Consider the following 288,358-nt stretch of genomic DNA (forward strand, 5'->3'; position numbering starts at 1 on the left):
CCGCTTCAGGGATCGGGCAGCGGGGACCAGTGGCGAAGTGGTGGGAGTAAGGGGATGCACGCGGCGGGCAATCCCAGCCCCTGCAAGAATGAAGGGTGCTCCATTTGTAGGCAGGAGCCTAGGTTGCCTTATGGAAAATCCACCTCTGCTGTACATTGCCTATGTGAGCACCCTTTCAGCCCAATTATGAATACTCAGTTCCAAGTGAAAATGCTCCTGAATGTGATAGACTTGCAGCACTCCTAGCTGCGGACACTTGTTACCAAACCATGTGCAGTATAAAGACAAATGCAAAATGCTCTGTTTAAACCGGGATACAATTGGCCCCAGATAATGAATAGTGATGGATATGCCAGGTGTCAGCACTAATGTTCAAGTGCTCCAACATGTCATGTTTTCATCAATTCAGGTTTGCATAACGTCTGAAAGGGTCTACCTGTGTTGACACCCTGGTCCATGAACCTGCTTGCTATCAGTGTTTTTCCACAGGACTTACAACCTGGGTCAATGACCCAGCTTAGGTCTGAAAGGTGTGACACTTAAAAGAAATTGATTGGCTGGTACAGTAACGCTTGGAGATTACATTATTTTCAAGTGCCCACTCACTGGCAAACGCAGGATTTTTAGAGGGGGGTTTCCAAATTTAGTCCAAAATCTCCCACTCTGCAGGGCATTGGAGTAAGTACGGGAGTCAGTGGGAGTGGTAACAGCCCTGAATATTGGTCTTTTTATACACTGTATACTGTGTGATATTATAAATAATTAATATTTAACAGTGCAGATGGTCTAAAGTTCAGGCTGTTTCAAATATTTAAATTAGATAAATGGTCAGGAAAAGGGTAAACATAATACATAAATAAATAAATACATACACAAACATAATAGAAAGAATACTGCATATTGTAAGCTCACAATATCCCACTTCATGATAAGGTTCCTCCTGTCTCTTCCTCCTGGCAGCTGCTCTCTGGTACATTGCTATGTTTGAGGGCTCAGATCCACACATACAGTAAATGTGGTAGAAGAAGCTTGTACACTGGGCATGTGCAGCAGCTCTGCTCTGTCCCTTACACTGCATAATGTGGCAGCAGTTCTAATAATCATATTATACACCAGTGCTATTGTTATCATTTCAGGCACTTGCCAGGAGGAGGGGGTTTCCGGGCAGCCAGAAACCTCCCCTGCGTTTGCCTATGCCACTGAATGCTGTAAGATTCGGGTCATGGAAATCCCGGGAATAACCTGCGACGTCATTCGTGCGAAAGGGGCAGCTCTGACTTCATCACATGCTCTGTGACCCAGGTCACAGTCAGGTTAAATCTGGGATTTTATGTCTGGAAGGGGCTTAAGTGGTACTTGAGGATAGTGGTTGACAATCCCAGGAATTCACTAGTTTCATAATAAAAAACAATAGATGCTGAATTTTGCAGCAGCATCCTGTGCACAACAGCGCTGTTTGCATGCCAAATCCAGTCTCCTATCTGCTGGCTTGTGTTCAGAATCCCAGCTTTCCTACACAGTATATGCAGCCTTGTTAAGCGTTAGCATGTGAAATGGTATTTTAATGTCTTATGTAAAAGCTTATTATAAACTCCATGCACTGCATGGTATATGCTGTTATTAAAACATGTTTCAGCCCTGTGCCAGACACGCAAGCCATCACTGGGCACTTTGTATGAGGTAATTTGTATCTGTGTGCATATAGTATATCTGTACTTCATTTTTCCCTAGTGTAGCGTAACTATGGTTTTCCTTTATTAATATTATTAAACATCCTTCCCCTGCCTCCTGCTAAGAATCATTCCCAGGTGAGGACTTCTTCTTTGTCACACTAACTTTAAGAAAGAAAAGGAGTGGGGGGGGGGGAAAGAGGGAGGATCTCTGTGTCAGCCAGTGGATGTGAGTGCTCTGCATGGATCTCTTCTCTCCTTCCCAGTGTCTGTGAGAACAGCAGCATGTACTCTGATGATAGGTGACAATGATCTGCCACCAGCACAATTCCCACATACACTCATCACAGGAGGAATAAAGGGGACCCCCTTAGTGTGGCTGCTGCTTGCAATGAGCTGGGATTGACTTGGGAGCAGCTGTGGAGCTGCTGGTACAAAGAGCAGAATTTCTCCTCCTGCTTTTATTATTTGCATTGCCAGCCTCAACAGACAGAGCCATGAATCCGGACTTCAGGAGCTGGGTACTCGCCACTGTCACCTTGTTAGTGGTGTTCCTCATCTTGGCGGATATATCTGAGCTGGAAGAGGAGATGGGGTAATTATTATCTCTATGAGCTCTCATGTTGGAACAGCTGGGGTACAGAGGGAGATCACCGATATATAGTTTCTTTGTCCTCATACTTAGCATAAGTCTACCTTGTTCCATGTATTTGATATACCAGAGTTGTAGTTTATCCCAGCATGGATCAGGTGCTGTAATAACAGTGTATATAGAGGCGTAGTGCAGTGCTGATTTAACCCCTGAATCAATACTTTTTGCTGCCTGTGTGTTTATTATACTGACAATACCTGCTGATAGCTCCATCAGCATTGCTTACAGTATTGTCATCAGGGATCACATCAGCAGAGAGGAGGCAAAACAGTACCTGGGATGTAAAGGGTGCTGGCATAAGCCGGTAATGAATTCCTTATCATGCAAAGGAAACATATTGTTGGAAAGCAAATGTGCTTAATGTGGGGCCATGCCTTTGAGACGAATCCGAGCTTATGATGCAGAACAGGGGATGCTGGAAAACAATACTTACCATGCAAAGCTGTGTTCCCATCACAATGCAATGCTTCAGAATGCACAGCCATGCTGCTCTGCAAAGAAAGAATGAACTCACTTCAAAGTATGGCCAGTAAAGGGCTCGTGTCTGGTGCTACAGTCAGCTTGGAGGGGGGATCACGACTCGTGTGTTTCTTTTCTCTATATGTATACACAGTCCTTTTGGGAAGTATTAGAATGTTGTTATCTGACTTGAAGTCTCATTAGTTGTTTCTTCCAATACTTCCTGGAGAGCTCAATAACTGCTGCAGTCTACAGCAGTACTAATATTAGAACTTTCACAGCGGGAATTATATTTTGTTCTATTGATTTATTCATTTCTGCCACTGGGTCATGAATGACCTATTGGAATTTTGGTTCTTTGTGGATGTAAAAGGCTGGCTTAATGCTGAATGTGTCACAGTTCCTTGCAGTGTGGGGTGTGGTGGTGAGTTGCCCCTTTTACTGGCACTGGCCTCACACGTGTCTGGATCAATATTAGACAGCAGCGGAGATGAGCTAAGCCTTTCCTGGTATAGTCAGGGTGTGTTAAGATTCTTTATTCTCTGTGCACCCTCCGCTGTAGTTGGTAAGGATGGCTGTGCCACTGGGGCTGGCTTATGCTAGGAATCGTTCCAAAGTCTATGATGATTTTGTGGATCGCTACAGAAAATTCCCTGAATTGTTAACTCTTTTTAGTGATGAAAATACAAATGAGTATTATACTATACATTATAATGTGTCAACATTATGCTCAACATTAAATGGCCTTTTTATACCGGGCAATAGAAAGATCTATTTAATCATGCTTTTTGTCTGTTTTTTAATTGATGCACCCTTAGACAGTGGATCCATAAAGATGTGCACATATCACAGATGTATTAAGCCTGGTGGGTGAAGAGAAAAAGTAGAAGGTAATAACGCACCAGCCAATCAGCTTTGTTTGGAAAATGACGGAGTTGATTGGCTGGTGCGTTATCACCTTTCACTATATCTCCACTTTATCTCTTCACCAGGCTTAATACATCTGACCCACTGGATCAGCATCCCACATTGTCTTTGTGCAGTGAGCACACTTCTGGGAGTTGTTTCATACAGAAGCATACCATCCAAATACACCATAAAGTGTCAAACTTTAAATGATAGTTATTGTCCAGTTGGTATTTAATATGCATTTTGTAGACATTTCATATGATCAGAGTAGAGTCTGGGTACAGACATGATGGGTCTATTTACAAAAAAAAACTACTGAACTAAAGAAATAGAATTTTTTATATTATGTCTCAGGGTTTTTCTTCACATTATTTTGTTACATTTCTGTTCTCTTCAAAACCTTGTTTATAACTCCTAAAGCTTGGGTTAAAAGGTAACATAAATCGGATGAAATACTTGACATTTATAGCTTTGTAGAGGGCACCTCTTGCAGAGATACTGTTTTTTCTGTGTGCATTTGGCTTTTTTCACACTTCTAAGCACTTGTTGGAAAAATACATCTCTTTAACGTCGAGACCTGTCCAGAACATATTTTAAGTCTTGGAGACAGCAGAAAAGCAACATTAAACAATGTAAAACAACAATGTGTAAATAAATTCAATATTTGCAGGTACAGTACTTCTCAGTAGACCTCAGAGTAAAGTAAATGTACAGTATAAGTAGATCAACACCAGTCAATGCAGGAGATGTACAGTACATGATTGATTTTGTGCCAGTCTGCAAGTGAAATTCTGAACTTATCTAATCAATACATCAAACATCTTTCCTGCTGACGTCTTTTTTTTCCATATGTAATGATTAATACATTACCAATGCCAATGCTGTCTCTGGCTTGCTTTTCCATCTGAAGTGCTTTGTGCAGGTAGATTTGCTTTTGCTTGTCTGATATCTCTAGAACACTTGTACTGTAGTTCTGAATAGCTGCTCAGTCTAATGGTCATGTTGCGTCTGAGATGCAACAAGTGTCTGTGCAACTGGGGATGACTGGAGCCACCATGATTTCTTTTTCACTTGTTTGGGTTTCTCACCGACCCATATAAAACAAACTGGTAACATATCAAACAATCCATGCCATATCACTACACATTTGGATAAGCTGGTGTATTTTCCTCTTTTACATTCTTGGCTCTGTTTGATGCTGAATGAAGTGTAGCCTTTTTAGGCACTTAGCCATTTTTTTGTGGCATGCCATTGGTATTAAAGATTCCTATTTGTTGCAGTTTGGTCACTGGAAAGGAGCCCATTGGTGCAATCAGTGAAGCTGGGTGCACACTAGATGTGATGTCGTCCGATCCAGGGCGCATCACCTAGTGTGTACGCGCTATGTCACTGGCGATGTTCTGTCGCTGTCAATACTCTCGCTCGTCATCAACTACATCCTCCATCAGCTCTGTCGCAGTCAATACTCCTGCTTGTAGTCAACAACATCCTTCATCAGCCCTGTACGCAGGACCGACAGAAGACATCGCTAGAGGTAGGGCTATGCTGCCACTACAATATGAAGGAAAAGAAAGAGAGGAGTGTCCTTTGATTTAGGTGCACCTCAGAAATATATAAAATGTAACCTTTATTGGGTATTCTCTAAAAGGCTGCGAAAATTATTAAAAAAACACACATCAAACGTACACAAGGTGGGGTTTAACACTTTAAAACAAAGGTGGCAGGCAACTGTTGCTTTGTGTGTTTTGAGTGGAAAGTGTATTGGTGGTTTAACACAGTGTATGGCTACCCTGATTTGTACAGTAGATTGCAATCTAATGTATGATCTTCTCAATCTCTGCTGACAGATCTCATGGTAGGGTGCCCAGAAATATTTTAATGTATATAGGAGAGACAGGGTTAATGCATCCTCCAGTCTCCCTTGATGTCCTTAGGAACTTACTAAAAAATAGTATGGAACCTCAGAAGGAGGATAAGATATTATTAGAGTATAGGGTACATGGACATGTACATGTATTAGATTTGTCCCAGTTAATGCTCTTACGGGGTGTCTCTCTGCATGTATACCAGGGAGACCTCAACCCCACTTAGGCACCTCTGTAATGAAACGGTTAGGTGCCCAATGTTGAATCAATGTCAGACAAAGATTCTGGGACTCTTTAGTGAGTTCTAGCCCTTAAACGGGCTTCAAGGATCTCACGCCGTGACCACACATAATCAAAATACAATAATGAAAAATAACAAAACTGCAACAGACTGCCTGCGCACCGCCAGCCGGCACACGCTTCGCAGTTCAGCTTCCTCAGGACCACTATGCAGCATGGCTCCCACCATCACTCCATCGCTGCCAGCATTGCCAAGAGTGTATGCTCCACTGCTGGGTCCCATCGCTAACAATCTTGCTGGGTACACACATCATGTTGTGTGTAGCCAGCTTTAGAAGTAAAGTGATTGCATATGCAATGTGGTTGGTACTGTTGATACGGTACTTGTGAAAATGGATGTGACATCACCTGATGGAATTAGATGTGTGTAGCCCATAGTCTACAGTGGCTAATGCCATCTGCAAATCATGTTCAAGATCTTGGTAACTCCGTCATTAAAGCAATCCCTATTTAAACCTATAGGGGGCTGCTTTTGGTAACAAAATGGGGGATCTCAGCACATATCCCAGATATTTGCTGCCGTCCCCTGTAGATACATAAACCAAATGCTTAATGTTTACAGGTATTCCCACAAATATGATTTGATAAATAGGCCCCCTTGGCTGGCTACACAATAGATTTTTTCAAACATACAGTATGATTTATTGTTTGCAGATTAGCAGGTGTGTACACCCAATACTCTGGGGGAAATTTACTTAAGGAAATTTGTAAAAAATAGGTGTATTTGTATCCAGAAATACACTAATTTTTGACATTTACTATCCCGAAAATACGGCAATTCGTATTCGTATTGATAGCACATCAATACGAATACATATTGCCTTATTTTCGGGATAGTAAATGTCAAAAATAAGTGTATTTCTGGATACAAATACACCTATTTTTTACAAATTTCCTTTAGTAAATTTCCCCCTCTATGTCTAGGAACAACTTTGTCACATCGGCCCTGCAGCATAGCCCAAGCCCAATATAACTGTAGACTCAATGGTGCATCTGGCTGTAAGTATAGAGGACCAGACGACTGCCCGTACACTTGCTGCAGTGACCGCCAATTACTGACATGGCCTGTTGTGATGTCAGCACAGACACATTGGTTGGCCAAATGCTAAGACTGTCTGCTTTCCTGATTCGGCCATTAATGTGGGGTCATGGCAGGTTGGCAGATATATCTGCTAGGTGTGTACCCAGCATTAAAGGTTAATTCAGGAAACTCATATTAGGAGGCCTTTTTAAGAAGTAATTTTTGCATGACTGAACAATTGGGGATGTTTAAGAAGAGCCTAATGCAGACGATATATAAAGGGATGGTGGTCTGTCCAATTTAGGAAGCAGATGAAGTCACTGTAGTCTATAGGATCCCTCCTAGACAGCTGGATATTAAGTAAGAGTGAACTATACACCCACAATAAATGTTACTTCCCAGTTTTGCCCATTCACCAACATGTGGAGTTTTGTTTTGTACAGCTCCAAATTGCCCACAGATATTTGCATTGGCTCAAGAGCATGTGCGGTGCACAAATTCACAAGGTCTGTCTATATAATGAACTTTCGGGTACTTATATGTTAGTTGGGCACCCACTAAGCTATTTGCTTAGTTTTACGCGTCACCTTGCAGGGCTTTCTACGCTCGCCACGCTTCGGGTTAAGTGGCTCGCTGCGCTCACCACACTGTAGAATATCAACTCCTTGCGGACATGGATAGTGGGGGGATTAGCATACTAAATATAGTGGGTGCCCAACTAACATACCGACTTTCATGCAACACTGCATATGTCCGACATTTCTAAAGGTGAGAAAGCGACCAGTGCAAGTAAGGCTAGGCAAAGGAGAATTGGATTTTTCTGTTCCACTTTCTAGAGTCTTATTTCCAGATGGTGTCAATCTAGCAATAATTATCCAGCTGTATTTCCTACTACAAAATTGTTTGTTTTATTTGGGATATATATTGGCTTATAAATCTCTAAGTGACCAGTAGGCACCATTTTCCTTCAGCAGTGATAGTGCTAATGTTATAAGATTGCAGTTGCTGAGCTGAAGTTGTAACATCTTTCATACTCTATAAGCACTCACAATGCTAAATAAAAGATTATTTTGAATTGTGCTTCAGATATAAAAGTCTTTTCATGTACCTCGGGCGCACTCAGCATAGTATCTATTTTTTTGTTTGCTACAAGCAACACAATGAGAAAATATTTTCCATTCAGATTTAATAACCCCATCACGTACAGATCTATGAAAAAAAAGACAGTCCTTTACAAATTGGTTCTTTTCTGCTTGGGATGAAACTAGGGATGTGCGAGTTTGGATTGGGGAATCTGAACTTGCACAGCAGTGGCGCACGCAGGGGGGGTTCTGAGTACCCAGAACCCCCCCAGGAGTCTAAGGGCCCTATTCTGAAAGCTGAGGGTCCCCTCTTTCTATAGGTACAATAATTTAAAAAATCGTCCCTTGGGATCCAGAGATATCTGACTTCAAAGCAGTGGTCCCCATCCAAGACTGTTGATTGCTTTTCCCAGTCAGATATTTTAGGTTCTGTTTGACTTAGGTTTTTTTTAAAGATATACTACAAAAGCTGGGACTCTCCCCCTTTTAGGGACATAAGTAGCTTGTCTCTGCTGTTCCCATAATCAGAGATATCAGCCTTCCAGCAGCTGGTTACTGCTCCATCTCCACACACCTGGTATGTAGTTTTATATACTCGTTGGCAGATTGCTCTGCCTCCTGAACTCTGATCCTCTAGTCCCCAATACCATGCTGAGTGGTTAATATAATACCCCCTACCACCCACGGGACATCGAAGATTCCCCCACCCCTTCTGCTGGAGGACCAGTAGGGGCCCCAATATGCCCAGGGGTCTACACTGCTGTTGACGCCCCTGTATGTATGTATCTATATATATATAGAAGAAAAGCTGCATCACTCCAGGGGTCTTTTTTCAGAGTTTATAATGCATATGTTCATACAAGTTACATGCTCAACAGGTCAACGTTTCGATGTTATCAAACATCGTGTTCACGACCACATGTATCAAGGCTTAATACACAAACAACCGCTCGGCGGCAGTGAGGAAATATATATACTTACCAAGCCCGCGTCTTCACCCCGGCAGCCGGCTGCAATCTGCTTCCTCTCCGTCCAACAGGATGGGAGGCGCTTGCTGGTGACGTCTTCCTCCGACTGCTGCCAAGCAACGCAGTGTGTGAGACGCCGCCGCCGGCCACCATGGCGAATCGCCTGCTGGAATATACCACAGTAGAAACATGCAATCAATGCTACATGACATAATTATAATATAATAACAACAACACGGCAGTTGTGGGTGCAATAGACGCACTCAAATCAATGTATACATAAGAAAAACGAGTACTTTATGAAACTGCCAGTTGTGGGATAGGATAAATAACAGGAACATTAGTCATTGGACATGGAATGGAGAAGGATTTATACTTCAAGAGGGAATGCCACTAGATGTACTACAGTAACTACGTAGGGACTCATATAAATATATTTGATGACTCATAGAAATATATTCCAGCTCAGTCTCTTGTTAAGTCCATTCGGTTTTACTGTTTTGAGGCGATATATCCAAGATGTTTCTAATCTGAGCAGTTTACCGTCCCTGTCACCTCCACGACTCATCACTGGTGCATGGTCGATTAGAATAAATTTTAAGTCAGCCCCTGAGTGATTTGCCTCTAAAAAGTGCCTGGCTACTGGTTGATCCGTTTTTTATGTAGGATTGCATTATTAATCGCCGACCTATGTAAGGCCATCCTCTCTCTGAGGCAAAACAGGAGTGAGTTTGCTACTCGCACAGGACCCTCAAGCGTGTTGAGGAAAGTGGGTGAACCCCTATTGTGCTTAATGTACACAAATTATGTTTTTATCACAAGGGGTGTGCTACCACTGGACACAAATAGATATGAACAAATAGCAAGAAAAAAGATGTGTCCTGGTGTGGTGCACCTAGATAAACTGTACGATTAAAATATAGCTTTTATTAGTATGTCTTAAAAGCGAAATATAAAAACACACAGACAAAACAAAATGTATGTGGATGTGTTTAAAAAGCGGCGGCTCCTTGATTCCACATCCGTTCTGACTAGAGGTAAGTATCCCCACAGGTATGGTGTGCTGACACTTATATTATTAGTATAACGTTAATATAGTGTATTAGTGTCAATGTAGCTCAAAGCCCCCTCATATAGAAGCGCACATGTTAACACCAGTGCAGTGATCAATGTAAGTTTGCACAGTTTGGCTGTTTGACCACAATATGATAGACTATATTTGTGTCAAATGGGACACCATATGTTTCAAATCTATACTGTATAGGCTAAAATTGCCTTAATTATAGATGAACCTCTATGTAGAGAGTTAGTCTATCGTGAATAGGAGTATATTCTATTCATGTGGTAGTGCTGAGTCCAATCGGCTTATAGGTATTGTCCAAATGTATGACAAGTTTCACAATAAGTAAAAAGTCAACTCAGATGTCAGTCTACACAAATGTCAACTGATTCAAAGTGCACCTTGGTTAATTCAAAACTCTGTTGTGCAGGCTAGAATTACCCTCAATATAAGGTAGCATGGGTGCTGAATAGACCTGTCAACTTAAGTCGGTAGACTATATGTTATATGGGCTAGAGTTATCCTCAATATAAGGTAGCCTCAGTGTTGGGTAAGAAATAACCATCAACACATAAGTCGGTCAACACTAATAAACGACATATATTGGAATTCCTCTTATTCCTCTTATTTTGGCTGGAATTGCTCTTAACGAGGAGAGAAATATATGTGAGGCTCTTTTTCAAAGAGTTATTGTTGTCGGTCAGTGTCGACTTATAATATGGTCTATGTCAACATAAAGTGATATTACCAATTGCTCATTGGAAAATAAGATTTTGTGCACCTTTGAAACAATGATGAGTTGATTTGTGCTCAAGCACTACAGATCTTGAAACATTTTAATACATTTTAAACATTCAGCAACGCTGTCTATTAGCACATAATGATTTTAACAATCACTGGTGTGAGTAAGGTTTTTGATCCACTCTTGGACTGACTTGTAAGTTGATAGTATACCAGCACTGTTTATATTGGTACACTTAAACAATTAGCAGGGGCGCTGCCTAAGGTTGGTGGAAAATACTTAATAGTAATCCACCTACGTTATCAGCACAGCTACCAGAATTCAGTATAGGGTAGGGGCACTGATCGCTGTTAATAATCAATAGTTTGTAGCGTGCCCTCCTCTAGGCAATATAAACGTACAGGGTGTAGTGACAGTGCTCAGTACGGTTGCCTAAAATGTATTAAGGTCAAACCCCTCTGGGCAGTATAAACGCACAGGGTACTGTGATAGCGCTAAGTCCGATAGCCTTAAGTATGTTAAGGTCAATCCTTAATGAACAGAGGTTTCTGCCCCCAGCTATTTGTTAATATGTGGTCACAGAATATCACCAGTGGTATCTGCTGCACGGTGATAGAACAGTGCGCATAGTAATGAAGGGGTTCCTGTGGGTTAAAACAGAAGTCAAAAGTACATCCTAGTCAGATGCGAATCAAAGGAGCGTCACCGCTAGCCGGCGTACGCTTCGCATTTAGCTTTTTCAAGGCCAACCCGACAGGCCTATCTGAGGTGTTTAAATACCCTATCACATAGGTGGGCGTGAATATCTCGAATTTGAATGATTGGAGAATGTCCAATCATCTATTCGCTCCTTCTCCGGAGCGACGTGTATTCGTTCAAAAGGCTTGGTTGGTTCAAATTGGTGGGCGTGAGGAATTCATACTGATTTTTGGTGAGTACCCCATTTTTATATGCTGTGTCTAGCATGAGGGAGTAAGATTGGAGGAAATCGTCAGTGGGGTTAAAAGTTAACCTCTTATAGCAGGTGGCATCTCCCAATTGTCTGTCCAACTCCTGAATGTACAGATCCCTGGACCAAAGGACTACGTTCCCCCCTTTGTCCGAGGGCTTGATAATAGTGTCATTCCAGGTCTTAATTTCACATATGGCCTTTTGTTCATCTCGACTTAAATTGCTGGAGAAATGACGTGGGCCTTTGTCTCTCTGTAATTTGTCCAGGTCTCTGCTAACCACATCAACAAAAGTTTTTACCACTGGACAGATAGAGAAATCCGGGTAGAATGTGGATTTTCTCTTAGGTTGATGAATGTGTGTGTCTGGTCCACTGGATGTCTCATAATTAGGGGTCTCATCTAAATTTTCGCGTTGGAGTTCTTCTAGTGTTAGTATCGCTAGCCTCTCTTCATCAGTATACCACAGGTTGTATAGAGGTCCTAAGTGGGTAGGGTCAGGTGTTTGTTGGGATGCTTCCATCACTCCTATCTCCCCTTCTCTATCCTTCTTGCTAAAAAACTTTTTGAGGAGTAGTTTGCGTGCAAAAAGATGCACATCCTTCTCATAATTGAATCTATCAAAGGATTCTGAGGGGGAGAAGGATAAGCCTTTCTGTAAAACGGTAATTTGTGGAGGTGTGAGTATATGGTCTGAGAGGTTTATGATTTTAAGTGAATTTTCAGGGTTTTCTAGTTGCGATACCTCCTCCGTTCCCTGTGGTCCTCCCTCCAATCTCTCACTTCTCGTTTTTTTCTTCTGGCCCCTCCTTGTCCTGCCATGTCTCTTCCTAGGGTTTCTCTGATAAGGCCAGGACTTGCGCCTAAAAAATTCCTTTGTGAGGTGCCGGGGATGGAGTGGTCCTGTCCTGACTCATTACCTGATGATTCTAATTCTGAGCTGCTGTAATTGCCCGGATTGGTGTTTGGAGGTCGTTTCTTATTGTTGGAATTCCATCTGTATACCCGATCATTCATGAAATCATTAATATCTCTCTGCATTTTGCCCTTTTTCCTACTAATGATCTCCTTCTCTAGGCTGTCAATCTCATTTTTGAATTTCATATAGGTCTTTTGAAATTTATCTAGGCTTTCAAATGGTTTGAGTTTGCTACTGAGTGCCGAAATGTCTGCAGTGTACTGGTTAAGTATAGTTTCATCATGTCTGACCAAAATGTTAATAAGCTCAAAGGAGCAATTGGTGAGGGCTCTTTCCCATTCGCTTTTCAGTGTTGGTGTTGCCAATTCGAACGAGGGAAAGACCCTTGGTCTTAAACCCCTTGGTGTGACTTTTTGTTTAATGTAGCTTTCAAAAGTCATTTTGTTCCAAAATGTCTTGGTTTGCTTTACCAAGATCATTTTGAGTTGTAAGAGGTCATTCATCCAATCCTCTTGCGAAGTATTGAATTGGGACATGTCTTTTTCTAACATGGTCTCTCTGCATTTTCTCAGATTGGCTTGTCTGAGATCCATTTCATTGCTCAAGCTAAACTGGGGAGTAGCATTCATGGAGATTTCTGGGTTTAACATGGTTTAGCCTTAGGTAAAACACTGCAGATGAAGGCCTTGTCGGGTAGGGTATAAGGTAAATTTAACTGAATAACCAAAATATTTAATAAATTTATAGTAACTTGTCCGTGCTGAATAGCCAAGAACGTGAAGAAAGTTAATTCACATACAATAGGGCAAAACAGGAGTGAGTTTGCTACTCGCACAGGACCCTCAAGCGTGTTGAGGAAAGTGGGTGAACCCCTATTGTGCTTAATGTACACAAATTATGTTTTTATCACAAGGGGTGTGCTACCACTGGGCACAAATAGATATGAACAAATAGCAAGAAAAAAGATGTGTCCTGGTGTGGTGCACCTAGATAAACTGTACGATTAAAATATAGCTTTTATTAGTATGTCTTAAAAGCGAAATATAAAAACACACAGACAAAACAAAATGTATGTGGATGTGTTTAAAAAGCGGCGGCTCCTTGATTCCACATCCGTTCTGACTAGAGGTAAGTATCCCCACAGGTATGGTGTGCTGACACTTATATTATTAGTATAACGTTAATATAGTGTATTAGTGTCAATGTAGCTCAAAGCCCCCTCATATAGAAGCGCACATGTTAACACCAGTGCAGTGATCAATGTAAGTTTGCACAGTTTGGCTGTTTGACCACAATATGATAGACTATATTTGTGTCAAATGGGACACCATATGTTTCAAATCTATACTGTATAGGCTAAAATTGCCTTAATTATAGATGAACCTCTATGTAGAGAGTTAGTCTATCGTGAATAGGAGTATATTCTATTCATGTGGTAGTGCTGAGTCCAATCGGCTTATAGGTATTGTCCAAATGTATGACAAGTTTCACAATAAGTAAAAAGTCAACTCAGATGTCAGTCTACACAAATGTCAACTGATTCAAAGTGCACCTTGGTTAATTCAAAACTCTGTTGTGCAGGCTAGAATTACCCTCAATATAAGGTAGCATGGGTGCTGAATAGACCTGTCAACTTAAGTCGGTAGACTATATGTTATATGGGCTAGAGTTATCCTCAATATAAGGTAGCCTCAGTGTTGGGTAAGAAATAACCATCAACACATAAGTCGGTCAACACTAATAAACGACATATATTGGAATTCCTCTTATTCCTCTTATTTTGGCTGGAATTGCTCTTAACGAGGAGAGAAATATATGTGAGGCTCTTTTTCAAAGAGTTATTGTTGTCGGTCAGTGTCGACTTATAATATGGTCTATGTCAACATAAAGTGATATTACCAATTGCTCATTGGAAAATAAGATTTTGTGCACCTTTGAAACAATGATGAGTTGATTTGTGCTCAAGCACTACAGATCTTGAAACATTTTAATACATTTTAAACATTCAGCAACGCTGTCTATTAGCACATAATGATTTTAACAATCACTGGTGTGAGTAAGGTTTTTGATCCACTCTTGGACTGACTTGTAAGTTGATAGTATACCAGCACTGTTTATATTGGTACACTTAAACAATTAGCAGGGGCGCTGCCTAAGGTTGGTGGAAAATACTTAATAGTAATCCACCTACGTTATCAGCACAGCTACCAGAATTCAGTATAGGGTAGGGGCACTGATCGCTGTTAATAATCAATAGTTTGTAGCGTGCCCTCCTCTAGGCAATATAAACGTACAGGGTGTAGTGACAGTGCTCAGTACGGTTGCCTAAAATGTATTAAGGTCAAACCCCTCTGGGCAGTATAAACGCACAGGGTACTGTGATAGCGCTAAGTCCGATAGCCTTAAGTATGTTAAGGTCAATCCTTAATGAACAGAGGTTTCTGCCCCCAGCTATTTGTTAATATGTGGTCACAGAATATCACCAGTGGTATCTGCTGCACGGTGATAGAACAGTGCGCATAGTAATGAAGGGGTTCCTGTGGGTTAAAACAGAAGTCAAAAGTACATCCTAGTCAGATGCGAATCAAAGGAGCGTCACCGCTAGCCGGCGTACGCTTCGCATTTAGCTTTTTCAAGGCCAACCCGACAGGCCTATCTGAGGTGTTTAAATACCCTATCACATAGGTGGGCGTGAATATCTCGAATTTGAATGATTGGAGAATGTCCAATCATCTATTCGCTCCTTCTCCGGAGCGACGTGTATTCGTTCAAAAGGCTTGGTTGGTTCAAATTGGTGGGCGTGAGGAATTCATACTGATTTTTGGTGAGTACCCCATTTTTATATGCTGTGTCTAGCATGAGGGAGTAAGATTGGAGGAAATCGTCAGTGGGGTTAAAAGTTAACCTCTTATAGCAGGTGGCATCTCCCAATTGTCTGTCCAACTCCTGAATGTACAGATCCCTGGACCAAAGGACTACGTTCCCCCCTTTGTCCGAGGGCTTGATAATAGTGTCATTCCAGGTCTTAATTTCACATATGGCCTTTTGTTCATCTCGACTTAAATTGCTGGAGAAATGACGTGGGCCTTTGTCTCTCTGTAATTTGTCCAGGTCTCTGCTAACCACATCAACAAAAGTTTTTACCACTGGACAGATAGAGAAATCCGGGTAGAATGTGGATTTTCTCTTAGGTTGATGAATGTGTGTGTCTGGTCCACTGGATGTCTCATAATTAGGGGTCTCAGCTAAATTTTCGCGTTGGAGTTCTTCTAGTGTTAGTATCGCTAGCCTCTCTTCATCAGTATACCACAGGTTGTATAGAGGTCCTAAGTGGGTAGGGTCAGGTGTTTGTTGGGATGCTTCCATCACTCCTATCTCCCCTTCTCTATCCTTCTTGCTAAAAAACTTTTTGAGGAGTAGTTTGCGTGCAAAAAGATGCACATCCTTCTCATAATTGAATCTATCAAAGGATTCTGAGGGGGAGAAGGATAAGCCTTTCTGTAAAACGGTAATTTGTGGAGGTGTGAGTATATGGTCTGAGAGGTTTATGATTTCATGAATGATCGGGTATACAGATGGAATTCCAACAATAAGAAACGTCCTCCAAACACCAATCCGGGCAATTACAGCAGCTCAGAATTAGAATCATCAGGTAATGAGTCAGGACAGGACCACTCCATCCCCGGCACCTCACAAAGGAATTTTTTAGGCGCAAGTCCTGGCCTTATCAGAGAAACCCTAGGAAGAGACATGGCAGGACAAGGAGGGGCCAGAAGAAAAAAACGAGAAGTGAGAGATTGGAGGGAGGACCACAGGGAACGGAGGAGGTATCGCAACTAGAAAACCCTGAAAATTCACTTAAAATCATAAACCTCTCAGACCATATACTCACACCTCCACAAATTACCGTTTTACAGAAAGGCTTATCCTTCTCCCCCTCAGAATCCTTTGATAGATTCAATTATGAGAAGGATGTGCATCTTTTTGCACGCAAACTACTCCTCAAAAAGTTTTTTAGCAAGAAGGATAGAGAAGGGGAGATAGGAGTGATGGAAGCATCCCAACAAACACCTGACCCTACCCACTTAGGACCTCTATACAACCTGTGGTATACTGATGAAGAGAGGCTAGCGATACTAACACTAGAAGAACTCCAACGCGAAAATTTAGATGAGACCCCTAATTATGAGACATCCAGTGGACCAGACACACACATTCATCAACCTAAGAGAAAATCCACATTCTACCCGGATTTCTCTATCTGTCCAGTGGTAAAAACTTTTGTTGATGTGGTTAGCAGAGACCTGGACAAATTACAGAGAGACAAAGGCCCACGTCATTTCTCCAGCAATTTAAGTCGAGATGAACAAAAGGCCATATGTGAAATTAAGACCTGGAATGACACTATTATCAAGCCCTCGGACAAAGGGGGGAACGTAGTCCTTTGGTCCAGGGATCTGTACATTCAGGAGTTGGACAGACAATTGGGAGATGCCACCTGCTATAAGAGGTTAACTTTTAACCCCACTGACGATTTCCTCCAATCTTACTCCCTCATGCTAGACACAGCATATAAAAATGGGGTACTCACCAAAAATCAGTATGAATTCCTCACGCCCACCAATTTGAACCAACCAAGCCTTTTGAACGAATACACGTCGCTCCGGAGAAGGAGCGAATAGATGATTGGACATTCTCCAATCATTCAAATTCGAGATATTCACGCCCACCTATGTGATAGGGTATTTAAACACCTCAGATAGGCCTGTCGGGTTGGCCTTGAAAAAGCTAAATGCGAAGCGTACGCCGGCTAGCGGTGACGCTCCTTTGATTCGCATCTGACTAGGATGTACTTTTGACTTCTGTTTTAACCCACAGGAACCCCTTCATTACTATGCGCACTGTTCTATCACCGTGCAGCAGATACCACTGGTGATATTCTGTGACCACATATTAACAAATAGCTGGGGGCAGAAACCTCTGTTCATTAAGGATTGACCTTAACATACTTAAGGCTATCGGACTTAGCGCTATCACAGTACCCTGTGCGTTTATACTGCCCAGAGGGGTTTGACCTTAATACATTTTAGGCAACCGTACTGAGCACTGTCACTACACCCTGTACGTTTATATTGCCTAGAGGAGGGCACGCTACAAACTATTGATTATTAACAGCGATCAGTGCCCCTACCCTATACTGAATTCTGGTAGCTGTGCTGATAACGTAGGTGGATTACTATTAAGTATTTTCCACCAACCTTAGGCAGCGCCCCTGCTAATTGTTTAAGTGTACCAATATAAACAGTGCTGGTATACTATCAACTTACAAGTCAGTCCAAGAGTGGATCAAAAACCTTACTCACACCAGTGATTGTTAAAATCATTATGTGCTAATAGACAGCGTTGCTGAATGTTTAAAATGTATTAAAATGTTTCAAGATCTGTAGTGCTTGAGCACAAATCAACTCATCATTGTTTCAAAGGTGCACAAAATCTTATTTTCCAATGAGCAATTGGTAATATCACTTTATGTTGACATAGACCATATTATAAGTCGACACTGACCGACAACAATAACTCTTTGAAAAAGAGCCTCACATATATTTCTCTCCTCGTTAAGAGCAATTCCAGCCAAAATAAGAGGAATAAGAGGAATTCCAATATATGTCGTTTATTAGTGTTGACCGACTTATGTGTTGATGGTTATTTCTTACCCAACACTGAGGCTACCTTATATTGAGGATAACTCTAGCCCATATAACATATAGTCTACCGACTTAAGTTGACAGGTCTATTCAGCACCCATGCTACCTTATATTGAGGGTAATTCTAGCCTGCACAACAGAGTTTTGAATTAACCAAGGTGCACTTTGAATCAGTTGACATTTGTGTAGACTGACATCTGAGTTGACTTTTTACTTATTGTGAAACTTGTCATACATTTGGACAATACCTATAAGCCGATTGGACTCAGCACTACCACATGAATAGAATATACTCCTATTCACGATAGACTAACTCTCTACATAGAGGTTCATCTATAATTAAGGCAATTTTAGCCTATACAGTATAGATTTGAAACATATGGTGTCCCATTTGACACAAATATAGTCTATCATATTGTGGTCAAACAGCCAAACTGTGCAAACTTACATTGATCACTGCACTGGTGTTAACATGTGCGCTTCTATATGAGGGGGCTTTGAGCTACATTGACACTAATACACTATATTAACGTTATACTAATAATATAAGTGTCAGCACACCATACCTGTGGGGATACTTACCTCTAGTCAGAACGGATGTGGAATCAAGGAGCCGCCGCTTTTTAAACACATCCACATACATTTTGTTTTGTCTGTGTGTTTTTATATTTCGCTTTTAAGACATACTAATAAAAGCTATATTTTAATCGTACAGTTTATCTAGGTGCACCACACCAGGACACATCTTTTTTCTTGCTATTTGTTCATATCTATTTGTGCCCAGTGGTAGCACACCCCTTGTGATAAAAACATAATTTGTGTACATTAAGCACAATAGGGGTTCACCCACTTTCCTCAACACGCTTGAGGGTCCTGTGCGAGTAGCAAACTCACTCCTGTTTTGCCCTATTGTATGTGAATTAACTTTCTTCACGTTCTTGGCTATTCAGCACGGACAAGTTACTATAAATTTATTAAATATTTTGGTTATTCAGTTAAATTTACCTTATACCCTACCCGACAAGGCCTTCATCTGCAGTGTTTTACCTAAGGCTAAACCATGTTAAACCCAGAAATCTCCATGAATGCTACTCCCCAGTTTAGCTTGAGCAATGAAATGGATCTCAGACAAGCCAATCTGAGAAAATGCAGAGAGACCATGTTAGAAAAAGACATGTCCCAATTCAATACTTCGCAAGAGGATTGGATGAATGACCTCTTACAACTCAAAATGATCTTGGTAAAGCAAACCAAGACATTTTGGAACAAAATGACTTTTGAAAGCTACATTAAACAAAAAGTCACACCAAGGGGTTTAAGACCAAGGGTCTTTCCCTCGTTCGAATTGGCAACACCAACACTGAAAAGCGAATGGGAAAGAGCCCTCACCAATTGCTCCTTTGAGCTTATTAACATTTTGGTCAGACATGATGAAACTATACTTAACCAGTACACTGCAGACATTTCGGCACTCAGTAGCAAACTCAAACCATTTGAAAGCCTAGATAAATTTCAAAAGACCTATATGAAATTCAAAAATGAGATTGACAGCCTAGAGAAGGAGATCATTAGTAGGAAAAAGGGCAAAATGCAGAGAGATATTAATGATTTCATGAATGATCGGGTATACAGATGGAATTCCAACAATAAGAAACGACCTCCAAACACCAATCCGGGCAATTACAGCAGCTCAGAATTAGAATCATCAGGTAATGAGTCAGGACAGGACCACTCCATCCCCGGCACCTCACAAAGGAATTTTTTAGGCGCAAGTCCTGGCCTTATCAGAGAAACCCTAGGAAGAGACATGGCAGGACAAGGAGGGGCCAGAAGAAAAAAACGAGAAGTGAGAGATTGGAGGGAGGACCACAGGGAACGGAGGAGGTATCGCAACTAGAAAACCCTGAAAATTCACTTAAAATCATAAACCTCTCAGACCATATACTCACACCTCCACAAATTACCGTTTTACAGAAAGGCTTATCCTTCTCCCCCTCAGAATCCTTTGATAGATTCAATTATGAGAAGGATGTGCATCTTTTTGCACGCAAACTACTCCTCAAAAAGTTTTTTAGCAAGAAGGATAGAGAAGGGGAGATAGGAGTGATGGAAGCATCCCAACAAACACCTGACCCTACCCACTTAGGACCTCTATACAACCTGTGGTATACTGATGAAGAGAGGCTAGCGATACTAACACTAGAAGAACTCCAACGCGAAAATTTAGATGAGACCCCTGATTATGAGACATCCAGTGGACCAGACACACACATTCATCAACCTAAGAGAAAATCCACATTCTACCCGGATTTCTCTATCTGTCCAGTGGTAAAAACTTTTGTTGATGTGGTTAGCAGAGACCTGGACAAATTACAGAGAGACAAAGGCCCACGTCATTTCTCCAGCAATTTAAGTCGAGATGAACAAAAGGCCATATGTGAAATTAAGACCTGGAATGACACTATTATCAAGCCCTCGGACAAAGGGGGGAACGTAGTCCTTTGGTCCAGGGATCTGTACATTCAGGAGTTGGACAGACAATTGGGAGATGCCACCTGCTATAAGAGGTTAACTTTTAACCCCACTGACGATTTCCTCCAATCTTACTCCCTCATGCTAGACACAGCATATAAAAATGGGGTACTCACCAAAAATCAGTATGAATTCCTCACGCCCACCAATTTGAACCAACCAAGCCTTTTGAACGAATACACGTCGCTCCGGAGAAGGAGCGAATAGATGATTGGACATTCTCCAATCATTCAAATTCGAGATATTCACGCCCTCCTATGTGATAGGGTATTTAAACACCTCAGATAGGCCTGTCGGGTTGGCCTTGAAAAAGCTAAATGCGAAGCGTACGCCGGCTAGCGGTGACGCTCCTTTGATTCGCATCTGACTAGGATGTACTTTTGACTTCTGTTTTAACCCACAGGAACCCCTTCATTACTATGCGCACTGTTCTATCACCGTGCAGCAGATACCACTGGTGATATTCTGTGACCACATATTAACAAATAGCTGGGGGCAGAAACCTCTGTTCATTAAGGATTGACCTTAACATACTTAAGGCTATCGGACTTAGCGCTATCACAGTACCCTGTGCGTTTATACTGCCCAGAGGGGTTTGACCTTAATACATTTTAGGCAACCGTACTGAGCACTGTCACTACACCCTGTACGTTTATATTGCCTAGAGGAGGGCACGCTACAAACTATTGATTATTAACAGCGATCAGTGCCCCTACCCTATACTGAATTCTGGTAGCTGTGCTGATAACGTAGGTGGATTACTATTAAGTATTTTCCACCAACCTTAGGCAGCGCCCCTGCTAATTGTTTAAGTGTACCAATATAAACAGTGCTGGTATACTATCAACTTACAAGTCAGTCCAAGAGTGGATCAAAAACCTTACTCACACCAGTGATTGTTAAAATCATTATGTGCTAATAGACAGCGTTGCTGAATGTTTAAAATGTATTAAAATGTTTCAAGATCTGTAGTGCTTGAGCACAAATCAACTCATCATTGTTTCAAAGGTGCACAAAATCTTATTTTCCAATGAGCAATTGGTAATATCACTTTATGTTGACATAGACCATATTATAAGTCGACACTGACCGACAACAATAACTCTTTGAAAAAGAGCCTCACATATATTTCTCTCCTCGTTAAGAGCAATTCCAGCCAAAATAAGAGGAATAAGAGGAATTCCAATATATGTCGTTTATTAGTGTTGACCGACTTATGTGTTGATGGTTATTTCTTACCCAACACTGAGGCTACCTTATATTGAGGATAACTCTAGCCCATATAACATATAGTCTACCGACTTAAGTTGACAGGTCTATTCAGCACCCATGCTACCTTATATTGAGGGTAATTCTAGCCTGCACAACAGAGTTTTGAATTAACCAAGGTGCACTTTGAATCAGTTGACATTTGTGTAGACTGACATCTGAGTTGACTTTTTACTTATTGTGAAACTTGTCATACATTTGGACAATACCTATAAGCCGATTGGACTCAGCACTACCACATGAATAGAATATACTCCTATTCACGATAGACTAACTCTCTACATAGAGGTTCATCTATAATTAAGGCAATTTTAGCCTATACAGTATAGATTTGAAACATATGGTGTCCCATTTGACACAAATATAGTCTATCATATTGTGGTCAAACAGCCAAACTGTGCAAACTTACATTGATCACTGCACTGGTGTTAACATGTGCGCTTCTATATGAGGGGGCTTTGAGCTACATTGACACTAATACACTATATTAACGTTATACTAATAATATAAGTGTCAGCACACCATACCTGTGGGGATACTTACCTCTAGTCAGAACGGATGTGAAATCAAGGAGCCGCCGCTTTTTAAACACATCCACATACATTTTGTTTTGTCTGTGTGTTTTTATATTTCGCTTTTAAGACATACTAATAAAAGCTATATTTTAATCGTACAGTTTATCTAGGTGCACCACACCAGGACACATCTTTTTTCTTGCTATTTGTTCATCCTCTCTCTGATGGTCCTTATTGTCTTTTTGAAACGTTGACCTGTTGAGCATGTAACTTGTATGAACATATGCATTATAAACTCTGAAAAAAGACCCCTGGAGTGACGCAGCTTTTCTTCTGGAAGTGTTTGTATTTCACTGAAGGCACCCGGGGCCAGCTGTTTATTTGAGAGGAGTGCCGAATACAGCCCAATATATATATATATATATATATATATATATATATATATAAATTTAATAGATGCGGCACTCCACTGAACAAATGAATGGCAAACAAACCGGTGCCCGCCGACGGAGATATCCAAGGATACTTGTAGACAGTGTTTTTCTTGCGCGGCGGCACTCGAATAAATGACACAGACTGCAGGGGTATAATTATTATTATTATTTATATAAATTTTTTATTTATATTCATTTGGTCTATCTATAATACTTTAACTGACCCGGCATATACTGGGTCATCTAAGTGTCCATCTCCGTGCTTTGCTCCGCCCCTCTGGAAACCCCCTTCTGAAAATCCTGCGTTTGCCCCTGCACAGGGCTCCCGCAGTTTAGAGACACCATATAGGTGTCTCTGAACTGCAATAGCTGGAGAAATCTAAGTTCTCCCCGCCTGCGAGTAAATCATCCATTCACAGGTGAGGGGGGTTCGCACGTGTGAGGGAGTGGTCGGCACTGCGGGTGGCATCTGATGGACTTGCAAGGCTGTGAATTTTTTTATCCAGATCCGGATTGTTTCGCCATATGTAGCTTATGTTATGCTGCAATAAGCAGGGCTAACACCGTTTGGGACCTAGGGACATCCTTGCTTATGTGTCACCTGAAGTTTGTTCATAAGTCACTATTTAGTTCAGAAACTGTGGCTAGGACCGTAAGCAGTCCAGGGACACCTAAATCTCTTGATCCATTTGTATCCAAGCGCCTGAAAACCACACCAGCAAGTCACTCCTATTCAATTTCCTCCTCGATTCGGAGGTAGACCTTCAGGCCATGTCACTGACATGACTGACTCCTCTTCTATCTGGAATTCCTCCAGAGGATCCTTCAGTGCTAGGCATACTGCTGCCACTGCTGCTGTGAGTCGTACATCATCCAAGAGGGAAAGTTGGAACACCGATACCTCTTTAAGCAATTAACCGTCCAACAGTCATTTGCGATGAGGACAAAGTACAACAGCGGTCATCCTATGGCAAAGCGGATAACTTTGCCCTTAACAACTAAGTTGGTGTTAGTTGTGCATTGAGTGTCCACCATCAGTGGAGTGGGATGTAGGTGGTTGGTGCAGGTATTGTGTCCCTGGTACCAAATCCCGTCTAGATTCCATTTCACTAAGCAGGCGATACCCAGGATGTACAGAGATGTCCGAATAAGTGTCCTCAGTACCCTGTAAAATGCGGTTGTACCCACTGTCCACTTAACCACGGACATGTGGACAAGTGGTTCAGGGCAAACTAAGGTCTACATGACTGTGACAGCCCACTGGGTAGATGCATCACCTTCCACAGCAACAGTAGCAGCAGCAGCATCTCCTTCACGCCAGCTCCAAGGCATGCTAAGCTGTTTCATTAAGAGGTACAATGCCGACAACATCTTAGAGAAAGTAAGAGAAATCATCTTGCAGTGGCTTACCCCACATAGACTCTCCTGGGGATTTGTGGTATCGCACAATGCAGCACATGAATATATATTTAATTTTACATTTTATTTTATTTTTTTACTTTTTTACACATTTGCCAGCAGGGGGCGGGGAGCCGCTCATTAGATATTAACTTCACACTGGTCCAGCTCATTTCATATGCATGAGCGGGACCAGTGCAGCGGCTCCCTCCACAGCGCCCCTGCCAGCTCTCCTGGGGGGGGCAGCTTGTGCTGCCTGTGTCCCCGGGAGCCCCCCCCCCACACACACACACACAAACACACATTCCGGCACAGGCAGGGAGGCTTACATCTCCCTGCCTGCCGCCGTCCCCTGGCTCGGTTAAGAATCACCGTCAGGGGCAGCGAGCGCCTGTGGCGTTGAATAGGGTGACAGGGAGGGCTGGCAGCGAATGCCCACCTGCCTCCTGCATGCCCCCACTCCTGTTTGCACCCAGGAAACCACTGGGTGTCCCCATGCGAATGGGCGTGGCTACCGGCCTTCCGTGGGCGGGCAGCTGATGACCCTGTCAATCTTTTGAGCCAGTCAACCATTAGTTGTCGACTTTTTGATTGTAGACCTAGACACTGTAGATCTAAAATAACTAACACGGGCTGCAGCACAGTTCAATATTTCAAAAGGGAGTCACAGCAACTGTCAGTGAGTCAGTTTGGAATGGCTGTTAGTGGCAGTGGTACTTATGTAGTATCTGGGCTGCCGATTTTTTGATTGTATGCCTTAAGTTAAGGCATACAATCAGATGCGATGCGATATCGCATCGCATCGCATACGATGCGATGCGATGCGATGCGATGACCCGATTTTTCCATAGGATTCAATGTTAAAATGGACTGAGTCCATTTTAACATGAAATTCAATGGGAAAAAGGGGTCCTTTTCATACCCCTACTATCCAAGTGGGCATGGAGTTGGATATAAACCTGTGGCGAGCGTAGCGAGCCACCGAGCCCGAAGCGTGGCGAGCGAAGCGTGGCGAGCGAAGCGAGCCCCGCGAGGGGACGGTATTCTGTGTCCCCTCGCGGGGCTCGCTACGCTCGCCACGCTTCGGGCTCGGTGGCTCGCTACGCTCGCCACAGGTTTATATCCAACTCCATGCCCACTTGGATAGTAGGGGTATGAAAAGGACCCCTTTTTCCCATTGAATTCCATGTTAAAATGGACTCAGTCCATTTTAACATTGAATCCTATGGAAAAATCGGGTCCATCGCATCGCATCGCATCGCATCGCATGCGATTTGGTCGGGTGCGATGCGATGCGATGGACCCGATTTCAAAATCGGCAGCCCAGTTACTACATAAGTACCGTGGCAGTTGTTGTGCCTCCCCTATATGAATTGTGAACTGTGCTGTATCCCCACCTCTGGAGCCTCCCCAGAACATTAGTATAGAGATGCAGACAGACATAGATAATTATACCTGCTGTATTAGAGGGATTCCATTATAAGTTTTATTGAATCTTAATAGTAAAGGTGTTTTTCTCTAGCAAAACAAATAAAGTGTATTTGATGTGTTTTTTATGTCTAATATGTGCCTAAATCTAGTTCCAGCACAGTGTGTTTTGCAGACACAACTGGTGTAATTGTTATCCTACATGTCAATTGTTCTCAACATAATAGAGTTCTTTAGGGGCTTTACTATAAATATTGACTCATGCCTCTTTTTAGTGGATAACATTTCTTTATTCTACAATGAAGAGCTTAAAAAACAATTGAGAATATTTCTAAAAACAATCCTACCGGAGGAAGATAAACTCATATTTGAGTGGCAAATTGGTTTTGCAAATAGAATCCTAATGATTTTAAAAACACGAGTCCAAATACCAACATGTACTGGATGGTTTAATCCTCCGTACGACATGAAGCTCATGAATTAGATCCTGTCTGCCACCAACATGGTATCTCGTCATAGAACATTGTATTTCATCCAGCATCATCTGTTGGCGCTGGTCCCTCTCCTTCCATGGTTCACTTACATTAGGTTTGGCACAGCCCACAAGTGACCCTAATTTTGAAGGTTGTACTGTCACCTGGAAATTCATATCTAGATCTGCAGAGAATAGATGGCTCGTGTGCCCTCTCTGGCTCAGTAAGTGATTGATAGAGAATAATGGCCATCCACCGCAAGGTTCAAAGCTTAGTATTTGTCAGTCAAAGCAGTAGTGAATTCAGGACAAATAGGTTTCTGAAATGAATCATACTCAATTCACTCATCACTACTGGAGACCTGTTACTCCAGCTGCCAGTGAGCTATGACCTATAAGAACAGACGCTTATTCCATACTGAGTGTTTTTTTTTTACATAATAGACGTTTTTTAAAGTACAGTACACTGGGTACAAAGAACAATTTTTCCTGCCTACTACACCTGTGTGCCTAAGTGTACAGTCTGAGCTGCACACATAAAGGGGCTGTTGGCACTGCCTATTATATGTCTCTCTCTTTTTTTTTTTCTTTATTATTTACCGGTTTGTTTTACATTGTACAATGTGCTCCTAAAATGTGCTTTTCAGACCAGGCACAAAATGGGTCCCATTAAAGCACATTATATCCATCAGCTCCTTTTGCGGAGTAGAGATGCTGAGATTCCTTCCACGTGTCAAGGTACACCTCTTATTTAACTTCATGTAATCCTAATCACATACAGTATTAAGGCACACAATAAATTATTCCCATCAACTGTTGCAGGATACTTCTGAGCAATGCAAAAATCATTTTGCTCAATAATTCAGTGGCGGGCCTAGGAGGGAAATTAGAGGGGGATGTATTACAGCTGTGCCGGAACTCTTATTGGTGGTGACTTTTGGCACCTACAGTACCAATCAGTATGCTGTTGCAGCCACACATTGGATCGCTGAGCTTGAGAAGCTGGTATAGGGTGATTAGCGTCCGGCAGATACTTAGACACAGTGTGTATCCTCAGATAGTAGCCCCAGAGGGTATATGGTCATTAGGTCAACACATATTAGGGCAACATGCATTGAGTCGATCACTGAAGGTCGACATGGCTAAGTTCGACAGTGAAAAGGTTGACATGAGTTTTTCACATTTTTATAGAGCCGACATGTGCCGACGGGCGGTATTTCATGCCCTACCATCCGCTAGGGCGTTATGGGAGAATTGAACAGTGTGCTGAGCGCAGCGAGGTACCGCGCCTGAAGCATGTCGACATTCGGGACAACAAAACATAAAACACAAAAGTCAACCTTTTGACTGTCGATCTTGACAGTGACGATCTAATGCTTGTGTCAACCGTCCAACCCTGTTGACCTTAGCCATGTTGACCTAATTCATGTGTCCACCTAAGCCCTGTTGACCGTCAGTGGTTGACTTAATACATGTCAACCTAATATGTGTCGACCCAATGATCCATACCGTACCAGAGAACCCTTGGTAAAAGCTATAGAATTTGCCATGTCACAAGAAACAATAATGTAATTGGTAAACTATAGATTCTCTTAATATATGTTCCTCAGATATTGACACAGCGAGCAGCAGCAGCAGCAGCAGCAGCATTCAGGCCACAGTAGTTGCTCGATTCAGAATGTGGCCAAACACAAAACAAGTCAAACAGTAAATCAATATTATTATTGGCTAATCACAGGTATCATGGCAGAATAGATTGATGCGGATGAGATTGAGCCAGCAAGTGAGAGGATCTTAACCAACAATTGTGTAAAATAAATAGTAGTGATAGAAGACCATTGATCCTACTTAATAAGCAAGCTCCCTGCTAGCTGGCCAGGCAGGTGACAGTGATCAGCAGAGAAACAGGAAGATCAATTCTCTCAATGACTATAGCCAGGTTTGTTACTATAACATTTATATGTCCCAGAAGTGCAGACCTCGGCTAAATGTTTACCACACCAGCCTCTAGGTGGCGACATGGAATCTCTTCCAGCACAGTCATGGCTGTAGTGACCATGCAAATACTCCAAATTTGGCAATAGACTACTGTAAATAAGTAAAAATAAATACAGGTTTCAAAATATTTGTTCGAGGAAAATAGATCTGTAAATGCTTTTTACACTTTACAATTATTGTATACAATATTGCATCTTATCACATCTCGGTTCTGCGATGAGATGAGATCTAGTACAAAAAGTATGTGCTGCACATACTTTTTGTGCTAGATCTCATCTCATCGCAAAACCGAGAGGCGATGAGATGCGATATTGTATACAATATTGTATGCAATAATTGTAACGTGTATGTGTAACACCCCAATAAGGGTTAATGTTTATACATAAACTAAAATGTTATATGGTTGTGATACAGTAAATGTAGCAGATATCAAAAGTAATATTAGTAGTTAATTAATTATTTAGGAAAAGTATTAATGTGTTAATACCCCCTATTAATAGAATATTGTGGACTGAACACTGTTTTACCCTTTCCTGAACTGACAATGGACTTGTCCTCCTAGCCCATTAGGGTGGACTATACCATATACCCTGCTTTAAAGGGGAGAACTGTGAGGAATATTCCAGAAAGGAAAATATACTCTGACAGTTGGCAGAGCCCCTGCTCATCAGGAAACCCCAGAGCAGGGACTATAGAGGTGCTCAGGGGAAAGAGCGGTAGGTGTGTTGTGGATAGGTATTGAGGAAAGCTGAAGTGCAGCAGAAAGGACACTGTGTAGCAGTGGTGGAGAGAAAGTTAAGGCAGCAGAGCTGCGCAGCTGGAAAGTGTGTGATGCGTTGCTGTAATTAGGAGAATACTTACCAAAAGGGCTCTGGTGATTTCCCGAGGTCCCCTTGAGCAGCGGTAACAGAGGCGGTGACTGATCCAAGCTGTGATCGATAAAGAAGAGGGTGTGGTGAGTGATTGTCCAGCCCCAAGGCAGCACAGTACAGCCTCCTGCATATCCCACAGATCGGCCCAGAGATAGTCCAGCCAGAGACAGCCTACAGGATGGCCCACAGATAGCTGTAACGCCCCTGCAATAACCTCATAGCCAGCCTAACACCTCTCCCGGCTAAAGAAAGCATTGTGTGTAACATTCACCTCATCCAGGCAGCAATAAGCAGTACCTACACTGGCATTTGGGGAGAGACTCTAGTAGTTAATACTGCACACAATACCAAAGTCGTCCTTAGCTACAAGTTAGGAGGAAGGGAGTAGTGGCTGCTGAATCAGCCCCAAAGCTGCATATTACAGAAGTGGACTGACACTTATAGAGACACTTGTGGCAATTATACTGCTAAGGAAAATTGCTTATATCATTCTACTCAGGATATTCCAAAAAGATTGCTAGCTTCTGTCATCTATTATCAGATTATTTGACGTTCAAGTTAAAAGTCAGCAGCATTATTACACAAGACTTACCTTATGTATTCTCTTGACTTTGGATTACAAATACACAGAGAGTTGACCTTGCAGCGTGGGACCTATAAAAGAAAGAATATTTGTTATAAATAAGCGCTTAAAGAACAGGTGACTGCAGTCATAATAGGGTTAACCCAAGACTATTGTAGACATAAACAATTATTGCGCAATGATAATCTAGTACTGGTAAAACGCTATAACCTGTTTTGATATTGTAACGGTTTGTTATACATTGAAGGTGAATGGATAGTTGCTTATTTGTTTGTTGCAGAATAGTACAACTTATGCTCTAAGTAATATTGTTATACATCAATATCTCACCAATGTTACGTGGGAAGAATCTCTGATGTTTGTATTTATACATTGATATTTTGTGCATAATAGTATCCTTGATTTCCATCAGTTCCTTTAAGAAAAACGGAGTTCCAGCTTAATAAAATTACTCTATTATTTTTCCCGTGAGTTATTGTGGTGAGCTGTTGATAATTGCTGTTGCAAGATAACCTGTAAGGATAAAGATACTTATCTGTGAGGGTATCACATATGGGCACCTTAGGACTTTGACAATATATGGTACTTGTTTCCTAGCATGGCGCCCAGATTTTCTACGTACACTAACGTAGTGAAATTGCATCGCATGACATGCGATGCAATGTGATTTTCCATATTTTCAGATGTATGATATGGCTGGTGTGAATGTGTTCCTAAAACACCGCCACTATCCACGCCACCCCGAAGCGTGGTGAGCGCAGCGAGCCCCATGAGGGGCGGCGGAACGCGTCCTCTGACTTTTAATACCCCCACTATCCACAACGGCGTAGAGTTGATTTTATATAGTGAGGTGAGCGCAGCGAGCCACTGAGCCCGAAGCGTGGCGAGCACAGCGAGGGTATGCGCATTACTTTAGATGTATTCCATGTCCCCTCGCCACACTATATAGAATCATCTCCACGCTGACGTGGATAGTGGGGGTATGAAAAGGTCGGAGGACGCGTTCCGCCGCTGCTCGCCACGTTCCTGGGTGTCGTGGATACTGGGGGTGACGCAATCGCATAGTAAGCACTCATCACATCACATGGCATGGGTGCTTATACAATTAAATATCGCATCGCATTTGGTGCCATGCTATCCTATACGATATTTCATTGTATAACCACTCCTGTGCACTTAATATGGCCATCGCATCATACAGCACTATACACGGTACGCAATGCGATTTCCTACGCAGAATAGCCCACTAAGCTATTTGCTTAGTGGGCGCCGTGCTAGGAAACAAGTACCCAATATATTTTTAGAAAGAGTATTTGCTTAAAACAAAACATCTATCAACCCCATCTTAATAGTACATGATTGTGCCCAGACACTGACAGAGACTATCTGAGGAAGCCGCTGACACCTAAAAAAGAGGCGGAGAAACGTGTCATTTGATCCACTCTATTGCTCAACCATCTACTTTGGAGCATAAGGGGATCCCCTCCACGCCTACACCTTCTTTAAAAGCAAGTACAGGTTGAGTATCTTTCATTCAATATCCGTTATCCAAATTATTCTGAAAACCATAGCCTCCAGGGGTGTGGTATGGGACTCCGACAGTCGGGATCCCGACAGTCATTATCCCGACGTTGGGATCCCGACTGCCCGGAGTCAGACAGCATGGCGAGCGCAAAAAAAGCCCCTTGCGGGCTCGCTGCGCTCGCCACGCTGCGGGCACGGTGGCTCGCTACGTGAGCCACCTATTCTATTCTCCCTCTATGGGGGTCGTGGACCCCCACGAGGGAAAATAGCGGGTGTCCGTCGGGCACCCGGCTGTCGGCATTTTGACAGTTGGGATCCCGACGTCGGGTAAATGACTGTCGGGATCCCGACTGTCGGGAACCCGTCCGGCACCCGCCTCCAAAATGTACTTTTATTTTTTATTTTTTGCTAAAAACCTACAGGGTACATCTGTAACTGGCACTACTGGGGAAATAACATGTAACTGGCACTAAATATGTACAAGGACATAATTACTTAGTATTCAACTTCAGTGTCTGAGAATGTACACAAACTTTGTTTCATTTTTTAAAACCTTGTTTCATGCACAAATAAAATATATTTGTGTGTGCTTTATTTGTTTGATGTGCTCATACAACATACATGCAAGATACTGTACCTCAAGATACCTCATTCAAATATAAAAATATTCCAAAATACGGAATAATCCATTACTCATATTTCTTCTGGTGCCCAGCATTTTGGATAAGGGATACTCAACCTGTACTGTGATCTTACTCCCAATACAACTTTGAATAATACCACTTTTCCATCTGAAACCCATGTTAAACACGGGTTTTTAAACACGGATCACCATTTCCACTGCACATAGACCTGCGTTATACCCGTGTCGGAGCCATTTACACTAAACCCAGGTAAGCTGTGGAAAAAAACAAGAATGCCCACAAGACATAGCTTTTTTTTCCAGTCCAAACCAGATTGAAGTCACAAAGAGGATGGTGGTGGTGGGTGCCCAGCGTAGGAGGGAAGCTGCTGTGATGGCTGCTTGTGCCCAGCGCAGGGGGAAGCTGCTGTGATATTGCTTGTGCCCAGCGTAGAGAAGCTGCTTGTGCCCAGCGTTGCAGAGCTGCTGCTGGAAAGCCTGCTCGTGGTCAGTGTCTCCCAGCATGTCTCCAGCGTCTCCAGCAGTTGACATCATCTTCAGGTGCCCCTGAAGAACCAATAAACGGCCTCAGAGCGTTACCCGGATATAAAAACCCGGGTAATGTGCATTTACACTATGACAGACACGTGTTATTGCTAAGTTTTACCCTGGTAGATACCAGGGTAGAATTCCCTGGTCTCTCTACCTGTGTTTTGGAAGTCTGACCTGTTCACACTAACAAAAAACCGTGTCGGTGCGCGTCCCGGACCAAAAACTCGGGAAGAATTTCCTAGTGGAAAAGGGGTATTAGGGAGTTAGGATTGCTAAAGTTGGAATATTAATTACGGTACTTGTGTATTATCATGGCGCCCCCGATATTGATCGTGCTATGTTTTAACCACATCGCATCGCATGCCATACACATGATTGTATGCAATGTGATTTTAGCCCCCTATGAGATGAAAAATTGTAAAAGCACCCTAATGGGTGCTTACAATGTTAAATGCCCCCCACGCCACCCCCCAGTATAAACATGAACCCGAAGTGTGGCGAGCGCAGCGAGCCCGCGAGGGGCGGCGGTATGCGTCCTACGACCTTTTCATACCCCCCTATCCACGTCGGCGTAGAGTTGATTTTATAAAGTGTGGCGAGCGCATCGAGCCACCGAGCCCGAAGCGTGGCGAGCGCAGCGACCCCGCGAGGGGACACCTTTACCTGTGAAATTATGCTCGCCCCCTCGTGGGGCTCGCTATGCTCGCCACGCTTCGGGCTCGGTGGCTCGCTGCGCTCGCCACACTTTATGAAATCGGCTCCACGCCGACGTGGATAGTGGGGGTAAGAAAAGGTCGTAGGACGCGTACCGCCGCCGCTCGCCACGCTTCGGGTTCACGTTTATAGTGGGGGGGTGGCGTGGGGGTGCATTTAACATTGTAAGCACCCATTGGGATGCATTTAACATTGTAAGCACCCATTAGGGTGCTTATACAAGTTATAATCGCATCCCATCGCATTGTATGGCATTGTATGCCATATACAATGCCATACAATTTAAAAATTGTATGACATTGTAGAACATCGCGCGATATCGCATCGCATACCATCGCATGCCTTATGGTATTAGATGCGATGGGCGCCGTGATAATACACAAGTACCTTAATTACCATAGTAATTAGCAGCTAACCTAAGAATACTAATTCAACAGAATTGATATCAGGTGTGGTTGTCTTAATTTTATAGTGAACTGATCATATCACTGGCCAGTGAATTGTAATACAGGTTGAGTATCCCTTATCCAAAATGCTTGGGACCAGAAGAATTTTGAATAACGACCTATTCCGTATTTCAAAATATTTTCATATTTCAATGATGTATCTTGAGGTATCTTGCAAATATGTTCTACATATACATCAAACACATGAAATACAGGTCGGGTATCCCGTATCTGGGCATCCCGTATCCGAATTATTCCAAAAACCGTGTTTTTTTGGAATAATTAAAAAAAAAAAATTGTGACGTCACCGGCGCGCCTGGGAACTTGCGCAAAGCACTCCTGGGACCGCTGGAGACGCCGGAGACGGTGCTGGTGGCCTGCCGTGGACGCCGGAGGACTCCATGGACGCCGAGGGACCATCGGGGACCCACCAGGGGCAGGTAAGTATGGCTAAAAAATAATATTCCAAAAACCGGAATATTACCTTATCCGGAATGCTCGTGGTCCCGAGCATTTCGGATAAGGGATACTCAACCTGTACACACAAATATAATTATTTGTGCATAAAACAAGGTTTCAAAACATGAAAGTGTGTACAATTTCAGAAACTGAATTTAAATGCCAAGAAATAATTTTCTTGCACATATTAAGTTTGGACAGAGAGATTAATCCGCACAGTCTGATGATATGGTTGCCGGATAGTCTCTGTATGTAATTATACCTATTAATTCAGGTTTGTATATTTACAGAGAGGTGCATCCCAGGAATTAATATGAACATTTAGCAAAAAAGAAGAAAAATAATTCCTGCAAGGGGCACTCAGAATTGGCTAATCATTGCTTATATAGCATATGTTTAACACATTTGTATTTTGTATAGTGTCCCAAGAAAAGATTTTCATTAAAATTTAACTTTTATTGTTATCAGAATAAAAAAGCAGCGAAAATATGGTTACAATTTATTGTGAAAGTGCATATTTAGTGGCAGTTACATATCATGTCCTCAGTGGTGCCAGTCACATATCATGTCCCCAGTAGTGCTGTTACAGATGTCCCCAGTAGTGCTTTTAGCAAAAACATTTTTTTTCACTTTCTGGAATGTATGGTTTTCGGAATAATTTGGATAATGGATATTTGGACAAGGGTAGTTTAATACGTTTCAGAAGATCGTGCAACGTTTCAGTTTATAATAACTGTTTTCAAGCCTTGAAAACAGTTACTATAAACTGAAACCTTGCACGATCTTCTGAGTGGATTGTATTTTTCCAAGTGCCGCACCATTGTTCTCTTATATATTGTTCTCATATATATATATATATATATATATATATATATATATATATATATATATATATATATATATACATACATTGTTTCTAGTGTGATATTGTGTATCTATTTTCTATTTCTGTCTATTTCTGGGAATGGGTACTTCCCTATACAGTAGATCGCCACAAGAATCCTCTACGAGTAGTACATCGGTGTGCACACCACCTTTATAATTGCATCTATATGCAGTTTGGCTCACTCTTTCCTAAAGGGAGGTATATGCAAGGCAGATAAGTGTGTATTTTTGTGTCTATGGTCCAGATGTATTAAGTTTCAAAAAGTAATAAAGTAAACCACCAGCCAATCAGATCCTACCTGTCATTTTTCAAACCCAGCCTGTAACATGGCAGGTAGGAGCTGATAGGCTGACTGTTTATCACTCTCCTTTTTATTACTTTTTTGAAGCTTGATACTGTACATCTTGCCCTATGTCCTTATTGAAACCATTAGTATGTGTTTGTGGTGGCTGGGTATGGGAAGAGTGGCAGATTGGCCATCGGCTGGGTTTTTCCTACCGGCAAAGTACTGAGGGGATCTGTTGGACAACGCCAACGCCAGTGGATGTGTGGAGAATGTGGAGCTTGTGGCACATATCCCATATCATTCGGCGGCGCATATTGGTATTGTTCTGGACAGAGGCGGAACTACCATTGGTGCAGCAGGTGCATTGCACCGGGGACCCTGAGGACTAAGGGGCCCACTACTGCCTAGACCAGCAGCTTGTACCTCTGTCACCCACTGTTGTGGGGCCCAAATTGTAATTTTGCACCTGGGCCCACGACTTACAAGTTCCGTCACTGGTTCTGGACTTGGATAGCTCTGGTCTTTAAAGGTGGCTTAAATCGAAATGCGGGATGAGGCTGAATTGTGAATGCAGTGCTGGGAATGGGAGCTCTGTGACCATTCCTGGCTCCAGCGGAAGCATTGTTGTTTGAGAAAAGTTCCCTCCATATATAAAGCATATGTAAGGAAAGGGTTAAAACTTTTTCCCACCATGTCTAATTTATTTAAGTAGTAAGAGACTAAAACTGATTTGAAGCAGAGTTCAACTGCTGGTTAATATAATTTAGTGCTGGGATAGTGAATCATGGGAAATGGGGACTTTCCATTTAAATTCAGTTTTATGCTAGCTAAACCTATGTATTAGGCTTGCTAGAAATAGTTTGGATACTTTGTTATTATGGTAGAGTGGGGCATATAGATTGCTAAAACCTAATTCATTTTCTGACACAGAAAAACAATGCATGATGTGTCTAGCAGCGAGACCTAGGAGGAAATGCTGAGACAAGTAGATCCACTTTGAGAGGCTGCATATTGTAAGACAGGCCATTAATAAATCAGTGGCTTAAAGGGATAATCCCTGTCAGTCAGGTTCATTTGTTAAAGCCTAAACTGGCTTTGTTGGCAGGAATTCGCTGTCACTTTTATAGAGAGATTTTGGCTGAATTCAGAGGATTGCCTGATGTTGGGCAGACATATAGCACACAGCCAGCGGTCCTGTGAGTGGAAGTGGCCCCACCTAGCAACAGAAGGGTTAATACGTTTATAAAGCTCAGTGACTTCAGAGAGCGTTTGAAAATCAATGCATGTCTCCTTGGCTTAATGATCTTTCCTTTTGAAATGGAAATCTGGGATATCTGAATCGATGGAGGAAAAGTAAATAGGTCAACTTTTGGAATGTCCCTCATAAACAGAACATTTTACTTGATAATGTGCAAATTTGACAATTGTTAAATCTTTCATTGCTAAAACACACACACACACACACACACACACACACACACACACACACACACACACACACACACACACACACACACACACACACACACACACACACACACACACACACACACACACACACACACACACACACACACACACACACACACACACACACACCTACTGCACCTGCCAAGAGCACAAGCGAGTAATGCCAGGAAGGCTGCTGCAGCAACATTAGCAGCAGGGGCATCCTTTTCCTGTGCAGAAGGGGGGATGTGATCATGGGGTAAATGTATGAAGCAGGGATAAGGGAGCAGAAGTGAGCTAGAGAAGAAGTGGCCCATGGCAACCAATCAGCACTGAAGCTATCATTTGCGTAATATAAAAATGATTCAGAGCAGCTGATTGGTTGCCATGGGCCACTTCTCTAGCTCACTTCTCCCCCCTTATCCCTGCTGCATACATTATAACTTTTCTTATTTTTATATATTTATTTCCTCTATAGAGCATGGCCATGACTTCAGCCGGGTGTGGGACAACGGGTAGACACCAAAAAGGTTGACAACCAATAGGTCGACACCATTAGGTCGACAAACAAGAAGGTCAACATGCAAAAAGGTCGACACAATCATTAGGTTGCTGCCCTATCTCTTCACTGGCTCCCCATTCTTTTCCGGGTTCTCTTTAAACTCCTCGCCACCACCTGGTGAGGTGATGAGGCTCTCTCCTCTCCACCACTCTTTACCTCTCTTCACTGATCTCTATCCACACTTCCTCCCATCCTCTTCTCTCCGCCGCCGACCGCCGACTGACCTCTCACCTAATCCCCTCCTCCCACACCCATGTCCAAGACTTCACTCGCGCTGCCCCCCTGCACTGGAACAACCTCCCGCCACCCATCAGGCTTTCTGATTCCCTTACCTCCATCAAGCGCTCCCTCAAAACCCACTTCTTCCGACTAGCCTATCCCTCCTCATCCTAACCTCTTTTGCTCCTCCTATCCTGCCTACCCTACCCCTCCATCCGTTCCTACTTATCCTATTTTTTTTTGTTCGTCCACCCACCACCTTTTAGTCTGTTAACTAAAGTAAGGCCATCCTTCCTCACGTACTCACCCTACCTCTTTACCTCACCAGTGCTTCTGCCCTGTTCTTCCCTTCCTCTACTTCATCTTCAGTCTCCTCGACAATTTCCACACCTACTTCAGAACTGATGCTGATTTTAGTTCTACCAGCTATACCCTATTTATGCTGTATTTTATCAACACACCCTGTACGTTACCTTGTAATTTTTTTTTTGGTTTGCTATGTACGGCGCTGCGGACACTTTGTGGTGCTTTATAAATAAACGTACTTCTACTACTACTGCTAGGTCGATATGGGGAAGTTTGACAGTTAAAAGGTCGACATGGGGTTTTTCACAGTTTTTTACCCGAGTGTCAACACAGTCGACATGGACACAGGTTAAAGTGCACCACGTCCCTTTAAGGCATTTTTTTATTCTATCACCACGCCCTAGTGGATGGTAGGGCATGAAATACCGCCTGTCGGCACATGTTGGCTCGGAAAACAGTGAAAACCCCCATGTCGACCTTTTGACTGTCGACCTTCCCCATGCCGACTCAATGTTTGTGTCAACCTTTTTGCATGTCAACCTTTTTGTTTGTCAATCTAATGGTTGTCAATCTTTTTGTGTCTACCCGTTGTCCGGATACCACTTCAGCCATTAGGTCATGTCTGTGAAAGGTACCTGGGCCTTACACAGCTCTCTACAGCCCTGTGTCCATCCATGACATGCTCTGTTCTCCTTACAAAGGTAAACTGATAGCTAGGAGTAAACAGGCGCCTAATAGGGTGGTTTGCCAAGCAACTCCTACTAGGGGCGTCAAACCCCTAAATATGGTATGGAAGAAAGGCAAAAAGATGGATCAATATGGTAGTGTAAAAACAATGTATAATTTTATTTGCTTATTGCACAATATCAGGTGGTTTTTTGGTCACTTGATCTTTTACACAGTGGAATTACATAAATGAACAAAATACAAAAAGATTTAAAATGGAATAATAATAAGAAGAATAAAGGAATATGGGTTATACTTATGGCATGGATTCCCGTATTAGTGTCCTTATTGGAGGTACTTGTAGTGGCTGGATTTAAACGTCCTGAGGCTGAATTTTTGTGGGGTCCATAAACCTTGCCGGATAAGTGGAGGTGGAGGGAGAAGGTAGACCCGATGGATTGTGGGTATCCTCAACGATGTGCGCCCTTGTAATCCTTATTATGCAGGTGGTGGTGTCTCAATTTTAAAGATATAAGATAGTATAGATAGATAGTTTCTATACCAGGTTGAACTAGATGGACGCAAGTCTTTTTTCAGCCTTTCCTACTATGTAAGTATTTTAGCCCAGTTGACAATCCAGGTGTTGTAAGGCAAGTTTTTGCTCCAAGATAGGGTATCCAATTGCAGCCAAATAAACCCAGTAAAATCAGCAGGTGCTCCCTGACATGTTTCGCCATCCAACTGACAGGATTTTTCAAAAATTCAGCCTCAGGACATTTAAATCCAGCCACTACAACTACCTCCAATAAGGACACTAATACGGGAATCCATGCCATAAGTATAACCCATATTCCTTTATTTTTCTTATTATTATTCCATTTTAAATCTTTTTGTATTTTGTTCAATTATGTCTTTATGTAATTCCACTGTGTAAAAGATTTTTATGCCTATCAAGTGACCACAAACCCACCTGATATTGTGCAATAAGCAAATAAAATTATACATTGTTTTTACACTACCATATTGATCCAATATTTAGCGCTCCACCTTTTTGCCTCTGTTCTCCTTACAACTTTACCATATTCTAGTCCTACTGTATATAGATGATGAGCTTCCTTCTGTATTTTGAACTCTAAGGATCTTACGCTTTGTTATGGTCACAATACTTGTTGTGAATAGATTGTTACATTCACAATAGTGAGCACAGCATTATTCATTAGATCAGTCCAGTTTAGCAAGCTGCAGAGAGCTAAGAGAACACAATTACGGTGTTACTGTGTGAGAATATAACAAAACACGAGAGATACAGTAGAGTCTTCTAGAAATGAATGCATTCGTACTGTAACATCAGGGTGCATGACATAAGCAGGCAGTATACAATCATGGCAGCTTTTGTGCACATTTGTACATTAAAAATGTTGCTATCATACAGCTGTTATGATTTACTCATAATACCAATAATGGGCATCACAGTGGTGCACTGATCAGTGCTGCTGCTTCACATCACTGATGTCATGGGTTTAATATTAACTAGGGACCAATCTACCGTATGTGGCGTTTATATGCTCTTCCTTTGTTACTCAAGTTTCTTCGCACAATCCAAGATCATGGCGTCTGATAAATAATAGGGAATGTAGATTAGAAACTAAGGGCCTTATTCTAGTTCAATCTCTAGGACAAAACCATGTGCACTGCAGGGGGGCAGATGTAAAATGTGCAGAGAGAATTAGATTTGGGTGAGTTATTCCATTTCTGTGCAGGGTAAATACTGGCTGCTTTATTTTTCCGAGAACAGACTGTGGAACGAACATTTACCACAAAAGGGACAAATAAGCCAGATCTCATTGTGGATTTCACGCCGAAGGAAATAATACTGAGGCTAAGCAAACTCAAAACAAATAAGTCACCAGGGCCAGATGGGATTCATCCGAAGGGTATTAATGGAATTAAGGGATGAACTAGCTACCCCCCTACATTATATCTTTAGCAAGTCACTATCGTCAGGTATAGTACCAAAAGATTGGAGAATAGCAGAGGTAGTACCAATATTCAAAAAAGGAAAAAAGGAAGATCCCGCTAATTACAGACCCGTTAGTTTAACATCAATTGTGGGTAAACTATTTGAAGGATTTTTAAGGGATGGTATCCAGAAATATTTAAATCATCACCGTCTACTCAGTACTAACCAACATGGGTTCGTGAAAAATCGTTCATGCCAAACTAATCTACTAGGGTTCTATGAAGAGGTTAGCAAAAACCTCGATAATGGAAATGCTGTAGATGTGATTTTCCTAGATTTCGCTAAAGCATTTGATACTGTCCCACACAAGAGATTGATTAATAAAATGGAGAACCTAGGATTGGGTGAAAATATCTGCAGATGGGTAGGGAATTGGCTATGTAATAGAGAACAAAGAGTGGTTGTGAATGGTGCCGTATCAGATATGATACCGGTACTAAGTGGAGTGCCCCAGGGTTCGGTTTTGGGGCCCATTTTGTTTAACATTTTTATTAACGATATTGGGATAGGGTTACTCAGCAATGTATCCATCTTTGCGGACGATACAAAACTTAGCAAAGTCATCAAATCACCAGAAGATGTCACCATGCTTCAAAATGATCTTGCAATTCTAGATGAGTGGGCAAAAAAATGGAAGATGAGGTTCAATGTAGATAAATGTAAGGTTATGCACCTTGGGAGACACAACCAGTGTGCAAGTTACAACCTTAGCGGAGAGGAACTGGGTAATTCCATACTTGAAAAGGATCTAGAAGTCCAAATAGACAGCAATCTAGGATGTAGTGCCCATTGTAATGTAGCTACAAAAAAGGCCAACAAAATTCTGGCATGTATTAAGAGGGGAATGGAAACTAGGGACTCAAGGGTAATTATGCCACTATATAAAGCATTGGTGAGACCTCACCTAGAGTACAGAGTACAGTTCTGGGCCCCACACTATAAAAAGGACATCATAGAATTAGAAAAAGTCCAAAGGCGAGCAACAAAGCTTATTAGGGGAACGGAGAATTTAAGCTACGGGGAGAGATTAAGCAATTTGGGACTATTTACATTAGAAAAGAGACGTTTAAGGGGGGACATGCTCAACATGTACAAGTATATCAAGGGCCAATATAAGGAACTGTCACACACCCTATTTTCTACTAGAAAGGAATCTAGGACGCGAGGGCATGAGTATAGATTAGAAGAAAAAAGATTTCATTCAGCTAGTAGAAAGAATTTCTTTAGGGTCAGAACAGTCAAACTCTGGAACTCTCTTCCCAGAGAGGTGGTAACGGCTGGCTCATTAAATGCGTTCAAGGCAAAGTTGGACAAACATTTACTGGAGAAAAACATCCATGGGTACAAATAAGAAATATAATTTGTCTGTAAAATGCCAGAACCTACCAAATCAGCAATGGATATCTATACCAGGTTGAACTAGATGGACGCAAGTCTTTTTTCAGCCTTACCTACTATGTAACTATGTATATAGATGATGAGCTTCCTTCTGTATTTTGAACTCTAAGGATCTTACGCTTTGTTATGGTCACAATACTTGTTGTGAATAGATTGTTACATTCACAATAGTGAGCACAGCATTATTCATTAGATCAGTCCAGTTTAGCAAGCTGCAGAGAGCTAAGAGAACACAATTACGGTGTTACTGTGTGAGAATATAACAAAACACGAGAGATACAGTAGAGTCTTCTAGAAATGAATGCATTCGTACTGTAACATCAGGGTGCATGACATAAGCAGGCAGTATACAATCATGGCAGCTTTTGTCCACATTTGTACATTAAAAATGTTGCTATCATACAGCTGTTATGATTTACTCATAATACCAATAATGGGCATCACAGTGGTGCACTGATCAGTGCTGCTGCTTCACATCACTGATGTCATGGGTTTAATATTAACTAGGGACCAATCTACCGTATGTGGCGTTTATATGCTCTTCCTTTGTTACTCAAGTTTCTTCGCACAATCCAAGATCATGGCGTCTGATAAATAATAGGGAATGTAGATTAGAAACTAAGGGCCTTATTCTAGTTCAATCTCTAGGACAAAACCATGTGCACTGCAGGGGGGCAGATGTAAAATGTGCAGAGAGAATTAGATTTGGGTGAGTTATTCCGTTTCTGTGCAGGGTAAATACTGGCTGCTTTATTTTTACACTGCAATATAGATCTCACTTTGAAGTAAAACCCCACCCAAATCGAATTCTCTCTGCACAAGTAACATCTGCCCCACCTGCAGTGCACATGGTTTTGTCCATCTAAGAAGGATTTTGTCAGAGATTGAACTAGAATAAGGCCCAAAATTCCTAATAATGCTCTGTAGAGTCATGTGTAATATCTGTGCGCTATATAAATAGCTGTTAAGAAAGAACACAGGGGTAGATGTATGAAGCAGTGATAAAGTGCCTGGTACTTTATCACCGGCCAATCAGTCCCTAACTGTTAACTTACAGGCTGGATTTAAAAAGGGACAGTCAAGAGCTTATTGGTACCAGGCACTTTATCACTTCTCCCTTATCACTGCTTCATACATCTACCCCAGTTATTTTTATTAAGATTTTTAAAACTTTGGAGACAAGTTTACATTTTTTTCTAAATTACTTCTAGAACATCAATTTCAGACAGTTGTTATGTTGCCCATACATTTGTGCGATCCGATACAGGGCCGAAACTAGGTCTTTCGGTGCCCAGGGCGGCAGTCATTTGGTCGCCCCCCCCCAGATTTTGAAAAGACTTGCCGGACGCTGATTGGCTGAATTCAGCCAATCAGCATCCGGCAAGTCTTTTCAAAACCATCAGCGCAGTATCAGCAGTATGCTGCTTATTAATAAGTTCAACTAGGGATTTCCCCAGTCCTCTCAGCTACATAGAGCCAGTGGGTAACAATGGGGTTAAATAAACTCAGTCTGTTCCCTGCTGCCTTCCTCTCCCATTTTCTCTTAGGTGCTGGAATGTCTCCTAATTGGTCAAGCCTTGGCTGCACTGTCCATATTGGGTGGATCTCCCCTGTCCAGACAGGGAGAATAGAATGACCTCCCGGAAGGGTCAAAGGGGGTTGAAAGGGACTCACCGTTGGGTCCCACTGCTCCTCCTGGTTGCTGCCACTCTGCTGCCGCCTCACGGGACCACTGGCCCTCTGCCTCCTGCTGCCAGGCTCCCTCTCCCGGCTTGGGTGCTCCTGCTGAACGGGAGCGCGACTCTCTGCCCCGTCACTGACCTCTCTTCCCCCGTGAGGCTGCTCCCGCTTTCCTTGGTGCTACCGCGAGGCTCCCTGGCTCCTTCGCGTCCTGTCTCCTCTGCCAGCTATCACAGGCGCCCGGCTGTCACTCCCGGCGCGCCGCTTCAACCTCCGGCTCCACCGCGTCAGGCTTCTCCTCCCCGGCTCTACTTGCTTCAAGGGCCGCCTCTGGTGCTCCGTGATCCCGCTCCACTATTCGGCTACCATCATTTCTCTCTTCCCCGGCGGTCACCTCCTCCTTCCTCTCTCTCCCGCTCACACCGCCGGCCAATCAGGGACGGGGGTCTCATGCTACCTGCACATGTACAGGAGCTGGGTCCCCCGCTGAGGATGTTAACCCCTGACTGCCCCAATCACAATGGAGGGGTTTGGGCTCTCCTCTCTCAGTCCACATATATCACACCCGCTGCTGCCGCTGCACAATAGCGCTCCCCCCCCTCCAGCGCCCGGTGCACGTGCCCCCCCCCTAGTTACGGCCCTGTCCGATGCGATGCAACATTGCAATAAGATGTCCCTTCGCATCCAATCACATGTTATGGTGCCCAAGTGCTTTTTATCCAACACCCGATGTCGCATGCCACCTGCGATAGCATCAGGAGCTGAAAGAGGGCTGGCAGTGGGCGGCAGGAGGGCTGGTGTGCAGCCTAGTTAGTGATGAGAAGATCCTTGTAATGTGATTATAGAAATAAGACGCACAATACAACAACTGCAAATGCCAAGCAGCAGCAGCACAGAGACATTTGGAAAACTTTATGGTCTGATGTATAGAGAAGATTTCTGTTTTTAAACAACAGTTCAATCGCACTCGCAAACAGTTTAATGATCATGGGATTACAGCCTTACAGCCCTGCCAGTTTTGCAACAATGACTCATTCCTTCCAATTTTTACATAAGTTATATGTCTCTATCTTTTAGCAGAATCTACACTACTGTTTCCCATACATATATGAGATATTGTATATAATCATTAGATTTTGACCACATCTGTTCGGTAATTTTATGTACCATGCGATGCGTTGCTTGGGCCAGTCGGTCGAATGTCACGTAAATAGCTATTTTGTGCTGAACATAATATTAATTGAATTGCATGAGTGATTGCATGTGGTTTTTAACCTCATGCGATCGTTCACAATGTGATTAGTGGGCGGCAGGAGCGCTGGTGGTGGGTATCAGTGTATCTGAGCTGGTGGCAGGAGTGCTGGTGTGCAGTAGTAATCAGCGGCAAGTGGCAAAATTTGAAAAACATTCAAAATGACTTGGTCGACCCTCTGATTGGCTGAGAGAGTTCTCAGCCAATAAAAGGCCTCACATTCAGGCGTCCGCTGATTGGCTGAGAGAGCTCTCTCCCAGCCAATCAGAGGGCTTGGTTAAAAACCACATGCGATCGCTCATGCAATTCAATTAATATTATGTGCAGCACATAATATCTATTTACACAACATTCGTGGCCCAAACATTGCGTCGCATGGTACATAAAATTAACGAACAGATAAGGTCGAAATTGAATTGTATACAATATCTCATAAGTGTATGGTCAGCATTAGTGTAGATTTTGCTAAAAGATAGAGGGCCAGATGTACTAAGCTTCAAAAATGATAAAATGGAGAGTGATAAACAATCAGCCAATCAGCTCCTGCCTGACATTTTTCAGACACAGTCTGTGACATGGCAGGCAGGAGCTGATTGGCTGGCTGTTTATCACTCTCCACTTTATCACTTTTGAATCTTAGTGCATCTGGCCAATAGATGTATAAATTATGTAAAAATTGAGAGGAATGAGTCATTGTTGCAAAATTGGCAGGGCCATACGGCTGTAGTAATTTCATTATCATTAAACTATTTGCGAGTGCGATGGAACTGTTGTTTGAAAACAGAAATCTTCTCTTTACATCAGACCACAGTTTTCCAAAGTTCTCTGTGCTGCTGCTTGGCATTTGCAGTTGTATCCTGGGTCTTATTTCTATGATCACATTACAAGGATCGCCTCATCATCCTGTGTGCTGGTCAATGGAATGTTCATAAAATAGACACTAACATTCCAGTGTGATCGCGGAAGAATATGATAGTAACGACAGTTGGGAATTTTTATAATATCACAAGATGAGATTACAGTTATTCACATTCTGGGCTACATACAGTATGTGTTAGAAACACATGTCAAGAGATTTCAGTGAATGAGGGTTCTTAGTACTGTCATTTATGCCTCTGTCCCACTCAATTTGAACCTAGAGGGGAGAAAGAGGACATATTGTCTTTCCCCTGTGTTTAATGCTTTCTGACAGTTATTGTGCTTTTCATATATTGAGTTAAGAGGATGTTCCCAACGATATTTCTCCTGCTGCAGAAGCAGAGGAGAGTAAAGTACTAGACCGGCTGAGTGGTAAGGAGAGGAACTCCTCTGGTTCTGGTTCTCAGCATGAGTCACATGACATGGCTAAAATTAGTAATGGGCAGTATTACTGTGTGAGGCATAATATGGTGTAAGGGGCATTAATGTGTGGGGCATGTAATATGGTGCAAGGGGCATTACTGTTTGGGGCATAATACAGTGCAAGGGCCATAACTATGTGGGGCATTCAATGGTGCAAGGAGCATTACTGTGCAGGCATAATATTGTGCAAGTGGCACTATTCAGTGTAATGTAGTCTTTTCCTATAAAGCCATGCCATGGCAGTGAGGCCAAGCCCCTTTTTGGGTGAGCTTGCAAATGTGTTTGCACTGGAAGCCAGATTGTCTAAAAATGGCACTGAACAGGTGCCCCTCACACCCAGCACTTCTGCTGTGCCATCAGCTGAGTCCTGGACAGCTGTTTGGGTCCCTTGTTTTAGTAACTCAGCAGCTCCTGTGCGAGTAGCTCCCTCCCATACTCCGGCCCTGGTGTCCATCATATTGACAGGCTTTTAAGTAGTATTTTTAAATAACAGAACATTCTATACTATCATAGATACATTTTTCAGTAGATTATGCACCTTTTGGGGGCATATGCATGGCCGGATCTGCAGCGTTATCAGCTGCGTTCTATCCGCAGCGTTATCAGCGTCTTCTCATGCTTTTGCCTGATCAGCAATCCACTGGGGGCTACTTGAGCTGCCCTCAGACGTCAGCAATCATCTGCCCTATGTCAGATGTGGAGAAAGCAGTGGCATTAATCCTACAGGCATTAGTGGGAACCTTGATGGCAGTACACAGCCAGCGGCCAGACACAGAGGGACAGAATTCCTGAACGTACACTACTCCTCCGCTACTTCTTATTATAAGGACACGCATTATTACAGGCATACCACTCACTTACACTCCACTCAAAAGTACAGTGGATATTCCAAATTGAGAGGAGGGGGTACTCATAAATGAAAAGTCTAATCAAGGGGTACGAGAGATAAAAAAGGTTGGGAACCCCTGCCATAGACCATGGGATTCTGTTTGTCCTAAGCTTGCTAAAATTAAAGATGGAGCGGGCATCATCCTTGGCCGGCGCTCGCCAGATCCCTTTCACTGGAGAGCGCCGGCAATAGAGACTGGGACGCGCGTGCGTCTCACACGCACGTGCGTCCCAGTATCACAGCGGCTGGGCCGCGTCTCCCTGCCCGTCTCCGCTTCAGGGAGATGCTGCCCAGTTCGGTGGGGGGGGGGGGGGTCGGTGAAGCGAGGGGGACCAGCTGGGGAGGCGGCAGGGACCAGCGGCAGGCTCCGTTTGCAAAGGGGCGCGCGAGTGTCTCGTGTGCGCCCGCCCCTGGCGGCAGCCAGCCGCTGGCGGGGCTGGCGATTCTATCGCCAGGACGTGCAAAGATGGAGCTCGCTCCATCTGTACTTCTCACCAGTGCCAGTGCAAAGTGGTGTCGTACAAGGTTCTGTGCTATACCCCATGCCTTTTTGCAGTGCTCTCTACCTTGGTCTCCCAACAAAACAATTGTATGGCCAACCAGACCTATTCCAGCCACATATCACCCATTCTATACTCCTTCCACTGGCAATTCATCTTCAAGATTGGTCTACTGACTTTCAAAACTCTACATGACCAGGGCCCAAGGTACCTGAAGCAGCTTATCATGTACTTAATTGTTTCTGTACTGTATTATGTAATCCTGTTAATTACCTTGATACTATTGAAGACTGAGCACTATATAAATACTGTAAATGTATTATTAGTATTATTATTATTGCTATTATTATTATTATTATTATTATTGTAGGACATATGAAGTAGAAGATATTCTAAGTAAAGGCCCCCATAAACTATATGACTGGACCTTCCTGGGCAGCAGGATTGCATGCAATACATTGCATGCGGTACTTCTGCATGTATGGCATGCGATCCCTATTCCCTACTGCCTGGAGTAGATCCCACCTGGAGCTGTTGCGTGCAGCCCATATGATCACTGGATGGGATGTTACACACATGCTATTTTGCCCAATTTCACTTGATTTCTTTGCCCGGTCTGCCATAAATGGGTGAAATTCCTTACTGTATGGGGGCCTTAAGAAACTGAAGAGCATGTGAGGGGAGAGGGCTTGCACATCCTAAAAAGGAGGGCAGACAGACAGGGGTGACACAGGTAGGATAGACAGCACTGAACAGGCTAGGTTTCATGAATTACCCGTTCTCATTGCCTAAAAAACCCGGGTATTTGGCAGGGCGAGCGGTAATTTCCCGTGTCATGTCTCAGTGTGAACGCGTCCTTTTGAAATTCCCGGGTGTTATGCCCCGGGAATTACACACGGGTTTTTTGCAGGGTTTTTCCTGGGTAAAACACGGGTGTACTTCAGTCTGAACAGCGCAGACACGGGTTTTTCAAACATGATGGAAAAAAAGAAGCTCATTGGCGGATGTGATCATGTGACGTGACGTCCATTTCATGCTGCGTCTGACGTCCATATGCTGCGTCGAGGAGAGCAGACATGTCGCACTGGAGGGATGAGGAAGTGCTCGAGCTGCTAGCAGTGAGAGGAGAGGAGGAGATAAAAAAGCAAGTGACCGGCACAGTGAAGGACTCCGTTGTTTACTACAACATCGCCAAAATCCTGTCTGCCCGTGGCATCGTCAAAACGCAGCAACAGGTAGTGAATAAACTCAAAGCCCTGCGGAAGCAGTATGCTAAGGTCCATGACCTAAACAGGAGGAAGAGTGGTGGTGCCCGTATGGACTGGCCATTTTATGACCAGTGTAATGTCATCTTTGGGAACTCTGCACTGGCTAATCCCATATCACTGTCCTCCTCCAGCAGTTTTGCTGGCAGTGCAGCAAGTGTCTGTGAAGAAAACGCAGTAGCAGCAGCAGCGTCACCCATTGACCTTGAGGCCACAGACAGTGAAATGGATTCCCGCTCAGTCCATGGTGAAGCCCAATGTGAAGTTCTGGATTCATCATTTAACTCCCACAATTCAGCTGTAGGCCCCACGGCATTCTCTTCACCTGTGCAGCATCCGCCATCACCTTTGCAGCGACCACCATCAACGCCTGCATCATCACTACCTGCTGAAGGAAGTCCAGCCTTTGAAGCATTGCCACAGAGTGCACGTCCAAAGTTGCGGACCAACAGTAAGTTTATAACTTTTTACACACACCATTATTACACAGTACTATATTTTTGTTTATTAAAGAAATATGTCGCAGCATGTAGCAAGAGTGCAGGAGGGAAAAGGCCTCAAGCATGCATGTGCCAACACTGCTTTTTTATTTAAGTATTTTTGAAATTTAACATCCACATGCATCTGTGCAGAGGGGATCTGATTCAGGCCTGTCAGCAACATTGCTAACACGTCTGAATGAGAAGTTAAGGTTTTACTGATATCTAGCCTTCAGCACAGATGGTTTTCCAAGTGCATGGGCAACAACAATGTCTTTTGGGTAGAAGGAGAAGTAACATTATTATAGTCTTGCATAGTAATGTGTTGTTTGTTTTTCCCATAGTTTATAATGTGCCACTGAGAAGAAAGAGGTCCACTAAGATGGAACAAGCCACAAAAGCAATGACCACCGTAATGCTTGAACACCTGAAGGAAATGGATAATTCGATGCAAGTTCATGAAGATGCTCGTCTGCAGCGATTTATGGACAATGAGCGTGACCTACAGAACACGTTCATTACTGCCATTGTTGGTATGCATGAGCGTATCAATCGAGAGAACCGAGATACGCAGATGGAGTTCCTTAATAGTCTATTTAGGGCACAAGGCCATGCACTGCCCCAGCCACCACACAATAATTTTCAGTATGGTTATCCAATGTATAGCGCAGGCCAACCAAATTTTGTAGGCCCAACCCAGGGGAACATGGTGCCATACAGCACACCTCACCCACCACCAATGTCACACCTTTTCCCTGAGTATGCTGCTGGGACTCCTCAGCCTCAAGCAAATGACCTCCATTTCCCTGAGCGTACAGCAGGTCCACCTCAGCCTCCCCCAGTTCCACCGCACTCCTCAGAGTATGCGTCTGGGACACCACAGCCTCCAGCAAATCCTCGACATTTCCAAGAGCGTACAGCTGGTGCACCTCAGCCTCCACCAGTTCCTCCGCAGTGCCCCGAGTATGCTGCTGGGACACCTCAGCCTCCAGCAAATCACTGCCATTTCCCTGAGCGTACACCGGGTGCAACTCAGCCTCCCACAGTTCCACCACACTGCCTTGATTATGCGGCTGGTCCACATAGTCATGCGGAGAATCGAACGGCTCCAAGAAAGGAAAACCCCCGCTACCATGTGCTGTAGAGGTGTTTATTGACTTTTTGTTTATTTGTCTGCCCACCCGGCCTGTACAGAAGTTATGTAAGGCATTTGGGTATTGTCATTACAGTTTTATTATATTTTTCTATGTGCATTTTTGGTACACTTTATGCTATTTAACTAAAAAAATATATGTTGTACATATGAATAAAATATGTACAAACAAACAGAAATGTTTTTGAAGTTTATTGAAAATTAAAAACTATAGTACACTAGTGGGTTAAAGCAAATATGTTATTGGTAATGGTGTTGCGAATGTCTTCTGCACATGTGTTTGTCCCCTCATACATCTCAGAATCTGCAGAGTGATCTGATTCCTCAGGCTCCAGTACGGTCCATTCTGGTAGAAACTGTTCTTTCTTAAACTCACATATGTTGTGCAACACACAGCAGGCAGCAACTACATGAGGCATGAAGCTGGTATCAATGTCATTGCGCTTCATTAAACAACGCCAACGGCCTTTTAGACGGCCAAAGGCATTTTCTACCACCATTCGTGCAGAACTGAGGGTGTGGGTGAAATCAATTTGTTCCGGGGTAAGTTGATGGCGCTGGGTGAACCCCTTCATTAACCATCGTCGTAATGGGTATGCTGCATCCCCGATTATATGTACTGGGATCTCCACCCCATCGATGATCTTCGATTTCTGCAAAGTAAAATAAGAGTTACAATATGGAATTCTTGGAGTACAAGTATGCTATTCAGATTGCCACTTTTCTCTACCGGTGTAAAGAGAGACATTGAAAAACAACAATACATGTGGTACGTTGGTTATACATACATGCATACATAACACTAAAAATATCCCAACTGCAACATGCAAAAACATATCTTTACCTCTCTAGGGAACAACCAGCCATCCTGCTTCTCCTCAGCAATAAGGTATAGGTCCGAATTTGCTAGAACCCTTGCATCATGGGAACGGCCAGGCCAGCCAATGAAGACATCAGTGAAGCTGAAAATATAAAGTGTTAAGATTTCTGTTTAGTTACCCTAGCAATACGCAAAGTACAGTTTAATATTATCATAAAAAAATGTACTTACCAATATTTGTGGTCCACTACAGCCTGTAGAATTATGGAGTGCCAGCCTTTGCGATTAAAGTAATCCGCATGGTTTTCTGTGGGGGCAATAATAGGAATGTGTGTACCGTCTATAGCTCCAGCACACTGTGGATATCCACGATGCAGGAAACCAGCGATGATGTCGTCCAACCTTTGTCCTTGAGGTAAGGTGATGAAACGACGGTAAAGTCCTTCCAGCAAAGCCTGCGTCACCTCATGGACTATAGTGCATACAGTGGATCTCCCCACTCCAAACAAGCAGGCGACTGTGCGGTATTCTCCCGGTGTAGCATACCACCATAGCGCTATCGCTAGTCTCTTTCTAGGTGAGATGGGTATTCTGCAGTTTGTGGTCTGTCTGGAAAGTGCAGGGGTTAGAAGGTCCAGCACATACTGAAAGGTCCCACGTGACATGCGAAAATGCTCCATCCACTGGTCATCCTCATAACCCTCCACTGTAGACCAAAATACCTCGCCATGAGAGCAGTCTCTGGTCCACATTCGCCGGGTACTGGATGTGCTGAACCTCAATATGGAGGTAACGCTGGAGGTGATGAAAGCTCTTCTCCTTCGCACATAATGAAGGCGAGCACTGTCTCTCTCAGCAAGAAATTGCGCTCTCCTCCTCTTCAAAGTGCATTGTGCAAGGTAGCACAATGTAAGCAGCTGCAGCAAGCTCTCATTTGCTGCATGAAACAGCAAAATGGTGCAAAACAAAAGCATCTCATCAGCCATGATTCCAGCAATGCAGTGTGCTTGGAAAAAACAGGCCACTTTATATGACATCATCCTCAGCCAGCCAATAACAGCTGCTTTCTAAAACAGCCAATCACAGCTACTTTTTCAACAGCCAATCAAAGCTGCTTTTATATTCACACACTTGTTGGCAGGGCAGACCAGGGGAAGCAGTGTGAACGCGTCATACACGGGAATTTCCCGGGTTTAAGGTGCTGTATGAACGGGGTAGAAAAGTATCCATTCTCTGTGCCCCGCCAAAAACCCGGCAAGAAAAACCCGGGATTTTGCAGGGGCGGCAATGAGAACATGGTATAAGTGATTCCTGAGAACCTGTACAAAGTTTTATAGAAAGGTGGAGAGTCTGATAGGGAAAGGTAAGAAATTCCAGATGTAGAGAGCACCATGGCCAACATTTTGGAAGCAGTAATGGAAGTTATCAGTTGGCAGGAGAGGTGGTATGTCTTTGTTAAAGATGCACTATGAAGGCCTAAACATGTGTAATAATAAAACTTACAAATGCAGAAGTTCTGGTGTGGATGTTTTCTAAAGAAAAAGTTAAAAAAGCAATTTAGAATAATGCATAGCAATATTTATGAATGTCACTTAAGTATTCTGCTCCGCATTCCACTGTTTAGATGCAGTTTCGAAAACGAAACCCCTGCAGGCAGCATGCAGTAAGGCTACATAATAAATCAGCACTTGCGAACAATATTTCAGTATCTCTGTATTCATCTGTCCATTTAATGGCAAGCAAAAGATAAAATGTTCTACTTTTACTGATAGATTCCATATCTTATATGATAGCAGCAAATATTTCTGGAGATTGTCCAGGTATGTTGCAGTTAAGGAACATATTTTAGATTTATTGATGTATCAGAGTTAAATAACAAGTTGCTCCTGCAGCACACCTAAGATCCAGCTGCGGCTTTCTAGTTTGTTGCCAGTCATACGGAATATTTTACTTCATTAACAATTTTTAACAAAACTACAAACTCTAAAAATTAGGGAGGGGATGTTGCCCATAACAACCAATCAGATTCTACCATTTTGTAGGATACAATAGAGAAATTATAGATCTGATTATTTTCTATGATCAACATCACCTTTAGTAAAGTCAAGCTTTAGTAAATTTACTCCTGAGCTTTTATACCTGAAGCTGATTTCAAGCATTCTCGTCAGCCTTAGGGGGTTATTTAGACTTGATCTCTGATGTTTTCTGTTTTTGGGGAGGATGTGTGTGACGTCAGTGCTGGCCTCAGTCAGGTTGTATCTGTTACATAGTTGTGGAAGGATCAGACATTCCCACATTCACACAGACTGGGGATATTATTTGATGGTTCGGGACTTTTTCCAGTCTGTGCGTAGCCCAGGACTTACTCTGCAGCTGCGACAGAAACAGGCTGTTCAGGGCCGGAGCTGACGTCATATGAGTTCCCCTCTACAGTCTGGGCATTCCTGCATTTTCCCCTGACACTCCCAGAAAATATCCGTGAACCACCCACAAATGGCGGCTTTCTTGGCAATCACCTTGTAAACGACCAGCAATCAAAAAAAGTAGCGAGTTTTTATCGCATGACGGCCTGTACTACGTGCCATATGCATGTGCAGTCTATCGATAATTCAGGTCTGAATTAGGTACATAGTTAATATTGTTTATAATAACATTACACACTATTATAGTGCATGTTATAGACACTGAGATACTGTTCCTTTTTTGTCAATAGAAACAGTTAAAACCTTGTTGTTTAGGAAAAACCTCCCAAACAACACAATTGAAAATAACTCTGCTTCGTGTAGCACTTGTTTTAAAGAAAGAACATAAAATTGGAGAAACAATGGCTCCCGCTGGGTGTAGGACAGGAGAGGTGAATGCATTATAGTTGAACTTTGATGCTAATGAAAGTGGAGGTTGATTTGTTAACAAATTCCAGCTCCAGCTAACCTTCAAACTTATCCTTTCAATCAGAAAGAACATTTAGAAAAAGCAAGTTGTTTACAACAAACAAAATCACAGTAATTTTCTTTGACCCTTTTTGTATTTTTTTGTATTTTTTAAAGTAACATTGTTACATGGAATGCTAGTACTACCATACCTCCCAACTGTCCCACTCTGGGGGGGGGTCATGACTATCCTGCCATATCACCTGCAGACTGCAGTTTCCCATGGGGGGAGAGGGGGTAGGAAGCACTCTCACAGCTCAAGATAAACACCAGTCAATATAATAAGGTATCAATCTCTCCTGGGATAAGTACTGTGCAGCCATACAATACTATGATGCTCCAATAACACAGTAACAGGCTTGGGTATACCCTTTTAAAGAGCCAAATAAACAAAATGCAATCTACATAGAAATCAGCCAGACTTTTACATCTGGTCACTCAGACATGTGATGTTATTGCAGTTGACCATACTATAACTTTTAACTGAGGTGCCTATGATTTACACAGGCAGCCAGAACATGTGTAAATCATGTGTCCCAGATGAACACATGACTCTACCAGTTGCTGTTCCTCTTTAACTGAGACAAGCTCCGGTTTTGCACTTGGCCCATTTTGAGGCGCAAAGTATACTGCCTCCACCTTCTAAGATTATAAGCATAGGCTCTGACCCTGGGGATAGATGTAGGCTCACTAGGGCACTAGGCTTAATTTCCTCAATGTTGATGATTATTTGGAAGTGTACCATTGATAACACAGAACATGCTAACAGCCTATAGTGACTTGAAAGAGCAGCAGTAGTTTGCAGGATGTTTGCAGGGCACACTTAAGTAAATGTTAATAATGAAATGGGGAGCCATAGCTAGTGCTGTGTAAGTAGTTCCATTGCTTATGGTACAGCGCACTGTGGGTGGCACCATCACTGCCTTACAGCACCTGCATGGGGCTTGCAAAGTGTTCTGAATGGCACACTAGAGCTAGTGGTGCTACTAGAACAGCCTGTAGGACACTCAGGGAAGTTTTCTACTTCTTAGCGGTGGTGGCCCTGTCCCCTAGGTTTGACATTATAACATTATGGGTTTAGGGGTACATGATGCCTGTATGAACCTCAATAGACTTTGGAACTCATTCCTTCTTCTGAGAAAGGCATTTTTTTCATACATGCAGTAAATATTGACTTGAGATTAAGATGCTGGCATGAGTAATGGCAGCTTCACCTAATCACAACAGAAAAATTATGTTTGGTGGAGTTTACCTTTATCAGGTCCAGGTAGGCAGAATGACTGATCCTCCGACTCCGGTCCCTTTTAGGTGCTTTGAACTGACTGACAACATCTGTACAGTAAGGCTTCCTTAACCTGACTTGTGACTATAACCCATAATTACTTCTCCAAGTTTTTTTTTTACTCCCTTCACCCACCTCAATGAGTACCTGCAGCAGAGCAGAAAATGCAAACTGAACTTTGGGTTCTACACAGCCTGCCCAAAGCTGTGTCTGCTCCTTTCCACTAGTGCAGTAATTCTGTGAGCTTTTTGGTTTGATAAATACCCCCTAAAAAGTTTTCTATAGCCGTAATGATCAAGTGATAAATAGGTGTCCAAGTAGGTGTGTGCCAGCGGTGAAGCACCGCTGGCACACACCTATGTGAAGGTGCGGGCAGGGACGGGGTCCAGGCTGTGCTGAACCCTGGGGGTGTGGGTGCAGCATCGTGGTGGGCAGTCCCCAGTGTCTGGGAAGTTGTTTTAAAAACTTCAAAAGATAGGCCGGCTGCTGATTGGCTGAGAGTGCAGCTCCCCGGAAATTTACATGTGATAAATTGCATGCGATTTATCACATGTAAAAAATGGCACATCAAGTGCCAAATCATTAGTGAGCTCTCCCGAGGAGTTGCAGGGGGATCTCAGGGTAAATTTGGTCTGACGTGCTTTGCGAATAACCAGGAGCTGGTGAAAGGGATTATTTTACAATGGACAAAAATGCATTATAGCCTGCAGTAACTTGAAAATATGTGTAGCACAGATTTCTCTATGACAGTCATTATTCTGCAAGTACCCTGTATGTATCTTTTCTTCTTTTGGGAAGAGTGCCTTTAAGTAGATAGCTTACTTATTTAATACCAGAAGATGCTTGTAATAGAAAAATAAAATTGTTAATAGCCAGTATAATTACATTATTATATGTAGTATAATTCAGAGTAATTATAATATTCACATAATGCAATTATATAATGCTATAATTAATGTCCTAGTAGATTCTTTTTTATATGTTGCAGAAATGGCCTGTGCTTCTGCATGTTTCAGCTTGTAAAGTAACTTTCTAAAACGATAATGTTGAATAATGTGAAAGATCTTTCGTTCTCTTGAACCTCTATGGAGCTGTGTCAATAAAAAGCTAACAGAGGATTCAGATTCTGTCATATTAATTATCCCCAGCTGAATATTTATGACTCATTAACATTTTTCAATGTCCTAACACTGCTGCTTTATATGCTTGATCTCTAATGGTAAATGAAAAGGACTTTTTTTCTAAAAATAATCATATTGTATTTAACCATGCAATATCCTACTTCTGAATTCAGATGCTTCTGCCATCCTATGTGTATTATAAATGGAGAGCACGCACTACCACTGGGAGACAACCTGCTTTGAATTGCATTTGTCCAAAGATGTAGGAGTGATCAAAAGTTTCATGCAGCAAAGAAAAACTCTTCTGTACTACTGTACTGTACATCGCACGGCAGTTAGCAGTGAGGGCGCCTGGGGCTGCCCAGTTGCTCGGGGAGTGCTGTACATGCCTCCAAAATGGCAAATATTGGGCAGCAGCATTAGGCCCTGCCCCCCATCCAAGGTGCCACCCCTTAAGCGGGTATGTCTCTGTCGCGGCACATCCTGATACCCAGATGGTCAAAGTTGGAAAGTAGGCATTATTCCAGACAGGGGATAGAATTCGCCCACCAGCACCACCCTGGCATACCTCCCAACTGTCCCGATTTTAGCCATGCATCCTGTAATCCACACCCTCTTTTTTTGGAGCTTGTCCGACAGTCCTGAGGCCCTCAAATGTCTGGCTATGCTTCCAGCAGACTCTCATTTATATATAAGTAATAGTCAGGATATACAAGTTTTATTAAGATGACTACTAAAGGATGTTAATAGAGACCAGAGCACCCGGAGGAAACCCACGCAAGCACGGTGAGAATATATGAACTCCGCACAGCTAGGATCACGGTGCGAATTGAACCCATGACCTCAGTGCTGTGAGGCAGTGATGCTAACCATTACAGCGTTCATGCTACACCTAATATACCCAGTCATTATTGAGGAATAATACAAATACTTTCTGAAATTCTATTAAGAAATAAATGCCCTCATTTTAGTCTGCATGCTCCCCTGCGTGTTCATGAAGGGGAGCGATGGGGAGAGATTGCACTTGCCCATAGACATTTATGTGCATGCGAGGCGGGTGAGGGGCCCATGTAAATGCGCCCATGACACGGGTGCGGGGGCAGGCAGCGGATGTCATCTTCCCGCCCGCTTCTTGTACAGGGCGCTCGCAAATGTAAGACACCAGAGAGATGTCTTACACCTGCAAGTGCCTGCAAAATTATTCGCAAGGCTGCAAATGGATGTTGAACTTAATTTTTTGGTATATGTCCATAAACCTGGTTAAATTATACCTTAATCAAGGGAAATTATTTGACAAATTATTTTACTTTTTCCTCAGTTATCTTCAACACCTAAACAAATAACTCTGCTGGATAACTGTGATATCATATAAACAGTGCAGATACAGTAAATCCTTCTATAGAATACAGGACACTGAAAAGGCACAGTAAGATTATATCACTCAAACCACAGGTTCCAGCTTATCACTTCACACAGAAATCATGTTTCCTTTCTGCTTTGAATGAACTCTTTAAGTTTTGTGTATCAAAAAGACTATTCACAGACACCATATTAGTTATCCTCTGGACACAGTATACGGGACACTCTCATATACACTGCACATATTGGAGAGGATGGTATTGAGAGCCTAGTGATCGGGATGCCGGCGTTCAGAAGGCCACTAGCCTCATTCTAAAGTCCAGGAGCCCAACACCTTTTAAGTCTGTGCGAAATTGGACTGAGGTGAACCTATTTTGGCTGCTGAACGGATCGTTCAAGATTTGTGATGTTTCTGCTGATGATTATCACTGACGTTGCTTATGTTGCAATAGAAACTAACAAATACATAATAAAAACAGCAAGTGGTCCACAAGTCCAGGCTGATGACAGATCCAGTGATGTGTGGTCCTTCTATCATGACATATGTCAGATACGTCTAGCGTGTTCAACAAGGTCTGTATTCTCTATGTTGATCAAGCCCAAACAATAATGTTTCTGCTGATACATTGTGGTTTTGGTGGGTGTTGGGGTAATAAAGAGTTAATTTTTTTAAATAAAAATATTGCTGGTTCCGTGTTGTTCCTAGCAGTGGTGGCTCCAGATGTGGGAATTACACCCACTGCCACCCCAAACAAAGTCGCTTGGGACTCACTGGTATTTGGTGAGGCTTCCCTATATGAATTTTAGACTGTTCTGCTGCCCCACCTAAGGACCCGCCACTGGTTCTTGGCATGCACATCATGCCTAAGCTGAATAGTAAGTTAAGAAGACTGCTCAGAAGCAAATTTACCCATTATTGCCAGGCGACATATCACCAGATGGATGTGGGTGAATCTCTTCTTGCATGTAATGGGCGTTTATTGGTGATAACAGCTGCAAACAATAGATCTGACTCCTGGGAGTGCAACTAGAGATCTGTGGTATTCTGTGGTGTGCATACAGAGAGAGGAACCCTGTTTCTGATGGATCTATTACACTCAGAATGGAGCTGGTGCAATTACCAATACCAATTAGAATGTTGCGGCTGTGGCAAAGTCAGATTTTCCACAAGGCAACCTAGGCACCTTACTAGGGCCCAGCCGGTCCTAAGGGTATCCATCGAGATATCCTGGCCATCCAAAACATTCCTAAAGGAGCATAGGGAGACTACCCAGTGACATTGTGACATCACATTGGGGCAGTACGAGTGGTGTATTGGTTAGCATTACTGCCTCACAGCACTGAGGTGATGGGTTTGATTCCCACCATGGCCCTACCTGTGTGGAGGCGCAGAGTGCCCGGCTCCAAACAGTGGCAATCTCAAGAATTTTCTGAGCTTGCCAGACTGGGCACTGAGGCACAGCCCGGAAAATTCTCAGGATTGCCACTGAAGGGGTTAATGTTCTTTCACAGGATAAGAAAAGTTTGGACCCACAAAATGGTTTAATCCACTGTATGTGGGCAGTCAGTTTACTTTAAATGGGACACAGGTATTAATAGGGTTACAAAACTATCCCTTCGGTACTTATATGTTAGTTGGGCGCCCACTAAGCTATTTGCTTAGTTTTCTGCGGCCCCTCGCCACGCTTTGGGCTCGGTGGCTCGCTGCGCTCACTACACAATATAACATCAATTCCATGCCGACAGGGATAGTGTGGGTATGAGCGTACTACCTATAGTGGGCGCCCAACTAACATATAAGTACCATCCCTTCAAACCAGGATTACACAGGTCCTATGGCTACTTAAAACCAAGTGAAATGTAGGCAGAACCTGTGTAATTCTTAGTGTAAATGGATAGTAAATGGATAGTATAAATGGATAGTATGGTAAGCCTAGGTAATAAGCCTACTTTCAATTACCTAAAAACCTGATACAGATTTGTATAAAGTGATGTCTACGTATACTGTGCATTTATCGGCAGAGTGTGAGCCAAAGTACTCTATCGATGCTGACTGCAATCAGCAGCAAAAATGTACTACTATGGATTGAGGTCTATATCCGGCTCTGGGCTTGTGGATGGAAAAACCATGATCATGTGGCTTCTTGTTTCAACTCCTTAGGACACTTGCATTATCAGTAGCATAAGTTTGTAAATTAGGCTACCCACAATTACTGACACTTTGCATCTGACTATTTCTCTACTTTTTGCTCACCTAAATCCCCATACACACTAAGCAAGATTACACCCTTCTGAGTGATATTGTTTTTCATATTGTCCAGTGTGTACGCTCAGTATTGTTAATGATGCGTGCTCCTGTGGGTTGTTAAGTATGTCCGCCATCATCTATACACGCAGCTCAATTTTTACTAGATCACCCACAACTGTATGTATGGAGCGGTAACCTGATGACATCACTAAATAATATCGTACAATGTGTATGCATTATATCGTTTGCCAGGGAGTTCACGGGAAATCTGTAATGAGATTGTCTTGTTTCTTCCAACTCCTCTGTATTTGTTTGTACTGGTTATAATCCATGTGATGACTAACCACTACACAACCACTCACAACAAACTGCATTGTACTGTATAAATTAAGTTTATTGACAATGTCACATGCTGCTGGTTTCTAGGTTACAGTTTCCCCAGCACAGCCCATTATAACCGAATACTGGTTATGGCTTTTTTTTTTTTTTTTAGGGGATCCCATAATGTTTATACTCCCAATGTTAATGCGTATATAGTAAAGGCTATGTGCTAAAGCTTGAAACAGTTTTTTTTATTGGGGAGATCTGTTTTGTTTTAACTACATATAAACAGCAGTCTTCATCATCAGTAACAGAATGCAGTGATGATAAAGATGGTCGGTAACACTAACTGGCTACTTCTGATTGGATAATTGTGGCCTGACCTTTTCTAGCTGACAGTATGTAATTACTAAAGCTGCTATATTATGTGAAGCCTTGGCCTTTTATTTGCACTACTTAATTGGCATTTCCATTTGGATTACTGCAGAAAAGAAGATTTCCATTTAATTTGTAAGGGGATAACAACAGCTGTTTGTCTTTAATTTCTATTTGTCTTTTGTATTTAATTTCTATTGTGCTTTCTATTGAAATAATTTAATTTTGCATTTGTTAATAACAGTGACGGCACAATTCCCTCTTCTGTAGGTAACACTTCATTACATTGTAATAGTATACACAAATATGCTAATGTGACTTTCACATTTGCTACTAACACTATTTAGAGCTCTCTCACTATTGAGTGCTTTCTCTTCACCATAAAAGGTAATGGCCTTGTCTACCACTGCTATGCAGATGATACACAACTGTACTTGTCCTTTGCTCCGGGCATTGAACACCCAATAACAACCCTAAATGGCTGTCTAGCTGAGCTCCAGGAATGGATGAGTGTCAGTTGGCTGAGCCTGAATCCTGAAAAACAGAGGTCCTTATGATAGGACCTCAACATCAAAGGGGGTACTTGTGTATTATCACGGCGCCCCCGATTTCCATCGCAGGGCATTGTACGATGAAACATAGCGTCGCCTCGCATGGGATATGATCGCATATAATGCGATGAGACGCGATTTCACCCGATTTTTAATTAAATGCCCCCCAGACCCGATTTTTAATTGTATACCCACCCTCATGGGTCATGAGTATGTGAAATGCCCCTCATTGTTAACGCCACCCCACTAGGAACGCCAACCTGAAGTGTGGCGAGTGCAGCGGTACGCGTCCTACGACCTTTTCATACCCCCACTATCCATCTGGAGTTGATTTTATAAAGTGTGGCGAGCACAGCGAGCCACCGAGCCCGAAGTGTGGCGAGTGCACACGTATACCTGTGAAGTAATGCGCGCCCCCTCGCGGGGCTCGCTGCGCTCGCCACACTTCAACTCCACGCCGACGTGGATAATGGAGGTATGAAAAGGTCAGAGGATGCGTACCGCCGCCCCTCGCGGGCTCGCTGCACTCGCCACACTCGCCACACTTCGGGTTGGCGTGGATAGTGGGGGGCCTTTAACAAAGTGAGGGCATTTTACATATTTATTACCCATCAGGGTGGGTATACAATTAAAATCGGGTCTGGGGGTGCCATTTAACATGGGACTCAATGGCAAATCACGTCGCATCGCATGCCATTGTAATGGCATGCTATGTGACCCGATTTTAAAATTGTATACTCAGCCCAGGAAAAGGCTGAAATTGGGTCCATCGCATGCCATCGCATACCTTAAGTATTGGTATGCCATGCGATGGGCGCCATGATAATACACAAGTACCTCAAAGGGCAAGACTGCAACATAGCCACCCAACTGGACTGACACTTGGGGGTACAGAATTACAAAACTCTGAACATGTGTGGAATCTTGGCGTGGTACTGGATGGTGGCTTGACACTTAAACATCAGATATCAGCCACAAACAAATCCTCATTCTTTCATATGAGGAACATAGCCAGAATCAAACACTTAATACCCTCTGAAGATCTGCCAAAAGTCATATATGCATTTGTATCATCTTGTTTGGATTACTGCAATGCCCTCTACCTTGGTCTACCAGCAAAAGAACTGCGCCGATTACAGCTGGAACAAAACACAGCTGCCAGGCTGTTAACCAACCAGCCCCATTTTAGCCACATCACTCCCATTCTCTACTCTCTTCACTGGCTGCCCAAAAAATGGCAAATCATTTTCAAGATTAATGAGTTTTAAAGCCCTACATGAGCAAGGCCCAAGGTACCTGAAGCAGCTTCTGACTCCATACTGCCCCACCCGATTACTGCGATATGCAGATGTAGGACTTTTAGCAGTATCTAGGATCTCCCGTAATTCATCTGGGGGTTGAGCTTTTAGCCATGCAGCTCCAACTTTATGGCACTCTCCCACACAGAGGCCCCCACTCTATAATGCTTCAAAAACAGACTCAAGACTTTCATGTTTATTCAAGCATTTCCTTCATTCCCTTAAATATTGTTTATGAAAAGCTTTTTTCTACTTCATTGTTTCTGTACTGTATTATATTCATTCTATCTGTTAAGCGCCTTGAGTCCTATTGGAGAAAAAGTGCTATATAAATAAAGTGTTATAATTATTAGTATTTTGACAGACTTTTAACTAGTAGTATCATATATTCCTTGGTGGACCTCCCCATTCCACCTAAGGTGGTAACAGAATACAGTAGATAGAGGATATAATGAAGTAGTCTGTGTGTTCCTAGTGAAGTGGGCAGTATGGGAAGTTAATATCCATGTAGAAGAGATATGGATAAATTGAAAAACTGCAAATTACATAATTGTAGGCCCTCCATTTAACATGGAACTGCAGTTGTCAGCAATTTGCAATGATGGAGGGGAGGCCTAATGATGCAAAAAGGCTAGCCCCACCCCCAAAGTGGCCAGCTGCATCTCCTCCCTGTTCTATTCCCAGAGAGGAGAATTATAAAGTCGGCAAGTATGCACTGAATGTTCATGAATGCCTTTTTTGTGTGTGCGCCTTTGCCTGATTGCATTTGAGATGCAAATCCATCCAGTTATACATAAACCCACATTAAATGCCCATTTGTATAAGCTCATAAATTGTTTTCATCATCACTACAACAAACTGCACAACTTAACATGGTGAAGGATTGACACTTAATATTTGGCTTACATTGCAAAAGAAATAAGTGCCATCACTGATGTAGATTTCTAGATGTAACATTGCATAGACTCAGATTACATTAGTAAACTACAAGCATCAGAAAATATTTCTCCTAGCCATATACAGGATTTATTATATAATCAGAAATAGAAATTGGATTTTAAGCAAAATATACAGAACAAGTTTATAATAATAATAATAATAATAATAAAAATCTATAAAGAACGAAATGTTGAGATTACTTCTGACTGCTGTCGTTCTTCAGTCGTCACGAGTGCCACTCTGTTTGCAGTATATCTATCCCACCTTAAAGCAGAGGGACCAGGTGCAGTTACTCAATTCGGAGTGCCGGATCATAGAAAAAAAAAAATAAAAAAAATATATATATATATATATATATACTGTCCACCTTTTGTCCTATATATAGGAGCCTGATGACGACACGCTTGTGTCGAAACGTTGCCATGTAAATTTTTCACATTCTTTACCAAGAGTTTTCTATATATCTATATCTATCTATTTTCTATATATCTATTGGCTGGAGTGCTGCTTTCTTGTTGGAATATATATATATATATATATATATATATATATATATATATATATATATATATATAACAAGCAATATTAGCGTTGCTCAAGGGACTTGTATATTAAAATAACACATTTCTCACTAGTGCAGATTCAAACAACATTTTAGATTTCACTCTTTCATCAGGATATACAAAGTTAGTGAACCACCACCAAATAAATCTTACACAGCACAATCCAATCAAACGCCAGGCTGGACTCTCAATACTGATGTCAAAGGCAGGTGCTGTGTGAGATTCATTTGGTTTTGGTAATTTAAAGTAAGACATATTCACTAACTTTGTATATCCTGATGAAAGATATAAATTGTATAAATTGTAAGCTTGCAGCAGGACCCTCTTACCTCCAAGCCTGTCTGTTGTTACCCAGTTTGTTTTATCACTGTCAACAATTATAAAGCGCAATGGAATCTGCTGCGCTATATAAGAAACTGTAAATAAATAAATGAAAGAGTAAAATCTGATATGTTGATTGAATCTGCGGTGGTGAGCAGTGTGTTATTTTAATATACCAGGTCCCCTGAGTGCCGCTAAACATGATTGTACTGTACTTCTTTTCTTTGGAAGGCATATTAACCTCTAATTTTCACCAATTCAATTGTTTGTCTCCCCTGGTCGTTTTACAATAAAAGAACCAAAGGGAACTTTTTAAAGGGAAAACAATACAAGTGAAGTATTAATAAACTAAAACAAAACATATTTATTTTGGTGTGTGCCCACGCAATACAGTCTTTTTTCTTGTTCTTGTATATATGTATTAGTATTTTTGGTTGTTAAGGGCTGCGCCCCCGCAGGTAGAATATAAATGTAAGAAACTGCGGTCTGATTAACCGAAGAACGGAATAGCAAATCTAGGTTGTGTGCAGACGGAACTCTTTCTTTGCACTCATTGGGTTTCTTGCCTGGCCATAAAATGTGAAGCTGGTCACTTTATCAGGTCTGCCTGCATGTCTGACACTAGTTTTAGCCATATATTTCCCATATAAATGATAACTGGGATGTGAGTGGAAAGCATATCGCAGCATTCAGTATAATTATACAGCACTGTACATTTCCAGTGTAGGAGTGTGGATTTATGAACAGTTAGATATGAACAGTTCTGCTTCAGGAGGACAGAAATAAATAGCAAGAAGCCCAAACAAAGACATCTAAAAAAAAAAAAATGACTCTCTCTGACTTTACCTCATGGTCCAGTGGTTCAGGCACATGCTGGAAGTTTTAGAATGATATTATTAAAATACCATCCGCTGGATATAAAGAGTTTTTAGATAATCTAAAAGGGGTTAAATTAGCAATCTTCTACAGGCAAGTGGGAGATGTAACTGAGCACGTAATACGGCGAGCTTTACTAATTCATTCAAATCAGATATTGGTTAGCCATAAATTGTGTACGGCAGTGCTGTTTTGTAGGGATCCTTGGCAGGTTTTCGTATTTTACTCTATTATATTTCATTCTTATAACTGGTTCCAAAGAATGGAAGAAAGCAGTGAAATAATATTGGAAAATAATAAAATAAGAATTTTTGGAATTTGTAACTTTTATCAACTTCTAACTTTAGGTGAACACAGGCAATTTTATTTTGAGTATTGACACCATTTTCAACATATACGAAAGCCCTGTTACTGCCAATTGAGCAAACTATCTTCTTCTTTAATCCCCGGCTGTATAACTTTTCTCTAGAACTCTAACGGTAACATCTTTGTAAATCCACCAATATAAATATTAATGAGTTTTGTGTTACATTGAACTGTTCTTTTGATACTAGGCTGGATATGAATGCAACACCATGAAGTGTATTCACTTTTGGAAGAATTCTGCTTTGCGTTCCTAGAGATTTTATCTTTGGATATTATCTATAATGGCTACCAGGGTTATACCAATGGAGATACAGTCATTATAGAATGAGTGTAAGCAAGATAGTGGTATCTTCTAAAGATGGCACCTAAAACTTACACAAAGGACAAAACATAAAATAACATAAACATGCACAATGATTCATAAAACCCAGAATTGAAGCATCATTATGTAGTAAATTCATCCTCACAATGGGCCTTATTCTGGTTCACTCCTTCCGGCAAATTCCTTCTGGACAAAACTATGTGCAATGCAGGGGGGGCAGATGTAAAATGTGCTGAGAGAATTAGATTTGGGTGAGTTCTTTTGTTTCTGTGCAGGGAAAATATTTACTTCTTTATTTTCACACTGCAATATAGATCTCACTTTGAAGTAAAACCCCACCCAAATCTAATGGTGGCCATACATCTACAGATCGATTGTCAGATTGGGCTGGTTGAAACAAAAACCTGGTAATATCTGAATGACAGGTTTTGGCATTTTTCCAGCAATTCAAAGCAAATGGTCAACTGTCATTTGCTCTCATCCATTTCCAGGACTTTGTTCCAACCAGCCCAATCTGACAATCGATCTGTAGATGTATGGCCACCTTAACTCTCTCTGCACAAGTAACATCTACCCCACCTGCAGTGCACATGGTTTTGTCCATCTAAGAAGGAATTTGCCAGAGGGAGTGATCCAAAATGACCCCCAATGTTTCTCAATCGGATGTTTGGGAATCTCTTCCCACTTCAGTACATATGGTGCTCGTGCAGGGTTCATGAGCTATATTGTTAGTGTTGTCTCTTGAACTCCTGGGCAAATGATGTAGTGCATGCACACTGTTAATATTGTCAATGATATTGTTGTTCACTGAGGTCATTCTGACATGGCTGCAAACATGCTGTTGTTGCCTATATAGTCAGGGTTGAGATGCATGGACAGATGACCTGGGGGGGGGGTTTCATTAAGCAATGGTTAATGATGTAGTGCATGCAAAGCTTTGACCATGTCAGTGTCATCACCTATGTGTCCCCAGTGTGTCCAAAGAAAATCATATACACCTACCCAAGGACCGGTGATCATTGGGTATCCCTGCTCCTCCTATGACTATAACAGCTAGTACCCAGGCTGTGAATGTAGCTTTGGATTACATGACCGATGGAACAGACCACATGACCTGTGATGGCAGTGGCAGCAGCAAGGTCAGTGGAACATAAATTTGCCTATCCATGCCACCATCTATTCCTTCTAGTAAAGTTTGATGAGCAGAGCAAGCCACCAGGCCTTAAGTGTGGCGAGTGAAGCAGGCCCACAAGAGTACACCTTGTTGGAACACCCAATGCTCCCCCCGCCCTCCTGGCTCATATGGTATGTCCCATCAGCCGAAACATCTACTGCATATGATCTATATTCAACCCTCCTGTGACCCCTGGTGCAGTAAAGTGATGCTGCAAAGCGGCAGCTCACTTTTCGGAACCGAAGGTCACAGTAGTAGGGAGCCCTGATGAACGGCAGTCATCCAGAAGCTCCTATCACAATCTCTGGCTGTTGGTAAAGTATGATCAGAATTGAAGGGGTGCAGTGGGGCAGTGTCATTACAAAGAGGAGGGGGGTGCTAATTGCTGTGGTAGTGGGCTGATATCGGGCAGTGGCGCATTTGCAGCACTTTATATGAAAAATACCCAATTTGGCATGCAGAGAGGCATCACGGTGATAGAGCTGTCTCACAAGCTCTGTCCCTACATATAAATATTGATACATCAGTCAGATACAAACAATTATCACTTTGCAGATTTTGCTAATTTTTTCATCTGATGATGCGGATGGTTATAAATCGGCCCCTATAACTATATGGTTGTGAGAGAATCAATCTAACAGACAACTGTAGGTTAAAATCAGCATGTAACAATAGATAAAGAAGCTGATGTTTTACGCTATAGGAAAAAGACAGCTCTACGTTTAACAGTGTGCAAGAAACTGAAATAGGTTAAAAACCAATCATGAATATTATGGCCACCGCATCACACCTGACAATCGAGCCATTTCCGGAGCACCATGCAGATATTTTCAAATGTTTGGGCTGTTTGCCAGGAACATACTCTGTCGAATTGAAACCTGGGGCATCATACGCTCACTGAGAAGAGTTCCTATAACTCTTAGAAAAATAATAGAAAAGAACCTTGAATGTACAAAGAAAAACTTGTTGTAAAAGTGAAGGTCACAGACCCATAACAGTGGGTGAGTTCAATGGTAGCACTGACAAAGAAATCAAATAATACACTGAAAATGCATAGACCTAACAAATAACTCAATTTATAATGAGAGCGCTCTCAGCACTAGGATGACATCTTATGTAAACTGCTAGGAACAAAGTTCTTCGGTGTGCTTGATGCCCAGTCTGGATGCTGGCACATACTGTACAGTAGCTCTGAATGAAGAAAGCCCTTTGGAATCTAGACATTTATACTAGAGATTTGCTCTGACACCTGGGGCCAAATGTAATAGGGTGAGAGTTTCAGAAAGTGAGAGATTTTGGGAGAGTTTTCCCCTTTTTTTTAAAGCAGCAATTAACTACACTGCAAAACCAGGTTGATTTTGCCATGTAATTGATTGCTGCTTTAAAAAACATGGGAAAACTCTCCCAAAATCTCGCACTTTCTGAAACTCTCACCCTATTACATTTGGCCCCAGGTTTTTGGTTGTAGTGAAAATCATTGTCCTGTCCTCAAGGGTTTTGGGTTCGGATTTGGGATTTTTTTTTCCCAATAAATGTTTAGGTACTCTTTACCTAGCACGGCGCCCATCGTGGTCATCGCGGGCATTGAATGCACTAAAAAATCGGGTGCGACGCGACCGACGCGATGCCCGCGATTTCCCATAGGGAACAATGTTAAATTTCTCAATTGACCCGATTTTACTGTTCAATGCCTCAATTGACATGATTTTTCGATAGGAAACAATGTTAAATGGCCCACAGAGGCCAAATACCCATCCTGAAGTGTGAAATTTTTAGTGCATTCAATGGCCGCGATGCCCGCGATTTTTTTACCTGCGATGCCCACGATCAAAATCGTGGGCTCCGTGCTAGGTAAAGAGTACCAATGTTTATTCAAATTTGAATTTGATTAATAACCATTAACATATAAGGAGTCAATACAGGGGATACAATTCAAGTGAAGTGGACCTCGGCTGTTAGTCAAAAAGATGCGGAAGATGGAAATACATTAAAAATCTGAAGTAATATCCCAGAAAGTACAGGCAACCTGTTGATCATATATCAAATCCTTGCCTTGATAAAGAAATTTTCATCTCAAGAATGTTGCATTCTAAGGAGTCGTTTTTGCTGGAGGAACACGGAGCCGCAGTGTCCAGAAGGGGAAGAAACTGCTAATTGAGGTGAAATCATCGATTCAACCTTGAGCACTGGTACGCCACCAAAAAGATACCTTGATAAGATTAATTCATGTTTTATACATGTGAGTAAGGTATGCCTGACTGACAACTTGGAACATCTGTAAAATAAAGAAACTCAGATAAACTTATCCACACTACATTGATATGTAAGTGAGGTATGAAACTAATCAGCTCTGGGACCGAATTCTTTTTAAATTGTTCCTAATTAGAAAAGTGCCCGACTGATACCACCCTTAATCTTCTTGTTCCATGTAAACTGAATGAAAATAAACCCCACAAAGTGAAACAAGAAAAAAGTAAGAGAAGGATAGGAGTAACCAAATTAAGTCCTTATCAGGATAAATATTCTTTTATTTATAAGATTGACACGCTCTCTCCCTCATCTCAACTCTACACATGGGAGGTTGTGTGCCATTCCAAAAATCGAAACAAGACCTACAAAGAGGAGAGTATCCTCATTCCATCAGTAAGCAGTCACATTCTAGATGTAGGACCAGAAATGTTGGACTCGCTCTTAAGTCATACTCACTAGGTATATCTGTGAGGATAACTGTAAATCTCTGTTGGCTTTCCGGTGTCACCAATATCTCTTCCATAGTCATATACATGTCTATTCTACTAAATAACTTGTTCACGGTAGGTGGAGCAGTACACTGCCAATAAACAGGAATAACTGCTTTGGCGGCAATATTAAAGCATTTTGATAGAGATTTATTTTATATGTTGTCAGGGAACCTGTCACTAAATTATCAAGCCAGAAAGTGGGCTCTGAAGGGACATCTGGACCCACGATCAACCTAGAAATTGCAATAACTTTGTCCCAAAAAGGGCTAAGTGAGTGGCACTCCCACCAAATATGTATTGGGGAGCCTTGCCTATTGTGCCCATCGCACACACAGCTTGCGCATGTGTACTGAGAACCATACACATGCGCGGTCACTTGATAATTGCCTTTGCGATTGTGTCTCAATCGGGGTCAATATCCCAATAGAACAGAGCATTTAATACATAGCGGACTCCAAATGGAGCAATAATTGAAACAAATAAACAGCGAGATAGAGCAGCGGCCGGGTGGGGGTTGTTTTGGGTAATCGGATCCCCCCTGCATGTTAATGTCACTAACATGGTGCCTCAGGCAGTTGCTACTTGGCGTGTCTGTCTTTTAATATTACTAGGGGCCCATGTGTCATTGTTTCCTTCTCTAGCCCCTGTGTGAGCCATGTCTATTTCTTCACTCCCTGTGAGATCCATATATACCGCTTCAAATGTGTCAGTCCTGTCCCCTCCACCCTGTGTCAGCCCTGTCCACTTCCCCTGTGTCAGCCATGTCCCCCTTTCCCAGTGTGAGCCATGTCCCCCTCCCCCCTGTGTCAGCCCTGTGTTACGATCCGGGGAGTAACTGAACGTCTCCCAGACTGTATGGTGGTGATGCCTCTAACCTCACTCTATTGGCCCTCCCTGACAGGTAGTCATGGACTGCGGGATGCTAGGCTTCGCCTGTAGCCGCCATGGCTGAAAGGGCGAGTTAGGCCCGCCCAAGCTCCGGTGCAGCCAGGTGTTAGGTGGTGACAAGCCCACGATGACCGCCAGGGATAGGTCCAAGAGGATAATGCAGAAGTACAAGTCTCTGAAGTGACACAAGTATGGAAAATAATAATGAAAATACTGCGACTCCGTCGCAACCAAAACAATTCAAGCGGCCATGTTGCAACCAAAAACCAGGCGACCTCGTCGCACACAGATAAGTTGTTCCTAGCACAACTTAAAGGGGAACAACCCCACATAAATAAACCGGAGGAATAATGCCCAACCTCCTCTTGGGCAACTGACATGCACCACAGTGCAACCTAACCGTAGCCTAGGACTACTCACGACACTGGGCATAAGATGGAAGGTAGCGGTTCCCAGATGCTTGAGAGTCAGCAGGCTCACGCAGGAAAGGTAGCAGCAGCACATCCCAGGAAGAATCCTGCATAACGCATGGGATGACTGGGATCAGACTGCAGCAGGACAAGACCATCCAGACCAGGAAACTGCAAACCAGGAAACAGGAAGCTATCACCGGCTCTGCATTGCTGGGGATAATGCCTTAAGAAGGACTCAGGTGATTTGCACACCTGTGACATCTCCAGCCAAGCTGGCAGCAGGAATAATGAGCTCATTATCCATCAGCCTTGTGAATAATCAAGTCTCCAGAAGATTTGAGCTGCAATGGCATAGCCTGACCACCGGAGGCCACCAAAGAGTCAAATGCCCAAACACAAACAGAACACAATACAGGCCTGAACCATACTAATGGTTCCTAACACCCTGTCCCCTTCCACTGTGTCAGCCATATACACCTACCCAATGTCAGTCCTGTCCCCTCCACCATGTGTCAATCCTCTCCCTTCCAATGTGTCAGCCCTGTTCCCCTTCCCCAGTGTCAGCCCTGTCTCCATTATCCATGTGTGAGCCCTGAAAATCCATCCCCTATGTAAGAGACAGCTTTGTTGGGTCACATGCCGTATATGTTGGAGTATTAGTGCCCAGTGCTGTGCTTGCTTCTCTCCTGACTCCCTCCTCCACATTCAGTGACAGAGTCCATCACCCTACTCCCTGCATTCTGCTTTCTGGCCAGCTCCTCAGTCAGTGCTGCCTGCTCCATTGCCTCCCAAGCAGAGGCTGAAGAGTGCCAATCAGCAGCAGCTCGGCACTCCCCTCTGTGACCTAGACTCAGAGGTCTAGGTCACAGAGGAGAGCGTCAAGCTGCTGCTGATCGGTGGTCCTTCACCTCTGCTTAGGAGGCAAGGCAGCAGCACCCGAAAGAGAGTGGAATGCGGTGCACCCTCCCTCCTTCTCGGCTCATGGTGGTTATGCTCCACGGAAGCCACCCTGAATCACCAATGAAGGTGGGATGTCGGTCCCCATTGTTGGGGGAAAAGCATGGCCAGAGATGACTTGCAGCTTCTGGCGTGGCAGTGTAGTAAAGGGGGTGTGGACAGAGCTTCCCGGGCCCTACCCTCTGTCAGAGGATCCGGGCCTAGAACATTTGTCCCCATAGCACCCCGCTTGATGGCAGCCCTGCTAGCAAACATCAAGGGGCACCTTTCCCAATCTTTTTCTAATCATGGCACCCTAGAGTATCAGAATTTTTCCATGGCAACTCTAGGCCCCAAAAAATATATATCAAATTAAGTAGATTGTGTTTATATGTGCTTCTTACGTTCAGTTATGTGGTAAAGGGCAGGATTTGGTTCTGATTGTACACATTTTATGATTGTCAGCCACCAGCACTGGTTTTGTCCAGAAATAATTGATCATACATAATTTGAATTGGTCCTAGACGACCAACCCAAGGCACCCCTGCAAGTGTCCCGAGGCACCCCAGGGAGCCTAAAGTAGGCGCACAGTTTGCGAATAGTTGGCATCAAATCCCCATTTATCTAGAACATCATAGTAGCATTTTGATTCAGCCATAAATTTGTAAGTCTATAACTAAGTGGTTAATTAATTTATTCGCTTTATTATACTTCTCACTGAAAGCACTTATTGATATTACAGTAATATAATTACAATGAACACTTTCCACATTAAGCATTATAGAAAAAATAGATCATTAAAGATTTAATATCGCAATTAATATAATATTAACCAATTTACCTGTTTGAAAAAGAATATTCTATAGCTAGCTTGTTTGGCTCGTAATGGCAAACTCCATAGATGGAGTTTCAGCCATTCTATTAATTACACCAACTAATTTCAACATAATGGAAGCACCTTTAAATGGATAAATGGATAATTAGATTGCAATGCACAGGAAAAATGTCAGAGGCTATAAGGACTTTTTATCATCCTTAAATAAGGAGTACAGTATGTCACTGTTACTTGCATTGGAAAATAAAAAGGAGGGTATTCAATGTAGGGTCACAACTGTCGGGCTGGTCCGCCAGCCGTGACCCTGTCCCGTTCTTGGTCTGTTAGACCAAGATTTTGCATGCAGGATTCAACGTCCCGCCTGCCGAGCTCCGAGAAGGGGGCGTGGCTGTGAGAAGCAGCCAGGAATCGCCGAGCTTTGGCTGTGAGCTTGTCAATTCCTGGCCGTTCTGCTTGTGAAGTCGGGCATGTTCTGCCGAGATCTCTGTTCAATGCTGTCAAGGAAGACAGCATTGAATAGGGCCCTGCAGCCATTTTACCCATCAGGAATGGCGTCGGGAGATTGAATATCTCCCAAAATGCTTTACCTGATTTGGATTAAACTGTGTGCAAGCAGAACCGCTGGGAATTAACGGGCACCAAGCCGCAGCTCACGATTCCCGACCACTTCTCACGGCCACGCCCCCTACTCTGCGCTCGGCAGGCGGGACATTGAATTACCGATGGATAGAACTACAGCACAATAGTTCCTTCCCACCTTACCAATAGTAGACACAGTTATACAGAATGGTGTACAAAATATTAAACATTTGTGATTCAACACTCTCCAACACTGCTATCATTCAAAATCGGATGACTTTTATAATATAATTATAATAATAACCTACACCAAGCTCTTTTTCCATAATTTATTATTATATTTGTTGGTACTTGTGTAGTTTCACGGCACCAGCACCTTGCGGGGCTCGCTTCGCTCGCCCAGGCTGCGGGCTCGGTGGCTCGCTACGCTCGCCACGCTATTTAAAATCAACTTCATGCCAACATGGATAGTGGAGGTATGAACTATCCATGTTGGCATGGACTTAAGTTACTTTTTTGGACATATTTTGTGGCGAGCGTACACCCGGAAGTAGCACGGCACCATGCTGGCGCCATGAAACTACACAAGTACCTATTTGTTTCATGTTTATGTAAACAGGCACTCATTAACATTATGAGTTATCTTTATATGACTAACACCAGGCGTTGGCCCTCCAGCTGTTGTGAAACTACAAGTCCCATCATGCCTTGCCACAGTTTTGCTATTAGGGAATGATAAAACTATGGCAAGGCATGTTGGGAATGGGATGTGTAGTTTCACAACAGCTGAAGGGCCACAGGACATGCCTGACACACCATGCTTTCCAGTATAAAACGCTATGATGCCCTAATAAACCCATGACAATGCTGTAGTTGACCCCTCTACTGTTGTGTCAAATACAACTTGGTTTAAGAGGATAAAGCCAGAATGATAATTCCTAACTTGACATGAACATGTTTTACATATAATCTGATGCTGAAGCTTTCTCTGTCTGGTTCTGTAAATGTCAAAGAGATAAGTCAAATTAATGTCACACCTCATTATAATAAGTATAATTTTTTTCACATTAGGTGACTGCTGTTACTGCCAAATAGATTTTAATGGTGTTGTTGTACGGTATGTTTACCATTCTTTTGCATCTACAATAATGCGTTTGTGATATTACGTACCTAACACTAATGCATTTTGCTACTGTATGTGTTAACTGTTTTATAAAACAATATTGTTTTACACCTGCAAGACTCTTTCTCGACCTTGACTTTCTAATTTCTAATGTATGACTGCTGGGATTGCTATTGTACACATATTGAAAACAGAGCATTATCCAAGTACATCTGGAATTTTGTGTACATTCATATCTGATATACACGTGCTTGGGCTTCATGTATATAGATTCCGTAGAAGGCTTTTAGAGATTCAAGGCTTGCTTGCTATTATTAGAAGGCTTGTTCACGTGACACAATCATTATTCATGGTTTAGGCTTTGTAACTGGATTAACATCAGCTGTACTGTCCAACTAGGTGCTGGTTCTTTGTGTGTGGAATCAACGTCAAACAGACAGAAATAGCTAATGTACCTGGTCTTAATTTAAATAGGGGATACAAGTTAATATATAAACATTTAACTGCTGAACAACAACCGTTATCTTTTACTTTACTGTACTTGTACATATGCTGCATTGCTGTACAATAAGGACATTTTCTTCATACAATCCTTGCTCCAGTGGAGCTTACAGTCAACAGTAATTTCCTCAGCACAATGCAGGCAAACGTTCGTATATAAACCAATAACAATTTATTTAATAAGGCATGTATGTGTGATGAAATTGGAGCACCTGGGGAAATCCACACAAATATGGAAAGCTTACAAACTACCGAGGGCACCCTGGTGGTAATGAACTTCTAAGCAAAGTGAGGCAGAAATACTAGCCACTGAGCACCCATGCTGAATGTAAACCAATCACTATGGTCCCCTACTGAGAATCCCACTGGTTCTATATGGGTTAATGAAAATATTTCAGTCACACTCTGAAGCAAATGAGTTTCACAGCAACCTAATTAAATGAGTAACTTATTATTAACTAAAGTAATAAAAGCACTTAAGCAAGTCACATAGCTTATTTCAATGAATTTCTAAACTACACAGTAAAATGGTATCCTAATTAAAGAAGTAATTAAAAATAATGAATGCCCCAAATGTAGAATTTGTAGGGAAAACTGAAGGTAAGGGTATCAAAGCATGTTTTTCACAATGCCTAAAATGAGGGAGGAACTGAAATAGTACTCCTCATATCCCTTATATACATAAACATATCATTTTATGATAAGGCTCCAAGTGGCACTCTCGGACACCTGGAAAAGAAGATAAGTTACGCAGAATTACTTTTGGTGCCTCTTCTTCCTGTTTGTTGTGCAAAGGTGGGCAGGGCCGTTAACTGAGGACTGTATAGCAGGGAGAGGAACTGTGCAATCACACCTTCATGTCCGCACACTGCCAACTATACTAATGACCCCCCCATCTGTTAGAGGACACAGCCCAAATGTTGGCAAGTATACCAATATAGATATCAATTGTGGAGCTTAAACCTTAAATGAGAGGTGTAATACGCTTATGTAAAGCTGGGTGCATACCATGGGCAGTATTCAATGAAAAAAGTTCTCGCGTTGGACGGAGACTTTTGCTCTAAAAAAGCGAGCAACCCTATTCAACGTGCACTTCTCGCCGTCTTTCTAAGTGATTTTCGCCGTGTCTCTCCGTGTAGCAATTCTCCATCTTTTCATGGAGAAGTGGAATGTGAACTTTTAAAATAAAAGGTTTTTTGTTTTAATTTCGGTGTCAAAAAATCAGGAATTTTATTCTGTGAAAGGGCATGCTATTTTGATTCTTGTGCTTATAGCACATGAATATATATTTAATTTAAAAAAATATATATATATATATATTTTTTTACACAGAGCAGCCAGCAGGGGGCCGGGAGCCGAGCCGCTCATTAGATATTCATATATTCACTGCACCCAATCATTACATATGCACGATCGGGTGCAGTGAATACACGGTCCCCTGTTGGCTCTCCCGGGGGGCAGCTTGTGCTGCCTGGCTCCCAGGGAGCCCACCTCCCCCCCACATACGTTCTTGGCAGGCAGGGAGACTTCCATCTCCCTGCCTGCCGCCGTCCTCAGGCTCCCTGCAGCGTCACCTCATACGCTGGATTGGCTGAGACTCGCCGCGAGGGGCGGCGAGTCTCAGTCACATTGAATAGTGTATAAAGTGCCGTGACGTAGAGTCTCCAAACATGGAGAATCTCCGCAAAAACACGGAGAGTGCATGGCGAGCGAAAAAAAACGCTTGCAATGCACGGAGAATATTGTCATTGAATACTGCCCCATGAGATGCAATGTAACGATACACTGCATGATGGGTCAATGTATCAGTACATCACGGCTGGATTAAGGGGGCTCTGGGGAGTCAGTTCCCCTGGGCCCCCCTAATCTAGGGTGCATTGCAATACTGGGGGTTGACTAAGTCCCATGAGACTTTGCACAAGAGGTCAGAGGCTGAGTGGCTTGTGCTGAGCTCTAATTGGTGGAGCTCATCACATGATTCTCAGGCCCATGGAGGACAGCAGCAGCAGCTTCAACATGGGAGGGTTTTTAATCGGAGGCAGTGCTGTGCCTGTGAGGTCTATAGAGTAAGGTTCAGAGGGACAAACACAGGCTTTTCATGTGGTATATATATATATATATATATATATATATATTATATATGTATAAACTTGGTCAATGGGTAACCGCACTGTCAAAATAAGTTTTTGACTGTAATATTCTCCCATGCAGTTTGCAGTCAGTAATGACAAGTGGAAGAGGCCCCCCTGTTTAAAGTGACCGGGCCCCCCGAAGGCTTACTCCGGCCCTGCAGTACATGCCACATGTAACTATACTACGATTCATCAGGGTGATTCAATGAACATTGGCCAGGTATAACGGATTGTGGGTACACACTAAATGATGTATACAATATATATAAGTCCAGTCCGGGAACGATATACTGTATCATTCAATATATCTTATAGTGTGTAGTCCTCAGTTGAACAGACCTATTACTAATATATACAGAAATGACACAATTGCAATAATACAACTGAGGGTTTAGCAATACCCGCCAACCGTTCTGTATGTAAATCCAAATCTAGCTACAATAGCCGACTAGTTAGCGGGCAGACTATATTTTGTATTAGCCATTTCATATAATTGGGGTCTAGGATATTTCAGAATAAAACATACTTTTTATCTTCCATAACAACATGAAAATGGAAGTGTTTGTTAGTGGAAGATTAAGCTTCTGAACTCCTGGTGTAGACGCCTGTCTGGCACATACAGCGAGACTGCTAAGCAGCTTGTGTATAACTCTAGTTTATTAACAGCAAGAGATGACATGAATTCAACTGTCATAAGCTCACGTGCAGCTGAGGACAGAGCTTCGGAGGACATATAACATATGCGCTCAGATCCCTTTGCACACAAGGAGCAGTGACAGGGATCAAGATCAAGGCGAAAGAGTCAAATTAGGCCGATTCCGCTTGTTATACACCAATATTCTACTTAAAAGTTTTGCTCTGGCTATCCTGCTGAGAACAGGAAATAAAACGCAGATGGCTGGTAAGAATAAAAAAATATGTCTGGATATTTACAAACATGAAACACACACGACAAAACGTTACAGACATTTTGTAATAAAGATTATTATGAGCGGAATCATTTCTCTGCTGGGTAACATTGTAATATATCTTATATATCCACTTCTCTCCATAATGGTTACCAATAATTCATCTCCCAAATAAAGATCTGCAAAGAGCAGAGTGTTCATGGTAATTGACCATTCTGAAATTAATCTGCATGGCACTTCCTGCAGTGAATGCTGGACCAGTGATATTACACATGCCGGTACTTGTTTAGTTTCACAGCGGCCGATATATCGGATGCGATATCGGCCGATATAGCGGAAGATCCGATGTGATCCGATGCAATTTTTTACCTGTTCAAAACCCCACTATCCACTACGCATGGAGCCGATTTTAAATAGTGTGGCGAGCGCAGCAAGCCACCGAGCCCGAAGTGTGGCGAGCGGACGTGGATTACTGTGCTCACCACACTATATACAATCAACTCCATGCGTAGTGGATAGTGGGGTTATGAACAGGTAAAAAATCGCATCGGATCGGCCGATATATCGGCCGATATCGCATCCGATATATCGGCCGCCGTGAAACTAAACAAGTACCCACATGCCTTATTAAAGTGTGAATCCACATTGCACAGATCACATTGCCAGCTACTGGACATTATGCATCCTCTTATTGCACTAACCACCCACTGCACAGAATAACCCATTTATATAGAATAACATTTTTCTGTGGCTCATCCTTCTTCCATACAGCTACAGAGAAGAAATGGTAAAGCATTGTTTAAAAGTAAAGGTATGATTGCAGGTCTAACCTATAGGTTTCCCTTATGGAGACTGCCTTCTTATGGGCCTGATTCAGGCTCATTTGCTAAGCAGCGTTCTTTTGCTGCTTAGCAAGCAGGCTAACACCGCCCGCCAGCTGAAAAAACTTCCGCCCCCCCGCCGCTGAACGAATATACACTCCGCTATGCAAATGAATGTGCATGCTCACTCATCCATTCGCATGCGAATGTACGGCCAATAAACTAATTCGCTGGTCTCCGACCATTGAATGATTTTTTAAGGAATTCGCAAAAAATGTCAGAGAACGGGGCCTGATCTGACAGGACATCAGCGCTGGATGTGCCCAATGCGCCAGCTCCCTGTCCACCCACTGCCCACCCCCTCTGTGCAAACACCTTGCGACTGTGATAGTCACCAAAGGCTTTCGCAGTGGCCCTGCACATGCGTATTATCACCCATACTCAAGCCACACCCCCGATCTGAGGACCAGATCCAGGAACATACACGAGCCAAGCTGACTTGCCCTCTATATGTATACCCATTGTACAGTATATATCTGCAGTTAGTTACAAATTGGTGGGTAACATTAATGGTACGTTTGATGAATAACTTAAATTTGTGTAAAACCATTGTAAATTAACCATTGATGGCTTCATCGGTGTCAGAGGGCCGTGTTATGCTTTGTGTCCCAACGCCTGGGGGAAAAAAAATATTCAACAGCTCTCCCCATCAGTGATAAATGTAACTACCATTGTTTATAAACCATCAATTATTTTAAATCATCAATGGTTGATGGCCATTCCTAGAGTGAGAGATAGATAAAGAGTGTCTTGGAGTGAATGAGAGAGAAAGTGTATATGTGTGTGTGTGTGTGTGTGTTCGTCAGGGAGAGAAATAGAGAGATAAATAGTGTCAGGGACAAATGTTCTAAGCTCAAAAAGTGATAAAGAGAGAGTGTGGATCAGGAAGAGAGAGTGTGTAAGGCAAAGCGAATGACAGGAAGAGAGACATGTCTCAGGGAAAGAGAGAGTGTCAGGGAGAGAGAGTGACAGTGTCAGAGAAAGAGAGGGAGGGACATGGGTTTATTTACTAAGATGGGAGCTTGATTAAAAATTGGATGTAGCTATGGGCTATCTATTATCTTCTAGTAGGGGCTAAATAAATAGTTTCTGATTGGTTGCTCATAACAACATACCATCTGAAATATAACTTCCATCTTCACAGTATTAGGGAGAGATAGCTTTCAGTGAGACAGAAATAGTGACAGCTTTAGCGAGAGAGGCACAGTATCAGGAAGAAATAGTGTCATCAGGAAGGGAGAGAAAGGAGCAAGATAGATAGAGTTTCAGAGAGAGAGGGTGGCGAACCCTACCTGACCCCATAGTGGTACCGACTGGGATGGACACTCCCTGGCAATAACCCCTACCCCCTTAATACCTGCAAATCAACATTCAGATTCAACTGTTTACACCCCCTCCCTTCATCATGCCACCCAATTAGGCCTTACAGACATGACAACACTAGGCAGCATTTGTAAACAAAAGCAGTAAAGAAATATACCTAAACATGGATTTACCCATATTATGCATGGCAATAATAAAAACAAGAAGAAGAATAGAAATCTTGACCCTCTTCCAAGTTGTGGATGGAAAATATAATATTATAATGAAATAAGAAAATTCTTGTGGCCAAACATAGTAGCTTCCGGGTTCCTGACCGCACCAACCAGGGATTGAATTCGAATTTGTAATTACGTTACTGAAACATCACTATTTTCGGCTACCCGATGCTACAGTTTTGCTATTGGCCCATACACTGGGAGTAAAAGAGGGAGGCACATTAATCACTACTGTATGTGCATAAACGTTAGCAAAATGGATTCAATGGAAAGAAGTATCATTAAATGACTGACAGAATGTATCATTAAGGCCAGTCAGGAGCTACGTTTTCAAAACAAGTTTAAATAATACAAGACTGATTTTCACAATATGTTATCTTAAATAATTGGTATACAGATTACCCCTTACTCCAACAAGGTTATAGTAAAGTATACAGGTTATACAGGACTCATCCTTCCCAACATTTTTAGAGATTCAGTCTAAATTTTCGATTCCTCACAAGTTTTTCTTCTAATATTTACAAATCTGACATTTTCATTCCATGATACAGGTGCAGCATAAGCATAGGTCTCTCACCACTTTAGAAGACTTAGCTCTCCATGGGGAATCCACTAAAGGCCTTATCACCAAAGGGCACATCTACAAAGTTTGCCAAGGTCTGGACATAGTGGACCTCCTATTTTCAGACTTCCACTGCATTTAATTGATCTCTATCCCTTTTTTATTTTATTGACACATTAACCCCAATACTAGATTGCCCAGCCAAATAGTTATAGACCTGATCAATCGAGTAACACAACTCCTCCCTCATCTACTGCCCCCGTTTTATCTTTCTCTTCTTGCTTCTTCTTTCCTTTCCTGTTCTTCTTTCCTATGTCTTATTCTTCCTATAATAAATGGAAAATGAGATGAAGCTGTATAATTGACTTGCCATGATACAGATATAGCCATGCTTATCATTGGAGAGCCTAGTCGCGCCTGCGACTCAGGATGCCAGGCTGTGCTGAGCTAATAAAGCGTGGGTGCAATATAGACGCATGCGCATCTCAGCGTGTGTACATTGCGGGACATGGGTAGCAGACCCGAGGCCATGTTGTAGACATGTTGAGCATGGCTTCATCTGTATGTGCTAAATAATTACATTTTATAACAGGCACTTTTCCAATTTACTTATTTCTCTGTTATAGCTTGACAATGCTACTGGACCTCTATGTAGGTATTTTCTGTAATGTCTCTCATCATACCAATAAAATAGATTGAATAAATAAATATATAAAGAAATAAACATACAAGTGATAAATTACACTATACAGATGCTGTGCTTGCTGTGTAGACATTTCTAATGATGTAGTTGCATATTATTTGCGATGTACCTAGATGTTCTGGTGTCTTTAGGGATATGTAAGAATTTGTTAAATATCTGACTTGCAGAATGGGACTTAATGCACATACCCTGCCCCAACGCATCTCTCTGCTTGAAGGCACTTCCTAATGGAATGTGAATGTGTGACCACTTTCCAATTTAAGGACCTTTTTATTCAGAAAGGAAAAAAAGAGATATGTGGCTATTAGTATGGGGCAGTACGGATGGTGTAATGGTTAACATTACTGCTTCACAGCGCTGAGGTCATGGGTTCGATTCCCACCATGGCCCTAACTGTGCAGGGTTTGTATATTCTCCCCGTACTTGCATGGGTTTCCTCCAGGTACTCCGGTTTCCTCCCACAATCCAAAAAATATACTGGTAGGTTAATTGGCTCCCAACAAATTAACCCTAGAATGTCTGTGTGTTTGTGCGCGTGCGTGTACATGTGGTAGGGAATATAGACTGTAAGCTCCACTGGTGCAGGGACTGACGTGAATTTTCAAATATTCTCTGTAAAGTGCTGCAGAATATGTATACGCTATATAAGAAACTGTTCATAAATAAATAATAAATATTAGTATTTGTAGTTTACGTCTACATCAGCAATTAATTGTGACAATCCTCCGTTCTGGAGATAATTGCCACAATTAATCTTTAATATGTGGGCTCCCCCTTTTGGCAATCCCAATCAAAAATTAATAGGGCTCGCCAATCGATTGCTGAATCAGATTTATCAGTTTTATTGAAGTTTCATTTTTTGTATATGTGGGCATTCTAAAGGCCCCATACATCAGCAATCACAATTAATTGCTTCTCAGATTCAGTGATTTTTTCCCCCAGACAAATGGTTTCTTCAATTTATTTGACTTGCCCACACATTACAGATTTTTTTCAGTGATCGGCAGATTTGTTTATTAATAACTGGCATATTATATTATAGTGTACATGAATAAGGTAATGAGACTTTTGCATTTATTAATAACACTGTAAAAACATACAGAGGACCGAGTGTAATAGGGTGAGAGATTTAGAAAGTGAGGGATTTTGGGAGAGTTTTCCCTTTTATTTTATTTTTTATGGCAATCCATCACATGGCAAAATCAACCTGACAGTGTAAAAAAATGGGAAAACTCTACCAAAATTTCAAAAAGTTTAAACTATCCCTGCCCATTCTCTACACTGTTTTTAGCCAAAAGTTGTTTCGAACTGTATGCAACTTGAGTTGCATCCACCTGACTATACAGCATGTGGGTAAATTGTGTGTTCCTTTCCTCCGTGAAAGGTTCCGGTGAGTGGAATGACCGGGCCAGTTTAGGGGGAAACAGACATAATTTTAAAATGCAATTGCAGAAAACTTCTTTATTGAAAAATCTTAAATGAATTTCTGGGTAATAAGTTCCATACCTGTATGTATGGAATATTTGCTTCTTTCAAAAACTAGGATTTAAAAAAAAAAAAAAAGATTTATTGTAATTTTCTCCATCCAACCTCTCATTCCTAGATTTCTGGGTCAACCTAATTGAGTCATTTAAAACTGCCACCTGATTAAGAATGGTCTATCTCCAGCTTCTGCATGCAATGCATGATTGTAATGTTAATTGTCTTCTGGCTATAACCAGGTCACCGGTATATATAGGAAGTACAGTATCCAGGATATTCTTTTAAAATGGGAGATTACTCTCAATGTACTTTTCCGGGTAAAATACTTTGTACACAAAAACATAGAATTTGACTCATAAAAGTTATAACAACACGTACTGTGTATGTTATGGAGATTATAACGTATTTCCATCCTCCTTGTAAAATGCAGCCCGGATGCTATAAATCAGTACTGTGTTTATGACACATTTATTGTAATGCTCCAGCAGTACAAATCCTGCAAGAAACAATAAATTCAAGGTTGCAGATTATCCAGATTCATTGAGATCTCAATAAACATAAGAACATTTTATTAAATGACAATAAATGAATATGGTCTAATTATTATTAGCAGCAGTATTTGTTTTAATAAGTAATGTGAGAAGCTATAATAGAGGCAATTAAACAGTTATTTAACCCTTTTAGTGCTCTAGTAGACGGGAACGCATTGTCTGACCAGACAATGGATCGGCCAAAGAGACACCCCTGAATTTATGCCAGCCAGCCTTGTGATGTTCTTCTCAGCTGAGAAAACACGTTCCTTCCCTCTCTCTATTTTATGGTGATTTACACCATCGAAACACCATATTGTGTACAGCTTAAAAATTACAGCAATTTAAATAAAACGTAGAATCCGATCCATGTCTGTAACCTTCAGTCTGTGTACAGAGAGCAGTAAATTGAAGAAGCGCAAGGTTGACAGCATTATTTAGAAAAACACATTTTTGTTGCCTGGAGGCGGGCATCAATGCCAACCAAATGCTGGATTCACTTATCTTCCAATTTGCATGTAATGTGCTCGTCCTATTACTTGATCCTGTTTTATGGCTTTTCTGGAAGTGATCCATGATGCAGATACTAGATATAACTTCATAAATAGGAAGGCGAGACTAAGCAGAGAATGAAGGAAACTGGTATCTAAAAGTCTGCAGTGTCAGGTGGAAGGGCCATAGTGCACATGGATTTTACAGTAGATTGGACCCTTCCCAGTGGCATCATGCTACAGCTGCAGTTTATTGCAATTATATATTTATGACAGCAGTTTATTTCCACGGAGGTGAGTAACAGGTAAAATATCATGCAGGGAAATGGGACTTTTCTGTTCAGCGCATGATTTAGAATAAGGAAAAGGCACTGGTTGAAATGTCACACTATAGAAGGCCTGATGTACCGCATATGGAATTTATATGTAACAATGGATATTCTTTTTACGTTTGAATATCTGTGTGCTTAGCACACTGTAGATCCCATTTTGGAGAATGTGCAACTTGTAAATAAAGATGAGTGAATCTATATGCATAGTTCTAAAATATCATCCTCATCCCCCTGATTCACAATTAAATCGACTGTAACCACACGGGGTCTGCAGCTCTTTACAGAGTATGTAAAGAGAGAGCGTATGAACAGAACACGAACTTATGTTTCAAAACAATATAGAACATGGACAAGGTTTATAAACATCTCTGTAGCAGCAGTCTAGATAATGGATTGCAAAGCACATTTTTTCTCTAATGGGCAAAACCATGTACACTGCAGGTGGGGCAGATGTAACTAGTGAAGAGAGAGTTAGATTTGGGTGAGTTATTTTGTTTCTGTGCAGGGTAAATACTGGCTGCATTATTTTTACACTGCAATTTAGATTTCAGTTTGAACACACCCCACCCAAATGTAACTCTCTCTGCACATGTTACATCTGCCCCACCTGCAGTGCACATGGTTTTGCCCATCAGAGAAAAAATGTGCTTTGTGATCCAGTCTGTATTAATTCCCAAATAAGAAGCTCTGTACCAAAAACTAAAGATTTGCTGTTTTTGTTTGCACTACGAAGGTGATGATAGTTAAAGTGAGGGAAAGCACAGGAGGGAGGAGGCTATACATATGGATGACTGGATGCCAGTGGTTGGAATACCGATGCGTGCATTCTAAAGGCGGGAATCCTGACAGAGGTCAGGTAGGTATACTGACCTCAACCTTCCCACAGCCCAATCCTATCCCTACAACTGGTGCCTAAACAAACCTTGCACCTTGCCGCCTAAACCTAACTCCCCTCCCTGCCTCAAATCCTAACCCTAACACCCCCTTCTTAGTATCTAACCATAACCCTCCTACCCGCAGCCTAACCCTAACATTCCCCTCCCACAGCCTAAGCCTAAGTCCTCCCACTAGTGCCAAAACCCAACCCCCCTTCCCTGGCTGCATATGGCCTGCATACTTAACGATTGGAATGCTGGCTGTGTGGATTCCGACGCCAGCATTGTGATCCTGTTTGAACATCTGGCGGTAGTCTGGATGCCTGCATCAGTATACTGAACCGCATCCCAATTAGAGGGCCCTGCTCATAAGAGCCTGCATTCTAAAGGGGAGTAAAGGGTAGCTGCAAAATGTTGACAAAGAAGTGGATTTTAAGATCCATTTGAAATTTTGAAGAGAGGTGAAGAGTCTGATAGGGAGATGGATAGAGTTCCACTGGTAGTGAAGAGCAGTGGAAATATCTTGGAGATTGTAACGAAAGGAAGTTATTCATTTGCAGAGCATTTTTGTAGCAAAGTGGGTGGGGCAGCATGTGAAGGGAAATAAGGTCAAAGATGTAACTAGGAGAGGATTGGGTGAGGGCTGTGTAAGTGAGTGGGAAGAGTTTCAATTGGGATCTGAAGGGTAAAGGAAGCCAGTGTAATGCTTGAAGAGAGAATAGGCAGAGTAGTGTATTTGAAAGGGAATATAATTCGGGCAACAGCATTGCGGACAGATGAGAGTGGGATGATTTGAGAGGCAGAAGTGGTGCCAGAAGGAGGATGTAGGGGGTCTGGTGAGCACCCTGCTTTACCCTTACATGGGGTTACACCAAAATGCTGATTCTGTAGCAATATAAGCCGGATGCTGCAGTGTGATATTCTCCTGCAACAACGGGCTCCTTTCACAAAGAAAGTGAGGAACTACATACAAATGAGTCCTTGTACATCTATCATCAATATGCCATGTACATCAAGATGCCTGGTGGGTGTAAGTCTAGTCCTTTGAACAGTATGTCTTCAAGCTGAAAAGAATAGACGGACACACTCCATTTCTATCTCATGTCCTCCCGGTTGTTCAGATCCACTGGTGCATCTATAGTTGTTGCAGAGGGTTCAGTGCACAACCTACAACCATTTTTGCAATATCTACCCACCAATGTCACACATCAGCAGCAGCAGCAGCATTGCAAAAATCACAGTGGCCATTTTTCTGGTGTTTCTTGTACACATATTAGGAATATCACACAATGCAGCAGCCATTTTCACTGAAACTTACTTGAGCACATAGGTTACTTACTTGAGCAGAAGGGTTGTGGAATGATGGGACCTGGGAATACTTTCCAGGCCACGGCGTGTATATAAATGATCACAGGTTGCGTACAAAGTGTCAACAGTCATAATATTGACATTTATCATGTAGGCAGTGAGGAAATGTTAACATGTTAATAATAAAGTCATGTTGTCCTGGTTGCAAAGTGATGACATCTTCTCATAGCAGCAGCATCTTTCAGACCCTGCCATTCATGTGACCTTTACTTCCAGGATTTGGATAGTTCTCCATTATATACTGTATAACCCTAATCTCCATAGGCGAATCTAGGGGGTGGTCCGGGGGTGCACCGGACCACCCATTAGCTGAGGGATGGGGCTTTCCAACGAGCCCAGCCCCGTGTCTCTAGCCTCCTGGGAACCGGAAATACTGCCAGGCAAAGCTGGAACGTTTTCCCTATAGGATAACATGGGACCCGCTAATTCCGACCCCCACCCAGTTCAACGGCTGCCAGTTCCCCCTTCGGCATCACTGAAGCTCAAGGTTGATCTCAGTCGAACCCAAATCGCTGAGCATTCAATCTGATACCAGGCTGGATCCATATGGGTTAATTGGTTCCAGGGATATTGAGGTTAGTTTTTTTAATTTCTTAAATGTAATTTCAAGACTGTTTATGTTCTTTGAGGGCAGATTTCTCTGGAACCAAACAGCCCAGTTTCACGGGACCAAATCATTCGAAGCCAACTCAAAAGTTCTTCAATATGATACTGGTCTCATGTAAATGGGTCAGTTGGTTCCGAAGATATAGCTGGTTGGTTAAAGGGGGGTAGGGAGAGGGGAGTGGTTGTCTCCCCCCTCACACCAGAAAATGCAGGGACTAGGCTGATGTATGTCCCTGCATGATCCTGGGAATGTCCCTGCATGATCCTGGGACCATATTCCCGGGTAAATCCCTGCATTTTCTGTTGTGAAAGGGGTATTATTTCAAACAGCCATGACCTGCAGTGCTCTAAATACAGCCGGGCAGCCCCCTGCTCTCTGCCCTGCTGTCAATGACTGTTACCCCTGCAGCTTCCGCTCCAATTCTTATCCCTGCTTTCACCTCAGCCCGCCCCCCCCCCCCCCCTTTAATCATGTGGTGCCGGCGCCCGGTGTTCTCTCCCAATGTCACGCACAACAACAGCGCTCACAATATTTCAAATGTCCACTCGGCTAGAGGGGACACCAGGAGGGGAGTGGGAGTGTGCTCTGCGCTGCGCTCTACTCCTCTCCCCATAAAAGCAGCTGCACCGCTCTCCATCTCTCCCTGCAGCAGCAGCGAAGGCTCATATAAAAATTTACAGTAAGTGTCAGTATGTGGGGGCATTACGCATAATGTGTGGCTTAATGTGTAAGGGGCATTACAGTGTGCAGCATCATGTGTAAGGGGCATTATGTGTGCAGTATCATGTGTAAGGGGCATTATGTGTGCAGCATCATGTGTAAGGGACATTATGTGTGCAGCATCATGTGTAATGGGTACTATGGTGCGTGGCATCATGTGTAATGGGTACTATGGTGTGCGGCATCATGTGTAATGGGTACTATGGTGTGTGGCATCATGTGTAATGGGTACTATGGGGCCATCAAGCAAGAACCCCCTAGCAATGAGCACGCAAGCAGGTAAGCAGCACTTATGTGGCAAATATGTAATGGGCATCATGATGTGTGGCACAATGTGTAATGGTCATTATGGTGTGTGGCCTTATGTGTAATTGGCATTACGGCGTGTGGCTTTATGTGTAATGGGTATTACGGAGTTTGCTAAAATGTGTAATGGGCATTACTGTGTATGGTCTAAAGTGTAATACCGCACCCCTTTTTGTGATGCCACGCCTCCTTTCCATGAGTCCACACCCCCTTTTGCCATGCGGCTATGCCGTGCAAAGGTCCTCCTGCTATTATGTCTAGATCTGGGACCACCCATTAAAATAATTCTAGATTCGCCTATGCTAATCTCTACCCCTGCTTCTAGTGCATAACCCTAACGCAGCCTAAACCTAACCCTCCTGCTCGCAGCGACACCCTAATAATTCTCAGAATGTGGACATGTTGGGCCAAATATAATAGGGTGTGACAATCAGGAAGTGAGGGATTTTTGGGAGAGTTTTTCCATTTTTTAAAGCGGCAATCATTTACACTGGAAAAATAAGGTTGATTTTGCCACGTATCTGATTCCCACTTTAAAAAAAAAATAGGAAAACTCTCCAAAAAGCACCCACTTTCTGATTCTCACACCTTACATAAAATGTGTCCCCCGGCTGTGGCATGACACATGGAGCCCAGTGCTTGTTACAAAATACGGGAGACCCCTTTTTCTTTTCCTGTATTTTTTGAACCAGGACTGGTCCAAGAGTCTGGGGCTGGTTTAGGAAATAAGGGGTACCCCTACGCTTTTTGTCCCCTGTATTTTTGGAACCAGGTGCGGCTCAATGAGCCTGGGGCTGATATTTTTTTTACTAAATACCGCACACTTTCATGTCTATAAAATCGCACATTATCATTACTAAAAATCACAATTTTTCATTACTAAAAATCGCTAAATAAATCGCATGCAAAGTCTGACTGAAAAAAATCACATCCTATTACATTTGCGAGTTTTTAAAGAAATGTGCGATTTTTACACATGTGATTTACAGTAGTGCGATTTTAAAACATAACTAAAAAAATCGCACCCTATTACCTCTCGCCCCATATTTTAAAAGGGTTTTGAAATAATCCAATCGGAATACAAAAAAATAAGCACTACCTTTTACAGAGGCGTATCACAAAGAAAGGATTGCAAAAGTATACGTTTCTTTGTTACATCCTTGGGTTGAACCATGTCCTTGTGTTAAATTAGGCACTTATCAGAACAAATGCACTTTTCAGACAGTACCCAGAAAAATGAAAAAAAAAAAAAAACCTCTCATAGCTAAGAATCCTTGCTTGGTTCTGCACTTAGGCTGTAACCTCAGCTAGAAGCCCAATATATAGCTGTAATAGTACTTCATTTCTGACATTAAATTGTTTCTTTGTTGATGTGCTGAAAATGAAAAATATGAAGCAGTAACCATTATAATGATGAATTTGAGTGTGGACATTTTCTATGTCCCTATATTGGAAGGTATTTGGGTGAAGCTGCATTTTACGTTTATATAAATAAAGTACAGCAGTCAGGAAAATCTCATAGACCCAAATAAGGTACAGCTGCGAGCCTGCAACATGTAATGTGAGGACAGCTCCACAATGCAGGTTCAGTAGAAATGTGAGGAAGTACTGCATTAAATTTCACAAGTACATGGTGGATTTGTAGAATGAATTCCCGGGATAAATAATTCTTTGTTGTAGTTCATGCATGTTTACTCTGCTGTAGTTTACCTCAAATTTATCTATCTAAAGTTGAAGAATTTACGATAAATTTACATGTTTTGTCAACATTGACCGGTTGAAGTGCGCTATTAGCAAAATAAAGAAAAGTAATAATGATTTGTGATCATAGGTGCCGATTTTATGTTTTTTTGCAGGATGGTGCTCAAGCCAAAAATATAGGGGAGTGGCTTCATGGGAAAGGGGCGTTGCCACAAAATAATACCAATTTATATTACGCAGCACAGTTGTCTCCAATATTTAAATTACAGCAGCAGAGTTCCCCGTTTTGCACATCACAGCAGCAGAGTCCCCCTTTTTACACATTACAGCAGACGAGTCCCCTTTTTACAAAATGATTTAGTATTAATACTCACATGGCTATACTCTACATCACAGACCAAATGCACAGTCCTACACCAGCACGGCTGTGAGACACTGTTGATAAAGTGAATATATATATATATATATATATATATATATATATATATATATATATATATATATATATATATACAGGTTGAGTATCCCGTATCCAAAATGTTCGGGACCAGGAGAATTTTGGATAACGGATTATTCCGTATTTCGGAATATTTTAATATTTCAATGATGTATTTTGAAGTATCTTGCATTTATGCTGTATAAACACATAATATACACACAAATATATTTTATTACCACATAAAATACACACAAACATATTTTAATTGTTCAAAAAACAAGGTTTCAAAACGTGAAACAAAATGTGTGTACTATCTCAGCACTGAATTTGAATGCCAAGCAATCATTGTCTTGCACATATATAGTGGCAGTTACATATCATGTCCCCAGTGATGCTGTTACATATGTCCCCAGTGAGTTTTTAGCAAAAAAAAATTTTTTTTTCACTTTCTGTAATGTCCGTATTTCGGAATAATTCGGATAACGGATATTCGGATACGGGATACTCGACCTGTATATATATATATATATATATATATATATATATAGTGATATATCTCACGCCACACTCTGCACTGTACTTCTACCCACAGTGGGGTAGATTTATTATAGCGGCGCTAAGAGACCCGCTATAACACTCCCTGCTTCGCCTTATTAGCGAGGCGAAGCAGAAGGGGACACTGACAAGATCTACTAAGATCTTGCCGCCAAAGCAGGGGAGCGCTAACTCCCCCCTCCGGCGATGTCCCCTCTAGCTGACAGCTCGTCAGTTAACTTGACGCGCTGTCTCCTTCCCTACGGCCGGCTGGACTGCGCAGCTCAGTGCCAGCAGCAGGGACAGCGCTGTCCCTGCTGTAGGTATAGGGCATCGCTGCCTGCAGCTGTTGAAGTCGATAGCTGCAGGCGGCGGAACGGCGATGCTGACCGTTCATAAATCAGGCAGGAGGCATATGAAATATCGTAGCTGCACTATGCCTCCTGCCCCACAGCACCGCACGTTTGACACCCGCTCGGCGGGTGTCATAGATCAGGGGTAGCGCTATCCCCTGCCATAACGCACGGGAATAGCGCATATTCCCCTGATCGCCAGTTCATAAATCTACCCCAGTGTGAGGTCAGCTCCCTCCTGATGTTCCGCCGCACTCTGGCCTGTACAGGCGGTACATCTACGCGGTTTGACGTCAGCATGCGCTCACTTATGTCCACCCACCGTGCTCCCTCCGGCCCTGCGCTTACTCTTGTCTGCAGTCTGACGTGCTGATGGGCCTAGTCGGTGCTTAACATTTACCGTGGGTGCTCAGGCCCGGGAGCACCCACAGAATATGTTTGTTATATTAGGGCTCTTTAAACTTTCATTGTTCACCAAATGAAAGCAAAATGTTGGCATTCATTTGCATATAATGCAATGACAATATACAGTAGGCATATCATTTAGTTATCACATAGTATTTCAATTTCAGGGTTAGTATAATGGAAATAAGGAAATGAAGCAGCCAAAACTAATTATCTCTCCATGATATGGTTAAATGAATATGTACAAAAGTAAAAGTGATTCTGTTACTGAAATTAGTGGGGGAAAAAGTTTAATTATGTATTTAGACTATGAGATATTACCTCAATATTCAGTTTTATATTAACTTTCTAAATACAAGTTCAAAGGTTCATTTAAAAAAGAGATACTGTAAGCCTGGAGGGCATGGCTTGACAGGGAAGCAAAGAAGTCACTCTGCCTCAAGGTGCACATACACGGTAGAATAATTGGATGTGTTACATGATGGGATGTGTCACATGATGGCATTTTGGAGCATGCCAGAGATCTGTGAAATGGTCCACAGTTCACTGTGCTTGTCTGCCGGACCATCACCGCCTCAGAGCTGCACATACAGCAGAGACCGTGACCATAGTTGCCAGATCATCCCTTTAATAAGCCCAACATATAAATTACACAGGTTCTTGACTAATTTTCAAACTTTTCAAATGTAAACACAGCTGGTATGGTTGGCAGGTGACAGAGTTCAAGAGTTTATACCAACGGTCATTACATTTGAAAAGTTTGAAAATTAGTCAAGAACCTGTGTAATTTATATGTTGGGCTTATTAAAGGGATGATCTGGCAACTATGACCGTGACCTCCCTCCACGGTGCCGACACTAGATAGATCTGCAGCTACATAAATAAAGATATGAGTGGCACACAAGACCCTAGTGATTACAGCTGCAGCTCCGGTGGCCATTTTTCCTCTTCACCTCCATTCCCCAGTACTGCAGCCTTTCTCACCCCACAACCAGATCCAGCAAACTTACTTCTGAAACCCCAAGTTTATTAAAATTATAGAGGCTATATTTTCTTTCTTTCTTTCTCTCTCTCTCTCTCTCCTTCTCTCTCTCTCTCAAACACACTTAACAATCACTTCCTGCAATATTGGTTTCCCGGACCAGTATTAACGGAGTATTAACGTTCTTCATTCACATTTTACACCTGCTTTACTTGATTTTACTCTCTACATCTCATCTCTTCTAACTGAAAATCTACTATGTGGGATGGAATAGATGACTCTGCTGGCCAGGTCACTGACTCTTATCTCCATTATTTAAACATATACTATCTAGAGACTTCTGACTCTGGCCTCATGCAGTGAGCAGGCCCCATAGAGCCCTTTATTTACAGTATTGCAAAACCCCCCAATATCCTTAAACGGCATATGGAGAAATACTTATCCCCTGCTGCTTCCACTAAGACGCTAGCACGTGTGAGCCCAATATGGCTTCAGGCACTGACACAACGCAGTCTTTCCCTGCCTCTAAGAAAGCTGTTGCAACCGCTAAAATTAATGACACTCCACAAGTACATTGTGCTGCTGAACCCCGTATAAGTTATGCCAACATGGTCGATACGATCAAGTCAACGGTGGGTCCTCTATTTTCACAAGGACTAGCGGACATACAGTAACAGCTCAAATGTAACAGCTGACACACAGAGTCAATGTAATGGAAAATAAGGTTGGTAGACTCTCACATGAAATGGCTTCAGCTCAGGCTGTACAGTACTCAGACTCGAAAAAGAAAACCACCAACTCTGGAATAAATCCATATGCAATAATATCAGAATTATGGGTCTTCCTGAGTTGGTAAAGAATCAAACCTTGCATCATTTTGCCATTACTGCAATGCCCTCCATTTTCGATACTTCAGAAGAATGCAAGGATCTATTCATCGAATGCATACATCAAGTAGGTGCAGCTACCAAACCTTCAGACAAGCATCCATAACTGGTAACTTTTTTGCCTTAATTGCCTAAATTAATTTTCCTTCTGGACTGCCTTCAGGAAACAACATCCCATCCTGTGGGGAAATTCTAAACTTCTACTCGCCGTCTCGCCCATATGTTCCCAATTAGTTCAGGATAAAAAATTTTGCCTCATTATATCCCGAAAGACTGACACCTTTATTGACTTTACTGACCCTGCTGATGTAGAAGCTTACTTAAAGGAGATGGATCAATCTGTGCTTCAATATCTAACTAACCCATGATTTGCTTTTCTTAGTCTCTGACTTATCTAAGTCTTAGTACCTGCTTTTACTGTACATGTTCTTTTCACAGGTTATTTACAGATTTCTATACTGTTGTATTTTAAAGTAGGCCTTTTAAAATCTTACAGTCAATTTTAATGCCAAATATTTGTACTGATTTAATTGTAGCTTTCCTGCTTGTCAGTATTATATACCTCAATTTTCTGCATTTGCTGTTATTTTACTGTTGACAACCACATATTTATATATGTTTATATTATTATGGTGGTGACACTCGCCACCCTATAATTTCACAACAGTGGTTTGCCTTATTATACCTGGGGCTCTCCTGTGGAGTCTTTCTGGCTCCAGTGTTTTCATGTTTGTTGTTATTATATTGTATTTGTATTGCTTTGCCCTTCCTGTAGTTTTTATATTGCTCTTAGAGCTCGTTTGGTGGCTGCCATTATGTGCAGATATGTTTCCCAAATTCTCCCTTTGCTAATTATTTCCATCCTCCTTTATCCCATGATTCCTCTATCTGGCATTTGATATCACAGCTGTTTTGTACATATTATATTCTGTTTTCACACCTTCCCCCTTTATATTTCAAAATTGGAATCCTTAATGTTGGTGGTATTAACTTTCCTGTAAAAGTTGCACAAACTTGCAGTACCTGATCAAAGCAACAGCTAGATTTGGTATTCATCCAAGAATCCCATCTCTCTCCTAAAGAATCAGCTAAAATGTCCATATTAGGCTGGGATGTCCTAGCCACAGCTTCCCACAACTCCAAATCGAGGGATGTGATCATCCTGGCTAAAGCAATCTCTATTGTTCTCTCCCTCTCCCATTATTACAGACCCAGAAGGTGGATATGTTATTATGACTATTTTGATAGCTGAGGTATCCTTTACATTATGTAATGTATACGCCCCTAATTCATACAACATCTACATAGCTAAACTCAGAAGTTATTAAACTCTAGCTCCCTATTCTCCCTTGTCAACATCTCTTTCTGGTCCCACCTCATTCTCTACCTAATTGACATGCCCCATGTTACATCTCCATTGCGGGATATCTTGGTTACTCCCGTAACCTCTGCCTGGGTTAATGACACCATACAACATCTCAAACCTAATGAATGCGCCAGGGCTTGACGGCTACACCTCGTAACTCTATAAAAATACTTTTACCCCAGATAACGGACACGTTGGTTTTAGCATATAATTCTATGAAGCCAAATAACTAATTTCCTCTCTACTTTGACTCTACTATCGTTAAACCCATCCCTAAAGTAAGCAGAGATCTCTCCTCTCCTATCTCTTACTACCCAATATCCCTACTATACATTGATTACAAAATTCAAAAAAAATTATAGCAGAGCACCTAAAAAACATGTATTACCTTCTTTCATTCATTCAGACCAAACAGGCTTTATTACAGACTGTCGCTCTGTAATCAATTTCTTTCAGTTATTCAACATGCTACTGATTATTCCCTTCTACTGCTATTTTAGCGCTTGATGCCGGCCGAGAAGGCTTTTCATGTGATACTTTGGCCTCATATTCTATACTCTCTCAATTTGTTTTTTCTTCTTTCTTTATTTCCCTTCCCATAGCAATGTATCATGGTCCCTCATGCCAGGTATACTGTAACATACATCTTTCTACACGTTTCACTATCGCCAGGGGTAGAAGACAAGATTGCCCACTCTCCCCACTTTTTTCGCCATAGAAATTGAACCCCTGGCGATAGCTATGTGTCATAACCCATCAATTACTGGTATAACTATTTGAGATTTAGAACTTAAAGTTTTTTGTTGTTGTTGCAGATGACATGCTGCTTTTTGTGGGCAACCCTACCGCTAGTGTAGCTGTGCTAATGAACATTCATTCGATGGTTGCCAACCATCAAATGATTTTTTCCCCTCATCTATACTGACTTTTATTTGCTTCAGAAATGGCCGAGAACGGGGCATTCACTGACATCATGTAACATCATGTGATGTCAGCTGCCCTCCCCATGCAGGCTTCACCACACCTACATATGTATGGGGACGCCCAGTGTTTTTCTGTGATATGGAGAAAGTCATCTCCAGTCCATTCTTCACTAAGGGCGAGATGTACTGTACTAAACCTTGAAAAGTGATAAAATTGAGAGCGATAAACAATCAACCAATCAGCTCCTACCTGTCATTTTTTAAACACAGCCTGTGACATAACAGTTAGAAGCTGATTGGCTGGTGGTTTATTACTCTCCATTTTATCCTTTTTAAAGCTTAGTACAACTGGCCCTCTATGGGAACGTAATCCTCTCACGCTGCCCTATGCCACACAATCTGATATTTTTGAAGCCATTTTAAAACACAAAATGGTTTTTACTGCGTGCTATTGTTACCTCAGCATAATGTGTCTCTGTCTGCTACACTTCCCCAACACCTCTTCTGTATTCCTCAACATGATTCGAAGATAATAGTTATTACCCAAGGTTTTTCTTATGCTATCAATTCCCCTTAGCTAATTGGATGTTACTTTTGGATGACCTATGATTTGATTTGTTGTGATACCCTCCATGCGGAGATCTTCTACCTTGCATGACAGTGGCGTAAGTTCATACCAGTTGCCAGGAGGCAAGATACATGTTGGTGCTCCCCCATGCATGATTTAAAGAAGCTAATTGTGTCCCTGTTTTCACTGGTATGGGGTCTGCGCATGCATAAATCATTCGATGGTTAGCGAATAATGAATGATTTATCTGCTGGGTGGCTGCATGTGAGGGGATGAGTTCTCATATGCATCCCCTCACAAGCTAGCAAGGGGATGTGAGTGGACATTCATATCTACAGTATGTATCTCATGTATACATATATGATAGATGAAAGATAGTGGTCAGCCCAGCACTATAAATAGGTTCAGCTTTTACAGTGCATATATATATATATATATATATATATTCTCCCGGAGGCGGCACTCGTATGAAATAACGACACCAGACTGGTGTCGTTATTTCATACGAGTGCCGCCTCCGGGAGAATATACATAGCAGAACCACAATCTGCTTCAGGAAGGCACCGTTGTCTACTGATCTCTTATTATACCGATACTGTTGCTACAGCCCATTGGAGTGCCTCCTCTAGGTACACTATATATATATATATATATATATATATATATATATATATATATATATATATGTACACTGCTCAAAAAAATTAAGGAAACACTAACATAACACATCCTAGATCCGAATGAATGAAATATTCTTATTAAATACTAGTTCTTTACATAATTGAAGGTGCCGACAACAAAATCACACAAAAATTATCAATGGAAATCAAATTTATTAACCCATGGAGGTCTGGATTGGAGTCACACTCAAAATTAAAGTGGAAAAAAAGACTACAAGCTGATCCAACTTTGATGTTATGTCCTTAAAACAGTCAAAATGAGGCTCAGTAGTGTGTGTGGCCTGCACGTGCCTGTATGACCTCCCTACAACGCCTGGGCATGCTCCTGATGAGGTGGCGGATGGTCCCCTGAGGGATCTCCTCCCAGACCTGGACTTAAGCATCTGCCAACTCCTGGACAGTCTGTGGTGCAATGTGGCGTTGGTGAATGTTCCAGATGTGCTCAATTGGATTCAGGTCTCGGGAACGGGCAGGCCAGTCCATAGCATCAATGCCTTCGTCTTGCAGGAACTGCTGACACACTCCAGCCACATGAGGTCTAGCATTGTCTTGCATTAGGAGGAACCCAGGGCCAACCGCACCAGCATATGGTCTCACAAGGGGTCTGAGGATCTCATCTCGAAGCGTGGCAAGTGCCGCGAGCTGTACGAGGGGATGCGGATTACTTTACATGTATTACGCGTCCCCTCACAGGACTCGCTGCGCTCGCCACGCTTCGGGCTCGGTAGCTTGCTGCACACTATATAAAATCAACTCCACGCCGGTATGAAAAGGTCAGAGGACATGTTCCGCCGCCCCACACAGGGCCCGCTGCGCTCGCCACGCTTCGGGATGGCATTGATACTGGGGGTGATGCAAAACAATGCCATACGTGCTTACAATTGTAAGCACCCATCACATGTAATACTATGCACAAATCAAATGTCATTGCATCACATCTCATATTAAGCACCCATGACATCTCATCACATGGGTGTTTGTACAATGACATATCGCATTGCATTTTGTGCCATGTGATAGGATGCGATATTTCATTGTATAAGCACTCCTGTGCACTTAATATGGGCATCACATTGCACAGCACTATACACGCTACGCGATTTCACTACAGAGCATAGCCCAGTACACTAAATGCGTACTGGGCGCCCTGCTAGGAAACAAGTACCAGCCTAATATATTTTCCAGGCTGTTATTTGAGGTAACATAATTACCATATATTTGGTAACATAATCAGATTACAGATGTGTCCTCCTATAACTAGCCTCAACTTTACTGAGTAATTTGATATGTGGCACTTGTATATCTACTGTATGTGTGACTGAGCTTGTACATGTACTGTAGCACAAAGGAACTTGGTTTAGAAAAAAGCTGCTGTTGCCGGCCACAGTGTAGAAATTCATATACAGATTCAGACCTGGGGGCAGATTAATTAAGCCTGGTGATGTGATAAAGTGCAAGGTGATAATGCACCCGCCAATCAGCTCCTATCTGTCATTTTTCAAACCCAGACTGTAACTTGACAGTTTGGATCTGATTGGCTGGTGCAGTCCCTGCCCCCAGTGGTGATAGCAGTAATGCTAACCATTACACTATTCATTCTGTCCATTACATTGTGACTATAAAGGATTTTTTGGTAAAAAAAAAAACATGTCTGGTGCTAGAACAGTCACTTGGGACCTGGTGCATTGAGAGGGGTCATTTGGCGTGGCTGCATCAATAATGCACGAGGACACATCTGTAAGTTTATTTTTTGATGAGGAGGTAGAAATAAACATGGAGTGACATGATATATACTGTACAGCTTATCTCAGTCAATGATTTCTCAGGTAGTGATGAACCATGTGCTAAGTAGGTTTACTGTATATTTTTTCCAATAATTTTTAACACATTTCTGGGGGGACCCAGAGGCTCAGTAAAAGCTATATTTCATAAATGTAATACATGATTAGCATTGTTTTTGTTCGGAATGTGACCATTTGTATTAAGCCATGTTGATGTGTTATAAATTGTTTAATTTTGTTGTTAAAAATTGTGTAACATTATTGTAGGAAATATGAGTAGTAGAAATTATAAAAAAATTTTGTCTCGTTACTTAAATTTCACTGACTTTTCATGTTAATTAAATAATTCAACAGCTATTTGTGGATAGCAGAAAGTCTTCTTGCCCTCCTAGTTTAGGAGGAAGCACTACTACCAAACAGCTTTAACCCCTTGAATGGTGGGTTTTGCTGGGGCAGGACAAACCTACCAGGGCAGGTTTGTCCTGCCCCAGCAAAACCCACTACAGAATGTAGGAAGGGCCCCCCCTCGCCTCCGCTCCAGCTTTTGTTTGCCGGAGCTCCCCTGCTGCTGCTGCCCCAGCTGGCAGTCAAAGTCAGCATTGACCACAGGTGGCAGGCTCGGAGATATTTGCAGTGGCTCACCTGAACTCCTGAGCACTCCCGAGTCATCTCAAGCTGTCCCAAACATCCCCGAGCCTGCCGCCTACGTCACTGCTGTAAATGACGAATTGTGGCTAGGGAAGCGGCAGGGGAGCTCCGGCATACGATTGCTGGAGCGGAGGTTATGGGTGTGTGTGTGTGTGTGTGTGTGGGTGACGGGGGAGCGGCCCTAGAGGCGGTGGTTTTGGGGTTATTTTAGGTGATTTAAACTAGTTTCAAAATAAGTTTTTATTAACACCAGCTCCTAGATTACTCAAGTGTCATAGTATCATGTATATTTGCGTCTTTAGCCCTCGAGCAAGAGGTGCACCAGTGACCTTTTGTCCTATGTCATATGATGCTCTGCTTTGCACACAATCCTTCTTCTCAATGTCACCTGCCTTGTCTAGCTTGCATGTCAATAAAGATCAAATAATTTTTGTTCAGGTTTTAGTTGCACATTTCACCATTCTTGAACATCCCAACTTTGATGTATTCTTGGCATTAATATTTATCACCTTCTTATGTACTTTATACACTTTGATCCTTTAACACTCAGAAGGGGCCGATTTCGGCCCCATTCTGATGTTTTTGGGGGACTGCGCATGCTCGTTTATGGGCATCAGGGGAAATTTGAGAAAGAAAGGGGAGTGGATAAGTGGAATAGCCTCCCATCAGAGGTGGTAGAGGAAAATACAGTAGAGCAATTTAAACAGGCTTGGGATAGGTATATTGATATCCTTACAAACGGAGTATGCATAGTAGTAGTAAGGATATAAATAATAATGATAATAGTAATATCTTATTTAGCGCACATTCTCCAATAGGACTCAAAGGGGTACATTTAGTAAGATGGGAGTTCTAATAAAGGTGCAACCACTAAGATTATATCTATTATCTTCTAAATAAATAGAAGTAGGGTTTGATTGGTTGCTATGGGCAACATCCCATCTTCAATAGAACTCCCATTTTAGTAAGTTTACTCCAAAGAGCTTAACAGGTCGGATGAACATAATACAGTACAAGATAAAGTAACAATGCACACAATAAAAAGGTCTGGCTTTGAAATGCAGTGGCCATGGAATAACCCCATTAGCACTTGTTGGTGCAGTTATGTCCTGATTTCAGTATTTAACACAATTAAAAGCTTTACTTAAAAAAGGCTGAAAAAGTGTCTACAGCGCTAGGGAAAGCTAGTGTGCAGTGTATATTCCAGCAGCCATAGTGATAGAGGAAAAGCATTACTTATCCCTGTTTGTCACTGTACTGCTTATACTTTCTATAGAGTTGGGACCCAACAGCAGTCTTTTTCCAGCTTCAACAAATCCTTAAAGTATCGCCCACCAGGTAAAAGTGCCATGCACATGTTCAGACTGGCTATAGTTCATGTGCCACCAATCAGGTGTGGTATACTACCCCGACAGTTGGTATCCCAACAGTCATTAGCCTGATGTCGGGATCCCGACTGCCAGGACTCAGACAGCAGGGGAGGGCAATGAAGCCTCTGGCGGGTTAGCCGCGCTCACCATGCTGCGGGCACAGTGACTCGCTAAGCTCTCCACCTATTTTATTCTCCCTCTATGGGGGTCGTAGACCCCCTCAAGGAAGAATAGCCGATGGCCGTCGGGATCCCGACTGTCTGAAAGCTATCCGGCACCCGTGTCAGTCCACAACTTTGATCAAACTTCTAAAAAAGTTGGAATTAATCTCTACAACCAATCAGCAAGGCTGCTCATAATCACTAATAAGAATCACTGTAGAGTTTTGAAACACAATATTTATTTTAACCATTGTTAGAAAGTTTGATTACATAAACATTGTTGTTTGGAGTTTTCACAAGGGCCCAGATAAATATAGGCTTGGTGTTGACATAAATGAAATCTGAACTGCAATAAAAAAAAAAAAAAGGCTGGAAAAAAAACAGTTTTAGAGCTGGATATAATCTAAAACTCCATCCATTTCTCATCATCCTCTGTGGAGATTTGTTCACAGCATGGTCTGAGACTCTTGCTGAGCAAAGATAATTTTAAAAAAAGTTTTCCGTGACCTTTGAGGAATCTGTTCGTGCAGAACATGCACAGCACAATTAATGGCTGTGTATAGGAGTTGAGCATTGAGCTCCTTTTAAAAACTAGAACGATGTTATATATTGGACACATTTACAGTTTAGGAAAATGATAGGATGGAATAAGTTCTAAGAGGAATGCTGTGGAACTGGGGAGAGATGACAATTTGAACGGTAATGCTCTTTTCTTCTGCTTTTATTTTATTCACTATAAAAAAAAGTGTAATACATTGTGGTATAAATGCTAATAAACCAGTGACTTCCTGGAGGACTGCTGTGCTTTTATCGCGCAGGAATTATGGAAAGACTCTAAAGATTCTGCTTCCTGCGCAGCCATTACTTATGCCGCATATTACCTCTTTTTACTCTTCAGCAGAATCCATAAATGTCCCCCAATATGTCTTTTTTTAAAGGTGTTATCTGCACACTGATCCAGGAACTTATACTTGGTATCTTGTTTTTAGCTCTATAGTTTCTTTACTAGCACAATCACCGAATATCATTTTATGTTTTTTTTTTTTTTTGTTTTTTTTTATGATGCACACCATACATAGAAAAATAATCTGTACAATTTGAGTCATGTTATTATATTGTATTTGGATTTCATAACCAAAGTTACCAGTTATTTTTTGGCTAAAAGAAAGGTGTTGGTGGTAGTGTTGGGGTTTTGTTGGTAGTGGTGGTGGTGGGGGTGTGTGCGTTTGTGTGTTTTGGGATTGAGGACTGAGGTTTTGCCTAGTTTTTTTCTCTGCCTGGAAAGACCATAGAGTATATTTACTAAAAAACAGGTTTTCCTATAATCAACATTTGTGACGATAAAATAACAATACATGCTATACAGGTTGAGTATCCCTTATTTAAAATACTCGCGACCAGAAGCAATTTGGATAATGGATTATTCCGTATTTTGAAATATTTTAATATTTGAATGATGTATCTTGAGGTATCTTGTACAATCCCAGACAATGAATTTGTATACCAGGCAATCATTTTCTTGCAGGCCCCACTCACCTTGCTCCATGCCACTGACCTGCTCCCAATTGCCTCCCTCCAGTGCCCGCACCCCAGGCAAATGCCTATAGCTGCCTAGTGGTGGCGCCGGCCCTGACCCTGGTCCTTACCAAGACGAACCCTACAAGCTACCCGGGTTACATTCCCAATGGACCCAGGTTAACCCTGCAATAACCCAGGTCAAAAGCTTGATGTAAACGTACCAGGTCTAACAGTATTAAATCCCCTATTCAGCAGCAAAATCTACCTGGAGATTAAATTTGCAAATGTTAACAAATGAAGTACATCATAATTTTTTTTATTCTATAACTGAAATACACCCTTGGATCATTATGATTTTGTAAAAATATTAGATAATTGAAAACATTAACAATATTATCTCTCTACTGAAGACATCTAACATTCTGTAGGTGATCGGGAAGTTTCCAGTTGTCCTAAGACATTACATTTTAGCCCTTACAGATATAAATGCTTATGGGTTAACTTCATAACATTTAAATGTTTCTCAAAAAGTGCAAATGTGCATGAATCCATAGCAACCAATCATCAATTAGCTTCTGTCTGTTGCAAGTTCATGACACACTGAAAGAATGTACATCCAATGCTCATTTTTGTATTAATGGGCAATTATTTATGTATTTTGTGCTTTTTATGTGCTTGGATCTGCAAACCGAAAACAATTGCCCACCTTATTTTATTGGATTTCTGGTGCTGCTCAATTTGCAACTGAAAAGAATACAGCCGGGAAAATATGAAAGAGCAAAGGTGGTAACCCTAAAGTACAGATGGGGCAGGCCTCTTCTTTGCTGGCGAATCGCCAGAACGTCACCGCTGGCGATCTGCCAGCTGCCCGGCTCACCATCTGACTGAGACGCGCGTGCGTCTCACGCGCGTCTTAATCTCCGTCGGTGGGGCGACGGGAACCCTGTCCGTCTCCTCTTCATGGAGACGAACAGGGTTAGAGGGGGGGGGGTTGCGGGCAGGGGGTGGGGACCCTGGGTGACCGCCGACAAGCGGTGACCCGGGGGAAGCGCTGGAAGCGGGAAGCGTGCCTTTCGTGCGCGCGTGTCCCCTTCTCGCTATACAGATGGCGGCTGGCAGGGAATGGCGGCTGGCGTCACCATCGCCATCCCCTGCAAAGATGAGCCATGCCCCATCTGTAGAAATACCACCTTTGTTCTTTCATATTTTCCCGGGTTTCCTTTAAAATCCTGCTCAGCAGAGCTTTATGTATGACTTAAAGAAAGCATGAAAATGTGGGGCCAGGGGTAGACTGGTTCACAGGGGTAGAGGAAACCCCCCAGTAGGCACCACCTCTTCCTCTAGGTAACAGGTTCCAGACTGTGCACTTGAATTAGATATAGATATTATACATATGCAGTGGCAACTTCAGAGAGAGGGCTGCAACACAGCCCAAAATACAAATAGAGGAGCTGCACCAACTGCCAGTGAGTCCATTTGGAATGGCAGATGGTGGGGCTCCCCTATTTGTATTTTGGACTATGATACAGCCTCTCCTCTAAAGCCGACACATTACATATGTTATTTTATACTGCACAGTGTATAGTGTATTTTGTAAAGTGCAACTCTGTTATTAATCTGCCACATAATCATGCATGCATTACAGTACTCACTATTAGTATATATTAAGTGGCCTAAACCATTCACTTTCTAATGGTTCGCCAAAGCTCTGCGGCTGGCCACACCCCTAAGCATTGGCCCCTACTACAGCATTCCCCCAGTGGGCCCTTCATGCCCAATTTCGACAGTGTGTGGGACATTAAAATTGTTAAACATGTTTTACATTAGTAGAAGTATGACTTGGAATGCAGTTTCCAGTCTGGAGAATGTAAGAGGCAACGAAACGAAAGAACGAAGCCTCATCTTCGTCACCTCCATAGACACAGTAAACAAAAAAATTTTCTAAGCTCCTTAAATCTCATACTTTATATTTCAGCAGCCACCTCACCCTATGAGAATAAGAAGAATTTCCCAGCCCCACAGATAAAACCATCTGAGCATGAATTGGCAAAGGAATAGGTGCCTAACGTCATATAACATTGCATGCACTAAGGGACATCAGTTTTGCACCTCTTCTGACCCTTATTCAAAGCAAATCTCCGGTGGCTGTTGCCATGGTTACGTGCATGTTTGAACCTTTGAGTAATGTTAGAAAATAACACTTACTGAATGCTAAAATAAAAGAATGGCTTAATCCAGACTCCGTAACAAAGGGATCTTGTAATAATTACTTATTTCCATTCAGTTGTTATTATTCTTTTCAATAAATATAATTTTTGTTCCATTGCACAGCATTGCTGCTTTATGGTCACATGTCAAATGGCGGTGAGTCTTTTATCCAGACCCTCATTACATAAGGTGACAGGTGAAAAAAAAATACACTCTTAATAATGCATTATCTACCTTGATGGGGATCTGATGTAATGCTCTCCAAGTCATATTTTATTTCAAAACAGTACAGCATGTAACCGTCTCCTCTGCCTAGAAATGGGTATTATAGCCAGGTTTTGGACAAGCAGCAGGGTAACTTCTAAGCTCTCTATAAGGGATCATTTGATTGTTAAAGCAAAGCTTACAGACAGTAACAGAATTTGATAAATAATGTATTTCGTTTTCTCTTGCAGGAGCTCTGGAGGGAGAGGCACAATCAGATCAGCTGTGGAAAGCTTACATAGCAAATCTAATAGGTTTGTAAATGGGATTTTTTTTCTTCTGTTCATTTGTTTTGGCTGTGAGGCTGCTATTAATCTGCTGCGGTCCTAATTTGTGATGCTCGCCTCAGTAGGAATAGTTATCACTCATCCCAATTCTCTACCTGCCTGAGCTCTTTACTGCAACTTCATTTTAAATTGTATCAGAAAGTTTTGAAGCCAGTGAGGCAACAGGCAGATAAATGGAAATACTTGCAAATGAATTGTGTTATCTTTATATTTGCAGTGTGTGTTTTTCCATTCTTCATTTTGCCCTTGTTTCTTTGAATAAACAAATATTTCCATATTTTCAAAGCAACCATTCTTCCATAAACTGGCCTGTTTAATAACAGCAGGCGATAGGGCTGGTTCTGTAATACAGCTTACTGCAGGATTTCCAAACCTCTGTAGCTGTAATTTATTACTAGCCAGGATTGGTAAGAGTTGACTTCCCATTTCCCTGGGCCAGTTCACAGGCAGGGCCGCCGAGAGGGGGGGGGGGACTGGTACTTTCTGGAGCGGTCTAGCGGGGGCCCTGTTCGTCAATCTCCTCCCTCCCAAGCAGCAGCACACCTGCAGCATGTGCTTTGCTGACAGCAGGCTCAGCATGAGCGTCTCACTAACACTCTCCCCTCGACCTTTTCACTAAAAATGTGGGGGTGTGGCCTAATTGCGGTAGGTGGCCACACCTCCCATGGTTAGGCCACCCCCCCATTTTACTAGGGCCCGGCATACCACTCGGCGGCCCTGTTCGCAGGTAATGCTCATCCATGATCCAGCTAATTGACTCATTCAGAACAGTGCCTGTGTAGTGAATATGAAAGCTTTGACAGTACATACTTACTGTAGGTGAACCTGGGGGCTAGGTTAGATTTACCTATATCAAAGGGCAGACATCTCTGTTAAGCGGTGAACACACCGTGCGATTCCTTTTCTATTCAATTTCAATCTCATCAGGATTGAATCGGATCGAATTGGGATCGAATCACATGGCATGGTGTACACAGTTGATTATGCTTATATAAGCAAAATCCAATAGATAAATAGACTACTTTGAACCGTGGATACACCCTATTAAATAATGTGTTAAAGAAATAGTACAGTATGTAAAACCCCGAAGTCTGTACTTACAAGGACCAGATTTGGGTAAAATCTTAGAGGCAGGTCTGTATGAGAGATTTCCCTCCTTTGACAAATTGATGTCATAGCCTAAGGATTGTACTCTATTTTATAGTAAGTGGCACCACTGGCACACAACACCGTACTGTATATTGGTAACAATTTGACTTTCCCTGAAAAGGGCTTCATACTGCAACTTTAACAATGTAATGATTTTCAGACATCTGCACAAGGGAAGCAGGCACACTTTAGCGATTTTTGTGGGCACATTGCTGCCTAATGCCGAAGGTTGCAGTTTTGCACAATTTTGCTAAACTGTAACTAGCTCTGCATAACACCCCAATATTTGAATCTAAAGCTGGCCATACAGCTACAGATTTATTGTCAGATCTGGCTGTTTGGAACAAAAACCTGGTAATGGTTGAGCGAAAATGCCAGTTGACCATGTGCTTTGAAATGCTGGAGAACTGTCAAAACCTATCATTCAGATTTTTCCAGGTTTTGGTTCCAACCAGCCAGATCTGACAATAAATCTGTAGATGTATGGCCAACTTAATGCTGTGTATACATGGCCCAACCCGGCGGCCGTCGATATCGATTCGATATCAACCAAAATCAAATTACAACCGATAGTTTGATTCACTGATATGCATCAAAAATAAGTTATATTTTCAATAGTTAGTAACCAGAAAGTTAAGAAAAATAAAATAAAAAATCCTGATCCAATTGTAACAGATATAGAAATATTGTAAACAAAAATGATTATGATATTGTTAAAGTTATTTTTGTAATTGCTAGTGAAAATTGTATATAATTGAACAATGTTTGTGTGTGTGTGTGTGTGTGTGTGTATGTTCCATGATAACTCTCGATGCTTTAACTAATTGTCTTCAAACTTTGCACACTATCTTATCATAGTTTGAAGATGGGTTTAATCGAATGAGCCCTTAGGGTGCTGTCATAAGGGTCCATGCTATTTCTGTTGTTTTCATGTATTGTGATATGTCGTTGGAAAGCTTATGACTTTCTGAATACAACACAATAAACAGACTTTCTTAAGTGGACCCTTAAAGGCCAATAAGGGTCCATTAAATGAAAAACTTTTGACAAACTGAAATTAATAAGTGACTCATCGGCAGAGTGGTTTGTGAATCGAACACTGTAGATATCATTGTGAAATCCATGTGATATCAATCCTCAGTCAGTTCTTTTTTTCTCTTGATTGTTTGCTTATTCATTGAGGGTTTTTCGAGATCTTTGGTAAGGGTAGGTGGATAGTTGGAGACTTGCTCTGGCTGCTGCAGCAGCTTCTACCCTGCTGTGGTAGGGATGGGGAGGTGAATAGTCGGAGACTTGCTCTGGCTGCTGCAGCAGCTTCTGCCCTGTTGTGGTTGGGAAGGGAAGGGCTTTAATACTAGTTCTGAATATTCTCTCATTGTATTAATGAAAATGTTTTGTGAATTTTTGGGCAAGGACAGTGATCTGCTAGTGCTTGTGACTACTGTACTCACTCAGGAGCCTTACTGATGAATAATATTGCTCCATTGTTGGTCCCCTGGCTGGACAGACAACAGCAGAGCAGGGGACAGGCACATGTGTGCAGTGAGCCATAACATCTTCTAGCATGTTGTGGCTAAAGGCCCCCATACATTAGACTGACTTGTCCTAAGGACAAGTCGGCCTGGACTTCCCCTGAGCTCCCCCCCCCCCCGGCAGGAGAGCTCAATAAGATTTGGCACTTGGGGTGGGATGTATTAAAATACATCGCTGCCCTTCGCCGCCACCCCCCCGCCGCGATGCTGCTGCATATGTACTAACATATGCGGCTGGCGGTGCGGTGAGGTCACCTCCCTGCCGCCACGCTTTCCCCTCACGCCGGGGACAGCTATGTATGCTGTCTCTGGAGCTTCCTCCTCCCCCCTGCAGCCGGAAGGATGTCCGTCTGCTTCACTAGGGGGAGGCAGCACTTACCTTCCGGGGTCCAGGAGGACCCTTCAGGAAGGTAAGCCAGAGGGGGGGTCGGCGAGGCGGTGGGTTTGCGTCGGCGGGCGGCGAAAAGAAGCCCATAGGCTTCTATAGGGTATCGCCACCCAAAGGTGGCGATACCCTTCAGTGCGGTATCATTTTTGATACATTGGAAAATGTGATAAAACCTGGGTTTTACCGCATTTTCCATTTGATACATCTCGCCCTTGATGTGCCATTTTTGTTACATGTGATAATTTGCATGTCATTTACTGTATCACGTGTAAGCCTGGGGAGCTGCAGGCGGTGATGGCAGATTTGGACTATCCTATTCAAATGTCTGGGCGGCCGCTGATTGGCCTAGAGCGCACTCTCAGTCAAATAGCAGCAGCCCAGTCTTTTGAATAAGATTTTTCAATTCTCCCACTGCACACCGCTCACCACCTGCCGCTCCCCACTAACCACCCGTTGAATCGGATGCAATAAATCATGGGTGCTTAGCACCTATGATGTGGCCCTGATGGCTTCACATTAGATTTATGTTATATGCAGCCTGTCCAACCTCCGACTCCAATCCGATGCACACGGAACCACGCATCGGATCATATCGGATGTCATACACTTGCAAATTGGGCCGATTTCACATGATTTCTCGTCCCGATCTGCCAGAATCAGGAGAAATCCATCCCAAATCGCATAGTGTATGGGGGGCTTAAGGGTAACTATTTTTATTTGTAATCTTTAGTTAAACATATTTATATAATTAGAGTACTGTTTATATTGTACATAAAGATTTGTGGGGTCTCTAGTAGTAGGGAGAAGCAACCATTCACCCACCGCATGTTAAGACCCATGACCCTGCTTCCTGGCACAGCAGACTTGGGAGGAGACGTTGCAGCCACAAGGCATGTGAAGCAGCTCAATTCTGTCCATTTTATTGAGTGTTTAGTCATTATTATACTGTTACTAGTTAAAAGCCCATCAGAATGACGGCTTTTGGAATGTACTTTCACTTTGAGCTGTGACAGTTTTTACTTTCACTTTGAGCTGTGACAGTTTTTAGCCCACAAACTCTCCACTCCACCCCCAGTCACTATCTGTTCCTACCTCCAATCTGTCTTTACAGCTCCCTCTCTCCATGTCCAGCAAGTTTTAAACAGATCAGTGTACCTACAAAAATTGCTTTCACTTTCTGTTATGACATCTTTTAGCACACAGTAATAATTTTGTCCATTAAGTGGCCTCTGGTGGTCACTGGCGGTACTTCACCTCATAGAGGTGAGGAGTAGTTAGCCTTTTATATATATATATATATATATATATAAAGATACAATTCTGCTATTATTGTCCTAGTTTGAGCCCCTGGCCCGATATCTGGAACCTCCCCTGTGTTTTAGCATGACCAAGGTGCACCTGCACAATTCATGGTGTGCATTGGGTCTAAATATACATTTGTTCTGCTCTTCATATTTGACCTCTAGTGTATACAGTACTGGAAGATACTGTACTGTTCACATGTGCAGGTTACATATTCACAATTGACTTTGTGCATTTAGTACAGAAATAAGAAGATGTGGCATAAATTATATAGAAAATGTAATCATGGCTTGGTAGTAAATTGTACATAATGTGTAATTAGAATTGATCTGTACATTTCTTTTTAAAGGAAATTGCAATGCTGTGCTGCTTAAGGTGTCAGTTTGTAGATGATTTTTTTTCTTTCATTTTACTGTTTAAATGACCATTTATAAAAAAGATTTGTGTAACTTTTCTCTAACTTTTTTCTTCTAATGCAAGATGGTCACTGAAATTTTATGTTTTCATTGATATATTAAAACTTGTTTTAATAAATAAGAGTGGACGACAACAGTTTTTTCTTTCATCCCTGGGCTATAGTACATGCGTTAATTACATTGCAGGCACGTAGTTGTCCACCCTTCCAGGAATGTTGTGGTGTCTATCATATACTGTAATAGGGAGACTTTCCTGTCTCCCAATTGGGCAGACATACAGTAGCTCCCACATTCTGTGTGTCCTCCCTGAACTTGCTGTCTGCTTATATGCAATTTGGAGGATGTGACTGTGCTATGAACCACAATGAGATTGTAAAACTGCCAAGGCAGAATTGTCCAGCTGCCACCGCTAGCTTTCCTGCCTCCTAAACTAGCCATGTGAGGGTCCATGTGTTGAGGTGACAATGACACCAAAAAACATGAAAAACTCATGTCAACCTTTTCATGTGTCTACATTTTGGTATCAACCTTTTGACTGTCTACATAGACATTATCTGTAAGCTATATTACATGCCTTCTGAAAAATGTTACATAACTAATCTGCAAGTACTGCTTACTTTCCATGTATTTACCTTGTATATGATCTGGAGAAAGAAAAAGACAGAGAGTAGGATGTACTGAGCTTTGATAAGTGATAAACCACCAACCAATCAGCTCATAACTGTCATTTCACTAACACAGCCTGTAGCATGCCAGCTAGGAGCTGGTTGGTTGGTGGTTTTTCTCCACTTTGGGGGATATTCAATCTCCGTCGAGCATCTCCCGTGGGGGAGATGCTCGACGGGCCCTATTCAATGCTGTCTTCTCCGACAGCATTGAACAGGGTTTTCTTCCAGAACGAGCCCGACATCTCTAGCTGTCGGGCTCGTTCTGCCGAGAACAGCCGTGAAGTGACGAGCTGCCGGCTGCAGCTCGTCACTTCCCGGCCGCAACTCGCGGCCACGCCCCCTTCTCGCCCCGCTGCAGGCGGGACATTGAATCCCGCCTGCGTGTTCTCGGTCGAGCTGACCGAGAACGGGACTAGGTCACGGCAGGCGAGCAAGCTCGCCTGCCGTGACCTACAGATTGAATATCCCCCTTTATCTCTTTTCAAGCTTAGTACATCTGGCCCAGAGAGAGAGAGAGAGTGTTTAGTTTTCAAGAACCTTTTACAATGGGCCTCACCCAGCTGAAGTTGCAATGCCACTTTTTTTAGTTATAATAATGTCAGGCAACAAGTAAACAGAGACAGCCACCAAATCCATCACAACATACTCAGCAACTGTGTACACCATCACAACCATAACATCACCTGAGTGTCTCCTTAGCCATGCAAATAACCGCAAATATACAGTACTGGTCCCATTTTTTATGTGTATGAGACTGCAGTAGCATGCCGAAACGGTATACAGTCGTATTGTCGACCCGACTTAGGTCGACAGTCATTATGTCAACACCATTGGGTCGACAGGCAACACGGTCGATGGGGTTCTGGGTCGATGGATGCAGGTCGAAAGGTGTCTAGGTCGACATGGTTTTTTTTCACTGTTTTTTGAGCCGACATGTGCCAACAGGCGGTATTTCATGCCCTACCATCCACTAGGGCTTGGTGGGAGAATAAAAAAGTGTGATGAGGCATCGTGCCTGAAGCATTGCGAGCGAAGCAAGCAATGAGAGGGGCTGCGGTTGACTTCCAACTGTGTCCATGTCGACTGCTTCGACATTCGGGTAAAAAAAACAGTGGAAAACCCATGTCGACCTCACGACCTGTCGACCTAACTCATGTCAACCTAATGCATTTGTCGACCTAAACCCATGTTGTCCTTGTCCCATGTCGACCTAGAACCCTGTTGATCTTGTTGCCTGTCGACCCAAGGTGTCGACCTAATGACTGATGATGTGATGATGTGAATGATCACAATACGATCTACACCCGCCGAAAGACACTTTAAAAATGGTCACAAGACTGCATTTTTGCAGACCCTCCCCTTACCTCCCTACAAATCTTCCTGTCCATCACTCTCCTACTGATTCCTCACTGTGAGTTGCATCACAAAGCTTCTGATGGGACTGCGTTAGGGAAAGTTCCGGCAAACAATTTAGTGGCCTCAGGTTAAATTATTTTAAATGAAGAACCTCTCTCCTTTGTTCACTTATAGCTGAATAATGGTAAACTTCCTATATGAGTAACAAGCCTTTAGGGTGATGCCCTGTGCTTCAGAGTTTTGCTAAAATGCCCGCAAGTTGTGCACAGTAGGTTGAGAGAAGTCTCCTGTTGCGCAATGCAGGGTAGGTGAGGAAGGGAGGAGGATGTCCTTACCTGACAGTCTGTGACTTTTGCCTAAGAGCAGTCTTTGGCTGGAATCAGGGAGTATAAACTAACAGGCTAAACACTGGCTGAGTGAGGGATTGTGTCCTGAGTTTTGGAGGCAGAAAGTATTCGGAATATGTGGGCCTCATGCTTTATAAGGTGGTCTCTGCGTAAAGAGTGAGGCACACTTGGGGTGAAATGTAATAGGATGAGAGATTCAGAAAGTGAGAGATTTGGTAAGAAATCTCCAGGTGTTTTTTAAAGCGGCAATCATTTACTCTGCACAGCCAGTTTGATTTTGAAGTGTAAATGATTACACTTCAAAATCAAACTGGCTGTGCAGAGTAAATGATTGCCGCTTTAAAAAACACCTGGAGATTTCTTACCAAATCTCTCACTTTCTGAATCTCTCATCCTATTACATTTCACCCTTGGTGTGTTGTCCATGCGGGGCTCACAGCGGAGGCCAGAGGGCACTGGACAGATAAAAGCAGTTCACAGCGTAGCAAGTGATGGGGCCTGAGGGTCACTGAGTAGATTGGACACAATGGTTCTAGTGGCTTTAGGGTAGACCGTCAATAGGGGAGAAGTTTTCAGCCCTAGGGTACCTGTGTGTCAGTATCTGTTGCCGGCACCTGCCTGTCGCTACAGGTCAGTGCTCCTCTGAAGGGGCTCAGTGATGTCACCAGCATGGCGGCATGCTTCATCTGCCTGCACTGCTGGGCGGGCCTCGCTTTGGGTCCTGTTTGATCAGTGCCGCCTGCCTGCTTAGCGTTGCCCCAGTTCTGATGGGTGGCTTGTAAGGCCACTTTTCCCCACGTGTCAGGTCGCTTTTCTCCGTGTGCTGCTGCCATCAGTCGCCGTCTTCTCCGCCCACCAGTGATCTTCGTCACTGCGCCATGACTCTCTTGTGCAGCGGCTCTTCCTCCGGGTCATGGTTTCTGGTGTGCTGCACACCAGGACCTTCCTTTGTGGCTGTTGTGGTTGGGATTTCACAGAGGACTTGTCTGTCCTTCTCTCCACCCACCTGGCACTCTGTCACTACACTCCTCTCTCCCACTTTCCTCTCCTGTTTGGCACTCACTGTCTACCAATCACAGGCAGATCCTGGCTTTCCCGCTTCCCCTGGGACTGCACATGATGCTGGATCCTAGTGTTCTGTGGGTGTGCAATCCATTAGGGGCTGGTTGCTCGGCAACCCAGGTGAGGGGTTAACCCCTGCAGCACACAGTGTGATAGTCTCCTAGGCAGCATAGGCTGCTATTACAGTCTTAAACATTGCAAGAAGGGGTACCACACTATTGCCCAAAGATCATGCATGCAGGATAAATCTAGTGAGATTGCCGGTCAAGGCCAGTGTTCTCACCGGAGAACACTGGCCTTGACAGATTGCTGAGCACACATCGCTGATACATCGCTTTGCAGCTCTGTGTGATGAGCGATCTGAGCGATCTACATTGCTCAAATCGCTCGGCAGTGTGTATATATTTGTTAAAAAAAAAAGCTTTAACCAATTTGTCGGGAGAACGCGCTGCTCGATCCGATGACAGATATATCTGCAGATCAATAGACCGTGCGTACCCAGATTTACTGTCAGCCAGCACATAGAGCTGCTTTCAGACTGCCCACCTAGTGATGAGCTGGGAAAGGAGCTACTCACAGGCCAGCTTGATGAGCTAAGTACAGTTGAATGGAGCAATTTGAGGAATTAGGATAAGAATAATGGGGTACTTATGTATTATCTGGACTCCCATGTTAAATGCACCCCATTTTTTCATACCCCTACTATCCAACATGGAGTTGATATTATATAGTGTGGCGAGCGCAGCGAGTCACCGTGCCCGAAGCATGGTGAGCGCAGCGAGCCCCGCGAGGGGACGCGGTCTCATAAGAAAAACGGGAGTCCAGATATTACATAAGTACCAATAATGGTCTAGAATTTGGTAACTACTGTCTCTCAAAAAACCTAATTGTAATTGCACCAAAATGTGAGGCAGTACTGGATACTGGAGTAACCACAGTTGTTTAGCAGACAGACAATGTACCCAAGAAATGGCAGAGGCCAGTACGACGCTAGCTTGTATGCTAAGTACCTAGAATCTTGTGTTCAGCTCTGGAGGCCATATCTCCAGAAAGATATATATTATTTAGTGATATTGTAGAGATGTGTTATTAAAATGTTGCAGGATATACTTAACAAAGCTTACAGGAGAGACTAAAGGTCTTCATAACTTGGAGCAGAAGCAGGTGAGGGAATGTGATAGAAATGTTCAAGTACATCAACAGTTTTAATAATGTACAGGAAGAATGTACTGTATTCTACAAATGAATCGAAGTTTTAGAACAAGAGGACGTGAACTAAAACTGCAAAGCAACAACAAATGAAAGTAAGAATCTCTTTTTATAGTAAACATAGTATACTGGTTGAATAGCCATCCAACAGAAGAATAAGCCAATACATGGGAGGAAAACTTAAAACTTAGTGTTTAGCTAGAAATAAGGTTATTCGTCATCTAAAGCTGTGCACACGAGGCATGATTCTGGCTAATGAGTCAAAATCGAATAGAAAGTTAGTCTGAATCGCACAGTGTTCAGCCACATTCAATACTGATTCGATGCCGTATCGAATAGAAAAATAGGCACGCCAAACTGTCTTGGCTATGTTGCCTGCAGTATGTATTTAGCCTAGGGCCAAATTAAAAGATAATCTAAATCTAAAGTATATAAAAAGCCCCGTACACATGGGCCCTTAGTCTGGTTCACTTGCAAAGGCAAATTCCTTCTCAAATGGATATAACCATGTGCACTGCAGGTGGGGCAGATGTAATTTGTGCAGAGAGAGTTAGATTTGGGTGAGTTATTTTGTTTCTGTGCAGGGAAAATACTGACTGCTTTATTTCTACACTGCAATATAGATCTCACTTTGAAGTAAAACCCTACCCAAATCTAAATCTCTCTGCACAAGTTACATCTGCCCCACCTGCAGTGCACATAGTTTTGTCCATTTGAGAAGAAATTTGCCTTTGCGAGTGAACCAGAAAAAGGGCCATGGTACGATTCCTTTTCTATTCAATCTTGTTTTGATCAGGATCGAGACTGAGGTTTTTAAGTGAAACATGTGAAGGATAGATGAATCATGTGGTTCCTGTCTGCTGTCAAAGTTTCTATTTTTATGTTTTTAAGTATGGAATCGATTTATGCATTCAACCAGCATACATTGGAGGATACATAATAAATGAAACATGCATAAATGTACTTTTTTCTACTATTGGATGTAAACAGACATGCACACATGAGTAATACATATCTTTCTGCTATTACGAACAGCTTCTTATACAGCTTTTTGTGCTACTGGTACTGAGCTATTTTGGTGTTAAAACAGCTGTTCTGAACCACCGCCTATTTATAGATGTTTATATGCCCCAAAGACACTATATTATTTCAGTTAATTCTCAAACTGAAGGCGATTGTCTCCTACATGTTACCTGAGGCGCACATGTGTTGTTGTCATGGAGATGTCGGAAAATACTTCAATTTTCTTTCCTGACCACTTTAAATATAAATATAATCTAATGTTTATTCAAAGAGAGAAAACAAGCAGGCACACCACCGTGCAGCAGCTTCAAAGTATAATGTTTACTCAACCAAATAAAAACTTACCTAGGTATTTGTGATATTATATAAAATATCACAACAGGCACGGTAACACAAAACCCAGTCCTTCAGAGAACCCAGGCGTTCTCTTGCATCTCAAGCTTCATTCGGGACTATGACAACATCATGTTCACACCTCCATTAGCTCAGCCCAAACACATCATGTCACAAATGGACTTTGTCAGTGAGTATTCTAATGTAATCCAATGACTTTGCAGTATTAATACATTCATTTACATGGCCTACTGTATTATCTGCATTGCAAATGCCTATGGTGATCAACAGTTCTTGAGTTCCCTGTATGCCATATATTCATAAATCTAATCCATCAATCAGGACTCTGATGCTACTTAAATTCAATTATTGCCAATTGAATAGTGTGAAGACTCAAAGAAGAAAAAAGGAAAAAACTAGTGAATGATGGAAAATATATTTTTGTATTTATTCAGTAGTCACACTATAGACAGTGGTAATTGTTATCAATAAAGACTATGTGGACCATCGAATGTTGTGGAATGTGCACGGAGATCTGAGGTTGCTCAGAGCAACCTTAGATCTCCGTGCACATTCGGTGGGAAGTGGGCGGGCAGCTGACATTCTGTGATGTCGGTCCCCCCACCCCCCACCCCGCATCATCTCATCAGCCCATTAACATGAGAATGCCCAGCGCTGTTATGGGAACCGCCACCACATGCCCCCGCCCTACCTTCACAGTGGCCGCACGCACCCAGTGCATGCGCATACGCAATGCAAAAACATCAGGCCCATGAGAATGCACACGGCCGTGTGAACTGACCAGAATAAGGTCCTTAATGCTGCGAGCTGTCAAGGATTGTGGAATGCTGGATAAATGATGGATCAGCTAACCGCGGCTTCCTCATGGTTACAGGGAACAGTATAACTGCCAGCTGTCGGGAACCAGTTTGCGGCGTCTGGTGGCCAACCTGCTGGCGGTTGTCAGAGCCTATGGTTACCAACCATGTGATATTTGTCTGCTGATCACATAGTCGCTAACCATTGGACATCAAACTATTTTTCTTGCAAACAGCCATATGGGAGGGGATGTGTTAGCGGAATGATAAAGGCTCAGGTCATGTTATTTTCTTTTGTCACTAGATAGAATTGTTCAGGTTCTTATGCATTTATGTAGGGTACATGTGGGGGAGAATTTATTATATTCTCATAAAAGTCAGAGAAGCCAATGTTCCAACTCTCTGGGCCAAATGTAATAGGATTAGAGCTTCAGAAAGTGTGAGGTTTTGGGAGAGTTTTCCAAAAATTTTAAAGCGGCAATCACTTACACTGCAAAAAAATGGGAGAACTCTCTCAAAATCTCTCACTTTCTGAAACTGTCCCCCTATTTAATTGTGTCCCTCTATGTTTTAAATCAGTGATGGCTAACCTTGACACCCCAGCTGTTGTTGAACTACACATCCCAGCATGCCCTGCTACAGTTTTACTATTTGGCCATGTTAAAACTGATGCAGGGCATGCTGGGATGTGTGTAGTTCAACAACAGCTGGAGTGTCAAGGTTAGCCATCACTGTTTTATAACATAGAGGGACACAAGTAAATAGGGTGACAGTTTCAGAAAGTGAGAGATTTTGAGAGAGTTCTCCCATTTTTTTGCAGTATAAGTGATTGCCGCTTTAAAAAATTTGGAAAACTCTCCCAAAATCTCACACTTTCTGAAGCTCTAATCCTATTACATTTGGCCCAGAGAATGCTAGTCTGCTACCTTCTGATCGCCTCTGTATATATATATATATATATATGATAATATAATCTATTTTGATCACATTTTCATAGAAAATAGTAGAATTCCATCTATCAGATCAATTTGTTTGTATAGGATGTAACATGTAACATGTATTATCATCAGAGAGACCAGCATTATATTTGTTTGTCGGTTTATATTGGGAGGTAGAATTTCCTATATGTGTATATACCGTACTGTAATAAAATTGCATTATGATCGTAATGATCATAATGTATCATGTAGAGTCATATAGTAGCGTCTTATGATGGTCCTCATTTTTAGAAGCTTTAGTAAATGTACCCCTAACAGTCCAGGTATTAATGATAGTCATAATGAGTACAGGTGACTTAATTAGTTCCTCATTTATTTTGATCTAATTAGATCTATTTATCAGCAGGAACATGCAGGAACTCAGTTCCTGAACCTCTAATTAAATATGACATCATCAGGAACTCTGTTCCTGAACATGTTCTGGGCCAAACTTTACTTCCCATAAGATAAGTTTTATTTTAAAGTCACCTGTGAGTGCCTTTGTTTCTAAATAAAATATATAAAATACATCTCTCTCTCTTTCTCTCTCTCTCTCTCTCTCTCTCTCTCTCTCTCTCTCTCTCTCTATTTTTATTTAATCGATCCACACACCAAGACCCTGTGGAGTTCCTGGACCTATTTTTCCAGAAAAATAGTACTGGATCTAACCATATGTGCTTAAGACTGGAACTTGAACTTGCACCTTGAGGACTAGGTTGGGAAATACTGGCATAAAGTATAACAAAGTTGTATTTTAACTCTTTGAGTGCCAAGGGAATTTGTCAAAATAGGTGTGAAATTTGGCAAGCAAACATTTTTATTCATCACAATGACCTGTAATGTTTACCCTATGAAATATACTTTTTTTTTTTTTACACATTTTTTATTTGAATTTATATAACAAATGTCAGCGACGCTGGCATTTTTAGTGGATATTTTGCGCATCTCTCAGAGATGTTCGCATTTAAAGGTTTAAGCTTGTTCATTGATTATCACATGTTGGATAAGTGTCCAGTGTTTAGAGTGTAACCAAATAATAATAATATGAAAATGTATGGTATCTTAATTATGCTGGAAGGCTTAGCTTTTTTTACATCTAAAATTATTGTGAAATAATTGTATTATGATGATATCCAGCTTTTTGGGTAGTCTTCCGCTGATTAGATCTTGTAGCATTATATTTTGAAAGTGTTATCTTTATTAGAAAAGTTACAACTTACAGAGATATAACTTTGTCACCAAAATAATTTTCCATTTGCTGCATCAACTTAAATATAATTGAAAAAAATAAAATGTATTTCACTAGAGTAGTTTGTCGTATATATTAAAGTGTGTTTATTGCTTTGGTATGGATTTTCTTTCTTTATATGCACTGTAGTACCTTTTAATAGCCTGCAGCTGTCAGTATTGCAGTTTTTTTTTGTCTAATCCTTGTTTTGGGTCTATTTAAAATTTAGTACTTCATTAAGGCATGAAAAGCATTTTCGCTGTAATTGATTCCAACCGTTAACATTCTTTGCGGAGCTCTGTGGAAACAGACTTGCATGGTGTAAAGTTAGTTTTTGACAATGTAATCAAGTTAAAACAAAGGGAAGCTTGGAAGAAGCTTGCAGCAGGGCTCTCCTACCTCCAAGTCTGTCTGTTGTTACCCAGTTTGTTTTATCACTGTCTACTATTGTAAAGCGCAATGGAATCTGCTGCGCTATATAAGAAACTGTAAATAAATAAATAAATAAGGTGGTGGCGGGGAGGGGGGGTAGCAGCAATAAATAATCAGACCAACAATAAAACTTTATTAAATAAAAAGTACTGTATTGCAAAAAAAACATGATATTGATAGAAATGAGGTTGAAAGTAAAATAAAATATTAAAAAACAAATAAAATATGAAATGAATAAGTAACATTGAATAAAATAAATCATTATGCTCATTTCATCTGCAATCATTCCGTTGTCTTCAATGTTAGCTTAATACAATAAGCAAAATGTATCATGGTGCTAATGTATTATGCATTACCATTATCTCTAATAAAACATAACAACATACAGTACTACACTTTTATAAATAGGTGAAATGTTCTTCCAGACTTGATTTAATCATCTGTTCAGCTGAAAATAAAGGGATGCATAAGTACTGGTGTTGTTCAAATAATGACCCTGATTCTGGTTTGCCTGGTAAACTGCGAACATCGCCCTGCCAGCTGCCCATACGAACACCTGCCCTCTGCGCCGCCACCGATTCCCCTCATTTGGTGGTCACCAATCATCGAATGATTTCTCCTGCCTTGGAAGTAAAAGTCAGTCTGAACTGAGTTTTATTTGCATGTTCCTGGCCGAAGATGGTGGGGTCATTGTCCCACCCGTGTACCCATGGAAACACCAAGTGTTTATTGACGTTATGGAGACGTCAATAAAATGTTGGACGTTCTCATGGGCGAGCCCCAAGTTGCCAAAGCCAATCGCAAAGGGGAGCTGCCCATGCGCATAATAGACAATGCACATGTACAGTCCCCAAACATCAGGACGGGGCCGAACTCGTTAAAAAGTGAGTGCATCAGAATGACCCCTAAAAGTTCTGAAAAAGTTTCCAAAAATTGGTCAAACAACTTTAATGTAATTCTAAGTGAAAGAATAGCTGTTTAACTTCACAATTGTATAAAATTAGTCTCTAATGTATTGGCACAAGATATTAATAGACTGATGTATACAATGATAATGAGTAATATAACAAAGCATTAAGCATTACTGTAACAAGGAAAGTTTGACATTTACATCAATTAGCCTTTAATGTCCAAATTTAAGTGGAACGGTCCTGATTTGTGCTGATGAAAAGTGGTAGGCCATCATAATTTGTGGGTGGATGTCATTATTTTGAGGATGTGATAAGGATGGAGACAAATCAGAGATAAAATGTCCAGATTTCTACAATCAGCAATTGATTTATAGCAATGTTATATACAGTAGTTAGAACTTCTTTAAAAGGCAACTCCAATTTGCTGCGCCCAAACCCTCCAGCTGATTTACTTATCATAGCAATGTAGAGAATAAGTGGCAGACACCAAAGATATCTGTCACTTTAAGAAGCGCGGTCCTGCTCAGTAATTAAATGTCCATACATTTGTAGTAGAAAGGTACAAATCAATTTATTAAAACAATATACAATAATATTTTCCCCCAAATAGCAATTCATGAATTGTATATACAAACAACAGACAGACAAGACATACAACAATAAACATATAATAAAAGCTAAATTTAGCTAGGATTGGCCGATTGGTTCAGTCACTATATGCATGAGGCTTTGTGCAAAGTATAGCTAGAGGCAATTAGATCTTGAATATAGTTACCAGTCCTGTACACTTGGTTCCAAAGTAGTGCGCTGATTATTGTGGTAATTAAACCATAGGTCAGTCTCTCCAAAAGATTTTTACCAGAGATGTACTCCGTTATAGCTGCAATGGGGACCTTTTCCTGCTGGACCAGCCAGCTGGGTGGTAATTAATTTGTAATCCACGTGTACTTGCGCTTTACAGGAACACTGCACAGTGAGGACCAGCGGTGGGTATGGGCTCAAAAACGCGTTTCTCCGCCTGTCACTGGGGTCGGCGGCTTCCTCAGTCTGAGCCCACAGTCATAAATCAAGCAGTTATATAGCGGCGACTTTCGCGCCCTTCATTACACCCGCACTTCTGGGTTGCACTCCAAGCCTCGTTTTCGTTCTCATATATTTATAGGCTCCCGCGGCCATTTTGTTTATTGCGTGTCAAGCCTCAATTTCGCTCCAGGACCATGGTGATATTATCTTGCTGGTACAAGCCTCATTTGCATATCCCGAATAAACGGGTTTTTTTCTTTTTAGCTCAATTCATGTCCATATGCCCATACATAATCCACCATGCCTCTATTTCTGCTATTACTGTGCCTCTTTGATTATTCGTAAAATATACACCAAAACGAACCTGTCATTACCATCTATTCATTGGCAATCCTTAAAGGGACATACACACACAAAACACAGACATGACACAAAAATACACTGATAGCAAAAAATTCACAATCCATTAAATGGTATTCATCTTTTTGTATAAATACATATATAAAAAAATATATATATATATAATATAATATTGATAATAATCAAGAAAAATTAAATAGAAATTAAAAAATTAAATACAAAATAATAATAATAATCTCAGGACATCTTTAATTTCAACGTCAACATCATATCATCAAAATGACTCAATTTGTCCGTAGGGGCATATATTCGATAGCATGCATGGAGTTAGATTACAACTGAATAGATACAGAAGATATTTTTACTTATTCCAAAAATTAATAAATCATACTAATAATTATAAAAATAAAAATAATACTAATAATAAAAAAAATATATAATAATAATAACAATAATAAACAAACAAAAGGGGTTTTTGTTTCCTCAATTATATTAACCATAACAATTCTTGTGTGACAAACCCACCCCCCCTGTACATAACCTACCCTTGCCCTACCCTTAAATAGGATCATATATAAGCATGATTAGAACTATTATTTAATTGGCCCTTCAAACTACATATCTAACACCCCCCCCCCCCTCCACTAATGGGTCAAATATAAAAAACCACCCATACATTGGAACCAAATTATTAAATACACACTTTATCTTTCATAATTGTAAATAGGTGAATGCCCGATTCTTAAATCCTAACCCCAGCAAATCCCCCATACACGACAGTTACTACTCAATACATTCTCAAAGAGAATTCTAGATACCATTCAATTCTATTGTATCAGCAATTGATTTATAGCAATGTTATATACAGTAGTTAGAACTTCTTTAAAAGGCAACTCCAATTTGCTGCGCCCAAACCCTCCAGCTGATTTACTTATCATAGCAGAGTGGTATTTCTCTAAATAATACTGTAAATCATTTCAAAACGCGTGATTCAGACATAATTGCTGCTGTGCGGATTTAGCCACGATCAGTTAGCGGTGAAAACCGACCCGGTGCGAATCTGCGATTGACTTGCAAATCGATCGCTGGTCGCATTACAACTGCAAATCCATATACCACTCACTTACCAAATTGTGAGGGAATTGCAAAGAGACTCTGATTTTTTCCGCTGATTGGCCTCACGCATGCGCACTATGATCCGTACACATGCGCAGTTGTACAATAATTAATAGGATTGCGAATTCGCACAACAGCGATCAACTCTGAATAACCTCCTAAGTTTTAATAAAATTATTTTGATGTAAAGGTTCCATTTCTAACAAATTGTGCAAAATGGTAGATTAGAAATTGAGTATATATCATTTGCTATACAAGATGGTATTGGGAGAGATCAAAACTGACAGTTCCAGGGATGGTGCCACTGCTTGGGCCCTGAATGCCAGGTAGTTTTATGGTGCAGGGGCATAACTTCTAGAGGCAATGGAAGCACCAGCCTCCGGGCTCCAAGCCATGAAAGGGCACCTGCATCTACAGAAGCAGTTGTTCGATAATTAATAGGCTTGCGAATTCACACAACAGCAATCAACTCTGAATAACCTCCTAAGTTTTAATATAATATTTTAGTGATGTAAAGGTTCCATTTGTAACAAATTGTGCCAAATGGTACTGTAGATTAGAAATTGGGTATATATCATTTGCTATACAAGATGGTATTGGGAGAGATCAAAACTGCTGTCTACAACACAGTTTGATACAACAGGATTCCAAAACAATTGGTACATAACTACACTCAGAATTGTCCAGAGCTGTCATTATAAAGGCAGGGTAAGAATGCCACTTTATTCCCATTTGGAGCATTGCAGAGGAGCACAGCAGGTAGCCATTGACAATATGACTTTGGAGTGCTTTGCTTAGTGACCCCTGCTGTGACACATAGTGCTGTGCAAAAATAATGTCAAATTGCCATTTCGTCTTAAAAAGGTACAACAGCTACACACAGAAATGAAGAATGAGCTTCACTGTCCCTTGCTTTAAATTTTAAGTAATAGGATGGGCTCTTTTTAGGTAAATATGAGCCAAACATACAAACATCTGTATAAAATGAAGTATAACTAGTTTAAAATAACGGTCGTTAGGTGGACAGTATTAAGGTTGACATATATTCCATCAACAACCAAGGGTCGATGAGCTTTAGGTCAACGCAGACAAAATGTCGGCACACCTAAGGTCGATTGGGTCAAAAGGTTGACACAAACATTAGGTCACCATTGGCTTTTCATAGGAAATCCCTCAGTCTTGGGGAGGAGCTGCAAGTATAAACACACTTGCGGCTCCTCATGTTCATATGGTACGGGCTACTCGGTTTGTGGATGCCTAATTGGAATGAAGAGAATGCGATCTACACTTAAGGAACAGGTAAGTATAATTTATTTTCACAGGTACCCCTATGGATTTCTCCTGGAGAAGTGGACCTACATGGCAAGATAGGTATGTACTGTATGTGCGATTGTTGTGTGTATTAAAATTTTATGTGTGTTTACCATTGGGACATTGTTTTTTGTAAAACTGCAAGACCCAGCGGGCCCATTAATGACCTGCATGCTGGGATTTGTGGTTTGCCAAGTTTCTGCATGTGGGGGAGGCTTGCTGGGACCCCTAAAAACCCTAATGTTTATTGTTTTATTTTTACACTTTAATGCCATCAGCCAGTGCCCACCACCCAGAAGCATCAGGGGAAGCCCAGGCTGGGGTTCCCCTGGAGGGGGGACCCCTTAATTGGGGGGGTCCCCACTCCCCAAGGGACTAGGCCTGGGCTGAGCAGCCACGGTTGTCATGTTTTGGGCAAGGGAGCTTGTGACAAACGCTCTTCAAATCGTTCCCATAGTGTTTAATTTTTTTTAAAAACAATTAGTACTGTATCATTGCACTACATTATACACACACAATAGAAATTCTATAAGTCTATATAATTCAATGGCATATAAGCACCAGGAACAGATAATATATTTGAAAAAATAGATGTAATGATCACATTGCAATAAAACGTAGAGACACATTACAGGCCAATTCACACCATCCTCTCTGGTACTAGATTTCACTCCATTACTTCTCCAAGTCAGTGACATGAAAAGGAGAAAACACTTCAAAGAATTTGATTTAGAACAGGCAAAATAATCTTTTTTTTTATATACTTAGAAAATATCACGACTCCTGTAACCTTCACGTGTCCCTGCAGCTGTTGGAGTTGTGCCAGAAGTCAGTGTATTGGTCTAGATAAAATGTAGTCCTCGGCACTCATTAAACAGAACTTGTCACGCTGGTCTTGTCAATGAATCCCGGCGACTACATGTGAGCTAACTAGTGGCAGAGTTTTATTTAAGGAAGACCAAAAACTTAAAAGAATGTTTTTTTTTACGATGTAACAGAGGGTGAGCTACTCTGTCTTATCCTTTTCTCTTTTTGCTCGCTATGGGCTGACATTTCTTTAGCAGCGTATGTCACATCTTCTGCCACTGCTACGGATGAGCGCATAATATTTCCTGCCGGCAACAGACTTTTAAAAAATATTTTGACTACCTGCCTATTGTCTAATTTATTTTCAAAACACTGTCATTTTTTTTGGGGAAAATCACTCATTATGTAAATAAAATATTGTAATGATCATCAATGCATGGAGAAAAAAGTACATATATTGTATTTGTCTGTCACAAGCCAGCTAGGAACATGTTTATCTCACAAAGCGGTGTCGCCTAATTAATAGGCACAGCGCTGATCATATTAAGATCTGTCATTTTGCAGGCATGTTCCCTTTGAGATTTTTTCAGGCAGGAATTTTGGAAACAGTGGCGATATTGAGAAAGTAACTCCTTAAGGGCGAGATGTACTAAGCCTTGAAAAGTGATAAAATGAAGAGTGATAAACCACCAACCAATCAGCTCCTTCCTGTCATTATTCAAACACAGCCTGTGACATGACAGGTAGGAGCTGATTGGCTGGTGGTTTATCACTTTCCATTTGATCACTTTTAAGACTTAGTACATCTGGCCCTAAATGTTGCAACATAGCAAAGATAACCTGATGTGTTCTTCCCATAACTGACATATTTACAGTGGTGCAATCAGTGCTATTTTTCTGCAGGAACTAGCAGGAACTCCTGAACCTCTTATTAAATATGACATCATCAGGAACCCAGTTCCTGAACCTGTCCATAAATTGCTTTATTTTAAAGCTCTTTTTGAGTGCCCACTTTTCTGAATTATATATATATATATATATATATGGAGTGAGTGCTGGGCCCCCTGTGTTTGTATTTACTAGAGTGTGTGGTCACAGGCCACTGCACCCCATCCTGGGAAGTGGGTGCTGTTTGCACCCCATTCTTAGGAATGGCGAGTGTGTTGGTACTTCTGTATCTATATATATATATATATATATATATATATATATATATATATATATATATATAAAATTACAATTTGATTTATAAGCCGCCACAAGTTGCATGCAGCGCCGTACATAAAGCAGACATTAGAACAATACAGAGTACACAGAACTAAACATAACAGCAACATAAGAACTAAAACAGAGCACAATTTTTAGTACACAATACAGCTGAGATGGAAAAGTGAGTGAGAAGATATGCACGTATAGATGGTAGGTGAGTAAGAGAGCTGTAATTAAAATGCAAGATGAGTGCTGTGAGAACAGGGGAGAAGGAGGGTCCTGCTCCAAGGAGCTTACAGTCTAGAAGGAGGGGGTGACAGACAGGTGACATGAGGTGCAGGTAAGGAGACCTGAGGCAAGAAGTGAGCATGGCAGGGATGGTCAGGACATAAGGCAACAGGTAGAGAGAGTGGACCGTAGTCCTCTCTACAGAGCTTTGTCAGATGCTTCTGTAGATGCAGGTGCCCTTTCATGGCTTGGAGCCCGGAGGCTGGTACCTCCATTGCCTCTAGGAGTTATGCCCCTGCGCCATACCACTACCTGGCATTAAGGGCCCAAGGAGTGGCACCATCCCTGGAACAGCACCATGCAGCTTTTAGAGCCAATCATGTGTCGATAGGATGCTCTTGGTAGTCCTCTTCTTGCTTTTCCAGGCAGCAGTGGCATCACCAGGGACACTGATGACACCACGCCATGTACATATAAGGGTAGGAACGCCACTCCCTGGCAGCCCCCCATCACAACGTGACATCATGACGTCACCTGTGTGGTTGGTGGGGTATGTAGATGGTGTATGTTGGCACTGCCGTGGTGATGAAACTACACAGCTCATAATTTAAGGTTACACCACACTAGCATCTTGACTCGTGGAAACCTGTGCTTGAAGTGGGGCGGTATACAGCGGTATGGCATACCGCCACTTCAAGCACTGGGCAGCACAGCTATGACTGACTCAGTGCTGCAGACTATTCACAGCTCTGTGGCTGTGCTCAGTGCATTCATTGAATACATTGAGTGTCTGCTGCAGATGCAGGTCCACTTCCTTTTTCTCCCATTGGTGTAAAGAGAAGGGGCCGGGTCCAAAACTACAAGTGTCACCCAACAGACATGCACTGCCAGGACCGCGTTCAACTGTTCCCAGAAGCAACGGCAATGCAGTGAATAGGTGGGACCCCTCCCTGCACACGACCTTCTCCCCTGACATCTGCTGCACACCCCTGCTGTTGCCTCTGCTCTGCTGGCTGTAGGGAAGTGCTATGGGGTGGGTACAGTACAGTCGGGCTAATGCCTCATCCCGCCCACTATGGTATGCTGTTCCCGAATCAAGCAGCATGGCCTGGCTCTCCCTGCATCTCACTGTCCCTGGCTGGTGTTGAACTCTGCTGCCTTTCAAATAAATGCCCCAAGCTGCGTGGCGAGCGCAGCGAGCCCGCAAGGGGGGGGGGGCGATCCACGTCCCCCCCTTTTCGGGATTTCGGCGGTCGGGATTCCGGCATTGGGATTTTGAACCCCGGGATCCCGACCGCCGGGATTTAATACTGAATCCCTCCCTAGAAACCCTGAGTCTCTCCATGTTTCTCACTATCCCTTCCCTACCACCCTGCATCTCACTATCCCCTCCCTACTGCCCTCTCTATCTCCTCCTTACTACTCTGTGTCTCTCCATCCAATCCCTACCACCATGCATCTCTCACTATCTCCTCCCTACTGCCCTGCATCTCACTATCTCTTCCCTACTGCCCTGTGTCTCTCTATTTTTCCTGACCGCTCTGCTTCTCTCTATTTGCTCCCTACTGTCCCTCTTCCATGGCCACACCCACTTTTTGGGGCGTACACTATGGAACACTATAGGATGAACACTAAATCCATTTCAAATTCTCTACCCCCACTTCAAAATTCCCACTTCGGCCACTGTTGGAAACCATATTCAGCCTTGCATCATTTATCTTTGGGGAGAGTTTTTTCCAAGTTTTGGGTTCCAAAAGCTTCAAAACCATTTCATGACAGACCTGTCTCATTCCCATTACATAAAATCGATTGGGAATTAGGACTGTTTTTAGTGCATAATTTAAAAAAATACCTTTTTGCACTACAGTATATCGATAGGTAGACTGTAAACTTGCGGTGGATATGTAGAACTTCTTGTATTTTCCTCTCTGCCAATTTCCCTACATGATAATGTGTTGCCACAAAGCTAAAGCTCTAGTAATACTCACACTCATATTCAACTCTGTTGTGAGCAAATGCCTTCTTAATACTTCTGTAATCTTTTGTCATCCTGCATTATTACTACAAATTCTCTAACACTGCATAACAACAAAATCATTTAGTATTGGGTGGAGACCACTACGATTGTTAACATTAAATATGATGTTTAACTTGCCTAAGATATCTCCCAAAAATTGCTCCCAATAAAACAGCAGTCTTTGTGCATATCTGTATTTGTCACCTAGAAAACACCAAAATAAGTACAGTAGTGGTTTCAGGTCAAATCATATTTGAAAAGGTACAAAGACAAGAAGATTGATTGTTCTCATTCAGCCAGCAGATGGAGACAGTAGATATTGAATTCATTCATCTGATTCCAGCTGGTAATAAAAGATCACTACACCATGGTGCAAATTCTGCATTAGAGAACATCCCTTCATAAACCCTCTTTACAACTGTCAAATATCCACACAAACGTAGGCTGAGATCATATAATATGAAGCAATCACTTGCTATGTCATATCAATGTTGAGTACCAATAAATTTTAAGTATTAGATGCCTTCTATAAAACTTGATGCATATTTTACAGATGTAGAAGAAAAGTCCAATCTATAAGCTTATAATAGTATAATGTTTTACAAGTTATGAATTTTACCTATGGGCGGCAGGACTGCTGCCCCCCCCCCCCCCCCACACCCCAGTAAAATCTACAACCTCCATGAGCCAGTTGCAGTCTGTAACTGCACTGACTGCCTACAATGAGTGTGGCAGTGAATTTCCACTGGAAGGGCTGTCAGTAACCTGCAGTCTGGCATTGTCATTGGGAGTTGTTTTCCCCATGCAGGACTGCCAATCCAGGCTGCGATCTGCAGATAGCATTGGTCCTCTTAGAAGGAACTACCTGCCTAATCATCTTCCCTCGCCGACTTCTATGGGTTGCTGCAGTTTTAGTCCATACAACCCTGTGTTTTCCACATGCGCAGCCACCACTGCCCGTTATAGGCATTCAACGGTTCTGGCACCTGCCTGATCTATTGCACAGGTGCTGCGGCTAGGTTGGATGGGTTCTTATCTCCTCCTACTGCACACAGCGCAGGCAGTGGCGGTCCCCCTCTCCTAGGGCCAGACGCACTAAGCGTCAAAAAGTGATAAAGTGGACAGTGATAACTTTCCATCCAATCAGCTCCTAACTGCCATGCTACAGGCTGTGTGTGAAATATTGCAGGAGCAGGTTGGCTGGTAGCTTATCACTCTCCACTTTATCACTTTTTGAAGCTTAAAGGATCTGGCCCCCAAAGAGGTATGAGCTACAACTGCCAACATGGGTAGCTTATGTAAGTAATTCCAATGTTTCATAATGGCATAGTGGCAATCGCTTATGAGAACTGGATTGGCAATGTTTATAAATTGGCAATAGACATTAACATGAGTTTAATCTATGCTGTACTGAACCTTAAATGTAAACATTGCTAATTATTAATACATTAGCATGGATGTAACTGTTGAATTATGCTGATTGTTTCTGCCATCTATATCTTGCTATTTGAGGAAACAACAAAAGTTTGGGGCTTATTCAGATATTACTTAAGTATACACAATACTGTTGATAAGAAGGCAATAATATACCCAATCAAAGATAAATTATTATATGAGTTTGGATCAATAAGTACCTGTGTTTGAAAACAGGTGGCGTTGCTGAGGAAAGTTGGTATTGCTATCAAGTACTACTATCTTCCAAACAACGCCATCCCAAATTTCAGATTGATTCATAGGTTAGTTTTTTTTTCCACCACGACAATGCACCAGCTCCCTCATCCTGAATTGTTGCGGCCAAATTGCATGAATTGCGCTATGAATTGTTGCCGCATCCACCGTTCTCGTCCAACTTGGCTCCCTGCAACTACTTTCTGTTTCCTAACCTGTAAATGTGGCTTGCGCGGAAAAAAAAAATTTTTATAGAGCAATTCATGAAATTCGGCTGCAACAATTCCGGATGAGGAAACTGGTACATTGTCGCGGTGGAAAAAAAAAACCTATGAATCAATCTGAAATTTGGTATGGGGTTGTTTGAAAGATGGCAGTACACAATAGTAATACCAACTTTCCTCATCAACGCCACCTGTCTTCAAACACAGGTACTTATTGATCCACCCTCGTATATTACCTGTAAAATCCACAGTAGTGTGTGTGTGAAAATACCTTCTTATGCTAACAGCAGAAAAAGAGAGAAATGGATCTAAAGGTTTTCACAAAATAAGAAGACATATAGAAACATAGAAACATAGAATTTGACGGCAGATAAGAACCATTTGGCCCATCTAGTCTGCCCCTTTTTTACCCTTCAGGTAAACTCAACCCTTTTTAATCCTTATTTCTTTGTAAGGATATTCATATGCCTATCCCAAGCATGTTTAAATTGTTCTACTGTCTTAGCCTCTACCACCTCTGATGGGAGGCTATTCCACTTATCCACTACCCTTTCTGTGAAGTAATTCTTTCTAACATTTCCCCTGAACCTACCTCCCTCCAGTTTCAGTGCATGTCCTCGTGTTTTATTACTTGTTTTCCTTTGAAGAAAATTTCCCACCTGTACTATGTTAAAACCCTTGATATATTTGAAGATTTCTATCATGTCCCCCCTTTCCCTTCTCTGCTCCAAACTATACATGTTAAGATCTTTTAGTCTATCCAGGTAAGTTTTGTGATGTAGGCCATGAACCATTTTAGTTGCCCTTCTTTGTACACTCTCCAATGTATTTATATCCTTCTGAAGATATGGCCTCCAGAACTGGACACAGTATTCCAGATGAGGTCGTACCAATGACCTATAAAGTGGCATTATTACGTCTTTTTTTCTGCTACTGATTCCTCTCCCTATGCAACCAAGCATCTGACTAGCCTTCCTCATTGCTTTGTTACATTGCCTCCCTGCCTTTAAGTCACTTGAAATAGTGACTCCTAGATCTCTTTCCTCCTCAGTAGTTTCCATTATAGTACCCTTGATACTATATTGAGCCTTTGGGTTTTTGAGTCCCAAGTGCATAATTTTGCATTTTTTAGCATTAAACTGTAGTTGCCATTCTCTTGACCAATTCTCAAGTTTACTTAGATCATCAGTCATTTGATTTACCCCTCCTGGTGTGTCTACTCTGTTGCATATCTTTGTATCATCTGCAAAAAGGCATACTTTCCCTTCAATACCATTTGCAATGTCACTAACAAAGATATTAAAGAGCACTGGTCCAAGTACAGATCCCTGGGGTACTCCACTGGTAACATGTCCCTCCATAGAATGCACTCCATTTACGACAACTGTCTGTTTCCTATCCTGCAACCAGGTTCTTATCCATTTAATTGTTTTATAATCCAATCCCACACTTTCAAGTTTGTTTAGCAGCCTGCGATGTGGGACAGTGTCAAATGCCTTACTAAAGTCTAGATATGCCACATCTACAGCCCCCCCTTCATCTAATATTTTGGTCACGGAGTCAAAAAAGTCAATGAGACTTGTTTGGCATGATCTCCCTGCAGTAAAACCATGCTGTTTTGGATCCTGTAAGTTGTTTAATTTAAGATATTCCACTATTCTTTCTTTTAATAGTGTTTCCATTATTTTCCCTACTACTGATGTAAGGCTCACTGGTCTGTAGTTACTTGCTTCTTCTTTGCTTTCGCTTTTGTGCAGTGGAACTACATTTGCTTTTCTCCAGTCCTCTGGAACTGCACCTGTATCTAGTGACTGATTAAATAAATCTGTTAATGGCGCTACCAACACATCTTTTAGTTCTTTTAGTATCCTTGGATGCACTCCGTCTGGCCCCATTGATTTATCCACTTTAAGTCTTGAAAGTTCTGTTAGGACTTTCTCCCTAGAAAATGTACCTCCATCTACCTTATTTTTATGAATGTCCTTGCAACTTAACTGTGGTCCCTTCCCTTCTCCTTCTATAGTGAATACAGAGCAAAAGTAATTATTTAGATGATCTGCAATTGCCTTGTCTCCCTCCACCAAATTCTCAGTGTCTGTCCGCAGTCTTATTATTCCTCCATTTGATTTTCTCCTTTCATTTATATACTTAAAAAAAGTTTTGTTTCCTTTATCTACCGACTGAGCCATTTTCTCCTCAGCTTGTGCCTTGGCACGCCTGATCACTTTCTTAGCCTCTTTGCGTCTGGCAAGATACACTTCTTTGTCATTATTATTTTGAGTCTGCTTGTATGTCCTAAAGGCCATCTATTTTGCTTTTACACTAGTTGATACCTCTTTTGTAAACCACACTGGCTTCCTTTTCCTGGTACTTTTCTTAACCCTTTTGATACAATGGTCCGTTGCCTTTAGTATTGCACTTTTTAATTTTCTCCACCTCTCCTGCACTCCTTTCAAGTTCGTCCAATCCGCTAATGAGTCGCTTAAACATCTCCCCATTTTTGCAAAGTCAGCCTTCCTAAAATCCAACACCTTAGTTTTTGTGGGACTGGAGTTGGACCCTGCCTTGATACTAAACCATACTGCTTGATGATCACTGGATCCCAGATTCTCACCCACATATATGTCTGATATCCTGTCACCATTTGTGAGTATTAAATCTAATATTGAGTCTTTGCGAGTAGGCTCCCTCACCAATTGCTTGAGAGAGGCTCCCTGTAGGGAATTTAGAAATTTGCCACTTGTAGATGATCTTGCAAAAGACTCCTCCCAATTCACATCAGGTAGATTAAAGTCTCCCATGATTATGACTTCTCCCTTTAAAGCCATTTTAGTGACATCAAGCAATAGGCTCCTGTCCAAATCCTGCCCCTGGCCTGGTGGCCTATAGATGACCCCAGTACGAATGATGTCCTTCTCCCCCATTTCTATGGTCACCCAAAGGGCCTCAGTTTTTTCTTCAATGTTTTGTATTAAAGTAGCATTAATGTTTTTCTTTACATACATTGCTACCCCTCCTCCGATTCTTCCCATTCTGTCCTTCCTAAATAAATTGTATCCTGGTATAGCTATGTCCCAGCCATGGTTCTCATTCCACCATGTCTCTGTGATAGCCACAATGTCTAGGTCATCCCTTGTCATTATTGCGATTAGATCAGGAATTTTGTCTCCTAGGCTTCTAGCATTTGCACACATAGTTTTAAAAATTTTGCCTGTGCATCTGCTATTCCTAGCCATGTTCATACAGTACAAAATCGAAATCTAAAGTTGAAATTACCTGTTTGATGATGTTGTTCAATGTCTGTTTTTATTTTTTTACTGTTCAGAAAAGCTGCAGGTCACTAATTCTAAGAATATAGTGAATCTGTTCAGGTCAGGCTACACCTGAACACTAATGGCCAAATGGTCAAAGGAGATAATTTGCACTGTGTTTGAGTAGACATCAGGCAGAATGCAACACTAAACTATACTTCACTGAACAACTTCACCAAACAAGTAATAACAATTACAAACAATTCATTAAATCAGAACTTTTCAAATCATACAAGAGTTTGCATAACACAGAAATAAAGAGAGCATATTGGAGATGAATTACATACTCTTGAGGTATCAATGCAGTCCATGTGTGTTTTTGTTGATTTGTAGTAGTTTGCCTTCAGTTTTCCTTCGGTGTAACGCAGGTATAACGCTCGTAGTTATGACTCTGTTTTCCCACTTTAAAACGGTCCACTTCAATACAGGGCCGCAGCCTATCCGGCCACAGCCGTATGCAATGAGAACTAATAGACTCTAACAATGCCTTCTTCCCAATTTCCAATAATTGGAATCTACACCCTCAGTCCCCACCCCCTGCTATACAGAGCAATAAAAGTGGCTTACAAAAACAGTTCTGGCATTCCAGGATACTATATCTCTTTTAGAATAAAAAATACATGCCTCACTACACACAGGCAAGGTACTGTTGTTATTTACACAGATCAGATATTTGGTTGAATTTACCTATAAGACAATCCCACACACAAGGGATGCAATGTTCTGCAGTGAGGACACTTGCTTGCAAATGTACCCAATAGAGTTCAAAAGCATGTGGATGTTACAGCAGAGAGAGATAGTCTGCACGTATGCCTGTGACAAAGTTGAATTTACCTGTTGGAGACAAGGATAGAGGAGGGGTCAGATGAATCAACGCAGGTATAACGCTTGTAGTTATGACTCTGTTTTCCCACTTTAAAACGGTCCACTTCAATACAGGGCCGCAGCCTATCCGGCCACAGCCGTATGCAATGAGAACTAATAGACTCTAACAATGCCTTCTTCCCAATTTCCAATAATTGGAATCTACACCCTCAGTCCCCACCCCCTGCTATACAGAGCAATAAAAGTGGCTTACAAAAACAGTTCTGGCATTCCAGGATACTATATCTCTTTTAGAATAAAAAATACATGCCTCACTACACACAGGCAAGGTACTGTTGTTATTTACACAGATCAGATATTTGGTTGAATTTACCTATAAGACAATCCCACACACAAGGGATGCAATGTTCTGCAGTGAGGACACTTGCTTGCAAATGTACCCAATAGAGTTCAAAAGCATGTGGATGTTACAGCAGAGAGAGATAGTCTGCACGTATGCCTGTGACAAAGTTGAATTTACCTGTTGGAGACAAGGATAGAGGAGGGGTCAGATGAATCAACGCAGGTATAACGCTCGTAGTTATGACTCTGTTTTCCCACTTTAAACCGGTCCACTTCAATACAGGGCCGCAGCCTATCCGGCCACAGCCGTATGCAATGAGAACTAATAGACTCTAACAATGCCTTCTTCCCAATTTCCAATAATTGGAATCTACACCCTCAGTCCCCACCCCCTGCTATACAGAGCAATAAAAGTGGCTTACAAAAACAGTTCTGGCATTCCAGGATACTATATCTCTTTTAGAATAAAAAATACATGCCTCACTACACACAGGCAAGGTACTGTTGTTATTTACACAGATCAGATATTTGGTTGAATTTACCTATAAGACAATCCCACACACAAGGGATGCAATGTTCTGCAGTGAGGACACTTGCTTGCAAATGTACCCAATAGAGTTCAAAAGCATGTGGATGTTACAGCAGAGAGAGATAGTCTGCACGTATGCCTGTGACAAAGTTGAATTTACCTGTTGGAGACAAGGATAGAGGAGGGGTCAGATGACTCAACGCAGGTATAACGCTCGTAGTTATGACTCTGTTTTCCCACTTTAAAACGGTCCACTTCAATACAGGGCCGCAGCCTATCCGGCCACAGCCGTATGCAATGAGAACTAATAGACTCTAACAATGCCTTCTTCCCAATTTCCAATAATTGGAATCTACACCCTCAGTCCCCACCCCCTGCTATACAGAGCAATAAAAGTGGCTTACAAAAACAGTTCTGGCATTCCAGGATACTATATCTCTTTTAGAATAAAAAATACATGCCTCACTACACACAGGCAAGGTACTGTTGTTATTTACACAGATCAGATATTTGGTTGAATTTACCTATAAGACAATCCCACACACAAGGGATGCAATGTTCTGCAGTGAGGACACTTGCTTGCAAATGTACCCAATAGAGTTCAAAAGCATGTGGATGTTACAGCAGAGAGAGATAGTCTGCACGTATGCCTGTGACAAAGTTGAATTTACCTGTTGGAGACAAGGATAGAGGAGGGGTCAGATGAATCAACGCAGGTATAACGCTCGTAGTTATGACTTTGTTTTCCCACTTTAAACCGGTCCACTTCAATACAGGGCCGCAGCCTATCCGGCCACAGCCGTATGCAATGAGAACTAATAGACTCTAACAATGCCTTCTTCCCAATTTCCAATAATTGGAATCTACACCCTCAGTCCCCACCCCCTGCTATACAGAGCAATAAAAGTGGCTTACAAAAACAGTTCTGGCATTCCAGGATACTATATCTCTTTTAGAATAAAAAATACATGCCTCACTACACACAGGCAAGGTACTGTTGTTATTTACACAGATCAGATATTTGGTTGAATTTACCTATAAGACAATCCCACACACAAGGGATGCAATGTTCTGCAGTGAGGACACTTGCTTGCAAATGTACCCAATAGAGTTCAAAAGCATGTGGATGTTACAGCAGAGAGATAGTCTGCACGTATGCCTGTGACAAAGTTGAATTTACCTATAAGACAATCCCACACACAAGGGATGCAATGTTCTGCAGTGAGGACACTTGCTTGCAAATGTACCCAATAGAGTTCAAAAGCATGTGGATGTTACAGCAGAGAGAGATAGTCTGCACGTATGCCTGTGACAAAGTTGAATTTACCTATAAGACAATCCCACACAGAAGGGATGCAATGTTCTGCAGTGAGGACACTTGCTTACAAATGTACCCAATAGAGTTCAAAAGCATGTGGATGTTACAGCAGAGAGAGATAGTCTGCACGTATGCCTGTGACAAAGTTGAATTTACCTATAAGACAATCCCACACACAAGGGATGCAATGTTCTGCAGTGAGGACACTTGCTTGCAAATGTACCCAATAGAGTTCAAAAGCATGTGGATGTTACAGCAGAGAGAGATAGTCTGCACGTATGCCTGTGACAAAGTTGAATTTACCTGTTGGAGACAAGGATAGAGGAGGGGTCAGATGAATCAACGCAGGTATAACGCTCGTAGTTATGACTCTGTTTTCCCACTTTAAACCGGTCCACTTCAATACAGGGCCGCAGCCTATCCGGCCACAGCCGTATGCAATGAGAACTAATAGACTCTAACAATGCCTTCTTCCCAATTTCCAATAATTGGAATCTACACCCTCAGTCCCCACCCCCTGCTATACAGAGCAATAAAAGTGGCTTACAAAAACAGTTCTGGCATTCCAGGATACTATATCTCTTTTAGAATAAAAAATACATGCCTCACTACACACAGGCAAGGTACTGTTGTTATTTACACAGATCAGATATTTGGTTGAATTTACCTATAAGACAATCCCACACACAAGGGATGCAATGTTCTGCAGTGAGGACACTTGCTTGCAAATGTACCCAATAGAGTTCAAAAGCATGTGGATGTTACAGCAGAGAGAGATAGTCTGCACGTATGCCTGTGACAAAGTTGAATTTACCTATAAGACAATCCCACACACAAGGGATGCAATGTTCTGCAGTGAGGACACTTGCTTGCAAATGTACCCAATAGAGTTCAAAAGCATGTGGATGTTACAGCAGAGAGAGATAGTCTGCACGTATGCCTGTGACAAAGTTGAATTTACCTGTTGGAGACAAGGATAGAGGAGGGGTCAGATGAATCAACGCAGGTATAACGCTCGTAGTTATGACTCTGTTTTCCCACTTTAAACCGGTCCACTTCAATACAGGGCCGCAGCCTATCCGGCCACAGCCGTATGCAATGAGAACTAATAGACTCTAACAATGCCTTCTTCCCAATTTCCAATAATTGGAATCTACACCCTCAGTCCCCACCCCCTGCTATACAGAGCAATAAAAGTGGCTTACAAAAACAGTTCTGGCATTCCAGGATACTATATCTCTTTTAGAATAAAAAATACATGCCTCACTACACACAGGCAAGGTACTGTTGTTATTTACACAGATCAGATATTTGGTTGAATTTACCTATAAGACAATCCCACACACAAGGGATGCAATGTTCTGCAGTGAGGACACTTGCTTGCAAATGTACCCAATAGAGTTCAAAAGCATGTGGATGTTACAGCAGAGAGAGATAGTCTGCACGTATGCCTGTGACAAAGTTGAATTTACCTATAAGACAATCCCACACACAAGGGATGCAATGTTCTGCAGTGAGGACACTTGCTTGCAAATGTACCCAATAGAGTTCAAAAGCATGTGGATGTTACAGCAGAGAGAGATAGTCTGCACGTATGCCTGTGACAAAGTTGAATTTACCTGTTGGAGACAAGGATAGAGGAGGGGTCAGATGAATCAACGCAGGTATAACGCTCGTAGTTATGACTCTGTTTTCCCACTTTAAAACGGTCCACTTCAATACAGGGCCGCAGCCTATCCGGCCACAGCCGTATGCAATGAGAACTAATAGACTCTAACAATGCCTTCTTCCCAATTTCCAATAATTGGAATCTACACCCTCAGTCCCCACCCCCTGCTATACAGAGCAATAAAAGTGGCTTACAAAAACAGTTCTGGCATTCCAGGATACTATATCTCTTTTAGAATAAAAAATACATGTCTCACTACACACAGGCAAGGTACTGTTGTTATTTACACAGATCAGATATTTGGTTGAATTTACCTATAAGACAATCCCACACACAAGGGATGCAATGTTCTGCAGTGAGGACACTTGCTTGCAAATGTACCCAATAGAGTTCAAAAGCATGTGGATGTTACAGCAGAGAGAGATAGTCTGCACGTATGCCTGTGACAAAGTTGAATTTACCTGTTGGAGACAAGGATAGAGGAGGGGTCAGATGAATCAACGCAGGTATAACGCTCGTAGTTATGACTCTGTTTTCCCACTTTAAAACGGTCCACTTCAATACAGGGCCGCAGCCTATCCGGCCACAGCCGTATGCAATGAGAACTAATAGACTCTAACAATGCCTTCTTCCCAATTTCCAATAATTGGAATCTACACCCTCAGTCCCCACCCCCTGCTATACAGAGCAATAAAAGTGGCTTACAAAAACAGTTCTGGCATTCCAGGATACTATATCTCTTTTAGAATAAAAAATACATGCCTCACTACACACAGGCAAGGTACTGTTGTTATTTACACAGATCAGATATTTGGTTGAATTTACCTATAAGACAATCCCACACACAAGGGATGCAATGTTCTGCAGTGAGGACACTTGCTTGCAAATGTACCCAATAGAGTTCAAAAGCATGTGGATGTTACAGCAGAGAGAGATAGTCTGCACGTATGCCTGTGACAAAGTTGAATTTACCTATAAGACAATCCCACACACAAGGGATGCAATGTTCTGCAGTGAGGACACTTGCTTGCAAATGTACCCAATAGAGTTCAAAAGCATGTGGATGTTACAGCAGAGAGAGATAGTCTGCACGTATGCCTGTGACAAAGTTGAATTTACCTGTTGGAGACAAGGATAGAGGAGGGGTCAGATGAATCAACGCAGGTATAACGCTCGTAGTTATGACTCTGTTTTCCCACTTTAAAACGGTCCACTTCAATACAGGGCCGCAGCCTATCCGGCCACAGCCGTATGCAATGAGAACTAATAGACTCTAACAATGCCTTCTTCCCAATTTCCAATAATTGGAATCTACACCCTCAGTCCCCACCCCCTGCTATACAGAGCAATAAAAGTGGCTTACAAAAACAGTTCTGGCATTCCAGGATACTATATCTCTTTTAGAATAAAAAATACATGCCTCACTACACACAGGCAAGGTACTGTTGTTATTTACACAGATCAGATATTTGGTTGAATTTACCTATAAGACAATCCCACACACAAGGGATGCAATGTTCTGCAGTGAGGACACTTGCTTGCAAATGTACCCAATAGAGTTCAAAAGCATGTGGATGTTACAGCAGAGAGAGATAGTCTGCACGTATGCCTGTGACAAAGTTGAATTTACCTATAAGACAATCCCACACACAAGGGATGCAATGTTCTGCAGTGAGGACACTTGCTTGCAAATGTACCCAATAGAGTTCAAAAGCATGTGGATGTTACAGCAGAGAGAGATAGTCTGCACGTATGCCTGTGACAAAGTTGAATTTACCTATAAGACAATCCCACACACAAGGGATGCAATGTTCTGCAGTGAGGACACTTGCTTGCAAATGTACCCAATAGAGTTCAAAAGCATGTGGATGTTACAGCAGAGAGAGATAGTCTGCACGTATGCCTGTGACAAAGTTGAATTTACCTATAAGACAATCCCACACACAAGGGATGCAATGTTCTGCAGTGAGGACACTTGCTTGCAAATGTACCCAATAGAGTTCAAAAGCATGTGGATGTTACAGCAGAGAGAGATAGTCTGCACGTATGCCTGTGACAAAGTTGAATTTACCTATAAGACAATCCCACACACAAGGGATGCAATGTTCTGCAGTGAGGACACTTGCTTGCAAATGTACCCAATAGAGTTCAAAAGCATGTGGATGTTACAGCAGAGAGAGATAGTCTGCACGTATGCCTGTGACAAAGTTGAATTTACCTGTTGGAGACAAGGATAGAGGAGGGGTCAGATGAATCAACGCAGGTATAACGCTCGTAGTTATGACTCTGTTTTCCCACTTTAAACCGGTCCACTTCAATACAGGGCCGCAGCCTATCCGGCCACAGCCGTATGCAATGAGAACTAATAGACTCTAACAATGCCTTCTTCCCAATTTCCAATAATTGGAATCTACACCCTCAGTCCCCACCCCCTGCTATACAGAGCAATAAAAGTGGCTTACAAAAACAGTTCTGGCATTCCAGGATACTATATCTCTTTTAGAATAAAAAATACATGCCTCACTACACACAGGCAAGGTACTGTTGTTATTTACACAGATCAGATATTTGGTTGAATTTACCTATAAGACAATCCCACACACAAGGGATGCAATGTTCTGCAGTGAGGACACTTGCTTGCAAATGTACCCAATAGAGTTCAAAAGCATGTGGATGTTACAGCAGAGAGAGATAGTCTGCACGTATGCCTGTGACAAAGTTGAATTTACCTATAAGACAATCCCACACACAAGGGATGCAATGTTCTGCAGTGAGGACACTTGCTTGCAAATGTACCCAATAGAGTTCAAAAGCATGTGGATGTTACAGCAGAGAGAGATAGTCTGCACGTATGCCTGTGACAAAGTTGAATTTACCTGTTGGAGACAAGGATAGAGGAGGGGTCAGATGAATCAACGCAGGTATAACGCTCGTAGTTATGACTCTGTTTTCCCACTTTAAAACGGTCCACTTCAATACAGGGCCGCAGCCTATCCGGCCACAGCCGTATGCAATGAGAACTAATAGACTCTAACAATGCCTTCTTCCCAATTTCCAATAATTGGAATCTACACCCTCAGTCCCCACCCCCTGCTATACAGAGCAATAAAAGTGGCTTACAAAAACAGTTCTGGCATTCCAGGATACTATATCTCTTTTAGAATAAAAAATACATGCCTCACTACACACAGGCAAGGTACTGTTGTTATTTACACAGATCAGATATTTGGTTGAATTTACCTATAAGACAATCCCACACACAAGGGATGCAATGTTCTGCAGTGAGGACACTTGCTTGCAAATGTACCCAATAGAGTTCAAAAGCATGTGGATGTTACAGCAGAGAGAGATAGTCTGCACGTATGCCTGTGACAAAGTTGAATTTACCTATAAGACAATCCCACACACAAGGGATGCAATGTTCTGCAGTGAGGACACTTGCTTGCAAATGTACCCAATAGAGTTCAAAAGCATGTGGATGTTACAGCAGAGAGAGATAGTCTGCACGTATGCCTGTGACAAAGTTGAATTTACCTGTTGGAGACAAGGATAGAGGAGGGGTCAGATGAATCAACGCAGGTATAACGCTCGTAGTTATGACTCTGTTTTCCCACTTTAAAACGGTCCACTTCAATACAGGGCCGCAGCCTATCCGGCCACAGCCGTATGCAATGAGAACTAATAGACTCTAACAATGCCTTCTTCCCAATTTCCAATAATTGGAATCTACACCCTCAGTCCCCACCCCCTGCTATACAGAGCAATAAAAGTGGCTTACAAAAACAGTTCTGGCATTCCAGGATACTATATCTCTTTTAGAATAAAAAATACATGCCTCACTACACACAGGCAAGGTACTGTTGTTATTTACACAGATCAGATATTTGGTTGAATTTACCTATAAGACAATCCCACACACAAGGGATGCAATGTTCTGCAGTGAGGACACTTGCTTGCAAATGTACCCAATAGAGTTCAAAAGCATGTGGATGTTACAGCAGAGAGAGATAGTCTGCACGTATGCCTGTGACAAAGTTGAATTTACCTATAAGACAATCCCACACACAAGGGATGCAATGTTCTGCAGTGAGGACACTTGCTTGCAAATGTACCCAATAGAGTTCAAAAGCATGTGGATGTTACAGCAGAGAGAGATAGTCTGCACGTATGCCTGTGACAAAGTTGAATTTACCTATAAGACAATCCCACACACAAGGGATGCAATGTTCTGCAGTGAGGACACTTGCTTGCAAATGTACCCAATAGAGTTTAAAAGCATGTGGATGTTACAGCAGAGAGAGATAGTCTGCACGTATGCCTGTGACAAAGTTGAATTTACCTATAAGACAATCCCACACACAAGGGATGCAATGTTCTGCAGTGAGGACACTTGCTTGCAAATGTACCCAATAGAGTTCAAAAGCATGTGGATGTTACAGCAGAGAGAGATAGTCTGCACGTATGCCTGTGACAAAGTTGAATTTACCTGTTGGAGACAAGGATAGAGGAGGGGTCAGATGAATCAACGCAGGTATAACGCTCGTAGTTATGACTCTGTTTTCCCACTTTAAACCGGTCCACTTCAATACAGGGCCGCAGCCTATCCGGCCACAGCCGTATGCAATGAGAACTAATAGACTCTAACAATGCCTTCTTCCCAATTTCCAATAATTGGAATCTACACCCTCAGTCCCCACCCCCTGCTATACAGAGCAATAAAAGTGGCTTACAAAAACAGTTCTGGCATTCCAGGATACTATATCTCTTTTAGAATAAAAAATACATGCCTCACTACACACAGGCAAGGTACTGTTGTTATTTACACAGATCAGATATTTGGTTGAATTTACCTATAAGACAATCCCACACACAAGGGATGCAATGTTCTGCAGTGAGGACACTTGCTTGCAAATGTACCCAATAGAGTTCAAAAGCATGTGGATGTTACAGCAGAGAGAGATAGTCTGCACGTATGCCTGTGACATAGTTGAATTTACCTATAAGACAATCCCACACACAAGGGATGCAATGTTCTGCAGTGAGGACACTTGCTTGCAAATGTACCCAATAGAGTTCAAAAGCATGTGGATGTTACAGCAGAGAGAGATAGTCTGCACGTATGCCTGTGACAAAGTTGAATTTACCTATAAGACAATCCCACACACAAGGGATGCAATGTTCTGCAGTGAGGACACTTGCTTGCAAATGTACCCAATAGAGTTCAAAAGCATGTGGATGTTACAGCAGAGAGAGATAGTCTGCACGTATGCCTGTGACAAAGTTGAATTTACCTATAAGACAATCCCACACACAAGGGATGCAATGTTCTGCAGTGAGGACACTTGCTTGCAAATGTACCCAATAGAGTTCAAAAGCATGTGGATGTTACAGCAGAGAGAGATAGTCTGCACGTATGCCTGTGACAAAGTTGAATTTACCTGTTGGAGACAAGGATAGAGGAGGGGTCAGATGAATCAACGCAGGTATAACGCTCGTAGTTATGACTCTGTTTTCCCACTTTAAAACGGTCCACTTCAATACAGGGCCGCAGCCTATCCGGCCACAGCCGTATGCAATCCATATATACACTACAGGCCAAAAATATCAAATACCATTAGTAAACTTTACTACAGAGTCACATGACACAATAATAAAAAGTGATTAAATATATATATATATCAGAGATATAGGCGGTTGGTAAGTCCTGCCTCCCGGTGATGTCAGCCATCAATCATTTGGAGTGCAGGTAGGAATGGGCTGCAGATCCACTGGCCAAACAGTAAAGAGCTACCGCTGCTGTGGACCTTGTCTCTTCTTTTCATCTTTTGCTAAGTTTTTCAAATGTTTACTAATAGATTCTAATAGATTGCAAAAGCATCCTGCCTTCACGGTTAACCCTATATATATATCGGGTTGTGATGCCCAGCACTCCAATTCAAACGAATATATATATATACATGTCAAATGTGTGTGTATATATATATATATATATATATATATATATATATATATATATATACATGTCTAGTGTCCGTTTTTGTGTGTCTCCGAAACACTGCCATCTGTTGGCAATGAGTGATACTACTTCACTTTCTCTCTCCTAAATGCACAAACACAGAGGCAATCACAAGGTATCAGACTAGATTTTGAAGCATTTGCTTTGAGCGGGGTTACTAGTATATATATATATATATATATATATATCCTTCCCAGTTATGTCAACAGCTGTTGTTTTGTCCCTTGTACCATATTTTACCTTTTGGAAGCACATGGCGAAACAATGGCTATATATAAAACAGTTCTCAAATTTTGGAGAATGGATTATTTAAAATGTATAGAGGTTCAAGAGAACCAAACATTAGACACCTGGCATGAGGTTTCTTATCACTAATCAAGTGATCAGTATTGTGCAGAAGAACTTACTCTGCATGTGGAACAGGAGCTCTGAACAAATGATCCTTCAATGCCTGACATGTTTACTTAACATCTAGCACTGAGCCACTTAATGGTCACACCAGCCAAGCTAATTAGAAATTGCTTTAGGTCAAGGAATTACAGTGTTAGGTGAGCAGTGAGATGAGCATGAATCACGGGTGAGGGAAATTAGCTTGTCGCTTGTCATAATAATCATTGTAAAAGAACACATTTCCTGGAAATGAAGACCACAGTAGGCAAAATGAGATTGCATGGCAAGCTTAACTGCAGTCATTAATGTTTCTTCAGGCCTGCAAAAAAAATAAACTGCTTTATTTACTTGGATTATAATATAAAAACAGCTGTGGTAGAACTATAAATCTCAGCATGCCTGGCCAGCCTGAATGAAGATCCATCATGTAAGGGCACCATACTGTATGCCACCGAAGCCTGGCCTTAACTGTACAGGACTTATATGTATATCTGACAGTGTTGCATATACACAGGGTGACAGAGGGACACACTCGGGGTGATAGATGACATGCACCGGGTGACAGATAGACATATATGCAAGGTGACAGAGTGGCATGTACTGTATGCTGGTTGACAAGGGGCCATACACAAGATGACAACACTTGGGATGACAGTGGGATATAAACACAAGACAGTAGGACAGTGGGATGTGCACCGGATGACAATGCATGTTCCCTTGTGTCCCCCCTTTTATCTGGTTTTGTCAGCCCCCATTGTACTGTACTCCACGAGCGTTCTCAACCTATTAGCCACTGGATCACCTGGATGGCTTCCATCTTGTAGAAGTAGTCATCAACCACCATTACCATCATCCTGTCCTGACATTCCCATGAGATGGCCGCTGCTGCTGTTTTCTGACTGCACGGGGTAGTCACCCTTTGACATGTGAGCATGTGTTTGTCTGCCTGGGATTTCCTGCTATTTAGGAAGCAGGTAGTGCCGTGTATGTGCACATGATGGGACTCTGGCAAGCTGCTGTGTCTGGTTCCCTCTGGCCAAGTTGCGGCAATCAGAATTGTGGTATTGCTGCTGCTCTTCTTAATTAAAAAGCCAAATAGGCCTCCCCCTATAATAAAGGCTATTTACAGTTGTGCTCATAAGTTTACATGCCCTAGCAGAATTTGTGATTTTCTGGCCATTTGTCAGAGAATAAGAATGATAACTCACAAGCTTGTCTTTCACTCATAGTTAGTGGTTGGGTGAAGCCGTTTATTGTCAAGCAACTGTGTTTACTCTTTTTAAATCATAATGGCAACAGAAACTCTCCAAATGACCTGATCAAAAGTTTACATACTTCAGTTCTTAATACTGTGTATTGCCCCCTTTTACACCAATGGCAGCTTGAAGTCGTTTGTGGTAGTTGTGGATGAGGCTCTTTATTTTCTCAGATGGTAAAGCTGCCCATTCTTCTTGGCAAAAAGCCTCCAGTAAATTATTGGGCTGTCTTGCATGAACTGCATGTTTGAGTTCTCCCCAGAGTGGCTCAATGATATTAAGGTCAGGCCACTGAGATGGCCACTTCAGAACATTCACTTTATTCTGCTGTAGCCAATGACAGGTCAACTTGGCCTTGTGTTTTGGACCATTGTCATGTGTGAACATCCAAATACGTCCCATGCGCAGCTTCCGGGCTGAGGAGTGCAATTTTTCCTATAGTTTTTTCTGATAACTTGCTGCATTCATCTTGCCATCAATTTTGACCAAATTTCCAGTGCCTTTGTAGCTCACATATCCACAAAACATCAGCAATCCACCTCGGTGTTTCACAGTAGGAATGGTGTACTTTTCATCACAGGCCAGCCAAAAAGTTCAATTTTGGTCTTATCACTCCAAATGACTTTGTTCCAGAAGTTTTGAGGCTTGTCTCTGTGCTGTTTGGAGTATAGTAATCGGGATGGATTTTGCGTAGTAATGGCTTTCTCCTGGCGACCATGCAGCCCATTTTTCTTCAAATGACTCCTGATTGTGCATCTTGAAACAACCACACCATTTTTTTTTCAGAGAGTCCTGTATTTCAGCTAAAGTTATTTGTGGATTTTTCTTTGCATCCTGAACATTTTTCCTGCTAGTTGTGGCTAAAATTTTTGTTGGTCTACCTCAGGAATGTCCAAACTATGGCCCTCCAGCTGTTGTGAAACTACAAGTCCCATCATGCCTTACCACAGTTTTGCTATTAGGGAATGCTAAAGCTGTGGCAAGGCATGCTGGGATGTGTAGTTTCTCAACAGCCGGAGGGCCACAGTTTAGACATGCCTGGTCTACCTGAACGTAATTTGGTTTCCACAGAATCCTTCATTTTCCACTTCTTAATTAGAGTTTGAACACAACTGATTGGCATTCTCAATTGCTTGGATATCTTTTTATATCCCTTTCTAGTTTTATACAGTTCAATTACATTTTCCCACAGATCTTTGGACAATTTTTTTGATTTCCCTATGACTCAGAAACCAGGCATGTCAGTGCAGCACTGGATGAAAGATGCAAGGGTCTTTCAGGAGACCAGAAACTCACTAACCTTTTATACACACACACTGATTAAAAGCAAACAGATCACTGGTGGGGATGGTTACCTTTAGTAGCCATTCAAACCTGTTTGTGTAAACTTGTGTGCATGTTATGAGACCAAAATCTCCAGGGAATGTAAACTTTTGATCAGGGTAATTTGGGTAGTTTCTGTTGTCATTATGATTTAAAAAGAGTAAACACAGTTGTTTGACAATAAATGGCTTCACCCAATCACTAACCATGAGTGAAAGAAAAGTTTGTAAGTTATCATTCATATTCTCTGACAAATGGCCAGAAAATCACAATTTCTTCTAGGGTATGTAAACTTATGAGCACAACTGTATTTACTCCTCGATGTCAGCTTTTCTTTTGACTTTTCACAAAGCTATGCTAAGTGCTCTGCACCAGCAGCATTACTCTTTGATCATTTCTTTTCTGACTGGTTTCTCATCTGCATGTTCAGAATTTGTGCCTGTAACTGAGAATTGTAGAGTCACGAGCTTAGAATCTCAATAGGGGACAAATGAAAAGATGCATGTTCTGTTACAGTCAGCCTGGAAAAGAGGCATGTCATAAAGAGCATTACACTATCTACTCTGGTCTGATATAAAACAATCCCATGACCTATTGTTTAATGAAACGAATATATATCGGCTCATTCCTCATTGCCTGTTCAACATTGATTCCTCTGGTATCCATCAGGACCCAAATGAGCAAAATGGCGACTAGGGAAGACCATAAGGCATTCTATAGGGGACAAGATGTACTAAGCCTTGAAAAGTGATAAAATGGAGAGTGATAAGCCACAAACCAATCAGCTACTAACTGTAATTTTTCAAATGCCATCTGTAACATGGTACTTAGGAGCTGATTGGCTGGTAATTTATCACTCTTCAGTTTATCACTTTTTAAGCTTAATACATCTGGCCCTCTTTTTTCTTAATTTTCATGCAAATAAGTCTGTTAAGTGCAATCTCAATGACTTGTTGCAACAAAGATGGGTTGACCATGCAACTGTGGCAGATTGAGATGGCCACCTTGGTTCCAGATCTCAGTCGATGGGATTTCTTTTTCTTAAACTTCAGTAAAAATCATTCATTCGTGAGCATCATTTTGACTTACCCTGTATTTATGTGCTCAATAATCCAATAAAGCTGTATTTAGGACAAGGGTAGTGACTGAGGGATAGTAGCATTAGCATGTGCAGTGCACTTCCCATAATGAGAGCCCTCGCTGACACTAATAATGAAATAAAGCACAATATTCACATGAACCTAAATTTGGCCTGCTTTGGCACATTCCCCCACCTTCCACACACCCAAACCTTTGGCCACCGCTACTGTTGGTCAAATTTAACATGGTGGCTTAACCACTTAACTGTGACCAGTCAGAAACAAAGTGTAGCTGGCTTCTAGCAGCCACTAATCACAGCCATCTGAAAAGTGTAAATTACCCCCCTCAGTCCCCTCAGTGTCGCAGGTGGCTGCTCAGATCATCATCACATCAGGACCATCATGACTTCAGCTCGGAGCATCTAGTGGAGAAATCAAAGATGTGATGGTATTCTGAGGTGACATCAATATTTGTTTATTTTATTTTATTAATACAGGTCGAGTATCCCGTATCCGAGTATCCGTTATCCGAATTATTCCGAAATACGGACATTCCAGAAAGTGAAAAAAAAAATTTTTTTTGCTAAAAACTCACTGGGGACATTTGTAACAGCATCACTGGGGACATGATATGTAACTGGCACTATATATGTACAAGACAATGATTGCTTGGCATTCAAATTCAGTGCTGAGATAGTACACACATTTTGTTTCACGTTTTGAAACCTTGTTTTTTGAACAATTAAAATATATTTGTGTGTAATTTATGTGGTAATAAAATATATTTGTGTGTATATTATGTGTTTATACAGCATACATGCAAGATACTTCAAAATACATCATTGAAATATTAAAATATTCCGAAATACGGAATAATCCGTTATCCAAAATTCTCCTGGTCCCGAGCATTTTGGATACGGGATACTCAACCTGTAAAACCATTTTGGATAAGTCTTAAATATAGCTTTTGACCTAATTCAATCATGAAATAACCAACAATTTCTGAGCATTTCTTTTTTGAGGGAAAAAAATAAACATAAGTAGTTTAAGTATTGTAGTTAAAGGGCAGTACGGATGGTGTAATGGTTAGCATTACTGCCTCACAGCACTGAGGTCATAGGTTCCATTATCGCTCTAATTGTACAGAGTTTGTATATTCTCCCAGTATCTGCGTGGGTTTCCTAAGGGTACTCCAGTTTCCTCCCACAATACAAAAAAATACGGGTAATTGGCTCCAACAAAATTAACACTAGAATGTCTGTGAGCGCGTGTAAATGTGATAGGGAATGTAGATTGTAAGCACCACTGGGACAGAGACTAATGTTGAAATATTCTCTGTAAAGCCATGTGGAATATGTATGCGCTATATAAGAAACTGTTAATAAATAATAATAATAATAAATAAAGACACAGAAGTTAAGCAGCTTAATAGAGAAAAGTGACTCTTAAGGAAAGAGGGAAGGGAAAAAAATTGAAATGACGAACATTAGAAATAGAAAAATCTAATATAATGTATAATTATTGAAAACTAGAAAAACTTTATTGAACAGATGAAAATAGTGAAAAGTTACTATGAGCTTCAATAGCACTCAAAGGAGATATAAAATTGAGAGATATAAAATACCAGCTAAACCAGCTTCTGACTGCAAGTTTTCAGGCAGTGGGGCAGATGTATTAAGCCTTAACAAGAGATAAATGACAAGAGATAATTGCAAGGGTGATACAAAGAGCTAAACGTCCAGCCTATCACATGATCACTGGCATGTTACAGGCTGTGTTTGAAAAAAAGTCAGTAAGGAGCTGATTGGCTGTACGTTTATCTTTCTTTATCACCCTTGCATTTATCTCTTGTTAAGGCTTAATACATCTCCCCCAGTGTTTCAAAAAATTACAGTTATGAGCTAATTGGTTAGTACATTCTCTTTCTCTATGTTTTCTACAGTTTCTCAAGTTTGATACATCTCCCCCAAACTGATCTTGTAATGGTGCCAACACTGAAAGCTATGAAAAAATGTAATAAAAGCAGAGGAGAACAGGAGCCTTAAATAAGTGATATATTTCCCATTTACTAGAAGCAGCTGTATATTATACAACTTGCTTTACCCTATTGCCACTGGGGTTTGTGTAATAGCCTGTGATATGCAGGCTAAGGCAGGATTCCAGTAACTCCCTTTTATTCTAATGTTCCTTCCCAACACTATTCTTACTAACAGTGTGCCATGCCCCTTGTTGTCTCCCAGAACCTTTCAGTGACTGAATGTGTTGTTGCCCTTAATTGGTACATGCACATTGAGCGCTGAACTGACTTCCTCTCCCAATGACTGACTTCCACTTGATTGTCAAGATACAGGGGGAAATTTACTAAGATCGAATAGGTACGAATGCACCCATTCTTACTCATTCAATGTCAAATACGGCTGGGACCCAGTGCCTGGCTAGTTCACAAACAGCCGGATTCTTTTGATTTTCCGTTTTTACAAATGGCAACTTCAGCTGAATTTGGCTGTACGAATGAATACACCATTGATAGATCTCAGCCGTCTATGGCCATAGGGTTCTATCTGATTGGCTAATTAACTTTCATGCATACTTCCGAATTCAGCAGGAAATATAAATGGAAAATACTCCTCATTTTCCAGGAGCATTTAGCTGAAGCCTGCATGGATCAGTCAGATCCGTGCAGGCTTCTCTGTGTATGAAATAGAAAATGAAATAAATAATAATAAAAAAAAACGATGTGGGGTTCCTCCCCCCACAAGTATAACTTTCCCCGAGATCCTCGTTTCTCGAATACCGGGATAAAATTAAATAGTGTTTCCCTGTATTCAAGAAACCAGCACCGGGCTCTTGGATCAGTCGTGGTAACAAAAAATATAGGGGTCCCCCGTATTTTTATAACCAGTCCCAGACGCTTAGTAAATTAGCCCTATTCTCCAGTTGTATTTTTGGCCCGATTACAGCCAATCTCGATTGTACCCGTTTGTACACAAGATCGGCCGTAATTGGCATTCTAAGTACATTTCCCCTACAGTGACTTTCTCAATTCCTTGTTTCTAGTCCACATCCTACCTAGTTTAAACGTTTATTACTCTGTATTGTTCCCAAGACCAGTCAGTTTAAATACACAGTACTGTGCCATTTGTGTGTTATGATTTCTTGTTACTGTGTATATACCCTGTAGGACCTGTGTACTTAATGTTTGGGTATGGTTATATGGTAAATATTAAATTGAATTACATACACATTAAAATCATTTATATACAGAACATACCTTACAACATTTAAAATATGTAAAACTGGAAGCAGTTGTTATGCTTGCTACAGCAGGGAAGGCATGACTGTGTCCGGCTAGACTTGTCCTGCTAGACTTGTCCTACTCATTTTTGTTGGACTTTGCAGTAGCCCAAACATTCAATGGTTTAAGTGCCCACTATACCCTGGCACCCTAGGCAACCTGTTATTAAAATGCTGTATGGAAGTTATTGAGTTAGTCTTCTTATGACATCAGTACTGTTGGTGAGTCAACCTAAACTGGTCAAATAGCACTGGATACCAGTATACTGTAGGTACTATAGAATGGTAAGGAAGTTGTGTTAAAGGACTTACAGTATAACCTGTAAGATTACTAGGACTCATAACTAGTAAGAATATGATGACTTACAGTCACTAAGATTACTAGGATTCATGATCAGCAAGATTATTAGGTCTCACAACTAGTACTAATCGTACTCCCAACCAGTGAGATTACTACAATTTATAACCAGTAAGATTACTCAGACTCACAACCAGCAAGATTATTAGGATTCATAACCAGTAAAATTCTTAGGACTCACAATCGAGAAAGATTACCAGGAATCCTCACCAGTAAGATTGCTATGATTCACGACCAAGACTCCTAAGCAGTTTGCAAGGACTCATAACCAATAAGATTAATTGTACTCATAACCGGTTACATTACTGGAAAGTACTGTAGTGTATGTTTTAGTCAAATTTAGTGAAATAAGGCTATATCTGGGCATCATGCCCACAATTTCAAAGCAAGAACAGAAGAGGTGTATGAAAGAAAGGATTGCCAGCAGGTAACACAATCCTTCGGGAACAAACAAGACATGAAATGAAAGCCCATTTATCCTGACATTGAAACTGCTTATTTCAAGGTTCACCTAGACAAAATGCAGTTGCTTTAGAACAGGAGTAGGCTTCCAAGGGGAGCAAGAAGGCAATATGCCCCAAGGCCAATCCTCCACCTTTAATAAAAAGGTCAGTGAGCTACCATGAGCTGGCGTCTTGCGGTGATAATGTTGCAGACAGGTCAGCTGTACTTTGAAGTAAATGAAGCGCAGAACTATATGAGCACGGCCTAACTACTGAATGAAACATCAATGAGGATAAAGTGATAGTATGTTAATTAGCTAATCCCTTCACCTTCACACTGCTCTTTCAAATAGGCAGACAGGGATTACTGAATGTCATTATCCTTTGCCTATTTCTAATGGTGGGCAATAACAGGGCACTGCTGTGAGAGGTGTGATGGCTTTTATTTTAAGTCTGAATTCACATTCAGCTGGGCAGATTGCAGTCTCCAATAGAATGCTAGAGTTTATTGTACAGATAGATATTAGGGATTGTTCCTTAATCTGCTGTGTGCTTAAGCAGTCAAAAAAGTGGGGGTTCAAGACATCTTGGATGGTATGTACAATGCATAATTTCCTGAACGTGATATATCCCACCACTTAGCGGGTACATACCAGCGTCAATAATGCAGTTGATCTTTGGAGACAGGCAAGTTGTCCTTCCCTGGTGATATTGTAGTTTTTATTTATTTTTCATAACATTTGTACTATACATCAGATTTCATATATGTATTTAAAAAAAGTTATATAACCAATATACTTATTATCTTACCTTTACCAGCCCTCTGAAGATTGTGTCATTTTTTTATTGATAATTTTTCCTTTTCTTTTGTAGAGCTGATTTAGCAATAAATAACTCATCAGATCAACCGGGTACAGACAGAAGCAATGAGAGTGTCAAATCCAATATAAAAAGAGCAACAGTCAAATGGAGACACAACCAAACGCTTTCACTGAAAATCAGGTAATAATGGTTATTGTACATGGAAATATCTACAGTCCCAAAAGCTGTTGACTTCTAGAAATGCTGGTCAATACTTATTTATAATTACATTTTCTGTATCTAGGTATCTAAGGGAGGTAGTACTTGGTTTTGCTTTGTCATTAAGCAAATTATAGTTCAGATATCATCTTGGTAATTTAGACTTTTCCATTCTGAGTGGTTATAATCTCTTAAATTTGCTTTTTAATAGGTCTGTTCTCATTCACACACAAATACACACTAAAGAGATAATGACACGGGCAACAGAAATGGGAATTGAAAAATAGGTCAGCTTTTATTTATATAATCATGGATATGGTGGCTAAAGGACAAACTATTTAAAGCATGTGTGTAAAAAATATAATAAACAAATTCAATTACAACTTAAAAAAAATAAAAAAAATAAGACCAACGGCTAACATCCTATACACATCAAAGTAGGAGCTAAAGTTTCACTTACTAAATGAACTTAAAAGGGTCAGGAGCTGGCCACTTCTCTTTTTTCTTGTCAAATTCAGAAGGATGGCAGCTTACTGCCAGATCCATCTTCCTATAACTTGAGGGACTAATGCATGGCTATCCCATGGAAGGAGACCACCAAGAACAGTGGTGCCCCCGTTCCTGACATACCCTTGCCGGCTACTACCACCACAGGTTAAAAAATGAAAACAAAACTTTACTTAAGCTTTCCCTTTCCCAAAAGGCCGACACCGACCACTTGGGATGGGAGGGCAGGTAAAAGCTTCATAAAAAGAGAATGCCTAAAATTTAACAGCCTAAAAAAAAAACACTGATCACTAAAACCTAACACAATTGACTGATACAGCCCCTAGCAACTATACTTTACCCCTCAGCAGCCCAAGTTCTGGTAGATATTGTGTGTTCTTTCTGTATAAAGCACAAAACTATATTGTGTCGACAAGGGTCTTTTTAAAGTGAGTTCCCTCAATTTACCAAGGTGTTATATAAAGAGTTCTGGGATATGCGTGGATGCTATTTTAAGATTAGGGTTAGTAACTTTTCCTACATTATAGTCCAAATAAAACATTTTTCCAGTCAAGTTTTTTCTTGTTTCCAACCAGAAAAATAAATAATTTATCCTTTTTTAATGAACTTAGTTAATAAACATGTTTTTATTTAAAATTGCTAAATATATACTTTTTAAACACACCCAGAAATGGCATGTTTCCACCCCCAAATGCAGGCTTCCTATTAGTCAAACTGTGAGAGGATTATGTTTATGCTCCATACACATTTTCTGTTGCTAATTCCCCTCGCGCATGCAAAATTCAATCGTTAGTACGCATGTGCAGTCCATAATCACTTCATTTACAAATGGCCTAATTAGCGATCAACTCTGTATCAGGCCCAACATTCATATAAACATAGAATTTGACCACACATAAGAACCATTTGGCCCATTTAGTCTGCCTCTTTTTTAACCATATTGTTACCTCACACCCTATTTGATCATTATTTATGTGTAAGGATATCTTTATGTCGATCCCAAGCATGTTTAAACTGTTTTACTATCTTAGCCTCTACCACCTTTTATTGGAGGCTATTTCACTTGTCCACTCACCTTTCCATGAAGTAATTTTCCCTCAGATTTCCACTGAACCTTCCAGGGGCCAAATGGCGCCCAGAAAGTTGAGATCCCGACTGACAGGGGCTATTCTCCCTTGTGGGGTCCACAAATGGCCTCCAGCTAAACTGTGGGATTACAATACAGCATTAGCCTTTGATTATCTAGGATTGTGCAGAAATGTGATCATAGCTTTAATTATTCGTTTGTGTTATATGTAACACAAGCATATAACACAAGGAATTGTCAATGGGTAATCCTCTTAGGAAACCCTACATATTCACCTGATTTATTCATAAATAGGCTTCATTAGACATGGACACTGTAATCAAGGTAACCATGTGTATATATCTATAACAGAATTGAATATATATATATATATATATATATATATATATATATGATAATATTCTTTATATTGAAAACTGAATATTCCTATTTAAGGTTTGATGGTTGCTTTGCTATTGTTATATTTCCAAAGTTACAAAACAATGCATTGTGTAATGGCAAAAGCAAAACATTTCATTGGCTTAATTACATTTTGACGCATCAATTGTTTAGCATTATTATCTGTTGTTATTTTTAATAAGAAACAAAAATCTGCTTTCTCATCCATGTACAATATTTCGGATACACTAACATTGCCTAGTGTGTCATATTTCCATCATTTAGATATAAAACATTAGATCTCATGTAGAGGTTGAAAATGGAATTTTATGATGGAACAGGCCATTTTACTGAAGTGTGAAGTTCCGATGATACAATCTTCATGTTCTTCTCATTCTTCGCTATTCCACTGAATGGCATTCTGCACTATATCTGTAAATTTCACATTCACACCCCTATCTCATATTAAAGAAGGTGCCAAGCTGGGCACTTCATCTCAGAGAAGACCAAGAAAAACAAGCATATTTTTGAATACATTTATTGTAATCACAAAATGAAAATTGTCTAAATTGTAATGGCACTAAACCAGTTATATACATATATATATATTCTAAAGGCACAATTAAATCCATTTAAGTGAGCACATTCTGACATTGATTGGTTTTAGGCAGCAACTTTCAGTATGTTTCCATAAGTACACACCTAAACAATGGATTAGATATTTGCTTAATGGGTTCTGCACATATGATAAGAGCAATACACACTTACTAATTGACCACCCAACATGACTGGCTACAGGAAATGGTAGTGGCATAATTGTCTCCTGTGGCGGCATATAGTCGGTAACCTGCACCCACAGGCAGACAAAACAATATATCTTCAGGATATGGAAAAAACAGTGTGCCAGCGCTGGCTGTTTTTAGAAAAACAATACACGGTTCAAAGATACAAAATTACAAATTTATTTATAATAACCACAACATTAAAAATACTAGCTAAAAGGTGAATCGCTCTAGATGGTGCTATATAGCACTGTATTATGGCATCACTTGCACAAAGATAATGGATTGAAAAAAGGGGGCTGTATATTACCATCCCATTGCACCTGGTGGTGTTTGAGCCAGGGTATAGTGAGGATGTGTCCGTAGTATGTCCTATAATTTCAAGGACTCAAGGTTCCCAAATTGGATGTCCTCTAGTTGTCGTCTGGAAGGATTTAGGGACAAAGCGGATATCCCAATAAGACAATTTGTAATCCAGGAATTCTTGAGGATCATCTAGGGATGGATGGACACGTCACTTGTGGGAGGATGGATGTCAATCATACAGCAGGTATTTTGGTGGTGCTCAACGCGTTTCCCCGGTATCACCGGCTTCATCAGGATGCTCCTGATGAAGCCGGTGATACCGGGGAAACGCGTTGAGCACCACCAAAATACCTGCTGTATGATTGACATCCATCCTCCCACAAGTGACGTGTCCATCCATCCCTAGATGATCCTCAAGAATTCCTGGATTACAAACTGTCTTATTGGGATATCCGCTTTGTCCCTAAATCCTTCCAGACGACAACTAGAGGACATCCAATTTGGGAACCTTGAGTCCTTGAAATTATAGGACATACTACGGACACATCCTCACTATACCCTGGCTCAAACACCACCAGGTGCAATGGGATGGTAATATACAGCCCCCTTTTTTCAATCCATTATCTTTGTGCAAGTGATGCCATAATACAGTGCTATATAGCACCATCTAGAGCGATTCACCTTTTAGCTAGTATTTTTAATGTTGTGGTTATTATAAATAAATTTGTAATTTTGTATCTTTGAACCGCGTATTGTTTTTCTAAAAACAGCCAGCGCTGGCACACTGTTTTTTCCTTTTTCTCTTATAATTGGGCCCGACAAACCCAGTGCCAGCCGCTGTTGATAGCGCGCCACACAGTATCTTATATCTTCAGGATATATTGGCATCTTATGTGGTGCATAGCCAATGTGATACTGGAAATTACTTGTCCACAGACATATTGGGGATATTCAATCTTCTGCCACTATTCCCGATGGGGGATATAGCGGCAGGGCCCTATTCAATGCTATCTTCCCTGACAGCATTGAACAGGGATCTCGGCAGGACGGGCCCATCTTTACAAGCAGTCGGGCAAGTTCTGCCAAGAGCGGCTGGGAATTGTCGAGCTCCCGGCTGCAGCTCAACGATTTCCGTCTTCTTCTCGTGGCCATGACCCCTTCTCGGCACTCGGCAGGTGGGGCATTGAATCACGCCTGCCAAATCAGTGTCGAGTCGGCTGAGAACGGCACAGGGTCATGGCTGTCAGGCTTGCCTGATAGTCATGACCCTGCATTGAATGTCCCCAATTGAGCCGATGGTTGGGGTGATATATTGTTCATCAGTTGTACAAGCAATATGTCACACTGGGTTGGATGCACCAAGATTTAAAATGCGTCCAAATCTCCAAATATGCAAATTTCTAATGTTTGGTAATTTACCAAGCCCTAGAATGTGATAGATTTTGGGGCTAGGATGCAGTGGGCCATGTCATTTTTAGATGGCGTTGCCCAATAGAAGCCTATGAGCTTTACTTCACAATTCCCGGTTGAGAGGGATGTAATTGCATCGCCACATGGCACATGCCTTACTAGATGCATGCACCAATAGCACATCATGTCCCAAATCCAGGCATTCAATAATCACAAAAGACTGCTCTTACCACAAGAGCTGTCTTTTGGGATTTTCTTAAAGCATATGGCAATAATAAACAACATTTTGTTTGCAAAACAAAATGCAATTCTTGATGCATCCTGCTCATAGTGTGTATTTAGCCTAAGGCACTGGAGAAAGGTGGGTGAGATTAAAGAACAGTATTGAGAAATATTTGCCTGTTGTCCTCCTGCTGAAAGCTACTTTCACACTTTTTTTCATTTCAGGAAGCAAATATTGCATTTCTTGGATGCTGAAAGAGACATCTCAGTTTTGAAAGGAACTTTGAAGCCGGGTGATATAATCCATTACATATTTGATCGTGACAGTACTATGAATATATCGAAGAACTTATATGAACTTTTACCTAGAACGTCCCCTATGAAAAACAAGCACTTTAAGACCTGTGCCATTGTGGGAAATTCTGGAATTTTACTCAACAGTGGTTGCGGAAAAGAGATTGACTCACATGACTTTGTCATAAGGTACTGCTGCAGAACGCCTACTGATACAGTTCTTTCATCTTATTTGTCTTTTTTTTAAGTATACTAATTTTCTTTAACTACACACAGGTCACTTTGCAGATTGGCTGGTCTGTGGGGCAAAAATAGTTTGACTATGGGTGGCCTTATCTAGCGCAATTATTTTCTTAGCAATTGCTGAACAATTTGTAAGAATTAAGTTGTGTCTTTGTTCAAAGTATGTAGAAATAGAAACGCCTGGTGTAAAAAGGCACAGATTTAACATTAGGCACAATAGGGGAAGCAGAGGCGGCTCAATCTTTGCAAAGTGCTTATATTAAGGTTTTTCTTTTAGCAAAGAAAAAGATGAATAAGAGAATTGCAGAAATCACTTGTTATAGGTTTAATAGTAAAATGTTACAATATTTGGTTAGAAGGTGAAATATTAGGCCCAGTCAAGCTAGGAGAGGTATGTGGTGATTCTATTTCCTGCTCTGTTGCAGTAGCTCCGGAATGTTCTGTGTTAATGAGGTGTAATAGCTGTGTGGGTGGAAACCACGTCCAGGTTGAACAGGCTTGTGTGCAGAGCAATAAACAATGTGACAGGCAGGGGCGTAGGAGGGCGGAGCACAAGCTCCGGGCGCTGAAGAGGTGCAGGGAGGCAGCGTGCACTGCAAATAACTGATGCTGTGCCTGCCCTGCCGGACTGTGTGCTGCCCGGCGCTTTCCCACCCGCCCAGCTAAACCTACAGCCGCCCGCAACCTGATGTCTTCCCATAGGTGTGTACACCTTCTAAAAGACAGGCCGGCTCAGCTGGGACTTGAACTCGGTGAGGCAGATACGTAATGCACTGTGTGTGCGCGCACAGCCACCTGGAGTCATCCAGTGTGCACCGTTCTTGTACTCCAGGCTTCAGTCAGCTCTGAGTGTGACCCCCCCCCCTTATCCCCTGTGGCTGCAGCTGTGTCAGACTGGCAGTGGCTGTGCTCCCCTAAGTTGCCCCCTGGCCCCTGCTGCCCCCTTGCTTATTTTGCCCCCTGGCATAGAGCATGAGAGCCCTCCCCTAAGTTGCCTCCCCCATGGCCCCTGCTGCCCTGCCCTAGCAGGGCCCTCCTACTCAGCCTAGAGCATGCAACCACTGACATAGAGCATGGAATCCCTCGCATCAAGCAAAAAACATTGAAACCCTTGCTATCGAGCATGAAACCCAGAGCATGTAGGTAAGCAGGACTTATGTGGCATAATTTGTAATAGGCATTACGGTTTGTAGTAGGCATTATGTGGTGTGGTATAATTAGTACTGGACATTACGGCGGGTGGCATGATGTGTAATATGCATTATGGTGGGTGGCAGTATGTGTAATGGGCATTATGGTGGGTGGCATTATGTGTAATGGGCATTATGATGGGTGACATTATGTGTAATGGGCATTACAGTGAGTGGCATTATGTTTAATGGGCATTGTGATGCATGGCATTATGTGGAATGGGCATTACAGTGTGTGGCATTATATATTATGGGCATTAGAGTGCAAAATTATTTTTCTTTTTTTTTTTGGGGGGGGGGGTGCAAAACCTACCTTTGCTCCGGGCACCATGGCACCTAGCTACACTGCTGGTGACATGGTATAGTATGTTATCATTTCTATCCTCCATCTTCCACTATTTTTTTAGCAAGTCTGTGCAGACCATTTATAGCACAATCACCTGTCAAAAAGTGGATCAGAGGGGAGACAGGTAAAAACATAAACCATGCCCATCTACACAAGCCTGAGGCTAGTGATATGTACTTAGCATCAGTATGCTTCGCAGCAAATATAATTTCTGTATTATCTCCAGCGTGGTTTTAGGGCACAGAGAGCATGTACCCTAGGCACTTTGCACAACAGTGGTCTGGTCTAAATAACCCCCTAAATGCAAGTTAAGTAATATTTATTGAATCTGCTGCCTTGGAACAAGTATGTATTATTTGCTAGTTCTTGGACCGAGAATTGTTTTTGTAAAGTGTATTTTTTGGAAACTTGTACTATTATTAAGGCATGAAATCCACAAATCTGTGATTTACAACTTGTCTACTAATGGCAATAAATAAAAACTGTATCTGTGCCAATGTGTCTTCACACTACGTTGTATATTCATCTTATACAGAGCTGTCTGGGTTAAAAACTACTGTACTTCTACAGAGATATAATTACACAGAACATGTTAGTAATTCATACCACCATATACAGTAACTAGACAATTATTTGTGTTTGTGTTCAAATGTGCACCTTTGTGTTTAGACTACAAACAAACATTAAAAGGGGATTTTTGTAAGAACTTACCGTTCAAATCACTTTTTCTGATTTCATCCTGGTGACACAGCTCAACCTTGGGATGTAGGAGGGTCCGAAGGAGCCAGGCACCTATGCTAAAGTTTTGAGAGGCAGGCTCTTCCCTTCTGCATCCCATCATTCCTCAGTACAACTTCTAGAGCACACTAGGCTACATTAACTCAGTACAACGCCTGAACATATTAACATGCACGATCAATTAAATTAACCATTTTAACATGACAACACATGAAACGGCACTATTTACTGAGCGTAAAGGGAGGGATCGCTGTGTCACCAGGATGAAATCAGAGAAAGGGATTAAAACGGTAAGTTCTTACAAAAATCCTCTTTTCTCTTTCATTCATCCTGGTGACACAGCTCAACCTTCGGAAGTTCAAGAGCCCGTCCTTTGGGAGGGTACGCTCAGGTCTGCAGCTCTGATCACTGCTCGCCCGAATGATGTGTCCTCCGACTCAAACTCATAGAACTTGTAGAATCTGGTGAAAGTGTGAACAGAGGACCAAGTGGCAGCCCTGCATACTTGATCTGCAGAAGCCCCGTGGCGCACAGCCCAAGAGGTAGCAACTGACCTGGTGGTATGAGCATTTATCCTGGATTGCACTGGTCTGCCCACTTTAGTGTAGGTGTTAGGATCCGCCTCCAGCGGATCTGTGTTATGCGCAGATTCACGTATTCCCCTGTGTGTTGGCTCCCTGTGTATTTTCCTGTCTGTGTTGGTATTTGCTCGTTGGTGACCTCCGGTGGTCAGCCTGGGCCATTGCAGCTCACTCTGTCTGTGTGGGTGTGTGATTAGGGCTCAGGTGTTCTCGTCAACTGCCAGCTTGCTATGCTCACCTGCAGGCTATGTGTGTTGATCACTTCCTGGTGTTCACTACATAAACCTTCCTCATCTATTACTTCCTGCCGATTATAGCTTCAGTCTTGGCTAGAAGTGTTTCTGTGCTCCCATCCTGTTCCTGAGTCCGTGTCCAGTATCCAGCCTATCCTCGTGTCCATGTGCAGCTTCCAGTTTGTTCCAAGTGTCCGCATCCAGTATCTAGCCCATCTGTGTGTCCGTGTGCAGCTTCCAGCTTGTTCCTGAGTCCGCATCCAGTGTCCAGCCCGTCCTTGTGTCCATGAGCAGCTTCCAGTTTGTTCCCAGTGTCTGTATCCAGTATCCAGCCACTCCGGTGTCGGTGTGCAGTCTCCTGTCCCTCCTTGGTTCCAGCTGACCTGTCCTGCTGCGCACAGATAAGTGGGGTATTCCCCCAAACCTCCTTTACTGTGCTGTTGGTTATACTGAGACACCTCTGTGTATTGTTACACTTGCTTTGGATTTATGGTACACCTTTGCGTATTGTTACGCCCGTAGTTGAGACATTGTTCTCCGTGGGATTAGGGTCCCTTGCCATCTCAGGGTTAGTTAGGTTATCCCCTTGCGCTCTCCTGGCCTCGGCAGCAGGTGTTGTCCACCCTTAAGACCTGCCTGTAGCGGAGCGGAGCGGGCCTAACTCGCTCCCCAGCCGAGACGGGCCCAGGCGAAGCCTAGCTCTGCACACAGCTGCCGACTCCTGTCTGAGGCAACGGAGTTAGGGTCCGGCAGGGGTCCCCTTCTCCTAACATTATAATCGGCCATACAGCACTCTGGAGCTGGGTTCTGCCCTCTCAGTCCAGAGATTTCCAGCCGTGTCAGTTTTTTGCCCGTGTCAGTTTTTTGCCCGTGTCAGTTTTTTGCCCGTGTCAGTTTTTTGCCCGTGTCAGTTTTTTTTTGCCCGTGTCAGTTTTTTGCCCGTGTCAGTTTTTTGCCCGTGTCAGTTTTTTGCCCGTGTCAGTTTTTTGCCCGTGTCAGTTTTTTGCCCGTGTCAGTTTTTTGCCCGTGTCAGTTTATTCTTGTGTCAGTTTTTTTTCTTGCTGGTGTATAAACTTGCATGGCCATATCATGCAGGCCATGCAAGAGTCATTAGCGGCTCTAAATTTGGCATTCAATGCCGTAAAACCTGGGCAGTGGGAGATTTTGCAGCAGTCTCTTCTGCAGCTGCAAAGACTCATCACTGATATTTTTCTGGTCCTCCCAGAGGTCACTGGGGTTCGTTCAGCCCCTAATGAGGCCCTGCCTAAGGAAGTATTAGGCAGCAAGTCCTCAGACCCAGAGGGTCAGGTAAAGCATAGAAGTTATCTACGGCCGAAGCTTCCGTTAGAGGAGCGTCAGCGGCGTAGAAACCTTAATCTATGCTTATACTGTGGAGATTCTGGCCACTTCTTGCACTGTGGAGATTCTGGCCACTTCTTGCAGACGTGTGGCTTGCGTAATTCCGGTGGTGCCGACAGGGTATCTCCTCTGGCCAGGTCTGAGCAGGTTGTCAGATCTAAACCTGTCTCCACTGTGGCAGAGGAGCTCTCTGCCGAGTCTCCCAGTAAAAGCACTCTGCCTTTTTCTATTGGTCCCAGTGCTGATGTTTTAATGACCAGGGAGTCAGAGTTGCAAACCCTCGAAGGGAAAGCCCAGGTGGTTGAGTCATGTGCCGGGGGCCCGCCGAGCGAGCCAGATGCCGGGGGCCCGCCGAGCGAGCCAGATGCCGGGGGCCCGCCGAGCGAGCCAGATGCCGGGGGCCCGCCGAGCGAGCCAGATGCCGGGGGCCCGCCGAGCGAGCCAGATGCCGGGGGCCCGCCGAGCGAGCCAGATGCCGGGGGCCCGCCGAGCGAGCCAGATGCCGGGGGCCCGCCGAGCGAGCCAGATGCCGGGGGCCCGCCGTGCCGGTCTGATGCCGGGGGCCCGCCGTGCCGGTCTGATGCTGGGGGCCCGCCGTGCCGGTCTGATACCGGGGTCCCGCCGAGCCAGTCCGATGCAGGGGGCCCGCTGAGTCATTCTGATGCCGGGGGCCCGCCGAGCCGGTCAGACGCCGGGGGCCCGCCGAGCCGGTCAGACGCCGGGGGCCCGGAGGCCGCAGCCCCGAGTGGGGGCCCGGAGGCCGCAGCCCCGAGTGGGGGCCCGGAGGCCGCAGCCCCGAGTGGGGGCCCGGAGGCCGCAGCCCCGAGTGGGGGCCCGGAGGCCGCAGCCCCGAGTGGGGGCCCGGAGGCCGCAGCCCCGAGTGGGGTTCCGAAGTGCGCAGCCCCGAGTGGGGTTCCGAAGTGCGCAGCCCCGAGTGGGGTTCCGAAGTGCGCAGCCCCGAGTGGGGTTCCGAAGTGCGCAGCCCCGAGTGGGGTTCCGAAGTGCGCAGCCCCGAGTGGGGTTCCGAAGTGCGCAGCCCCAGAAGGGGTTCAAGTTGGTGTTGCCCCAGAAGGGGTTCAAGTTGGTGTTGCCCCAGAAGGGGTTCAAGTTGGTGTTGCCCCAGAAGGGGTTCAAGTTGGTGTTGCCCCAGAAGGGGTTCAAGTTGGTGTCGCCCCAGAGGGGGTTCAAGCTTGTGTCGCCCCAGAGGGGGTTCAAGCTTGTGTCGCCCCAAGAGGGGACTCTGTCTGTCTTGTCGCCCCAAGAGGGGACTCTGTCTGTCTTGTCGCCCCAAGAGGGGACTCTGTCTGTCTTGTCGCCCCAAGAGGGGACTCTGTCTGTCTTGTCGCCCCAAGAGGGGACTCTGTTTGCCCCATCTCTCAGAGGAATCCTGATTGTCCTGCTTCTCAGCTAAGTTCCAGCCTTGCCGGTGGCTTCGAGAGAACAGCTGTTGGTCTACACTGTATTGTTCAGCCAGAGACTCATCATAGTGCTGCCACACGAGAAGGACCATCAGACTTTAAAGTCTCAGCCCCACAGGCCATAGTCCCAGATATGCAGTCCAGTCAGGTAACAGAGAGTGAAATGTCTGATGTCTTGGATGATATTTCTACCTCTATAGTCTTTGATGGGGACTTAGCCCAATTTGTTGCATTATTAGAACATTATGTCATCATCATGGAGTCCAGACCGTTTTTAGGCATCACTTCTGACAATTTGGTGTTATATCTAATATATTCCTTCAGAGGTGTGCCTTTCAGATGGGCGTCCAAATTGGTTCAGTCTGAGGATCCCTTATTAAAGAACTTCTCAGCATTTAAGGATGCTGTATTAGAAAGATTTGGCCCCAATAAGGTTGATTCAGATGTCTCTGGGCCGACCTCCTGGCCGGCAGAACCTTCTTCGGTTTTGGGAGATTCAGCCAAAAGATCTGCTCATAAGGCCATATCCTCAAGGGGGGTCCCTATAGCCACAACCTCAAGTGAGATCGTTGGTGATGTTACCCCCGTGAACAACTCATGTCATTCAGCGTGGAAAGCCCAGCCCTTAGCTATTACCACGGGGTGTGCTTTCTTGACTCCGTCTAACAGATATATCCCTGAAAGGTTAGCTTCTAGAGCACTGAGGTCTAGGCTTGAGTCTGTATCTGATTCTGATTCGGAGATTGATGGTTATCCGGTATATAAAGGCCCTATGGTCTTCGAAGAAGCTTATTGTAAACCAGGGACGGCTTCCTTTACCAATTTACCAAAGAAGAAGAAGAAGAAGTCTCATCGGAGACATTAGCTCTGTTCTGTCTTTGTCCTATCCTACTTAGGTGTCCGAAGGCCACCTTTGAGAGGGGGGCACTGTTACAAGCTGCAGTCACAGCTTGTTCCTGTTTGGTTGTTGTTACCCCCATGCCAGGGTTTGGTATTCTCCATGTAGTGGAGAACCTGGTATTGGGGTCCCTTGACCCCTCTTCAAGGGGGGGGTACTGTTAGGATCCGCCTCCAGCGGATCTGTGTTATGCGCAGATTCACGTATTCCCCTGTGTGTTGGCTCCCTGTGTATTTTCCTGTCTGTGTTGGTATTTGCTCGTTGGTGACCTCCGGTGGTCAGCCTGGGCCATTGCAGCTCACTCTGTCTGTGTGGGTGTGTGATTAGGGCTCAGGTGTTCTCGTCAACTGCCAGCTTGCTATGCTCACCTGCAGGCTATGTGTGTTGATCACTTCCTGGTGTTCACTACATAAACCTTCCTCATCTATTACTTCCTGCCGATTATAGCTTCAGTCTTGGCTAGAAGTGTTTCTGTGCTCCCATCCTGTTCCTGAGTCCGTGTCCAGTATCCAGCCTATCCTCGTGTCCATGTGCAGCTTCCAGTTTGTTCCAAGTGTCCGCATCCAGTATCTAGCCCATCTGTGTGTCCGTGTGCAGCTTCCAGCTTGTTCCTGAGTCCGCATCCAGTGTCCAGCCCGTCCTTGTGTCCATGAGCAGCTTCCAGTTTGTTCCCAGTGTCTGTATCCAGTATCCAGCCACTCCGGTGTCGGTGTGCAGTCTCCTGTCCCTCCTTGGTTCCAGCTGACCTGTCCTGCTGCGCACAGATAAGTGGGGTATTCCCCCAAACCTCCTTTACTGTGCTGTTGGTTATACTGAGACACCTCTGTGTATTGTTACACTTGCTTTGGATTTATGGTACACCTTTGCGTATTGTTACGCCCGTAGTTGAGACATTGTTCTCCGTGGGATTAGGGTCCCTTGCCATCTCAGGGTTAGTTAGGTTATCCCCTTGCGCTCTCCTGGCCTCGGCAGCAGGTGTTGTCCACCCTTAAGACCTGCCTGTAGCGGAGCGGAGCGGGCCTAACTCGCTCCCCAGCCGAGACGGGCCCAGGCGAAGCCTAGCTCTGCACACAGCTGCCGACTCCTGTCTGAGGCAACGGAGTTAGGGTCCGGCAGGGGTCCCCTTCTCCTAACAGTAGGCATACGCAATCACCGATCTCAACCAACGAGCAATGGTCTGCTTAGAAGCTGGCCAGACCCTTTTATGTACATCAAACAAAACCAGTAAAAAAAAGTCTTACGAAATTTTTTCAATCTGTCCATATAGAGTCGCAGCGCATGAACCACATCCAAATTCTTTAATCTGTCCCTATTTCTGACCTCCTCAGAACACTGGAATAACAATTTTCTGGTTTAAATGAAATGAAGAAACAACTTTCGGCAAAAACTTAGGAACTGTTCACAGCACAGCCCTATCCTCATGGAAAACCAAAACTCTGAGACCCTTCTAGCAGAAGTGATAGCCAACAAAAAAGTTCATTTCCAAGTGAGAAACTTCAGGTCCGCTGACCTTAATGGTTCAAACTGTGATTTCTGTAGAACAGATAACACCAAAGATAAATCCAAAGGGGCCACCAGTTGCCTATAAGGAGGCCTCAGCTGAGTAACCCCCTGAAGAAAAGTCTGCACTTCTGGCAGTAAAGCCACTTTTTTTCTGAAAGAAAATAGACAGAGCGGATAATTGTACTTTAAAAGACTGAAGACTCAGCCCTGAGGCAAATCCATCCTGCAAAAAATCCAATAGTCTGGAACTCTTGAATCTAGATGTGTGGACCTTCTGTGTCTCACACCATCTAATGTAGGTTTTCCAAACCCTGTAATAATTTGCCGTAGAAACTGGTTTTCTAGCACTAATCATTGTACGGATAACTTCATCCGAAATCCCTTTCTTCTTAAGATTGGAGGTTTCAAGAGCCAGGCCGTCAAACTGAGCCGAGGAAGGTCCTGATGAAAAAATGGACCTTGTCTGAGCAGATCTGGTCGGAGCAGTAGACGCCACGATTGTGTCGACAAGCTCAGAATGTTGGAATACCAAGATCTCCTTGGCCAGTCCGGAGCTATCGGTATGACGCATGCTCTCGGTGTCCTCACCCTCTTGAGGACCCAAGCAATCATGGGAAATGGTGGGAAGACATATGCCATCCTGGAATCCCAGGGCACTGTCATGGCATCCACCGCCCACGCTAATGGTTCTGGACCAGAGCCTGGACACCTGACAATTGTGCCTGCACGCCATCAAGTCCAGATCCTGCATTCCCCAATGATTCACTATTTCCTGGAACACCTCCAGGTGCAGAACCCATTCCCCTTCCAGGAGGTCCTTTCTGCTGAGGAAGTCCGCTTCCACATTCCGAACTCCTGGAATGAACACAGCAGACAAAGCCGGAACATTTTTCTCCGCCCAGTGGAAAATCCCTGAGACGTCTTTCATTGCCATTTTGCTGCGAGTATCCCCTTGATGGTTCAGGTAGGCCACAGCCGTGGCATTGTCTGATTGGATCCAAATGGGGGAACACCGCAACATTCTTTCCGCCTGAATCAGCACTTTTCAAACTGCCCTCCGTTCCAGCACATTGATCGGCAACGTTGATTCTTCCCTGGACCACAGGCCCTGTAATCTCGACTCCAGGGCTACAGTCCCCCAGCCCCTGAGACTGGCATCGGTGGTAACCACCAGCCACTCCCATGACCCAATTGAAGGGATTCAACATCCGTCCACCACAGTAAGGAAGTCCTTGTTTTTGCAGTCAAGAGAACACTTTCTGTTTTCATGGTCTTGGGATTTCCCGACAAACACGCCAAGATGTTTAATTGGAACGGCCTGGAATGGAATCTGGCATACTGAAGGGTTTCGAAAGTCGCCACCATCTTACCTAGGAGTTTCAAACAATGCCATACTGTGCGACTGTAAAATAGTCCAAACTAGCTGGCATATGTCCCTGGCTTTTGTCTCTGGTAGAAAAACTTGATGGAGATGAGTGTCCAGAAGCACTCCCCAAAACTGGAGCCTCTGAGTAGGGCAAAGATGGGATTTTTGTAGATTCAAAATCCACCCATAGCTCTGCAGAAATTGAATTGCCGTTGCCAGATTCACCTGCAACCTCTCCTCTGACTCTGCTTTGAATAACAGATCATCCAGATATGGGATAATCACAATTCCCTGAAGCCTGAGTGCAGCTGCCATTACTGCCATTATCTTGGTGAACACCCTCGGAGCTGTAGCCAGCCCAAAGGGTAGTGCCCGAAACTGCAGATGCAGATTGCCTATTGTGAAACGCAGTAAAGATGGATGTTCTTCGCATATAGGAACGTGCAAATAGGCATCTTGAATATCCATGGACGCAAGGAATTCTCCTGGCTCCAAACTCAGGAGTACTGATCTCAAAGACTCCATCTTGAAGTGATCCACCCACAAGTGCAAGTTTAGAGACTGTAGGTTTAGGATTGGTCTGAATGACTGACCTGGTTTGGGTACTAAGAAGAGAATGGAGTAAAACCCTTTCTTCCTTTCCTCCCATGGTACCGGTACCGCCACACCCTTTTCCAGGAGGGATCTCGCCGCCCCCAAAAGGGCTTTTCTTAAGCGTGCTTCCCTGTGTAAGGGTGTAGGAAGAAATCTCCTTGGAGTATCCCATTTCAGGTTGATCCTGTATCCCTGGGAAACCACATTGAGAACCCAGGGATCCTGGCCTGACAAAGGCCCAAACGTCCTGGTACTGCAAAAGGCAAACCCCCCCCCACACACTTTGAGTCCAGACCGGTGAGCCTCCATCCCGTCATGCGGAGAGCTTGTCCTCACCCTTGGCAGCCTGCTTTTTTGCAAAGGCACCAAAACGGGATTTGGGAGCTTTACCTTTCCCAGCACCATATCTTCCTCTTCCTGAGTGTCCTCTGGATGATGCACCTCCTCTAAAGGAGAGTGGAAAGGACTGGCGAAAGGCAGCAGATCTGGAAGATCCCTGTTTACTTGCCGGTGTAGGAAGAAAAGTACTCTTTCCCCCTGTTGCCTGTTTAATGAGGGATTCCAATTCAGAACCAAAAATCAACTCCCTTTTAAAGGCTAATGCCTCCAGAGACTTCTTGGAATCGTTATTTGCTTCCCATGCCTTAAGCCACAAGGCCCTTCTTGCCATCACTGAAGTGGCAGGCTCCTTGGAAGCCATCTTAATTTTTCTGCCAAAGCCAATGCTTCGGAATCCGGTTGAAGCAGTGAACATAAGGTGTTTGTCCATGCAATCATGGCCTTGGAGACCCAGGCTGAAGCAATAATTGGTTGAAGTGTAAAGCCAACAACTTCAAACACAGCCTTTAAGCAACCCTCTAACTTCTTATCTACCGGGTCCTTAAATGCAGTACCACCTTGTACAGGCAAAGCGGTAGCTTTTGACAATCTAGCCACTGGGGCATCCACCAGTGGAACAGTCTCCCACAATTTTACATGTTCTTCCAGCAATGGGTATAAAGTCTGAAACTTTCTGGGCATAAGAAGCTTTTTATCCAGCGTTTTCCACGTCCTCCCAGAAATTCTTACATGCCTTCATCCGAAGGGAAAGTGACTGCGTCCCTGTGCTGTCTCTTAAACACACCCTGCTGTGGGGCTTTATCCCCTTCAGATAAATTCAAAGCTTGTCTAACTGCGATGATCAAATCATCCACACCAGGGACAGAGACATCCTCTTCCCTCTGATCCCATGCTATATCTTCTAAGCATTCCCCTTCTTCCTCTGATTCCACATTTGGGACAGGTGGGGATGGTAATTAAAACCTGGGAGAGCCCTCAGACTCCTTAGTAAACTGCTTAATAAGGGCATCACATTTTTGCACCCCTTGAGCAGTATCCTGCATTACTTGCAGAAAAGCAGGGTCCCCTTGTGAGGGGGGATTGGAGCCTACCGAAAGCTGAGAGGATGACAATGGCCTGGAAGATTTCACCAACTCATCTCTCTGCCTATTTAACACTTGCACTAAGGCAGACACAGACTTTCCCAGAGCAACAGTCCACGCAGGTTCTGGCTGCTCAGCCCTCTGGGCTTGTTCTCCACCGGGCACAGACTCACACAAAGCAAATGTCCCCTTAGTCCATCTGTTCAGGGGTTAACTTAAGACTGAAAAATCTGCAAGTTATTTCACCTGGCTGATGCCCCAACACAGCAGTATTACACCTTCCAATCATGCTTTCTAAACCACAGTGCAATAAGTCAGGCATCTGTACAAAGTCAATATAAACAGTGTACTTAGTTGTCTGCTGTTTGACCCTCCGCGGTCACCGGGGATGCCGTCGCCTCTGAAGAAACAAATCAGCAGGAAAATTCCTCTCCTTCCAGCTCCCCACAGTGACGGTGAAAGGGCACCAAACACAGAGTGAGGGAAGAGACCAAAGTCCCTGCTACAGCGGGAAGACAGGACTTTAGCACCTTTTTTCCCCTGTGAGCTGCTACCACTGTTAGTTTCTTCCCTTACTTGTGACTCCCCTTCACTGAGGATCACATGGAATCACCCAGCCCTGCTGAGCGCCTGTAACAGGCTGCAACCTCTGCAGAGTTCAGTCTGTAAACCCTTCCAAAATGTGAGTGCCATCGTGGGTGCCCATCACCCAAGATCCCCCGTATGCAGGGAGTTAGCTCCGGAGTCCCCCTGGGTCCAGGAAAACCCCTCTAGTGAGGAGTTTTTAGCGCTGTACAGAGAGACCAGACAGTGTATCTCAGAACACAGGGAGCTGTCAGTGTTAGGAAACTTCCTCTGGAAGCCTCACACCGTGCCTGCACTAAATAAAGTGAAAAGTTAATAAAGAAACAAACTCCCTAGCTACTCCTTCAATGGCTGCCGCAGCAGCCCATCAGCATAGAACCCACTCCGGTGGGCACCTAAAACAAACTGAGGAATGCTGGGATGCAGAAGGGAGGAGCCTGACTCTCAAAACTTTAGCATAGGTGCCTGGCTCCTCCGGACCCTCCTACATCCCAAGGTTGAGCTGTGTCACCAGGATGAATGAAAGAGAAATAAGTTTATTATAAAAAAACACAAATGCCACATGATAACCCACACGGGCAGGGGTTAAAGTGAGGGGTAATGGGGTAGAACTGAGTTCCACCACCTCTAATGGTGTGGTGGAACATTTTATCATTGGCCCTGCACAGTAATTCTCAAAGAAAAACATTCTAATTTGCAGGGGGATGCCAAAAACCCTACCACTGGCCCTGTCTCTGCCTAATGGGGGTACGGAAGGGGGTAAATATGTGGCATAGAGAAATGAGTTCCCGCACCTCTGCATTACCACTTTAAGCCCTGCCCAAGGGTCTTCTAAGTTAGAAGTATAGAAATATTTAATGTAAGGGTCATAAGTAAAAATCCACAAGAATTTGAGAGTGCAACAGAGAAGAACAAAATGCGCAATTATATCACAGTTACCATAGCTACATAGACACTTTTTTCCATTTAACCATGCCTTATAATGTAACAGAAGGTGTGACATTCCATTAGAAATGTTATTAGGATATAGTACCAACAGGATGTACTGTCTTATAAAATAGGTTTTGTATTTTCTTAAAACAGCAAGGGGAGTCTATTCATCATTAGTATCTACTGCGCAGTTGTACATTTTCTATATCGTTGCATATTACATTGATACAATATGTGTTACCACCGCTATTTAATATGCATTGACTCTTTTGGCAAGCCCCTGGGTTTTCCCCAAAGCAGCAAGGTCTCTTTGGCAGCATTGGATCCCCACTGACAGGATGAGCTAACACTATCTGCTTAATTCATTGATCAGAGTCAATGATACCACAGAGATCCATGGAGACATCATTAAGCTTCAGGAACTAGAGCAATCTAAGAAATCTCTGATTCTACAATGTTTACCTTATGTTAGAGGAGAACAACTATTATAGTGTCTTCTGCCAATCTTTATGCCTTACTGCTTTTTCAATAGACCCCATACTTTAGGGCAGTGGTTCCCAACTCTGGTCCTCAAGTACCAACAACAGTTCACATTTTCCAGGTCACCTGTGCATTTTTTAAATGTGACAGTGGGTGATACACAGTGCACTGGCTGGGTGACTTAGAAAACCTGAACTGTTAGGGTAATTGGGGTTGGGAACCACTGCAGTAGGGTATGTTTTGCAAGCTTGAGTTCTATGATGTAATGCACTTTGCAGCAGGGAAATATAACAAACCCAAACTTTGCCGAAATTTATATTGGGCTTAATGTAGCTATCTACAATGTAGCTGGATTCTATAAAAAAAGACTGCATGATCTATAACCTTATTGGTGACCCATAGTGTTTACACCACTATACTGTGGCATCCTATAAAACATATTGCCACTATTCATAGTGACACATGTCTAAGGGCAAGATGTATCAAGCTCCAAATGTGATAAAATGGAGAGAGATAAACAACCAGCCAATCAGCTCCTTTCTGTAATTTTTCAAACCCAGCCTGTGACATGACAGTTAGAGGTGATTGGCTGGCTGGTTATCACTCTCCTTTGTATCACTTTTTGAAGCTTGATACATCTGGCCCTAAATGTTCTGTAATAGCTACAGCAGTTTATTAAAAGTCACTAAAACACTGCGTATTATTAGAACACTTGGTTTGTTGTGTTTGGAGCTAAGAATGGCTTTTAGATTTGAAGGAATGGCAGCAGCTCTCATGCTGAGTGATAGTATTGCAGTGTCTCTGAGCTCAACAGGTGCACAGAGCAGAATGGGAGATTAGAGACTACAAAGCCCATTGAGTCACAGCAACACGGAGAAACTGTCTTCAAAGTCCAGAAGTATTAGTGATGTGATTTCAAAGATCCCATTAAAGGAACTATGAATTCTAATAACACTATATTTGCATTGATGGAAGCAGAGAACAACTAATGTCACAAAAGCTTGGCTAGATCCCTGGTTAGTAACTCTGGACAAGTCTTTTTATACCTTGGAGCCTGACATCATAAACTGAGAAATAAGGGATTTATTGGAGCTGAAATTTATCAAACATAATTTTTTAATTATACAGATGTAATGTAATCCTTTGTTTCCAGCTAATGTTTGACTCTGGCCCTATACAAACCTAAAAATAATAGTTTGACACCTTAAGAATTACAAAAAAAATGGATGAGTGAAAAAACCTTCTGGCGCAGCAGCCAAGTTGATCTCAACACCTGATGGGGAGGCACCACTCCCCCAACAACATACAGAAACCACCAATTTCAGACAGAGATATGCTGGCGCTAATAAATTGAAATGTTACTTCCTTTCGGATGTGTAATTTTCAGATAGGTCCTCAATGAGTAGTTTTAGTGGATCCTTACAGATAAATTCTCATGTGGATGTTTACATGAAAAAGAAATACATGAACAAAAAAAGTGAAGTATGTCCAAACAAATCCTAATTTTCTCTTCACCCGTGCTGCTGGATCTAAAGGCTGTGCTGTTCTCCCTTCATCAAATGACTCACATAGATATGGGTATGGAAAAGCCTATCAAGGTATCTTTAAGTGCAATTGTACCCCAACTCACAGTGTGCAGGTGTGGGACTCTCATTATAAAGGTATCTTTGTTTTGAAACCAACAGACATTAAGGTGCGTACCACGACTCTCTCATAAACATGAATAAACGTTTAAAAGTTAATTTTACTTTTGCATTGTCCATGATGAGTCCTAAACCAAGTATATTTTTTTTGTATGGCTGTATTTATACTATTGATGTATTCTATTAGTAAACTGGACCCTATCTTTTTCAGATGCAATTTGGCACCTGTAGAGGAATATGCCAGAGATGTTGGCATGAAGACGCACCTGGTAACCATGAACCCTTCAGTTGTCCAACGTGCCTTTGAGGACCTAGTGAATGACACGTGGAAAGATAAATTTCTGCAGCGCCTGAAAAGTTTGAATGAAAGCATCCTGTGGATTCCAGCATTCATGGCTAAAGGAGGAGAGGAGCGCGTGGAGTGGGTGAATGACCTTATTATCAAAAACCACATTAATGTGCACACAGCTTACCCTTCTCTACGTCTACTTCATGCTGTCAGAGGGTAAGAATTTTATTAACACTCACAACTTAAGAATTTTAATAATAGATGTGATGTTTAAAGCAGAAATAAATACAGTACAAATGGTAGTTGCTCTAAATGAGGTTGAATCAACCTTATTTAGCGCAAGTACCATTTGTATGTATTTCTTTGTTGCTGTTTGGCAAGGCAGTTCTAATACAGACGCCATCCTTGCAGGGCACGCTGCGCTTACTGTGCTTGCCACGCTGACAGGGACGCTGACTACGATGGCCATGGGAACACTACGCTACTTCTGACAGGGACACTGACTACACTAACTATGCTAAGCGGCCACGGGAACACTATGCTACTTCTGACTGACTACGCCAACTACACTGGCCGCGGGAACACTGAGCTTATTCTGACAGGGACGCTACGCTAACTACGTAATGGGTGCCTTGCTATTACACAAGTACCTAAATACCATACAGTTCCTACAATGCCAACAATACCTCTGTAATCTCAGTATCCTTTTTGTTGGACTCCCCCTACCCACAGTCCAGTTTCCTGAATATCCATGTGGAATCATGTGACCTACAAGTCAAACAGATAATACATTACCACAGGAAATATTTATGACTGAAAATGAGCAGTCCTGTAAGAAAATGCAATATATGTTACATTATTTGGGCCAGATGTATCAAGCTTCAAAAAGTGATAAACAACCAACCAATCAGCTCTTACCTTCTTTAAGGAAATTCCTCTTGTGGGGTGGAGGCAGAACTGCTATCAGAAATTGTGGGGTCCGGGACTGACAAAATAGGCAGGGCCCCCTTTCCAAATAACAAAGTGCAGAAAAGTCTCAAGGCACTATTAGTCTTTGCAGCCTAAATCTCAAAAAGAGGACCACTCGATAATCCTCACTTGCAAGACATTCCGGAAAAGACAAGGAATTGATGGCGCTTGACTTGTGTGTCCAGTGATGTGGATAGCTCAGGATATAAAATAATAAACAAAAACCGTGTATAAGTGACACAGAAAAATAGAATTATCTGTGGGGTAAGCGGGGTCCCAGAGACAAATGTTGTACCGAAACTCACACTGAAGTGCTGTGCTTGAAATGTGTAACAGTATCTTTAAGGGTACACCGACTGTGATATTAAATAGATATGTACCAGATTTGAGTGAAAGTGCTCTGACATGCAGTACATACTCACTGGTGAGATAGGGAACTATGAACATATAGAGGTATCCAAATGCATAAGACTGATCACCAATCAGGGTGGTCCAAATAACTGCATACCGTACTCACTGCAGATGCAGGTGTGATACGCTTATAAAGGTATCTTTTATGGAGACATTCCCCCTGGATTCCACTCTCAATGTTCCCCCAAGTTGTGAACCGGAAAACAAAGAGGAAGGACCAGTCTCAATGTAAAAAAAAAATTAATAAAATGCCTGTAGTGTGGCCAATTGTCCAATAGCCACAATTACAGAATAAAACAAAGTAACAAAAACGCACTTGTCTTCCAACATGTTTCGGCGGTACCAGCCACCTTTATCAAGGATAGACAGTGAGTGAAACATACAGGGTTTAAATAACAAGATGGAGGGTCCACTTCCAGTTCAACCTAATTAGGGTGAACGGGACTAGTAGCCTTAATCACAATTGAGCATATGTTATGTACAACCATAATAGCGGATACTTGCGTCTTATAATATTAGCTTATAGTGCATTAGCTATAGTCTCCGTATTTGCCTCATATTCTATTAGGTTGGACGCTGAGGTCACTACTTCCGTTACGTGGAACGCACGCCCGGAAGTCACGTGATCTATACATGGTCCGTATAACACTCACTGGACCTGTGTAGTCTAGAACGGAGGATGCATGATGCGATGACCGCTTCCGGGACGTGGAACGCACGCCCGGAAGTGAGCGTTCAATATATGATACACATGTGGCTCAGTGGGCCTATATGTGATGGAGGGCCCCCTTTCCCCTTCTTAAACCCCAGGCTTGCCTGGTGAGACCTCTGGTGTCCGCAGCACTGGCCGCACTACTCAACCTCTACTTTGATTCAAGGGAAATGTGAACTTTGTTTATGGCAAATTATACTTGATATACTCCAGTCCTGGCCCCCTTTGTGTGCGTGTGCAAGCATTCATATTTCAGAGTTATATAGGCACACACCAGTAGTTGACTCAAATTTTGAACAGCTTAATTACTTAAGCAGTGGTGTTGGTTTATTGATAGATAGCAGGTATAGCTGTACTCACTGCTTCATATACACTGATGATGGAATGAGGGTTAAGCAGAGTGTGGCTTCATGCAGTTCATTAGCTGGGGAGTATATACTGCAAATATGTAGTAGTGTAGAGATGCCATAACAGAGATGCCTTCATTGTACACAATCTTCAGATGGCCCCCACACATGCTCAGTAAAAATATTAATGCCCATTTTTGAAGGGCAAATAAACCTCTCTGGAGAACAAGAATGAAGTCTGCACAGTAGCGTACTCCTCTTTCAACACTATATACCTCTGTTGGTCTCTTAGGCATAATTGGATAGTACATTATGTTTTCATTCCTTATATGGTCTTTGGTGATATATTTAGTTTTTTTTTTTAATTACTATAAGACATGTGAAAATCCTATTAAGTTTACACTTATAATACATTAATGAGTGTTTTCATTACCTGATTGATTTTTCGACAGTCGAAAAGGTTGCACTTTTCGCCTTTCTTAGGTCAAATTTAAATTCAACCTAGTCATTTAAAGTACATATTTTTCAAAAAATCCAGTACGGTTGAGAAAACTTTGATTGACGAAGTATTCATCAATCCACATGTTTTTGTCGAAGATGCAGCCATTTTCGATTATTACGTTTCACTGAAAACAATTAAATAGAAAGGTCAGTTTTTTGGGCTACCTGGCTATCATTTAGAAATGAACTTCTGAATTTAAATTGCTCATTTAATGTGTGTCATGTTTAAAATATTTATTGCTTTTTATCATTTATATTATTTACATTTGTGTTGATTTGTATTACAGGTTGAGTATCTCTTATCCAAATATCTGTTATCCAAATTATTCCAAAAACCATACATTCCAGAAAGTAAAAAAAACATTTTTTGTCTTGCTGACAGCACATACTGCTGTAACTGGCACTACTACGGACATGATATGTAAGTGGCACTACTGGGGACATGATATGTAACTGGCACTACTGGGGACATGATATGCAACTGGCACTACTAGGGACATCTGTAACCGCCACTACTGGGGACATGATATGTAACTGGCACTACTGGGGACATCTGTAACTCGCACTACTGGGGACATGACATGTAACTGGCATTAGTGGGGACATGATATGTAAATGACACTACTGGGGACATGATATGCAACTGTCACTACTGGGGACATCTGTAACCGCCACTACTGGGGACATGGTATGTAACTGGCACTACTGGGGACATCTGTAACTGCCACTACTGGGGACATGATATGTAACTGGCACTACTGGGGACATCTGTAACTCGCCCTACTGGGGACATGACATGTAACTGGCACTACTGGGGACATCTATAACTAGGCACTACTGGGGACATAATATGTAACTGGCACTACTGGGGACATGATATGTAACTGACACTACTGGGGACATGATATGCAACTGGCACTAAATATGTGCAATAAAATGATTGCTTGGCATTCAAATTCAGTATCTGAGATTGTATACAAACTTTGTTTCATGGTTTGCAAACCTTGTTTCGCGCACAAATAAAATATATTTGTGTGTATTTTATGTGTTTGGTGTATTTGTACAACATAAATGCAAGATACATCCAGATACATTGTTGAAATATAAAAATATTCTGAAATATGGAATAATGCGTTATCCAAAATTCTTCTGGTCCCGAGCATATTGGATAAGGGATACTCAACCTGTATATGATTTATGTGTTATTTATTTTGTGTTTTGTGACAGCAATAAATTTGTTTTTGATGAGACTGTGATTGGCTGTATAACTAAGCGCCACACGTATACTTTCCATTTTGAACAACATTTTGGAGGTAGGCAATCTGATTTCACTTTTTTTTAAATAACTATTGAATTCCATCCTCTCCAGTTTTTTGTTAGCTGTTCTATGACCATGACTTCTAGATGCTTTAAGACTGAATTGTGTTTTATATTGTGTTTTAGAAAATTTGGAGATGTTTCTCCTGTATTCATATACCCTTTGTATGAGGATTATAATTGTTTCTCACACATTTTCTAGTCCACAAGGTCATCTTTTCACATGATAATCTATGTTTCATGCTATGTGTTGTTCCTGTGGTTAATGATGTGAATTCTGTCATTTACTTCATTCTCTTATTGTTGAGTGGGTTGCACTACAGACATCTCCCACAACAGTAGAATCTCTCTGTTACTAGTTAACTTATGTTGTAAGTGATTTGTGAGTTTATTAAATTCATTTTCAAATCTGGTGCCATTCTGTAAAGTATCTAGCTGTTCTTTCAGTATAGTGTTTAATCTTGGAGTGACACCTTCCAGTGTTCCTCTATGATGTGTTTGATCTTCCCTGTCGCTTGGTTTTACTATGTTTTAAGTATAACCTATCCTGTTGTGTGCCTGGCTTGTCCTTTTTATGCTGTAGTAGTTATATCATATCTAGTTGATCTGTGTCTTCAAAAAAAAAATTATGTACTAATCCCTAATTGTTTTTATTGTCTAAGAATTTTTGCATTAATTACTATGCCTGTTTTATATAGAGGGTTATTCTAGTTTACTCGCAAAGGCACAATCACTCTCTAATGGACAAAACCATATGCACTGCAGGTGGGGCTGATGTAACATGTGCAGAGAGAGTTAGATGGTGTTTTATTGTTTCTGTGCAGAGTAAATACTGGCTGCTTTATTTTTACACTGCAATATAGATATTAGTTTGAAGTACAAACCCCACCCACATCTAACTGTCTCTATTCATGTTACATCAGCCCCACCTGCAGTGCACATGGTTTTGTCCATTAGAGAGTGATTGTGCCTTTGCGAGTGAACTAGAATAACCCCCATAGTCATCCAATTTCAAACAGTTCCTGCATAGCCTATTGAATTGTCCAGCTGGGATATTTGCTAGCCAGATATAGCAATAGCTATTTGATAACAGTGTAGCTAGGTGCCATGGTGCCCGGAGCAGGGGCATGTTTCGCGTCCTGGTTTTCAATGAAGATTTCTAGGTGGAGAAATTCTACTTGATCATTGTTGTATACTGTGGAACATTTTAAGTTGTGCTTGGCCTGTGAGTTATGTATTGTGTCATTGTTCGGTCAGTTCATTGCTGAGCTCTTCTAACCAGGGCTCAGCTCTGTGATGCAGCTGGCAGTGAGGTTGAGTTGGGACCTCTGCTGCTTGCAAGTTTGATGATGCGTCTTTTGTAGCACTCACCTCTTGTCTGCTAGCTATATCCTGTTATTGCTAGTGGGCAGTTGTTAAACCACAATTTTTTTTTATAGATGGACATATATTGACACTAGTTCTGTAACTGGATTGTAACTATAACGGTAATCTATCGCATTCCGAGGCTTAGTGCATATGCGGTAAATGGCCAATCCTCTGAAAACTACATTTTTGAAACTTTGACTACATTTTACAGCTTGATGCAATCCTCTTATCTTAAAAAAATATATATTTTTTTGCCTATTTTTGGTCTGTCACAGGGACAGAATATATTTAATAAATTTGCTACATGCAACTTTATTAGAGCTGTTTCTGGTTAGATTGTTTGATGAGTGAGCGTAGTCATCTGCTGCACAGCAAAGAAACACTGAAGGCTGTAGCCATATTTACATGTCTTAGTAAATCCATTCAATGCGTCTCATGGGTCTACAGAGAAAGCTACAGTTATTCAAAGTAACTGCATCATTTGGACCACATTTCCCTTCTGGAGTATAAAGAATAATGGGTTTGAATCAGTAAGAATGTAAGTAAGCTGGAGTAGAACGTTGCAGAGAACAAATGCTGTTATACGTTACGGTTATTGTGACTACACAAAGAACTCTAAGTATAGAGTTTGCAAAATAAAGGCCGTGGGTCGGTAGATTGTGGAATTAAACGGATTTAGTACAAGCACTGCAGGCCAGCAATTGTTTGATTTTTGTGCTTTTCTTTGCAAAGTAACTAAATGCCTGCATCAACAGGGAACTACACAAGGTTTGAAGACCATTTGCTGTGGTATTAGCTCTGTATAGAAGTGAAGCTATTTATTCCAGTGGCTTAAAAAAAAAAAAAAGAAAAGTAAGCTGAGATTCTTTTGACTGTAACTGACATCCCTTCATCTGTGAAGCTTTCTGCGATAATAAGCTCCTTTTTAAACAAGCACATTTATAATCCCAGTGCTATGGTCTCCACAATACCCCCTGTTGATAATGGTATTCGCACTGGCCTTCTACCGGAAGAGCAGTGTACTCTTTGAAGCGCTATACTATGCATTTGGTTGTCTTTTTAATAATTGGGTCACTGAATCTAACAGACTTATCTCCAGGAAGCGAACAGGTCAACCAAGAGTCACATATAGGTCTTACAGTCAAGACTAATTGTACTGATATGTATGCCTATCCTATACCTCAGTATGTCAAAAGAATATATATATATATATAATAAAACACCAGACTTGTAGGGCCGCAATGTCTTTCCTGAATTATAGTTATAGGTACATTTTGTAAAATGTTCTTATCTACTGTTATGATGGGAAAAAACATATTTGCTAATATCTGAAGAGAATTTCCAATTTTTTATATGTATTTGAGCATGCAGAGACCATTCATATGATACAAGGGAGACAGGAAAACCCAGGGCAGCATGACCCGCTGGGCTGAGTTCAAGTGCATTGTGTATGCATTGTTAGGGGCAGAGCTTGAGAGCCCAGGAAGTGCTGCAAGGCAAACACAGGAGCCTGTAGTAGATCGGAGGAGAGCCACGCAGACTACATAATGGAGGCCAGCAGTCTGGATGCTGACAGGCAGAAGACCAACAGCGCCATCCAAATCTACAGAATTTCAATAAGGATGCAGTAAGGATACTTTCTCTGTGTCCCCCTCTAACTTTGACCCTGCGTACCCAATACCTAAATCTAACCCTCTCCCCCTGCAGCCAAACACTAACCATTCCCTGTAGTGCTATAATCTAACCCTTCCATTCTACAGCCTAAACCTAACCATACCCCCCACCTCCTAAAATTATATCAATAGATCGTCCGCATATAAAGCAACTGTATTGATACACTGCCCTGTTCCAAAACCTACTATATCGGGATGAGCTCTTATGGCACTGGCCAAGGGCTCTATTGCTAGAGAGAATAAACTAGGCTAAGAAATGAGTATTACTCCCCTGTTCGTAAACACGTATCTGTGTTGGATCTCTTATGGTTATTGTCGCTGGATATGAAAGATTGGAATTATGCCTCTGTCTGTCACTGAGACAGAGGCATAATTCCAATCTTTCATATCCAGCGACAAAAACCATAAGAGATCCAACACAGATACGTGTTCACGAACAGGGGAGTAATACTCATTTCTTAGCACTGTTCTGAGGTGGAGGCAGTGGTGCGAGTATAAAAAATGTCTTAGCGGTACTGTGATGCGCTCCGAAGGCGCGCGCTGCAAAAATGGGCGTGGTTAGGGCATGGTCATATGACAAGAGGGGGAGTGGCTATATGACAAAACTTTAGAACACAATGACATTTCTGTTTGGGCTTGTGCATTGCATCCTGCACACAAAATGTAGGAGCCAGATAAACTACAAACAGGGATATTGCGCACCGAAATTTACACAGTAATGCCTGTTACGCGTCACACACCGAATACATAATACCCATGCCATAATGCCCATTGCGCCACTGCCACACAACTGATGCCCATTACTAATATGCCCCCACAGTGCCACACATATATGCCCCCACAGTGCCAGCTATCATATGCCCCCACAGTGCCACACATATATGCCCCCTACAGTGCTAAGTATGCCCCCACAGTGCCACACATATGCCCCCACTCTTTTTAGGGTATGTTTAGCAAGGCTGCAAAGGAGAGCGAACTGGTGCAAGAAAACTGCACAACATCCATATTAACTATAAAGCGGGAGAAGGGTAAGAGAGGGGTGTCAGGAAGAGAGAGAGAGATATAGAGAGGGGGTGAGGCAGAGAGGTTACGGAGAGATGGTTCAGGCAGAGAGAGAGGGGGTTAAGGTAGAGAGAGGGACGGGGAGTCAGGCATATAGAGGTGTGTGAGGCAGAGAACGATGGGGGGGTCAGATAGGTAACTCGCATGTATACTGTAACTCACAGCCGCCAGCAGCCCCCTCCAGTGGCGTAAGTTCATCCCAGTTGCACGGAGGCAAGATTAATGTTGTGCGACCCCACACCACCCCCCTTAAAAAAAATGATTAGTATTTTAACTGACTCTTCTATACCCACCACTACATCACTGACCCCTCTATACCCTACCCTACACTAAATCAGTTAACCTCTATAACCTACACTAAACTACTGACCCATTTATTTTATATCCTATACTAAATTAGTGACCCCTCACACACGCATTGGCACAACTTAATCTTTCAAAGGCAGTGACAGCGCATCACCCTCTTCTCCTCCCAGCCAGCTTCTCAGTCAGGTAGAGCTGCACAGCTGTCTGAGCAGAGCATCGAGGGGAAACTGATGCTGATCGGCACTGATCAGCGCTGATGCTTATTGGCACTCCGCCTATGCTTGATGGCTCTTTTATTAAAGTAACGTCAGATGGGCATGTCTAGTATAACCTACTGGTGATGTCTAACACTGCCTATTGGCATTCCTTTCTATTCCATATGCACCTTACCTATATGGTGGTTTCTCACAACAGGGGAACTTCTGAAGAAAGGTTTCACCCCTGGTCAGGCAGCGTCTTCAGTTGGTATTCATTATTCGTGTAGGATATCACATGGTCCGGCCTGTTTGCATAGAAATATAAGGAATGTCATCATACAACAGCGGTTCAACCAGACTCGTTTCACCTCCTTCTCTCTGTGTCTTTCAGCCAGACAATCATCCCACACCTGTGGTCTCTCAGCCACATCATCATCATCATCTCCCCCCCCCCCCCCCCACATTTGTCAGCCAGACCATCATCTTCTTTCTGCGGCGCTGCGGTGGGAAGGCACCAGGGGGCAAGTGCGTAGTGCCCGGCAGGGGCGTAACTAAACCTTTCTGGGCCCCATATCAAAATTTGGAATCCCCCCCCCTCATTATTGCAGATATGCTTCCGAGCAGTGTACAAAATGGGAATTTAGAAGTGGGGAAATGGAAATAGGATCATCCTAGGTATCCCTTTTACATGCTCTCCTTTGTGTCTGGTCACATGTGTCTCTCTCCTTTAATTACCCATATGCAACTCGCTCCCTACCACCCTTTCAGCCCCTTCTTCCCTCTCAACTCCTCCACTTCTCACTAAATACCTCCACCCCTTCACCCCCTACTTAAGTATTTCTCTCTAACCACTAGTCTTATCCTCAGTGCTTTTTTCACCCACTTCTTTTGAAATAGTTTGCAGTGCCAGGAGGACAGATACACACTGCATTACACAATGTCACACCCACTGTCACACATGGCACCCACCAACTGTCACACACACTGTCAGTCGCACATACAAGTTACTTTTACTGTCACACACTGAATGCACCTACTGTCACACACACACACACACACACACAATGTGCTCACTGCAGGTCCCCAGCTTTGTATCCGGACACATCTTGCTGAAGCTATGCAGATGTCAGGGTGGCCGGGGTCTCTAAGCGCGGCTCCGCTCCTCTGTGTGTGCAGCTCCAGGTGCGGCTCCCGTTGGCTGTCAGCGGCAGAGCCGGCTGTCACTGCTATATCGGGGGGGGGGGGGGGTGTTGATACCGCACCGGGTTCCAGTGCTGCTGGCGCAGTAAGTTGAACTAAGTGGGGAACCGTACGGCGCGTGTGGGAAGTGAGACTATGCCCCGCCCCACTTCCAGCGCTGCTTCTGTTCTAATCTACACTGCAGAATCCTATTACTCTGCAGCGCAGCCGCACAGAAGCCCGGCTCCGGAACCCCGCAAGCTGCAGCATGTAAGAGGGTGCAGGGGATGATCTGCTGGACCGGCCACTTACATATGCGCGCATGCGCACAAAGTAATTTGGGGGTATTTGTTATGGCGGTACGGGGTACCGGCACGATATGTTTTACCGGTACGCCGTACCACCCCGTACCGCCATACTTGCACCCCTGGGTGGAGGGCATCCCTAATTTCTCATATTCAGTCTCTATTGGAGGTCTGGTGTTTCCTCCAAGCTCTCACTTGGAATTGCTGCTTTTTTGCGCAGTAAGAATTACACCAACCTTCCTGCCTTGCTCAGAATAAACTAGGCGACAGGGGGCAACCCTGCCTTGTTCCTCTAAAGAGGGAAAAGGCAGTTGATGTGCACCCGTTCACTGATATTCTAGCTGTTGGGTTGGAGTAGAGCAACTGTATCCATTTCACAAATTTAGGCCCAAATCCAAATACCCGCAGAACCTCCCACAGGTATGGCCATTCAACTGCATCAAATGCCTTAATGGCATATAGTGACATTATGGCTGAGCAACTCAACCTGTTTTGTGATATTTGCAGGTGTCTAAACACCTTTCTTATGTTGATGGAGGTTGACTTGCCAGGCATAAAGCTGGTTTGATCCGGGTGGATAATTTTACTCATATGTTTATTTAACCTTGTCGCCAATATCTTTGCCAATATTTTAGCTTCTGAGAGCAATAATGATATTGGCCTATATGCTTCAAGATCTGCCTGGTCCTTGACCTGTTTGGCACCAACTATGTCCTCCAACTCTATAGAGGCCTCCATATCCTGACTATCTACAAAGGATGGCAGATTCATTTTGTTGAAAAATTCCTGGATTTTAGTTTGTTTATATGGGGATCTAGACTCATATAATTTAATAAAATACTCCCTAAAGGCCATTCCTATATCAACTGTCTTATATTGCATTGTCCCATTTGTATCTGAGATCTTATGGATGTTGTTAAAGGGTTTGTCAACATTAGCCAGGTAAGCTAAGTAACTACCAGACTTATCTGAGTTGGCATAAAATCTCTGTGAGTTATACTTTATAGTTCTAGCATTCACTGTATTTATGTAATCCAACCATTGCTCTCTGGCTACATCCCAATCTTTCTTCGACTCTGTGGTACCATCTGTTAAATATTTAGCCTCACATTCATTACATACTTTTTTCCAACTCCAATATTCTCTGCCAACCTGCTCTTCTAACTTCACCTAACCATTTTTTTAAGTGTACTTCTTATGTATGCTTTGAAAGCATCCCAGGTTATGGCCTCCGAAGCAGAACCTCTGTTGACAGCCCAAACTTCACCCCATTGTTCTATAAGGCCATTTGTGAATTCTATGTTGGTCAGCCATGAAGCATCGAATTTCCAAAACTGACAACCTTTATCAATGGTTTCCACTAATTCTACTACCAACAGAGAGTGATCTGAAATACCTCTGGTCTTATATCCTACTTCGGATATATGGGACAGTAATGCCCTGGATATCAATACCAAATAGATTCTAGAAAAATATATGTATGATGCCGAGAAGCAGGAAAATTGCTTTGAATCTGGATTTTTTTTCCATCCAAGGGTCCACCCAATCCATTTCCCCTATAAAATTGTGAAAGCTCCTAGAGCTGCTGTCACTACAGTTGCCTGCTGGGGTTTTCTTCCATCGGTCTAGCTGAGGATCAAGCACATTGTTAAAATCACCTAGGCATATCATGGAATGTCTGGTGAGAGTGCCGCTAAATCAAACAAACACTACTGTTTTTTAATAAGTATAGAGCATGGTAAGTAGATGCATGGTAAACATGGCCCACCCAGGCCTTTTTAAGTGTCAGTAATTCTCCCCCTGTCAGAAGTGTTTCGGTCAGGCAAGCTATATCACCACCACAATCTCTAAGATGTCTTAGGACAAATGAGCGCATTGGCACAACTTAATCTTTCAAAGGCAGTGACAGCGCATCACCCTCTTCTCCTCCCAGCCAGCTTCTCAGTCAGGTAGAGCTGCACAGCTGTCTGAGCAGAGCATCGAGGGGAAACTGATGCTGATCGGCACTGATCAGCGCTGATGCTTATTGGCACTCCGCCTATGCTTGGTGGCTCTTTTATTAAAGTAACGTCAGATGGGCATGTCTAGTATAACCTACTGGTGATGTCTAACACTGCCTATTGGCATTCCTTTCTATTCCATATGCACCTTACCTATATGGTGGTTTCTCACAACAGGGGAACTTCTGAAGAAAGGTTTCACCCCTGGTCAGGCAGCGTCTTCAGTTGGTATTCATTATTCGTGTAGGATATCACATGGTCCGGCCTGTTTGCATAGAAATATAAGGAATGTCATCATACAACAGCGGTTCAACCAGACTCGTTTCACCTCCTTCTCTCTGTGTCTTTCAGCCAGACAATCATCCCACACCTGTGGTCTCTCAGCCACATCATCATCATCATCTCCCCCCCCCCCCCCACATTTGTCAGCCAGACCATCATCTTCTTTCTGCGGCGCTGCGGTGGGAAGGCACCAGGGGGCAAGTGCGTAGTGCCCGGCAGGGGCGTAACTAAACCTTTCTGGGCCCCATATCAAAATTTGGAATCCCCCCCCCCCTCATTATTGCAGATATGCTTCCGAGCAGTGTACAAAATGGGAATTTAGAAGTGGGGAAATGGAAATAGGATCATCCTAGGTATCCCTTTTACATGCTCTCCTTTGTGTCTGGTCACATGTGTCTCTCTCCTTTAATTACCCATATGCAACTCGCTCCCTACCACCCTTTCAGCCCCTTCTTCCCTCTCAACTCCTCCACTTCTCACTAAATACCTCCACCCCTTCACCCCCTACTTAAGTATTTCTCTCTAACCACTAGTCTTATCCTCAGTGCTTTTTTCACCCACTTCTTTTGAAATAGTTTGCAGTGCCAGGAGGACAGATACACACTGCATTACACAATGTCACACCCACTGTCACACATGGCACCCACCAACTGTCACACACACTGTCAGTCGCACATACAAGTTACTTTTACTGTCACACACTGAATGCACCTACTGTCACACACACACACACACACACACACACAATGTGCTCACTGCAGGTCCCCAGCTTTGTATCCGGACACATCTTGCTGAAGCTATGCAGATGTCAGGGTGGCCGGGGTCTCTAAGCGCGGCTCCGCTCCTCTGTGTGTGCAGCTCCAGGTGCGGCTCCCGTTGGCTGTCAGCGGCAGAGCCGGCTGTCACTGCTATATCGGGGGGGGGGGGGGGGGGTGTTGATACCGCACCGGGTTCCAGTGCTGCTGGCGCAGTAAGTTGAACTAAGTGGGGAACCGTACGGCGCGTGTGGGAAGTGAGACTATGCCCCGCCCCACTTCCAGCGCTGCTTCTGTTCTAATCTACACTGCAGAATCCTATTACTCTGCAGCGCAGCCGCACAGAAGCCCGGCTCCGGAACCCCGCAAGCTGCAGCATGGAAGAGGGTGCAGGGGATGATCTGCTGGACCGGCCACTTACATATGCGCGCATGCGCACAAAGTAATTCGGGGGTATTTGTTATGGCGGTATGGGGTACCGGCACGATATGTTTTACCGGTACGCCGTACCACCCCGTACCGCCATACTTGCACCCCTGGGTGGAGGGCATCCCTAATTTCTCATATTCAGTCTCTATTGGAGGTCTGGTGTTTCCTCCAAGCTCTCACTTGGAATTGCTGCTTTTTTGCGCAGTAAGAATTACACCAACCTTCCTGCCTTGCTCAGAATAAACTAGGCGACAGGGGGCAACCCTGCCTTTTTCCTCTAAAGAGGGAAAAGGCAGTTGATGTGCACCCGTTCACTGATATTCTAGCTGTTGGGTTGGAGTAGAGCAACTGTATCCATTTCACAAATTTAGGCCCAAATCCAAATACCCGCAGAACCTCCCACAGGTATGGCCATTCAACTGCATCAAATGCCTTAATGGCATATAGTGACATTATGGCTGAGCAACTCAACCTGTTTTGTGATATTTGCAGGTGTCTAAACACCTTTCTTATGTTGATGGAGGTTGACTTGCCAGGCATAAAGCTGGTTTGATCCGGGTGGATAATTTTACTCATATGTTTATTTAACCTTGTCGCCAATATCTTTGCCAATATTTTAGCTTCTGAGAGCAATAATGATATTGGCCTATATGCTTCAAGATCTGCCTGGTCCTTGACCTGTTTGGCACCAACTATGTCCTCCAACTCTATAGAGGCCTCCATATCCTGACTATCTACAAAGGATGGCAGATTCATTTTGTTGAAAAATTCCTGGATTTTAGTTTGTTTATATGGGGATCTAGACTCATATAATTTAATAAAATACTCCCTAAAGGCCATTCCTATATCAACTGTCTTATATTGCATTGTCCCATTTGTATCTGATATCTTATGGATGTTGTTTAAGGGTTTGTCAACATTAGCCAGGTAAGCTAAGTAACTACCAGACTTATCTGAGTTGGCATAAAATCTCTGTGAGTTATACTTTATAGTTCTAGCATTCACTGTATTTATGTAATCCAACCATTGCTCTCTGGCTACATCCCAATCTTTCTTCGACTCTGTGGTACCATCTGTTAAATATTTAGCCTCACATTCATTACATACTTTTTTCCAACTCCAATATTCTCTGCCAACCTGCTCTTCTAACTTCACCTAACCATTTTTTTAAGTGTACTTCTTATGTATGCTTTGAAAGCATCCCAGGTTATGGCCTCCGAAGCGGAACCTCTGTTGACAGCCCAAACTTCACCCCATTGTTCTATAAGGCCATTTGTGAATTCTATGTTGGTCAGCCATGAAGCATCGAATTTCCAAAACTGACAACCTTTATCAATGGTTTCCACTAATTCTACTACCAACGGAGAGTGATCTGAAATACCTCTGGTCTTATATACTACTTCGGATATATGGGACAGTAATGCCCTGGATATCAATACCAAATAGATTCTAGAAAAATATATGTATGATGCCGAGAAGCAGGAAAATTGCTTTGAATCTGGATTTTTTTTCCCTCCAAGGGTCCACCCAATCCATTTCCCCTATAAAATTGTGAAAGCTCCTAGAGCTGCTGTCACTACAGTTGCCTGCTGGGGTTTTCTTCCATCGGTCTAGCTGAGGATCAAGCACATTGTTAAAATCACCTAGGCATATCATGGAATGTCTGGTGAGAGTGCTGCTAAATCAAACAAACACTACTGTTTTTTAATAAGTATAGAGCATGGTAAGTAGATGCATGGTAAACATGGCCCACCCAGGCCTTTTTAAGTGTCAGTAATTCTCCCCCTGTCAGAAGTGTTTCGGTCAGGCAAGCTATATCACCACCACAATCTCTAAGATGTCTTAGGACAAATGAGCGCTTTACTTTGTCATTCATACCCCTAGTATTCCAGGTTAGTAACTGAACGATTTATTATACAAATTGACTATTTCTGGTGTACACCATACTCCCCATGTCTCCACCACAGCTAACAACATGAATCTAATATATTATATATTGGCACCTCATTGTCCTTGTCCAACACGTTACACACACTACATTACATTTACCCCTCTCCCTGTATACCACCCCAACCTAGGCATATTTTATAGTCCTCCATCCCAAACCAAAAAAAAGGAGAGAAAAAAAGGAAAAACACAAAAACTCTCACTAACTGACTTAACCAACCCTCCCTTTCCCTCCTTCTTCTTCTACTTATCTATGAGGCTAACAACCCCTCAACAACGTATCCCAACGAGGTAGTTATGCCCCCCGGATATAATTACTTGGTGTTCAACTACTGGTGTCCTACAGAACATGGACACTAGCTCATTTGACTTTTGTATCAACGCTTAACCCTGAATACATTTGTAGACAAATACCCACAAAGATGATCTTGTAGGTCCCCCACTTGTTCAGTTTAGTTAATCATAGACAGTAACTTTTTAAGGGGCTAATTGACGTTTTGCTGGGAACCTGCTATCTAACCACTCTCCTACTTCATTAGGAGTTTGAAAGAATTTTGCTTCGCCATCAATGATGACTCTCAGCTTTTCAGGAAACAGCATAGAATATTTTAAGTCCAGGTTCCTTAATCGATTTTTAATGTCTGTGAATTTACAGTAATCCTACTTTTCTGGACCTCCAATGAGAAATCTGGGAAGACTGCCAGTTTCGACCCTTTGTAATCGAGTGGGTCTTTTACACGTGAAAGGCACAAGATTGTGTCCTGATCTTGATAGTTAAGCATTTTAAAAATAAGGTGGCCCCTGGTGGCGGGAGCTTAGCTGGTACCCTATGCACCCTTTCAACTGCGAATTGGCCTGGGAACGAAATGGCAATGTAGTTATCCCGCAGTAATTGTTCCACAAATTTAGATATTTTGCACTCTCTCTCTCTGGAAGACCCACAATTCTTATGTTGTTCCGACGAAGCCTTCCTTCAACATCAGATAGTTTGAAATGAATATTCCAGATCTGACCTGCCATTTCCTCCACCGATTGCAGCACTTTATTGTTGGAATCTTCTAGACTGGAGACATGGCTTTCTGTCTCCTTCATCCTATCTTTCACAGGTTTCACATCTTGCTTAATCTGACCTATGTCAGACTGCACATCATTTTTTTTTTTCCAGCAGACGTGTCTTGCTGTTACTGATAGTGTCTAGTATCTGCTGCAGGGTAATATCTGGGGTGGCAGCGGGGTTGGCCCCCTTAGCGGGGGTAGTCTGCAGAGTGGTAATAGTAGATTGTGAGGTATTACCTGCCTGGGACCTGGCATATTTCTCCAGGTGCGTAGCTGCCGATGAGTTGCCAGTTTTACCCATTCTGAAGAGCTCATACACATTCACCCAAGCTGCTGCTGATATATTTATTTCTACAGTAATCGTGCCCTGATATGGATGCACAGATTTCTTTTATCTGTACCCTGTTGACAACACAGGTTTTTATTATCGATCAAGCAGCAGTTTGTAACCAACAGGTTGCGGCACGGTAGTTAAGGATTATTTAGGGTGCCCACGCCAACCAGTCCTTATCTCTTGTACTAATATGTCCAAAAACTGCACACACTGTGCCCGGTAGCAACTGGTTCGTTGGCTCCTTTCTTATATCTGCAGGTACCCACAGTCCCACAGTCCCACCATGCAGGAAAATAAAACAAAGACTTTTATACTGCTCTGCCTCCTGTATTGAGGCGAGCTTACTCACCCCCGCTGCACACCAACAGATTCCCCATACTTTTTGTTGTCCGGCAAACTTAGAGGCTAACTTCAGCTTTACTGTCACCGGCGGTCTCTGGAGTCTCTGTGCTGCTGCTTGGAGCACAACGCAGGTCTGCGGTTTGTGCCCGCTTTGCTTTTGTTGGCATCTGATCCTCCGGCTGGAAAGTTCTCACTGAGCTCACACAGAGTACTCCCTTGGTATAACACCTGGGGAGCCCCCATAGCAGCCGCCTTGCCTGTATGTAGTATGCCGGGCTGTACTTCTGCCCTGTCCGCCACAGGGTGTCTGGAAGCACCAGTCTAAGCTCTGACTGCCGTGCACACCGCTGCCTGTGGTCCCATCGGCGCCCACATAGCCGCCTCTGACAGCCTGCATTCTATGGCACCGTGGAGCCTGTACCGGTGTCCCCTCACTGCACACTTCCGGAAACCAGGACTCTCCGATGGACACACACGCCAACCAGCTTCCGCTCGGATGTTTGCAGGGGAGATGCAACCACAGTCCTCACTCCTGCTGAGCAGTGGCCCCGCCTCCATCTCTTCAATATTTAGGTGTTAAAAATTCCCTTGTATCTTCAAGATGCTGGCAAATTTAATTATCTACCCCTTTTATCCCAATTTACGACTCTTACTAAACAACGGATAACCTATGCCATTTCCTTGCCTGGCTTCTATCAAAATGATGCTTCCTTTTCTTATTTAGGGCCATCCCTTATCTGGTTCCTCTTAATATCCTTAATAACTTTTATTCTGTTATGTCCATTTTCATTTGGAAGAATAAAAGACCATGAATAGCCAAAACTTGTTTATACAGGTTTAAGTGTTATAGTGTCCTTGCCTTTCCAAATCTTGATTTGTATCAATATGCCTCCCTGCAAGACCAATTAAAAGATTGGCTACTGTTGGGTCCTGTGAAACCTTGGGTAGACATTGAAAGGTATTTATGTAAAGGTTATCCTCTCTCTGATCTTATTTGGCTTAATCCCTCTAATAGACCACCGTCTACCTTATCCGCAAATCCTATTTCACACACCATCCATGTTTGGGACAAACTAATTGCTGCACTGGGTGAATTCTCCCTCCCCTCTTCCAGGCTATCGCTTCTGGCAATCTCAAAATTAATACCTGAACTCTTAATACAGGGTTGGATATTTTAAGTGATGGTGATCTTTATGATAACTCAGGTCTCATGTCTTTCCATCATCTCCAATCGCAATATGATATCCTGATGAGGGATTTCAACAAATACTTGTATCATGACACATTTTCATTCCCCCTGATCTCAAACTCCCCACTCCCCTCCGTATGTGTTATCTAAATTTAAGACTTGGGGTCATAAAAATGGTATATCCCAATGGTATACTACTCTCCTTTCCCCTCATAATGAATCAAAGCTTCCAGTCCAAACCAGATTGGAGTTAAATCTTGGTATCTTTTTTTTCAGTCGATGAATGGAATACTGTCTTCTTAACGTGTTCAAAATGTCCGATGTACACATCATTCTGAAATGATGTTTAAATTAATCCATGGACTTTATCACACTCCAGAAAGACTCCACAAAATCTGGCCTAAGTCTTCTAAAGATTGCTGGAGACAATGTGGGTAGGTGGGAACACTAGTGCACATATTTTGGTCTTGTCCCATCATTCAGCAGTTATGGGCCCAGATCTTTGATTTGATTAAACATATTACTAAGGTCTCAAACCCATTGTCACCTGAAATTATATTCATGCATCGCTTTCCCCCAGGATCCCGGAACACTATATCTACATTGTAAGGCATGCTCCATAGCTCCAAACTTTCCCCTGACAAAATGGTTTCCCTGGTCTAATTATTATGAGTCCCAAACAGCGTCACAGCATCCCTAACTTGATTGGGATAAATATAAGATTTCCCTGTTCTTTGTTTTTATTTCTGTTCCTTATAATGGTGTTTTTTGCAAATTATTTGGATCCTCCATCTATTATTTATTTACTTTTATTGGATTTCACTATACTAGAAAATGTAATGTGCTAGTTTTCAAATTTATTTTAGGTATTTTATGTTTTTTTATTTCATGAGATTAAAATTCCTATTGATTGTCTGAGGTATCAATTGGCATCACCCCTATCTTGTGTCCCTTTTACGTTTTCTTCCCCACCATCTCTTAATTTAATTATTTATTTAAGTTTTTTACCTTTTGCCCATTTCAATTTAATTTAATTGAGAGTTTGCATATTTTGTAATGAAAAATGTATTTAATAAAAAATTAATATATGAATATCTAGGCAATTTATAATTATTGAAGTAGTTTTCACATTACATTATTGATATTGCATAGTTTACTTAAAATAAGGTTACAGTATATAGTATTGACTATGGCAACGGCCAAGATTCATAGTGCTACGTTATTACAGTAATTGTGACCTACTGTATATGACACAATTGAAACACTGTTTTATGATACATAAGTTGCTTTCTCCTTTACAACAGTTACAGTGATAAGGTACTGTAGTCTAATGAATTCAAACATCACTTTACTTCCTGGTGTCTGCCGTACATTAGGGATTTTAGAGTTCTCTGTGACAATTTAGAAGCCCCATAGGGTTTCTGTGGGGTTGCTATTGTGATTGAAAACAGCCTCATAGAAACATAGAATTTGACTTGGCCCATGTAGTCTGACCTTTTTTTTTTTTACCTTTTGATAACCTCAACCCTATTTAATCCTTAGTTCTTTGTAAGGATATTCATATACCTATCCCATATCCAAGATGGTGCAGGGGATTGCCTGCTGAGCCCTGAGGCCCCAACCTCCATGGTAGTTGTATCTCCATGCACCCTCTATACTATAGGTCCTATAGTTATGCAATTGCTGCTGGCTGTATCTTCACTACAGCTGAATGAGGATGTCTTGATGGATCCACAGTTCTACAGTGCATTAGAGTTGCAGGTATCTTAAAATAAGTGCAACCCTAAGTTTGCATTTAATGCCACAGCTTTGCAGCCATAATTCACTTCGTTACACTAATCTACTCTAAATAGGGGGTTATTCTGGTTGACCTGCAAAGCTGAGAAATTCCCAGCTTTGTTCGGCCTTTAAACTCCGCCCGGAGCCTGCAAGAACACCGCCACGGACACCGATTTCCCTGCACGCATGCGAACGAATGTTTAGTATAAATATCCATTCACAGCCTTGCATGCAGGGGAAAAATCATTTGATGGTTGCCGACCATCAAATGATTTTACAAGCACTCTCTGGTGTCTTAGATCTGCAAGCGCCCTGTGCAGGAAGCGTGTGGGCAGCTAAAATGTGCTGACATCAGCTGCCTGCCCCCAACACCCGCGTCATTGGCGAATTTCTATGGGAACACTCAGCGTTTTCATGGGAACACCCATGAAATGCTGGGCATTCCCATAGGCGTGACAATGGCCTGCCACCCCATGCCCCTCATTCGCACTTCTGTGAGGGACCGGCCAGCGAATAATCAATTTGCCATGCCCGCTCCTACAAAGAGGCTGCAAATGTGCATAACAATTTATGCGCATGCACAGTCTCTTAAAATTGCTCTGCTGTGTGAGGAACGATTCAACTAGAATAGCCTAGAAAACAATAGATTCAGACCAAAATATTGTGTGCTAAATTAGCAGCCCTGGTAACCACTTCCAAGAAATATGAAGAACCACTTCAAATAATTTTTTTACATACAATACCACACGGAGTTTGGCAGGTTTCCAAGGCGCTTAGTAACATTCAATAAGTTTTCAAGATGATATACCCCCAAAAAATAGAAAAAGTTACAATAGTATAATACTGTTAGCATTAATGATACGATAGATCTAAGTTACATAAGTAAAGACTCGTACCGGATTTATCAGTCTACTTATCAAGTAGACAAAAGCGCATAATGCTTGAGACAGTGAATGTCACCAAGGATAGATTCTTCCTTCTATTCTCCTCCTCAGATTGGATAGTGCCTCAAAAGGATAAAAGAGACATCATGATACAGTATATACACTTTAATAAACCACAATGAAAACTAAATACTACATGTAGCGCGGTGTCCAAGCCACGACTTTCGGCCATGACGGGAGGCGGAAGTGACATTTGCGTGTCACTGAAGGAACTTCCGGCTTGTGTATCACGGGCAAGAGCCATATTTTATGTACAACATCGCTGTTAAATTCAGGTTCCTTCTCTTTCAGCCTTTTCAAATTAAAGTGTCCGTGCCAATTTTATTAACCGCCTAGATCTCATAGAGCCCAATATTTATCGTAATAAACATATGAATATACAATTTTCTAACAATTTGCCATGGACTACCTGTATTGGTGTAAATGATGTGATATATCTGAACACATTGGCAACCAAGAGCTTGCCTAGTCTTGCAGCGCACAGACAAGATGATAGCAGTTTCTGTGAGCTGGGAAAATAAAGTAATCAATTAGTTTCCTTTTTGCTCCACAGGCACATCACTCTATAGAAGCCCAACTCCTGCCTACCTGCCTGTGGGGTTAGTCCATTTCAACCATGTGTGTTCTCTACAACCATAATTGAATTAAATGTATTCCGTAGCAGATGCTTACTTTCCTGTTTTTATTCTGTGCTGCCACGGTCAATTATTTACTTAACTCATCTCTGGATGCACATCAAGTTCTCCTTGTGATAGAAGATGCCCCTGGCTGGGTTCTATTTCCCTATTCAGTGACACTGGCTTATCTACCTGTGCACCTGCTCAAAGGACCAGAATCGCCGGATCTTGGCCATTACTTTGTATTTCATTTAGTAAATGACGAATGCAGTGCGCTTTCCCTCTCTTTTCATTAAATCTCTGTGTATATCCTATCTTTCATTATAAGAGAACGGGGTAAGTGTCAAGTATAATGCGAGAAGGTATTTGGCATACACAGAGACTACTTCCTAGAAATGGAGAACCACATCCGGCGCTGTCTTATATGCAGAGACTAATTTCATGTTTTATCTCAGGGAAAAACAGTTTAATATATTTTGGGATAGATTATAATAATTTACAGAATGTGCCGATTGGTCCCCGTCCCCAATGGTGGGGGTCTGTACATGCGCATAGTCACTCATGAGCATGTACAAATCCCCCCGGTGAAAATGCTTTTGGCGAGTTTTTCACTCGCTGGGGCGTTTACAAAATGATTGGCATCCAGGGGGTGGTGGCTGAGGTCCACCCAACATTTTATGGGCATGCCCCCTGCTGGGTGTACCAGTGCAACAGGAAGATGTCACATGACATCAGTGCCTGCCCCCAATTCGTCCATGTTCGTGCAGTATAAAAGTAAGTCCAGGCTTACTTTCATCTGCGAAGAGAGGAAAAATCATTTATGAATGATTTTTCCTCTTTGCGGGCACATGCGAGTTCAAGCATACACAACCGCTAGCATCATAGCATGAGGATTCGGGTGTCTGGGTGGGCGTGCCCTGGGCAGGGTGACGTTTACCTGCTCGCTAGCCAGTCTAGCGAGCAAGTCTGAATCAGGCCCTGTCACAACCTCCCGGACCTTAACGGGTGTGGGGGCGTCGAGTGTTCGGGCGGCAGTGCTGTGGGTCCGGCCGGCGAGTTCCCTGCTTGGCGGTGAAGTCCAGGGGACCCCAGGACTCCGGGCAGCGGCGGGCTGACAGGCGTGTTCTCTGGCATCTGCAGGATTCTCCCTGCAGCGCCGGAGGAGAGGGGACAGGCAGGCAGCTTCCGGGTCGGCACGCGTGCTGCACTGTCAAAGATTTAAAGGGCAATGCAGTATGTGACTTGGTCACCCTGCAGGTATAAAAGGAAGTAGACAATCCCTGCCAGAGTATAGGTTCATGTTGCCTACTCCTAGTGTAATTTGGTGTATGTATTACTGTTGCTGACTTGTGCTTGTTCCTGACCACTCTTACATTTAACCCCTTCTGTACCTCCACTGTGCTTCCTTGTGTATTGACCCGGCCTGAATGTTGACTCTCTGATTGCTCGGTCCTTTGGTACCTCATCTGCTCAATTGTTGCTGACCCGGCTAGACGACCACTCTCCCATATTCCCGCTGCTACTTCCAACTCACATGGGAAACATGACCAGGGGGTCACGACCGACGTGACAGGCCCAAATCCCGCTTCGAGGGGTCACTGCCAGAAAACCCCCGGCACGGTTAGACTCCGCGCCCCTGTGTCAGGTCGAGCCAATTCCCGAGTTGGTAATGCCATCCTTCAGTTTGTGACAGGCCCTATGTGTCAGGTATAACTTGAGACCTAAAACATTTAGCACAGGATTCTTGCGGTGGAACTTGCGTTGATGTATTACTATTGCTTGTATCACACTCTATCTTTGATACATAAATATAGTTAGGGGGAGGGAGACCCCAAAACGAATCAGCAGACGGCAAACAGCAAATCAGCTAACTACTCATTGTATTCTATTGTTCTGTATTCTATTGTTCTGTTGTAGTATAATTTTTATTACTTGTGCAGCTCTTTTTTGTAAACAAATTAAATTGTAATGTTTATTCATCTTCTTTAAGCGGCACAATGTAACACGCGCAATAGCAGATATAAGCAATAAATATACCAAAGCAATTGCTTAATTACATAATTTCAAGGCCATTCAATTGGCATCTTACTGATTACATTATCTTGCTTACATAAAGTGTGAGTGGGTAAGTAGTAATACAGTATAATGTAATTACCAGGTATAATAGCTTAATAAAACCTGGAAAAACTCTGGTGCTGTTATTGTGGCAGATTTCATAAGCCTGGTCACTGGTGATGCTACATATGTTTTCTAACAGAACATTACAATGTTAGTCAATAAGATAAATATACTGTGCATATGCATTGCATTCAAAATTTCAGAGATTTAACATACAGTATAAGGCTAGAGGCAATAAACTATGAGTTGTGTCATGCGGCCTCTTTTCACAAGTAAGTGCCCTTAGCTATTCAATTAGATACCCATGATCAACATGCCAGCAGCCTGGGATATGTATCTGTTTGTGCTCTATATATAGAGTCCTTCTCTTCTGATTGGTCCTCCTGTGCTTTTTTATTTTTTTGTTGTTTGTTTTAAATTTAAAAATTCCTTTTGAAGTTTCCTTTTTAGTATTTAGTATTTCTTGTAAATTATTCTGAAATCTCTAGGTTTTCAAAATAAGAAGAATGTTGAATGGTTGATTTAGAGTCCTTAGTGTTTAATCTAACTCTCTCTGCACATGTTATATTTGCATCACCTGCAGTGACCACAGTTTTACTAATTTGAGAAAAATTTAGCATTTGCAATCAACTCTGAATCATGCTCAGTGAGTGAGAAGGAGCATATATTTCTGAGTTTGTCCAGTTCATTGGTGAATTCGGTACTTATGTAATATCTGGACTCCCGTTTTTCTTATGAGACCGCGTCCCCTCGCGGGGCTCGCTGCGCTCGCCACGCTTCGGGCACGGTGGCTCGCTGCGCTCGCCACACTATATAAAGTCAACTCCATGCGTAGTTGGATAGTAGGGGTATGAAAAAATGGGGTGCATTTAACATGGGAGTCCAGATAATACATAAGTACCGTGAATTCCTCTGTGTAGTCTTGAAATGAGAAACTTTTTTTTAGGGACTTCCAACAATATTTAGATTTTCTTTATTAGCCATTCAACAACACATTCCAAGGCTATATACCATGGCTATATAAACCATACAAAAAAAGGTTTGTTGGCATTCAACGTACAGTATTGTATGAAATCCACACGGGGAGACAAAAATGTGGAAAAAAAACTTAGCTTATGCAAAAATTAAATGCTTTATATTCATGGGGACTAAACCAGCACTTTGAGGTTAGCTGATTTCTTTAGCCCATAGGTTATTCCAGCTATGTTGAAACCATGGGGTTTCTTCTGATTCATTCACAAAGGCGAATTCCTTCTCAAATGGACACAATCATGTGCACTGCAGGTGGGGCAGATGTAACTTGTACAGAGAGAGTTAGATTTGGGTGGGGTTTTACTTCAAAGGGAGATCTATATTGCAGTGTAAAAATAAAGCAGTCAGTATTTTCCCTGCACAGAAACAAAATAACTCACCCAAATCTAATTCTCTCTGCACATTTGACCCCCCCCTGCAGTGCTCATGTCTGACATTTTTCAAACAGACTCTGTGATGTGGCAGTTAGGAGCCGAGTTGCTCCATGTTATCATTTTTTGAAGCTTATTGCATCTGGCCCTATATCTAATGACCACTACTGTTTAAGTACATACTGTACACTCATAAGGAGGTACAAAAAGTCACACAACTCATCTAACTAAATGAACCTTTACTACTACCGGAAACTTCAATCAGAAAGACACTTTCACAACTCGATAAAAGTATTTCAAACCTCAAGTTGCGTTGGTGAGAGGACGCAGCCATATACCACTTATACAGCCTGGATACTTGGATGGGCCATTTGAGATTTCCAGAGTCTTTTAGAGGGCTTTATCATTGATGTAGTCATTTTGGTGCCATGGACTAGAAAAAAGCTTTAGAACACCCCCCTCCCCCCAATATTTTCAGGGCAAGGCTTGGCACCCATAAAAAAACTTGTAATGATGCCCTTTAATTAAGCACACCTGTGATTTGAAGCCTTAACCTTCCATATAGTGATCAGGCCACTCATGCTGCTTTCACATCACAAAACCTGTGTAGACCCGGTATTTAAAACATTTGTTAAAACAGGTCAGAGCAAGTTTAACCCCTTTCACACTGCATGTAAATACCGGGTCTAAAGCAGGTTTGCGGTGTGAAAGCAGCAATGTGAAAGGCAGGGAGGAGATAATCCCGGGACTCCAGTCACAAGCTGTGGGATGCTGGAAGGGTAAGGCTAGGGTAGGTGGTCTGAGCGGGACCAATAGTGCTCACTGCTGCCTGGGTACCGTTTCAGACCCGGTCAGACAGCAAAAAAACAGGTCTGAAATGGGTAGGACCCTGCTTTTTTTACCATTTTAAAATACCAGTTATTTTAAAATGGTAAATTCACTCTGGACGTTTCAGACCGCACATATTACCGTTTTGAAACAGTAAAGAAACGGCAAAATACCGGGTAATAAGTGTGGTCTGAAAGGGGTATTACCGGTCCTTTATATGACTTGTATGGGAAAGATGAGAACATTTTGAAATGTGTGCCTCAGGGTGTGTACACACTAGACAATAAATTAAACTATATGCATGATAACGATATCAATAATGATACTTTTATGCATATTGTCTAGTTGTACTAACTATATCATTACTGATGCACACTCCTGAGGGTCTACAGCAATGTTCTCCATGGTCTGTACATACAGGGCAACAGAGGATATCGCTAGTGAGAGCAATGCTGCATCAAGGTCCGCATAAAGCCCCCCCCCCCCCCATCATCTCTCATCACAGCCAGTTCCGGCAACAATGTATGCCATGCGAGGGGATGTGTACGAGAACACGTTTCCTCCGAACTGACTTTTATATACGAGTGCTAGGATGAAGACAAGGCAGGCGGCTGATGTCCTGTGACATCAGCTGCCGTCCCCATAGGCATCTGCCCGTGCGCATTCCCAGGGAATGTTCAGTGATTTTATTGGGACACCCATAAAAAGCTGGCTGTTCCCCTGATCCGGCCCTGTGGCTACACTAGTCCACCCCCGGCCCTGCCTTCCCGCACCAAATGGCCCGACGAGTGTATAAGCCAAGAATTGCACATGCGCAAACCCCAAGCTTTGGGAATTAGGACAAATTGGGGTCGCTACTATCGATCCTGAATCAGCCCCATAGTGTAAATAGAGAATTAACATGTGCTGCAGAACAGCGCTACCCTGTGCGGCGGCATATATTGCTCTACCCTAATTATGGCATTGGTCGCTTCCTCTTAACAACTGCAATCTCCCATCTTGTAGTACGGTAATGGTGGCCATTTTGGCACTCATGTTGCTTTTTATCTTTTCACCTGTGAATGTTTGTATACATTCTGTTGTACATTAATAAAATCCAAATGTTATTAATCATATGGACTACAGTTCGGAGCTTTTATCATTTTCTTTTGCCTGCAGAGATAATTTAGATGACTGCATATTTATGAGATCTATTTACGAATTGTGCATTACTTATGCTAATGTTCTATACTAAAGTTTTATTATTTGCATAGTGGAAAATGTTATTTTGGTATTGTTGTTATATTTGTGACAACGCAGTGTGCATCTTTCTTTACCAGAAGTTTCTCATTAGGCTACAGAAGGAACGCCATTCTTTTTACCACATTTCTTTCAAATATTTTACGTTTGGGTATTTTTTTGGGTCAACCCAGGTGTGAAGGACAGACTGATTATATGTAGGGCAGTGCTCGAAGTGGAAATTTTAAAGTGGGGGTATGGAAAAACAAAGGATTTATTTATGTGCATGCGCGCTCCAGAAAAGGGGGTGTGGCCACTGGAAAAGGGGTTGTGTCTTACTCAAAGTGTAGCGTACCATATCACATCCCCCTTATATACCACACTAGTAGGACCTCTTATACTATCTAATACTAGTGCCCCTTGCACATTGTGCCACACTGTATGAGTGACAGCAGAGAGACTGACAGTGGGAACACAGAGAGAAAGTGACAGGGACAGCCACATATGTATATTGGGCATCACGGTGTGTGGCAAATGTATAATGAGCATCACTGTGTTTGGCATATGCTCATTATACATTTGCCACACACCGTGATGCCCAATATACCTTTGCCACATACCGTGAAGCCCAATATACCTTTGCCACACACCGTGATGCCCAATATACCTTTGCCACACACAGTGATGCCGAATATAAATTTGACACACACCGTGATTCCCAATATACCTTTGCCACACAACGTGATGCCCAGTATACCTTTGTCACACACCGTGATGCCCAATATACATTTGCCACACACCGTGATGCCCAATATACATTTGCCACACACCCTGATGCCAATTACATATTATTCCACATAAGTACTGCTCACCTTCATACTTGATGCCCGGGTCTTTATGCTTTTTGCCAAGGGGGTTTCATGCTCGAGGCCAGGTGGCTTCATATTCTTTGTCAAGGGGGTTTCATGCTCATCGCCAAGAGGGATTACATGTTTGTTTTCACAGGGGGGTGCACCCCCACATGACCCCCAATGAGGTATGCATCACATTAGGCTGACTGAATGCACCTTTTCACCTTTTGATGCGCAGCCAGCACTGCATCCAGGCTCCTCTCTCCTATGACTCCAGGCCGGAGTGTGGGGGGAAGAGAGCGTGGCTCCAGCTTACAGCTGTGAGCCACAGGTGGCGGGCAGACAACTGTGGGAAAGAGGAGGACTAGGAAAGCAGGCAGAGGAGGGTAGGCAGTCCCAGTAGATCGCGCGCAGCAAGTGGGTGACACAGAAGGCTGTCACGCCGCACAGTGCACACAGCCTCGCAGCGCCGGAGCCAACCTCCCCCGCTCAGGGACGCTGCTGCTGACGTCTTCTGTCCCCCGCCCGGGACTTCTGCTCCCCAACTCCCCCGTTCACTGCCGCAGCCGGGTCTCCTCTCCTTCTAACCAGCTGCCCGCTGCTGCTTCCGCTCCTGCTTCCCAGCCACCACAGTCGAGGAGAAAAAAAATCAGTGCTCGAAGTAAAGTGCCGGTATGTTATACCGTTGTATACCGGCCCACTTCGAGCACTGATGTAGGGGCCAATTCAGACCCGTCCGGATACTGCCCCATTTTAGTTGATGGGTGGTCTGCGCATGCGAATGTGCACATGTGCAAACCCCCTGTGCGAACACCTTCACGGAGTATAACAGTTGCTGAAGCATTCGCACAGTATAGGGAGGGCCTGGGCAGGCAGGGGGCGGCAGCAAGGCAGTGTTTTATGGGCATCCCCCCAAAAAATGTTGGACTTTCCCCTTGGAACACAGGCGTGTCGATGCCTGCATGGGGCTGGATGTCTGAAGTCACATGATGCCAGGGCCTGCCCCGAAATCGGACTGCTGCGGTCATCAGAAAAGTAAGTACTTTTCAGACCAAAATATGCAGAAATCATTTGATAGTCAACGACCATCGAATGATTTCTCTCCCAGGTGGCCACATGCAAGCCAGGTGAGTGGTGGCCGCATCTCCCCCCCCCCCCGCGTGCTATACAGTGGATGAGCGGTGGGGCTGGTCTGAAATCCCCCCACACCCCTGTAGGGCGTCTCGGCGGCTGCAACTCTCCCCCTGTGGATCGGAAGCGGCCGCATCACACCTCCCTCTCCCCGAACTCGTTGGCCACATCACCCCCCCCCCCACCAGACTCAGTGGCTGCGACCACATCACACACAACCCCCTGGTGAGCGGCGGAGTGATGACTCCCCACCCCCACCTGGGATGCTGGCCCTGATTGCATTCAGAAATAAATGAAAACAAGTCTGTCTTTTTTATTTGCAATAATAAATAAATAAAGCAAGAGATCAAGAAAGACCATTTACAATAGTAGAAGGACATTATTTCTGTTCACATTAAAATAGCCAAGAACGATTGCTTTGTATTATTTTAAATGACAGCTGTGGTATAATTTGATCATGTATTTTAGGCAGCTAAACTGTCAGTGTTAGTTCCATCATAAATAGCAATGTTCTGCTTGTTATACATTGATTCCAACAGTGTCCTCAACTTGTTATGTGTAATTGTGTTATCTGTAATTCCCAGCAAAACATAAATGGGCCTTGTTTAATTCCCCGTATGGCATACTCGGCAGACATGACACATTTGATCTCTGAATGATTGCTCATTAAATATTTGTTTTCATAGGTCACTGCTCTGACATTGTCTTCTGTCACCAGAGCAACTACATCCTGTGTGTGCATGTGTCATCTTGGAACACTAATTCCAGAGATTGTGTATAATACTTTTCTGCCTTCGGTAATGAAAGCTTGTCTTGGTCCCATAAGTCCACTTACTTATTGGGACAGATTGTAGCAGGTGACAATAATTTGCCATAATCGATGTTGGACAAAGCCTGGGGCGCATGTAATATAAATGTGTTGCTAAGAGAGAACCGTCACATCACACACATCTATTGTAACAGGCAGGCAAGAGAGCTATTTTTAAACGTATCTGATGAAAGTTGTAATTTAATAATAATAAAAAAAAACATAATTATTCATTTTAGTCGATTATAAATTGCAGTATATGTACATAGATATTATACATATTATGACATTTTCAATATTACATCTTGTACCAATTAAAAAGTAAAACTATAGTCTGTCTTGTTGTAGGACAACTTCTACAGTACATAACAGTTGTGTGCTTGTACAGTTACGGCCTTATTTGTGGTGACAATCAAGGGTACTGCCACTTTGGTTAAAATTCGTATAACTAGTTTCACAAATAGAAATTGACCCTAGAACACATACATTATTTTGGCATGCAGTAATTTCAAGTGTTTCTTTGGGGTATTTTAGTTACTCCTGTATGTGTTCTAGGGTTAATCCGTGAAATTAATAACTTTCTAATTACTTATCCAGATTTTGGTAGTTACTATGCCTATACTTGTCGCTTTAGTTGAGTACATGCACCTTTTTTAATATAAAAAACCACCGGTAATTCCAATATGCAGTAACCTATAGAACTCATTATGCTATTACTAGTGAACCATGGGCTTGATTCTGGTTTTCTCGGTAAAAGCTGCGAATATCGTCCCCCTACCACCGAATCCCCTCCCTACCATGTGAGAGGATGTGTAACGAGGACACATCCCCTCGTATGCCTCCGCTGCAGGAGAAATCATGCGATAGTCGACGACCATCAAATGATTTCTCCTGCCTTCGCGAATAGAAGTCAGTTTCAACTGACTTATTTGCGAACGCATGGCCAAAGATGGGACTGCCGTCCATGCGTACCCATGGGAATGCCCAGTGTTTTCATGGGGACACCCATAAAACACTGGGAATTTCCATGGGCAAAACTCATTCCTGCCGCCATCCGCCCCTTGCCCACCCGGATGTTTGCGAACAGATCGGTGACTATGCAAGCAGCCAAAGCTATTCGCAAATGAGGCCGACATATGCACATAATAGAACATGCGCATACGCAGTCCCAAAAACAGTATATTGAGTCAATCAGAATCAACCCCCCCCCCAAGAACCAACTTGCGCTTAACTATAGAGGGATCAAAAATGAATGAATAAAAAACACATTAATTTATGTAATAAAATACAATATAATACAAGACCTGTCAGGGGTAGAACCATACCTCCCAACTGTCCTACTTATCACGGGAACGTCCCAGTTTTTTGGGACATTCCTGCATCCCTCCCATGGCCAGCAGTGTCCCGCGGCTGGGGGGGGCAGTTGGGTGTCCCCCCTGTCCCCCGTGAATAGACGCTATGCGCATATGCACAGCGTCTATTCATACAGCCCCACGGTCTGGGGACATAGACAGCAGCTCCCAGAGCCTCTAGCCATGCCCCCACAGCGGTGAAAGTGGAGGCGTGGCCTCACAGCAATATGCCATGCCCCCTTGCCACAAGGCCATGCCCCCAAATTTTGGGAGTCCCTCCTCCGGGTCAGCAATGTTGGGGGTATGGGTAGAATACTGTATATTCAATAAACAACACAATAAATAAAAATCTGCTCACCTATTGTTACTGCTTGTTCTGCAAAGAACTGAACATATTGTGTCCAAATACTAGCCGTTAAATCTGATAATCACCTGTTGTACATATCTATCTATCTATCTATCTATCTATATATATATATATATATATATACAGACAGATTACTACTGTGCGCAAAAACACCTCCTGTCACAGAAATGATTCCAAATGTCCCCCGATGTCTGCAGCTTGACTCCTGGACTCTACCACCGACCAAACTAATTCAATATACAAAAGAAGGAGAAGCGCACCATGAGCCAAATAAAAGTACAATTCCTTTACTGATTATATGCTCACATACATGGGGGTTAACATTAAACAGCTTGCCAAGCCCGGGTGGATACAGGAACACGTGGAGACCAAGATGACTGCAGTGGATTCTCTGCCTCAAACAGCCTCTCACGCTGTGCTGCAAACGGCACCAGTCTTCTCTTACCGTCACTCCACGGCTCACTCCACCAGTTCAACGTCACCACGTCCACCGTATAGGCCACGCCCAATGTGTTTCGTACAAGGACTTCACCAGGGGGTGTATCTAGTCCTGTACCTAGCAGTCTTATATAGCAAGTTGTTAACCTGACACAGCTGATATAAATCAATTTAAAGTGATAGACACATGTGATGTATTTCAAGCAAAATTTTCTTACCTTGCAACATCAAGGCTATGCCAAATATACAAAATCCATACACATTTGCTAAATATACAAAAATAACCTAACTCTAAAAAAGATTTTTAATATATATGAGAAAAATGGTGATAATTTTTTTTTTTTTTTTTTTTTTTTACCATTACAATAAAACTTCAGTTTTTAAAAATTCAAACATTCTAAATGACCATATAGCACATGATATAATGCTAACGTCTATGCTAGCACTCGGAGAAAAATCAGAGAGAACCGGAGGAAAAATGAGGAGAGAGAGAAAACACATTAGAAAATGTCAGATGTATAATTTCTATAACAGGATATCCCTTCATTAGAAGCAGAAATACTATAGCCAATGGATCCCACACAGCTTAATATCAAAATCCCAAATAAAAACGCCTTTAATAAAAATGTCCAAAACGGACAGCATGTAAATCCTCAAAGGATATATATATATATAACCCCCAAAGGATTAGACTGAAGGCATATCAACATACAAAAGATACATATCTATAAACCCCCAGGGATTGGAGCGGTCAACATCACGTATACACCAGGCGATAACCGTCCACATCGTTCACTATAGAGATACCCAGGGAGCCGCAGCTCAACAACAAGGATAACTCAGTGAACCAGCGGGCCTAGTCATCACCTAGTGTAAAAAGGGTGTGATGTCGCACCCCTCATTCAACCCCATCGGGGACAGAGTGCCAAGTGTGTAAATCCAATACGTTTCACGTATACTTAACTTTTTGGCTAAATCGCCACCTCTTTCGTCTAAAGAAACCTGCTCAATAGCCTTAAAACTAAAATTATTGAGATTAGAAGAGCAGCATTCAAAAAAATGCCTAGGCACACTATGATGCAGGGCATTATTCACAATATTCCTGGTATGCTCAAGAATCCGAATCTTAAGGAGACGCTTGGTCTTGCCAACATACAGGGCCGTTTCTAGCCAATTTAGCTCACAGGGCGATGAAATAAAAATGCGCCCCCCCCCCCCCCCCCCTCTGGTCCAAATACACAACATGGGATTGAAGAAATTACGCGCGCCGAAGGCGCGCGTCGAAAATAGGGGGCGTGGCTTAATTTTAAAAGGGGGTGTGGCTTAATATAAGAGCGTGGTCTCGCAGGAAAATAATTACCTTACATCACACTTTTGCATCCTGCATGACCAGACATTGGTTACCGCAGGAATTGTCATTGTCCTCCCGCACTTAAGTTGGCCGGCTGAAGGCCACACAGTGACCTAGTACGCCTCACAGATCAAGGCCAAACAATGACAGGCTACTTAAATCATTATACACTATTTATCCGTGATGACAATTACACATTACGCCGCACACCGTGATGAAAATTACATATTACGCCGCACACCGTGATGACAATTACACATTATGTCGCACACCGTGATGCCCATTAGACCCCACACTGTGATGGCAATTACACAATATTCCCCACACCGTAATGCCCATTACACATTATGCCCCACGTGCCGCTGACGCACAACTGATGCCGTTTAATAATATGCCCCCACAGTGCCAGATTTGCCCCCACAGTGCCACAAATATATGCCCCCACAGTGCCACATATATGCCCCCACAGTGCCACAGATATATGCCCCCACAGTGCCAAATATGCCCCCACAGTGCCACAGATATATGCCCCCACAGTTCCAGATATGCCCCCACAGCACCACACATGGCCCCACAGTGCCAGATATGCCCCCACAGTGCCACACTTATGCCCCCACAGTGCCACAGATATATGCCCCCACAGTGCCACAGATATATGCCCCCACAGTGCCACAGATATATGCCCCCACAGTGCCAGATATGCCCCCACAGCGCCACACATGGCCCCACAGTGCCACACTTATGCCCCCACAGTGCCACACTTATGCCCCCACAGTGCCACAGATATATGCCCCCACAGATATGTGTCGCTGCACCTACTTAGGCTGGGCGCCCACTTTTCCTGATCAGGAGGTTAGGATCCAGATGGGCTGCTAACACAGCAGGGGGATGGGCACATGTGGGGAGCACACTGGGTGCTGGGGAAAAGTATAGCCCCACCGGTACCTGGGGTGCTGTGGGGTGCCAGGTAGGGTCCATTTCGTCAGTGGCAGGGAGTGTATCTGGGGTGGCAAATACAGGAGATACCTGGCGTCTGGATCAAGTTGCGGGCTCCTGCCCGTCACGATAGGGTCCCCTGGTGTCCACCCAGCTGGCTGTTGTGTCCCTCTTCTGGAGGGGGGGGGGGCACTAGTGCGGGCGCTGCTCCACTCCCGCTGTGTCTCGCGCTGCTCCCTCACCGCCGGCTCCTTGTAGCCCTAGGCTGCCTGTCTTCTGCGCCGGACGGTCACTCCAGGCCCCCCGCCGGCGGCTTCTATAGTTGCGCTGTCGTCCGATGACAGCGTCAGCTGTGTTACTCGGCGGTTGTCAGGCTCCGCCCTGGACGTGCTCCACGCTCCTTCTCCTCACCACGCTGCTTCACTGTGCTCCTCACGCGTCACGGATCACGCGTGCCCCAGTCTGCACCTCTCGGGAGTCGGCCTCTGACCTCCCCTTACTTCCTCCCTGCTGCCATACGTCCTCCAGGGCTGTCACTCAGCCTGGGGACGCTTCCTCACGCCCTCAAATGGCATGGGTATTAACCCTGTCCCTGCCAAGAGGACGCTGCTCAGACTGGGGTGCCACACAGGGCGCCCAGGCTGTTACACAGAGGCGGACAAGCCGTGTGGCGCCCCGGGCTGCTGCACGGCTTGTCCGCCTCTAGAAACGGCCCTGCCAACATACCCTTTGCCGCACTTGCATTCCAGAAGATACACTACATCACTGGACATGCAAGACATTTTACTCTTAATTTTAAATGAGTTACTATTAACTTTGTTAGACATCTGTGTACGTTCTTTACTAGCGAATTTACACACTTTGCATCTGTTACAGGGGAAAAATCCTTTCATAGATGTAAGCCAATTATCCGATGGAGTATCCTTAAGTTTACTGGGGGCCAATCTTGATTCCAAGGCACATGCCTTCTTAAAAACTACTTGGGGTCTGCTAGGTAAAATATCCCTAAGTAAGGGGTCTAATTTCAAAACCCCCAGTGTTTATCCAAAATCTTTTTAATGGAATTACCGTCAGTATTAAATTTAGTGATAAAAGGCACAAAGTTTCTTCCGTCCATGTTTTTTTTATCCTTATATTTCATAAGTTCACGTCGGTCAGTATCCCTAGCTCTGATTTTACAGTCCTCTACCAACTTCTCAGGGTACCCTTTGTCACGGAATCTGGATTCATACAATTGAGATTGCTCATCAAATCTGGCGTGTATATATATGTGTATATATATATATATATATATATATATATATATATATATATATATATATACTTCCAAAACTGCCGGCACTCTTCAATGATATAGCAACTTGCTCACGGTGCCAGAAATCATACATACAACGCCAATCCCCAGCAGGGAAATAATGGCACTCAAGAGACGTTCAATCACGGTAGTTCATATTTCTCCCACGGCCAGCAGGGGACACTGCAGTCATCACGTATGGGATAGAGTTAGTGTACTGGAGGAGTCGGCACTTAAAGAAAACTTTAGATGTGGCTGGCTCTTACCCCCTATATCCCCACCGAGACCTCAGTCTTAGAAAAAGTGCCCGGAGGAGTCGGTCTCCTGGGCAAGGGTCTCCTAAGGGAGATTAGGTTTTTTTTTAAAGTTTTATTCTTTTCTCTTTTTAAATTTTTATTATTATTATTGTTATTGAAGAACAGACAGATCGGAGGGGGTCTGTCTGCGCCGTGGGAAGCCTGGAGGGGTTCAGTCGACACTGCACGCAGTGTTTCCTCTGATACCCACGCCACCGGAGTTTTCACTCCGGGGACCCGCCGCAGCTGCACGCAGTTTGCGATCCGGGTCCGTGGCAATAACAACAATTCCCCCGCACTCCAGGCTGATTGAGAACGGGGGCAGACGGAGAGTACATCAGGCATCAGCATACACTGCTAGCAGCGCTGACGAGGCTACAGCTTCAAATCTTCCCGCCCCAGGATCGGCGCAGGAAGACGCTTCTGTGCGGGAGGCGGAGCTTCAGTCAGCGTCTCCTGAGGGCAGCCATTGTCCGGAGTGCAGCACGAGACCTCTCTCCGTGTCCTAGCAGAGCCTGCAGACCCGGTGCACCGGATCCTGGCCCTTATTCTGATTGATGCGGACTTTACCGCGTTCTTACGGATCGCGTCTTTACGGCGTCTGCGCATGCGTGGAGAACGCTACGCGCATGTGCCACGCCTTGACTCGGTACCAGTTCGGACAAAGCCCGTCCAAAACTGGTCACCGCAATCAGTCGGGAAATAGGGGCGTATTATGGGCGTCATGCGGAATGACACATGGGCGTAGTTTCAAAGTGGGCAAAACGGGGCGGAAACATGGGCGGACACGGGGGAGTACACTTATGTTGGGGGGCGTACATTCGGAAACCACTCCGAATGCACGCGAGCAAAAAGGGCTGAAATGTGCGGTGTCCACAAGTGTACTATTGCTTTGCGGACACCACTCGTTCATGCGGTAGGCGAACGTACGCCTAATGACTACAACCATTAACACCTGAACCCAATAACAATCTACTCCTTTACTCATTACTCACTAATAGGACGCTTGTCAGTGCTTTAATTGAAACCATTGCACTTCAATTGCTGTAAGGGTTAATGTGTGCTATGCATGTGTTAGGCATGCTTGTAAGGATATATTGGAATCTAATTGATTCCAATTCCAAATAAGCAGTTTTTTATGAGGATAGGTAATTGAATAAGTGGGTCATGTGATGTCTTGCAGAAGATACTTCATAGTGGGTTGTTTGGCGTAAATCCTCCGCTTACGTGCGGTAGCACCGCTTGGCTCCCGTTCGGATGCGGTATTTCCGAGCATACTCTGTAATACTCTGTAATACCGTGCCGAATCGGAGTGTTTCTCCCGCACACGCATGGTTTGTATGTCGTCCGTAAACACGCCCTGTTCTTAAAGAGTGAGTCCGTCCGAATGCGGAGGACACGTGGGCGTTTCTACGGACGATGGCCGCATGCGGCAAAACACCGTGGCGTGCGGACCGCTCCGTAAGAATGCGGGAATATCCGCACAGATCAGAATAAGGGCCCCTGTCTGGAGCTCAGCGTTTCTTTCCCTTGGGACCTCAGGAAGATACTGTGAGTCAGCGGGGCATTTCAGTGCTACTAGCACACATTGGGAGGGGGTTGGCTCCTCTCTCTCCCTGTCGAAGCTTAGACCTCAGGCTTCCCTCTAGCGTGGCTGGGGAGTGCCTGGGTGAGTGTGTGTGTGTGTGTGTGTGTGTGTGTGTGTGTGTGGTACACTTCATTGGGGGTATATATTTTCTGATATATTTGCTGCATATTGAATATTACAGTATGGCAGGAAGGGCTACCTCCTCAAAAGCTGCTCAAAAAGTGTACACCTGCAAGAATTGCAGGGATCAGTACACTCAGCACATTAAGGGTGTTTCCCTATGTGAGCCCTGTTATGCAAAGGTTCAGGCACCTTCTACAGCTAGGTCCCCAGTACCTCTAACCGCCCCCAATCCCGGGGGATGTTTTACAGGCCCTCCTCTCCAGTTTTACTGCGGAGATGGCGGCATCTAGAAAAGACAGGGAGGTGTTTCATACCCAGCTGTCCCAGCTTGCTACAACTGAACCCCAATGGGCGTCATCGCTTATACAGTCTGTGGACTCACTAAAGCAGTCTGTAGCTGCATGTTCTCAGGTTAGACCTGCTTCTCCGGTAACAGTTAAAAGAAAGGCTGTGTCCTCTATGTTGATTACTGACGACACAGACGATTATATACCTCCAGAGGAGGGTGAGTTTCCCCCGGACCTTATTCAGGATCCTGCTGGGGATGACCCTGCAGATGAGGAAACTCAGGGTGTTGAGGGTCTCATCAGAGAAGTCCGTGAGACCCTTCATATTACTGACACTCCGGTACCTCCTCAGGTGTCTATCTTTGGACGAGTTCAAAAGCAGACCTTAACTTTCCCAGAGTCTGAGGAACTAGACGATCCTCTGTTAAAGGTTTGGAAATCTCCTGACAAAAAGTTTCAAATGTCTAGGAGGTTCAAAATTCTTTACCCTTTTTCAGAAGTATCTAGGGAAAAGTGGGAGACCCCTCCCACTCCAGATGTTTCCTATCCCGTCTATCCAAAAAAACCACACTCCCTATTCCGGCAGCTGTATCATTAAAATAGTCACAGGACAGGCGTCTAGACAGTTCTCTCAAGAATATTTATACCACTGTGGGCGTTATGTTACGTCCAGCTCTGGCGTCCGCTTGGGTGGCCAGAGCTATGGAAAAGTGGGCCACTGACCTTATCACGGGTTTAGAACAGAACACCCCCCGAGCGGAATTGCTTCCTCTGGCAGAGTGCATCAGAGATGCCTCTTCTTATGTGGGTGAGGCTGCTTCTGATGTCTCTATTTTAGGTGCAAAGGCCTCGGCCTCGGCAGTGGTGGCCAGAAGGTCGGTTTGGCTGCGATCCTGGCAGGCTGAACCAGAGATTAAAAAGGCAGTGGAAGGCCTCCGTTATGGCGGTGATATGCTCTTTGGACCGGACCTGGATAAGCTTATCTCCCAGGCTACAGGGGGAAAGTCGGCTTTTTTCCCTTCCTCTGCTCCGGCCCCAAAAAGGCCTTTTGTGGCCCCTACCTTTCGGTCCTTTCGAGGTCACGCGGGTTTTAGAGGGCAATCTAGAGGAGGGTTTTCCTCTTACAGAGGACACAGAGGTCACGGCGCCAGAGCACCACAACCCTCGGTTGCCACAACACACAGAGACCCAAAGGCCACTGAGAAAGCAGTGGCATGACGGTCTCCCAGCTCACCTGGGGGATCCCGAGGTGGGCGCCAGGCTGCTACTCTTTCAGACTGTGCGGCTCCATTCAGTCTCCCCTACAATCCAAAGTAATTGTCCCGGTACCGGCTCAACAAAGGGGCACCGGTTACTATTCCAGCGTTTTCGTAGAGCCAAAGCCAGACGGCACTGTACGTCCGATCTTAAACCTAAAACAACTAAACTAATTTGTGTTCTACCACAAGTTCAAAATGGAATCTATACGATCGGTGGTGGCGTCTTTGGAAAAAGGAGAATTCCTCCTTTCCTTAGATATTAAAGACGCATATTTACATATCCCCATTTGGGAACCTCACCAAAGATTCCTCAGGTTTGCCATACGGGACAACCATTATCAGTTCAGAGGTCTCCCTTTTGGCCTCTCCTCTGCCCCTCGGGTATTTACCAAGGTGCTAGCTTGCATGATCACAGCTCTCCGTCTACAGGGTATAACATCATACCATACTTAGACGACCTCCTCTTAAAATCTCCTTCTCAAAAAAAGCTGATAGCGGACGCTTTCCTGACCTGCCAGTTTCTGGTTCAAAACGGATGGATAGTGAATTTCAAAAAATCACACTTGATTCCATCCCAGAGACTTCAATTTCTAGGTCTTATCCTAGACACAGTTGAAGAAAGAATATACCTTCCGATGGACAAAATCCAGACTTTGCAGAAGAGGGTGCGTCAGGTTCTACTTCCCCGCAGAGTATCTGCTCACCTTTGCACCCGCCTGTTGGGGCTGATGGTGGCCTCATTCGAGGCTCTCCCATACGGACGGTTTCATTCCCAGACGTTCCAGGAAAAACTCTTGGCCCAGTGGTCGGGATCACATCTCCAGATCCACAAAAGGATCACCCTGTCTCGGACTGCCCGCGCTTCCCTTCAATGGTGGCTCCATACTCCAAATCTGCAGCAGGGCTGCAGCTTCAGACCTTGTACGTGGACCATGGTCACAACCGATGCCAGCCTCAGAGGCTGGAGAGCGGTGGCCCTGAATCACAGGTTCCAGGGGCGGTGGTCTCTACAAGAGTCAAACCTTCCCATCAACATTCTGGAGTTGTGAGCTATCAGGCTAACTCTGTTACAGTGCCTCGACCTTCTCAGAGGTCGTCACATCAGAATTCAGTCCGACAACATGACAGCAGTGGCTTACATCAACCGGCAGGGGGGCACAAAGAGCCGTGCAGCCATGCGGGAAGTGCGACCTATTCTAGAATGGGCGGAGGCACACACCATGGATTTCTCAGCAGTTTTTATTCCAGGGGTGGAAAACTGGCAGGCAGATTATCTCAGTCACCAGGATTTCCACCCAGGGGAGTGGACTCTGGTAATCTGGAGAAAAACCTCTGGATTCAGTCGGTGGGGAACACCGCAGATAGATCTGATGGCCTCCAGGCTGAACCATCAGCTACCCCTTTATTGTGCCAGGTCCCTGGATCCAGCAGCAGTGGCGGTGGATACCTTGTCCATTCCGTGGCCGTACAAACTAGTTTACATTTTCCCTCCCTTTCCCCTTCTCCCAAGGGTACTCAAGAAAATAAAGAGGGAAGCCACGTCAGTCATCGTAATAGCGCCAGATTGGCCAAGGAGGTCGTGGTACTCCCACCTCAAGCTACTGTTGGCAGACGTTCCTTGGCGTCTCCCCATGCGACAGGACCTGCTCCAGCAAGGACCATTCGCTTACCCAAACTTAAATCATCTTCATTTAACGGCCTGGCTGTTGAGACCGATTTGCTAAAAAGAAGAGGAATACCGTCAACAGTCATTCCGACTATGCTCAGGGCTAGGAAAGGGGTCACATCGGCCCACTACCACCAAATATGGCGAGCATACATCCGTTGGTGCGAATCCAAGAAGTTCCCTAAGGCGGTTTTTTAGTTGTCCAGACTGTTACAGTTCCTACAGTGGGATTGGACTCTGGACTCAGGTTGGGATCCCTAAAGGTGCAGGTCTCTGCCCTTTCAATCTTTTTCCATCGTAGGTTAGCCCTTATACCTGAGGTCCAAACCTTCCTCAAGGGCGTTCTGAGACTTCAACCTCCTTTTGTGTCTCCTACAGAACCTTGGGAGTTATCGCTGGTCCTGAACTTTTTAAAATCAGATCTGTTTGAACCCCTGGACTTAGTTGATCTGAAATACATCACGTGGAAAACAGTCATGCTGATGGCATTAGCCTCTGCAAGAAGAGTCTCGGAATTAGGGGCACTGTCCTGCCGGCCCCCTTTCCTGATTCTTCATAAAGACAGAGCTGAATTAAGGACCAACAGGGAATTCTTGCCGAAAGTTGTCTCGGCTTTTCATGTGAATCAGCCTATCGTCATTCCAGTACTCTCCGGAGATTCAAGCTCACTAGATGCAGTGCAAGCTTTACAACTTTATTTGAAAAAAACGGCTGCCTTACGAAAAACAGACAATCTTTTCGTACTCTATGGGGCTGGAAAAAGAGGTTGGCCGGCGTCTAAACTAACGTTGGCCCACTGGATTTGCCTTACCATCAAGGAGGCTTATAGGCAGGCTGAAAAACAGGCCCCAGCTGGAATTTCAGCTCACTCTACCCGGTCAGTCAGCACTTCCTGGGCTCTGGCTAGAGGTGTTTCTCTTTCACAAGTGTGCCGGGCGGCTACTTGGTCGGGGACAAATACGTTTGCTCGTTTTTATAAGTTCGATACCTTTGCAAGGTCTGAGGCTTCTTTTGGACGAGCAGTGTTGCAGGAATCCAAGTGCTCTCCCACCCGGGAGTAGTGCTTTGGTATTGATCCCATACGTGATGACTGCAGTGTCCCCTGCTGGCCGTGGGAGAAATAAGGAATTTGGTACTCACCGATAATTCCCTTTCTCCTAGGCAGCAGGGGACACTGCACGCCCTCCCAGCTCTAGTCTTCCTGCCATATGTTAGTAACTTACCTGGTTATGTTATTCCTGACTCGTTACATGTAGCCTGTTGTATGCATAGTTGGGGACTTCTCCTGTCTCTATTTGTTTGGTTTTAAAAACATATTTTATGTGTGCTTGGTACTAATCCCTTTTTTCTCTATCAGTTGAGCATGTCCTCCTCCTGTCGGGTTCTTGCCCAGTCATCTTCCTCTCTTGGACACAGTTTTTCTAAGACTGAGGTCTGGGTGGGGATAGAGGGGGGAGGAGCCAGCCACATCTAAAGTTTTCTTAAAGTGCCGACTCCTCCAGTACACCAACTCTATCCCATACGTAGACTGCAGTGTCCCCTGCTGCCTAGGAGAAAGGGAATTATCGGTGAGTACCAAATTCCTTATATTATGAAGGAGAACATTTCGGGGTACAGCGGTGTAGCTAGGTGCCACGGTGCCCGGAGCAAGGGCATATTTCGCGCCCCCCCCCCCCATATTTGTAGTAGGCGGGGCTCTTGCATGGTGAAAAGGGGACGCAGCTAACATTATACCACACACCGTAATGCCCACCCCACCCACTTGTACAAGATGGGAGGCAGCAGAAGGTGCTCCAGGCTTAGTGCTGCACTAGTCTGTGCCCTCTCTATAACTTAAATATGTGTGAAAATTGTATTGAAACTTGATACTGAGAAACGGTTTCACTATTTTAGCAATTTATTGTTATATACTTGCAACTGGATTGAAGGTCTCTATGAAGATGTTAACCCAAAAGAGAAAACTATAGATTGAATTTGTATTTTTGAGGAATGTTGTCTTTAGAGATTCATGCTGCTATATTAACAGTCAGAAAATTATAAATCATTAAATACATGTGGTATGCGCATTAATGACCTGCCCTGCTATGGTAATGCTCATAAGAGTTAATCATCAGGCGGTTCCAGCTGCCACCTTGACCTCCCAGATGGCTCCAGAGTCCACCGCTCTGGTCCCCTGACACCCCAGCACAGCTCCAGCAGTTTCGGCGGTGGCTGAGTAGCCACGGCATTTGTGATCTCTGCCGCAGCTCCGGTTCCAGCCACCTCTCCGGCCTCCCACACAGCTGCAGACCGCAGGCTCCAAGACCCGGCGACCCGGTCCCCCGACTCACCAGATTCCTCTGCGTGGCAGAGAGAAAGTGCAGGGGAGCGGGCGAGCTGGCGGTGCTAGCACAGCTCCGGCGCCACGATAGCTTCCAGCGCCAGGAGCTGGTGCTCCATCGGCACCGCCCTCGCTACGCCTCTGTTGGGGTATGAGCCCCTTCTTCAGCTCCAACCTACAGCAATATATACAATATAAATGCACATATTTATACTTACAAACAGACACCTTCAGACATCCAGGACGCACCAGACGCACCTATCCGTTGTGGCCGGAATATATATATATAGTATGTATATACAGTACGTGGATACAGTCCTCTGTATTTCATTATCTCCCAATGGTCTTTAAGCAGCTCAACAGCGGCTATTCCTGCCTTTTGGGAAAGCCGCCCTGTGTGCGGAGAAACTGGTTAAGGATACAGGCGTTGTTTGATCCAAGACCCTTGTTATCACTGCTTTTCCTTTGGATATTATACTATTGAATTTCTTTGTTACCCATACCGAATAGAGCTGGTTAAAGGTAATTTCCTTCAGCGGTGCGTGCCTCTGTGTACTACGGCACAGAATAACAACACAGATTGCAAATTACATGTGCTACAGAGGGACAACTTGCACTGTATATACACCCTTACCAGCCAATCACACTTAAGTCTCGATTATGAAATGAGTTTGGGGTACATGAACACACCCTCCCTGTGTGCAGCTCCCTGTGTGCAGTTTTTAATCATAGGTCAGTTCCTTCGACCACCCACTGGCGTATGGTGCTGCATTGCGACTGGTTTGTGGCACCACTACTCAGAAAACCGTGCTGAACAACAACCTGGGTCCTCATATTGGCATTCGAGAGGATTGTCCAGTGAGATACACTAGCAACCCAGAATCTATTATTGTGCAATGTACTGTTCTGCTATTGCAACGTATCTGAGCTGCTATACTGATCAGTGGTCTATACATTGTAGTTCACAATTTCCCTTTTGCCATTGGGAGATAATGGAATACAGAGGACTGTAACCACATATATACAACAGGTACCTACTCTTTAGCATTATCTGGTAGTATTTGGACACAATATATTCAGTTCTATGCGGAACAGCAGCAATTTATATGCATATTTTTATTTATTGTGATGTTTACTAAATATATATATTAATCAGGGTTATTTCCCCGGGAGGCCTTGTATTGTATTTTATTACATTAATAAATATGTTTTTATGCAATCATTTGTGGTCCCTGCATAGTAAAGCGCCACTTCTCGGTCAGTGGCGTAACTATATATTTTGCGCCCCTCCGCCAAACTTTTTCGGCGCCCCCATCCCCTCTCTCTCTCCCTCCCCTCGCCGCCCCTCCCCATGCCCATACCTGACAGAGCCGCATCTGCGGTCACTGTCCCGTCCAGTCTCCCGGCGCCGGCTGATAATGAAAAGTGACTCTTAGAAAATGGCTGCCAAAACTGTCTGCAATACAGGGGCAGCCATTTTCTAAGTGTCAGTTTTCATTATCAGCAGGAGCCGGCGCCAGGAGCGAGTGACGGGACAGTGACTGCAGATGCGGCCGGGCAGCAGCGCAGCGGGTAACTATAGCACCGCAGCACCCCCGGCACCCATAGTTACTCTGCGCCTCCCCGCCACGGCGGGGGCTGCGGAGGCATAGTTACGCCATTGTTCTCGGTTCTATAGTTGGCATTTTGGAGGCTGGGATACCCAGCGGTGTACCTAGGTGCCCGGAACAAGGGTATGTTTCACGCCCCTCAGCTTGCTTGACATTTAAGTATTTTTAAATACTTTTAGATTATTCCCCCTCCCTCGATTTGAAGCAGGCTTTCAGCAGGTCGACACCACCCCCGCCACCCAAACATTGATTATTACATTATTATACCCCAATGCTTATCATTTGTTTTTGTGTGCCAGGCAGGGGCCTCGTAAACCCTCCCACATTCCATATTATCACTGGCAGATCACTTATGATTGCACCCCCTTCCTGGACCTGACTCTGGCTGAGGAGCACAGGTAGTCCCCTATGCTGGTTGGCATCTTTTCACAGTTCATAAAAAGTCATTTCTATAGTTATTTATTTTAAATGGGCTACACCTCAATGGCTGGTCCATGCCCTCTTTCATTACGGGGCCCAGGGAAGCTTTCTATGGCCCTGCTAGTAGTCAAGACACAGCTATATATTACAGGCAATTTCTATTATTCCAACTCACAATGAAATGTCTCCCGTGGTCATAAATATGTTCAAACATGGAATATGAAAATACAATTATAATGTGGTAACACAATACAGTCTTTATGCGAACCCAATCAAGCTGAAGCTTCAGTCTTTATATTTCCATTATTATGATGATGTGTACTGAAAAAAATATATAATACAATACAACTCCCACTTGCAATTCAAAAACAGTAATTAATGTAAGTGTTCCGCTAAAGACAGACTGAAGGGTAAGAGAACTAGAGATTTATACAACAGATCACCAAATAGCTTCATTTTAGAGCACTAAGTGGTTTCATTACTTTAACATTTCATTTTTCTATTTAAGAAGATTTTATAAAAATTAAGAATAATAAGAAATCTAAATCATATGTGACCAGTGAGAAAAATAAACCCCTTAGCTGCCTTGATAAATATAATTCAGTGACTTTAAAAATACAGTAGCTGCCAAAGGAGGAGATTATTGTTAGACACTATGGTGGTAGCTGAGAATTGGAGTTTAGTCCACACGGCAGCTGTCTTAACTGGGTGAGATTTACAGTATTAACCAGGTAGAATTACAGGATAACACTGTTAATATGTATTGTCTAGTTTCGTCATGGTTGCTGGGCATTGTGATGCGCTAGATATTGCTCATTGTATGACTATGTGCAGTTGCAGGATGATTAGTATTTTGTGCAATAGAATATGAGGTCTTATGGGGCTCCCACAATTGGAACTTCTCCAGATTGGGGGAAAGATACGGTGGGGTGACTCATATGCAGAAATTGCAGGTCGGAGGACGTGCCTCTGTTTTTTGGCTTATGTGTAACCAATTATAGACATTTTTTCCATGCAAATAATTATCTGTTTTCGCACAAAAATACATAGAATCCACAATAAGCCGCAAAACTATGTGTTTCCCCAATCACAGAAAATGACTAGTTATAGTGTTTTTTGTCTGGTTGCAGGTTGCGTCTGCTTTGGTAACTAAAGGGCTAACAAGCATGGGCCCAGGTAATTAGTACTTTTTTTCCTGTGGAAAAAGCTGCAAGTACACAAACACACAAACACACACACACACACATACAAAACAGTGCTGGTGCTCACCTAAAGAAAATGAGCCCAAAGCGTGGCGAGCGCAGCATGCCCCATGTGGGGACATGGAATACACATCAAGTAATCCGCGTCCCCTCGTGGGGCTCGCTGCACTCACCACACTTCGGGCTCATTTTGCGTGTCCGCTCGCCACACTTCGGGCTCAGTGGCTCGCTGCACTCGCCACACTTTATAAAATCAACTCCACGCCGACGTGGAAAGTGGGGGTATGAACAGATTGGGAGGACGCATACCGCTTCCCCTAGCGGGACTCACAACGCTCGCCATGCTTTGGGCTGACGTGGATAGTGGGGATGTGCTATATCAAAACGCATGCAATTTGCATACAATGCGATCAGCGCCCACCGGCGTCGTGATAATACACAAGTACCGTAATAATAATTCAATATTATACAAATTGAGTATCCCTTATCCAAATATCCATCATCCACATAATTCCGAAAAAAAACATACATTTCAGAAAGTAAAAAAAAATATATATTGCTAAAAGCACTACTGGGGACATCTGTTATTGGCACTACTGAGGACATGATTTGTAACTGGCACTAAATATGTGCAAGAAAATGATTGCTTGGCATTCAGAGCTTGAGATAGTATACAAACTTTGTTTCAGGTTTTGAAACCTTGTGTTATGCACAAAAAATTATATTTGTGTGTATTTCATGTGTTTGATGTGTTTGTACAACATTAATGCAAGATACCTCAAGATACATCATTGAAATATAAAAATATTCTGAAATACAGAATAATCTATTATCAAAAATTCTACTGGTCCCGAGCATTTTGGATAAGGGATACTCAAAGCACCCTTATGTACATCTCTGCTTATATCTTCTAAAATATTTTCTTCAAAATATGTAATCCATTAAAGTGAAGATGTAACTGTTACCATGTTCTTATCCGCAAGCTACTGTCTGTATTTGACTGTCTCGTATTGATATCTTAATTTACACGTCACTGTTTTGCAGGAGAATACATGAAATGTCAAAGTGTCAAAAGTGCATCTTGTTTAAACATAATTAAATTAAAATTAAATTAAATTAGACAAAGGTCAGTCAAAGTAATTTAATAATGTTGCTCTAAGGTGCAGATCTGCAACTAAACCATATTACATAATCAGCAATTAGCTTTCATCTGTCAAGTGCACATATATATTGGTTAATGATGTTTTAGTGCAAACTTTTGCCTTTGAACGAGGTCAGCAGATAGCCTTTCCGCCTATCCAGATTTGCATGATTATGGCACATCAGTATGGAGAAGTGGGTCCGGTGGAAGAGGCAGTCTAATGTACAGTAGGCTGAGTAGAATAAAGTTGTTTTTATGCAATTGTGTACAAATGTATTCCAGTACGCATATGCATCAAGAATAAATGTGAAAATATAATGATGATGACGGTTGGCTGAACTAGTGGACTGCTTCTGATTGGTTAATTGGGAATGCACCAAGGCAATTACCCTAATAAATGCTTTTTTTGAATATGTATATTAGAGATATCTGTGGACCCCTTTTGGTTTTGGTTGAAATCCATCATTGTGTTTTTGTTTTAGCAAAAACTCTGTTTCGTTTTTTTTTGGTTTGGTTCAAAACTGCTAAAAAAAATATAACGATAAACATTGATAATACTTTGGTGAAAACAGATAAAATCATATAATTTTCATTCCAAAATTATAATTAAAATTCTGAATTCTGAACTGTGTGGAGATCCAAACTGAGATTTGGTTAGGATAGGATTTCTTTCGGATATCTGTACCGGGTTTTGTTTGAGTTTGGGGGCCACAAAATTCAGGTGGATTCAGATTTCTGGGCTTAAACTTTGTGTTAATTATTTCGGTACTTATGTAATATCTGGGCTCCCGTTTTTCTTATGAGACCGCGTCCGCTCCCCACGCTTCGGGCACGGTGGCTCTCTGCGCTCGCCACACTATATAAAATCACCTCATGCGTAGTTGGATAGTAGGGGTATGAAAAAATGGGGTGCATTTAACATGGGAGCCCAGATAATACATAAGTACCATTATTTCTTTCCCTTTAATTGCAGTTGAGTATCTCTTATCCAAAATGCTCGGGACCAGAAGAATTTTGGATAACGGATTATTCCGTATTTCAGAATATTTTTATATTTCAATGATTTATCTTGAGGTATCTTTCATTTATTTTGTACAAACACATCAAACACACGAAATACACACAAATATATTTTATTTGTGCATAAAACATGGTTTCAAAACATGATCAAAGTTTGTGTACTATTTCAGGTACTAAATTTAAATGGCAAGCAATTATTTTTTTGCACATATTTAGTGTCAGTTACATATCATGTCCTAGAAGTGCTTTTAGCAAAATAAAATTAAAAAAAATCACTTTCTGGAATGTATGGTTTTCAGAATAATTTGGATAAGGGATACTCAACCTATAGTAACATATTGGCAGATTTATTAAGCTAGGTGAAGTGATAAAGTGTCTGGTTTTTATCACCGGCCAATCATCTCCTTACTGTGAAGTTACAGGCTTGGTTTGAAAAATGACAGGTGGGAGCTGATTGGCCGGTGATAAAAACCAGACACTTTATCACTTCACGGAGCTAAATAAATCTACCCCATAGTATTTTAGGTTGAAAGACTTACGTTCATTGCCTAGATGTTAAGACCCTGTTTGAATTTTTTACTTTGATTAAAACTAAATTATGTTTATCCGTTGTACCCCTGTATGTTTTTATTCAATAAATGCTTGTCCAACCTTAATTTCAATGTATTTAAATGTTCAGTTATAGCTCATGCCTTTTTTTGTTTTAAATGAGACAATACCAGCTGGTATAATTTTGGAGAGAGCATACTCATGGGGTTACCTCTCTCAAGGGTTAAGTGATCCAGAGCTGTCGTTGTAGGGAGCAGAAGTAAGGCATACTGTACTTGCCTATTTCCCAGGAGTTGCCAGCAATTTTTTTTGGGAAGTTCCTCACACCCCTGAAAAGCAGGCAGATTCCCCGCATCCTACGCACATCCTAGTGATGCCTCCTCTTCGTAGACCTGCAATTTGTAACATTTGTCTGAAATAGGGAGATAGGTCTGGTAGAAGCACAGATTGCACATCTTCTCTGTGCTTCTACCAGAGAGGAGTAAAAAAAAAGTAACTTACTATGAAGTATGGGAAACAGAAGAAGCTTTGTTATGTCGTGGAATGCTTGTTACTTGGGTTCGGCATCTGCCGGTGGTATAGCAGTTGGTGTTAGATGCAGAAAGCTTGGGGGCATTATGTTGGACTTGCACATTATCTACTAGAGATCTGGAGAGAATGTGACTGGTTATGAAGGTGTCTCTGTGAGAGATGAACTTGGGATTGGCCAGCTGGTTAAGCCCAGTGAGTAGGAAACACTTAGAACTGGCTGGGCTAATCCAGGTTTTATGGTACTTTATGGTGTGTTGTGTCAAAGTTGTATATAATGCCATCTATTGGGTAAAAAAAAAGTAATATTTTTGCTGCAGTACCCTTTTGCTAAATACTGCATTTATAAAATATTGTGAGAAACCACTGAAATCCGCCATTTTGAGACATTTTACTGCAAAAAAAAAGGGTACTTGTGGAGTATCACAGCTCCCACGATGGGCATCCTACATGAAAAAATCGCATCGCATGCGATTTGATCGCATGCGTTTGCATGCGATTTTTAACAGAAAAGCATCCAAATGTATTGAAATTAGTATGAAACATGTTCAATGGCCCCCAAATGGCATTTTTGAGGCTGTACCACCCCCACTATCAACACAAACCCGAAGCATGGCGAGCGCAGCGGTACGCGTCCTACGATCTTTTCATACCCCCACTATCCACGTCGGCGTGGAGTTGAGAATAGAAAGTGTGGCGAGTGCAGCGAGCCACCGAGCCCGAAGCGTGGCAAGCGCACGCGGATACCTTCACAGGTATACGCGTCCCCTCGCGGGCTTCACAGGTGTCCGCGTCCGCTGCGCTCGCCACGCTTCAGGTTTGCGTTGATAGTGGGGGTGGTACAGCCTCAAAAATGCCATTTGGGGGCCATTGAACATGTTTCATACTAATTTCAATACATTTGGATGCTTTTCTGTTAAAAATCGCATGCGATCGCATGCGATTTTGTCAAAAACGCTAAAAACGGCAAAAATCGCATCCCATCGCATGCCATCGCATGCCACTATATATGGCATGCGATGGGAGCCGTGATAATCCACAAGTACCAAAAAAGTTTCATTTAGAGGCTGCTTTATATTGGTTTTAACTTTGTATTATGCCTGTATCACTCTGGGAGATTTCTGGGACACTTTGCAGTTGAATTTAATATTTTTTGTTCTTGAATATACAAAAGGCAACACTTACAAGCTGCTCTTTCTGTCCCTTTCATTTATGTACTTCTTGTCACATGTCACATTCCATAGAACAATGATGTGTCATTAGATGTCATTTAAATAACAGACAATCATTTTAGTCCAATGTTCTAGCTTTATATACTGTAGTGTTTTGTTTACAAAGTATCCAGCTGAAATACATATCTGCCATGTTTTTGCTGTATGTCACACTTTGACAGAAATCACTACATTTTACTGATGGTTTTCTGTGTCTGTTTGTAAGAAACACTTTGCTGTTTGATAATGCAAGAAAATGTAGAGGGAACAAAAGATTAACATTCCTGTATTTTCTATAAAGTTGTTTAACTCTTTCAGTACCAAGGACATTTGTTAATATAGGTGTGAAAATTGCCCAGCAAACATTTGTTATCATTATAATGGCCTTTAATGTTTACCTTATATAGGAAATATAATCTTTTCTTACATAACATTTTTCATTTGCATTTATATAACAAATGAGAGTGACGCTGGCATTTTTTGTTGGGTGGATATTTTGCGCATCTCTCACAGAGATGTTGGCACTGAAAGGGTTAATGCACCATGACACGGAATCATTTTTCAAAATGTTGAGTTTCAAAATTAACAACAGAGCAGAAATGTACAGTAAACTAAATTGCCTGTTAAGCTTTAAATAAGATAGAGTTATAGGAATCCTGATAATTCAGGTGATTCGGGAAAATGCAGATTAGAAAATAAATGTTGCCCATTTTGGGGATCTACCGTATATCTCAAACTAATTATGTCCTTAAAACATGTAGAAACTACTGCCTAATCCTTTTTTTGCAAGCAATATACCATGCAGCAGACATCCCAAAACCTTCTTTGAGGACAGCATTTTAACAAGCTCAGAGACGATCAGTGGAACTGTAACTAACATTATCTTGTGTTGGTGTACAGCTAGGTACAAAGTATATTGTACAATAATTGTATTCCTTTGCCAATAATTGGGTGCTTGCCCATTTTTTGTGTATAGTGTGTATCAGAGGTGCTGTGACACCTGATGTGCACAGACACACCCCCATCAGTCCTGCCAGAGATGAGGGTGTCTGAAAAAGGGGGTGGGGCATAATTAAATGGGGTGTGGTCTAAGGGAGCCCTGTTTTTATCACAATGGGGGCATGACCAGCATTTCTGGGGTCAGCAGTCTTCAGTGGCACTCCAAGCTAGTGAGGCCATTGGAGTGTATGATTGTTTCAGTCATTTTAACAATAAACTAGAAAAATATTGCAAGCAAACATGCTATTTTGATTATCCAGTTGGTGAGCTAACACCAAAAATCTTAACCTCAACCTCCTAATATCAGTGCAGTGTGGGGGCATTCTCGATAAGCTGACCATATTTCCTGTTTTTCTTTGGTTACACCGCCTCCTCATGGGTGGACATATGCATATTCAGTGGTGAAAAAGAGAAGAATAGGGACATATGGATGGTCAGGGAGAGAGAGAGTGTGGAAAAAGAGGAAATGAGAGAAAGAGAGTAGAGCGTGAGAAGGGGGGTAAAAGAGATAGAGGTAGGGTGCAAGGGAGAGAGAGAGATTGATGGAGAAAGAAAGAGGGGAGCAAAAGAGAGTTCGAGTCTGTCAGGGAGAGAAAGGGGGAGAGAGAGAATGAAAAAGAAAGAGAAAGAGTATCAGGGAGAGAGAGAGTGTCAGGGAAAGAGAGATTGAGAAAGTGACAGAGGGAGGGAGAGGTAGAGAGAGACCATTTCAGGGGGGGTGAGAGACAGTGTTGGGTAGAGAGAGAGAGAGAGATGGAGATAGAGAGGCAGTATTAAGGAGAGTAAGGCGGAGATGGAGACAGTGTCAGGGAGAGAGAGAGTGTGTCAGTGACCGAGAGGGAGAGCGACAGTTTCAAGGGAGAGAGAGAGAGAGGGGAGCAAGAAAGATACCAGGTAATGGGAGGGAGAGAGGAGAGAGAGAGAAATACAGTGTCAGAGGGAGTTTGTTAGGGAGGGAGAGATAGTGTCAGAGAGAGAGACATAGAGAGTGTGTCAGGAAGAGAATGGGGCTGGGGGGGTTAAAGAGTGTCAAGGAGAGAGGGAGAGATAGAGAGTGATGGAGGCAAGCTGGAGAGACACTTCTTATTACAGCACAGAACAGGGGTGTGGGGGGGCATAAATGGACAGACAACTGATGGGGAAGGGCATGGGTGGCAGGGGGACATATTTGGGAAGACAGACAGAGGGACAGACTTACAGTGCACCATGTGGGGGCATAGAATGGACATACAAAGCACCATATGGGGTATGAAAAGAAAGGAGTATTTATTTGGCACTGTGCCTATAAGCAGCCTAAAGACCGTAGGAAGGTCGCTACCTACATAAGCATAACAGAACAAAAAAACAAAAACAGTCATACTGGCATACTGGTGCTATAGGTGTGAAGTCCAATCAATAAAATTAATTGAAGATCTTTAATGGTCTCCAGTATATTTTGTACGGGAAGTCCTCAACAAATCCCAGTTAATATGACATGAAAAAGAATTATTAAAAACACAATGTAGTACTATCACACTGTAGGTACGTCTTTAACACCCTTGGTGAGGGGCAATTTATTAGAAATAGATGTGATCCACTCCAGGTTTTACAACTGCCTACATGAGGATAAGCAGGGCACCAAAAACATACAGATAAAGATGACAGTAGGCTCACATATACAGTACTGTATGCTTACGTCAAATAAGCAAATGACACACATGTAGTTGTATCTTTAAACAGTCCTCCTCTTCCCAGATGGGTGGTACAAAAATAAAATATATAGGCGTTTCCAATAAAAATGGATTTTATTAAACTCCAGGGTATATAACAAAGTGTGACAGAACACTAGCAGACCATACAAGATGGAACCCGGGTATAAAGCATGGGGGCCAGATGTATGCACAACAATGTATTACCTTGGTTAAGCATTAAAAAAAGACAAAATATAATCTAAAATGTTGTGTAAAAAAGATTATATTTCTTATATAAGGTAAACATTACAGGTCATTATGTTGAATAAAAATGTTTGCTTGGCGATTTTCACACCTACAGTATTTTGACAAATTTACTTGGCACTCAAATACATCCAATACAAATTACTGCCTTGTTCCAGGTGAGGAAAATCCTAGTTTCAGCCCTACTATAGATGCAGGGTCCCAGCTATCTCACATATCAAAATAACCTCTTTTTGTGGATGTCTTTAGGCAGGTCAATTGTGGCTTGTGTAACTGTGGATTTGGTTTAATTTTTCCTTTAAGGAAATAATCAAGGTGGAGCTTCAAGCGGTTGTCTTACAAAAATGTTTCCGTTACTTTGCTTTAATGGATCCAGCATCATATATACCCCCCCCCCCTCCTGTTGTATATTTTAGACCAGGGGTGGGGAACCTTTTTTGTGCCAAGGGCCATTTGTATGGGGAAAAAATCCTTCGGTTGCCATATGTAAAAATGTATCTTACAAATTGTCCTGCTGCAGCCGCTCCACTCACCGGTGGCTGCCGCTGAATAGAACTGACAGCTGCTGTTGATTAAGAGGAATCTCGCGAGAACTACCGACCTCTTGTGAGCATTCCCCTGTACTTGACTCCCGGCAAAGCCGCCAAGTGGTTGGGTGGGCCACTCAGACCGGCTACGGGGGCCACATACGGCATCCGGGCCTGAGGTTCCCCACCCCTGTTTTAGACATTGTTCATTCCAACATTCATGATTACATTAATACAAGCAACTTACTCACAGTCTTTTCGCTTGGAGTTAGCATGTACCCATTACAGGCACTAAGGTTTTAATAGAGAATTTACTGTAAGTTTTAAATAATGTGTTTTCTTTGTCTTTTCTAGGTATTGGCTGACCAATAAAGTTCACATAAAGAGACCTACAACTGGAATCTTAATGTACACCTTGGCTACTCGTTTTTGTAACAAAATCTACCTGTATGGTTTCTGGCCTTTCTCCCGAGATCTCTACCAGAACCCTGTGAAATATCACTACTACGACAGCCTAAAGTACGGCTACACCTCACAAGCGGGACCACACGCAATGCCGCTGGAATTTAAAGCTTTGAAAAATCTGCATCTGCAGGGTGCTTTGAAACTTACAGTTGGCAAATGTGAATCAGCAACATAGCACTTTATTCAGTGCTGTCTTCTTACTACAATTATCAGTAGGACCATGGTGGGAGGATGTCAGGGACAGTTGTCCAGGAACAATTGAGTTTTATAAGTATTGTTGGCCTAAAGAGCGGACCCCGGCTTAGATATGGTGATGATGCATTGGAGTGTACAGGATGCCTAGATGCTCATAGCTGTGGATCTATGTTTCACCAGATGCCCTAGCACATACTTCTGTGCTGACATTATCCTTCTTGCTGTAAAGAAGTAGTACTAGGAACACAACTCAAACCATGGCGTGTATGAGAGTGAATCTGGTGCTATCAATCAACAATGTAAATAACATGATTGTCTGTAATCGTGGCTTACTACTCCCTCAAACAGTCTAAGAAAACCCTACGTAGCTTTGTACTATGATGACCTTTTTTTATTTTACAGAAGATGAAAGTAGGCAATAGCTTTGTGGAAAATGTAAATAAAACAGGGTTCACTTAGACAAAATAGTAGTCGTAACCAAGTTGCAGAAACAAATAGTTATACTATTGTGGTAGCCAATTGGTGTCAGCTACACGTAAGCCTCAGATGTTTCTAGTACTACTGACTTGTGCCTAGAATTACAACTGTTTTAACTGTTGATTTGTATCAAAGAAGATGAACAGATGTTCAACTACTGTACAGTTTGTATTTCCGTTTGGAATAGGAATTATATTGGCTCAATGTGATGTGTAAGTTATATTGGTGTGTAAAAGAAAAAAGGATAATGTTTACCAGTCATTGTCCAATACGAAACTGTCATACTTTAGATGATATTGGTTAAGGAATGGTACTGAAAGGGTCTGGCAGCTGTTTAGAGTCACCGATGAAGAGCTGATTGAATGTGTGACTTATCACAGTGCCGATCCCAGCGTTCTGTTTGTGGATCAAGTTTAACCAAATATAGTAAAGTTCGGATAATGTTATATATAGCTGGCTTTGTAAAGATCTCTAGCAGCTTCTGTTTCTGTTCATGTGAAAATGTTGACTGGCTATGGCTAGTTACCTCCATGGTCTGGTTGACACTAATTTTATTCTGCAGATGGGTAGCAAGCAGTGTGTCGTAATATGTGTGATTAAAGATTATTTGTGGTCACTGTTGTTAATATTTACAAAAAGAAACAAAGTTCTACAGAACCTCCTGACCACTAGATGCCGCACTTGAAATGGAGGAGAAGACTTGAAAAGCTTTTGCTACTAGAACTTTCCCACAATGCATCAGCAACATAACACTTATGTTGTCTCAGGATTCCTTCTGTTATCCGTTCTTACATTACCTGAGTTTTGGGGATATACGTCTTAATTTGCAGGACTGAATTTACATTCAGAGTTAATCTCCTATTCCATCACACTATGAAAAGTGCCAGGAATATTTCGCTTGTATTAATACAAAGTATTGTCAGAAGGCCAAGGACTGCAGAGGAATGATGGTTGTGAGGTTTAACGTGGACCTTGTTAACATTTTGCATAAATGACATATATTGTCAAAGTTGGACAATTTCAGTAAATAAATTTAAAGATGGAAAATAAGTAGTATAACTTAATAATTCCTTGTCATAGTGTAATGCTCATTTGAATATTGTGGTCAAAACACCATTATTGTCTTCTGCACATCATCACAATCCTCACCGCGGAGTAAATTATTCAAGGAGATAATGCCCTAATTCAGTGATGGCTAACCTTGACACGCCAGCATCCCAGCATGCCCTGCTACAGTTTTACTATTTGGCCATGCTGAAACTGATGCAGGGCATGCTGGGAAGTGTATTTCAACAACAGCTAGAGTGTCAAGGTTAGCCATCTGTCGTAATTCCACGAAGGACAGTATACAATCCACTTGTGCAACTGGGATGCAGTTAAAATCCCGACGGTCGGGATCCCGGCGTTCAGAATAAATTAGTGTGCCGAGCGTAGCGAGTCACCAGGCCCGCTGCGTGGCGAGCGCAGCGAGGGGGGGGGCGATCCACGTCCCCCCCTTGTCAGGATTTCAGCGGTCGGGATTCCGGCGTCGGGATTTTGAACGCCGGGATCCCGACTACCGGGATTTCATACTGAATCCGTGCAACTGTAGGCAAGGCTTCTTGTGGCAGAGGAAGTATAATGGAAAAGGAATGGGAATCGAGTAGAGTAGGAAAGTGCAAACTGAGAAATTAATAATGGTAGGAGCAGGGTTCCCTAAAAACAGATTATTGTATGGCTCATACACTGATACAGGAAGATGTAGCAGCTCCTAAAACAAGCTTCTTAAAAATACTTGATACTCCTCTTGTGCTTGGTAAGATCATTCAGAACATTAGGAACATAGAGGCACAAGTCAACTACAGCCCATAGAAGTGCCTCCATACATACAGTGTACCTTTTAGAAGTAGTATCTTGGAGTGCTGTATAGGTTAACTGCAATTTTATAAATTGATGATGATAATGGCTGTATTTCCAAGACAGACATATGTTTCTATCGTTTTTAATGTTGCACACATCTGAAAGTATGTGCCACTCTAAACACAGCTATAAAAACATAATGATATATTAAGTTTTGCTTGTATGCTTTAATTACATTTTTGCATAATTCCTTTAAATCAAGCTATTAAATACATTAATTTAGTCTAGGCTCTAAGCAGTGGTTCTCAACCTCGGTCCTCAGGACCCCACACAGTTTACGTTTTCTAGGTCACCCAGCATGTGCACAGGTGCACTCATTACTCACTGACACATGTTAAATGATCCACAGGTGGAGCTAATTATTTCACCTGTGATTCTGTGACATGGAAAACATGCACTGTGGGTGGTTCTGAGGAATGAGGTTGAGAACCACTGCTCTAAAGTGTCTAAATTGCAGGTTTATATCAGTGTAGCAACCAATCAGATACCGCTTATTTATCAAGGGAATGTGGTGGGTATGGAAGTCAGCTTCCGAGCTCCACAGTCATGTGCAGATACTGGGCGTCTGTGCAGGTACTAACGTTGACAGCTGCTGCTGTGAATGGGAAAGCAGTGGGCTATGGGACCGTAAATATACAGATGGACAGATCCTCCCATTAGCACCCATCTGTGGCCAGTTCGCTCCAACTCCGAATCAAGCCCTACATATGTAATGAATGTGACATTATTTCCTGCACCCCCCACCCTGTGATAACTTGTTATCTCCCACCACATTATTAGCCAGGGCTTATACACTTGCATCTATAATAACTGTTGGCAGAGTATATAGCGGTGCTTGTGGTGTTGTTAGACAACACACGTTTTGGAAGCTTAACCAGGATTGCGGTTTATTTGAGTGAACACAGAGTTAACAGTAGTACTGAAATGGTTAACTTGCAGGTATGCAGTATATAGCAGTCAGGTAGAGATGTAGCAGGTAAATACAGGCAGGTATACACAGGTGTATGGTACAGGTGTATGGTGCAGGTACTTACAGTATCCTTGTAGCTGCAGTGGATACTGGAGGGTATTGGAGGTCTCTCTTTTTAGTAGAAGAAGTAGTCTACACAGCAGGGTAGCGCTGCGGCACTATGTGCAGGGATGCTGTCGGAGGTAACTGACAGCTCCCTCTCTCACTCTTCGGCAGGGATAACTATATGGGGCTCAGGACGCTTCCACTGCGGGGCTCCGTTACTGGGTGCACTGTGCAGGACATACTGACAGGTGCGATGTCCTCCATCACACAGAAGGCCCGCCGACAGAAAGTGCTCCCCCGTCACACTCAGTGGTAAGCAGCACGCTGACAGGGCACAAAAGGTGCGTTGCCTGCTGATTTGCTAAGTTCACTGTAAATCTAAGATGTGACATCATGCGTGGACGTTAGGGCCACCTACCACTGATAACGATGGCCTCAAGGGGACAAACAACCTGTGGGCTGTTGCTGTGACTAGGGTTGCCATGGGGACAGGTGCAGAGTGCACCTTACTTATGGAGCCCACACACGCACCGATCCCGGCGTGCGTTGTGGGCTTAATTAGCACACATAGCATCGCATCGTATGCCTTGTGCATACGATGTGCATGCGATGCTATGCTAGAAAAGGCTAGTACAAAAAGTATGTGCAGCACATACTTTTTGTACTGTACGATGAGGTGCCGCAGGAGCGCGCACCCCATCGTACAGCATTGCACCGCCCGCATCGGTGCGTGTGTGGCCTCCATAACAATAACTGCATGAAACCATAATGCCAGCATCTAGCCCAAAGAATAGGGGTCTACCTATAAGTGTAGGTATTTAAAGAAAAATATTAAAACAAAGAAACAGCTGTCATCACTTTTTATCCTCTGTCTAAAGTACAGGTGCAATTGGTACCTTTCTCTTGACTCTATCAGATTATTATAAAGTTAAAGCTTTCTCCCCAGTGACCTAACTACCTGTGGGGTAGGGTACATTTTATCTGTCAATGCCCTAGATCCTATGTCCTAAGGGACCCCGATTCACTGTACCTGCTGCACCAATGATAGTTCAGACTTTGACCTACCGCATACAGGATAAGTATGACATCACTGGTGCTCTAGAGGGCAGTAATAGTGGGGGAACTTCAGTGGAGCAGGCACCTCTCTACACTTCTCTCCAGGTAAGGCTTCCTTTCCTTAAATGTGTATGTCATAGTTTTTTTCTCTCTATATTTCCCTTTGTGTCCCATGTGAGCGAGCGGCATTGCTGTCTGTGTATTCAGATGCTTTTGTAAATAGACTATACATATAAGATGATGACTAATATATTTTGCTTTTAATAACACCGGATGCACAAATTCAGCAAGTGATCTGCAAATTTGGAGTATTATATAGTTAATACATTGCTTTCACATCAATTATGTCCTTTATCAATATCAGCTTCCAATTTCCTTATTTATTCCATTTTTGTGCACTGACTGTAACGCACTGACTGTAACCTTGCGTAGAGCAGATCAGGGCTACATAGGTGAAAATGTAATGAGGTTTCTGTAATATGTATGAATGGGTTCAATACAAGTGTACAATAGAAGGATTTGTTGTTTTACATTTCACTGCCTAGCTGACCTTATATACATATTACATTGTGAGCTATAGAATACACAAATGTAGCTAGTTTATTTTATATACTTTTCAGTCAGAAAATATTAATATATTGAGCCACAAGAGCATTATTATCACTAGTTAAGCTGGGTATACATGTGCAGCTAAAACATCTGTAAAACTGACAGGCATTTTATCTGACAGCCACAGACCCCGCAGATATCAAGGACATAGGCCCTTATTCTGGTTCACTCGCAAAGGCAAATTCCTTCTGAAATGGACAAAACCATGTGCACTGCAGGTGGGGCAGATGTAACATGTGCAGAGAGAGTTACATTTGGGCAGGGCCGGCGCTACCCACTCAGCAGCTCCTGCAAAGCAGGGAGGCGCCATGCTGAAAAGGCGCTGTCTCCCTCCCTGCTCTGCTAAAGCTGCCTCAGCTCTCACTGGGGCAGATGTATCATTGGGGCAGATTACGTTTGTGAAATAACGAGTCCCGCTTCTCCTGCATAACGAGGAGAAGCGGGCACTCGTTATGGGGAGATGTATTAACATCCCCCAAGCCGATACGGAGAGCCGTTATGCCCAGCGTTAACGGCTCTCCTTATCGGCTCCCTCGCCGCCCCGCACATGCGCACTCGCCGTCGCCCCCCCTGCCCGGCTTACTGGGCATGCGCGAGATCTCGAAAAAAACGCGAGATCTCCAGCGCAGCCCTAGCCAGAAGCAGGGCTAGCGTTGTCCCCACAGTTGGGGATAGGACAACGCTAGCCCTGAGCTGGCGAAGCGGCCGGGGCGAATTAACGCCTTGAAGGCTGTTAATACATCGCCCCGGCCGTTAATCCCTGGGGGGGATTGCAGGGACAGCCCCGCCGAGCGTAACTCGGCGGGCTGTCACTAGCGCACGTTAGGTGCGCTAGTAATACATTAGGGACAGACGTAATCCCCCCCAGTTAACCAGCGTTAAGTGCATTTTTGCACTTAACGCTGGTTAATACATCTGCCCCACTGTCACTGCCTCCTGCAGCACCTGTCTGACAGCGGCGGGCGGCAGTATAAAGAGCTGCTCCCTGCATTGCGAGTGCACACAGTCTGCACAGTGTCTGTCTGACAGCAGACGGCAGTATGGAGAGGCTGAGCAGCTCCCTGCACCATGCACACACTGTTCTCCTCCTGCGACCTGCCCCCTCTTCCTCACGGACACTTGCGCTGAGGCACGTAGCGCTGTCTGTGAATGCCTGGATGACATGTCATGTCCGGATCCGCCCCCTACCCATTGCTCCCTGCGCCTGTCAGCTGTCAATCAAATGACGAACAGGCAGCAGCGCCGCTCTTCCTTCCCTCTTCTCAGTGTGCAGTGCCAGTGCCAGTCCTCAACACTCTCTACCCTCCTTTCCCCCTCAGTCACGAAAGGGGTGTAATGGCGTCCTCAGCATCCTGCCTACGCAGATAGAAGAGAAGGGACTGCACAAGAGTTAAACAGCAAAAGAACAGGGAGTCTTTTATTATGCATGTTTATAACCAATTTTGTAATAATTGTAGATTTTTTTTATATTAATTTAGACACTTTTTAAATAATGGGTTGGGTTATGTGCCTAAAGGTGGCCATACACGCTGCAGTGCGATGCGCGCTCCTGCGGGCATCGCACAGTACAAAAAGTATGTGCTGCATGCCTTGCGATGCGATCTAGCCCATAACATCTGCGATTCTCGCAGCGTGTATGGGCATATTTAGTGCCTGCAACATTTTGCGGACACAGCACTGAGATGGTGTATGCATACATGTACATGCACCCGAGATCCTAAATAGGATTGCATGTTGCATACGCTCCCAGAATCGGGCTGCGGCTTGTTGCAATGGTAATGTGAAAGTGTGTAAAATGTATGGTTTGCAGGAGGGCCCCGGACACCCTAGCACCGGCCCTGCATTTGGGTGAGTTATTTTGTTTCTGTGCAGTAAAATTACTGACTGCTTTATTTTTACACTGCATTGTAGATCTCACTTCAAAGTAAAAACCCACCCAAATCTATTTCTGTCTGCACGTTGCATCTGCCCCACCTGCAGTGCACATGGTTTTGTCCATTTCAGAAGGAATTTGCCTTTGCGACTGGACAAGAATAAGGGCCATATACTCTGTGGTCAGGATTTCTGAGTTCCTCCTCTGGAGAGGAGACATTTCCCTGTTCTTTCACATGTGAAGGAACAGCGGAAATGTCTGCCAAATGTCTGCCATTGCCACTCCCAGAGGCAATGGAGTCTGGAGTGGCCTGCCTCCAGGCTCCAAGCCCAGTGGGATCTAAGTGTGACCGTTTCTCTTCCAGTGGAGATCTGCAGCACACCTGCTGCTACTGCAAAGTTAATTGGCTCTATCCCAGAAGCCCTCCTTACACCTGCAATAGGGGTCAGGATGGCTCCCACTTGATATCACTCAGCCTGTGCTGCAGCAAACAAGGGTTCACCTGGGATGCAGTCAGTATTTCAGTGGCTCGGATGTAGGCATTCAGTGTACCGACGCCAGCATCCCAACAGCCAATGCTGGAATACCCATAGCCAGCATACCAATAGGTGAGTATGTGAGGCTGACTAGCAAGCAGCCAGCAAAGGGGGAGTAAGGACTAGGATCTACAGGAGGTGAGTAGGGCTTGGCTGTGGTCCAGGGTGGTTAGGTTTAGGCAGTGGGGTGCGGGAGTTGGGTTTAGGGACTAACTAGGGCCAGGCTGTGGGGAGGGAGGGCTAGGGTTGGTGGGGCAGGTGGAGGATAAATATGTTGGGATTCTGGCATTGGTATTCTGATTGCTGGCATCCTGGCCTCCAGTCATCTGTACTGTATATATCCAGCGCACCTGCTGCTACTGCAAACTGCGAGATTGAACCCAAAGGCATAACTACCATAGGTGCAAAGGGTGCAGCTGCCCTGGGGCCCAGAGCTGAAGGGGGCCCATCTTTGCTGTCTAAGTAATATGTTTTACATCCATTGATCACCATCAGTTGCTAAATAGGGGGCCCTTACAACCTTTTGCCATGGGAGGCCTACGAATATCTAGATACGCCTCTGATTGAACCAACTGGTGAACATTGATCCTGCATGCTGCAGACAACTAAATCTCATGAGCCTGCCCCTGACCAACCTGTCATTGTCACACAGCAGAGATGTATCCCTGACAATTCATAATAGGCTCCGGTCCCTGTAGACTGGCTGAGACTGCTATCTATATCAACTTGCCTCCGGCCAACTGGAATGAACTTACGCCTCTGGGTGGACCACTGGTTCCCCTTGCTGCCACTAGACTGCACATCATGCTGGTCATAGTTCTCCAGCATCAGTTGTAAGATGGTGGGGCTGGCAGACATATGGTTAAACATTGAGGTGCATAATGTGATTAGATTTCTGCAGAGAGGCAATTCAGCAGCTGAAATTTAATGCCAGCTTATCGGGATGAACTTCAGGTTCGGGTGGGGCACCGCCTTTGATAAGGACAGACGTTCAATATGAGCAGCAAAAGAATGCTTATTTTCCAAAGTATCTGTAACATGCCCTGTGAGAAGGTGCCATGTTGTAATATATTATGCACATTTTGGCTGCACAATATTCAAGAATGCACACTTCTAAGGACACTTCAACCACTGCAAACAAAATGTTAAACTGTGCATTAGTGGTTTATGTAATAAATATGGCAGTGATCTCCCGTTACCTTCAGGATTCATATAAGATATATAAAATGCCAGACCAAGCAGTATTATAAGAGAACAGCATGAGTCGGTGGTAGTGTGCTGAAGTGCCATGTTTTTTCCTTATTGCAATGGGTATATTCAGATAAACCTGAACGTAAAAAAGCAGATACATGTTGGGTTGTTCCTAGGAGCACCAGGAACTAGATGAGCTCATTAAGGGCCTTATTTTGGTTCATTCTTTCTGACAAAATCCTTCTTAGATGGGCAAAACCATGTGCACTGCAGGTGGGGCAGATGTTACTTGTGCAGAGAGAATTAGATTTGGGTGGGGTTTTACTTCAAAGTGAGATCTATATTGCAGTGTAAAAATAAACCAGTCAGTATTTTCCCTGCACAGAAACAAAATGACTCACCCAAATCTAATTCTCTCTGCACATGTTACATCTGCCCCCCCTGCAGTGCACATGGTTTTGTCCATCTAAGAAGGATTTTGTCAGAAAGAATGAACCAAAATAAGGCCCTAAATAACAGGAAGGTCCATTTAAAAAAATAAATAAAAACATCTTCAGCCCTGTATTTTCTCCATCCCTAAATGACCATAGATACATTTTATGAAAATCAGTGGTTGTTGTTTATACGATAAATGTAAAACAATGACACTCTGCATTTTAAAGCTTCTTGAAAACTAACCTGAAGAAACAATGCTGAAATAATGCTAATTTCTGCTAGAAAAGGATATTGCCTGGAAGTGGCTTACTGAATCACACCCTGCTGGTTCCTGCATTTCCTACACAACTCCAAGCTCATAAAACTATTTCATCTTAATTATTTATTTAACTGCTTCAAGGAATTCATGGGTTATGAAAACAGTGATTAGCATTCAACAGTATCATTTACACAGTGGTACCACTTACCAGTTATTTGAAATCAGTGACTGGATAAGAGGCATTACCTTCCAGCTTACTAATCAAACCATTGCTTCTTTTAATGTATTGTACTTGAGTAAATTGCTGCCCGAGTTAGAGGGCCACAAAATTGCAATTTCTGATTGTACATGAAAACGTCTTGTTACAGTCATACACATGTTTGATATTGAGAGAGTTCTCCTGCATTACATTACATTCAAGTGAGATGCTATCCTATTGATAGTGGTGGCTTTCCTATTAGACACAAGAGGCTTCTGCCTAGGGGAGCTAGTCTAGTGGGAAGCACTTGTGTTATTGCTGCTGTTCTGAAATTTCCCAGTAACCACTTCCTCTATACTGTACTATTTGCCATCTTAAGTGGGGGTTTGAAAAGATAGGATATTTTTTCAGACTGCCTAATATGTATAAATAATAAAAAAATATATATAATGTTATAGCTCATGGCTTGTTATATTATTATATTAAATTCAAATGCCATTCGCCAAATACGGGTTTATACTCAATATATATACTAATTGGGGAGATGGAAGTGGCCATTACTGTTGTGCATATGGGCGCCCTGACTCATAGAAACATAGAATTTGACGGCAGATAAGAACCATTTGGCCCATCTAGTCTGCCCCTTCAGGTAATCTCAACCCTATTTAATCCTTATTTCTTTGTAAGGATATTCATATGCCTATCCCAAGCATGTTTAAATTGTTCTACTGTCTTAGCCTCTACCACCTCTGATGGGAGGCTATTCCACTTATCCACTACCCTTTCTGTGAAGTAATTCTTTCTAACATTTCCCCTGAACCTACCTCCCTCCAGTTTCAGTGCATGTCCTTGTGTTCTATTACTTATTTTGCTTTGAAGAAAATTTCCCTCCTGTACCATGTTAAAACCCTTGATATATTTGAAGACTTCTATAATGTCCCCCCTTTCCCTTCTCTGCTCCAAACTATACATGTTAAGATCTTTTAGTCTTTCCAGGTAAGTTTTGTGATGTAGGCCATGCACCATTTTAGTTGTCCTTCTGTGTACACTCTCTAATGTATTTATATCCTTCTGAAGATATGGTCTCCAGAACTGGACACAGTATTCCAGATGAGGTCGTACCAATGACCTATAAAGTGGCATTATTATGTCTTTTTTTCTGCTACTGATTCCTCTGCCTATGCAACCAAGCATCTGATTAGCCTTCCTCATTGCTTTGCTACATTGCTTTCCTGCCTTTAAGTCACTTGATATAGTGACTCCTCAGTAGTTTCCATTATAGTACCCTTGATACTATATTGAGCCTTTGGGTTTTTGAGTCCCAAGAGCATAATTTTGCATTTTTTAGCATTAAACTGTAGTTGCCATGCTCTTGGCCAATTCTCAAGTTTACTTATTTCATCAATCATTTGATTTACCCCTCCTGGTGTGTCTACTCTGTTGCATATCTTTGTGTCATCTGCAAAAAGGCATACTTTCCCTTCAATACCATTTGCCAAGTCACTAACAAAGATATTAAAGAGCACTGGTCCAAGTACAGATCCCTGGGGTACTCCACTGGTAACATGTCGCTCCATAGAATGCACTCCATTTACTACAACTGTCTGTTTCCTATCCTGCAACCAGGTTATTATCCATTTAATTGCTTTATAATCCAATCCCACACTTTCAAGTTTATTTAGCAGCCTGTGATGTGGGACAGTGTCAAATGCCTTACTAAAGTCTAGATATGCCACATCTACAGCCCCCCTTCATCTAGTATTTTGGTCACGGAGTCAAAAAAGTCAATAAGATTTGTTTGGCATGATCTCCCTGCAGTAAAACCATGCTGTTTTGGATCCTGTAAATTGTTTAATTTAAGATATTCCACTATTCTTTCTTTTAATAGTGTTTCCATTAATTTCCCTACTACTGATGTAAGGCTCACTGGTCTGTAGTTATTTGCTTCTTCTTTGCTTCCGCTTTTGTGCAGTGGAACTACGTTTGCTCTTCTCCAGTCCTCTGGAACTGCACCTGTATCTAGTGACTCTTAATCCATCCCTGCCTTTAGGGATTATGGTTAGGACTATTAAATATAGTATCAAAAATTGATGGACTGTGAGGTTCTCTTTATTCATTTTATGCCATAAGAGATCTAATCAGGCTCTGCCTCTGCAATGAAAAGAGAGTTAGGACAAGTATAATAGTGTAATGGTGGACAACCAACAGGCAAAACAAGAACTTTACTTCAGTTTAAGACAATATACAGTAGGACAACACTGAAATGTGTGTTAGGGTGGCAGAATACCATTTTGATGCCATCAGAGGGAGTATGGCAGGAATGGCCAAATTGACCTCAAGCTCTATCAACAAACAGTTTATGTTTTCAGGCAACCTGTGGATCTATAGTAGGAATGAATGCAGAATGTTTGCAAAAATGTGACAGTTAATAATGACTACAGTTGTGCACCAGTTAGGTGATCTGGAAAACGTGGACCGTTGGTCGATCTTGAGGAACCTTACATTCTAAGGTTGGGGAGGTAGACAGGCAGGGGTAACATGAATGGGGTAGATGGTGAGCATGGAACAGAGGGTTAGGATGAGTGTACAGGAGTGCCCACCACCAGCATCTCACATCCACCACTTACAGTACATACATCAGTTGTACCATCCACCATTTTAAATGGTATCTCAGAATGTAAGTTTCAGCTAAGACCCTGGGCCTTTCCCACTATGAAATCCCTCTATCCCCCCCCCCCCCCATCCCCGTAACATCCACCCCAAACACCAGTGATAACCTATCACTAACTTTGTGAATAAATCCTGTCTGTATTCATAATTGCTGTACCATCGATTCCTATTACTGGAGAGCATGGGAGCATGTGCAGTAGCAAAACATTGCAGGAATTACTAAATATAGCTTTTAAATAACAATACACAAATAAATATATGAATAAAATTACAGTGATATATGATTTTAAAATGTGCTCTTAACTATGTTCAGTTCCTAGAGAAATTACATATTTTGGCCGAGATCCCAGTAATTTATAAATAGCATGTAAATCAATGCTATATATTCTAACTGAAACTTGTTTCATTGGAATACATAAATAAACAATGAATAAGCAATGGGGTAATAAGCAATACAATTTCAATAATAAACATCAATGAATGCTTGTGAAAGCCAAAAGAGAGGAGACTAAAAATAGTGTTCACAATACTAAAATTAAAAATTTTAAGAACTAAACCCCTATGATCAACAACCTGATATCATTATCAGTATCTTCATTGCAATTAATTGAGTTTTAAATGTTTTAGTACATAAAGTACATTTATTCGTCAATGCAATAACTTTCCGGATGCACAGAAAGTATTACATTTATTTACCAGAGAAGTGTATGTAAAGATGTATGTATTCAAACCATTTGACAAAGACACTGGACATGTCTGAAGCAGGTATACTCGATGAAGGTCTCCACCTCAAATACTGGTGACTGAAAACAAATCCATTGCTTCTTTCACTTGATTTGTGAGACCATGAAAAAGTCACAGGGGGCCAGATGTGGACTGTTTGTTGGATGAACAAGTTCCTGGATGAGTTCAGGTACCAAAGAATCCAGAAATTAATGACAGATGCATTGTCATAATGGAGAATGGCACCATTAACATGACTACTTGGATTTGTTGGCATATCTGTGTGTGGTACATGAGTCTGTGTGTGGTACATGAGTTAGCAACATCACCAATCTTGGCAACAAAAAACATCCACCATCTGCTTGGTTCCTGGATACATAGCCACTGATGATCCCCAACACAGAGTTTAAGCAACCTCCATCAAACATTGCCAGGATGTTGCTGCAGCAAGTCACCCTAGGGGCAGCTGATGGGTAAACCTTGCTCAGGTATCAGTTGGATGGATCCCGATGAGAGACCTATCTCCTTCTCTATCCGGGCCATGTTCACGCTGCTGACCACCTCAACTATGACCTGCATGGCAGCATTGTAGTCCTCAGTATGTTTCTATGCCTTAACATTTCAGAAGAATTTTACACAGAGATTACAGTTCACAACCAGACAGATTGTGTCTACTCCACTCATACTCCAGAAACCTTTTGCACGCCCCTCATATTAAGTAATAAAAAGCACTATCTCCAGAATAAAGTGCTTTTTAAGAAGAACCACTTCATTTGTAGCCATTTTAGAAGGCGAGCAGAACTGATCCTCTTAGCCATGCTGTATTGACGCATCCACGGAAAGAACTTCAGGGATTTATTGGGGGAAAGGGTGTGCTGTTAAATTTCCTGCTAAACCGTTTATTGATCGTAATCCACATAAAGAGAATGTTGTCTGTAATAGCTTCGGGAATTTTGCTGTATGGAGCATGTAGTAATGCTGCTGGAGAGTAATGGTGAAATAGCATGAGTTCTATAACCTCATTAGTGTAGACAGAACACTGTATTAACCAATCAGTCGCATACCGAAAAATAAAGCTGCTTCAGAAAACATTTATACATGAGGCAAGCTAAAACCTCTCTCCACTTTGTGGAGGGATAATCTGGCCACTGGCCATTCTGGGCTTTTTAGCAGACCAAAATAAATTGAGAGATCATAGTATTGTAAGAAGCTGTGATTTTTGGAAAGAGATAAAGGCAACATTTGCAAGAAGTACGAACTTAGGAAATATTACACTTTTGATGACAGTTATGTGACTCATCCATCTATCTAATAGTTTTGTTGTCGCTTGCAATGTTGGTTTAAAATTGGCTGCGTATATCGAGTCCAAATGGAGTGGAACCATTACACCTAGATATTTCAAAGGTGTTTTACATATGTGAAACTGTTGCAATATGGGGGTGTGCGGCAATAAGAGACGGAGGCAAGGATATGGTGTAGCTGACTTTAAATACGGAAAAAGTACCAAACTGATCAAAAACTAACATTATTGTAGGAATGGAGTTATGAGGTTTTGACACAAATAGCAGCATATCGTCTGTGAAGAGACCTAGCTTAACTTCTTTTTTCCCTACATGAATACCTGTAAAAGTGGGTGTAGTTCGTAGTTTACTCGCTAGTGGCTCTAAAGCGAGGCGCAAATAGGATGGGAGAGAGTGCCCATCCCTGATGGGTGCCTCTTAGTATTTGGAATGGTGGAGACAGGTAGTTCTGGGAGGAGGCAATGGCATAAAGGTTATGAAGTACATGGCAAAAGGCCTCAAGGACCCCAAATTCTCACAGCGTAGTAAAGAGATGGTCCCAGTAACCATGTCAAAGGCCTTTTCGTGGTCTAATGACAATATTGCATGAGGGTACCGACTGCCTGCCCCAATATAAAACCGGTTTGGTCTTTGTCTATGATAGAAGGTAGTAAGACTTTAAGTCTATCTGTTTCTGCTAAAAATTTTGTGTAGAGCTTATAATCATCATTGAGGAGTGAAATTGGATGATATGAGGAGGGGAGTGTGGAGTCACAGCCGGGTCTCATAATTATTTTAAGAAGGGCTGATTTGAAAATAGGAGGTAGGGTTGTGCCCTGAGTAGGGAATTGAACAGAGTTTTCAGAGGGGCGGTAAGTTTAGGGGCAAGTGATTTATAATATTCACTAGTCAGTCCATTAGGGCCTGGCACCTTTCCAGGCTTTAGCTGACTTATTGCATGTGAAATTTCTTCCTCAGTGATATCTGACATTAGTGGGGTGGTTTGGTCAATAGTAAGTGTGTTAATTGAGGACCAGAAATCATGTTTGTTTGTTCGAATATAGGGCAGAGTAGAATTTATGTAACATAGATGAAATATCTTTCCGTGAGAGGACTATTGTGCCATCTTCACCAGTCAGTGAAGTGATAATGGTAGGAGGGTGCTGGCCACATAAAAGGTTAGTCAGGAGCCGGTTGGACTTGCCTCCGAATATATGATATTTGCTCTGTGCATGGAGGGACATACGGGATTCTATCTTGGTAAGCAAGTTGTCAAACAGGGTTTTGCATTGATTAAAGGCATTGTTATGTGTGGTTCATTTTATATGAATATATGGTATGGGCCTCTATCCTGTGTAGAAAGTAGGGTAACCCAGCATGCCGCATGATCTGAAACACAAATGGTCTCAATACCGGAATCATGTACACGCGGGAATTCTGATGTTGATAGCAATATGTAATCCATGCAGGACAGGGTTTTGTGTGCAGGAAAATTCTCTACTGGGAGGCATGGATGCCACATATCTGTGACATGTAAACTGGACATCAAATTCTGCATACCATATCTTGGTGGAGTTCTTTGGATAGTGAGGATGTTTCACGGTCTAACACCACTGAGGAAACTATCTAACTTAAATTTTTAAACAAACAATACAATGTAAAACAAAACAGACAATGGGCGGTATTCAATGTGAATACCTGCGAGGTGCAGCGAATCCTTTTTCGGATTCGCTGCACATTCGCCACGTTCCAGAGCCTCGCCGGCTCCGGTATTCAACGAGTCAGGGGCTCGCTGCCCCTGACCGGTGAATATGAGCTTCTGCGGCGAACACCGCAGGGAGCCTGAGGACGGTGGCAGGCAGAGAGATGGAAGTCTCTCTGCCTGCCCCAGAACGTTTGTGGGGGGGAGGCCAGACAGCACAGGCTGCCCACCGGGGGTGCCAGCAGGGGACCGCGTATATTCACTACACCCAATCGTAACGATCGGGTGCAGTGAATATATGAATATCTAATGAGGGGCTCGGCTCCGGCGCCCCCTGCTGGCTGCTGTGTAAAAAAAAAATATATATATATATTTTTTTTAAATTAAATATATATTCATGTGCTTACTGCACATGAATAAAAATAGCATGCCCCTCCTCAGAATAAAATTCCTGATTTTTTGACACCAAATGTAAAAAACAAAACACTTTATTTTAAAAGTTCACATTCCACTTCTCCATAAAAAGATAGCGATTGCTACTCGGTGAATCATGGCGAAAAAAAACTTCAAATGTATTCGGCATGTGGTCATTGAATAGGGTGATTCACCGTTTTAGTCAAAAATTCGCCAAACAGCACAAATTCACCATAAAAACATGGCGAATTAGGCTCATTGAATACCGCCCAATGTCTATTCCAGTTCTGTGATAGGCTGCCACAGAAATTACAAAGAAGGGTATCCAGATTCTCCTTACAAAATCCAAAACAGCTAAACAACAACAGTTTTGTGACGCCAGATGGCGCCAGTGAGTCAAAATAATCTTATAGTGGTGGGTTAATACAATGAGGGAAAATGCAAAAATATACTTCCTTTTTGCACGGTGATCACATCCCATATGCGGAGTATCCCTGTCGGGTGGTGTACTCCAGTATATGCAAAAGAGGAAAAGGCTTAAAATAGTGAAGCCAGTTTTTTAATATACATATACATACATGGACATAAAAATACAAATGAACAAACAATGATGAATCCAGCAATACAAAGTCCAGCAGTCAAGGTACACAGGTGCAATTACCAAATAAAGTATCAGAACTGGGTGTTAATCAGTTCATGCGCATGGTATAATAGGGTCTTTCTCAAGGCAGCCTTGAGAAAGACCCATTGTATGCAGGGTCGAAACGCGTTGGCAGGAGTGAAGTGGCAGCTATTTGGACCAGCCCAAGGAAACACCAGGATCTTACCTTTGGTATTCTACACCCAGGACTGCTACCCGGGACCAGACTGGTGACTATTATACCATGCGCATGAACTGATTAACACCCAGTTCTGATACTTTATTTGGTAATTGCATCTGTGTACCCTGACTGCTGGACTTTGTATTGCTGGATTCATCATTGTTTGTTCATTTGTATTTTTATGTCCATGTATGTATATGTATATAAAAAAACTGGCTTCACTATTTAAAGCCTTTTCCTCTTTTGCATATACTGGAGTACACCACCTGACAGGGATACTCCGCATATGGGATGTGATCACTGTGCAAAAAGGAAGTATATTTTTGCATTTTCCCTCATTGTATTAACCCACCACTATAAGATTATTTTGACTCACTGGCGCCATCTGGAGTTACAAAACTGTTGTTGTTAAACAATACAATGTGCAATTCTGAATTAACATTTCGTCATATCGGAGAAATTAGTAAGTAAGTAAGTAAGTTTTATTTATATAGCGCACTTTCTCTAACAGTGGCTTTACAGACATTAAAAATAACAATGCACATACTGTTATACAAAGGGTTATCAGTACAAGGAATAAATAACAATCGCAGTACAGATATACATCACACATATACATCACATGTACAGATATGCACTAGATGCATTCTAATAAGGGACACGGACATGGGGAACATATTTACCGAGCTGTGCAGTACCCAGGCAGCCATTCAGCGGCGCCACATGGTGATTGCACAGTCAGATAGGTAGCCAGTAACAGTATATATATATATATATATATATATATATAGGATTCAGTATTGAATCCCGGCGGTCGGGATCCCGGCGTTCAGAATCCCGACGCCGGAATCCCGACAGCCGAAATGCCGACAAGGGGGGGACGTGGATCGCCCCCCCTTGCGGGCTCGCTGCGCTCGCCACGCAGTGGGCCCGGTGCCTCGCTACGCTCGGCACGCTAATTTATTCTCCCTCCAGGGGTGTCGTGGACACCCCAGGAGGGAGAAAGTGTCGGCATTTCGGCGGTCGGGATTCCGGCGTCGGGATTCTGAATGCCGGGATCCCGACCGCCAGGATTGTAACTGCATCCCATATATATATACTAGATGTACTCTAATGAGGGACACAGACATGGGGAACATGGATATAAGTCAGTTGAAAAGATTCCTCTCAGATATAGCAGCACACACCCACAATTCTAGGTGCCATGTTCACAATCTCTTTTCACAATCTCTCCATATATGGAACTAGACACGCCCTTTGGGTGAAGCATGACACACCCTCTCAATGGGGCGCTGTGGAAAATTCTACTACCAACTATAATCTCCCTGAAACTTGTTTTCTAAAGTAGGCAAGTAGTAGGGACATTGATGTAAACACTCTAACAAAAAAAAAACAATTGTTGACTATTGTACCTCAAATCCAGAAACTTTCAGGATCATGTCAGAAAAATCGGTACTTGTTTCCTAGCATGGCGGCCAAGATTTTCATCTTATGGCATCTTATGCGATCGCATCGCATTCCATATAGCCGCGTACGATGCGATGCGATACGATTTTTAATTGTATAAGCACCATAATGGGTGCTTACAATGTTAAATGCACCCCCACGCCACCCCCAACTATCAACGCCAACCCGAAGTGCGGCGAGCGCAGCGAGCCCGTGAGGGGCGGCGGTACGCATCCTCTGACCTTTTCATACCCCCACTATCCACATCGGCGTGGAGTTGATTTTAGATAGTGTGGCGAGAAAGCATGGAATTGGCTTCTAATATGGGTGATTCAATAAGATCTTGTGTGCTGGATAGAAAACTGGGTTTTAGTAAATGGAGTGCACTCACTGGAGGGAAAGGTTACCAGCAGAGTACCACAGGGATTTGTACTTGACCAGTGCTTTTTTATACCTTAAGAAAATAGCATCAACAGAGAGCACTTCATATAAATAAGTCTTGCTTAATTTATTATCATACAAATATACATATATAACACAAATATTAATGTAAACATTTCTAGCCACAACTCAGTGTTATGCTCTACCTCCCGGATGGTATCTCTCCTTAACAATTGCATTCAATGGGGTATTGCCATAGAATGGCCAATACGCTATCTCACCCCAATTGATCGTCCTCATGGGGGTATACAATAGTGTGACTAAGTAGGGGTAAGGATGCTAGCCCCCTAGAAACATCCTCCCTTCAGCGCATTTATAATAAGTCATTGTCAAGTTCAGAAACTTTGGGAGTGAATGCAGTCTAGTGACACCTAAATCCCTTTTTTTCTGTTGTATCCAAGTGCCTGCGATCCACACCACCAACTCCTACCTTGTCAATTTCCTCCTCAATCAGGATTGGGAGTAGTCCTACAGACCATGTAATAGGCATGACTGTCTCTTCTTCCATTATAGATTCCTCCATGAGTGCTGCTGCTGCTGTTTTGTTACTGCTGGAAGTCAATCGTCATCCAAAATGGGGAGTCGCAAGACCACTTCTACTACCTTAACTAAGCAATTAAATGTCCAACAGTCCTTTGCAAGGAAGATGAAACGTGACAGCAGTCACCCTCAGTGGCCAATGCAGGATTTTAAAAGTGGGGTTTCCAGATAATTGGTTACAGACCAATGGAAAAAATATATATTGAGCAGAATACATGTCCAATATACACTTTATTGTGTAAAAATAAATAATATAAACAACATTTATGTTATATAGGCAGACTTGTCACATATTCACATGCCCCAGGCTCTCCAGCACAGCCCACCCCCCCCCCCTTCCAGAGGCAGACATGTCACATTCACATACCCCTCCCCGGCACAGCCCCCCATTCTCCCCCCACCCCATAGGCAGACATGTTAGACATATTCATAATCTGGGGGGGCTGAGCCCCATAGACCCATAGACAGGCATGTCAAATATTCACAGAATCCCCTCCTGCACGGCCTAGAACTGTCACATGCAGGGAAATTTATTCCCCATGTTCCAATTCCAACAACCCCCCCCCCCATCCCGGCCACCCCCCACCTGCCTGGACGCCCCACCACCAGTGTGCTGTATAATGCCCACACAGGATTGACAGACCAGTGCTGGTCGCCCCAGAGCCCACAGAAGCCCACTCACATTGGGGCAGATGTATCATAGCAGCGCTTATCGCGCCGCTATGATACTTCCTGCTTCGCCTCAATAGCGAGGCGAAGCAGGAAGGGACATCGACAAGATGTATTAACATCTTGTCTGCCGAAGCGGGGGAGCGTTAACTCCCCCCTCCGGCGATGTCCCTTTCTGGAGATAGCGCATCAGTTAATACTGATGCGCTATCTCCTGTCCCCCGGCCGGCCGCACTGGGCATGCGCGGGATCTCGCTGTTCACGCGAGATCCCCAGCGCAGCCCACAGCTGACAGCAGGGACAGCGCTGTCCCTGCTGTTTAGATAGGGCTTCGCCAGCCTGATGCTGGCGAAGCCAAAACCGGCTTCGTGCGGAACGGTCAGCGATGCTGACCGTTCATACATTCGGCCTGCTATCATTTTGATAGCAGCGCCGATATGGACAGGGGCGCATAGCGCCCCTGTCCATTACCGCACGCTGGCTGCTTCATACATGGGGGAGAAGCGGTATCAGTGCACATAGCGTGCGCTGATACCCTTCTCCCCCATAACGAAGGATCATACATCTGCCCCATTGTTCAGAAAGCTGCCCAGCACAGCTCTGCTGATCCTCGGTCTCTCTCCCCTCTCAGGCTGACGTCATCAGTCTGAGAGGTGCTCCCCCTCCCTACCAGCGACTGTATCTTCAGCTCATTGCAGCCACAGCATCTGGGAGGAGGGAACCAGAGGGAAGCACGGCTCAGTGTCACTCACGATGCCTGGTGGGGAAAAAACCTCGGAACCAGCTATCGATATATCGGGTGACCAGGGGGGGGGGGTTCTAGATACTCGGACACCCCCCTCCCCGTGTGCGTGCCTGACCCTGGGGCAAAGTGTATCCGCCATTAGTGCGGTGGGATTTAGACAGTTGATGGACGTACTGTCCCTGGTATCAAATCCTGTCTAGATTCCACTTCACTAGTCAAGTGGTTTCCAGAATGTAAAGGGACATTAAGTAAAGTGAATTTAACCATTGACATGTGGACAAGTGAAACAGGGCAAACTAAGTATTACATGACTGCGACAGCCCCCTGGGTCAATGTATTGCTTTCCGTAGCATGGATCTATGGCAGGTTGCTTTACGGTGCAACCCGCTCAGTGGCTTGTTAGATAAGACACATGTTTTAAAAACTTTGGAGTCCTAAAGAACGACTAGTATCGGTCACAGTGGTAACCCGCACTGCATCTCAAGTGTCCGCTGCTCGGCAGCGGACTGTCTTGCGGTGCACTTCATTTGGTGGGCAGTTAAATGAAGTAACAATAAGGCATATCACATTAGAGTCCTGACAAGGACTGGCATATCACATATTATAATATTGACGGTCTAACACAGGGGTGGGGAACCTCAGGCCCGAGGGCCGTATGCGGCCCCCAAAGCCAATCTGATTGGCCCGCCCACCCGCCAGGCGGCTTTCCCGGGAGTCAAGTACAAGGGAATTTTCGTGAGAGGTCGGTTGCTATCACGAGATCCCTGTTAATCAACAGCAGCTGTAGACTGTTAGTCCTTTTCAGCGGCAGCCATCGGAGCATGGGGCGGCTGCAGCAGGACAATTTGCAAGAGAAATTTTTAGATAACACATGAGGAACATCTGTACGTCTATGCTGACATAGGTTACGCAAATCTTTTTCAGGGCCCGTACGTGCAATTTTTAACTTGCACTAACTCACGTTGTATGAGTTTCATGTTATATGTAGTTTGTCATATTTTGCAATTTTAACCAATCCAATTAAAGGTTATTTTTTACTGTATTGAATTAATTTTGTCCTGGTGCACCTGTTAGTGTCCCCTCTTTTTGTCTCTAATTTTGGCATTATAACCTGTACCCCATTACAAGTCAATATTCGCTTATTTAGTTAAAAGACTGTCAAAATTACGGCTTCTGCAATGTACTTTTACTTTGAGCTGTGACATTTTTGTCTTTCACTTTGAACTTTTGCCATTTTTAGCCCTCTTACTCTCCTCTCCACCCCAGTCTCTATCTGTTCCTACCTCAAATCTGTCTTCACAGCTCCATTTCTCAATATCCAGCAAGTTTGAAGCAGTCAGTGTCCCTGCAAAACTTGCTTTCACTTTCTGCATAATTTGGTCCACTAAGTGGCCTCTAGTGGTCAGCGGTGGTACTTCACCTTATAGAGGTGAGGAGTAGTTACCCTTTTATATATACATTGGGCTGTGTCAGTTTCATTTTATTTGTTGGGTAAATTTATGAAGACGCTGATGGTTATCTGATCCGTAACATCTACTTTGGTGGACATGTCACCCATTTTTCTTCATAGTGATCCAGCCCCCTTAATATGCAATGCCACAATACTTTGAAGGGCTATGAAAACACTGCAGCAAAACAGATCAACAAACTCCTGGAAATACTCTTCATTGTAAAAGCTCTTGATAGACAGAGAAAATGGTGATCATGCCTGGCTACAGTATATGACATAATAATTAAGGGATAATTAAATTCTGATTGTATACCAACTGCTATAATATCTGAGGCTCAATGAAGGGTGAGATTTTTCAATTAGAGTTATAGTACCAGTGTTCTATATGAACTAGAATGTGTAGCTAACCTAGGATTAATGATCATGTAAAATAGGGGTTGTATTTAATCCAAAAATGACAGGGATTTTTGTTTAATGAGAATACAAGGGAGTATATTACATTTTACATAATGTGTAGTTGCAAAGTGTGGCTGTACACATGACATTTGACTTTACTGGGTTTTCAGACAGGAAAATATATACAGGGCGGTAAAGATGGAGATGTTGGCAATTGAAAGCATGCATAGTGAGAGAGGAAGAGGGAAAGAAAACCCAGGCAAAGCTGGGACATTTCTCACAAGTCACTTTTAAAAATATAATCTGTGTCATGTTTATTTTATTGTATTGTTTTGTTCGTAGAATATTACATTTACAATATGGCACTACTAAATATAAACTAGCACATTGTGTACTGTAGCACACATCAATCTACACTTCAGAACCAATGAAAAAAAATGAGCCAACTGCATTCAACTTGCCAGAGGTACTGTACATGAAATAAGGGAATAAATCCCCTTCAGTGAACCAATAGCAGCACTATTACATTGTATATCTTTTTTTTATTGCGGCCTTTATTTAAATAATAGTTTCAAACTTTCAACTATGTTTCTGTAATGTAGTGTGATTATCTTAACCCCGTCCCCCACATCCATTTGAATCCCTAGAATATTTCACTTACCTTATGGCCCCTTGTCACCCAGCTTGTCTGTTCCTGGCTTCTTCTCTGACTGTTTCTCCCACAAGGTGCTACATAGTGAGACCATATTGTGGGTGCAAGTTTTTATTATGAAATGATTGAGCTTTTGAAATACATCTGTGTTCCCCTGCAGTCCTATACCATCTCTGCGTGTGCTTCCATACAGTGTATCAGGCTTGCCTTCTTTCTGGCTGCCCACTCGGGGAGGGCAGCCAGCTCAGTGAGGCAGGTGGACGGGGCCGCTGCCGGGAGTATAAAGGGGCAGGGCCACTGAGGAGACATCCTGTTTGGGACATGGCCGTTGTGAAGAGTCATTGTGGCCACACACCCCGCCGTGCAATGCTGGTATTTCAGGCATTGCATAGCTGTGGACAGGGTTACAATGATGCGATTCCCATTATTTGCCGAGGGGGCACAGGAAACTGACAGCTTTCCCGGGAGGCTTGCTCCCCTTTCCAGGAGGCCGGCAGGGGGACCTGGTTGCCGCTGACCTGCTCTACGCGGGCGGGGAGTTTGGGTGTGGCTGCCGCTGACATGTTGCAGGGGAGTGCCGGCACAACTAATGGGACTCGGGAGACCTTATCTTTCCCTGCTCCTCACACGCCGGGCTTTCCTATTTCTTTAGAACTCTGTACCGACCTCCAGTGGACAGCGCTCACAGGCAAATGCCTAAAGCTAAAACAAACAAATACCTTCATGGAGAAAGCAGACAGATAGGGCCCCTACGGACCCCTACCATCAGGTTGTCACAGTCTTTGTTATCCTACTAAGTCCGGGTGAGAGGGATACACTGTTGCTGTTTTGGGTCTCCTGTTATGTACTCCCACTTTTAACTTTGATGTTTTTTACCTAAGAAATTTTTTTAACAAATATTTTTGCTGGAAAATGACCTGGTTTTCATCTTAAATTCGATCGATCCATCTGATGTACTGTAAAAGAAACCCTGATGTGAACAAAGGGAACATATCCCAGGTCAGTACTATCCATTAATAGTGTGCGAGGTGCCCTATGGGATTGGAGTGAAAGATACCTTGATGTGTACATAGGGACTAGTTCCCAGGTCAGTTACACTGTTATCGATATTATTTGGGCTGTCTTTTGGAGATTACGTTACTTGCAGTATAAAGAAACCTTTATGTGTCTATAGGGACCAACACCAAGGTCAGTGTGGTTCCACTGGATCGAGCTTTCAGAATCCTTTTACCATCTGTGATTCAAACCAATAGTTTGACCTGCGCTGGGAAGCTATTACCTTTTGTTTGTTTTACATGTACTTTGGAGTGGTGCTCCTTGATAGTGACCTAGCAGCAAGTCTAAGTGCGCTGTAGATACTGAGAATCTGTTCTGGAATATAATAAATGCCTAAAGCTGACTAGTGGTAGTGCCAGCTCTGAGTGTATGCCATTTGCTGTCTGGCTGCAGACTGTAATGCAGCTAAAGAATGCTATCTGGCATGAACCATTTAGCAAGCAGACAGCAATGTTGTGTCTTGCTGCAACCTGGATGGTAGGCAGAGATTGCTAGCTGGCCTATGATTGTGTGTAAGTCACAATCAGATGCAGCATTCTCTACCTGCCTCCTAAGAAGCTCAAGAGGCACCAGCCCAGTAGGCAAATGCTTTCTGCCCCAACCTTCCCCTGCTCAAATGTCCCTAGAAACTTGGGATCCTGGGCATCTGTTCAATGATTCAATATAGCCCTGACAATTGTTCACTTTGCATAACATTATGGCAAAGTGTACTTGCAGTAGAATCTGATTGGTTGCTATGGGCACTGTTACAAATTATTCCAATAAAACTACTATTAAAATGAAATGTAAAGTGGTTCCCACACCCAGGGTAACCATATGTATGTATGCTGATGTGAGTTAATATATTCACATACTAAAACCGTGGAGTGCCGTCTGATATGTTCATCACTGAACTTAAAAAGTATTATATAAAGACAGATAGATATATTATATCAAATTTATTGCAAGACATTTTGTGGCCTCTACTTTATACATATAGGGGGTGCATAATATACCATGCGCAAACACAGTCCCCCAAACATCGGAACCGGGTAAATTCTGACCCTTTCCGATGTTTGGGGGACTGCGCATGGTATAATATGCGCATGTGCAGCTCCCCTTTGCAAACGCCTTTAACGACTTGCATAGTTGCCATGCCGTTCGCAAGGATCGGGGTGGCCCAGGGGCCGACAGCAGATGGAACTGGGGTTGCCCATGGAAATGCAGCATTTTATGGGCATCCCCATGTAAATGCTGTGTGTTCCCATGGGTACGCCTTCGGGACGATGCCTGCCAGGGACGGGCGGCGTAGGGGGTGGAGGGCACTCAGATGGGCAGCGTCTCTGGTGCTCGGTAAACTGCAATCCTTGCAGCTTACTGAGCAAACCAGAATGAGGGCCATAGTCCTTTTCATAATTGAGGGTTAAATTAGAAATAATATTTTACCCTTAGAGAACTAAACAATAGCCTTTCATGTTGAAGTTACATGTGAACAGTCATAGAATGTTTCTTTTAAATATTTATACAGTACACAAGCAGTAATGATACTTCCTGTATATATTATACAGTCATCTACAAGTGATCAAAGTGTTTATTACAATTTGTTTGAAAGGCTCCAGAAAGACTGTTGCATGAGGGATACTCCCTACCCCCCCCCCCTCTTCTTTATAATTTCTTCATAACAACAAACAGTGCAGTAATTGTGGGTGTGACAAAAGTAAAAATAGGTTTTATGTTAAAATGTCACAAGTTTACCCATTATTATCATTTAAAATACATTGGTATAACCATCACCTTATACAGACCATTGTGTACACTATTTTTGGATAGATAGTTTTATGTGATAGATATTATACACTATACCCCCCTTCTGCTGAGTGTCTGGAATAGAAATGTTGTGGATTCCACAAAGCATTGGCCATGGGTGCCACAACATTTTTCGATTGGGGGACCAAGATAAAATGTCATTTTGGTGCCCCTCAATTGCTGCTTGTCATCACCTCCGGGGTGGCTGGACTTACCTGGCATGCCGTATACCTGCAATAGATAGATATATTTATATACATACATCTATCTTCGGGGAGGGGGGAGCTGTGAGTGGGGGGTGAGAAAGGATAAAGTGGGTGCTGGGGAACTGGGGAGGATTGTATGAAGTGGGTGATGCAAAGGGCCTGTTTTTTAAACTGAATCATCCTTTTTTATCCCAAATGTCCCCTTTATATCATATAAATCGGTCTCAAGTTACTCACTGTTGCTATGAAGTGTAACACCAGTCTTATGATGATTCTGCCACATACTGAGAAACATAGCACTTCGTTGCTGCTGTACAATGTACATTGCCAACAATTAAATGGTTAAAATGATTTTTAAAATCAATAAATTATTAATGTCCTCTTTCTCAAGCACTTTAAGCAGATCATGATATTAATAGGTCAGCACTGCAGAGGTCTGTGTTCTAACTTATCCTTCTGGCAGCTACAGTCAAAAGGAAACACATCAGGTAAAGCTTTGTATGCATAAACTTATTCAGACAAGATATCCTCCTGGCCTTAGCTGTCAGTGCAGAACATATTTTCTGATTAGTACAACTCTGATGTTCCCGAGTGCACCACCAGCTTGCTTCTTGACCCCACCTAACCAGCCTTTGGGCAATAGCCTATTATTATTGTATACTGAGACAAAATATTCTGATACAATGTACCAATTCCAGACTAAAATAATAAATGAGCATGACATATTTCAGCAGTTGTGAACACAAATATACAGTTGTGCTCATAAGTTTACATACCCTAGCAGAATCTGGCCATTTGACAGAGAATATGACTTTTCTTTCACTCATGGTTAGTGGTTGGGTGAAGCCATTTATTGTCAAACAACTGTGTTTACTCTTTTGAAATTATAATGACAACAGAAACTACCCAAATGACCCTGATCAAAAGTTTTCATACCCTGGAGATTTTGGCCTCATAACATGCACACAAATTGACACAAACGGGTTTGAATGGCTACTAACGGTAACCATCCTCACATGTGATCTATTTGCTTGTAATCAGTATGTATGTATAAAAGATCAGTGAGTTTCTGGTCTCCTGAAAGACCCTTGCATCATTCATCCAGTGCTGCACTGACGTGTCTGGATTCTGAGTAATAGGGAAAGCAAAATAATTGTCAAAAGATCTGAGGGAAAAGGTAATTGAACTGTATAAAACATGAAAGGGATATACAAAAATATCCAAGCAATTGAAAATGCCAATCAGCAGTGTTCAAACTCTAATTAAGAAGTGGAAGATGAGGGATTCTGTGGAAACCAAATCACGGTCAGGTAGACCAACAAACATTTTAGCCACAACTGCCAGGAAAAATGTTTGTGATGCAAAGAAAAATCCACAAATAACTTCAGCTGAAATACAGTGGTGTGGTTGTTTGAAGATACACAATAAAAATAGGCTGCATGGTCATGCAAATGCCACAAAGCATCCTGCTTACAATACTCCAAACAGCACAGAGACAAGCCTCAAAACTTCTGGAACAAAGGTATTTGGAGTGATAAGACCAAAATGTAAGTTTTCGGCCACAACCATAAATGTTACATTTGGAGAGGAGTCAACAAGGCCTATGATGAAAGGTACACCATTCCTACTGTGAAACATGAAGGTGGATCGCTGATGTTTTGTAAGCTACTGGAAACTTGGTCAAAATGGATGGCAAGATGAATGCAGCATGTTATCAGAAAATGCTGGAGGAAAATTTGCACTCATCAGCCCAGAAGCAGCACATGGGATGTACTTGGACTTTCCAACATGACTGATCGAAAATACAAGGCCAAGTCAACCTGTCATTGACTACAGCAGAATAAAGTGAAGGTTCTGGAGTGGCCATATCAGTCTCCTGACCTCAATATCATTGAGCCACTCTGGGGAGATCTCAAACGTGCAGTTCATGCAACACAGCCCAAGAATTTACAGGAACTGTAGGCTTTTTGCCAAGAAGAGTGGACAGCTTTACCACCTGAGAAAATAAAGAGCCTCATCCACAACTACCACAAAAGACTTCAAGCTGTCATTGATGTTAAAGGCAGCAATGCACGGTATTAAGAACTGGGGTATGTAAACTTTTGATCAGGGTCATTTGGGTAGTTTCTGTTGTCATTATGATATAAAAAGAGTAAGCACAGTTGTTTGCCAATAAATGGCTTCACCCAACCACTAACCATGAGTGAAAGAAAAGTTTGTGAGTTATCATTCATATTCTCTGACAAATGGCCAGAAAATCAAAAATTCTGCTAGGGTATGTAAACTTATGAGCAAAACTGTATTTGGAACACTTCCCTGTCTTGCTTAATTGCTAATCCATTGATATCCCCATACTGTACACATTCATAATATACATTCTCGATCTGACTTCAAAGTGCTCACTGTAACCCGCAATGTGGGGGAACAGAAAAGAGTGTCTTGTGCTGGTGCACCAGAAGAGAAATTTGACTCATAAAACATGAATTTTAATGGGTTAATTTTTAAAATAGTTGTGAAATAAAACCAAAAATAAAAACATATAACAACATGCAATTAAAAAAGATGAAATCCTCACTTAGTGGAACCCCACTTAATAATATCCCTCTTGTTAATAGCATTGGACACAGTGCAGTGCAAACATTAGATACAATTTGGGAATCTGATAATAAGGAGGAATTGTCAGATTCCCAAATTGTATCTAATGTTTGCACTGCATTCCGCCTGCATTTAAAATTGACAAAGTGCAGTTCTGCCCATTCTAGACCACATTAAACCCTGCTATAAAACAGCACATGAGATGTGAGTGACTGAGGACAAACATTGAAGGGCATTTTAGAATTATTTTGCTGAAAGCTCCAGCATCAGGGCTGCAGCCTAACAATTATATAGGTGTTTACCCAGCTTTATCCTGCAGTCTCAAACTCAAGCAAAAAAAACCCCACATTGATTACTCAGTAACTTGCCACTGTTATTAAATGATGAAAACCTTATTATAACTCTGACTCCAAAGCATTACTAATCCTTTAGCTGCATTATTATCTATTGAAAATGTTTAATTAATATATTTCATTTCTATGCTAAATTCAATTTCAAACCAAATTCTGTTATGATTTTATTATATTTTGTAATTATGTCCTTGCAGAATAAATGTACAGCTGTTAATTGGTACAGTTCTAGAGTCAGAAAAGCCAAGCAGTTATCAACCAATGCAGTACGAAGAGCATGAAACAAGATGTGTGGCAATCATTGCAGAACTAGAAACAGGAAAACCAACCAACCATATGACAATCAGGGAGGTGAATCAAAATCCCGAAAACCGCCCTGTTTTTCAGATACTCTCTGGCTGACGTTTGGCCAATTCTAGAGTATGCAGGTGCGATTCCACATGCCAGTGGCCAGATCAGATACTTTTCCATCTTACTAAGAAATGGCTATTAAAGGGATAGGGGTTTGGGTACTCAGAAACTCTCCCCAGAGTGCACCACTGGAACAAGGAGCATGAGCATTATTCTAGGTACACACCAGAACAATCCTGATCGTTAGCAGATTGTGCGATGCCCGCACTATCTGTTGGAGCACATGATCTGCATACAATCTGATCCCAATCCGATCTGGATCCAGTTGAATGGATCTTTTACAGATCCTACCTGCAGCGAGTTGAATCTCAGCTGTGGAGAGATGGAGTTACCTTTACCCTTCCTCTGCAACGGTAAGAGCCACCACTGACCAGCCTGACTATGGGCCTAAATCTGCATGGATTGTTAATCTGAGAAACCGTGAATCAAGTGAATATCAGTATATGAAAAAGCAAATGCTTTGCAATTGCAGTGCAGCTGCAGTTTGACTGACATGAAGCCAGCATTTTTGGGTGGAAATCACTCAGGAGTGTCAAGGCATTTTTGTGTGGGTCTCTGACATCAGCGCTGACCACTTCCAGCCCGTGTCCATCACAGATTAGATTAAGCCTGAGTTTACATTTGCATATACTGGAAGGTACTCTTAAATGTTCCAGGATTTCCAAATGGATCTGCGAATGCACAGCTATTAGCGATGCATTTGTAATTTTGCAATGAGCATTTATTCTTTCCTTTTAAACGGCGGCTTTTTGATCGCAGTCAGTTGTGTTTTTTTCTATCTAGCGATCCAACCTGAATTAGCATCGAAATGTGCTTGTGCTGATTCCTTGGTTTATAATTATTTTTTTATTTACATTATAATGTAAAAGTTTATCATCAAATAATTATTTGTATCTCTTCTGTAAGGGCCTATTGCTGATTATCTGGGCATTAGATAGGCTATATCCAAAATGATTGCTTCCTATCTGTCATCAGAATCAATAATCATGCTTAAATCCAATTTATGGTCAACATCATACAATTGCAGAGATGCAGCTGTTATCTATAATGATGCTGCTGTGTGTCAATTTGAGCTCTATGTAATCAGAACAGTTGCGTTATTGGTTTGGATGTTCTGTTAGCTGACAGGCGGAAGAGGCCTGTGCATCATGGGTAAGGAGAGTTGCACCTTTATTCCTGATAATTCCAATAAAATTCTCAATCATGCTGAGCACATTATATGAAAGCAGCTGTCTTATGACTCAACTTGTGTGGTTTGACATATTAAATTATATTTAATGTTATTAGATTATGGGGTGTATTTTGTAAGCTTTGCAGAGAGATAAAGTGGTCATATTTCAAACACAGCCTGTAACATGGCAGTTGATTGGCTGGTACTTTATTGCAAGGTTTAATATATATATAGACCCCTTTAATGGGTATTCAATTTATAAATATATTTACCCCTTACGCAATGGGTCAAGTAACTTGAACTTAAATAGAGAGCAAATTAAAGGTCTCATTACATATATAAATGTATTCATTATTCTAGAAGGCAAAACAAGTATTTCTCATTAAAAAAAATTGGTAAAAAAAATGTAAATGTGTCTATAAATTGCTCACCTACTTACATAGGTGTAGTCAGTAGGTGAGTAATTTAAAGACACGTAAGGTGAAATGTAATAGGATGAGAGATTCAGAAAGTGAGAGAATTGGGAAGAAATCTCCAGTTTTTTTAAAGCGGCAATCATTTACACTGCAAAACCAAACTGGTTTTGCAGTGTAAATGATTGCCCCTTTAAAAAAACTTGAGATTTCTTCCCATATCTCTCACTTTCTGAATCTCTCATCCTATTACATTTCACCCATAATGTATTAAAGCGAAAATGCGGTAAAAACCCTGTTTTCAAGGGGTTTTACTGCATTTTTTAAATGCAGTAAAACCAGCACGCCGGGTCAGCTGTCCTTTTCGTCAATAATCACATATGTTAGTGCATATGCGATTTTTAAGAATGCAGTCACCAGCGAATGCCGGCGATGTGGGGCGGCGGATGTTAGTGCTTTACCCCTTAAACTTTTCTGTAACAATATTTTTAATGAGAATTTTTTGTTTTGCAATTGTTGAAACAAAAAACTAAAAACTAAACAATTGGTGTTATAGAAATAGTACTAGACACATATTTGGAGCATAAAATGTAGAGTACTTGTTTACTTTTTAATAGCAATTCAATGTTTTACTAGGTTGCAATGCACTGTACTCTGAAAACAGATAAAACATTTAAAACAAACATGTAGGCCGATATGTAATAGGGTGCGATTTTTGGACTAGTCCAAAAATCGCACCATATCGCACAAAATCGCACCTTTCCAAATCGCATTTTTTGCCGCAAATGCATATGTAATGAGATGCGAATTTGCGGCATAAAAGTGCGATATGGTGCGATTTCGGGCGCTTTTTTAGTCCTGAAAATGTGCGATTTTCAGTCATGAAAATCGGCACATTTTCAGTACTGTGCGCTGTGTTGTAAAAAAAAAATAGAAAAAAAACGGCGTGCGCTCCCCCCCCTAAGCATTACCAGCCCCGGGCTCAAAAAGCCGGTGCTGGTATCATAAAATCAAAGGAACAATCAAGTTGGGGTTCCCTGAATTTTATAAAACCAGCACCAGGCTCAAGGTCCAGCGCTGGTTCCCAAAATACGGGGGACAAAATGACTAGGGGTCCCCCGTATTTTAAGAACCAGCACCGGACACAACCAGCCAGCAGGGTAATGCCACAGCCGGGGGAAACTTATTATATAAGCTCCCGCGGCCAAAGCATTAACCCCCTGGCTGGTCAGCATGGGCAGGGGTCCTGGGGAAGTGGGGACCCCCCCAATGAAGGGGTCCCCCCCCTCCAGGACTTACCAGCCCATGCTGATAGTCCGGGGCTGTCCTCCATGCCCCTGGGCTGTGGGCATGGAGCTGATGATTTGTGTAAAAAAAAGAATGAAAACTATTGTTTTACACTGGCGAACTATGAGTCCCAGCAAGCCTACCCCGCATGCTGGGACTTGGGGAACCACAAGTCCCAGCATGCGGGGCATTAAAGGGCCCGCTGGCACTTGTAGTTTTTCACTGCAGAACTACAAGTGCCAGCGGGCCCTTTAATGCCCCGCATGCTGGGACTTGTGGTTCCCCAAGTCCCAGCATGCGGGGTAGGCTTGTTGGGACTCATAGTTCGCCAGTATAAAACAATAGTTTTCATTCTTTTTTTTACACAAATCATCAGCTCCATGCCCACAGCCCAGGGGCATGGAGGACAGCCCCGGACTATCAGCATGGGCTGGTAAGTCCTGGAGGGGGGGGGGCCCTTCATTGGGGGCGTCCCCACTTCCCCAGGACCCCTGCCCATGCTGCCCAGCCAGGGGGTTAATGCTTTGGCCGCGGGAGCTTATATAATAAGTTTCCCCCGGCTGTGGCATTACCCTGCTGGCTGGTTGTGTCCGGTGCTGGTTCTTAAAATACGGGGGAGCCCTAGTCATTTTGTCCCCCGTATTTTGGGATCCAGCGCCGGACCTTGAGTCTGGTGCTGGTTTTATAAAATCCAGGGAACCCCAACTTGATTGTTCCTTTGATTTTATGATACCAGCACCGGCTTTTTGAGCCCGGGGCTGGTAATGCTTAGGAGGGGGACCGCACGCCAGTTTTTTATTTAAATATCTTTTTTAACTATTTTTTTACAGCAGAAGCATGCACAGATCTCAATGATCTGTGCATGTTTCTGCCTAACTCGCCAGTCAGAAGCTGGTCTATTTTTTTTGCGATTTTTTTTTAAGCTCCCATATGCGACTTTAGAACTCACATCCTATTACATATGCGAGTTCTATAGTTTACAATGGGAAAACATCTGGATGCGATTTTCAGTGTGCCTGAAAATCGCATCTTTAAAATGTGCGATTTCGCGGTAAAAAATGTGATTTTTACCGCGACTCGCATCCTATTACATGTGCGATTTTTAGAAAAAATGCGATTTTGGTCAATTTTGACCAAAAATCGCAAAAGTCTAAAAATCACACCCTATTACATATCGTCCGTAGTCTAATCATAAGAGTTAAACATGGTGCTTGATTGTTCCAAATATATAAATAAGAAAGTTGTGTATTCCTAGATGTTGTGCAAGAATGTGCCTGTGTGTGTCTACAATTCTGAAGTAGGGTCACATCACTGACCCACAAGTATAAACATAAAAAAAAATGAATAATAGATATAATCATAGGCGCTATATATATATATATATATATATATATATATATATATATATATATAGTAAAAATGAAATAAACAAAGTGTGTACAATACGTTCCTTTAAAGTGAAATTGTGAATGATTCTTTGTGTGTTCCAGAACTTGTTTGTTGCTGGTTTTCTTTCAATCAAACAATATGATGTCCACAAGATACACAAAAAAGATGAAAAACAATGTGTGAGAAAGTACAGCAAATAGTGAATAAGGAGTCTGTTCAAATGGTGCTGTGAAAATTTGCTGGATGAGAAATCAACTCACTCACACATAAATCAATAAAACAGGTGTGTAAAGGTATCTGAGGGGGGTATTCAATCACCGGCGATCATCTCCCGTTGTGGAGATGCCCTGCCGGATCCTATTCAATGCTGTCTTCTCTGACAGCATTGAGCAAGGTATCTCGGCAGAACGAGCCCGACATCACTAGCTATCGGGCTCATTCTGCCGAGAACGGCCGGGAAGTGACGAGCTGCCGGCTGCAGCTTGCCTCTTCCCGGCCACAACTCGCGGCCACGCCCCCTTCTCGCTCCCCGGCAGGCGGGACCTTGAATCCTGCCTGCATGTTCTCGGTCGAGCTGACCGAGAACGGGACTGGGTCACGGCGGTCGAGCAAGCCCGACTGCCGTGACCCTCACATTGAATACCTCCCTAAGTCTTCTTCATTCTTAGAAGCGTAGCCTCCACCAAAGAAGGAGGATTTTTTAAGGAGTCATACCCCGACTCACATAAATTTAATCTGTGACAGATGCATCTAGGTATTATTATTATTATTATTTTATTTATAAGGTGCCACAAGTGTTTCGCAGCGCCGCACAAAGGAACAGTTCAGGTAGACAAAACAGTATTACATTGAATAAATAAAAATAGAGTACAGGTGAAGAGTGCCACAGTTCAATACACATTACAGCTTAAATATAAGTAGTGAAAACTCAATTAACGTACTACTAGAGGCCTGTGGCCAATGATGGAGATGAGTATGCAGACAAAGATGCTTACTGAGTTTTTGAGAATGGGAGAGCTGTGAGTAAAATGTGAAGAGGAGGTCTTTGACAACAGGAAGGAAGAGAGCCCTGCTCTGAGGAGCTTACAATCTAGTACAGGCATTCCCAACCACGGTCCTCAAGGCACACCAACAGTGCAGGTTTTGAAGATATCCAGGCTTGAGCACAGGTGACTTAATTAGTTTCTGGGGGATTCTGATTAAACCATCTGTGCTGAAGCCTGGATATCACTAAAACCTGCACTGTTGGTGTGCCTTGAGGACCGTGGTTGGGAATGCCTGATCTAGTAGGAAGGGAAGACAGACAGATTACATGAGGTGCAAGCAAGTGGGCGGTGGCTTGATAGCAGGATGTAGGCAGGGTATCTTTGTTTTCTTAAAAAGCAGGATACAGGAATAGTATACCATACTTACGGTAAGTATATTTATTTATTTATTACCAGTTATGTATATAGCGCATACATATTCAGCAGCACTTTACAGAGAATATTTCAACATTCACATCAGTCCCTGCCCCCGAGGAGCTTAGAATTATATTCCCTACCACATATACACACACACACACACAAACATTCTAGGGTTAATTTTTGTTGGAAGCCAATTAACCTACCAGTATATTTTTGGATTGCGTGAGGAAACCGGAGTGCCCGGAGGAAACCCACGCAAGCACGGGGAGAATATACAAACTCTGCATATTTAGAGCCATGGAGGGGATCGAACCTATGACCTCAGCACTGTGAAGCAGGAATGCTAACCATTACACCATCCGTGCATATAGTGCTGTAGATGCATATAATGGTATCTTTATAGTAGAGTTGTTTCTTTATCCTGAATTATACTGCTCCATATACATATATGGTGTGTTCAAAATGAAAATAAAGAAAATGTATATATATATACATATATCTATATATAGATATATAGATCGCCAACAATTCCATCCAGACTGAACTCTACATAAAACCTACAGACAGAAACACCACCTTAAAATCGAACAGTTTCCACCCCATGGTTCTAAAAAAATCCCTGGCCAAATCACAAATGATTCGGGCGGCCAGGATTACCAGTCAGACTGACTTACTACCTGCAGTACTGGACACCTTTGTTACTAAGTTCATACAAAGAGGATATTTACCAAAGCAACTGCAAGAACAAAAGACAGAGGTGCTAAAAATGAACAGAGCCACGCTATTAACTCAGCCCTCCAAGATCTCCCGTATGGACCAAGATGAACTGATGCCATTTGTCACTAAACTGACCCCGACAAGCAAGATCCTTCCACGAGCAACTCGGGCCCTTTGGCCTATAGTCAAAACGGATAAACAACTGACTTGTTTTCGTAATAAACGCCCCATGTTATGCTATCAGCGAGGCCGCAATATTAAAGATACAATAGTACATACGGACATTACAGGATATGGCCAACATGAAAAAGATCTACATCCCAACATCCTAACTAAACCAAATGGATGCTATAAGTGCGTAAAATGCACCACCTGTACAGACATGATAACAGGTCCGGCCTTTATACATCCCATCACTAAAAAGGAATATCCTATCCGTCATGTCCTCAATTGTATGTCTTCTCATATTGTGTATATTATCCAATGCCCTTGCGGACTTATATATGTGGGCAAGACCAATAGACCCATGAGGGAACGTATGGCGAATCATCGGTCATCGATTAAGAAAGCATTAAGTGGCCACTCAAAAAATACAGATTTGCCAGTAGCCAAACATTTCGCTTCAGTCCATCATAAATTATCAGATCTACAACATATGGCTATAGATCACGTACCTTCATCTATACGCCGGGGAGACAGAGAAGGGAAGTTACTATGCCTGGAAGCCACCTGGATTCATCGATTGAATGCCACTAAACCATATGGACTTAATGACAAGCTGCCACTTTCAGTCTTTCTTTAAATTCCTTAAATTCTTAAAATTCAGTTACGCATTTTCTCCTTAAATTCAGTAAATATCACTGTAAAAAATATTGCTGTATTAATATAGCTGCTACATACTTTAAGGGGGAACCCATATTTATTTATTGATATATACCTTATGAAGGTGTCCCTCCCATACACGTAATATGCATATCTAGTATTAGTCTCTTTTAGTATAATGGAATTAGACGTTGGTACTAATGATGCTTTTCCTGCATTTTTTCCCCTTTTTATATATATATATTTCCCATCCAGTTTTTATAAGTTCACATATAATGCTTTTTTCACTTTGTTTGCCACTTTTAATATCATGATTATAATTTATCTTATCATGTCATCTTGTATGCACTTGTTGTCACTCGCAGCACTTATATGTAAACGCTCCTTCTCCCTACAGCAGCCGGGCTGTCCCGTGAAGCTGGAAGTGTCAGCCAATCACCGCATTCCATTGTGCGCTCTACAGCGTCTCACCAGCAGCCTTGCTTGTGGTTCAACGTGTATCCAGGAAGAGATCCCACGTCATGTCCGGCGCCATGCGACACGGAAAGCATCTGGGAAGCCCGCGCTGACTGCACAGAAGGAGGGGCGGTGAGTCTCACCTTACTTAAGGTAAGATTGTGTATGTAACATTTATTCACTGTTTTATCACCTTGACAAAGGGGCGCATGCCCCGAAACGTTGGTGTCATAATTTAATACAAATTATTTTTGAAAAAACCTCGGAGTGCCGCCTATTCCTTCATCATTGTTATATATACCACCCACACGCTTTGATAAAGGAGCGAGAGCTCCGAAACGTCAGCAGCAGCATGTATCTTTGAATACACTTATTCTATTTAAACAAGACCTCAGAGTGCCGTTGTCTTCATTCCCTGTATATATATACATATATATATAGAGTTTATGGTCGGGCAGCACTTCCAAACACAAAGCCGAATGCTCTGGTGCCCAGCTGTGTGATACCGCAGTATCCAGATACGTGTTAGGAGTCAGCGGCACCCGGAGGCTGATCAATAAGGCAAATCAGGCAAAGCTGGATCGAACGTTTTCGAAGTTTAATAACTTCTTCATAAGGATAGAGAAGTAATTAAACTTCGAAAACATTCAATCCAGCTTTGCCTGCTTTGCCTTATTGATCAGCCTCCGGGTGCCGCTGACTCCTAACATGTGTATATATATATATATATATATATATATATATATATATATATATATATATATATATATATATATATACAGTATATATATATAGATGCAATTGTTGTTTGGCACTCTGGATGACTTTAGTTAGAACCAAGGTGCCTTCCACAATGTTGTAGATATCTGTGAACTCACATGTGTATCCAATTCCGGACCAATATGTGAATAAGAGGCGGCACTCAAGTGGATTTGCTTTATCTGTGTATTAATAAATGCATAGAAGCTTGAAGTGATCCATTAGACAGACAGACGACGTTTCAAGACCTGTGCGGTCTTTTCATCAGGTCAAATATCAGGTACATGGCATGCTTTAAACAGCTTTAAACAGCTTTTGCACGGCTCACATGCCATGTACCTGATATTTGACCTGATGAAAAGACCGCACAGGTCTTGAAACGTCGTCTGTCTGTCTAATGGATCACTTCAAGCTTCTATGCATTTATTAATACACAGATAAAGCAAATCCACTTGAGTGCCGCCTCTTATTTACATATTGGTCCGGAATTGGATACACATGTGAGTTCACAGATATATATATATATATATATATATATATATATATATATATATATATATATATATATATATATATATATATATATATATATATATATATATATGTAGTATTATCATAGTTTGTGCAGTATCAGTTGGGGAAAAGCCCTAAATATTTGGGAGATTGTGCGTACCCAACTCACATGAGGGGGGAGTATACCCCAGTGTATCTAGGGGGGTTATTCTGGCTGATTCGCAAGGCTGCGAATTCGCAGCCTTGCGAGTCCACCAAACCCCGACCGGCGAACGGCCGCCCCCGCAAAGTGCCGCTTCGCCCGAACAGCTGCGAATGGATGTTTTGCATAAACATCCATTCGCATGGCTCGGGTAACCGCCCACATCTTTCGATGGTCACCGACCATCGAATGATGTTTAGCGTGCACGCATATATAAGTGACTTTTTAGTTACTTACATTTGCGTGCACGCTGGTGTGGATATGGGCGGGCAGCTAACATCCGGTGATGTCAGCTACCCGCCCCCCACACCCGCGTCACTGCCTCATTACCATGAGAACGCCCATGGAACGCTGGGCGTTCCCATATGGTAATGGGGCAGCCCGGCAACCCCCGCCCATCTCCGCGCCCCCCCACGCCGCCATGGGTGCGTGCACCCGGCGAACCGAAAGGTCGCCTTGGGTGCACGCACCATACGCCTGCACATGTGCAGATACCCGCCTGCGCATGCGCAGACGCGCAACATCGAATGCAAGCAGTACCGATGTGATCTGAATGAGGCCCTAGGTTTCTTTTACTCTTCTTTATGTGGATGTTAACCACCACCAGCAAAATGAAATATTCTCATACCCCAACTCACACCAGGTGTGTTATAGCCATGTATATTAAGGTATCTTTGTTTTACTAAATGTAAAGAGGCGGCGTACAGAACAGAAAAGGGATGTATCTGTTTCAGTAAAGTTATCTTTATGGTTTCACTGATGGTGGAGTCAGAAGAAGTTCTAACAATTGTATTTCCATGTATGATGAACCCCCCAAAAAAATTAGATATCAATCCGCAAATGTTTTTGGATAAAAAAGGTTCTATTTGCTGCATATAAAAATAGGCCAAAACATAAAATCAAGGGTAAAACATGCAGAGGTAAGTATTCATCCCAAACACAAAAAAATATAGTTCTGGACTATTTTGAATATTAAGGAATGCTATATTACCTCCTTTGTAAACTCCAGCAGAGTCTCCAGTCAATGCGTTTCGTCCCACAAAGGAGCCTTTTCAAAACATGAATCCATATATAATATGTATATTCATTTTATTATTATAACTTTGGTTTGATCAGAAAACCTATACCCGATCATTTAAAAATACTACTGTATAATCTAGATTAATTTTCTCTATCTTTACTCTCTAATACATTACATGTGTTGTCATGGTAAAATGTTTTATCTTAATTTTAAATCTATCCTAATAGGTAAAATAATGTATAAAAAAAAACTATTTTTTTTTTAATTCTTACTGCGGCTGTAAAATCTCTCAAAGCTCCAATTCAGCTCATCGGATCCAAGGTCAACTGAGTTTGTAGTTAGGCAGGGTGGATTGTTAGACAGGTTTAGAGTTGTTTTATTTATGCCTACAGTATGTGTGATTGAGGAATTGTTTGTCAGTTTTTCACTGCTGGGAATTGTGGATATGTGAAAATTGAATATTTCATCAGTTATTATTGCTGCATTACTTTAGATCTTTCTGTGGTCCAGCCTGCAATATATTTATTTAGATTTTGGCTTCAATTAAAATCATGTTCTGACACATCCAAGACCTGAATGCGAACTAATGCAGTGTACATGTACATTTTATTTTGTACTTCTCCACTATGCTTAACACATAACACGAAGGGGCATTCAAGGGACATTCAATGACCCTGACATCGAGCTATGATGGTGAGCAGTGCCGATAGCTCGCCGTCAGATAATTCAACTCCCTCCCCTTCACTTGCTATTTCTACCTTGCTGGTTCCTTACAGCAAGGTGGAAACAGTGAATGTGGCCAATAAATGTCAGGGCTCGCCACAAAATGCAACGGACGCGCTGCACTTGCGGTGAACCTCGTTGTTTAGGGCAGTGGTTCCCAACCTGTGGTACGCGTACCCCTGGGGGTACGCGTCCACACGCTCGGGGGTACACGGTGGCCCAGCCTGTAATGGCGGCCGCGGCAGTCAGATAGGTTGCTGGAGGGGAGGAGAGTGCATTGCGCATCTCTCCTACCCCTCAGTGTGCTTCCCTGTGACTGGCCGCCCGTCCGTCAATCAATCAGAGCTTGCGGACCGGCAGCCAATCAGGAGCCGGCCCGCGAACTTTGATTGGCAGGCAGCCCAGTCACAGTGAAGGGAAGGAGAGATACGCAGTGTGCTGTACTCTCCTTCCCTGAGAGAAGCAGAGGCGGCAGCTACACGGCAGGGGGGCACTGGACTGTCCTCTCCCCAGCAGCAGCGTCAATGGTGAGTGTGCTGCTGCTGGGAAATACTATGGGGGCATGGCTGGCACTGTGGGGGCATATTTATTGCTGGCACTGTGGGGGCATTGCTGGCACTGTGGGGCATACATGTTACTGGCACTGTGGGGCATTGCTGGCACTGTGGGGCATACTTGTTACTGGCACCGTGGGGCATTGCTGGCACTGTGGGGCATTGCTGGCACTGTGGGGCATACTTGTTACTGGCACTGTGGGGCATTGCTGGCACTGTGGGGCATTGCTGGCACTGTGGGATATACTTGTTGCTGACACTGTGGGGCATACTTGTTGCTGGCACTGTGGGGCATTGCTGGCACTGTGGGGCATACTTGTTGCTGGCACTGTGGGGCATACTTGTTGCTGGCACTGTGGGGCATTGCTGGCACTCTGGGGCATACATGTTACTGGCACTGTGGGGCATTGCTGGCACTGTGGGGCATACTTGTTACTGGCACCGTGGGGCATTGCTGGCACTGTGGGGCATTGCTGGCACTGTGGGGCATACTTGTTACTGGCACTGTGGGGCATTGCTGGCACTGTGGGGCATTGCTGGCACTGTGGGGTATACTTGTTGCTGACACTGTGGGGCATACTTGTTGCTGGCACTGTGGGGCATTGCTGGCACTGTGGGGCATACTTGTTGCTGGCACTGTGGGGCATACTTGTTGCTGGCACTGTGGGGCATTGCTGGCACTCTGGGGCATACTTGTTGTTGGCACTATGGGGGCATACTTGTTGCTGGCACTGTAGGGGCATTGTTGGCACTGTTGGCGCATACCCAGTACCATGGGGTCATACCTGGCACCGTGGTGGCATTCCCGTTTCTGGCACTGTGCGGGCGTACCTGGCACCATCGGAGCATATGTGTATCTGGCACTTTTGGGGGCATATGTGTATCTGGCACTATTGGAAGGCTAACGTGATCCGTTGGAATGTCTGTTGGTTCAGTAATAGAGATTTGACAAGGTTCTGTTATTTTATATGCTGTCCGCAGAATGGGCTGAGCTTATATTGTGGTCAAGTGGTTGCACTTTTTTTTTTCTCGTCATTGCCAGTATGACTTGCCCCTGTTAAGCCACACCCCTTTTTAGGTCACGCCCCTAAAAATTTCACAAGGGGGTACTCCTAAATGAAAAGCCTAATCAAGGGGTACGGGAGACAAAAAAGGTTGGGAACCACTGGTTTAGGGGTATCCTCGCCGGCCTCTGATGGCGAGGATTCTGGCCAAACATTGAATATGGTGAGGGAGTTTGAAGGCAAGGATGACTTTTCCTTGACAAAAAAGGCCTAGTCGTAGAAAACCCCTGAACCATGAATACAGCCCTAATCATGTCTATTATTGTTTTTTTACTAATATTTGTCTCAGTGGTTGATTAGACTAATATATATATATATATTTATAATGCTTAAGAATTGATGGTACGATATAAGTTTTTTTTTTAACATCAATCATTGTTATTAAGTATAAAAATTAGAGGGTACAGAAATCAGAAATAGGGGTAAGGGAAAGAAGGGGGAGGGGGGACATCAAGATTCAAGGTATAATGGAACACAGTATATAATGTCAGCAATAAATATATAGTATATAATAATTTAGTATATAATAACGAAATACATACATGTCTAATTACACCCATGTGGTTAAAAGGTTGAGTTGGGCAGTAAATCCTTGCAGATTTTGCATTTAAACTAAATTGCAGAGGGTCACTTTTGGATTTGTAAGGAAAGTATAGAGCCCCTTCTTCCATTACAAATAGATACCAGGGGGCCCAGCTAATGAAGAAGTGGCTGAATATGAGTATGGCAAATATTCTGTTTCCATGAAAAAATGGAAGTTAGTTTTCTGCATGACTATATATAGTGGCGGTTTTTACTTATGGGCCCCAGGTAAAATATGCCACTGTAGTGAAGCTAGATGTAGTCTGTGAGACTGCACTGGCTTCCTTGTGACTGGCAGTGACTTCCTATTGGAAGTCCGACCTGCCAGTCACCAAGGCAGTCCCATTGGGAGATGTTCCCTCCCTCCGGGACGCTTCTCTACCGGCTGCTGAGTGAAAGCTTCTAAAATCTGGGAGTTGCGCACATGCACACGCCGGTCCCTGGTCCTGTCATTTGTATTATACAGGCGCTGAGACCATGATTCCCCTTCTATGGGCTATTGCTGAAGCAGCTCGTAGAAGCTAGAAGCTGGCCGCTTGTGCAGTACAGAGGTTTGTATTGTGCATGCGCCAGTCCCAGCACCTGTCATCATAGCACAGGCATCGGGAATTTTGCGGGGACCAGGAGGAGCGGTGGTGGCGGTGGTGGCAGGGGGGTGTGCCTGCATCATGGCAGCCCACTCCCCCCAAAAAGGTATGAGCCGCTGCTGTAGGGGTATTTTATCATGTAGTGGTGCTAATGAAGACCTGGGGGTATAGAAACATGCAACATCTTGTGAATGAAATCAAAAACTTCGATCCAGTACAAGGATATTGAGCAGCAGACTATGATGGACAGGCCGTGGGGACATTAAAGTTCCAGCTGCACAGGTCTCAGGAAGCGCTGACCACCCTCATACAAACCCGCCCACTGCCCGCCCATTCTTGGACAGACGAACGGCAAGTTGGTAGACAGGAACCCACATAGACAGCAGCATACGGACCATGGACAGCAGTGCACACGCCATACAAGCCTGCACATCATGGACACATGAGCGAAATCCTGAGAGACAGGAACCTGGCAGCGGCAATTCAAGCCCAGGGCAGACAGACCTAAAAACAGGCTGCAGGGGTGAGATGTAATAGGATGAGAGATTCAGAAAGTGAGAGATTTGGGAAGAAATCTCCAGATTTTTTTAAAGTGGCAATCATTTACACTTCAAAGGCAAACTGGTTTTGCAGTGTAAATGATTGCCGCTTTAAAAAAACTGGAGATTTTTTACCAAATCTCTCACTTTCTGAATCTCTCATCCTATTACATCTCACCCCTTGTCTCCAACTATGGGAATCCATTTGGTTAAAGAAAGAGGGAACATTCTCACCCCTTTCCAACAGCCAGCAGCAGTAAATGTAGTGAAGGTGAGCCCTTATTCCATTTCTATATTATAAGAACATTTCTTCAGCGGCTTTAAGTCTCCTATATTGCTGGGGACGCCCAGTAAATTAGGATAGCTTATCTAATCCACCATAAAAAATACAAAGGTGAATAATCGTTCATATTCCTCACAATGGGCCTTATTTTGGTTCATTCTTTCTGACAAAATCCTTCTTAGATGGGCAAAACCATGTGCACTGCAGGTGGGGCAGGTGTTACTTGTGCAGAGAGAATTAGATTTGGGTGGGATTTTACTTCAAAGTGAGATCTATATTGCAGTGTAAAAATAAAGCAGTCAGTATTTTCCCTGCACAGAAACAAAATTACTCACCCAAATCTAATTCTCTCTGCACATGTTACATCTGCCCCCCCTGCAGTGCACATGGTTTTGTCCATCTAAGAAGGATTTTGTCAGAAAGAATTAACCAAAATAAGGCCCAAGGACTTATGTGTTTTTTTAACACAGGCTGTTATCACAGCTTATTCCTAAACATCATAGAATAGTTTTTTATTAGTATTTTATAAAAATAATCTGTTCTATCTGTTTGTTTTCATTGTTTGTTATAAATATATCTGCTACTGCCACATATGTATAATTAAATATATCATTTTATTTATACTGTTGTGATTTTCCACAAAACTGTTGCTCTAATGAGCAGTCTATACCCAAGCATATTGTGATCCAGTAATTATGCAGGATCGGGCAAGCCCAAACAATATGGTAGAAATGGCCAATATCGCCACACTGTCTCCAGCAAAGCCTACAACATGATGGCCAAATAGTGTGTAGGCGATCTGGTATAAAAAAAAAAGCCTCTGTATCAGTTTGAGGTGCATTTCAGTGTGGTTCAGGCATCTAAACATTAAGTATGATGAGAAGAAAATGTTATTCCATTGAATATGAAATAGTGTTATGCCTAGATCTGATTCCCACTTCTGCAAGTTCGATTTAGGGATATACATGCCACAGTCCGCGGTGCTTGCAGGTCTATTATTCATGCTTATGCCAAGCTCCGCCCCATCATGGCCGAATGCTGTTTACTCCGTCTCCCAGTCCATCCACTCCACTGCCTGTCTGAATCTAGAGCTCCGTCTCCTGGGCTGTGATTGGCCCTCAGCCCTCCTCCCAGCATGCGCCACTCGCCTGCTCTCAAAATTAGAGACACAGCACGGCTGTGGGGCTCCTCTGGTCCTCCAGGTACTGCGCCTGTATTGTGTTGGGGGGGGGGGGGGGCGGCTGCCGGTCATTAGGAGCCCCGTGCGCACGCCTATGGCGGTGAGTGCACTGTGACTGTGTACTGTGACCGCCTTAGCGCTGGAGCCGGGAGATGTTAATTAGGTGGAAGTGGCTGTGCAGAATTAGTCCCGAAACGTCTCCTCTGGCAGCCTCTCTCACCCACCAAGAGGTGGGGCGGTTCCCGGACAATGTATAGTCAAGGAACACCACCCGTACAGACTCCGGATACCGGGCTTAATTACTGGACTGTCCGGAATAATACCGGACGGACGGTAACCCTACCTTTTACACCTCATGTTGACCCGGTTTATTTGTGTAATGCGAAAGGGATATATGTTACACACAAAGTACTGCAAATTTAAGCATGTGTATTTTACAGTGTTGCTTATCATGTATTCAAAAATGTCTTCCCTAGGTGCTGTTATTCCCTAAGACAAATATTTTAACTGGGTTATTGATTACACAGGCACCCAGAGACTCCCTGTGCAGATGTGCTGTCTGTTCTCTAAAGACTTAATAGGTATTTCTCCACTGCAGGTGTATTTGCTGGGCTAGAAGTGTCATCAACCAGTGCTTCAGTGAAAATGAAAATAATCCAACAAAATCAATGTACAAAAAATATTTATAAAACTTTACTTTGAAAAGGCCAAAATGTATGAATATGCTGAGTTTTAGGGCAAAAGGGGCTATTTATCAAGCTTGGAGAGAGATACAATTGTAAGAGATAAAGTACAACCAATCAGCTCCTTTTATTTTTCAAACACAGGGCGGAATGTTCTTAAATCCACCACCCCAAATCACCGGGTACCGCATTTTTACTTACGCATATGCTATGTGATTAGTAACGCAAAGCACAGCTCTTGCGATAAGAGCTGTCCTTTGCAATGTGGCTCCGGTGCTGGACATCTGGGGTCCCTCTTCGCATGCGCAGAGTGACAGCCCGGCTGCAAGGCATGCTGCGAGGAATCTGTGATGTATCCATCACTCAGTATTGCGGAGAGAAGCCTGTAGGCTTCAATAGGATATTGCCAGCAAAATCCCTGCCAGGGATTCCCTGAAGAGAATTTTGACTTGGCTGCGTCTGCCCAGCAGGTCATGGCCCCCTGAAGGGAGTACTCCTGAGATCCCAGACAACCGAAGATGGTAGTAGGCAGCACTAAACAGGACGCCTTCTTGGCTTGTATAATGGATAATCAAAGACAACTGGAGAATAGCCTAACCGCCAACTTAGGATGGACCAATCAGCAGATAATGGAAGAAAATAACATAATGCGATGTGCGCTAAAGGGTGGCAAGGAATCTGCAAGGAATCCGCAAGGAGCCGCCTTTATCTAGGCGGTTGGCAGCCAGAGTATTGGGTATACTTGGAACCAGTGCAGAAGATAGAATACTGCGGACCGAACCGGAGAACCAGGACCAGTTGGGAAAAACCAGACACCTAGTTGAGACTACAGTGTCTTTCTGGGAATCCAGGAAGTAGCACCAGCAACAGGGAACAAGAGTTCCTGACCTTTTTTCCCCAGGATCAATAGTGATAGGTTAATGACCTCTCAGGAGGTCATAAATATTGCAGCCTCCGTACCTGGAAGTGCCCCAACAAAGATGGTGGCGCCCATACCAGAGCCGGCCCGAAGACTGCCGACGGGGACCTGGCCGGGGGAAACCAGTCGAGTGCCGGAGAAGGAGGAGAGCTGCGAGCCCTGTCTCGTTGAGTACAAGACACGGCGCACGTCCAAGCGGCACTGTCAGCTGTGGCGGGATGTGACACTCACAGGGTCTGAGAAATGATTTGTGATCAAGACAATTCCTATACATTGTGGGGAAATTTTACTAAGATGGGAGTTCTATTTTACATGGGATGTTGCTATGGGCAACCAATCAGATCCTGTCTATTACAGTATCTTATAGAGGGTGCTAAACAAATAAGAAGTAGATTCTGATTGGCTGCCCATAGCAACATCCCATGTGAAGTACTACTGCCATGTTCGGAAATTTTCCCCTGAATTTTGTCTTTTCTATTGTTATTACAACTAATATAATTTTCATGCAAATGTCAGAAAAACATTCTCACATACTCAAATATTCAGTATACAACATCTAAATTGGAAATATCACACATTAATAATGCATTGCTAAAGACATATTTATGCTTCCATCATGCAGTAATATTCTGTTTCAGTTCTCCAAATGACATGGTTCTACGTATAGTTTTATTTTAGCCAAGAGCACACACGTGCTGTTCTTCTTGGCATCTATATAGCAGAGGGAAGAAGCAGGGGTTCAATGCAATCACAAAAAGCCTTGGGAGCTGTAATGAGTGACTGGCAGCCCACAGCATGTTTTCTATCCTGTATCCTGGATTCCCATGTACTGCAGTACAATGTTGTTTTCTAGAATAAGCAGCATTTATTTTATCATTGAAATCTAGCCTAATGCTGGAAAATGTATAAATATGTTCTGTAAAATCAGCTGTTACAGAGGAAATATAGAGGCAATTCTGCAACCAGGTAGAAAAAAACTGCTTGGATGCAGAGTTCAATGCCAGAGAGCAGTAATTACACCCACATTATGGGCCAGACATATCAAGATTCAAAGGGCCAGATGCACTAAGCTTCAAAAGTGATAAATGGAGAGTGATAAACAACCAACCAATCAGACATGTCACAGACTGTGTTTGAAAAATGTCAGACAGGAGCTGATTGGTTGGTTGTTTATCACTCTCCATTTCATCACTTTTGAAGCTTAGTGCATCTGGCCCCGTAAGTGATAAAATGGAGAGTGATAAACCACCATCCAATCAGCTCATATCTGTAATTTTTAAAACTCAGCCTGTGACATGGCAGGTAGGAGCTGATTGGCTGGATGTTTATCACCCTCCATTTTATCACTGTTTGAAGCTTGATACAGCTAGCCCTATATGCATGATTCTTATCCGATCGCAGGACAAATTTGTTCTCAAAATGAGCAAAACCATGTGCACTGTAGGAGGGGCAATTGTAACACTTACTTGCCTACCCACCCCTTCCTGGCCCCCCAGGAAGATTGGCAAGCTTTCCGCATGAGCCCGGAGCCCCCGCACCCGATCGCTGCTGTGCAAATTTGCACATATATTGAACAACTGGTCATGCGTACGGATCATAGCGTGCATGCGCAAGATCAAACAGTCAAACAGTGACAATATACTCGGATTAATCTATTGGCAAGCCATTAGCAAGTTGATTTGATGGGAAGCCGGCATTTGGGGGGTGGTAGCAGGCTGTTTTCTGGGTATGAATCAGGAATGTCTCGTCATGCAAGTTGCAAAACTGGTACTGGTACCGGTACAGTGAAACTGGGAATGGCTCATTAGATACCCCTATACAGTAGTATTTTTCTGCAAAGTAAGGCCACACCCCATTCTGGAGCCTGCTTGCCTACGGCGGATACATTTCCCATCCTTGAATGGGGTGTGGTATGCTGTTCCGACAGTCGGGATCCCAACAGTCATTAGCCCGACGTCGGGATCCTGACTGGCCGGACTCAGACAGCGTGGCCAGCGCAACAAAGCCCCTTGCGGGCTCGCTAACCTTGCCACGCTGTGGGCACGGTGGTTTGCTACGCTCACCACCTATTCTATTCTCCCTCTATGGGGGTCGTGGAACCCTACGAGGGAGAATAGCCAATGGACGTCAGTCGGGATCCCGACGTCGGGTTAATGACTGTCAGGATCCCGACTGTGGGGACCCCGTCCCGCACCCCCATGGATGATCAGGTTAAGTACTCCTGAATAGCCAAACAGGGCATCTAGCATCATCCCCTATCATGGGCGGATTCAGGAAAGGGGGGCATTTGTGACATAGCTCATTTTGTAGCTGAGGACCGGGGGGCTTTCCAATGAGCCCCGCATCGCTAGCCCCCCAGGAACCAGAGATACCACCGGACAAAGCTGGAATGTTTTCCCCATAGGATAACATGGGACCGACCCCCCACCTTGTTCCGACGGCTGCCAGTCCCCCGTCCCCCCCCCCGGCATCACAGAAGCTCATAGGTCATTCAAACCCAAATCTCTGGGCCTTCATTCTGATACCAGGCTGGTCCATATGGGTCAATTGTTTCCAGAGATATAGCGGGTAACCCATTTTTTTTTTTTTTCTGAAAAGTAATTTCATAACTGTTCATGTTTTTGGAGGGCAGATTCTCTAGAACCAATTGGTCCAGTTTCACAGGACCAAAATCATTCAAAGCCCATTCAAAAGATCTCCTGTAAATGGGCCAGTTGGTTCTGAAGATATAGCCGGTTTACCGATATAGCTGGTTAAAGAGGAGGGGGAGGGGGTGGTTTTCTCTCCCCGTCACATCAGAAAATGCATGATCCTGGGACCATAGTCCCGGGCAAGTCCCTGCATTTTCTGGTGTGAAAGGGGTATTATTTCAAATAGCCAGGACATTTAGTGCTCTGAATACAGCCGGGCAGCCTCACACTCTCTGCTCAGCTGTCAATGGCTATCACTTCTGCCTGGCAGCGCCTGTCCCCCTGTTACCGCGAGCATGTATTCCCCTTTGGTAATGAGCATGTAATCCCACATGGCAATGATCATGGAACTCCGGCAAGGAGCATGGAACCCTTAGCAATGAGCATGTAGGTAAGCAGCACTTATATAGCATAATTTTTAATAGGCATTATGGTGTTAGGCTTAATAGGTAATGGGCATTATGATGTGTGGCTCAACATGTAATGGGCATTATGGTGTCAATTTTTAACCCCTTCCCGACATTTGACGTATATATACGTCATGGCCGGGATGTATTTCCCGACACATGACGTATATATAGACGCGGGGACAGAGGGACGATGTCTGCTGTCCCTGACAGCAGACATGTCCCTGCATGCCCAGGGGGGGCTGCGATGCCGCCCCCCCCGTCGGCGATCGCTGTGATTGGCTGTTCAGTGTGAACAGCCATTCACAGCGTTTTCCTGTGTTACCGGCGAATCAGACGCTCGGTAACACAGGTGTCAATCACCGCCGGGCGTCAGGGGGCATGAGGGGGTCATCGGTGACGACGACACCTCACCCCACCTGCCCCTAAGGCTGTGATTGGTCCGTGGGACCCACGGACCAATCACAGCCAAGACGCGTGATTTAAACTAACGGTGACTGCACTGCAGACGCCATTCCGGTCTGGAATTGCGTGCAGAGCGGTCACCGTGCCAATCTGTCGTGATACATACCTGATCCTTGCCTGAAACTTACCTGATCACCGCTGATCACCGCTGGTAGCGTCCTGCCAGCAGCTGGATACTTCCTGGATCTTGTGACTTCTGTGTGTGCTGCTGCAGCAGTGTCATAGTCACAGATCGTGAGAGATAGGGACAGATAGTGACAGAGAGTGATAGAGAGTGATAGAGAGTGATAGAGAGTGCTATATTTTGTGTCTGCTGCACCCCCTTTTGTGCTGATCACTATATCTGAGGTGATCAGCAACTTTTTGGGGGTGCAGAGGTTTTTTTTTTATATATATACCTGTCAGTTGCAGCAAAGGTTGTGCTGCCTGTGCAACTGACTGCTGCCCCCCCCTGCTGCCCCCCCTTTTGTGCTGATTGTGCTGATTAATTAACTGATCAGCAACTTTTTGGGGGTCCAGGTTTTTTTTTTATATATATATACCTGTCAGTTGCACCAAAGGTTGTGCTGCGTGTGCAACTGACTGCTGCCCCCCCTGCTGCCCCCCCTTTTGTGCTGGTCAGTTTAAATTAATTAATCAGCAACTTTTTGGGGGTCCAGGTTTTTTTTTATATATATATACCCTGTCAGGTTGTGTGTCTGCTGCCCCTCACTGCTAATCAGTGGTGCATCACTGCATCACTGATCTGCAGTTTTTTTTTTTTTTTGGAGAGTGCAGTGGGGTTTTGTTTTTACACCCACGTTGCTTGTGTGGGTGTCCTGTGGCCGCTGAGCGCTGATCAGTGACGTACAATCACTGAACAGCATTTTTGGCACAGGGTTGATATCATTTTTTTTTCTGCAGTTTTTTTAAATTGTTTTTTTTTTTTGGAGAGTGCTGTGGAAATTTTTTTTAAATTGTTTTTACACCCACGTTGTTGTTGTGGGTGTCCTGTTGCCTTTGAGCGCTGTTCAGTGACGGACGTTACTGACCAACATCTGTGCTTAATTTTTGGCGCAGGACCTTTTTTTTTTTTTTTTTTAACCCCTTCAATTTTTTTTTTTTTTTATTGGGATCAAATTCCTGTATAAAGTATTTTTTTTTTCTGCACTACATACACACTACACACTACATACCCCCCGTGTTGAAATAAAGTTTGTACCCCCCCCTACACTATACACGTGTTGAAACATTACACTTACAGAAACACAAAAATAAAAATGGCATCCCAAATGTCATCCCAAATGTCATCCCAGTCATCCAGAAGAATGTATTCAGCGGAGGAGGCATATGCCATGCTTGCCTCTGACTCTGAATCTGACACAGCCAGTGATGCAAGCGGGGAATTTGAAGGATTCGCCTTAAGCTCCTCTTCCTCCTCTGCTGATGAGGGACCCCCTCAAAGACGCCCCCGTAGAGCAGCTGAGACCCCCCCCAAATGATTGATCCCGTATGGACCCCACCACCAGACAATTTTGAGCCCCAGGTTCCTGAGTTTTTGGCCATCCCAGGAATCCAATTTGATTCAGCAGGTCTCAGAGAAATTGACTTTTTCAAATTATTTTTCTCTGATGATTTTATAAATTTAATGGTGGACCAAAGTAATTTATATGCCCAGCAGTTTATTGCTCAAAACCCCACGTCATCATTTGCTAGGTGGACCCCTGTAGATGCAGTAGAGATGATGACGTTTTGGGGTCTGGTGTTACATATGGGCATAGTAAAAAAGCCAGAAATTAGGCAATATTGGAGTACAGATGTTCTGTACAGCACCCCATTTTACCGTATGGCCATGACTCGGGCTCGTTTTGAGATAATCCTTAAATTTTTACATTAAACCGATAATACACTGTGCCCACCCAGAGATGATCCCACCTTTGACCGGCTATTCAAAGTCAGGCCGGTCATTGATCATTTCAGTGCCAAATTTGCAGAGATGTACATCCCTGAAAAATTTATTTGTATTGACGAGTCCCTTATACATTTTAAAGGAAGGGTTAAATTCCGCCAGTACCTTCCCAGTAAGAGGGCAAGGTATGGCATAAAAATGTATAAGCTGTGTGAAAGCACCTCAGGGTACACCCACAGGTTTAGGGTATATGAAGGGAAGGATTCAAGAATTGAACCGCCAGAATGCCCCCCCTCCCTCGTAGGTGTTAGTGGAAAAATTGTCTGGGATTTAGTGCACCCCTTCCTGGATAAAGGTTATCACCTCTATGTGGATAACTTTTACACTAGCATCCCCCTGTTTAAGGCCCTTGGTTCAAGAGGTACAGCAGCTTGCGGTACTGTGCGTAAGAACCAAAGAGGCCTCCCAAAAACGCACATTGCCCAAGTAATGAGAAGGGGTGAAAGCAGGGGAATATGCACCGAAAATATGTTGTTGGTCAAATATAAGGACAAGAGGGATGTCCTTATACTGACAACAATTCATGGAGACAGTACCACCTCCATCCCTGTACGAGGTACCAGTACCCACACCTCAAAACCTAATTGTATCCTAGATTACAATAGGTACATGGGCGGAGTGGATCTTTCAGATCAGGTACTGAAGCCGTACAGTGCCCTGCGGAAAACAAAAATCTGGTACAAGAAGCTGGCCGTGTATATCATCCAGATGGCACTGTATAACGCTTACGTGCTATTCCATTCTACCAGCCAGAGGGGGACATTTATGCACTTTCAAGAGGAAGTCATAAAGGGCCTAATATTTGGGAACCAGCAGGCAGAGGGCCCCAGTACTTCTAGTACTGGCCCCCGTATTGTACCAGGGCAGCATTTTCCTAACGAAATCCCCTCCACTGCAAGAAAGGGCAGGACACAAAAAAGGTGCAAAGTTTGCTATAAAAAGGGAATAAGAAAGGAAACTATTTTCCACTGTGAAACTTGCCCCGACAAACCCGGCCTATGTATAAAGGAGTGTTTTAAAATATACCACACATCTATGGATTATTTGGTTCATCATTTCACCGTGCTTCGGGGGTCTTGCTAATGCCACATAGCACCCACCATTCATTCCACCAGAATCTGAGCTGCAAAATCCAAAAATCACTCCTTCCCTTCTGAGTCCTGCCATGCACCCAACTGGTATTTTTTGGTCACATATGAGGCATTGCCATACTCGGGAGAAATTGGGGCACAGATTTTGGGGTGCTTTTTCTCCTTCATACCTTCTGAAAATGAAAAATTTTGAGCCAGAACTGCATTTTTGTGTAAAAAAATGTAATTTTTCATTTTCACTGCCCAGTTGTATCAAAATTGGTGAAACCCCTGGGGGTTTGAAATGTACACTATACCCCTAGATGAATTCCCTGAGGGGTGTAGTTTGCAAAATGGGGTCACTTGTGGGGGGGTTCCACTGTATTGGTGCTTTGGGGGTCTTGCTAATGCGACATAGCACCCACCAACATTCCACCAGAATCTGTGCTGTAAAATCCAAATATCACTCCTTCCCTTCTGAGTCCTGCCACTTTTTGGTCACACATGAGGCATTGCCGTACTCGGGAGAAATTGGGGCACAGATTTTGGGGTGCTTTTTCTCCTTCATACCTTCTGAAAATGAAAAATTTCGAGCCAGAACTGCATTTTTGTGTAAAAAAATGTAATTTTTCATTTTCACTGCCCAGTTGTATCAAAATTGGTGAAACCCCTGGGGGTTTGAAATGTACACTATACCCCTAGATGAATTCCTTGAGGGGTGTAGTTTGCAAAATGGGGTCACTTGTGGGGGGGTTCCACTGTATTGGTGCTTGGGGGGTCTTGCTAATGCGACATAGCACCCACCAACATTCCACCAGAATCTGAGCTGCAAAATCCAAAAATCACTCCTTCCCTTCTGAGTCCTGCCATGCACCCAAATGGTATTTTTTGGTCACATGTGAGGCATTGCCGTACTCGGGAGAAATTGGGGCACAGATTTTGGGGTGCTTTGTCTCCTTCATTCCTTGTGAAAATGAAAAATTTTGAGCCAGAACTGCATTTTTGTGTAAAAAATTTAATTTTTCATTTGCACAGCCCAGTTGTATCAAAATTGGTGAAACCCCTGGGGGTTTGAAATGTACACTATACCCCTAGATGAATTCCCTGAGGGGTGTAGTTTGCAAAATGGGGTCACTTGTGGGGGGGTTCCACTGTATTGGTGCTTGGGGGGTCTTGCTAATGCGACATAGCACCCACCAACATTCCACCAGAATCTGTGCTGCAAAATCCAAAAATCACTCCTTCCCTTCTGAGTCCTGCCATGCACCCAAATGGTATTTTTTGGTCACATGTGAGGCATTGCCGTACTCGGGAGAAATTGGGGCACAGATTTTGGGGTGCTTTTTCTCCTTCATACCTTCTGAAAATGAAAAATTTTGAGCCAGAACTGCATTTTTGTGTAAAAAAAATGTAATTTTTCATTTTCACTGCCCAGTTGTATCAAAATTGGTGAAACCCCTGGGGGTTTGAAATGTACACTATACCCCTAGATGAATTCCCTGAGGGGTGTAGTTTGCAAAATGGGGTCACTTGTGGGGGGGGGTCCACTGTATTGGTGCTTGGGGGGTCTTGCTAATGCGACATAGCACCCACCAACATTCCACCAGAATCTGAGCTGCAAAATCCAAAAATCACTCCTTCCCTTCTGAGTCCTGCCATGCACCCAAATGGTATTTTTTGGTCACATGTGAGGCATTGCCGTACTCGGGAGAAATTGGGGCACAGATTTTGGGGTGCTTTTTCTCCTTCACACCTTCTGAAAATGAAAAATGTTGAGCCAGAACTGCATTTTTGTGTAAAAAAATGTAATTTTTCATTTTCACTGCCCAGTTGTATCAAAATTGGTGAAACCCCTGGGAGTTTGAAATGTACACTATACCCCTAGATGAATTCCCTGAGGGGTGTAGTTTGCAAAATGGGGTCACTTGTGGGGGGGTTCCACTGTATTGGTGCTTGGGGGGTCTTGCTAATGCGACATAGCACCCACCAACATTCCACCAGAATCTGAGCTGCAAAATCCAAAAATCACTCCTTCCCTTCTGAGTCCTGCCATGCACCCAAATGGTATTTTTTGGTCACATGTGAGGCATTGCCGTACTCGGGAGAAATTGGGGCACAGATTTTGGGGTGCTTTTTCTCCTTCATACCTTCTGAAAATGAAAAATTTTGAGCCAGAACTGCATTTTTGTGTAAAAAATTTAATTTTTCATTTTCACTGCCCAGTTGTACCACAATTGGTGAAACCCCTGGGGGTTTGAAATGTACACTATACCCCTAGATGAATTCCCTGAGGGGTGTAATTTGCAAAATGGGGTCACTTGTGGGGGGTTCCTAAATTTTAGCATCTTATGGTGCCTAGAATCCTACATGGTGCCTAAAAAATAATCTCATAAAAAGGAGGCTCCAAAATCAAGTAGGTTCTCCTTCTATTATGAAGCCTGTGGTTTGGTCAACGTGCACACTAGGGCCACATATAGGATATTTATGAAAACAAAAGAATTGGGGGAATCAATTTTTAGTCACATTTCTCTAGTAAAATCTACTGTGTTCCTTAGAAAAATGTATTAAAATTGCAAATCTCACCTACACTTTGTTTTAATTCCTGTGAAACACCTAAAGGGTTAACAAACTTCCAAAATGCTGTTTTGAATACTGTGAGGGGTGCAGTTTTTGAATTGGCATCATTTATGGGGGTGTCTCACATACAAGTCCCTCAAAGTCACATCAGAACTGAACTGGTCCCTAAAAAAATCAGTGTTTGAAATTTTCTTGAAAATTTGAGAATTTGCTATTCATATTGTAAGCCTCCTAGTGTCCAAAAAAATTAAAAGGAAGTTGAAATAATGATGGAAACATAAAGTAGACATATGGTCTATGTTAGTTATTAACTATTTTGAGTGGTATGATTATTTGTCTCACAAGCAGAAAATTTAACATTTTGCAAATTGCTAAATTTTCCATTTTTTTACGACATTTTGGTATTTTTCACAAAAAAACACAGACTGTATCGACCCAAATTTACCACTAATTTGAAGTACAATGTGTCACGAGAAAACAATCTCAAAATCACTGGGATAAGTAAAAGCAAAAAAAAGTAATCCCCACTTAAGTGATACATGTCAGATTTGAAAAAAAGGGCTCTGTCAGGAAGGCAAAAACTGGCTGTGTCAGGAAGGGGTTAATGTGCATCTTTGGCGCGAAATGTCCCTGTTTGTGAAGCATAGTGTGAAGTTGGCTCTATCCGTGAAGTATTATGTTCATTTTGGCATGCACAACTACAGTATATCCTTCACCTTTGTCGTCAAGGTGGGCCTGTGTACTTTAAATGCCAGGGCCTATTTTCAATCCCATTCCTGCCCTCTCTCTCTCTGCTCTTCTCTCCCTCACCGCTCACTTAGCATGTACAATGGAATCACTAACACCCCCCCCCCCCCCCAAACCCTCTCCTATCATGGTGCCCCCCCTGTCATTTTCTCCTGGATCTGCCCCTGTACCCTATGAGAGCAAAGCTGGGGGTTAAGGTGAGACTGTACACTACCCGGCCGTTCTGCACCTTTAAATTGAATCACCACCGTTGCCCGTTTTATCACACCAAAATCATGGCCACGGGAGGGCTGCGTGCATGCCTGACTGCACGCAACTCCTCCCATGGTCCATTGCGGAGCGTGAGTGCAGGGCGGCTCCCTCCGTCTCTGTGCTCCTCCTCGTGCTGCTGCAGCAGGCTAGCATGTGCAGGGTCTGGGTAACATGCGGCGGAGATTGACAGTCCTGGGCGCCGGGCGGCACAGGAAACTTTAAGTTAATGAAAAAAAAACCCAAGGTAGTCTGTTCCCCCCTGGCCCTGTAGGGGTGGATAGAGTGAGCCCTTGGTTTTAACCCATTGCATGCTGTCACCCAGGTTGGTCGGTAGCTGTGGGAACTGTGAGCGAGCATCTGGCTCTGCCCACACTGAGAGGTCCTCTGCGTGCTCCCGTCACCCACTCATAGCAAGAGACGGGCCCACGCTTTTCCCCTATAATGTCGTGGGTGCAGTACCTGACATGTTGTGGTGACAGATGGGCGTGGCCAGTACAGGGAGGGGTGAGGCTCCAGGTACCTCATGTAGCAACACAGAGTGATGTCCTCGGGTGTAGGCTAGTCACTCATTTTTTCTGATTTACTTTATTGTCATTTAGGTGAGCGTTGCACAGTAAGGTGT

The 288,358-nt window shown here is 42.9% G+C and overlaps 2 protein-coding genes across 2 annotated transcripts; both read left to right on the plus strand.

Moving 5' to 3' along the window:
- The first annotated feature begins 1,881 nt into the window (after window positions 1-1,881).
- Window positions 1,882-231,936, plus strand: ST8SIA2 (ST8 alpha-N-acetyl-neuraminide alpha-2,8-sialyltransferase 2). The gene is made up of 6 exons (XM_083184235.1): window positions 1,882-2,265; window positions 105,768-105,830; window positions 154,004-154,132; window positions 159,068-159,325; window positions 174,876-175,169; window positions 230,104-231,936. The coding sequence occupies exons 1-6, from the start codon at window positions 2,168-2,170 to the stop codon at window positions 230,387-230,389; spliced, it is 1,128 nt and encodes a 375-aa protein (XP_083040361.1). The 5' UTR covers window positions 1,882-2,167; the 3' UTR covers window positions 230,390-231,936.
- Window positions 48,418-52,592, plus strand: LOC146075230 (uncharacterized). The gene is made up of 2 exons (XM_083184234.1): window positions 48,418-49,290; window positions 49,663-52,592. Exons 1-2 carry the CDS (start codon window positions 48,651-48,653, stop codon window positions 50,460-50,462), a joined length of 1,440 nt encoding a protein of 479 aa, XP_083040360.1. The 5' UTR covers window positions 48,418-48,650; the 3' UTR covers window positions 50,463-52,592.
- Window positions 231,937-288,358: the final 56,422 nt, after the last annotated feature.

This window comes from Crinia signifera, chromosome 4 (genome assembly GCF_055691185.1).
Source record: "Crinia signifera chromosome 4, ASM5569118v1, whole genome shotgun sequence".
NCBI classification, from domain to species: domain Eukaryota; kingdom Metazoa; phylum Chordata; class Amphibia; order Anura; family Myobatrachidae; genus Crinia; species Crinia signifera.

Coding starts and splice junctions, on each gene's coding strand:
- ST8SIA2 (XM_083184235.1), top strand. CDS start 2,168: ATGAATCCGGACTTCAGGAGCTGGGTACTCGCCACTGTCACCTTGTTA. Junction 2,266..105,767: donor GAGCTGGAAGAGGAGATGGG/GTAATTATTATC, acceptor TTTCTCTTGCAG/GAGCTCTGGAGGGAGAGGCA. Junction 154,133..159,067: donor ACGCTTTCACTGAAAATCAG/GTAATAATGGTT, acceptor TTTTCATTTCAG/GAAGCAAATATTGCATTTCT.
- LOC146075230 (XM_083184234.1), top strand. CDS start 48,651: ATGTCGCACTGGAGGGATGAGGAAGTGCTCGAGCTGCTAGCAGTGAGA. Junction 49,291..49,662: donor TCCAAAGTTGCGGACCAACA/GTAAGTTTATAA, acceptor TTTTTCCCATAG/TTTATAATGTGCCACTGAGA.